The sequence below is a fragment of the Acomys minous genome (assembly GCF_964271855.1).
Source record: "Acomys minous genome assembly, chromosome: 12".
Lineage (NCBI taxonomy): Eukaryota > Metazoa > Chordata > Mammalia > Rodentia > Muridae > Acomys > Acomys minous.
In genome coordinates this window covers 5490493-5773372 of record NC_140493.1, presented here as the reverse complement: position 1 = coordinate 5773372, position 282880 = coordinate 5490493, and the positions used below count along the sequence as shown (strand labels likewise).

General features: G+C 50.2%; 6 protein-coding genes and 3 long non-coding RNA genes across 15 annotated transcripts; 3 read left to right on the top strand and 6 right to left on the bottom strand.

Moving 5' to 3' along the window:
* Window positions 1–46049: 46049 nt before the first annotated feature.
* RPAP3 (RNA polymerase II associated protein 3) lies at window positions 46050–73512 on the bottom strand. 2 transcript variants are annotated; one of them, XM_084803181.1, is made up of 17 exons: window positions 73398–73512; window positions 70465–70623; window positions 69732–69872; window positions 67379–67501; window positions 65017–65144; window positions 62382–62503; window positions 61484–61554; window positions 59385–59510; window positions 58214–58341; window positions 57531–57652; window positions 54626–54696; window positions 54364–54465; window positions 52079–52305; window positions 51500–51683; window positions 50539–50636; window positions 49930–50030; window positions 46050–46356 (listed from the first exon to the last, which is right to left on the bottom strand). In XM_084803181.1, exons 2-17 carry the CDS (start codon window positions 70615–70617, stop codon window positions 46271–46273), a joined length of 1983 nt encoding a protein of 660 aa, XP_084659307.1. In that variant the 5' UTR covers window positions 70618–70623; window positions 73398–73512; the 3' UTR covers window positions 46050–46270. The 2 variants fall into 2 exon arrangements, with proteins under 2 accessions (XP_084659307.1, XP_084659308.1); XM_084803182.1 differs by having other exon boundaries at window positions 73423–73483.
* A 7168-nt stretch (window positions 73513–80680) lies between these two features.
* On the bottom strand, window positions 80681–99845 carry ENDOU (endonuclease, poly(U) specific). Its single transcript, XM_084750168.1, has 10 exons — window positions 99632–99845; window positions 94888–95010; window positions 89324–89386; window positions 88684–88821; window positions 88081–88252; window positions 87077–87276; window positions 84449–84562; window positions 83739–83845; window positions 83003–83145; window positions 80681–81584 (listed from the first exon to the last, which is right to left on the bottom strand). The coding sequence occupies exons 1-10, from the start codon at window positions 99684–99686 to the stop codon at window positions 81461–81463; spliced, it is 1239 nt and encodes a 412-aa protein (XP_084606294.1). The 5' UTR covers window positions 99687–99845; the 3' UTR covers window positions 80681–81460.
* A 9405-nt stretch (window positions 99846–109250) lies between these two features.
* RAPGEF3 (Rap guanine nucleotide exchange factor 3) lies at window positions 109251–133144 on the bottom strand. Its single transcript, XM_084748643.1, has 28 exons — window positions 132718–133144; window positions 132071–132283; window positions 126256–126309; window positions 126062–126168; window positions 125710–125831; window positions 125146–125314; window positions 124451–124535; window positions 123526–123586; window positions 123364–123440; window positions 123011–123157; window positions 122559–122671; window positions 122191–122279; window positions 121879–121957; window positions 121531–121690; window positions 121358–121440; window positions 120736–120775; window positions 118339–118420; window positions 117825–117971; window positions 115592–115689; window positions 115077–115202; window positions 114818–114999; window positions 114479–114569; window positions 114319–114369; window positions 113262–113349; window positions 112792–112856; window positions 112203–112257; window positions 112019–112090; window positions 109251–110785 (listed from the first exon to the last, which is right to left on the bottom strand). Exons 1-28 carry the CDS (start codon window positions 132721–132723, stop codon window positions 110667–110669), a joined length of 2781 nt encoding a protein of 926 aa, XP_084604769.1. The 5' UTR covers window positions 132724–133144; the 3' UTR covers window positions 109251–110666.
* A 545-nt stretch (window positions 133145–133689) lies between these two features.
* Window positions 133690–134151, top strand: LOC311578652. The gene is made up of 2 exons (XR_014772920.1): window positions 133690–133761; window positions 134020–134151. It is a non-coding gene; the product is annotated as an uncharacterized lncRNA (long non-coding RNA).
* Window positions 134152–141006: 6855 nt separating this feature from the next.
* Window positions 141007–144747, bottom strand: LOC311609814. Its single transcript, XR_014783510.1, has 2 exons — window positions 144626–144747; window positions 141007–141374 (listed from the first exon to the last, which is right to left on the bottom strand). It is a non-coding gene; the product is annotated as an uncharacterized lncRNA (long non-coding RNA).
* Window positions 144748–150079: 5332 nt separating this feature from the next.
* SLC48A1 (solute carrier family 48 member 1) lies at window positions 150080–158345 on the top strand. Its single transcript, XM_084803185.1, has 3 exons — window positions 150080–150332; window positions 156161–156328; window positions 157127–158345. The coding sequence occupies exons 1-3, from the start codon at window positions 150197–150199 to the stop codon at window positions 157261–157263; spliced, it is 441 nt and encodes a 146-aa protein (XP_084659311.1). The 5' UTR covers window positions 150080–150196; the 3' UTR covers window positions 157264–158345.
* An 861-nt stretch (window positions 158346–159206) lies between these two features.
* On the bottom strand, window positions 159207–197116 carry HDAC7 (histone deacetylase 7). 5 transcript variants are annotated; one of them, XM_084803175.1, is made up of 25 exons: window positions 197095–197116; window positions 176984–177174; window positions 176762–176852; window positions 176380–176491; window positions 175788–175903; window positions 175321–175446; window positions 174881–174972; window positions 174582–174692; window positions 174274–174454; window positions 173863–174059; window positions 173473–173667; window positions 172309–172510; window positions 169671–169804; window positions 169403–169523; window positions 169095–169144; window positions 167704–167811; window positions 166356–166411; window positions 166152–166239; window positions 164950–165069; window positions 164681–164778; window positions 163288–163406; window positions 162508–162641; window positions 162205–162289; window positions 160470–160605; window positions 159207–160285 (listed from the first exon to the last, which is right to left on the bottom strand). In XM_084803175.1, exons 2-25 carry the CDS (start codon window positions 177125–177127, stop codon window positions 160240–160242), a joined length of 2862 nt encoding a protein of 953 aa, XP_084659301.1. In that variant the 5' UTR covers window positions 177128–177174; window positions 197095–197116; the 3' UTR covers window positions 159207–160239. The 5 variants fall into 5 exon arrangements, with proteins under 5 accessions (XP_084659301.1, XP_084659303.1, XP_084659302.1 ...); XM_084803177.1 differs by having other exon boundaries at window positions 173473–173646; XM_084803176.1 differs by lacking the exon at window positions 197095–197116 and adding an exon at window positions 196612–197003.
* LOC311609813 lies at window positions 189457–192635 on the top strand. The gene is made up of 2 exons (XR_014783509.1): window positions 189457–190693; window positions 192295–192635. It is a non-coding gene; the product is annotated as an uncharacterized lncRNA (long non-coding RNA).
* A 20222-nt stretch (window positions 197117–217338) lies between the features above and the next one.
* On the bottom strand, window positions 217339–269489 carry VDR (vitamin D receptor). 2 transcript variants are annotated; one of them, XM_084803183.1, is made up of 10 exons: window positions 269359–269489; window positions 249430–249505; window positions 245474–245621; window positions 237178–237308; window positions 232050–232234; window positions 231712–231823; window positions 229674–229845; window positions 222231–222382; window positions 221914–222030; window positions 217339–220702 (listed from the first exon to the last, which is right to left on the bottom strand). In XM_084803183.1, the coding sequence occupies exons 3-10, from the start codon at window positions 245617–245619 to the stop codon at window positions 220443–220445; spliced, it is 1275 nt and encodes a 424-aa protein (XP_084659309.1). In that variant the 5' UTR covers window positions 245620–245621; window positions 249430–249505; window positions 269359–269489; the 3' UTR covers window positions 217339–220442. The 2 variants fall into 2 exon arrangements, with proteins under 2 accessions (XP_084659309.1, XP_084659310.1); XM_084803184.1 differs by lacking the exon at window positions 269359–269489 and adding an exon at window positions 257993–258137.
* Between the last annotated feature and the right edge of the window lie 13391 nt (window positions 269490–282880).

Here is a 282880-nt window from a genome sequence, read left to right as displayed (position 1 = left end):
TGACCTATGGTTGACTTTATTTAATCCTGTTTACAAGATTCAAGCAGAAAGCTCTTGGATTAAAGGTGTGTGCTAGGGCTGAGCCATACCAACTAGAAATAGGTTTTTTCCCCCTCAGTAAACAATACAATCTGTGATCCAATGCCCAGCAACATCCAAGTGTACTCCAGACGCTAGTGTGTACGAAAAGGCCAACAGCCAACGAGGGAGAGAGGAGCCAGGAATTCTGTGAGGCTAATGTACGAAAAGGCCATCAGCCAACGAGGGAGAGAGGAGCCAGGAATTCTGTAAGGCTAACATGTGGAGTGTGGTGGGGAGTGAGAAGAGTGCCTGAGGACAGTAAATGTCCGGGCAACACTTGCAGATCAACCTGAACACAGTCTACTGATGCCTTTTCTGGAGAATTTTAAAAAATATGCTCCTTCACTCCAAAACCATGACTTCCTATCCCATAGTTCAGAAATAACTTAAAGGATCCATCATCTCTTTTTCTTGTTTTACACACACACACACACACACACACACACACACACACACACACACAGTGCCAGCCCATATACATGGAGGTCAGAGGACAGCGTGTGGCATTTGCTCTATCCTTCAACCATTTCATTAAACTTAGATCCTCATCTTTGACAGCAGATAACTTTCCCCACGGAGCCATCCCACAACCCCACTCCTACTTAGCTTTTAGCAATGCATGTTTAATTCTCTCCCTGGAGTGGGTCGTTTCTTTGGAAATGCAAACCCTGTTATGTTTTACTCTTATTTAAAACTGCACCGAAGTCATGTGTTTCCAATAAACTATAAATACAATCCTAACTCCTTAATCCCTTTACAAAACCATGTACACTGGGCATTTAACTGTCCCCCAAGGAGCACTGTCCTCCACATACGCTCTGTGTTCAAAACTGCACGGAATCAGGTCTAGAGTGCCTGTCCCGCCCCTTTTCCTTACACAGTTCCTCTTTGGCTACTGCTGCTCCTGTTAGCTGCAATGCTCTCCCCGCCCCCTACCCCTTACCCCCAGTTCTACAAACACTTGTCAACACTCAGGGCTTGATTCCAGAGGTGATGCCCCTGTAAGAGTCTTCCTGGCTTGTCCTGAACAGGCTGTGTCCAGTCTATCTTCCCTGCTACACACAACTGTTATGAAAATCTCATTTGCATTACAACAGATCTTGATGGGAACCCTGATTAAACACAGTCCCTTGCGACCAGACAGCATGCCTTTTCTACCGAGTGTACCCAGGACTGCGCACCACACGGTTCTTAGGAGGAATAAATACAGATGCACTCAAGCCAAGGGACCTCAGAGAAGCTTGTATTTCCTGTCTTGATTGCACTTCAAGAATCTTCCTTTCTTCTTTGCCTCTCTTTTCTATCTCTCTCTTCTCTCTGTCTCTGTTTCTGCCTCATTCTCAGGGAATTATATTAAGAGAGCTCGCCCCTTACCTGGCACTTACCTGCATGTTCTGCGGAACATCCTGTCCAAATACAGAATGACTCACCAGAGAGCATTTCCAACCATTTCCTTTATGGGCTCAAAGCCGTGAGTCACACAACCAGCTCTCCACAGCAGGGGGAAAAAAAATCCCATTTATTGGAAGCCCAGAGATATACCACTTCAACTAAATTAATTCAGAATTTTTCACAGGTCCCTAAGCCATAGAATGTACCTAGAAGCAGAAGAAACTTGTTCTGGGAGGACATGACATACTTATTAATATAGTTTTTTAAAAGACGGTATCTTATATAATCCAGCCATAATCTCTCTTGGAGACATGAGGAGGAAAAGAGAATAGGCTATGTGATGTTGAAGCAAAAATTATTTGTTGTAGAGATTTCTGGGGCACATCACAAAGTCAGGTTCTGGTGTTTAAGTGTATAAAAATTACAATTATACATATATATATATATATTTTTTTTTTAAATACTAACAAGAGAAGATTCAGAGAATTTGGAAAGTGGGCAATTTTGGCCTCTCAAAACCTGACCTTTTAGAGATCAACTTTTCTGAGTCTTTCCTCTGTTCTATCAAAAGTAATTGAAACAGAAACCTAGAGAGCTGGCCCCTGCAGCAGCCATTTCACCGTTCAGTGCCTCTGAACCCTCTTGCTTATGGCTTCTGTAAGGCTTCAAACTCCACCCAATGCCTACGTGACCCACCAGTGGCTGCGTCTTCTGAATGTCCCAAACCTCCCCCAAAGTGTTCCAATGCCCCAGCCTCTGGGGAACATTTTGCACTCAAACCATAGCATTCTATCCCTGGGCCCCTATAGGCTCAAGGTCACCTCAGAATGCAAAATGCTTCCACACACCTTCAAAACTCCCCTCCGTCTTAAGATCATCATAGTATAAAAATACCAAAGGTCTCTTTGGAGACTCAAAGTAGCCCTTTATGTATGAGCTGATGGAAAAAAATCCAAAATCAATTTGTAGAGTCAACATACAATGGCACCGGGTAAACCTTCTTGTCACGGGGAGAGACGGAGTAAAAGCAGCGAAGACCGGAAGGAAGCGAGACCAAACCCATGCAGGACAGACATCGGATGCCACATCTCCACACCCGTGACTGGTTTATGGCGGCATTCTCTGGATTCTATTAGTCTTGGGTAGCCCCACCTCCACAGCCCTGCTGCACGCATAGCTTCTGTCTTCAGCCAGCTCTACTCAGTGCCTCTGTGCTGGCAACCTCTCCTGTTCTGAGTGTCACCGACACTGGCTCTCTGTGGGGGCATTCCCTGCTACCTTCTCCAGCCTTACAGGTTTTTTTCCTGGTCTCTTGGTGTGAGCATCCATGTGAGAGGTGTTTCCATACCTCTCACGTTATGCCTGCCTGCAATACCAGGACCTCATAAACGACGCCAAGCTCTGCTCTCTGCTGTCCCCTCGGGACGAAGCAGAGCCCCTTGCACTACAGGTGCGGTTCCATCTGATGGCCTTTGAGAATGGATCAGGACAGATATTTCCCTACGGGAGCCCCGTTCAAGAAGGGAACCCCTACTGCAGCATTCAATGTTCAGGCACCCCTCTTTTTTGATAACGCTGCTGTTTTATATCCTGGAACCTGGGATGGATGGGGGTTTTGCCTCCAGTGAACCTTTCTTATCACTCCAGTGCAAAGTTCTCAGTTTCCCGTTAATGTACATCTTCTGCGACAACAGCTGCTCTGTCCTTGTTTGTCCCACTCTGTTCGTGACTTCACACACGGTCAAGGTCCTTTCCAATTCCCAATGAAACACAAAATTTCACCCTCCCGCCCTCCTTCCCTGTTTCATGGTCAATTGACCTAAAAGTACTAAGTAGTAACCATGCCACCAATCTGGACATTAGTCTGTCTGGAAATTTCCTCTGCCAAATTAATTGGCCCATTACTTTCTAACTCAGCCTCTGGGATATTTTTAGGCCACAGACAGGGCACAGCCAGTCTCTTTGCCTGAATGTGACATTAAGGACCTCTAGCCCAATCCCCACCTCAGCCTTCGTGAGCCTGGCCTCCACGGTCCACCTTTCTGTCTGCCTTCTGGATTGCGAGGCTCCCACCAGAGTTGCTCATTAAGCTCTGCTTATAGCACTTCCGGTCTTCCCTAGCCCGCACCTCTAAACCCGTCCACACTCCTGCCAACCAGGGTCAGCGGCCTATGAACCAGCCAGTCAGGTTGGTCACAGCAGAGACTTGACTTTCCAGTACCAATTTTTCTGTATTAGTTTTCGGTGTTGTTTTTTTTTTTCCCCTTTGGTCCTTGTGAACAGATGCCAGGCAGGAGCGACTTACGAGAGGGAAGGTTTAGGGCAGCATGCTTCAGAGGCGGAAGCCAACATGGCTGGGCCCACAATGGAGGGAACTCAGCCAGTTCATATCGCAGCAGCTTAAAGCACTTGGGCTAGAAGGACAGCCGCGCTGTCACTCTCAAAGCCTTCTCCTCATGACTGTCCTGCTAGGCCTCGTGTCTTAAAGGCTCCACAGTTTTCCCAGAGATCACTAGCAACTGTCGGGGGATATCTCCCATTCAGACTCTAACATCCTGATCCAAATGGACTCAGGAGAATGGCCGTCTCTTCTCATAGCCCGTCTGAGGCTGGGCTCAGTGATGGAAGGAAATCTGTGTGGGCCTCGGCTTTTGGAGCATTTGCTGTCCAAGTCTGAGTTTAGTCCCTGGAAGCCATGGGAAGGTGGTAGGAGAGAAACGTCTTCTGACCACTGTACGAGCACCAGGACACGTGCTCCCCCATTGCACACACAGTAATAGTGATAAATGCTTTTTTAATTTAAAAAGAGCATCTCTGTGGTGGGACCTGTCTTTCTATTTTCCTTTTCTGCAAACTCAGGCCATAGCAAGATGTGGTTCTTTATAGACGAGATGAATCCAGAGGGGAAGAGCAGCCCCTCTCAGGGTCTCCTTGGGAATGAGGACATCTAGAAATTTCTTCACAGACTTCTCCTCAGGGGTGTTAGTCAGAGTCGGCCAGCTGCCCCTGGCTTCTGCAATTCTCCTGTATCCTGGTCCACGATGCTCATTTATAGAGAAGGAAGAAACGAGGGAAATGGGGAGGAAGAGGAGGAAGAAATAAGAAAAAACAGGTGTAAGAGCTAGTGCAAGCAATGTTATGCTCTTGCATGGTTACAGTCCTGATAACCATTGGGAAGAAGGACAAGGTGTGTGTGTGTGTGTGTGTGTGTGTGTGTGTGTGTGTGTGTGTGTATGTGTGCAACCTGAACTCCAAACTGCATCACAATTACTGCCTTTTGAAAGCATTCCATTGTTTACATACTGTGCGTGTGTGTGTGTGTGTGTGTGTGTGTGTGTGTGTGTGTGTGTGTGCATGCACACAGGTTCCCATGTGCGCTCAGGTGTGTAAGTGCAGGTATGCTTGTAGAGTTTGGGGGCAACGTGTTTTGTTTCCTTCCTTCTGCCTTGTTTGGGACAGGAAGTCTCTTTGTTGCTCGCTGCTGGGAATGCCAGGTTGGCTAGCCTGTGCTCATCCAGGAGATCCGCTGTCTCCACCCCCCCCCCCATCTTTATAGGTGCACTGGGGCTACACGTGTGCACCATCAACCCCACTTGTATGAAGAGTCCAGGGATTTAAACTCAGGCCCACACACTTTCCACTGAGCCCTCTCTCCAGACCTGTAGAAGGCATCTTCTGTGAAAACAGAATTGTGTCAGGAAAAGCGAGAACTGAAGGCAGCAAACAGAGTCTGTGTTTGGGGATGTAGGCCAAGGTTCAGGTAGCCAAGAAAGTGGTAGCTCGGAGTCATCTGTGGCTGGTAGACTTAATGGAGGAGGTTTGGCTGCTCTGATGGCTGGATTCTGTGCTGAAATCTTGGTCTTTGTGACCCTGAGCAAAGGGAGACACCACACTTGCATAACGAAAACAGTAGGGTCAGGACTGTGCAAGCCCGTAATCCTAAGGCTCAGGAGGCGGCAGCAGGGAGACTATAAATTCAAGGCCAGCCTGGCAAGACACAGTCAGCCAAAAACAAAAGAGGAAAACAACCTTGTTAAATGTTTATGAAAACTCACAAACAAGATTAACAGAAAACACTCTGCTAATCATATGCAGAGGTAATCTCTCATTTTGTCATTCAAATGTCTTTAGTAGTAGACGCTAAATCCTGCCTCAGCCCCGGCTCACAGCTGTAACCAGGAGGCTAGTGTAGGAGGATGGTCATGAATTTGAGGCCATTTTGTCTACCTGGGGAGTTCTGGCTAGCCTGCCTACAATAACAAGAGCAAAGCAAAACACAAAAGGAATCCATCTTTTTTCTTTCTCAGGGCTGAGGATGGAATCCAGGTATGTACCCTGAGTACACTGAGCTACATATGTCCCCACACCTTGTGCTTTTGAGACAGCAAGTCACAGTGAGGCCCAGGCTAGACGGAAGTTCACGATCCTCCTGCCTTGTCTTCTGAGGGCTGGGAGCACAGGCTGTACCACCATGCCCGGCTTCTTTCATACATCTTAACTCCAACTCTACAGTCTTTTTTTAGCCACACGGTCTGTTCTACACTGCTGATTCATACCTCCCGTGTCCAGCCTGCCCTTTGTGTGACCGACGCACCTGTCTGCCACGTCTTCTTTTCTCCTCCCCCGAAATTCTTGAACCATCTATTAAGACTTACCTTAGATATTTCCTTTTCAGTAAAATTCTATAGGCTACTTGGGCTCTTCCTGTTTCTTAACCTGATACCCACTTTGGTCTGACTGCTCATCAGTCCATTGGGCTGTTTTTAAGTCATAATTTACTTCTGGCATGACTATTTAACAGTACACACACACACACACACACACACACACACACACACACACACACGCACATCCCACATCTTTAAGAGATTGTAACATGTTTTAGGATGCTTTTCACTTCACTCAGCTCTTTGGTAGCTTCTTTTCTGTCTCCCAAAGGACAGTCTAGCACTTAAAAAAAAAAAAGTAGTCAGTAATTCACTGTACTGGATGGACACTGACTAGCGACGTCACAGAGACCCCAGACAATTGTCTGTCCCCTTTGCAGCAGCACTTTACCTAGCTTGGTGGTAGGCTCTGAGCAAGCCACACTAAACCCAGTGAGGGCCTCCTTGTCCATCTCTGCTGTATTTACATGTGAAATGAGAAGAAGATGCACCAAGGCAAGAAATATTCTAGAAGAACAGGGTGATATAGCTGCTATCACCTGGCACACTCAGAGTGATTCATTCCCGTTGACACCTCTACAAAGCTGGGTGATTTTTCACTTTGCAGGCTTCGGAGACTTTCTCTTATGACTATGCGTGATTTATTAAACATATCTGAAAAATGCCAGACCTAGAGAGGGCACTGACACACAGTAGGCGCTCAGCAGTCTCTCCTTCCCTTTGGCTCTGGGTGTGAAATGTCCGAGTCGTTTCCAAAGATGGACCCTTCTGCCTCACTTTCCCACCTCCCACTTCAGCACTTTTACGTGATAAGCTTGAGGCACCTCTTCATGGTCTGTTTATAATTTCATTTAAGCACAGGGGTGCTATTATTAATCTCTGTTTCCCAGATGGGAAATAGTGAAGCCTCAGGGAACGTAAGTTGTTTGCTGTCGGTGAGCGACTCACATTTGAAACTTCTCATTGTGTAAAGGAACGAAAAAGCAGGAGGGGACATTTGGTTTCATTTCCAACGGCATTGTTTTAAGAGTGATGCTGTGAGCCAGGCAGTGATGGCACATGCCTGTAATCCCAGCACTCAGGAGTCAGAGGCAGGCAGGTTGCTGTGAGATCGAGGCCAGCCTGGTCTACAAAGCGATTCTAGGACAGTCAAGGCTACACAGAGAAACCCTGTCTCAAAAAAAAAAAAAAAAAGAGTGATGCTGTGTTAGGTATTGCTGTTCGCCTCTGAAGCACAGCACCTTTGACATGAGCTGCAGAAGCCTGAGTCCCGAGGCGCCTCCCTGAAGTAGACCTGTCCAAAGTCCTTGAAGGTGGTTAAAATAGAAGTGGCCCCCAGAGACCACAGAGAGTGGTACTACTAGGAGGCCCCACTACCTGACAATTAACATATTTATTTTACTGCGAAGGTGGAAAATCTTACGGTCCCAACATGTTATGTCTTCCTGCAGCATGTGACTCTGATAGGTACAAAATCCAGAAGCTGCTTGCCTCTCGTGATGGCTAGTCTAGCAGTGTTAGCATGGTCTGGAAATGCTGGGGGCTGGGGGTGGGGGTGATGTCTAGGCAAGCCTTTGGAACGTTATATCAGTTAGATAAATTAAAGTTTGGGGACCTGCCCACTGCGGGTGGCACCATTCCCTGGGCTCACACTGAATAAAAAGGGGAAACAGAGCCCATCACACACATTCAAAGCTCTCTGCTTCCTACTTGGGACTGTGATCTGATCAGCTGCTTCAAGCCCCTGCCGCCTTGACTTCTGCACCAGGATGCACTGGACCCTTTCTACCTTGAGTTGATTTCATCGGGGTATCATATCACAGCAACGAGGGGGGGAAAAAAACAATAAATATTGTTGGTGTTTATTGCTTTTCATTGATATTTAGAAAAAGATTCTAACCAACTAAAGTATCCTTTTCCAATGAAAATCTCTCCAGGATCCTCAAGCTGGCCTCAGGGCAATTACCCAATAGCAATATGTACAATATTGATCCTAAGATGTCAGACCTAGACACTTGAAAGACGTTTCCCGTTCAGTTTTTTGACCCTTGGGAAATAAAGCGCTAAGTCTCATTGACTCTCAGGTTTTTTTGGTTCAGCCCTTGTTTCTGGTGCATAATAGATATTCGGTAAATGTGTTCAAGCCAGTGGAGAAGTGTTGGAGAGCGCAGTGTTAAACGCATATGCAAATTAAGTGTGCCTGGCTCTTTAAAAACACCTGCAGCAAGATTAGGCATGGCGGTACAGGCCTTTAATCCCAGCACTCAGGAGGCAGAGGCAGGCGGATCTCTGTAAGTTCAAGGTTCAAGCCCAGCCTAGACTACAATGAGTGGAAACACCATCTAAACAGAGGCGCATAGGGATTTTTAACTCCTTAAAAAAACAAAAAACAAAAAACAGTGAGGTAAAGGGTGGTTGTTTTTTTCCTAGTACACAAGATGGCTGCCTTCTTCCTGCCCCCGACTGCCTGAGACGAACAGGTAAGTTTATCAAAGGGTCATTGAGTTCAGGGCCTGGGAAATCATGAGGTAGGGCCATTTGTTTCCATTTTCTTTTCCTAGGCTTACAGGGAAAGTTTTGTCTGCTTACTTGGAGTTTTTGTTTGTTTTTGAGATGAGAACTAGCTATATATCTCGGGTTGGCTTTGAATTCACCAATTCCGTTGACCTAGGCCACCCACACTTACGTTACAGTCGTGTAGATTGGTCCTAACAGTGACTCTGTTGTCTGCCTGTGGGACTCCTTTCCTCCTAATGGGTTACCTTGTCTAGCCTTAATATGATGGTGCCTCTTAATATGCAACGTGATATGCCATGGCTGGTTGACATCCATGGGAGGCCTGCCCTTTTCTAATGAGAAATGAAAGAAGAGTTGATGATAAGGAAGTGTCGGGAGCCGCTCCGCCATTACAAGATGACGCTGGTTTCCTGTTTCCTGGTTCTTCACGGAAGCCCTTGCGGCCAGTGCGCATGCGCAATTACGTCATCTGCTTACGCAGACGATATGCTAATTGGGTATTCTCTAGAGCGCCAATGATAAGAGGACACGTCCCTATACGCCCCTGAATTCCCTATATAAGCCTCGGGTTTTTGGGGGAAGAGGTCCTTCGCATCTGCCATCAAAAAGAGCTGTACAATAAAATCGCTGTCAGAAGAATCCTGAGTTGCTGCGCCTCCTTTATTGGCGAAGGCTGCGCGCGACAAGGAAGGAAAGGTGTGGGGGGGTAGTGGGGGGACAGAGGGGAAAAACTGCAGCTGGGATGTAAAATAAATAAATAATTTCACAATTAAAAAGAAAGTCCGGGTGGCACTCGGGAGGCAGAGGCAGGTGGATCACTATGATTTCGAGGCCAGCCTGGTATACAAAACAAAGTCCAGGACAGCCAAGGGTACACACACAGAGAGAGAGAGAGAGAGAGAGAGAGAGAGAGAGAGAGAGAGAGAGACCTAGTCTCAAGAAACCAAAAATTAAAAAAGAAACAAAAAAAAAAGAAAAAGAAAAATCTCCAGACCTTCCTTCTAGTGTTTCCCAAGTACAGATTACAGGCGTGTGCGGCCAGGCTGGAAGGTCACTCCCAAAGGACAGGACTTCTCCTTGGCCTTTGTGTCTCCGCATCTCCTCCCTCAGCCTCCCTTCGTACATAAAAGGTCTTTCCCTGGCTGGTCGGTCCTGTCTTTCAAGTCTCATTCCTTCCCTATCTTCCTCCTTTTACCACCAACATGTACACCCTAACCTACTTAGAGATATACAGTTCCCTGCACCCAGACAAAACATTTTGTTTTTTTTGATGTTGCATGTTGTGTCTTTGAGAGTTCTTTATGGTCTGTCCCCCCTCGTTAGTCAGTAAGGTAATGAAAGTAAGAATGTACCTGCTAACTCGCAATTGTACTGTCAGATTGGGGAATGACGCTTAGCGCCCGGTAATGGTTTGTTGACTAGAAGAGTTAATGAATGCCCCCCTGTCTTTGCCCTGGCTGTCTTTTTCTATATAAGATATCCTTTCCCTTGGCCGTCACTGCTTAAATCACATTCTTCTTCTAATGCTCAGTATAAATATAAATTCTTCTGAGAAATCTAAATGTAATGTCCTTTTCCTCTCCCACCACCCACCACCTACCTACATGTGTACACACACACACACACACACACACACACACACACACACACACACACACAAATTACAGGCGTTCGCCAGCACGCCCAGCAGCAGTCCTGTTTTAGAGATCACTGCTCTGTCTTTCCAAGGCCTGAAAAATACCTCTATAAGGCTACAGTTGGAACATGGTCAAAAGAAAGACGCACGTTGAGCAACGCCTTGGGGGAGTGTGAGAGGCTCCAGGAAAAAAAAAGGCCTGTTGCGCCGTGTGCATTTTGTTCCCTGGATTGTCTGGGATGTGATTTCATGCCTCCTGTGACAAACATTTACATTCAATTTATAAGACACGCTTATTCTTTTTTTTTTTAGATTATTTATTTATTATTATGTATACAGTGCTCTGCCTTCATGTACCCCTGCACACCAGAAGAGGGCATTAGATCACATTATAGATGGCTGTGAACCACCATGTGGTTGCTGGGAATTGAACTCAGGACCTTTGGAAGAACAGGCAGCACTCTTAACCACTGAGCCATCTCTCCAGCCCAAGACATGCTTATTCTTGTTGGATGTCAGAACACAGCTGTAGAACACAATCCGGTCAGTGTGCCCAAATGTGGATATGGCCGTCTGTCTTGCTTTTGTGCCGTCCCAGATATAATCTACAGTATGCATCAGGCAACTGTGTTCAGGTTGGTTGGTCCTGAGAAAGTTCTGGGAAAGGAATGTTCTGTTAACACTCAGTCTGTACTTCCTGGCGTTTATTTACATGATTTTCTGATCGTGTTTTTTTGGAACTCAACCTTCCTTAGAGCACTGATTTTTCTGTTACATACCAGCACTGTGTATAAAAGCACACTGAAACTGAGGTAGGTTGTCTACAGCATTAGACTGTGGTCAGCCCTCAAATCCCAGGTGTCTCAGACAGATGTGCACAGGTCGGTGAGAGCTGAGAGCTGCTATGACTGGCAACTGGGGCACAACCCCAGAAAACAAGTGCAAAGCCAACTCTTGACTTCCCTTATAACGTACTTTCTTACATGATTTCTTATCCCTGTTAAAGCTATTTTATCAAACTGAGTTTGTTTCCTAGTTTCCCTCTTAACTCAGCTATCACACAAATAATTGAGACTCTTTTATATTTGATTAATAATAAGCTTCACAACACAATAACTTGTTACAGGACCTTTGATCCCAGTGTAATCCCTGAGGTTGTGAACTGTAAAAACCTGTCTTTTGTTTGGCGTGGCTTGAGCCCTAACACACACCTTTAATCTAAGAGCTATCTGATCACATGATTTAATAAAGTTAAAGCCAATAAAAAATAAAGACAAGAGGTAGAATAAGAAACCAGCTGACAGGGATTAAAGAGTAGAAGAGTCTTTGAGTTGAGGGGTACTTAGGACAGCATGCAGAGGTAGAGGGGTCTTTGGTGTTTTGAGCTCTTGGGCTTTCCTGTTGGCATTTTAGCTTTTTGGCTCTTAGCTCTCTCGCTCTTAAGCTCCTCAGCTCCTTGGCCTTGAGTTTTATGGCCTATTCTTCCTGGGTAGTGAGCTGAGTTAGTGAGCCTTTTGGGACTTTTCCATCAGGACGTGAGCTGAGTAGGAAGGTCATCTGGGTGCTTTCTCTGCCTCTCTGAGCTAGCAGGCTTTTCACCACAGCATCTGGCTCCTGAGTCTCTATTTGTAAATAGAACAATCAGGGATTTTCAATTAAAACAACAATAACTGAGCAGTTGTTACTCTATTCTTAGCCCTCTAAAATAATCTGGTTTCCTCCCAGCTTACAACTCAGAGATGCTTGCACTTTGTAGCTTTCTCTGCTCCAGCTCCTCTCCCCTGGCTGGTAGGAAGTCCAGTCCTATTCTCTCTCCTGCTCAGCAATTGGCTGTAAGCTACTTTATTGACATATTAGGGGACAATTGGGGAGCAGTGTTTACACAACACTGAGATGGGGGATATTGAACTCACTGCTCCTTAGTGAGAGATCTATACATCCTCCCCAGGACCCTTGCAATATGGACTGTCTTACCAGGGAACTCAGCTTTCAACCACCATCCGAAGATCTCATTGACAAGAATGGCTTTTGAACGTGGGGTCTCTGCCAGAGACCGATCCTACCCTCCCCTAGCATGTTTCATTTGGTTTTAAATGGCACCTTTCCCTGTTAATAAAATAAATGCTGTCTAATTTCCTTTCTCCTGTCCAGCCTAAACTAATCATTACCGATTGTAAATTAGGTGAACTTATCCTAGGGAGAGTCTGAAAAGCCTAGGTGGGAGTTAACCACGTTTCTGAAACAAACAATAAAACTTAAGTGGATTCTGGGATGCCAAATAGACATCCAGACTGACAAGCAATGCCTCAGTCCATGGTGTGGTACCAAAACAAGACACCTGAGTAGTCCAGGGAAAGCAGAAACTGATTTCTCACAGTTCTGAAGCCTCGGAATTCTAAGACCAATCACACAAGCTTAGCACTATTAGATGGAATGTTTTTTTCTAGAAAGTGGGCAGGCTCTCCCATCCAAGTAAGTATCGGCTAGTCTTGGGTAGCTCACGGTATACCAACAAAGAGGCATTAGTACCATCCACAGAGCTCATCAAATCTATTTACCATTCATCAAAGGAACAATACTGTGTACAGCAGCATAGATGGGGACACTGCCTTATTTAGCTTCCCATAACCTATAGATGGTCTCCATGCACCGTCCAGCCTCCTCATGTTGATGTACTATGCTGCCACAGACTTCTGAGCATCTATCTCTCCACCGCCGAGAGGTTCAGAAGGGATAGCTTGCATGACTTGGCTTGGCTCCACCCCAAAGATTGCACTGCAGCCTGCTGTGCTCGGCACTGGGACTGGCTTCCCAGTTCTGAGAGGTTCTGGCCTAACATTGTGGCCCTGGTCTTTTTAACATGGACTTTACATCCCATCCTATGGGGTCATGGTTGCTCACCCCCAGGTCAAGGCTAATCTCTTTTTAACTGTGTGCTCTATCATGTATGTCTTGCGGGAACTCTGGTGGCTCACCCACATAGCACTCGGCTTTCTGTTGCTTTCTCCCTGGGAACTTGACACAAATCTTGCCACATTTGCCTCAAGTGTACAAGATTTCTCTATTTGTTTTGCTCTTCTCTCACCCAACCTTTGACCTCTCCCTCTCTTCTTCTTCTTCTTCTTCTTCTTCTTCTTCTTCTTCTTCTTCCGTGTCTCTCTCTCTCTCTCTTCTTCCGTGTGTGTGTGTGTGTGTGTGTGTGTGTGTGTGTGTGTTCACACACAATAGCACGTGTTTGGATGTCAGAGAAAACCCTGTAGGAGCCCATTCTCTTCTTCCACAGTCTGGGATTCCAGAGACTGAACTCAGGCCATCAGGCATGGCAACACTTCCCCCACTGAGCCTTCTCATGCCCCCTTTACTTTTGTGTTTCATGACCCCAACTGTGTCTTTTGAAAGGGAAGACCACCGTGTCACCATGTCCTCCCACGGCTAAAGGGCTGGAGAGAGGCATCCCCAGCCCACCCGCCCACTGGGAGTATTAGTCCACACAATCCCATAAGCCACAGCTCCCAGCACTGTCGCACTGAGGTTTGTTTGCAGCACGTGAATTTGGGGGACTATTCAGACAGTAGCACATCCTTAGCTTCCCTCTGAGACAACACGAGAGATGCCTTTACCACCCCCGTGTCTACCCACATTCTACTTGTATTTATTTATGTTTTCTTTGGAAGATGGAAACTCTCCTGCTTTCCTTTTCTTTCCAGCCTTCACCAAAATCACCTTCTGAAACCCCTTCAAGGCAACACTGGCATTTATCAGTGTTGTGTGACAAGGCTTCCTAGGGAGACACAACATAGATACATCTGCTCATCCCAGACAGAAAGCCCACGGCGGACCAAAATACAGATACCACCAAAGACCAACTTGGTCAACCAATGAGTTTTTACTTACAGGATTATGTGTAAGGGGTGACTAATGGGAGAAAAAGTGATTCAAAAACAGCTGCATCACCAAAGCCCACCCTAGGATGGGTGACAGCTCACAAAACCTAGGAACCTGGAGCCCACTGCAGACATACAGCTCAACAGGTTAGAAAGGGTCCTTTGCCAGGTGCCTCGGGTGGTCCAAACGGGTGCCTCTTCCAGGGAGCTTGGCTTGTCTGAGACTGACTCATTAGTCTTTATTGCTTACTCTGGGATGGAGGGGGCCTAATGAATCTGGTGAGTTTCAGGAACTTCCTGAAGCTATTTTGAGTGGGTTATCTTCCACCTTAAGAAGCTTCCCTGGGAGAGAGAAACCGTTAAGCAAGACTCAGCATTCCTCCCCTCAAAACACCTCCAGTCTCTCCCTATTATCTAAGTCTGAGGCCATTCAATAATTTTAAGTGTTTGCCTAAGTGGCTTTCCTCTTCTGATGCCAATTTTCTGCCTCAGCTCATTTGAGACGCTGTGAAAGGTTATTATAGATGAGCTGCTGTCATTATTTTTTTTTCCTATCGATGCAATTTGACACCATGACCAAGCCAAGTTACAAAAGAACATTTAATTGGGCTTACAGTCTCAGAGGTTTAGAGTCCATGGTGATAGAGCAAAGGCATTGCGGCAGGAACAGCTGAGGGCTCACATCTTGCTCTGCAAGTGAGAGGCAGAGAAAGACACACTGAGAAGAGCGAGAGTCTTTTGAGATTCAGAGCCCACCCGTAGCGACACACCTCCTCCAAAAAGGCCACGCCCCCTAATCCTTCCCCGTCAATTCCAGCAGCTGGGGACCAAGATTCAAACATATGAGCCAGTGGAGGTCATTTTCATTCTGAAGTGACCTAGGCAATGCCACCTTGTCCTGATCTCACTGTCACTCCATTTTGTGTCTACTCAGGTGCTGTTCAGCCCCTTGTACCTCCAACAGTCACGTATGTCTTGGTAACACGTTTAGGACATCCCATGACCCCGATCATGCCATAACCAACATTTCTGCTGAATATATAGTCAAAACAAATATTACCGGGTTCCCCTAGCCTGCATCTGTCAACGATGCCGTGTGGGCCTCGCCTTTAAGAACACTGTAGCTCTGAGGTTGGCGCTGAGGGTTTGGTGAGGGCAGGAGCTTGCTCTCAGTTGCTGGCTGATAAAGGACTCAAATTTGGCCTTACGTGTGCGGTAGTCTGTAACTCTCTTGCCTGAACTGTGACCATTCAACCCACCACTCTGGGTGACTTTAAAAAGAGAAAAGAAAGAAATGTGTCTCATAAAGTCCTGCATGCTGAAAATTTCAGGATCCATGCGTTGGTGACTCAGTGTCTGGCACAGCACATTCCCTGGGCCAGAGATGACCGCTGCACTACATAGGAAGGCAAGATGTTTGTTTTTGCGTTGTTGTGTCGTAATGTCAGTGGCACTCATGGGGGCCCCACTCTTCGTAACCTGGTCACCTCCCCTCCCCACATCACCACACACTGGAGCCAGAGTCTCCAGCTGTATATGTCACGGTGGGGGACAGTTCAGCCCACAGCACCACGGAGTGTTTCAAAGGGCTTAACAACGACAGCCTTCTTCACTTGACAATGTCTGTCATTTGTTAAGAAATTACATCTGCTTTCTGGGCTACTTCAAAGCAACTGCTTTTTAAAGACATGTTTGATTTACACATTTTAAAGTCACTGGTGTGTCTTGATTGCATTTAAAGAAATTTGAGAGAGAAGGAAGTGATGGATTCGATTAGAAAAAAAAAAAAGGATAAAACTCAGTCTCCCAAGGGGCATCTTCATGTCAGTTCAAACTATGCAGCTTGATTGATGTAGAGCTGTTTGTCACCCCTCAAGTGCTCTGCAGATACTTACCCCGGCCCTCCACACGCTGCTAGGACAGGTTGGGAAATGCGTAATCATTTCAGCAATTAAACCTAGCAAGTGCTAAAAGTGACTTTGAAAGCAGGCCCGTGGAAATCGGATTCTCAAGGGTTTAGAAGATAAACACTCCATGAAGAAAAACAACAGAGACAAAGATAGAGAAAAGAAATGAAAGGCAACAGAAAGAAAGGCCCAGCAACATGAGTGGAGGGTGGATTTGAGCCTTAGAGAGGATGGAGAGGAAGCTGGAGACCCTGTTTGTCAGCTGGTGCATCCTGGGACCTGATCCCTCCCCTTACAGTTGCTGCAATGTGCCTGATATCCAGGTCCCCTTTCTGCAGGTCTGTGTGGCTACTTCTTAGTGTTTTTAGTGTTTTCCTATTTTGAAAGTATCAGAGCCGCTCTTCCGCCACCCACCCCCCACAAAAAAACCTGCCAGGCTTTGCTTGATTAATTCTTTTATCTCCCTCTGAGCTCAGGGATCTAGAGACAATCTGGCGAGGAGGCCAGCTCTCCATTCGCTAATACTTTGACCTAGATTGGGCCTATTTCATTTAATAGACAGGGAGAGTTGTAGCTGCAGGCTGTCAATTCATCTGAGGCCACTGTGGGCCCACGGTTTGTTTATAAAGGATGTTTTCGCCCGAGGTAAATCAGGCATCAGCTGTTGGTTTCTTCTGAGTTTATAGAAATAGACTGAAATCTGGGGGGAAACTGTAGGCTCTTCAAATACGCCTATGAAGGTGTTATTTTTGTCTCAACATACTCAGAAAGGAAAAAAAAGAACACCCTGCAAACATCTTCCCCAGATAAACTTTGACGGTCCCTGTCCCCTCCTTGTAACTAACTAGAGGCAAAATACATTGCCCAAAGCACTTGGCCCTCAATAAGTCATCCTTGGTTCAGATCCATTTCTAAATATCCTCCGTTCATCCTGACACTATTACACCATAAAGGGACAACTGCAGTGGCATCCAACAAGCACTGATTGGGTAATTTTAGCATGCCAGGGTCCGGGCTACACTCTGCACTCATTAGCTCATGTCAGCCATGTAAGAACACCATGAGGTAGGCATCATCGGGGTCCCATTTTATGGGTACCCAAGAGCACATATTGCAATATAAAACTATTAAAGCCAGGGCTTGTCTCACTCCATGTAGACTTGCCTGCATTATAACCATGATCTGGAGGGCACGGGGCCTCGGGACCTCAAGCATTGTGACTGCTTTAACCTTGCCTGATCTGTTCCTTGGCTCTCTACCTTGCATGAGCTAAGTTCTCAGCTATGTAAGGCAAACGTGATTGTTGTGTTCAGTACATCAAATGAAGGAAATGAAACTTCAGGAGTTTGCCTGACTCACTCAGAGTAGAACTGTCCCCTCTGTTTTCAGGCCTTATTCTACTGAGCTGATGGAAATACTGCTGGGAGTCGGGGGTGGTCCGATGACCCTGGCTTTGACAGAGAACTCCCAGTGTGTGGAGTGATCACCTTCATTATAATGGCAGGCTTGCAGACTGCAGGATGTTAAATGGAGAAACTGTAGCATATAAGCATCTTGCTTTCCAAAGCATGACTCATGTTACAATGTGGCAGAAGGCTAATTTAACACACTAGTGAATTTTGTTCCTCTTCACATTTCCCTGTGTCTCTCCTTCATTCACACGATCAGCTGTTCCTGTTTGCTTCTCACTCCAGGGAAGGAAGGGATGCTCGCCTGTGGGGAGGTGCCGAGACCTTGTCCCTGGGCTGAGCTTGCATCCTGGGCCACACTTGGTGGGAAGTGCTTCGGGAAAAGAACCCTCTTGGGTCAGTGTGCAGTCAGCTCCTAAGTGGCTGCCTATGACCCTATGACCCTTGAGTCCTGCAGGGCACACGTCCAGAACGGCTGGTTTGCAGGCCTCCGCAGAGCCTGTGGGTGACTGTAGCCACTGCAGCCTGTGCCCAGGGAACAGACGGACAGGCCTGCTTGGCTCCATCACTTCTCACTCTCTCTCCAACCTGGACCCAAGCTGGAGTTCTTCTTTCTTCCACTGTCAGGAAATCACACTTCTCTTCAGTGTCTGGTCAAGAACTTTTGTCTGTTCTTCAGAGTCTTTCTCATGTCCCTTGATGGTTGGACTTTCTAAACCAAAGGCCAGGGGGAAAATGAAAAAGAAACATAAAAATATATAAAGAAACAATGAGAGAAAGTATTCATTCTTTGAAAAGATAAACAAAACCAAGAAACCTTTAGCCAAACTAACCAAAAGAGAAGACCAAGACTAATAAAAATTAGAGGTAAATATGGAGGCATTATAACAAATACCAATGAAATGATGAAAATCACTAGGACTCCCCTTACAAACATTTGTACTCTACAGAATTGGAAAATATAAAAGGAATTTGTGAATATCTAGATGCATCTATCTATGGTTTTTATCACAATGAAACCAAGATGAGACAAACAATTTAAACTGACCTAAAGCAGGTAACAGGATTGAAGTAGTAATTTAAAACAAAGTAAGACAAACAGAAAGAAAGGAAGAAAGAAAGAAAGAAAGAAAGAAAGAAGGAAAGAAAGAAAAAAAGAAAGAAAGAAGGAAAGAAAGAAAAAAAGAAAGAAAGAAGGAAAGAAAGAAGAAAAGAAAAAGAAAGAAAAAACTTTCAACTGAAAAAAACTCAGAAGGCCCAGAAGGATTCCCTGCTGAATTCTACCAGACATTTAAAGTTAAATAAATACCAATGTTTCTTGCACTATTCAATGAAATAGAAAAGAATTTGCTTAGCTGGGCATGGTGGCGCACGCCTTTAATCCCAGCACTTGGGAGGCAGAGGCAAGCGGATCGCTGTGAGTTCGAGGCCAGCCTGGACTACAAAGTGAGTCCAGGGCAGTTAAGGCTACACAGAGAAACCCTGTCTCGAAAAACCAAAAAAAAAAAAAAAAAAAAAAAGAATTTGCCAGGCATGATGGCGCACACCTATAATCCCAGCACTCAGGAAGCCAGAGATAGTGGACCGTTGTGCATTCAAAGCCAGCCCAGTCTACAAAGTGAGGACAGCCCAGGACACACAGAGAAACCCTGTCTGGAAGAAGAAGAAAAAAAGAATTTAATCAAAATCTTTATATGAAGCCAGTATTTCCCTGATACTAAAAACCAATAACCACACAATAAAATTTATAGGCCAATCTCTTTAGTGGAGATAAATGCAAGATCTCTCAATAAATCAAATTTAATAGCATATCAAAAATGTTATTCATTATTTTCAAGTTGGTTTCATTCCATAGTTGCAGGGACAGGTCAACGTAAGAAAACCAATACATGTAACACATTGCATAAATGGACCCAATGACAAAAACATGATTGTCTGAGTTGTTGGGGGAAAAAAAGCTTTCGACAAAAATTTGACATCAAAAAATTTTTTTCCACAAAATAAAGGCTATATATGAAAAACCTATAGCAAAAAGTACACTAAATGGAAAAAAACTCAAAGTATTTCCACTACAGTCAGGAACAATGCAAAAGTGGTCATTCTTTTCCTAAATGTACTCCTTGAAGTCCTAGCTAGAGCAATAGGACAAGAGAAGAAAATAAAAGCATGTAAATAGAAAAAGCAGAGCCTAAAATATCTTTATTTGGAGATTATATAATTCTAGACATAAGAATTCCTAAATATTCCATTAGTAAAGTCTTATAGCTGATAGACAATTTCAGCGAAGTGGCAGCATACAAAATTAACAAACACCAAAAAAAAAACAAAAACAAAAACAAAAAACCGGGAGGCAGAGGCAGGTGGATTTCTGAGTTCAAGGCCAGCCTAGTGTACAGAGTGAATTCCAGGACAGCCAGGGCTACACAGAGAAACCTGTCTCAAAAAAAAAAAAAAATCTAGGAAAAAACAAAACAAAACAAAAACACCTTTCAGCACATCTCTGGTTCTTTGTTACTCTGTGGACCGCAGAACCTCTCTACCAGGAATCCAAAGCTGCCATACTAGGCTGGCAATCAAGGACAGGCTTCACTTTAGAGTGGAAGAATGGAAAAGCGTCCTTAAGCAGCAAACGGATTCAAGAAGTAAGCAAGTCCAGCTGTTTAATTATCTGAACCTAATGCGCACTTGTCTTGAGTAGCAAGTCCAGCTGTTTAAATATCTGAACCTAATGCGCACTTCTCTTGAGTAGCCTTTTCGTTGCCTACTTTTGCGAGCACAGGCTGCAGTGGTGACAATAAGGACAAAAAGAAGAAAAAAAAAAAGAAAGCAGAAGAGCCGGCAGAGAGCGGCTGCCATGGAGACAGTGGCAGTAGGCATGGCTTGACAGTAGGCTGTGTGCCAGCCTTGGCACTGGGTTCAGTTAGCAGCTTGATGGTTGGAAAAGCACTGGCCTTGGGACGTGACCAGACAGCTGAGGGTCCTGCAGGTGCCACTGTGAGCCTGACAGCACAGATACCACACACACTGCCTCACAGCTCAACAGCTGAACACTGTGCAGGTGTCCACCACCAGGCAGGACTGGGACTTGGTGCTGCCCAGCTCATGAGCCTCAGACCTGGCTCTCCACCACAAAGTGCTGACAAGCACTGTTTGGCTGCTGAAGATGCCGTGGGACTTAGACCTTGGATGGTTGTGGCCATGTGGCCACAACAGAAGCATCTGCCATTGGAGGCCCCAATACTAACAGTATTCCCACCCAGGGCTCAAATCGGTCTGTGGCACTGGTACAGTGCCTCAAATTGCATTAATTCTGCCCAGGAATCCCACCTGTCCATTGGCTTCCTGCTCTCTGTGGCAGAGGATGCCTGACTGACCCCAGCCACACCCAGCGTCCTGTTCCTAAATGGCCTCAGATCTTGAGTAGAGAGGCTCGTGCCCTAGCTATACCCTGGCTCTCATGTGCTGTCTCCACAGGGCCAAGTACTCTTAAATCTTGGCCATTAACAACTGAATAGTTTTTTAAGCATTTGAGAAAGTCCAGGGAGGAAGAAGAGAGAGGCCAGAAGACAGATGACAAGAGAGAGTAGACTGTGAAAAGCCAGAGAAGAGAGTCTGCGTTGCTTCTTGCCAGAAGAGCTCCAAAGAGCTACACATGCCCGAGGCTAAGAGCTGTGCCACCCGCACCTAGGGACTATAATACTCGTATGGCCAAGGGTCCCGAAGCTGGGGGCTTCTGTGGGAACTGTTAGAGTAGAAGCCGAGGCTTGTTAGTACATCCACCTGGCCACTCCTGTCCCTTGCTGCTGGCAAACATCAAGGGGATCAGTAAGTTCTAGAAATTAGCACCTGAAGAGTTTCCTGCCTACCTACAGTTTCTGGCCAAGTAGAGCAAACAGTTTTCAGCCACTGACAGGTGAGGCCACAATCCTTGCTCCTCAGCAGCCAGTGGGGGGCCCTAGGTCTGTTCAAGGCAACCCCCAAGAATGCAAAGGCAAGAGAGATGGCTCCATGGGTGAAGGTTCTTGCTGCCAAGCTGGATGACCTGAGTTTGACCCCCAGAAAGCATGTGGTGGAGGAAGAGAACTGACTGGCTCCCACAGGAGAACCTCTGACCTCCACATGTGCACTAGACAGACAGAGAGACATAAGTAATGGGAAATCATAGATGGCCTCTGTCTTCCGGCCAAGTCCTCATCCTGTGTCCTCAAGTACTTGCACATGATCTCTGAAGGCTGCACGAGGCTGCTTGTGTTTCGTCTCAGTTTTCAGCGTGAAGCCTCGAGTCACCTGGGAGATGGCCTGGCCTCTGAGCATGCCCAATGGGGATTATCTTGTTCCATTATGGGTGGACCCACGCACTGTTGGTTGTGCGGTTCCATGGCTGGGCTCCTAGAGTGTGGACAAGGAGAAAGAACCCAAGGAACAGATGCCTTATCTCCGTGTCTTGATTTTGGATGGCATGTGACCAGCTGTTTCAAGCTCCCCCTGCCTTAACTTGCCCTCTGTGACAGACTTGAACTGTATCTTCCTTTCTTTTCTAAATTGCTTCTGTCAAAGGATTTTTATTAGGAACATGGCCAGGATACTGGTGAGCTAGCTGTTGGAGGCTGATGATAGAACATGGGCAGCTTGTCCCTGACCCAGTCAGGTCATGCCATGCAAGGCTGGCTATGGACTAACGCTAGGCCATAGAGGGCAGGGACGGTAGTCCAGAAAACTTGACATTTTCTTCACAGGTATATAGTTAAATGTTCCAGATACCGAGATGTGAAATGCTTTGTTTGCCAGCCCATAATGAGCCTTGTTAAGGGAAGGCTTGGGATATTCTGAGCTCCCTGTCGTTCTACTGTCTAATACTCTTTACTGACATGTATTTTGATTCCCTGCTTGAATACAAAAAGAACTGTGCTGGGCCAGGCTGTGGTGGTGCACGCCTTTAATCCCAGCACTTGAGAGACAGAGGCAGGTGGATCTCTGTGAGTTCGAGACCAGCCTGGTCTACAAAGTGAGTCCAGGACAGCCAGTGCTACACAGAGAAACCCTGTCTTGAAAAAAAAGAAAAAAGAAAAGAAAGAAAGAAAGAAAGAAAGAAAGAAAGAAAGAAAGAAAGAAAGAAAAGAAAAGAAAAAGAACTGTGCTATTAATAAACTTGCTGTCCTGGGTCATCCAACCTTCCACCCTCTTGACCCCAGCTTTTGCCTCTTTCTTTTTGTTATCTGTTTCTTTTTCATCTCCAGCCCCAGGACTCTGTTCAGAACCATGATATGGCTGGTCCAGGTCAGTGAACACAGAGACAGCCTCACACATTTTGGTGAGCCCATCACATTCAGGTTGTTGTGTGTACTGGCTAATTTTATGTTGACTTGACACAAGCTAGAGTCATCAGAGAGGAGGGAACCTTAATTGAGAAAATGCCTTCACAAGATCCAGTGGTAAGGCCTTTTCTTAATTAGTGATCAATAGGGAAAGGGCCCAGCCCATTACCGGTGCGGAGCATCCCTGCCTGTTGGTCCTGAGCTCTTAAAGAAAGCAGGCTGAACAAGGCATGGAGGAGCAAGCCAGTAAGCAGCACCCCTCTGTGGTCTCTGCACCAGCTCCTGCCTCCTGGTTCCTGCCCTGTTTGAGTTCCTATCATGACTTCCTTCAGTGATGGACTGTGATGTGGAGTGTAAGCCAAATAAACCCTTTCCTCCCCAGCTTGCTTAGAAACCCGAACTAAGATGAGTTGGTACCAGCATAAGTAGGGTATTTCTGAAACAGACCTGACCATGTGTTTGGGAGGATTGTGGAAGGACTTTGAGACTTCTGGCTAGAAAAGTCATTGAGTGTTAAAAGCTCGGTGGGATGATCTGTGAGAGCTGGGAAGAAAGTGGAGAGCAGTGCGGAGGATGGAGGCCAGGCTTGCGAAGTTTCAGAAAAAAATAAAAACTCCAGTGGGCTCTTTCTGTGAAGAATCTGTGGTGTCTGGTCAGCAGGGGCTGGAAAGTCAGCCGTGATTAACTAGAGACAAGCGCCATTGAAGTGAAACCTTTGCATACTGGGACAGTTGGTGCTGGTCAGCTGGAGCCAAGAAATTAGTGATGATTAAGAAGAGACCAGCATCGTTGAGGTAAAATCTGGGAAGTGTTTCCTGAGAGTCAGGACACAGAAGCTGTGCTCCAGAGATGGCCAAGGTTGTACCTCATGCTGGCAGCTAAAATTGGTAGTGTAAGAGTCTCCCAGGTGGTACTGGTTTTTTGTTTGTTTGTTTGGTTGGTTGGTTTGGTTTGGTTTGGTTTTTCAGGGCAGGGTTTCCATGTGCATGTGTAGCCCTGGCTGTCCTGCACTCACTTTGTAGACCAGGTGGGCCTCAAACCCACAGAGATCCACCTGCCTCTGCTTCCTGAGTGCTGGGATTAAAGGAGTGTGCCACTACGCCCGGCTTGGTACTGGTTTTGCAGGCAGGAAGGGGTCATGGAGAACAGCTGAGTCTTGGTACTGTGAGAGACCAGGGGAGGCCTTTGGTGAAGGTTAAGCCTCAGTAGCAGCTGAAGGCCCAGGGCTGAAGGGGTCATGCCGAGAAGTTGAGGCTTGGCACCAGGGAGAGAATCTATGAGAGGCTATTGGTGAAAGTGCAGCCCAGTGCAGCAGAAGACCCCAGCATTTGGAGATGCCAGTACCCTGGGGTGACCACCAAAGACAGCAGCAGCCGTGGAGTGGAGCCAGCCACAGCCTGGAAGACAAGCTGTGTGTGCTGCAGAGGGCGGAGCTGGAGAAGTGACTCAAGCCCATTGGAGGAGCCCAGAAAATGGTGAGTGAGTCCCATATATTGGGCATTGAGCTATTTACACTGTTGGGGTTGGATTTTGCTTTCATCTAATTGTGACTGTGCCCTGGCTCTTCCTACTTGAAGTAAGGTTATATTTAATTTTTTAAATTTTATTTTATAGGAGCCCACAGCTGAGAAATTGAATTTTAAAAGAAAGAGATCTCAAATTTTAAAAAGACAATTTAAAAATCTTTACAAATCTGGTTTTGTAAAGGCTGTGGGACACTTTTAAGTTTGTAAAATGTTTCATATTGTGATGTTGATGTTAATGTGTAATTTGGGGCATGAACAAGAAAGGAAAGGTTGTGGCTTAACAGAGATATAGTTGTACGTCAAATTGACAAGGGGCAGTTACAGTCGCTAGCTCTATGTCAACTTGACACACACTAGAGTCATCGGAGAGGAGGAGTTTCATGAACCCGCCTCTAGAGGAAGATGAGCCACAGACTGAGAGACGCTCCTTCGGGGCTCCCTCCAGCAGGGGATCAATGCTCGCATCTGTAATTAGATCAATAATCAAAACCCCAAACAGCAAACCATCCAGTGAATAAAAAGGCTAATGAATTAAATAGCCACCTCCCAGAGCAAGAAATAAATCTAGCTAGTAAATACTTGGCAAAGCATTCAACATGCTTAGCCTTCATAGAGATGCAAATTCCATCCAACCCCACTCAAAATGTCTAGCATCGAGAGACACATGACAAAGGCTGGCTTGCAAGGGCTGTGGAGAAAGAAGCCCCCATCCACTGCCGGTGAGAGAGTAAACTGGTGCTGCCACTACTAAAAATCAGCAAGGGGGCTCTTCCAGAAACTAGCAGTAGCGATTGGGCCATACCACTCCTTGGGACGCACGCAGAGAACTCCCATCAAGAGAACACACAGAGACGGCGCATTCACGCCTACTGCTGCTCTAGTCACCATAGCCGAGATACCGGGCCAGCTTAGATGTCCATCAGCAGGCCAACAGACCCAGAAAATGCCATGTGTGTGCACAGTGGGAACTTTACTCATCTGTAAAGAAGGACGAAGTTGGGAAATTCGGAGTGAGTGGCTAGAGCCGCAGTTCACTGTCTTAAGCGAAATAAGCCAGACACAGAAAGACAAACACTGTTATGTTTCCTCTCAGATACTGAGTCTAGATGTAAATTCACACAGATGTAGCGCATGGACTTAGGAAAGGGACTATGAGGAGGGAAAGAGGTTTACAGGGAGGCACGTAAAAATAATTTTTATTTGCCTGTTTTAATTGTTGTCTCGGGGGCTTACTGCTAACCTAGGCCTAGGCCTGGAAGCTTTTAGCCTCTGTACAATCTAACCTAGGCCTAGAATGTTGTCAGCCTCTGAGACTTACTGCTTAACGAGCTCACCCTTACTTGTTCTTACTGAGCTGTTCTGGCTCAAACTCCTCTCCCAGCTGCCTTATTCAGTCTGGCTTCTCTCTCAGCCCCAGCTTTGCTCTGCTTGGCCTCAAACTAACTCCAGCCATCTGCTGTAATCGCCTGGCTCCTTCTCAGTCTCTGGCTCATTCCTTATTCACCTGAGCGCTCTCTCTCTACGACCCATCTCTCTATTACTGTCCTGGCAAAACTGCCTCTTAAGTAGCTTCCCTTCCTCTCTTCTAGTGAGAGTTGAGCGTATTTTATTCTGTCAAATCTTTTCTGATTCATCACATTTCCTGCCACTTAGACAATTAGTGCCAATTAGACATCTTTCTTTCTTCTTTCTTTCTTTCTTTCTTTCTTTCTTTCTTTCTTTCTTTCTTTCTTTCTTTCTTTCAAGATTTATACAATGTTTTGCCTGCATGTACACCTGCAAGCCAGAAGAGGGCACCAGATTTCATTATAGATGGTTGTGAGCCACCATGTGGTTGCTGGGAATTGAACTCAGGAGAACCTGCAGTGCTCTCAACCTCTGAGCCATCTCTCCAGCCCCAGACATCACTTCCTTCCTTCCTTCCTTTTTTTTTTTTTTTTTTTTACATCACTTTCAAACATGGGTGCTTCCTTGTACAAACTAACTTTACCTTCATTTGAGATTAAAGGCATGTACCACCATGCCTGGACCTAAGCTTTTTTTTTTTTTAAGCCTGATACTTGGTCTATACCAGGCTGGCCTTGAAATCAGATCTGTTTGCTTCTGTCTCCTATTAAAGGCGTGTTTGTATTCCAGCTGGATCACACAGATCTACGAGATCTTTGGATATAATCTCTTGTCAGAGCATCCACGTTCTCAATTAAAATTCCTCTACAACTTCCCCTTTCTATTAAAGCTAAATACTACCCCCAGTTTAACTTTTACTAATCCCACAATCTTAACAGTGCGAATGTCCTTGTGAAGATCCACTCAGCCACTGATGCATGGTCCTCCTTAACTGCAGTCCTGGTCATCTGTCCTTCAGCAACAGCAATCCATTTCAGCATGAAGCTTTTCCGGTCTGCCAGTCTGATGAAGGACCTGTCCCTTGTCAGTTGGCTTGCTGGGCTGTCTCCACGCAGGGGGAGCTGCTTTCCGTGTCCTCTGCATTGCTGTTTTTCTGTGTCTCTTCCTTGAGTCCTGCCTTTCATCTGGAAGTTTCTCATATTCAGATCAGATCTTTATCAATTTTGATGCAACTGACAGTCTTTCGTCATCTATGGAAATATAGGCAAAACCTTTTCTCCGACGTAACAAATTCTCCAAGTTCTGATATTAAAACATCTTTAACTTGTACATATTCATCTATTTCAGTAGTTTTTTTTTTCCCCAGCATCCTGTGTCTTTCAGCTAATCTTATTCTCCATTTCTGTTTACCAAGGTACAATTAGATTTTCTTGGTTTTCTTTCTTTTTCTTTATTTTGAGACAGGGTTTCTCTGTGTAGCCTAGGCTGTCCTGGACTCACTTTGTAGACCAGGCTGGCCTCGAACTCATAGAGATCCGCCTGCCTCTGCCTCCCTGAGTGTGTGCCACTTAGGCAAATAAAGGTTCCTTCTACAGAGGGAGAAGGTGGGAACAAGAGGGGGAAATGGGATGTTTATGTCATGAAAGCTGAGAGAGGGCGACTGGGAGGGAGGAAAGGGACCAGCAGGAAGTGTGGGAAGGGCATGGTGACCAGCAGTAGGGACAGATGAGAACACTGCAATGACAAATGATATATCTTTGAGAAAACCCATTTCTTTCTTTTTCTTTTTTTTCTTTCTTTCTTTTTTTTGGTTTTTTGAGACAAGGGTTCCCTATGTAGCCGTGGCGGTCCTAGACTCACTTCGTAGACCAGGCTAGCCTCGAACTCACCAGCGATCCGCCACCTCTGCCTCCCGAGGGTTGGGATTAAAGGCGTGCGCCACCACGCCCGGAGAAAACTCATTTCTTTATATGCTAACTAAAGATTAAAAATTGGTGAGAAGGGTTTAAAAAAGGAAAAAAAAGAAATGGGGCCTGTGGGTAATTTTTGTTTAATAAGTGTTCATTTGCTAAGTATATGCTTATCACGGTCTAATTGTGTGTCCTTGGGCCTCATACATTGAAAACCAACTACTCAAGCGATGCTTTCATGAGCAAAGTGCTTTGTGACAGTGCCCAGGCCACCAGGTCACCACATTAGTGTCCTCGTTTAGAGGTCCCAGGGAGACTTGCCTCGCCTCTGCTGTGTGAGTTCACAGAGGGAAGGCAGGCCCCTCCCGGACACCACTGTATCTTGAGCTTGGCCTTCCATGTCTGCAGACTGTAGAGCAGCCCGATCCGCTACAGATAATTGTAGACTATCTGTATCTTATAACAGCAATTTCATCGCTAACGTTGGTGTGTGGCATTCCTGCCCTGGTCTACTGGGCGCATCTCTGCAGGAAACTATGGTTACCGTGCAGGGGCCTCCAGGGACTTCCGCTCTCCCAGGCCCTTTGCATCCTGGGACCCCGGGGTTTGTCTAAGAGCCATGTGTAAGGAGAAACGCTCCTTTACCGGTTTGACTTCGCTGCTCACAGTGGATCAAACAAGTGTGGGGGAGGAGCCTGTTTGTTCCGTGTGGAGCAGCAGTCTTGTGCCTTGCCTTTGCGGGGACTGGCTCTGGGTAGGTCACGTGACAAAAGCATCATGGGTGAGGGCTGTTAACAGATGGGGTGGGGGTGGCTTCTGGGAACATACAGAAGAGGTGGTGGGGTGTGGTGGGGTGAGGACAGTTAGGATCTGGATGAGTGGGGAAGGCGTCCCTTCTCATATGATCAATCTTAACTGGGGTGAGGTCACGTGGGCAGCAAAATGGTGCTATGGCAATCACCCTAGCAGCTGTTTGCCAGGTGCACGTGCAAAGCTCAGGGCTGTCTACTCTGGAGACATTTATGGAAAAGATTTTTTTTTAAGTGTTATGTGTGGCCAGGCGTGGTGGCGCATGCCTTTAATCTCAGCACTCCAGAGGCAGAGACAGTGGATCGATGTGAGTTCAAGGCCAGCCTGGTCTACAAAGAGAGTCCAGGACAGCCAAGGCTACACAGAGAAACCCTGTCTTAAAAAAAACCAAAAGTGGAAAAAAAAAAAAAAGAAAGAAAGAAAAGAAAGAAGGAAAGAAAGAAAGAAAAGAAATTGCAAGCCGAGGGGTTGAAGTGGAGATTAAGAAGATATTTGTGCAGTTAAGATAGGTAAAGGTAGGTATTTAGGTCTGTGAGATTCAGTGGCTGGGTTTATTGTACCGAAGGCTGTGTGCCTAACTTCTAGGCCTGTTTTCGTCTATGGCTTCTTGTCTACTTTGCTAACTAGCATTTTAAATCCAAGCACAGCACCCAAGGCAGATAACACATTAATGAATGATCGCCCGAGGCTGAGGGAAAATGTTATTTTATGAAACTTGTGCCAATTCTTGGGTTGGGGAAGAAGATAAAATCGGGGAGGGGGAAAATGAGATTAATAAAGGTTGCACAAAGTTGTAAGAAAAATTGAATAACATGTAGAACTGTCATCAATAATAAAAGATTCTCAGCTATTACTGCAATATATTAAATGTTTTTAAGGCCGAGCCTGGCTGCCCTTTGGTACAGAGTCTTGCCTTTCTGCCTCAGATGGAGACCAAACTGCCCAGGCAGAGCTGTGGTGGGCTCTCTATACTCACTAAACAGTAAGAAACACTGAGCTCAGCCATCACTGTAGTACTTTGAATTCTAAATTAATTAGATCTTAAAAGAAAATAGGAGAAAACAAAGCTTCCCAATCCCCACTCTGCAGCCAGGTGTCTTTCCACTGCTACTAAGACCACGTACTAGAACACAGAACACAATCACAATGTCCCTGCCCTGCATTTGGAAGTTTGTCCCAGAGAATTAGGCCACAGTGGAAGTGGATTGCAACAACATGCTCCCTGCTGGAAAGCGAAAACAAACAAACAACAGCCAAGCAAAAGCCAGACTCAAACTCGGCACAGTATCTGATTAGCCCTTTGCAGCTGTCTAGTGAGACATTTGCAACAGTTGTCCTCTGCAAAGGAGAGTTAAACTAAAGGCTTGTAAGTAAGGAGCAACTCAGCCTTCTATGCTGTGTAATCCTCCTTCAGGCCCCCCTGAGGGGCTAACTACACGGACTCTTCTGAGTGTAGTGGGCAGTGCTATGGACCAAATGCTCCTGTCCACCTCAGCGTGGAGAGCAAACCGCCCAGGCAGAGCCATGGTGGGCTGTCCACACTTGCTAAACATTAAGAAGCGTTCAGCTCAAGCCAGGCATGGTGGCGCACGCCTTTAATCCCAGCACTCAGGGAGGCAGAGGCAGGCAGATCGCTGTGAGTTCAAGGCCAGCCTGGTCTACAAACCCAGTCCAGGACAGCCAAGGCTACACAGAGAGACCCTGTCTCAAAAAACAAAACTATATATATGTGTGTGTGTGTGAGAGAGAGAGAGAGAGAGAGAGAGAGAGAGAGAGAGAGAGACTCAGCTCATCCACCACCATGCTAATTCTAAATTAATTGGATCTTAAGAGAAAATAGGAGAAAGCAAACCCCACCCCCAATCCCCACCATTCTGCAGCCAGATGGCTTTCCACTGCTACTAGGACCACGTACTAGAACACAGAACACAATCACAATGTCCCTGCCCTGCATTTGGAAGTTTGTCCCAGAGACTTAGGCCACAGTGGAAGTGTATGGATTGCAACTCAAAAGCCCTAATACGTAGCCTTTGGAGATGGGGCCTTTCATGAGGCCGCACTGCGGAGGTTAGTGGTCTCAGGAGAAGAGAGGAGATGGCTTTCTCTGTCCCCTCATGTGCTTGCTCTCTCCCCTGTGCTGTGGGAATGCAATGAGATGGCCTTCTGGACCAGAGTGACCTTCGTCAGGAGCATCAGTAACCAGAAGGTCCTTCACGGCGTCTGCAGCATCGTAGTCACTGCTTTTCAGCTGCCGGGAACAGAATATTTGCTTCTTAAGCCGCTTATTTGTTTGTCTATTGTAAAGCAAACCTGAGCTAAGGCGAGTGGGAACTAGGATAAATCTGTTCTCTGTGTGGCTAGACAGCCAGGTAAAAGGTGGCTTCCATGGGACAGTGCTCAGCTGGGACCTGAAGTTAGATCTTTGCGAAATAATGAACTTTGAATAAGGATGAGGTTCCCAGATGGAAAAAACAAAAAAACAAAAAACAAACAAAAAAAACCCCTTGTCTGACCATTAGAGCCCTTCCTCAGCATTAGTGACTATTAGTTCAATTCTCTTTTACAAGACTGTGCTCAGAGAGCTGCTCCTCTCAAATGTGTTTTGAATGCTGAGTGAGTGAAAAGGAACAGGATTTGTATTTCTCTTTCTCAGTGCAACTCTCCGGTGTGGGTCGCAGCCCTTCCCGGTGGACTTAAGGATAGTGTTACTCGGCCTCTAACTGTGTGTTAGTCACTGTACGCAGGGCTTTGCGTGTCATACCTAACCCCCGAAAAGGGTACGAGGGCCAGGTTGTCCTGGGGGTCAAGCAGAGGCTACTGTGATTTAGACATTCGTGTGCTTTCTTCTGTTTCACCGGGTGACGCAAGAACACAAAGGCACAGCCGCTGGAGCCCTCGGGCTGGCAGCTGCCGTTCTGTTGGTATTACTTCCACCTGCTGGCCTCTTAGAAAATAGCAACACGTTATGTCAGCATGTGACAGCAAGGATGAAAGTGAGCTTAATGTCCTAGTAAACACTGGCCGCGGGATTTGCAAGTCTTATTTAATGTGTTGCATTAGTCAGGGCTCTCTAAAAGAAAATACTTAGAGAGTGAGTATTATTAAATATTAAATATTATATATTATATATACTAGACTGGCTTATTGGGCTATGGCCTTGGTGGTTAAACAGTGGCTGTCGCTTGATGGAAGGTCTGAGAACCAGATAGTGTTCAGTCCGGGAGGCTGGACGTCTCTGCAGTTCTGAGCTGGTGCTGGCGTCCTGGAGGGGCTGGAGAGCCGCTGGTCTCTAGTCTGTGTTGAAAAGCTAAGGAAGTTGAACTTACCCAGCAGCAACAGGATAGATGCGCTTGTCAGGGAGAGCGAGGGCAACAGGCAAAAAGCAAAGTTTCCTCCTCCCTTGTCCTACGTGGGCTGCCACCGGAAGTGTGGCCAAGCTTTAGGGGGAGGCCTTCCTGCTTCAAATAATCTGATCAAGAAAGTCCCTCACCATTGGGACACCAACCCAGCCACAAAACCGCTGGCCTACAGCTTGCCCTGCCTCCAGAGCTTTCTGAGACTAGAGCCTAGCAGAGCCATCATCAAAGAGACCAGAGGGACTTCATCCAGCAGCTGATGGGGGCAGATGCAGAGTCCCACAGCCAAACATTAGGTGGGGCTCTGGAGATCCTGAGGAGGGAAGGGAGGCTGTGGTCAGGATGTAATATATGGGAGAAGAATTAAAAACGAAAGGAAGGAAGGAAAGGAAGAAAGGAAGGAAGGAAGGAAGGAAGGAAGGAAGGAAGGAAGGCACCACTAGCCTGGGTCACTCCAGAGGCATCCCATGGAGGCTGCCTCTGTGCCACCTCTGTGGTGATGTAACTGACTATTTAGCACACAGGGAGGGCGGTGGGGCTCATCTTGTCCTTGGGCCATTGGCAGGCCAGACAGAGAAGCCAGGTTCATGCTGGCCTATCCAGACAGGTGCACAGCTCGCAACTCATAGCCAGTGTCCAGCCACGGCTAGGTTGACATGCCATCTGCCCACCTCAAAGGAAGCCTCTTGGGCAGATGTGTATCAGGTCTTTCTAGGGACTTGGAGGGTGTTTAGGGGAAGCATCCCCCCACCACCACCACCATTTCTGTACGTGCCTCCTAGACTTAGAATAAGCATCCAATTGAACTTTGAAAAGATAGAGATAGCATACAAATGAAGGCAGGCAGGAGCGTGGGGAAAGGCTGCTTCCTTGCACTGGTGGTAGTGGGGTTGAGCAAAAAGTGTCTCTCTTGTTTGTCTGGGCTCCTGGCTATGGTCACCTAGAAATGCATGCCTGCTCTTTGCTTTTATTGCCTCTCAGCTTCCAGCAGGAGCAAATTGCTGTGAGTTTGGTATTTATTCCCACTGAGGTACATGAATATGCATTTCATCAAACCCAAATTGTAAGCAGGCAGGTTGAGAATTATGGTGAAGTAATCGTTTGCAATGGCAAACAGGCGAGAGAGACCAAAAAGATAGTTTTGTGTTCATTGTTTTGACTTTTCTGATAACAGCATGGTAAATCCTCCTTTAAAACTTTATTACTACTACTACTACCACTATTACTACTATTGATGTGTGTGTGTGTGTGTGTGTGTGTGTGTGTGTGTGTGTATGCATGTGTGAACTGTAGGTGTAAAGTGTTCTATGGTGTGTGTGTGTGTGTGTGTGTGTGTGTGTGTGTGTGTGTGTGTGTTGTCCGTGTTTAGATAAGTGCAATGACCACAGAGGCCAGAAGAGGGCGTCAGGTCCTGGCACTGGAGTTACAGGCAGTTGTGAGCTGTCCAAGGTGGATGCTTAGGAACTGAACTCGGGTCCTCTGCAAGCTCTGCAAGAACAATAAGTGCTCTTAATCACTGGACTATTTTTTCCTAACCTGTTTTTAAATTGCTATTATTATTACTATTGTTATTATTACTATTGTTATTATTACTGTTGTTGTTATTGTTGTTATTATTATTATTATTATTATTATTATTATTGGGGTATGTGAGAGAGAGAGGTGGGGGGCGGGGGGAAGCCACATAACCTTGTGGTTGGAGACAGCTTTTCGGCTTAGGGTCTCTCCTTTCACTGCCTGCATTTCAGGGATTGACTGGGCATTGATTTTAGATTCTCAGGTTTCTTGGCAAGAGCTTTAACCTGCAGAACCGTCCCAATCCCTTGCTTACTTGCTGCTGCTTCCTCTTCTTCTTCTTTTTCTCCTTCTCCTTCTCCTTCTTCTTCTTCTTCTTTTTCTTCTTCTTCTTCTTCTTCTTCTTCTTCTTCTTCTTCTTCTTCTTCTTCTTCTTCCAAGACAGAGTTTCTCTGTGTAGCCCTTGGCTGTCCTGGACTTGTTTTGTGGACTAGGCTGGCCTTGAACTCACAGATATCTGCCTGCCTCTGCCTCCCTGAGTGTTGGGTTATAGGCGAGCACCACCATGCCCAGCTGATGCTTCTTCATAAATAACTAGAAGCCACCTGATTTTGATGGGTCCCAACAGCACCCATGTGTTCACACACCCTTAAATTGGTCCTGACTGTTCCTTGTCTGGCCTCCTGCAGGAGGGCAAGTGATGTCCCCTGTGGTTACACTAAAGCCTCTTCCCTAGCTGCCTCCTCCTCCTCCTCCTCTTCCTCCTCCGCCCTGGTTGCAGACCACCATGCCTCCCCAGAACAGTAGACACCGTGGTGGTGTGAAGAGGTTTGACCCCTATAGACTTCTGTTTGAATGTTTGGCACACAGGGAATGGCACTATTAGGAGGTGTGGCTTTGTTGGGGTAGGTGTGGCCTTGGGGGAGGAAGTGTGTCGCTGTGGGGGGTGGGCTTTGAGGTCTCCTATGCTCAAGCTCCACCCAGTGTGGGATCAGAGCATCTCCCAGGCTGCCTGTGGAGGACCGTCCCCTCCTGGCTGCCTGTGCATCAACATGTAGAACTCTCAGCTCCTTCTCCAGCACCATGTCTGCCCGCGTGCCGCCATGCTTCCCTCCATGATGATAATGGACCAAAGCTCTGAACTGTAAGCCAACCCAATGAAATGCTTCCTTTATAAGAGTTGCCGTGGCCATGTTGTCCCTTCACAGCAATGAAACACAAACTAAGGGACATGGGAAATAGACCACAGCAGTTTTTCTGGTTCCTTGGGGATGTCACCTAGGCATTATGGGATGGAAAAGAACTTCAGGGTGGGGGACTAGGGCTCCTGGACCCCACAGGACACCACACCTCAGAGGCAGCCTTCTAAGGCAGACATGAAACCCAGTTCCCTTTCTTCCTGGTCTCTGCAGAGTCTCATGGCTCTCCGAGACCCAGCATCTCTACCTGAGCCAATGTACTGGGTACACTCGCTGATTCCCCACTGTCCCACACAAATGGACAAGCACTTATCCTAGATCTACTTGGCTGAGCAAATTCCATGTCCCCAGAACAATGGGAGGATCTTCCCAAGGAAAAGACAAAGCTAGGAGCAGGAAGTGCAGGTGTGTCTGATGAGCGTCAACTGGCCTTTTTGTTTGTTTGTTGTTTGTTTCTGTTTTTGTTTTTGCTTTTGCTTTTCAGACTGGGTTTTCCTGGCTGTCCTGGGACTCTGTAGACCAGCCTGGCCTTAAGCTCAGAGATCCACCTGCCTCTGCTTCCTGAGTGCTGGGATTAAAGGTGTGCACCATCACCCCCCCCCCCTCTCCTGCATCTCACGTGTGCCTTCTTCAGAGTGTACCCAGGATTTCATTTTGGTCTTACATACTCACATCTCCACCTCAAAAGCCCGACCTGAATATCCCGGGTACATCAGTCACAAGGTTCAAAGCAGACATGCAGTCTGCCAAGTCAATTCCACCTTATGTTAAGGTCGGTGCTTTCCACATTGTTTCTCTTCATGCAGTTTGTCACTGCATGTGATAGACCGAGGCACCAGAAAAAAGCTTTCATGAGCCAGCCTTGTGACCCAATGACTGATACCAGAGAACTTGATCAAGCCTGAAGATCTGTTAATAGGTCAGTGTCACTAGCTAAAGATGCCCCAAACTCAGGACCGAGATGTTCATACTATAGCAATAAACACTGGTTTTAATTACCTTGCCCTTTACATGTGCTATTACAGAAGCAGAGAGTCTCATTTTCTTGATTAATTGTATTATTCTTCTTAGATCCGGTACTGCTTTCTTCCTGAGTAAATCCAGAATTGCATCCTTTAAGTGGCTGCACAGCCTGCTCCTGACCAGCAGATGGTGCTGCATTTTATTTCATTTATGCCTGTCCTGAAGTTCTAGGCTGGTTGGTTACTTCATAAACTCCTGAGTGCATGGTGGTGCGTTGTGCAGTTCATTACATGACTGTCCACTGACCTTACACTATATTAAAACATTAGAAGAATTGAGTTGTAGTAATGGGGTCATTCGCATTCATAAAAAGCAATCTATTTATTTTTATTCCAAGGCCCCTAGTTAGTCGGCCTCATTTCATTAGCAGCTTCTTTTTTCTCTTCCTCCTCCTCTTCCTCCTCCTCTTCCTCCTCCTCTTCCTCCTCCCCTCCTCCTCATCCTCTTCCTCCTCCTCCTTTGAGACAACGTCCCTGGCTGTTCTGGAACTCAGTCTGTATCCCAGACTGGCTTTGAACTTACAGAGATTCACCTGCCTGCCTCCTGAGCGCTGGGATTAAAGGCACAGTGCGCCATTGCCCCAGGCTTCTAGAGTCTTCCTATATTGACCTATATACAATTTTCTTTCAATTGTACTCAGCAGTTAAACTGTGCAGGACTTAATCATATAAAAATATTTTCTGAGGCTGAAGAGATGGCTCAGAGGTTAAGAGCACTGTCTGTTTTTCCAAAGGTCCTGAGTTCAATTCCCAGAAACCACATGGTGGCTCACAACCATCTACAACGAGATCTGGTGCCGTCTTCTGGCTTACATGCAGGCATACATGCAGGCAGAGCATTGTATATATAATAAATAAATAAATTCTCCCCCCCCCCCTTTTTTTTTGGTTTTGGTTTTTTGAGACAGGGTTTATCTGTGTAGCCTTGGCTGTCCTAGACTCACTTTGTAGACCAGGCTGGCCTCGAACTCACAGAGATCTGCCTGCCTCTGCCTCCCGAGTGCTGGGATTAAAGGCGTGTACCACCACACCCGGCCAAATAAATAAATCTTTAAAAAAAAAATGTTTCTGTACTTACTCGTAATCTCACCCAGAAGTTTAAAGTGAGATTATTGTGTCCCCAACACTCTCCTTTCAAGGACACTTTCAAAGGTGACAGCCTGGCTTTGGGAAATGTTACAGATGAAAGTATACACAGACAGGTCTTGTGGGCTATAGACCAGCTGTTTCCTCTGTGGTGCCAGGTAACACACATCTTCCCGAGGCTCCCGCTGCCAAGCTGTGAATGCTGCCACAGTGGACAGTGTCCTCTCAAGGGAATCCTCCCTTCCGTCAGGATAAAGCTCCAGGATGGAGCCCTAGGGAGCTGCCTTACTCCTTTCCACCACAAGGGGGCAGTAAGGAGATACCATGTGCGCAAACAGGATCTCGTCAGACACTGAGCCTTCCAGGGCTGGGGCTTCCCAGCCTCTGGTACTTTTGTTAGGACAGCCTGAATGGTGAGAGGTTCTCCTCACTGCTGTTGGCCTCTCCTAAATCCACTTGGTTCCCTCTCTGACCTGTGTGCTCACCGGATAACTCCATGGAGTTGGATCGCCACCCCACCTTTCTCTCGGGGGGATAGAATGAACTCGGTTTGTCGCGCTTTCATGGCAAGCTTCTTTTTACCTACGTAGCATCAAACTTCTAAAAGCACAAATCAGTTTTTGCCACTGCCTGGATTAAGAATCTGAAAGTCAGCTGGATGTGGTGGCGTATGCCTTTAATCCCAGCACTCAGGAGGTAGAGGCAGGCGGAGCTACAGAGTTGAGTTCAGGACAGCCAAGGCTACACAGAGAAATCCTGTCTTGAAAAACAAGGCAAAACAAAACGAAAGAATCTGAAAGTGGTATGCCATTTTCATTGTGCTTGTAATAAAATGCAGCTTACTTTAAGAGTTTAAATACTAATTAAAACTTTTGTGTATGAGCGTTTTGCCCATATGTATGTATGTGCATCACGTGTGTTCCTGGTGCCCATGAAGGACAAATGAGAGCATGTGATCCCCTAGAGCCGGAGTCACGGGCATTCATGAGCCACTTGGTAGGGGCTGGGAACCGACCTAGGGGTCGCTGTAAGAACAGTGAGTGCTCTTAACCGGGACAGCCCCTAAACGTGGCTTCCCAATTACAGCCTACCAAGTCTCCGTATGATCTACCCACTGTCGGCTTTTGCCACTAATTCTTCTTGTGTGTCACCACATTCCCAAAACCCTTGCTCCTCTTTCTCTTCATGAGCTCGGCTTCTATTGCCTCGGGGCCTTTGCACTTACCTGCTGTCTCTCACCTCCTCTGCGGCAGCATCTAACTACGCCTCTTACTCACTGAACTTTTCCTTTAACACTGTTTAATTGCATTCACCCTCTCTGATATTGCCTGGCGTAGTCCCTCATTTGCTAGCATGCGCCTCTACTCCCCTCTTTGAGGTATTAAACTTCGTGAAAGCAGGATTGTTGCCTCTTGCTCATTAGGAGGCTGGGAGGTGGAAAAGATGCTTGGAGTCAACACCCCGCAAGGTGGTCTGCGGAGGGTAGAGCAGGATTTCACATTTGACATATTGTCCGTGGACAGATCCTGGGTGGTGGATGACCTTGACACTCTATGGAGGAGGAAGTGAAGGCTGGAAGTCACTCAGTAACTCAGGGCTCATGTATGCCAGGCGCGGTGCAGCGCCAAGGCTACAAGCATGAACAAAGCAGGGTCCTCACCTTCCTGTGGCTCGTGGGCTCGTGTCAGCAACAGGGACCATGAGCCGCTGGTCTTGAAGTATGAGTGAATAAACTGTGGAGAGCTGTCGGAGGGAGAGCAAAGCCCAGAGCAAGGAACAATGCGCTTCTTTGGATGCTGGGATGAAGAGTTTGAAAAGCTTTACACTGAGGATGGTGTCTGAACAAGGCCTTCAAAGATGAATAGGGCCGTTCCAGGTGCGGAAGAGGCGATAAGAGCTTGCAGGGGGGGGGGGGTACCAGAGAAAGGCTGAGAGACACAGTGGAAGTTGTCAGCTATTTGAGGGCACACAGGACTGTCGCGGCGTATATTAATGTTAGTATAAAAGTGAATTTGGCTAAAGAACTGGATGAATAGACTTAATTTTCTCAGTGAATAAATTTCTGATATATCTCCAAGAGTCAGTGAAAGTTTCCTCCGGCTCACATTGGCCCTGCCGGGCTTTGTGTGTGTGTGTGTGTGTTTCCTTAATTAGCCTCTCTATGAGAAAGAGCTATGGCAGAGGCTTGTGGAGGTGGAGACCAGGCTGGGTGAGCTCAAACACTGGCCTGTGTGCTTGCCTCCCGTGGTGAACTGCCAAGAGCCACCTTGGTAAGGGAGCTCACTAGGCATGTGGGCTGTCTAGGAGGTGATCTGGTATTTGCAAGGTCTTGTACCATGATGCACCCCCAAACTGCTTCCAGCCTCTGACATGCTGTCAGGAGCCATTGATTTGGGGAAGTCCAGGAGGCATGAGAGATCTTGGGAGGTGATCCGGTATTTGCAAGGTCTGTATCGTGATGTACCCCAGAATTGCTTCCAACCTTTGACTACCCTGTCAATTGTGCTTTGCTGCATCTCTCTAAAATCTGGCATTAGAGCCGGACATGGTGGCTCATGCCTTTAATCCCAGCACTCAGGGAGGCAGAGGCAGGTGGATCACTGTGAGTCTAAGGTGGGCTTGGTCTACAAAGCGAGTCCAGGAAAACCAGGACTACATTCAGGGCAGCCCGGTTTACAAAGCAAGTCCAGGACAGCCACGATTACACAGAGAAACCCTGTCTTGAAAAACCAAAGAGAAAAAACATCTGGCATTGGTGTGAACTGTTACTTACTGGGTACTGCCCAGCTCTGATTGAGCAAACTTCCTACAGGATCTTTTTTGAGGATACTGTTTGTTATTCAGATGAGTTAATCCCTGATTATGGATTTCCTGATTTGATTCAAATAGTTTTAAAAGTTAACGTTTGTTTATGGCTGTAATAAATACCTTTGTGGACCTCCAGATGCCTCACTAAAGATAGCCTTGTAGCAGATTTGTGGCTTCAGATAAGCTTCTACTCCAGATGGCACCACGAATCCTGGTATTTCACCATAAATATAGGCAAATTGGCTTAAACTTTCCATGAACCTAAGTTGGAATGAAGCTACCTAGATATGTCTGAATTTACTCTGTTTCTTAGAATGAAAGACAGATAAAATTATTGCCCTGAATTCATTATGAACTAAGATATAGCTGGATGATGTATAGTTAGGTCCGTCCTAACTGATAAGTCATATACTCTTTTTAGGCCTTGTCACTCTGAACTCACTGTGAACTTATGTAATGGATACTTAGATAAAAAATGTTTAGATTTAAAACATGTAACGTGTTGTATTTTAGAATTCATCTGTTTTGTGATTAATTGCCTTTTTTCGACTATGAGGTAGTACCCTTTTCTCAGAAATATAAGTATGGCCATCTACAATAAACGAGGCTTAACTTCAGTTGAAGTTAAGCTGCCTGACTTCATCCACCTCTTCTCTTGAACCTTTTCTCTTGAATGTGTGTGTGTGTGTGAGTGGTTTGCTTATTTATTTATTTATTTATTTATTTTTGGTTTTTCGAGACAGGGTCTCTCTGTGTAGCCTTGGCTGTCCTGGGCTCGATTTGTAGACCAGGCTAGCCTCGAACTCACAGCCATCTCCTTGCCTCTGCCTCCTGAGTGCCGGGATTAAAGCGTGCACCACCACGCTGGGTCTCTCTCTTATTTCTTATTTCCCTGTATATTCACAAATAAGTTAGCAGGCTAAGGGCTTCATCATGAGCCTTTTAGGACTAATAAGCCTAAGTTCACATTAACGTACTGGAGATCTCTGCAAAGAGGCCCATCTACAGACCAAAGAGCCTCCTTTTACGACCCTCTGCAGTCTCTAGCCAGAAGCCGCTTTTATAGCCTCAGCCATAGGAAACTTGTGGTCAGTTTAAGCTCTCCTCCGCTGCTGCAGTACAGCCAGTCCCTAGAGAAGAAACCCAGGGCTCCCTTTCCTCTTTCTTCTTTCAATCCTGATCAGTTGCCTGAGCTATCAGCCCCGGCCACCCAAGAGATTAAGCGAACTGGAAGGGCATCCGCATCCAGCCCCAGAGACCCTACCCTGGGCCTCTGCAGATGCACAGCTGGGCATTAACAGTGAAAATGTGGCTGGGGCTACTCAGTAAAGCCTTTCACCCGAGGGCACAAATTGGGGCAAACTACATTGCATTTAAAGTGGCTTAAGCCTGTTGGGAAGCTGGTCTTTGCATGATTCCCAGCCTGCTCAGACCTGGGTCGCTGGGCAGGACCACACATGGCTCCTGAGGATTTGTTACCCAGAAATGAGAGTGCAGTCCACAGGTGTAAGGGTTCTTTCTGTGTCGTGTGTAGGTTTTGTCCTTAGGAGACTGGAGAGATCTGTGCCTTCAGTCACGTGAAGACACCATTGGTGAGGAGGGCATCCACCCCAACACATGCAAACACATCCCCCCCCCCCACAAAGACATAGACTCCAGTGAGGGACTGGGGCCCAGAACTGAGGTACCTTTTGCCCTGGGGTGTCTAGACTTTTGTATATATTCTGTAGGCTGAGGACCAAGTGTCCTTTCTCCATGAACCAGGCAAGGTACTCTTTATGGGTTGGGCTGTTTTAAGTGACAGCAGGGACCTGAGTGGATGAGGCAAGAGCCAGGGTCTCTGAAGCCCCCACAGAGGAAAAACCCACTAGCGAAAACAAATCCTAGAAAGCTGGCCTTCTTTTGAGCAAGCCCTGGGGAGTTGGTCATCTTAGATCAAAGTGAAAGTGATTGAGCATCAGGCATCAGTCCAGGACCCCAGCTATCCCCCAGTTTATCCTGACTTAAGAATCAACTATCCAGGACTGGAGAGATGGCTCAGTGGTTAAGAGCACTGCCTGCTCTTCCAAAGGACCCGGGTTCAATTCCCAGCACCCACATGGCAGCTCACAACTGTCTGTAACTCTAAGATCTGACACCCCTATACCAACATATGTACATAAATTAAAAATTAAAATTAAATATAAAAAAAAAGAATCAGCTATCCCTGTCTTCCCTCATTCATGGCATTGTGGCATAGTCTATCTGTTTCACACATCTAGACATTCATTATGGTTTCTCCCCACGTCTAAGAAGTTAGCTCCTAACATATAGCAATCCTACTTGCTTAATGTATCCACCCACCAAGAACCATTTGTAGTTACACTGTTAAACGCTTGTGGAGTGGGTGGTGAAGGAGGACACCTCTGCTGCTTTGTTCATTCCATCTAGAGAGGTGGTGGGCAGTACAATATCAAAGCTTAGGCTGAAGAGTCAGATGTTTGAGGACCAGTTCTGGGGCCAGTGACCCAAAGTTCCCAAACTGTCAATTAAAAAAAAAAAAAAAGATAACACTTCGTGGAGTAAACAGTATTTAACTAAAGTAAATGCTTGGCGAGGGGTTTGCAGCACAGCATGCTGGTTAGCCCCGCCCCCACCCAACTTGACCTAAAGTGGGGTCATGTGGAAAAGGGGAATCTCAACTGAGGAAATACCTCCATCAGACTGGCATGTGGGCAAGCTTGTGTTGTGCACTTTCTTGACTAATGGCTGATGGCATGGGGTGGAAGGTTCAGCTGATGGTGGGTGGCACCATCCCCGGGCTGTTGGTCCAGGGCTGTATAAGAAAGCAGGCTGAGCAAGTCATGGAAAACAAGCCAGTAAGCAGCATCCTCCACGGTCCCTGCATCAGTTCCTGCCCAAAGGTTTCTCTTCAGTTCCTGTTCTGCCTTCTCTTCATGATGGACTGTGAGCTGTAGGCTGAAACAAGCCCTCAAATTGCTGTTGGTCACGGTGTTTAGAAAGCAACCTAAAACAGTCAGTGATGGTAGTTGTGGCTTATCACTGGCTGTGAACACATCTTATGTGGTACAGCGTGGAGAGGAACGCAAAGAAAGGTTGAGTGGCGATGGGTGGGGCTGTGCTGCCCCAGATGAACATATCTAAAGCAGATCCGTCTCAGGGCAGACTTAAGAAGCAAGAACCATCCGGTTCTGCTCATGACCCAAATCAACAAGGCGACTGAAGGAAGGAATGGCCTCCACCAGAAGGGTCCTCACTGACATGGCATCAGAAGGACATCCCCGTCTCTTGCCCCCCAGCAGCTCTTGTTCATCCACCTGCAGCCGAGAGCAAGGCTTTTCGCCAGAGTTGGGGCTGCCGCCGAGCAGCTGTGGGCACACAGGTCAGGGAACGCTGGCGACTGTACCGATCTGCACTTTTCTCATTTAGAGTCTGGGTCACGTCCTGGAGGAAGCATCCTAGCCTTTCGCCTGCTGTCAGTTCCGATTTCGCGCTTCTTTCTGCCATGCTATCTAAATTAAATCTCTACTTCACTTGGGAGCCCTCTGGCTTTTAGGTCCTATTTTTGGAATATTCAAGGCCTGAATTGCCAACGAGGAGGCTCCAGGGCTCCTGTCCCCATCTGAGCAGTGTCCCAGGCTCTCCATGCTCCGCACACTCAGGCAGATCAACATGTCTTTGAGGCGCTGTCTTCCTCTCTCTTGTTATGGGGAAACTGTTCAGCCACAGATACCAGTTGGTATCCTGAAGCCAAGCCCTGGCCCGGCAGTCTGGCACCCACTCCCCCCACGGCCTCTGAAGCCACAGCCCCAAGACGTTATCAGTCTCTCTGGCTTCTTTTGGATGAGTAAATCGACTCTCAACCAAGGAAAGGCCCGTAAGGGAGAGGAATGGACCGTGAGGTCAGACTTGCGTGTGATACTGAGCTTTCTAGGAAAGGCCAGCAGCTGCCAGCCCTGACCCTGGCCTCTGATGTTGTGACACACTTGTTGGAAGAGCTGTGGGGAGAAACTGACGGTGCTCCCACAGGTAGTGCCGGCAGAGACCTCCCTGTGGGGCTGAGAAGACCTGACAGATGGGGAAGGGTGGCAGGTCTCAATATACCTGACTTGATTTCCCCCCTGGAACTCATGTCCAGATGCCTCTGGTAGGGATGAGTCAGGCTAACATGGGGGCGGAATTAAGCAATGAAACTCAGGTTCATGGTAAGCACCTTTTTATCCATCTTATGCCAAGTTTGAATAAACTGGTATTTGGTGGTTTTTTGTTTTTTGGGGTTTTGGGGGGTTTTTTGTTTTGTTTTTGTTTGTTTTGTTTTGTTTTTTGGTTTTTCGAGACAGGGTTTGTCTGTGTAGCCTGCCAAGACTGTTTTTACCTGTGACAAAGCTTACAATCCTTCCCACACTGATGACCACTTTTCTCCTCTGGTGGTGTAAAAAGTACCTTGCAGCACCACAAACACTGTTCAGTATTAGCCTTAGCAGTCGTCCATCATGTTGGGTGGTTGGTAGTGGTGGCATCTATGGGATTCCTTTGGCCAATGACTCAACAGGATGTACCTTGCCCTGGAGGCTTTACTTGGTGGTATAAGAGGTCTAGGTGGGGCACTACCTCCCTTGTTATATGGTAACTCCATTAAATTTCTTTCATATATGTTCATTTTAGGACACTCCTCCAATAGTAGGTTCTCACTGGCTTTTCAAAGGGCCTTGAGTGGTAGTTCTTCCTGTCCATATCCCTCACGAACCTGCTCTTCCATCCCTCCCCCTACTTAATTCTTCTGTTTTGTTTCCCCTTTATCTCTTTATAACACCAGTCTCTATCTATTTCCTCTTCTTTGGATGATTTCATCCTTGGTCCATTACTAACTACTTAGCACACATACTTAAAAAGTAACCCCCACATATTATAAAACATACAATTGTAGAAGAATGCTAATTCAGAACATGGCTGTTCTGGGAAGAGATCACATCCAAAGACCTTCTGGGTCTGTGTGATCTGGCTGGAATACTAGCACGCCTGTAATCCAGGGGACAGAGGCAAACAGATCTGAGTTCAAGGCCAGCCTGGTATAGAGCAAGTTTAGTTGAGTGGCAGAAAAGGTGACAAACCAGAGAAGATTTGACAGAATAGGATACGCCCAAGCCTCACAAGAAGACAAAGGAAAGGAAAGCTACTTAAGAGGCAGTTCTACAGAGAGACGTCCATAAAAAATAGTGAAATAAGTTATAAGATGTCGCTGATTAATTAGTATGGACCCCAGCAGCTTAATTAGCTGACCTTACAAAGGTTAAAATGAAGTGTGAGGGCAGCATGGAGATTTCTGAATTCTTAAGTGCAGGTTCAATTCTTGTTCTAGAAATGAAAGGATTTAAACCTCTATAATTTACTCTCCCAAAGTAACTCTTTTTTTTTTGTTGTTTTTTTTTTGTTTTGTTTTGTTTTTCGAGACAGCGTTTCTCTGTGTAGCCTTGACTGTCCTGGACTCACTTTGTAGACCAGGTTGGCCTCAAACTCACAGCAATCTGCCTGCCTCTGCCTCCCAAGTGCTGGGATTATCAGACACATTTCTATGTGCGAGGTGAGACGCTTGCTCGGAAGACTGGCACTGAGACATATCATATGCAGAACACTAGTGTTAGTGGGAGGAAATTTTTTCACAGAAGACTAGTTGGTCATATTGGAACCGTGGGTAATGCTCAGATTCATAGAAATAAGATGGTTAATAATAATAATACTTTGCAAAATTAATTGTATATAGTTCTGGGGAGTTTACACTGTGAAGGGACCTAGGAATACAACTGATGTGAGAGCATTAGCTTAAATAATATTGGCATATTTGGCTACAAAGAATAGTGTTAACAGTCCAGCAGCATCCTCAACATTAAAGCCTGAGACAAGTTCGGATTCTCCTTCTGTAAGGTCGAAAGGAGCTCGGTTGGTTTCCTATTTTGGTCAGTGGTCAGGCTGGGATAATTAGTCAAATTGGCTCTTGGGTAGCAATTAGAGTTTGAAGTGAGTACAAGCCATGAGTTGCAGAGAAAGAACTCAGGTGAAGACGAAAGCAACCTGAGCATGAGAAGACACCAGATTAGAGCAGAGTGCTGGAGTCAGTTTGAGGCCAAACAGCAATTCCGGGTTGAGAGAGGCCAGATTAAACAAGTCAGCTGGGAGAGGAGTTTGAGCCAGACAGCGGAGCTAACCAGCCAGCCCAGAGCTCAGAAAGAACACGTAAGGGTGAGCTCATTAATCAGTAAGTCTCAGAGGCTGCAAACATTCTAGGCCTAGGTTAGATTGTACAGAGGCTAGAAGCTTCCAGGCCTAGCCTAGGTTAGCAGAAGGAGGCAGCAAGCCTCCCAGACAACAACTGAAACAGGAGAAGAAAAGTGACTTATAGTGAGCGTCACAGAAAAGAGCCCTGAGGAGGGAGGAGCCTGTCGTGGCCTCTGTTGATAAAATGTAGGTGCAGGGGAAGGAAGGGAGACCATTCTGCCAGCTGTTCATTGCTCTCTCCACAGAAATCACTTTATTAACCTAGCTTTGTGTTGTGATTATAAAAGGTCATGAAAATATAAAAATGTTACCCTTATGAGACACTGAATGTAGCTAAATATAACATTTAAAGTTATTTATAAAATAAAATACTGACCCTTACACATATATCTCATTACTTACATTTTTATTTTCATAAAAAACTTAGTTTGTTTGAAGCATTTCCCACTAGTTAGGCCACAGCACACGTGACAGTGCAGTAACTACAGTGCAGAGAGAAGAGTCCTTCTCGGGTATGACTTCATTTTCTTAAAAAGCCAAGCACAACACGTGATTTCAGAAAGGAAATAGTGTACACATCCAAGGCAAAACAAGAGCGTGATCATGGAGGTCAGCCGCCATATCTTTTCTTGAGTTCTTCAACAGAATCCTTCTTCAATTCTGATTTTTCTAAGTGACTGAACAGTACATTTGTGACTGAAAAAGAAAAAAACAAAAAACAAAACACTGTATATCACTCTCATTTTTAAAAACTGCAAAAAATAAATTCTAACCTATCAAATTTTTACCTTTTTTACTAATAATTAACATTTTTCATAAACTCTAGTTTGTATATTTAAAAATGTTTGTGTTTGTCTTTGTTTGTTTGTTTTACCAGACAGGGTTTCTCTGTGTAGCTGGCCAGGCTGGCCTCGAACCCAGAGTGACAACTGCCTCTGCTTCCAGAGTGCTGAGATTAAAGGCAAATGCCACCATGCCCAACTAGTGTATTTAAAAAATAATCTAAAAAGAAAAATGCAGCTCAATATTTCTTTGCAGACTATCTTGCTACCCTACATCCATGATGACATTAATCTAAGTAGTCACGCTCAACACTTGGGAAACACCATCACCGTGCATGATTCTCAACACTGACAGTGGCAAGAACCAGGTCACTGCAGCTAATGCCTCTGAGTGCTTGGTTCCAGCAGAAAGCCTGCACGTGCTCCCACGTTCACATTCACTCAGCACAGCAGAGACCCACGCACTGCTGCTAGGGTGCGTGAAGCAGCAGCTCACGCTCTCCCAGGTACACCCTACAGAGAAAGGACATCGACTGCTATGTGCCAGCAGCATCCGGCCTGGCGGTGAAGGCAGAATTCCTGCTCTCTTGGAGCTTTCGTTCCTTCTGAGAAAGGTGAACAGACATGTTACAGAGCTATGCCTAGGTATGAGGAAGAACGGAAGCAGGGCAAGGACAGAAGGGGGACAGTGGGTGGCAGGCAGCTATTCTAACCAGAGGTGATGGCAGTACAGTGACAACTGAAGACGGAACAAAGGCCCTGAGGGAAAAAGAGTTTGGCAAGATGGCTCAGCAGGTAAAAGTAACTGCTATGCAAGTCTGATGACCTGAGTTCAATCCTCAGGACCCACATCAAGTACAAGGAAAGAACCTATTCCCAAAAGCTGTCTTACACACACACACACACACACACACACACACTGATGATGATATGATATATTTTAAGATGCAATGTTAAAAATGAAAGAAAATGAGGTTGGAATTTGAGAGAATTTGGTTGTTTGGTTGTTTAGTTGGCTGGTTTTGGGTTTTTCAAGACCAGGAGAGAGAAATGTTTTGATTAGCTAAAAAGCAAGCTGAGAGCTGGGGGCGTGCTCTAGCTGGTACAGTGCCTTACACTCATGAAGCTCTGGGCTCAACACCTAGAACAGTGCATCAATGGCTGTGGTGATACACACGTAAAATCCGACACCCAGATAGCAGGAGGATCAGAAGTGCAAGGCTATCCTTAGCTACAAGCCTGAGGTACATGAGAATCTGTCTCAAACAAAGGCAACCAAACAACCCCTAAGCCACCGAGGCTGAGGCTTGCACGACCTTGGCGCCCGGGAGCTCTTTAGAGAATTCACATCTCTATTTACTAGGCTCCGTGAAGCTGTAAGAAGCTGTGAGGACAATTTGGTTTGACATACTTTCTCTTCACACAAGTCCAGAATGACTGGTAAACTAGGTGAGTTAAGAATATCACCAAAGGTTTTACTGCCCCCCCCACACCTCTCCCTCCCCCACCACAAAGGATAAAGCAGAATCTGAGGAGACGGCTTAGTCAATAAAGCACTTGTCAGAAATCCCTGAGGATACAATCCTCAGAACCTGAGGAGAGCTGGGTACTGTAGTGAGCGTGAGATGGCCAGCCAGGAGAAGCCCTGGGCTTCAAGGGCTGACCAGTCTATGCAGCAGCAGCAAACGAGGCCTGCCTCAAGCAAGACGGAAGACGAGAACTGACGCCAGAAGCTATCCTCCAACAACCCCCACTCACACACACAGTACACACTCTTTCACTAACATGAAAAGATTTATGAATTATTTTTAAAAGATAAAACAGAAACTCTGGAGTTCAATTTCATGTTTTTGTTTAAGATTCCTTTGATAGTACAGGGTGGTGGTGGTGCATGCCTTTAATCCTGGAGGGTCTGAGGCCAGCTTGCTCTACAGAGCTAGTTCTAGGACAGCCAATGCTACACAAAGAAACTCTGTCTTGAAAAAGAAAGGGGGGGGGGAGGAGGAGGAGGGAGAAAGACAGACAGACTGATTCATTTTAGGTGTATGAGTGCTTCACCATGTGCGTACCTGGCACCCACAGTCAGAAGAAGGCCTCCCAGGCTATGGACCGCAGTTACAGGTGTTTGTGACGTACTATGTAGGTACTGGGAACTGAACCAGGGTCTCCAAGAGCAGCAAGTGCCCTTGACCACTGAGCCATGCCTCCAGCCTTAATTACGTTTTAATCCCTAACTGCCAATGTCAGGGTGTCTTTCTCTTGGTGTTGTTTGGTGTTTTGTTTTAAAAAGGATCTTCCCTGTTGTAGTCTAGGCAGCCCTCAAAATCCTGCCGCAGACCCCAGAGGGCTGAGATCACAGTACATGTAGCACCACATCAGCTGACAGTGCCCAGCGTTGTGACTGAGAACCTAAAAGGAGCTCAAGGATGCTACATGCAGGGAGCACTTAAGAAAGGCATACTGAGGCTTTGCTAATTTTTTTCAAGACAGAGTTTCTCTGTGTAGTCTTGGCTGTCCTGAAATTTGTTCTTAGACCAGGTTGGCCCAAGAGATACACGTGATTCTGTCTACCGGGTGCTAGGATTAAAGGCATGAGCCACCACATCCAGAATTTGCTAATTTACAAGTACCTGATGCTCCTGCACAGGACACAGGTTTGGCTCTCAGTGCATAACAGTCACAACTGACGACAACTCTAGCTCTGCCTCCCACCACCCAGCATCAGGCACATAAACATAAAATAACAAAAAGTAAAAGAAAACTTGCAAAATAATAATGATAATAGGCATTCTTATAACTGAATGATTTATCCTTTGCCTAAAAACAAAATAGACCCCAAAACTCTGAGTAACTGAAATTTTTTACAGAGGTTGATTTTTATGAATAAGGAAAAATTCAGGGTCACCCTCTGGCATGCTTGACCCCTGCCCTAGAATCCAGCCGCACTGCACTGGTAATGCTCTGAATGCTACTGCTGTCTGTCCAGAGCCTCCAGCATGCACTGATCCTCAGCTGGGCGCTTCTGTTCACCTCCCCGCTGTCTAACTAACCTTTGCACTTTAAAATTCACCTGAAATCAAGTAGACTCAGGACAGCCTCTCAGAAGGGATCAGACACACTTGTACCCAGTCTGTGGCAGGACCCTTGCATGCTCCAAAATGGCAGAATTCAACCTCTGTACCACCATCCACATTCCAAGAGGGGCCCACACCACGGCTGGGCAGCCTGGGCTCAAAGCTCCAGTGGGTTCCTAGCTGTGTGACCTCAGTACAAGCCTTTAACCTGCCCATGCCTTGGCTTTCTCCTCTCCCAGAGAATGGTAACAGTACCTACATTCAAAACTACTGCTAAGAACTACGACACATTTTAACTGTATGGAATCCAATTGCACATGGATTATTTAACTTAATTATAAGTAATCTGTGTTTGACTGTAGCAGCCCAGGAGGATGAGGAGCTGAAGGAAAGCTTGCTTTCTCAAAACTTACTCTTTCTCTCGGGTCCTGACATAAACATCACTGCCATGTCAAACCTTCTCAGTTGAGAAAGTCTTTGTAAGACTTCAAAGATGAGAGATGGTGTTTCCTTCCTGAAACAATCCAAGCATAAAAACAAATGATCAGGAAAACAAAAAACAAAACAAAACAAAAAAACGCAGCTTTTTTTTTCCTAGCAACAACAAGGCTTTCACTTTCCCCAAGGTAAGTCTGTATTTTTGTTTGTTTTGTTGAGACAGGGTTTCTCTATGTAGCCATGGCTGCCCTGGTAAGTGTCTTTTAATAACATAGAGAAGTGTGCCCAGACAACTGAAGACATTACAGCACCTTAAGTGGGAGCATGCATGGCACGGCTACTCTGCCCTCAGAGTTATGTGCGTGCATGTAATATACACACTGCTTTTCTCTAAAAAGAGCTCTTCGCACTTAGACTCTCCCATCACTGTCTGTTCTTGTCATCTCTTCAGTTTTCTAAGATTAAATCTTACTAGGAAGCTAATGTTGCCATGTACAAAATCTTAAGATCAAAGAGAATGAATTTTCTAAATCACTGGATATAACATTGCAATATCAGACTAGAATGAAAAAAATTCAACTTACTCAATGTAAAAGTCATGTAAAATTTTAATGATTTGATTGAATACATCTGGATCTAGGTTTTTCTGAAACAACTTCGGATACAAAGATGGTTTGATTTTCTTGAAAAAATAAGAGTGAGAAAGTTGAATTTGACAACATTCATATTACATGTATTATACAATAATTGTTCAGGTAAAATACTATCAATAATTACTAAACACTATATTTAATGAGAAATAGGTTTTATTAGACACAGCTCTGAAAGGACGGAATTGCCAGGGACATAAGATAATCGTGGCTCTTTGCTGGAGAGGTGCCCAGGGTGCAGAGCGCTCCCTGTTCCTGCAGAGGACTCGAGTTCAATTCCCAGCATGCCATGACAGCTCACAACTGCCTATGACTCCAACTCCAGGGGGTCTGACACAAGCACATACACACGGACAGAGAGATGAGGCTCCCCCCTATGAGAGCTGCCAAACTACAACTGCACCTGAGATAAAGCAGACCTGTCTGAGCTATGACTTGAAGTGACTGTTAATTACACAAGTGTGAGGCAGGGTTACTACACTTGAACAAGACCATACTGCTCTATGATTTGCTAAATACGCATGAGCTAATTTATTTTTCTTGAGGCAAATAAAAGCTCAGTTTCAGGAAAATAGCTGCCCAGATGCAGCAAGCACTGCCCACCGCAAAGAAGGCCCAAGGTTCCCTTCCCCCTCTTGACAGATTACACATTAAGATTAGACTTTAAGTCAATTTAGGCCCTGAAGTTTCAGACACAGCTCATATCCAAAGAGAAAAGCAGTGTCCTGATTACAGCACATCAGCAGTCTGTGCAGGGCACTGCGTCCCCGGAGGGGAGAAGCATGCTCTGCAGCTGCAGTACACAGCAGTGCTGCAGCAGGCAGAAGCCATCCTCTCGCCTACTCCCAGCAGCAGCAGCAGCAGCAGCAGCAGCAGCATGGGCGCCTCCACGTACCTTTAGGTACTGATACAGCGCATCTGGGGAGCCCCTCAGCTGTCTGAAATCAGCCTCGAGCTGGAAGGAGTTGGCAGGAACTGGAGGCAGAACAGTAAGCTGAGCCGGCGGCGTCTGCTCTCCCTTCACAGAGATCCCCTCCCTCAAAGGCTGACTCAGGTCCTGCTTCACGTCAACCTGTGGCCTGCAGCGTTGTAGAGCATTAGTCAACTGCAACAAAACAAGCCGCCAAAACCCAACAACAGAAAGAGACTGGGAAACTTCTAACTCTGACTATGCTAATGCTGGGTCTTCTATCTGCATTCTGACAGTATCCAATTCTTTCAACAGATTTCTCAAAAAACCAAGAGTCGAAACACTTCGTCACCTCTGAATCACCTGTAAGTTCTCTCTGGTTAAGGAAGGAAGATGTTCCTTAGGCAAAGTCTCACAGTGCGGGAGGAAAGGCAAACTAGACCTGTCAGGTGGTTACCGCTCAGACCCAGCTGATGAGGAGGCACCAGAGCGCTTCTCAGTCCCACCAACTGCCTGTGGGTCACTGGGTCTCACTACAGAGATGTCTCAACAGGAACTACTCACTGTAGGGCCAGAGTGTCACTGATTTCTTCTATTTTCAACACTTTAGCTCTTGGAGTATCACCTGCAGGCAAAGACTGCCCCTGGCTTGAACCCTTCTTGCTCGAGGTGCCCACAGCTGCTGTTGGGGTTGCTCGCTCACTCTTGGGAGCAGTGGCAGCACTTTCTGGAGCATCAACAGTCTCTATCAAATTGCCAGTTTCTTCAATAAAAACCTTCTTGAGTGCTTTCTAAAAAAATTAAAATCGATTCTTTAAATCAATATATTAAAAGCTTTCCTGTGTTAAGGTCACAATTTAAAAAAGACTGCTTTGTTCTTACAGCTACTATCCCAGTAAAAAGTAAATTTAATCTGTTGGCCAGACAGACTTAGGAACATACTATGTCTGAGAATACAAACAATAAGCAGTTATCTGCCTACCCAGGGACCTAAAATTGGGAACAAGGGAAAACATTAGAACAGTTACAAAGGTGAAAGCTAAACTGCCAAAAGAGGAATGGCAGAGGAAAAAGAAGGCTGTAAGGCAGTCCACGGGAGAGGCAGGAGGGAGGAGTGCAGACAGCATGGTGAGGGTTTGAGGACAGCCAGGACAGGAACCTGTGGCACATCACAGAGTCTAGACAACAAGGGAAGAAGGCAGGCCATCCTAACAGCAGTTCTGTGGGCTGAGACCGGAGAACAAGAGTAGACAGGAGGCAACACTGTTAAGAAAGAGTCCAACACGGAACCCTAAGTGCAGTCAGTCACAGGTGTGTGACAGCTGGATGAACCCAGCCTGGGCTACGTACTTGCCAAGCCATGTTTAAGAAGTTGGTAGGAACTACCCAAACTGGTTTTCTAGTTAATAACTCACATTCACTATTGATCAAGTAAGCACCAGTCAGACAGCTGCTCTTGCTGCTGCTGCTGCTGCTGCTGCACTGTGTGCTCCAGACCAGCTGCCCATGAGCAGCTGTCACAGAGTGCTGGGATTACAGACATGCACCATGCTTCCGTGGCTTCCAGGGACTGACCCTGACCAACAAGCCTGCACAGCTGCTGAGCCCGCTGAGCCCTCTCCCTGGCCTGCTTGCCCATTTTTGTTTGGAATACTTTAATCTCTTCTTACATTTTTCTGTTGGGAGGGGTCGTGTGATCACACCCAGGGTTGTCAGCTTGGTGACAAATACATTTATCCACTGGGCCATCTTACTGGCCCCTACTTTAATCTTAAAGCATTTTTGTGTTTTTAATTTTTGCTGTCTAGTATTTACACTTTTGTACTGTGTCTGTGGTGTTATAACTTTGTTTTCTTTGAACCTAATATATAGTATCTTCTCTTCAGCTCTCTGTACCTCCAGCACCCTCCTCACTCTTTACCCCATGATGCTCTCTGTACCTCCAACACCCTCCTCACTCTTTACTCCTCTTTGCTGATTTCCCACCTCCCTCATTCACTACTTAAATGCTGATACTCTTAACTTTGAAACAAAAAATGCTATAAACTACATTTTCCCCAACCAATAAATACCCTAGTGGTCTCTTGACCCTAAGTACAGTGAAATGCCAAAGATCCGCCCCTGCTGTCAGCTTTCTCCTGAACATAACTCCAAGAAGAGACAATCCATCAGGACAAACAAAAGCAGTTTGGGAAAACTAAGGTCCCAAGAACCATACATCCCAAACGACACACAAACACAGTAAACACCAGAACCGTGAGCGCATCCCACTACAGCAAGTCCCCACCACACTGACATCTTCTTGATAAGGCAAACAAAAATGATGAGACACCTGAAATGACAGAAAAACCTGCGTTCTAAAGGATCTACAACCATCTGAGAGCCGAGTAATGACCCTGCAGGACAGAGACAAGAAGTTACCCAAGAGGATGAAACCATCGGTAACTGGAAGGAAAAAATCAGCAAGGAAACTGACACCAAAGAGGAACCACAGAAATTCCAGAAGAGAAGAATCAATAGACTGAAAACACATCAAAAAGCACCAGTGGACAAAACCAGAGATGAAGACAAAGTTAGACTAGAACAAAATATAAACTGACTCAGATTCCTTTATATAAGAAAAGTATGCAAAAATGTGTTAATGAAACATAAATTAGTCTAGAAATCAAAGCAGGTGAATGTTTCCTAGTTTTGTCAATAAATTCTCTGAGGAATTTATAAGAGTATTAAATAGATACATCAAGGTTTTTCGATACTTTTTAAGTTTACTAGTTCAGAGTTTGTTTCTAATTCTAATACTGTAACAGTGTAACACATCAGACAGCAGGGAAATGAAGGCGCTTACTTACAGGTGCCCCTCGATGTGCTGGGTTATCTACAAGTTTTACCACGTTGTGCCTTTGTGTGGAGTCAAGAAAGACGTCATCCCAATGGCCTTTCTCAATTAATTCCTTGAAAACAAATTTGTATTAACTACCAAAATATTCTTGAGTTAACTGTGTAACCAACAAATTTATGTATCAGATAGTACAATGATACTTATGTGTCAGGTAGTAAGATGATACTTATGTGTCAGATAGTATGATGATATTTTGGTGAAGAAAATGTTACCTTTTTAATTTTGGAAAGCTCAGTTACTGCTTGCTTATTTCCAGGTTCCAGAAGTAAAACAGTTTCAAAATCTAATGAGGATTTAAAAAATAGCAAAACAGTAAAATTACTTTTATGACATTCAAAACATAACATCCTTAGTTAATAATCCCTTTATTTTATTAATTAGTTTATTTATTTTAGCTTTTTGTAACAGGCTCTTGTGTAGCCCAGGTTGTTCTTAAACCAACTGTACAAAGATAACCTGAACCCGGAGCCCTAATCATCCTGCCTCCACTACCCAAGTGCTGGGAGTACAAGCATGCCACCCACCCAAGTGCTGGGGGTACAAGCCACCCCACCTAACAGAAATCTCATTTTTATCTCAGTGAGTTTTACCTGGGACACTAAGAGAAGAGCAATAGTAAGAACAGGGTTGGTTAAGCTGTTCACATGAATTTTCATGGAACTCTTACTACACCCTTGATGTGCAGATGATACAAAGAGACTTACAGAGCACTTATGTTAAACCATAGCTCACATTTTAAAATGATGGAGTTCAAATGAGATCAGGGTGTGCAGGGGTAAAAGATGGAGCAGAAATTGAGGGAAAGGCCAACCAATGACTGGCTCAGCCTGAGACCCATGCCAAGGAAGGGAGCCCCTCCTGACACTATACTCTGCTACACTTACAGACAAGAGCCTAGCATAACTGTCATCAGAGAGGCTTCATCCAGCAACTGATGGAAACTGACACAGAGACCCACAGACAAACATTAGGTGGAGCTTAGGGAATCCTGTGGAAGAGGGGGAGGAAGGACTGAAAGCGTCAGAGGCCAAGAACACTGTAAGAAAACCCACAGAATGTAACAGTTGTGCAACTGGGTCTTTGTGCAGCACTCCTAAAGCAGGAGCAGGGCTGTCTGACCACACTGCCCGCCTCTGGATCCTCTCCCCTAACTGGGCTGCCTTGTCTAGCCTCCATAGAAGAAGAGGTGCCTAATCCTATTGCAACCTGATATGCCAAGGCTGGCTGATACCCACGGGAGGCCTCCCCTTTTCTCAGAGGAGGAGGTGTAGATGGGGGAAAGCAAGGTGAGAGGGAAGGACTGGGAGGGAAGCTGCAGTCGGGATGTAAAGTAAATAACTTAATAAAATGAAATAATAACAATACTTTTGTTGTTGTTTGGGTTCTTTTTTGTTTTTTTGTTTTTCGAGACAGGGTCTCTCTGTATAGCCTTGGCTGTTCTGGACTCACATTGTAGTCCAGGTTGCTCTTGAACTCACATCAATCCGCCCGCCTCTGCCTCCCGAGTGCTGAGATGAAAGGCATGCACCACCATGCCCAGCTAACAATACATTTTTTAAATGATGGAGTAACTCTCCTAAGAGAACACCATGCCCTAAAATATTACTGTTTTTACAAGGCAATGAAACCAGGTGTGGTGGAACACTCTTGTAATCCCAGTACTTGGGAGGTAGAGGCAGAGGACTGTTGTGTATTCAAACCTAGCTTGGTCTACATCACTAGGCCAGCCAGGGCTAACACAGCAAACCTCAAAACACAGTGCCTCAAAACACTGAAAAAAAGGCCAGTAAGATTTCTCAGCCAGTAAAGGCACTTGCCACAAGCCTGAGTGATCTGATGTCTACTCCCATGGACCCACACAGTGGAAGAAAGGAATTAACTCTCTGGCCTGTTTGACCTCCATATGTGTGTCTGTGACATGCATGCATGTCAATGCACATGTTCAAGAGAATAAAATGTTTAAAAAAAAAAAGTTTTAAACTTAAAGGGAATGAAATTCTGATGATGCCTCAGTACTTGCAAAGCTAAAACATGATAAGTCAAATAGAAAAGATATAACAACACATTCATGAGCCCGCCACGCAGCAAATCTAACATGATCAAATTTAGCCCAGTGTGGTGGCACACAGGAAGCTGAGGAGTTCAAGTCCAGCCTGGCTATAAGTAGTAAAATAGGTTAATAGACACAGAAAACCAGCTGTGACTAGGGGCTAGCTAAGGGAAGAATAAAATGAATAATTCTTATCTGATGGGCAAAGCTGAGAGTGACAACAGACAGAAGGTTGCATAATACTGACAATGTGTTTTTACTGAAAACACACACTTCAAATGGTAAAAATACCAAATTTAGTGTTGTGCAATCTTACAACTTGATAAAAGAAAAAGCAAAGGGCTGCAGCTAAAGCCTTGAATGGAAAGCAATTGTCAGATTTAAATGTACGTATCAGAAAAGAAAAACCTGAAAATTTACTATTTAATTAGTGACATCAAGAAGTTGGAAGAGGGGGCTGGAGAGATGGCTCAGAGGTTAAGAACACTGACTGCTCTTCCAGAGGTCCTGAGTTTGATTCCCAACAACTACATGGTGGCTCACAACCATCTAAATTAAGATCTGGTGCCCTCTTCTGGCATGCAGTTGTACATGCAGGCAGAACACTGTGTACATGATAATCAAATAAATCTTTACAAAAGAATGAAAAAGGAAGCCCAGAGTGGTGGTGCACACCTTTAATCCCAGCACTCAGGAGACAGAGGCAGGTGGATCCCTGAGGGTTTGACGAGAGCCTGGTCTACATACTAAATTCCAGGACAATCAGGGCTACATAGGAGACCTTGTCCCAAACCAAACCAAACCAAACCGAATATGAAAGGAAATCACTAGAGCCCTCACGTGAATCTCAATGCCCCAGCTGCTGCCCTCTCTCTGGACTATTTCTTGTTTTTCCTGTTCATCTACAATTCAAATTTTCCCACTGTTCAATTAGTGATTAACCAGAGTACCATATAAATAACCAAGTGTGTATGTAAGGCCCTTGAACTGTGGGCAGTGACAGGCATCTTTGCTGGCACAGCTCGGGCGTCCGACCAGGCTGCGTGTCGGTTATTACACGGTCCTACCTTGCTTGGCCTCGTTGATCTTTCCCAAAAATGTTCTTGCAGTTCCTCTTCTAGCAAAAGCTTTTGAATAGGAACCATCTAGTGAGATGGCTTGTGTGCAGTCTCTCTCAGCTTCTTCATATCTATACACACAATGAAATTACTGACTGGAGACACGGAGCCACAGCAAGCACAGCACTGGGCCTAACGAGAGGGCTCGGTGGGTAAAGGTGCTTGCTGCCAAGCCTGATGGCCTGATCCATTAACTGGGACCCACTCAGTGGAAGGAAAAGAACCAACTTTCACAAGTTGTGATCTGATCTCCACCCAACATGTCAACACACACACACACACACCATCATCATCATCAAAACCCACCCCCCAAAATTATAAGCCTTCAGGCACTCCCTAATAATAGATGGTTGTTAATGTACTAGGAACGACAAACAGCATCAACTCAGCAATTGGAACATTCTTTTCTCTAGGAATGAAATGTTACACTATCTGTGACCTGCTTTATAATAAAACTGGACAACAGGTTCGCTGACTTAATGTATTCTTTCCTGGATTTGAAAACCTGCAGAAGAATACCTTTTTCCAATCTCTTGTGAGTGCATTTCCCCAAAGCAACAAATGCCATCCTATCATCCTCAGAGTTTCTATAGTAAGTTCTCATCCTGAAAGCAAACGTAAGCAGTACTCACTTCTGAACCTTAAGATAGGCCATTGCTCTGTTAGCTGGAAGGAGGGCGTTGGTGCTGTCGGCTGCTATCCCTCTGGTGTAGCACTCAATTGCTCGCTCATATTTTCCCTCTTTGAAAAATCCATTCCCCTATTATTTTGGAGAGAGGTATGAAAGTTAAAACATGCTGACAAATTAATTCAATTCAAATCTTAAGGAAACATACCAAGCCAGGCATAGAGGTGCACGCTTTAATCTCAGCACTTGGGAGGCAGAGGCAGGTGGATCGCTCTGAGTTCGAGGCCAGCCTGGTCTGCAATGCTAGTCCAGGACAGCCAAAACTACACAGAGAGATCTTGTCTCGAAAAAAGAGAAAGAACTGTCTGTAACTCCAGTTGTAGGGGACAGAATTCCTTCTTCGGACTTGCGCGGGCAACAGGCAATGTATGTGGTGCACATACAAACATACATGCAAGCAAATGTGTACTTTGTTTATGAATATACACATAAATAAAAATACATCTTTAAATACTAAGTTTACTCTTTTCTTTTTCTTTTTTAGTCAGTCTCTCTGTGTAGCCTTGGCTGTCCTGGACTCACTTTGTAGACCAGACTGGCCTCGAACTCAGAAATCTGCCAGTCTCTGCCTCATGAATGCTGAGATTAAAGGCATGCGTCACTGTGCCTGGCTATTAAATTAAAATTTAACTAAAATTTAATTAAATTACTTCCTCTCCTAAATATTCATTAAATCTTCTCAATTGAAAACATGTGAAGAAGTTTCAGTCAGAAAGTCTTGTATGAATTATAAGCCCACTGTAAAAATGAACTGTAACTTAGCTCTATATTAAATTTGTAGTCATCTATGTATAAATATAAGTAGCTTGCCCCTAAACCTAAATGCTCTTGTAATTATTTTCCATGTGATTGTTCTTATGTATAAGTCATCAATGACTCAAATTTTGAATTAGTAGCCACCAGAGGTTTTAGTGTTAATTTCCACTTCCTTCTCTCTCTCTCTCTCTCTCTCTCTCTCTCTCTCTCTCTCTCTCTCTCTCTCTCTCTCTCCCTCTCTCTCCCTCTCTCTCTCTCTCTCTCCCCTTGTCAGAGACAGAAATCTAACTGACATACAGGAAACCAGGAGCAAGCCTTCGCTAGACAGACTCCTTACACATCAGCAGCCCGTTGGTTACCAGGTCTTTCTCTGAAATGGCCTTCTGCTTGCTCTGCTGATCTTCAACTTGTCTTTTCTCCTCTTCAGTTGGTTTAATTACTGGAGCAGCTTCTTTGGGACGGGAGTTTTCTTTGGATGCTAAAGCCTAGGAGACACAGCACTCAACTAAAATAAAACAAGTAGTGCAAGATGCATCTATATTAGATTTACAGTGTAAACTACTTAAGTATATTAAAATTTCTGCTACATTCAGGTAATTGGGATACCTTCTATTCTAACTCATTTCTACTTACTAAAGGCAATATATGTGTATATATGTAAAATAAATTTAACATGCTCCCTGTTTCAGTCAAAATAAGCAGGATCTAGCAAATATAGTTTGTCATCTACTTAATCTACAAATATTTGCCAAATTTCCACACAATGCAGGCACTAATCTAGGTGCTGTTTTTCAAATATAAAATAATTGAGATCACATCACTAGATTTCCCAAATTATTCAGTTATTATTTGACCTAATATACAAGAAAATATTCTTTGCAACCTCAATGAAGTTGGTATGTTTACCAATAACTTTATGTGAGGTAAATAATATTTAAAATCAGATTTCTCCATCACTGTCATTTTTTCACAATGTGCCAAGATGATAAAACAACTAATTTTAATTGAAAGGCAAAGTGACGGGAGTTCGCAACTGCTCCTTATCATCAGACTACATATAAGTGATAACTACTGTCTATTTTCCTTTTGAGATGTGATCACAGACTGCCCTCAGATTTATTATATAGCAGAAGATGGCCTCAAATTTGAGCTCTCCTGCCTCTCTCGCCCCAAGTGCTAGAATTACTGGCCTGAGCCACCATGTCTGGCTATTCTCTTACTGCTACAAAGGTATTCTTACTATCAACAGCTTACACAGCACAGAATCACATAATACGCAAACATTTACCACAGAAATGAGAGCACACAGAAACAGTGAAATAATTTAAAAACTCGGCTTGAGAGGTGGTTCAGTGGTTAAAGGTGATTTCTGCTTTTGCAGAGGACCCAGGTTTGGTTCCCAGCAACCATACCAGGTGGCTCACAACAACCTCTAACTCCAGCTCCACGGGATCTAGTGCCCTCTTCTGGTCACACATGCACATAATTAGAAATAAAATAAATCTTAAAAAATATTTTTAACTACTAATATTATTAACTATTTTCTTTTTGTTTGTTTGTTTGGTTTTTTGAGGCAGGGCTTCTCTGTGGAGCCTTGGCTGGCCTTGAACTCAGAGAGCTTTACCTGCCTCTGCCTCCCTGAGTGCTGGGATTACAGGTGTGCACCACTGCACCCAGAGGTGTTTTTTTTTTCCTTTTTTCTCTTCTACTTATTTTTCAATTAAAAAATAATGGTTTTTGGAAAAGAAAACAGTTTAAAACTGTCTTTTGTGAGAAAAAGAAACAATAGTTCTGGAAATCTCAGCCAACTTTTTTCTTAAAACCATATTTTATTTTATAGAGCAATATAATTTATATATGATGAAATGATTTCATGGGGTTTTAAACAGAATTCAAAATATAAAAATAAGAATAATTTTACCTAAGTAGTCAATGTCAGCCAATTTATAAAAATGCTTACCAGTTAGGGGCATACCACTGTATCTCTGCTTATCAGTTTGGTTAAACTGTACAGTAGTACATGAAATAAAATTATAAAACTTCTGTATAATCCCAGCACGTAGAAGGCTGAAGCAGGAAGACTGCCTCAAATCTCAAGCTAATTTAGGCTTGTACTGAGATCCTGAAAAAGAAGTCCACTGCGCACGGAGGACTGACAAAAGGGCCCCGCAGTTAGGAGCCCTGCTATCCCTCACAGGACCCAAGCTCAACTCGCAGCACCTCCACGGCAGCTTACCACCATCTGTCGCTCTAGTTCCTGAGGATCAATGCTCCTCTGACCTCCACAGGCACCAGGCAGGCACGTGGTGCACACATGCATACAGGCAAGACGCACACACACTCACACATACAAAAGTAAATATTCCCTCAATCTATAGTAAATACAACATCAAAGCAACAAGTTTCACCTCCATGATATAAAAGTCAAGCCCAATGCACTTAAATGGCTATAATTTACCTGATTAATCTTCCTGAGTTCGTTTGTTGCTTCAAAGTTATCTGGTTCCAGTTCTAAGACTTTTTCATAATCTAAGTGGAATGAAGATAGAACATTTCAGAAAAGGATAGTTTTACAACTCGCACAGAACTACGGTCACTGCTACATGTGACACGGAAGCAACTACTCTATGGTCAGATGAACTATCAACAACTAAGCTAGAAACGTTTTCATTCTCTCCCAGGGCAGACAAGCCCTAAGAAAACTCTAACACAAACCACCTCCCGCCAGCTCCCGCCAGCTCCCAGACGGTTATGTCATCATCATGTGTGCACCACTAAGGCACACAGAGTTTCAATCACACTTTGTAATTATTACACAAGTCTTGTTATGGAATAACACAACAGTATTTACTAATAAATAAAAATATGTTCTGCTTGCCTCCTGCCTCACACAGCCAACAAGATGACTCTGTCTTTACTTTGCAGATGGGAACTAAAAGTAGAAGACACAAATCACACATGCTGTGTAATGTTCAATTAAGTAAAAATCTGAAGCAAAGCCTGACCAGTGGCAAACAACACATTTGTTCCCAAAATAACAGGAGTCTGTTAAGTTCCCAAAAAAACAGCTAGTGAGGTGGCTTAGCAGGTAGAGGTACCCACAGTCAAGACTGACAAGCTGAGCCCGGTCCCTGGGACCTTCCACACTGTGGAAGAAACTGACTCCTTCATGTTGTTCCACTCAGGTGCCACGACATGCACACACATCCTTACATACCTGTATATTTTTTTTAATTGTAAAACAAACATTTTTTAGTTGCCAAGAAAGCAAGCTTTGTTTAGAGCACTCTGAAAAGGAGCCTGTACTTAATTCGTGTCTCTGTGTGCTGCGCAGTGGTGGCCTGACAAGTTACTACCTTTTCTGGCATCCTCTAACTTCTGCAGAGCAAATCGAGCAGCACCTCGTCTGGCGTAAGCCTTGGTGTAACTCCTGCTTAAGGCAATTGCCAAGTTACAGTCAGACTCGGCAACAGCAAATCTGCAATTCAAAAATAAATAAAATTTAATAAGCAAAAGCTTCACAATTTATTTCCTAAATTTCTAAGAGGAGATTGACTTCCCAGGCACAGGAATAGCACCCATCTTCTTGGATTTAGTTAAACTAAACAGTAATCTCTCCCCTCCCATCCCAGAGCAGGACCTTGCATATATGCTACTATGCTACACACCTAATCCATAAAAGCAGTAATTCTTTTTTTTTTTTTTTTAAACAGGATCTCACTGTATAACCCTTGGTTGCCTAGCCTGGAACTCAACATGTAGACCAGGCTTGTCTTCAACTCCCAAACTCAAAAAGATCTGCCTACCTCTATCTCTCGAGTATTGGGATTAAAAATATGTGCCACCACACCAGGTAATTTCTTGTTTTTGTGGGATTTCAATTATCTATAAGGAAAAAAAAAAAAAGACGAGCTACAGAACTGTCAGAAGACAGTTATGCCAGGAGCGAGGCAGGTGGATCCCTGTGAGTTCAAGGCCAGCCTGGTCTACAAAGCAAGTCCAGGACAGCCAAGGCTAACACAGAGAAACCCTGTCTCAAAAAACCAAAGACAGTTGCTATAAACAAATGTCAAACTGGTCATGATGGTGCATAGCACTTGGGAAGCAGAGGCAGGTAGATTTCCGAGTTTGAGGCCAACCCAGTTTATAAAGCAAGTTCCAAGACAGCTAGGGCTACACAGAAGAAACCCTGTCTCGAAAACCCAAAATACATAAATAAACAAATGTACAAGAGTTCAGTTTCCAGAATAAAGAACTTTTAAAAGTCAATATACATCTAAGAGGAACTCAGCAAATATAAAACAGGCATTTCACAGAAAAAAACTTTTTAAAAAAGATGACTAAATATATAGAAAGACGTCTGACTTCATTAACAGCGTAAAAGACACATAGGCTCTGCAGGCATGGTAGAACATGCATGACTTTAAGCTCAGCACTCAGGAGGCAGAGGAAAGCAGATCTCTGAGTTTAAGGCCAGGCCATCTACATAATGAGTTCCAGGCCAGCCACAGCTGCATAATAGGAACTTATCTCAAAACAACAAAAGAAAAAAGAAACTATTCAAAAACAAAATCCATAGACTTGACATATAGCTCATAAAGAGTGCTTGCCAGGTTAGTATGCATGAGGCCCTACAACTGATTGCTTCAGAGGAAGGAGGAGCTAGGATTGTAGCTCATTTGCAGAGTGCCTGCCTAGCAAAAACAAAACCTGGGTTCAACTCCCAGCCCCACAGCTAGGCATGATGGGGCATGCCTGTAAAAAAAAGGTGGAGGTAGCCAGAAGACAAGCAGATCTCTGAGTTCCAGGCCAGCCTGGTCCACACAGTAAGCTCCATGCAGTTAGGGCTATAGAAGGAGACCTGTCTCAAAGAAAAAAAAAAGCAATATAATTTCCATCTCAGGGGCTGGAGTGATGGCTCAGAGAGTAAGGGCACTGACTGCTTCTCCAGAGGTCCCGAGTTCAACTCCCAGCAACCACATGGTGGTTCACAACCATCTATAATATGATCTGGTGCCTTCTTCTGGCCTGCAGATATTCATGCAGGCAGAGTACTGTATACAGAATAAATAAATAAATAAATCTTTAAAAAAAAATTTTTTTTCTAACTCTAAACAACTAAAGCAGTAACAATGAAAACTTCCCATGGCAGGTCAGCTATGAGCATGTGATGTTCCCTAACATTAACTATGTAGAAAGGTCTGCAGATCAAACAGCAAATATATGGCTTTTCAAATAATATAAAGAAATTGACTTCTAAAAACTTTTACCAGGCTAATATTTCCTTCTTTTTCCCTCTTTCCCTCTCACTCTCTTGCTAGCACTGGGAATAACTGGACCTAGACTACAAACATGTTTGTCAAATAATCCTCGGCCAAAGCAGCCATTTTTTTAAAAAATGAATTAGATAAAGAACACCATTATTTGACTTTCACAGAATGAATTCTTTAGTACACAAACTCTGAGCATATAATCTAAGACCCAAACATTTACAATAGATTAACTAAACTACTCCATAAAGGAGTAACCTACAAGAATTTGCAGAGTAACCCGGGCATGGTGGTGCACGCCTTTAATCCCAGCACTCGGGAGGCAGAGACAGGCGGATTGCTGTGAGTTCGAGGCCAGCCTAGTCTACAAAGTGAGTCCAGGACAGCCAAGGCTACACAGAGAAACCCTGTCTCGAAAAAACCAAAAAAAAAAAAAAAGAAAAAGAATTTGCAGAGTAAGGAAATATGCTGTGTTTTCAATCTCTCCAGCAGTTATTACAAGCCCTCTGAAAACTAATCTCCAGGCTGGGCGTGGTCGTGCAGGCCTTTAATCCCAACAATCAGGAGGCTGACATAGGTGAATCCCTGGTCTGCTTAGGGAGTTCCAGGACAGCCAGGGATACAGAATAGAGACCTTGTCTAACAAAAAGAAACAAAAAACAAAACCAAAAAAGAAACCGAATCTCCACATATACATGACCACTCACGCAGAAGCCCTCACTTTTTCAGTCTAAAGTAAGCTGACGCTCTGTTTGTTGGCAACACAGGATTATACGGATCAGCATCCATGCCTTTTGTGTAGCACTCAATTGCTTCATCATATTTTCCTTGCTTGAAGTATTTATTGCCCTGAAAGAAAAGAGAATCAAGTAAAATGGGTACAATCCAAGCACTCTGCCAGAAGAGCAAGAATTAGCACCTCGCTTCCCCTGACAGTGCTGGCAAAGGGAGCACTGCCGTCTAACCTGACAGAGAAGCAAGGCCTTTCAAAGTCACTAGGGGATCAGGGGACAACTGGACACCTCCTAAATCACCTGTCCTTGTGATCAGAGAGCGGTCACAGAGATTTCAGAGGATGGACTCTAAGCAGTTCACTCTAAAGAGTCAGCACCATGCTTCTCATGGAAGCCTCATCATCAACAAGACCCTGACGTATGCTGAAAGATGCTACAGTGATAAAAAGAACACAGAAAGCCAAGAGACCTTTCTAACTGAAAGAAAAATGATTTTTTTTTGGGGGGGGGGAGGGGGTCCACTGGTATGAATGGCCAAATACCCAGTAGGGAGTATAGCCAGAAAGCAAGATAGTTGGTAAAAAAAAAAAAAATTGTTTTATTTAAAAAAAACAAAAACAAAAACAAAACCCCTACTTAGACTTTTAAAAGGGCATACAGTAATTCAGGCCTTCTAGACATAAGTATGGGCCACTAACACGCAGGTAGGCCACTCACAGCAAAGCTGGCAGTGAGACAGATACACTCCACCTCTAAGCCATCAGCGGTGACAACTGCACTTTACGTCTGGGTCTGTTTCACTACTTCTCTTCTAGGCACTGTCTGTACATCAGTGATTATACTTCAAGCTATTGCCCTTTTAATTTATTCCACTTCTTAAAACTGTTCTTAGGTTTGCCATAGCACAGATTATCGGTAATGTTCTTTTTACAGTCCACTTGAAGACGGTAAGAACACATGCACTACAAAGCCTGGCAACTCTCAATTCTGACACCATTTCTGCTGTTACTAAAGGAGAGCCGTGTGCTCACCTAACAGCAGAACACTGTGCCCTAGGCCTCTAAGGCATGCATATTCAAGTATATTTCTGCCAGATTCTGCCATCACGCCTAATCCTAGCTCTCACGAGGACAGGCAAGCCCTGCTATTTTTAGTTCTAACCTCGGGAACAGCAATTCTCCACACAGTTTGATATCTCAAGTGACGGCTTCTCCTCCAGCCTGCCTTCAATGACAACCCTCCCAGGTACAAGCTCAGATCCTCTCCCGTCACACTCAGGGAGCCCAGGTAAGACTTCTGATCCCTGGATAAGGAAGCTCCGTGTCCCTGGTCAGCATCAAAAGCCCTGAAGGTTAAGGCATCACAATTTCACAGGGGCAACTTAAGGGAGGACAGAAAGACAAGGAAAGTTAATGAGAACCTTTCACCCCAGAGTCTCTGAAGCCTCATGCTAGCTGAGAAGCAAAAATTCTAGAACAACTGACATTTGTTGTGAAGGCTGCTAACATGGAAATAATATTCTCCTATGTTAAAATAGCAATGGCCCACACTTAAAACCTCAATGTACATGACCTTGGGTAGGGCCTCTGGTATTCCTTCCCTAAACATGCCTAAGAATCTACTAGTAGTTAGGAAACTACTACAGTGTTACCGACCACTGCTCCACTCACAGTGAAGATATCCTACCTTCCTGCACCCGTGTGTGGTGCAGACCCTAGCTCATCAACAGGACTTCTGTCAGGGGCCCTGTGGGAGCACCTTGTCGTCTCACTGCATTTCTTAGTGATCCTTCAAAGATGCCTTCAAACTTACTAACCCTACATCTGCGTGTTAAGCCCACACCACGCTCTGGAGCGTGTCTCTCCTGAGCACCACTCTTCTTCACGCTTCTGCTTAAGCCTGTGTTAATGTATGTTTATTAAACCCTCCTCCAAAAAAAGACACAAGAAGTAAAGAGCATTACAGAAGACAACAGAAGATGCCCTGCGATGTGGACAAGTGGAAGGCAATGCTTACACTAAATCACACGCTTCCATCTGCCACTAGAAGCAGAAGATCCCTAGGCTGTTATCCAAGCACTTGGAATCATCGCTCAACACACCAACCACTGAGGCTTCGAAACACTCCTGTTCCCTTTGAACAGCTAGGAAAGTGAGTTACAAGTTAAGAGCTCGTCACAGATTAGAACCAGGTAATTAATCTGGCTCTGAAGACTATGCTCCTGGCTGCCAAGCACACTGCACCAACAACTTAGGGGTGAATATCCCCAGGACATGCTAGCAATTTTAGGGTTCACATGACTTTTTGCAGCCTTCCTCCCTGAAGGCACCCAGAACTAACCTAAAGTACCTTTTCTTTTAGAACAAGAGCCTTCTGGGAGTCCACACGAACACCATCTTCTTCTGAGTCCGATTCCTGGGACACAGAATCGTGGGTACTATCTTCTTTGTCAAGTTCATCAAGGATACGGTCCTGAGAGCAGAAGTAGAGCAGTGTTCGTAATTACCTCATCAGGACTGAAGCTGTCAGGACATAGGTGGAAGCTATGTAACCGCCTACAGTTGATTAGTGCTGGGCACAGGGTGCACCTCCACATCTAGCTCCTACATCGCTCCTTTTTACTTTAGTGGTGTGTGTGTGTGTGTGTACACACGCACATCTGATGAGTACATGTATGTGTACCACATGTACGCAGACGTCTATGGAGGCAAGAAGAGGGAATCAGGTCCCTGGAACTGGAATTACACTTGTGAGCTGCCGGGTAGGCGCAGGGAACTGGACCCAAGTCGGCTGAGCCGTGTCTCCAGTCTTACCCACTACTGTTTAAACAACTACACTGGGAATGACTGTTTTCCAAGCCAAGCAAACAACATTTTGAGGAGCTCAGCTGTAGCCCCACACACACAGGTTATCACAGCTGGGTTGGTTGATGGTTTACACCCCTCATCTCTATGGAACAGGGCAGAAGATTCTCACATGAGTGAGTCCTGCTCCCTACCACCTAAGAAGCCTGCGCATGGCCTGGGACTAGAGTCTACAGAGAAGTAGATAGACTATATAGGGAAGATAGAGGGGCTCCATCTGTGTGACCACGGGGACAATCTCATCCTGCTGGATACAGCTTTCCAGGTGCAGCTGGTGTGGAGGAGTGTCTACAGTCCTGTAGGTAACCCCTTACCTAGGCTGTCTAAAAAAAAAAACCAACAGACTCATAAATTCCCCAGAGCAAACATTGACCAAATTGTGCCTCAGCCTGTCGTCACTTAGACCTTGTTTTACATCTCCCCCAAAGAAGGAACTTCTTTAAACACATCTTTAAAAAAAGATAGAGTAAGACAGACCAGGCATAGTAGTATATGCCTTTAAACCTAGTACTTAGGAGGAAGCAGCAGGCAGGTCCCTGTGAGTTAAAGGGCAGCCTAGGCTAAAAGAAAATAAATGAGGGGAAAGAGGAGAGAAGACAGCGGGTAGGAAGGGAGATGGAGGGAGAGAGGAAAAGGCAAGCAAGAAAATAAGTAAATGGGGTTAGAGAGATGGTTCAGCCATTAAGAGCGTTTGCTGCTCCTGCAGAGGACCCAGGTTTAGTTCCCAGCACCCACAGCTCACAACCACCTCCAGCTCTAGAAGATCTGACCCCCTCTTCTGGTCTCTGCACACACGTGGTACACTTATATATGCAGGCAGAGCATTCATACACATAAAAGTAAATAAATCTTCTTACAACAAAACACCAAAAAGAAATGTGTATTATACTAAATTGGGTTGTCACTTCTCTACCCCAATATACACACCTCTAACCAAACCATTTTTAAGAAGTATGAGACCAGAATGAAGTGGGCCAATTGGCCAGCAGGTTCTCGTTAACAAGCTAATGTGCCAGGAGCCATCTGGAGCCTGGGAAAGGTTCAGAGGCAGACCATGTCCAGTCACAGCATGTGTCAAACATGGAAGACGGAACATACACAGCACCCAGTGGCCACCTAAGATCTAGCCCTCTTACTGGCCTACTTGTGCTGGTCACGTTCTGTCAGCCTGACACAGGCTGGGGTCATCTGGAAAGAAGGAACCCCATTTGAGGAAAATGCCTCCATCAGATTGGCCTGTAAGCAAGCCTGTGGGGGTAATCATTTTTATTAACCTCAGAGGGCCCAGCCCACTCTGGGCAGTACCAGTCCTAGACAGGTGGTCCAGGTTGTATAAGAAAGCCAACTGAGCAAGCTTTCAAAAGCAAGTCAGCAAGCAGTGTTCCTCTGTGCTTCCATCCCACTCCCACGTCTGAGCTCCTGCCCTGGCTTCCCCAATGATGGACTAAGCAGTAAGGTGTTATGAGCTTTCCTCCTGAACAGCTTTTGGTCAGGGTTTTAGCACAGTAACACAGAAGCACATTAGGACACCTGATTTCAGCTGACACAGTGGTTCTTACCTGTATAATGTAGCCCTCCTGAGGCTGAGGCGACAGGGTCACAAATTCGAAGCTAGCTTGAACCCCATGTGAACCCCACATGAACCCCATGTGAACCCCACATGATCCCCATGTGAACCCCACATGAACCCCATGTGAACCCCTTCCCCACCACAGCAAAGGACAAAAGCAAGGACAGGCTACACAGACAGTGTTACTGTCCCTGTAGCCTGTGACTGCTAGCTAACACCAAAGAGATGTTTTCTAACGACTAACTGATTCATAGCTAGATAAACTTACCACATCAAGTTTTGCCCAGGCGTCATAATCGAAAGATTTTATTCTGTTTTTTGTGTTTTCCTCTTTGGTTTTTTTGGCAGAATCTTTAGCTTTACCTTTCTTCTTTTTCCTAAAATTCCCATTTCGAATAGGAGGTAAATTCTAGACAGGAGAATAAACAAACAAACAAAATCAAACAGAAAGAAAATTGAAAGAAAGGAAAAAAAGCTTTGAACATTTGTTCTGTTACTTCCGTATAAGTAAAAATGTTTGAAATGATCAGTAAATGATATTTTCTTTTTTCTTTTCTTTTAGTTTTTCAAGACAAGGTTTCTCTGTACCTTGTCCTGACTAGCCTTGTACAGACTCTGTAGACCAGGCTGGCCTTGTACTCACTCTGTAGACCAGGCTGGCCTCCAAATCAAAGATGGGCCTGCCTCTGCCTCCCAGTGCCAGGATCACAGGTGTGCGCCACCACTACCCAGCTTACACTCTTGATCCTTCCGCCTGCACCTCCCAAGTATTAGGATTACAGGCAACTGTAGGCGTCACACACGCTTTACAAGGTCGGCAGGTAAAAGTTCAATTCCTGGAGCCCACATGAGAGACCCAACTCCAGGGAATTGCCCTTTGACTTTTAATCATGTGTTGCAGCATGCTGGTGCATGTGCATCCACACATACATTGTACACACACTAACAATAAACTTTAAAAATCAGTAGGTGTGCTGCATATGAACACACCCTCCACTCACCTCTTCAGGAACACCGCCTTGTCTCCTCAGCTCCATATCCTTTTGTTTAATGTCATTTTCCCAGTGCTCTAAATCCCGCATGAAATCTTGCAATTCCTCTGCATTTTGTTTCACTTGTAGCTGTAACTCAATTGCTTTACTTGTTGAAGTCATTATGACCTGCGAGGTTTTGAATACACAACCTCCGATAAGAGTCAGAGAGGGAGATGCTTCTGTTTAAGACGGGGACACACCCCTATAAGCGCATAACTTAAATGTATTATTAAATAGAAAATTGCATTTAAACCTGGTATGAAGGTGCATGTCCATGAGCCCAACACTGAGAAAACTGAGGCAGTAGTAGGAAAGGTTCAAGGTCAGTCTGAGTTGCACAGTAAGGCCCCACAAAGAACTTAAAGCCTACTACACGCAATGATATGGGCACTGTCAAAAGTCAGCTGCTCACTATTATAATGGTGTCGCATAAACAGACATAAGCCAGAGGGTAAAAGAGTAGAGTCAAGTAAGTGTTCAAAGCTAGGCTGGGCTTCCAAGAGGGACTTAGTCAAATGAGTAGCGGGAAGGAAAAGACAGCAGAGGACGACGCCGTGGGACAGTGAAGAGCTTAGAAGTAGGCAGTGACAGATCTTAAAACGCCAGCCCATGGGGTGTTACAAGCATCCTAAAAGCCACACAAAGGTAACTTGATGACTGGTTAGTTCAAGGAGTCGGGAAGTAGAGAAAAATTTAAATGATGTTCTAGATTTGCACTTGGCAGAAGCTGGCAATGTCATTCTTAGTCAAGAAGGCCAGCTCTGAGGGACGGACGAGGTGGCTCAGGGACGGAGTGCTTCCACTCAAGCCTGCCAACTGGAGTCCAATCCCTGGTACTCACATAAAGGTACAAAGGAAAACTGGCTCCATGGCGTAGTCCTGACACATTTACACAGCACATGCCTGCACCATCGCAACGTCATACACACATACAGTACAAATAAATAAAAATTTGGAAAAGAAAGGCAACTTTAAAAGGAAAAGGCTCATGTTGTGGGGGAGCAAATGAACAGCAGATTATTTCAGTTTAGACGATGGTGACTGTGCGTGCTTAGGGGACACCAGATGACATGCGGCAGGTAAAGGGCTAGAGACAAACTTGGGTGATGACGCAATAAAGGTAGAAATTCAAGCGTTTGAGCATGCTTGGCCACTGTAACTAACGGAAGCTGGGCAGAGCCTGAAGAACAGTCACCTTAGGGAACAGAAAGAGATGCCAACATCAAAAAAACTAGACATCGGTACCCAGAGATCTGGGAGGACATGTGAGCACCGTCACCAAAGACCTGAAGAGATCAGCATGTTACATGGGGAAGTTAACAGTGCAAAATGCCACATGAGCACACATACTTTCTCGTATGTGCATTATATTAAGTCATATACAGATTGGGAATATTCATGGATTTTTTTTAGTGGTAGAAAAGAGTTAAATTAGTTATAGTATGGGGCCAGGGTAACTGTGTCTTTAATGTTAAGCCTCTGAAGGTGCACAAAGAGTACAGCAGGGCACAGGTGGCCACCGCTATAGGACTCTAGCCATTCAGGAAGTAGAGGGGCCTCACAAATTAAGGTCAATGTGACAACTTAGCAGACCCTGTCTAAAACTAATTTTTAAAAACGATTTATTTATTTATTATGTACACAGTGCTCTGCCTGCATATACACCTGCAAGCCAGAAGAGGGCATCATATCACATTATAGAAGGTTGTGAGCCACCATGTGGTCGCCGGGAATTGGAAGAGCAGGTGGAGAGCTCTTAACCTCTGAGCTGTCTCTCCAGGCCCGAAAAATAATTTTTAAAGAATAATTTTATAGTGTTTGCCCAACACGAAATATTTTAGTCAAACCCTGAAGACTGCAAAATAAGTAAGTAAACAAATAAACAAAGGAAAAGAAATAAAGTGATGGGACTAGGTACCTAAGTGGAGAAACTATTGGGGGTGGGTTGTAACAGCTTTTTCTCCCCCACTAAAAGGAGACTGTTTTAAGTGCAAATGGATCTTCTGACAAGCCTCAACAGCGCAGTTTAAGCTCAAAGCAGTGCCAATATTTGGATATATGAATGCAGTTCATTCATGCGCGAAACTAGCATACCGCTTTGCTGGAGACAAACCAGGACATAAGCGAAACAAGACCCTAAGTGCCTAGCCTGGCAGGGATGCTGCACGAGTTTAATCCCAGCACTCAGAAGGCAGAGACAGGCATGCGGTTCGAGGCCAGCCTGGTCTACTACAAAACAAACTGCAGGACAGCCAAGGCTACAGAGTAAGGAAAGAAGAAAGAAAAAAAGAAAGAGAGAGAGAGAGAGAGAGAGAGAGAGAGAGAGAGAGAGAGAAAGTGATGGATGGGACTAGGTACCTAGGTGGAGAAACTGGGGGGCGGGGGGGCAGGGGCGGGCGATTGTAACAGCTTTATGTTTTGTTTTTTTCCACTAAAAGGCAACTGTCTAGAAAAACAGAAACAAGCAAAAAACCAAAAAGGACCATACAAGAGTCGAAAGCTTCTCATCCACCACCCACCCACCCCCGGGTACAACGGCAGCCCATGCAGACAAGACGGGTTCCTCAGGCAACCAGAAACTTCCAGCGCCTGGGGAAGCACCTTCACGCCCGTTATCCAAGCAAACCCTGCACACCGTGGCCTAAAGAAGGCGGCCGATGCACCGTCCTCTCGGGACGATGGCTCGGAGGTCCCAGCCACCGTAGACCGCCCGAGCGCGGACGGAGAGCCAGCTCGGGCCGACCCCCGGGAGGCGCGCGGAGAGCCCACCGAAGACCCGGCTGCGCGGCCCCGCTGCCCGGCCGCTTGAGCCTGCTCCCGGTCAGACCCAGCCCGACTCCACGCTCCCGCCCAGCACCCCAAGCGCCCTACGGCCGACGGTAACGACGGAGCCTGCTCACCCGCCCCGGCCGTCAGCACCCCCACCGCAGCCTGGGAGACGCGCGGCGTCACACGCCGCCTCCGGAGACCTGCGCCTTCCCACAAGGCCGCGCGCGCCGCTCGCGCGTGCGCAGAAGATTCGGCTCCCCGGGCCGGGCTGCTCTGGTTCAGTTTGCAACACGGAAAGACTGATGCTTTAACCTGCTTCCTTGACAACCACCAAAGTGCACTCCACCCATCCCCGCCCCCCAAAGCAATTAGGCCTTTGACTTCCCTCTATTGTTTTCTGATAGTTGCCCTGCCCTTTTCTAACGAGGTGTCTGTAGCCTCTGTAGGAGGATCCTAGGAGAAAGTTACTACTGAGAACTGTCTCCCGCTGGTATCACTGCTGTTTTCCCTCTAAGTCTTGTCTGGGGCTGTTTGTCTTCTCCTACTTTTTGCTAGTAACCTTTTTCCCTTTTCTAAGAGTATCTGTGGATCACAGGCGTGTGTCCCTCTTTAGATAGACCCTGTCTTATCTAAAAGAAAGACTTTGAAACCCGTTACACCTGCTTGCTCCTGCATTATTTGTGAGTGAACTTTTCCTGCTGTAACGACTCTAAAACTGTACGATAGAGGCAGAGGCAAGTGGATCTGAGTTTGAGGACAGCCTGGTCTACAAAGGGAGTCCAATACAGCCTCCAGACTACAAGTGAAACTCGTCTCAAAAAACTTTTAAAAATTAAAAAAAAAAAGTACAATAAAAAAAGGATTTCTTTCTTTTCTTTTCTTTCTTTCTTTCTTTCTTTCTTTCTTTCTTTCTTTCTTTCTTCTCTGTGTAGCCCTGGCTGTCCTGGACTCTCATTGTAGGCCTGGCTGGCCTCGAACTTAAAGCTATTCACCTGCCTCTGCGTCCCGAATGCTGTGATTACAGGTGTGTGCCACCACGCCTGGTTAACAAGCATAATTGTTAAAGTACACGAATACAAACCAATTTTTCAAGTTGAATCAACTTTTAAAGCTCATGTTAAAATCAGATAGTCACAATTTTTTGTTTGTTTGTTTTTGTTTTTCGAGACAGGTCTTTTCTGTGTAGCTTTGGCTGTCCTAGACTTACTTTGTAAACCAGGCTGGCCTTGAACTCACAGCGATCTGCCTGCCTCTGCCTCTGCCTCCTGAGTGCTGGGATTAAAGGCATGTGCCACCACATCCAGCGATATTCACAAATTTGACTGAACTTTTGAGTGACCCAAGGAAGTAGAGGTGAGTGTGAGACCCACACCTGCTGATTTGTGAATCTTATCCTAGATGTTTGACATAATTAATCTGTGATCCATCCTCAGCATCATCCGTTTTCAAAGCAGCTATGCCGTCAAGCTGAGAACCACTAACCTAGGCTCTAGGCTTTCCCTTGTTGGGCGATTGTCTAATGTAGCTTGATAGACGTTATTGGAAACAGATGGCATGGGATTGAGACAGGGATCCATGCCTACTATGGAAGGTAGTTTAGAGGCTTGATATCTGCCCTGCCCCAGGTTAACTAAGGCTATTTTAAAATATAGCAAGTGTCTGTGTTTTAATTGATGGCTAGCCGGGTTTACAGATAATACAGATAATTTAAAAACACTATTCCCTCACAAGGCCATATCATTAGAATCTTACTGTGTGACTGTTGTGTTTTAAATTCATTTAAAAGTAAAGATCAGAGCTGGGCATGGTGGCACATGCCTTTATTAATCCCAGCACTCAGGAGGCAGAGGCAGGTGGATCACTGTGAGTTCGAGGCCAGCCTGGTCTACAAAGTGAGTCTAGGACATCCAAGGCTACACAGAGACACCTTGTCTCGAAAAACAAAAAAAAAAAGAATTCTGTTCCCTCTTGCAGAGGACTTGAGTTCCCAGCACCCACATGGCAGCTCATAACTGTAACTCCAATTCCAGAGGATCTGATACTCTCTTCTGGCCTCTGTCAGCACCAGCCATACATGTGGTGTACATAAATACATTCAGGCAAACACTCTTATACACAAAAATAAATGTTTATGAAAATAAAACAGCATTAAAGATTTTGGTGGTGATATCTTGTTCAATAAAAGTAGATAAACTGGCTTTTAGCAAAGTGTAACCAGGGTTGGCCTTGAACACAAAATTCTCCTGCCTCTTCAGTAAAACACCACAAACAGCAAGAGCCATTACAGTGAAAACTTAACTTACAAAAATAAAAAACTTAATGTCTCTGGATCATAGGGTGTGCCTTTAATCTTAGTGTTGAAGAGGCAGAAGCAGGTTGATCTCTGTGAGTTCAAGATCTACATAGCAAGTTCAGGTCAACCAGAGCCATGTGGTGATACTCAGTCTAAAAATAAAAATAAATAGAGCTGGAGAGGTGGGTTATTATGTAAGAGCACTAGCTGTGGGTTAGAGAGATGGCTCAATGATTAAGAGCATTATCTGTTCTTCCAGAGGTCCTGAGTTCAATTCCCAGCAACCACATGGTGGCTCACGACCATCTATAATGTGATCTGCTGCATACTGTATACATAATAAATAAATCTTAAAAAAAAAAACTTAAAAAAAGAGCACTGGCTGTTCTTCTGGAGACCCTAATTTTATTTCCAGATGTGGCTCATAACTGCCTGTGACTCTGGTACTCAGAGAACTGACATTCTGGGGCACAACAGTGTACAGACATACATGCAAGCAAAGCACTCATACACATAAAATAAAATCTTAAATATTCTTTAAATTAAAAAATAAATAAAAATGTAAAAGAATCTTTTTTTAAAGATGTATTTATTATGTGTATACTCTGCATGTACACCTGCTGGCCAGAAGAGGGCACTAGATCTCATTAGAGATGGTTGTCAGCCACCATATGGTTGCTGGGAATTGAACTCAGGACCTCTTGAAGAGCAGTCAGTGCTCTTAACCTCTGAGCCATCTCTCCAGCCCTAAAAAGAATCTTATATGTTTACATTAGCCATGAATCTATTTTAAATAGATGTCGATATTCTTAGGAAAGCAACTACAGAGTTGATTGAGAAGGCAGACAGCAGAGCCAACCAATAAAGCTCCACAGCACCCATGGGTGGTGACTCTCCACCCCACCCCCACCCCCCACCAAGTGTGTGCTGAATACAATCAGAGGGAGAGACATTCACTGTAACCGAGTGATCTCCGTGGTCACTCCTTCCTCATTATGACAACCTTCTCCACTGTGTGCGCAGACATGACCAACCATCTATTGACAGTTAAACAGGCTTCTATAAAAACTGGCAAACCATGTCTGTCTACAATTTTTTTCTGTGAATAGACTCTAGTCATCTCAATTGAATTTATTGTTCATCTCTAAACAGCTCTTCTTCTCAAAGAAACAGTCTATGTGGTTTAGGTGTTGGAATTGTAATGGTCAGTGGAAATAATCAGATATTTATTAGTGCAAAAGCGAAATGCTGCAATGACTATTTCAAATGCTATTAACCTCATGTCCCCATTACTGAGCTCTTTCAAACAGTTCAGTGTGGCAGGATTCTGACAACTATTGTGAGTCTCAAGAAAGGGCTTCTTAAGTATGGAACTTCTTTGTTTGCTGGGTTGACTTGGTTGGTTGATATATATTTGTTTGTTTTTCAGACAGAGTCTCACTAAGTAGCCTAGGTTTGCCTAATCTGTAGACAAACAAGGGTTTTTTTTTTTTGGTTGTGTTTTGTTTTGTTTTTCAAGACAAGGTCTCTCTGTTAGCTTTGGCTGTCCTGGACTCACTTTGTAGACCAGGCTGGCCTTGAACTCCCAGGGATCCACCTGCTTCTGCCTCCTGAGTGCTGGGATTAAAGGTGTGCACTACCACACCCGGCTCTCTCTTATTCTTAAAAGGCTTTTCTTTTTTCTTTTTTGGTTTTTTGAGACAGGGTTTCTCCATGTAGCCCTGGCTATCCTAGACTCACTTTGTAGACCAGGCTGGTCTTGAACTCACAGAGATCCACCTGCCTCTGCCTCCCAAGTGTTGGTATTACAGGCCTGCATGAACCATGCCTGGCTGTATTTATTTTTCAATGTGTCTGTGTGAGTGCGTGCGTGCGTGTTTACATGTGTGCCGTGTGAGTGCCTGGTGCCTGTGGGGGACAGAAGAGGATGTCAGACCCTCAGAATTCGAGTTATAAACAGTTGTAAAAACACCTGGTGTGGATGCTGGGCACTGAACCCAGGTCCTCTGCAAGAGCAGCAAATGTTCCTAAGTGCTGAACCAGCTCTCCAGCCCTGCTCTTCTCTCCTATATAAGACCAAATATAAATAATCCAGGGCTGGTAAGACAGCAGGGGTCAGATGCAGGCTCCTCCTAACTCTCTGCTCTCTCATGAGCACATAGCTCACTCACAGTACACTCTCAAGCAGTCTTGTGAAAATCAAGCCAGCAGGAAGGGACAAAAGAATTAGAATAAGAAAAAAAAAAAAGAATTAGAATAAGACAACCCCCTGCTTTTTAAGAATGCTTCCATCCTGGTGTAGTGGCGCAGGCCTTTGACCCCAGCCAGCACTCAGAGAGGCAAAGGGAGGCAGAGGCAGGCAGATGGCTGAGTTCGAAGCCATCCTCGTCTACAAAGTGAGTCCAGAAGAGTCAAGGCTACACAGAGAAGCCCTGTCTGGAAAACCAAAATGAAACAAAACAAACGAATGCTTCCATGGGGACCGGAGGGATGGCCTAGCACTTAAAAGTGTGGGAGAACCAGAGTTCTGGTCCCAGCACGCACGTCCACACTGAGCAACTCACAACCATCCAACACAAGTGACATTCACTCACACAGTTACACACACACACATACACCACACTGAGCAACTCACAACCATCCAACGTGGACACAAGTGACACTCATTCACACAGTTACACACACACACAAACACACACACACACACAAAATAAATAAATAAATAAAAATACCTATCTTTGTTTTAATCCCTTCCAAATGAGACATTGTATATAAAAGGACTGTTAAGCATAGCCTGAGCCAGGCTAAGATCTTGACAAAGGTTACTCTGCCCCTGAAGTAACTTCACCCCCGGCTCCTGCAAAGCTCAAGTCTAGACCCTGGGATCCAGTAGCTTCTTTGTGTCTCTCTGCCTCCCAGTCATCCACCAAGGAGACCTTTAAAGAGACAGACCAATAGCCGGGCGGTGGTGGCGCATGCCTTTACTCCCAGCACTCGGGAGGCAGAGGCAGGTGGATCGTTGTGAGTTCGAGGCCAGCCTGATCTACAAAGAGACTCCAGGACAATCAAGGCTTCACAGAGAAACCCTGTCTTGAAAAACCAAAAAAGAGAGAGAGAGAGAGAGAGAGAGAGAGAGAGACAGACAGACAGACAGACAGACCAATAAGTACGAGTTTGAGGGACCAGTGGGAGGCAGTTAAAGTTAATCTGAGGAAGGTGAATTGCCTTTCTTAGAGCAAAGTAAAATCTGTGCAAATCAGACAAATTGGGACAATAAACACGGGCTGGAGAGATGGCTCGGCAGTTAGGAGCACTTGCTGCTCTTGAAGATGACCTGGGTTTAGTTTTCAGGGCCCGGATGGGTATGGAGCTCACAAGCACCTGTAACTCCCATTCCAAGCAATCTGACGCCATCCTCTGGCCTGCATAGGCACCAAGCAGACATGCGTGCCAGAAAAATATTTACATATAAAATAAAATTTTCAGAAGCGTGATGGCACACACCTTTAATCCCCAGTACTGGGGAGACAGAGACCGGTGGATGTCTATGAATTCAAGGCCAACCTGATCTACATAGTCAGTTCCAGGATAGCCAGGGCTATCCAGACACCCTGTCTGGGGAAAAACAAAAAGCTGAGAAGAATGATATGTTATTTTTATATTGCTAATTTCACACTGGTAATTAGCAGCTTTCTTGTGTTACTGTTAAAGAGACTGATCTAAATAAGAAACTTGTCCATGAGCTGGGTGTGGTGGCGCACGCCTTTAATCCCAGCACTCGGGAGGCAGAGGCAGGCAGATCGCTGTGAGTTCAAGACCAGCCTGGTCTACAAAGTGAGTCCAGGATGGCCAAGGCTACACAGAGAAACCCTGTCTTGGAAAACCAAAAAGGAGAAGAAGAAGAAGAAGAAGAAGAAGAAGAAGAAGAAGAAGAAGAAGAAGAAGAAGAAGAAGAAGAAACTTGTCCATGTGGTCAGACCCTGGCTAGACTCACAGCAACCTGACTTCAGTATCCGCACCTCAACCACCATACCCTGCTAAGCCTTCTCTTGCCTACTGAACCAGGAACACTCCCGAAGAGGGCAGGACAAGGCCCTGCTCTATCCATCGAGGTGCTGTGCCTCACAGAGGTCAGTCCTGCCTGACATCTTCCTCAAAGTGTGGCCTAAATAGTCTGAGCAAAGCATCCCGTCTCCCTTCCATCTGGTCAGCCTCTGCAGCCACAGAAGCTATTTCACCCTTCTGTTCCTCGTGTGTGTGTGTGTGCACACGCCCGTGCAAGGGGACTGGTTACTGGGGCTGAAGCCACAGTCTCCATTCCATCCTCACAATGCGTGTGTGGTGCCCTTCATTTGTGCTACAGGCGCACTGGGAAGAATTCTTTCTTCTTGTGGGTGATAAAGATTTGCTGAACTCCACAGACTTCATCCTGCAAGCCCTGTAAGCCGGGCTCCAAGGACCCCCAGTCCTGCACCAGGGAGGAGACCAGGAGACTGCCAGTCAAGGTCAACATACACAAGGATGAGACACATGTCAGTTTTTTTGTTTGTTTGTTTATTTGCTTTTGCTTTTTGTTTGGTTCTCTTGTCATCTTGGCTGTCCTGGACTCACTTTGTAAGCCAGGGTGGCCTCGAACTCACAACGATCCGCCTGCCTCTGCTTCTGGAGTGCTGGGATTAAAGGAGTGCACCATCACGCCTGGCTCAGTTTTGTTTTTTTTTTAAACAATTTATTTACTTTCTTTTTTAAATTTTGTATGCATTAGTATAAATGTGTCAGATCCCTTGGCATTGGAGTTACAGACAGGTGTGAGCTGCCATGTGGTTGCTGGGAATTGAACCCAGATCCCTTGGAAGAGCAGACAGTGCACTTAACCACTGATCCATCTCTCCAGCCCCCACATGTCAGGTTTTATCCAGTGGCTTTAATTGGAAACTTGAGGCCTCTAAACTGTGGTGTAAGCCTGGCTCTGTGGGGCCACATCTGGCTCCTGAGCATGGGGGGCGGGGGATTAAATATGTCACTGGGGTTGAAATAGGAACCCCAGGGCCCCTCTTCTCCCAGCCTAGAATGTTTCAAATTATAGCAGCTGGATAAACATTAATATGATTGTCAGTGACACCGAGCTATAGATTCTTTTATTCCTTTGATGTTCAATCTTCTTATGAGGGGAATTCTTTCAGAACAAAATAAAATACAGTGTGGGATCAAAACACATAGCTGCACTAAACATCTGTTAAGCGGGAAACTTCTAGAAGCAGGAGCTGAGTTGGGCCACACAGACACTCAGGACTGAGGAGTCCACCTGCCCTAGCCGGCTCACTGCCCCAACCCATGACTCTGCCCTGTCACAGGTTTGAGTCTCTAAGATTCATCTGCTTGGTTCTAAAGGGGCCCAACACAAGGCTGAGATGCAGTTGCAGAGCTGGGTGCAGCGACAGCCTGAATTTCTACTACCTGTTCTTCCTCCCCTCACAGCCATAGTACTGTCAGTGTCACCCCCTCCCCAAGCCCCAAGGAGGAAAAGGGAAGCCCCCCTCCCCTTCACATTAGAGGTGAGAGGCCAAGGACTTCACACACTTGCTCATGGCCCCACTGTACTTTAGAGCTCTTGAGTACTCTGTCTTCTCTAGACAGAGAGAGCTCCATTTCTTAGTTTATGTTACCAAAATACAGGAAGACAAAGTTTGGCTGATTCCTGCATTTTCTAATTATATCTTTTCCTTTTTTTCTCCCATGTGGGTATTTCTAGATTTTTTTTTTTTTTGGTTCCTTTCATAATACTTGTCTTTGGGGTTCCTCCCAGGCTCCTCCACTCCTCCCTCTCCTCCTCAGTACAAAGCAAATAGCACCTCGGTCCTGCCTGGCCCTCTGCCTTCATACCCCATCTGGGTGCAAGCTCTACTGGGTAGAAGAAGACACCACATAGGCCGTGGCGATGTACTTCCTGCCATTTCCATAGGTGGTCTTATCCCAGGTGTAGGTCTGGATAGCCAAAGGATAGCCACCCAGGCTTAAGTGGCACCTGTCGGGGAGATCAGGAATCAAATCAGCGGAGACCACAACTTCACTCACCCCTGTCTGTAGAAGAATGTTGATTCACAACATGGCTGCTCTGGCAAGAGATCACATCCAAAGACCTTCTAGGTCTGTGTGATCTGGCTGGAATACAGACACGCCTTTAATCCAGGAGACAGAGGCAAGCAAATCTGAGTTCAAGGACAGCCTGGTATAGAGCAAGTATCAGGTAAAGAAAAGCTTGGATCCAGGTGTGGTGGTGCATGCCTTTAATCCCAAACAAAGGTAAGGTTAGTTTGCAGAAGGAAGTGCCCATGTTTGAAAGTGATGTCTAGTTGAGTGGTGGAAAAAGGTGATGAATCAGAGAAGATTTGACAGACTAGGATTTGCCCAGCTCTCAGGGGAAGAGAAAGGAAAGGGAAGCCACTTAAGAAGCAGTTTTTACCAGGACAGTGATAAAAGGATGGATTGCACAGAGAGAGAGAGAGAGAGAGAGAGAAAGAGAGAGAGAGAGAGAGAGAGAGAGAGAGAGAGAGAGAGAGAGAGAGAGAGAGAGATCAGGTGAAGATGGAGCAAGCCAGAAAATGAGAAGCCAGAAGATTAGAGCAGATTGCTGGAGTGAGTATGAAGCCGAGCAGAGCAATTTAGAGGCCAAGTGAGAAGTCAGATTAAACAAGTCAGCTGGGAGAGGACTTTGAGCCAGAACAGCTGAGTTGAACCAGCAGCCCAGAGCTCAGAAAGAACAAGTAAGGGTGAGCTTACTAAGCAGTAAGTCTCAGAGGCTAAAACATTCTAGGCCTAGGTTAGACTATACGGAGGCTAGAAGCTTCTATGACTAGGCCTAGGTTAGCAGAAGGAGGCAGTCAGCCTCCCACACAACAATTGAACAAGGAGAAATAAAAGGAACTTTTACACCTGTTCCAGATGGGAGAGATGTAGTCATCACAAGCAGAAGGGCTCCAGTCTCCCAGACAGAGGCACCTGCACTCCAAAGTCTCTGCTCCAACTCCCCGTGCTCAGCAAGCTTTCCAACCCTGGACCTTACTGTCCCGTCTGCCTAGGGGACAATGCTCCTCACCCTCCCCAGAGAAATACCCTGAATGCCTCAAGCCAAATGCTTCAGAAGTTCAGTGTTTGCTTCCTGCTTCGGAAGTAATAGGACCAGAGCAAGGCGCTGTGGCACATGTCTGTGAATCCAGCACTTGAGAGGCTGCGAGGCAAGAGGATTTGTAATCCCAGGAAGGGAGATGGTTCTGCCAATCCAGTCTAACCCTCTACCAGCGTCTACTCTTGAAGCTAAGAACAAAGGGCTCTCCAACCGCCCCAGCCACTGAGTGCAGGCTCAAGTTCCTCTGACGCTATCCTGGACGACACTAGTCGGAGACTCCCCTACTGCCCTAGTCCCTTGGTCACCCCAATACTCACTTTTTGCCCGGCCTGGTGATGAAGCACAGAGAGTAGAGGGAAAACTCGAACTCGGGGCTGCTGCCAATGAAAGCCGAGCCCACTTCCTTGTAGTAGCCGTCCCAGTTGAACTGCATGGCTAGGACGTCGGGGTAGGAATTCCACTGCAGAGGAAAGGACAGCAACGGTCACGTGATTGAACCAGGCACCAACAGTCAGCTAGTGTTTATGGGGGTGGAGGTGGGGTCCGTGATGAGCTTTCTGGAGACACTGGCTTCTTTAAACAGACAGAAGGGACAGTCTACCGTGCAAAGTGCCCGAGTCCCATTCGGACCCACTGTCTGAAGCTACCAGTGGAAGGAAGTCAGAGTAACAGCCACGTGATCGACCCAGAGCGCAGGGACACAGCTGTTCCCTATGGCCCTCCAGACGCAAGAGGCCAGTCTGTTGTCCCCCAAATCATTTCCTGGTGTAGGGCATCAGAAGTTCCTAATGAAACACGTGGAGTTTAGCTCAGCCAGGCTAAACATTCCAGCACCCTCTAAGGGGTAGATGTATGCCTTTGTTCTCTGGTCTAGGTCTAAACACTGGCCCTTGGCCTTGGCCTCCCACATGGATGGGGTGCCCTCTGTCTCCTGTCCTTGGCAGGAGGCGTCATGTGAGGGCCAGAGTGAGAAGCAAGTTGTGAGTGCTTGGAAGCCAGAGGGAGGGCAGGAGGTTTGGGCAGCAGCCAAGCCCCTGCAGCCCAGGTACTCACAGGGCCGTCATAGTTGTGACTGTAATAGTCAAGCAGACCCTCTTTCTCCTGCAGGTAGAAGCGGATCCAGTTATGGAAGCCAACGACCTTGCCCTTTTTCACTTCGCCTGCAACAAAGAGTCCAAGGTGGGTGGTCTGGGCTCCCTTCCCGTCCCCTCCCCTCTAGTCCTCTCTCTGCTACTCCATGCCAAGCCTGTCTCCCATCTCCAGGCTCTGACTTCTAGAATATTCTACTGCTTACTTAGCCCCTTGCCTGATACCCTCATCTGCATGCCTTCTCTTTCTTGGCACAAGACCCTTGAGAGACTCCTTCCTCCTAGACAATCCACCGCTGTGGCAGACTCCTCTGACTGTTTCCACAGGATCAAGCCAGGCTCATGGGAACCGTAAGGGATGAAGGGACACAACAGCTTCTATAGGAAGCCCGTAGCCAATCGACAGCAGCAGAGACCTGCTCAGAGGCACACATGCAAGCAAACACGTGCTCGTACTAAGTGGTACCCTGGGAGCTCCAAGACTGGTTATTCTTCCCCTGTGGGTATTCTAGAGCTGCTGTCACCCCTCAGCATTCCTCAGATGCCTGGCAGCTCCTCTCTGCAGGTGGTTTGGCTCCTGTTAACCAATGTCCAGGACTGTCCAGCCCCTAAGCAGAGCCATTCTCCTTCAGCTTTGTCCCTCCCACTCTTCTCAGCCAAGCAGAGTGAGCCTACCTGAGAAGACATGTTCAAAGCCACTCGAGTCCCCTTCTTCGTTGCCTCTTGAATAGAGCCCAAACCACATGTTCTTCAAATCGTCCACAAACTCTTGTTCAGAGCTGTAGCGATCTGTGGAGAGAAAAACAAAGGATTCTTCGGGGGAGGAAGTGGATCAGGAAGTGGAAGCAAGGAAAGGTACCTGGTGCAGCACCTCAGGAAAGATGGGGGTTCAACAAATGCCACCAGATGCTTAGTCTACATGGTCAATGGGCTGAGGAACTCACACACACACACACACACACACACACACACACAGACACAGACAGAGAGACAGACAGACAGACAGGCAGACACACAGACACACAGAGACACACATGCATATGCACTCACTCACGCACACACAGACACAGAGAGAGACACACACACACACAGAGACATACACAAACACATGCATACACACTCACACACTCACGGGCACACACACACACACACACACACACACACACACACACAAACTACTTCTGGATGGATTATAGTGATGTTTTTGAGATGAGAAGACCTAGGGAGGAGCAGGTCTCTGGGAACAGAGAGTTCTCACTACAGTGTTATGTAAATAAGAGACAGCCAAGCGGAGTTGTTGAAGAGGCCACTGGGGAGGGTCAGAGCTGAAGTTTTAAATCAGGGACTTCCAGAGTTGTGTGGAGGATCCAAAACAGATACCAGGAATATTCTCTCCTTTCAAGGACTTAAAACCCTGCTGGAAAACAAGTATGAAGTAACAGAGTGCTTCACAGACCTAATACTTACCCTTATTAGTACTTGCTGGGGTCCCCCTTGATGCTCTGCCAGCATCAGGTTTGAGAGACTGAGCTCACTGATAAGACTAGAGAGGTAACAAAGGAATCAGGCAGGCGCTTGCCCTGCTATGTGCTGCTAAAACCACACCCCCACCACACACACACACACACACACACACACACACACACACACACGCTACCGACCATGTAATTTACATTGACTAGAAGTTTGGTTAACTCACATCCCGGTGTCTAGGAAATCAAACATCGAGCTCTGGCAGGTGGGAAGGGCCAGGCAGAGCAGGTTAGAGTCAGTAATAAAGTATTCTTGACAACCCATGACTCCGCAGCTGAGTCAGCTCTGGGCATCCTCAACACACAGCACTAGGGATTGTTTGTTTGTGCGGAGGGGGGAGTCCGAGGCAGGGTTTCACTGTGTAGTCCTGGCTAACCTAGAACTCACTCTGTAGACCAGGCTGGCCTGGAACTCACAGAGCTCCACCTGCCTCTACCTCCTGGGTGCTGGGATTAAAGTTATATGCCACCACCACCCGGCTGAGATTATGGTTCTAATATGGAAAAATTGGGAGCCTCCTTTAAACTGTACCATCAGAATCACAACCAGTGGGTAGCAGAACCAAGAATCAAACCAAGTCTGTCTGGCTGAGTTATTTTAGGCCATATGCTAATCTCTCAAACTCCGAAACGATGCTGCCATGAGCCATTAGAGCCTCTGTACCCTACGTAGCAGGATAGTGGGATCTGGGGTGAGGGAGAGGAGTTGGGGTGCTGTGAAGCCTGCTCTGTGAGTTGGAAGGCTGTTTCCAGCTCCTTGCTCACTTAGATCTTCCAGCCTGACCAGACTTCTGTTTCTTTTGCTGAAAAATTAGGGTTTAGCCTGTGGGTCATGACACCTCTGGCAAACCATTATGTCCAAAAATATTTACATTACAATTCATAACAGTAGCAAAATTATAGTTATGATGTAGCCACAAAAATAACTTTGTGGCAGGGGGTCACCACAGCATGAGGAACTGTATAAAAGGGTCACAGCGTTAGGAAGTTTGAGAGCCACTGACATGCCTGTCTCACAAGTGTTTACCAGAGAGCAGGCACCAGGGGGCACCACAGGATTGTGTGTATTTCAGAAACAGAGCTGCTAACTCTACTGTTGTCTAAGGTTACAGACTGAAAGTAACAGGTTTGCCTGGACACAGTCCCCAGGGCCAGCAAGGGAGACCCATACAAATCCACCTCCAAGACAGAGTCCAGTTCGCCAGAGTTCAGGAAAGGAATCTGGAGGAAACTAACTAACAGAACCCAGAGCCAAGAAGCCCCGAAGCCAAAACCTTTTTTGGTCTGATTTGCGTGGATCTGTATCTGGAGTGGTCCAGCCAGACCACTTCCTAATAGAGTGTGCGCCCCGAGCCTCTGCTGGATCTCTGTTGCCGTCCAGGAGGCACCGGGAACAACACTTACCCAAAAGTACAGCTTCTGATGTGACTCGGGGGTCCCTGAGGTGGCTGGAAAGGGCACAGAGTGGGAATAGAGCTGGGAATGGGGGATCCTCACTCCCTTCATAAGGCAGAGAACTCACAAGATAACTGATATTCAGTCAAAAGATGGGATGATACGAGCAAGCCGGAAGGCTGTTCAGCTGCTGCGTGGCTCTCCAACCACTGTAGCTTCCTTCTGACTGCTCCTAGCCTCCATGCCAGTGCTGCTTGCTCCATTACCAGCTACACACACACACACACACACACACACACACATACACACATACACACACACACACACATACACCCCTCACCCCCACAGCTTTGTGCAACAGGGAAAGCTCGCTCACTTTGGTGATGGAGAAAGCCGTAGAGTTCCTTCATGACGGCTGTCTTCATGACCTCCCTGAGGAAGATACCCTGCTCCTCCAGCTGCTGCGCACTGAAGTGCTCCCCGTGCCCGGTGGCCCGCTGGTAGTTGTTGAGTAGGTTGATGAAGGCTGCGTAAGTAGGCTTGGAGAACAGCTTCTCGTTGACATAAGTGAAGAGCCTGGGGCAAGTGGCAGGAGAGCCATTAAAAGGCCTGAGTATGCAGCTGAAACTCTCCCAACATCTTCCAGACATGCCAGGGGCACCGCGTAGAGATGGGTTCAGGAGCAAAGGGCAATTTGAGGTGGGTTGAGGTTTTTTGTTTGCTTGGTTTTTGGTTTTTGGTTTTTGGTTTGGTGGTGGTGGGGTAGTTGTTATTTTTGGTTTGGTTTACTTTGGTTTTTCTTATATATATATATATATATATATATATATATATATATATATATTTAATTTTAATGTGCCTTAGTATGAGAGTATCAGATCTTGGAGTTACAGACAGTTGTGAGCTGCCATGTAGATGCGGGGAATTGAACCTGGGTCCTTTGGAAGAGCAGGCAGTGCTCTTAACCACTGAGCCATCTCTCCAGCCCCTAGTTTTGTTTTTCGAGATGGAGTTTCTCTGTATAGCCTTGGCTGTCCTGGAACGCGCTCTGTAGACCAGGCTGGCCTCAAACTCCCAGAGATCCACTTGCCTCTACCTCCTCAATGCTGAGATTAAAGGCGGGCCCACTAAGGTAATTTTGAACACCATCTATGAGGTCTGTTTTTCTCCTACCTCACCTCTCTCAGAAGGCCAGCCACAGAAACCTTCTGGCTATATACCTACCTAACCTCAAGGTGATTTCTTTGTTTCTGGACATCAATTTCCCATCCCCCCTCTCCCTTTCAGCCTTTACTTGAGGAGCAAAAGTCTGAGGCATCAGAGGAAGTGAGGGTGGAAGAGGGCCAGGGTGAGGGGTCGGAAGGAATGACCAGCACTCACGGCTCCGGGCATCGGTCCACTTGGTTTCCTGTCTCTGACGGGGAGACGCGGTTTTGACTGTTGAGGACAATGTCTTCCTTCTGAGCTTTATTGGTATCTACCCTGTAGATCACCTCAGAAATACTCTGAAGCTCCTCCGTGGTTATGGCGTCGCTGCTGTGCGAGAAGCCCTCTAAGAGGAATTGAGACAGGGATGGTCTGAGAGCTAGGAGGAAGTGGGTGCCAACTGTCTGAAGTTCAATCGCTTCTCCCTCTTGGCCTCTTCTGGAAACTTGCTCTGGTGGGAGGGAACACCGCCCAATACTCGGTAGTTAGAGGGCAAGATGGTAAAAGACCCTTGAGGTCAGCACATGCCGATCTCATGCCCTTTTGCCCTAAGAAGGGTCATAGACTGAGGCAGGCACGAGAAACCCCCAGAGGGCTTCTGGAAGGGCCGGCCAGTCCTGAGTTTCTGAGCAGCAGGTCTGGGCCCCAGACCTAGGGGTTTGTCGTCTGTCCTAAGGATTCCCAGATGCTGCTAATGCTGCTGGTCCAAGGACCACACTGGGAGAACTCCAGAGAGTTCCCTCGTGTCTGGGGCTATGCTGACGGAGCAGGACTCACCACGGTCTCCACAGAGGCTGTCAAAATCCTCACAACAGTCCCCAAACTCTTGGCAGCGGTCATTGCAATGGCAAGGGTGGTGCTTGTCGTAGGCTTCCCGGCAGCGGCCTTGGCAGGAACTTGGTGCAGAGTACAGGTCTAAGAGGACAGAGGAGGTGTGTGTGTGTGTGTGTGTGTGTGTGTGTGTGTGTGTGTGTGTGTGTGTGTGTGTCCTGAGTCCCTGGCAACCCTGTAGAGGATATGCTAGGAACCTAAAGACCAGCCCTTCTACCCACAACCCTAGCTGGGGTCCTTGCTAAAGGTCTCCTGGAAAAAACAAAACAAAACCCACAACAAACAAGCTCAGTTCCTTGCACACCCTGCCGTCAGGAAGTCCTCCACTTTCTGATGCTGGACTCTTTTCTCTGACTTGTTGTTTTCCTAGTCTTCCCACTCTAAAAATAAAGCCTCTTCCCTTTCCCTCCCCAGGCCTCAGATGTTTTCCTGGCCGCCCCTCCCCTTCGCTGCTTGGATCCACCAGTGTCTCCCTTGGGCAGATCCAGCCTCATTTTTTTGGCTTAGGCCTGGGTCCTTGCCTCTGCTGTAGCACCCTCTCAGCCCTGTCACCCCCCCGGGCATCCCATCTGGGCCTCAGGCTTACGGCTGGCTGGGATTGCATCCTCCGGATCCAGGAATGCCTTTGGCTCAGGGGGACCTTCATCAGCTGTAACATAGGAAAGTCAAGTCACCAACCCTCCTGGGATTTCCCTTGAGCTTTCAACCTGGCTCTGGGCTCTGGAAGAGTACGTGGACAAATTCCTGACACTGAAGGCTGAGGACTGAAAATGTAAGGCTTCTCAAGGTCAGATTATGGAAAATTTAGGGAAATTTAGGTGACAAATGTCCTACCATTCTGGGGTTTGGTGCCCACTATACTCAAAAGAGCTAAAAAAAAAAAAAAAGTAAGTAAAAAGAGGAGGAAGAGGCGCGTCCCTTCTAGATGGAAAGCCAATTTGAGTTACCACAGATGAATAGAGCATTTTAGCATTCTCCAAATGACAAGGCTCTCAGCTCAGAACATCCTGTTCCTATTAAGAGAGTTGAGGGGGGACCCACCTCTCCCTGAGGGGCTGGGCAGGTGTTAAATATTGTTGAAGCACTGTTAAAATATGCTCAAAATCACGGTTGATGGTATAGTTTTTACCGTAAGCACTCCTTCTGTTGTTTTCCTGTAAATGAGTGGGGGATGGGGCAGTTTGACCCCCTAACTGGCAGCCACTGGACGCTCTTGCTGCTTTAGATGCCTCAAAACAGCTAGCCATAGTAGCCATAGTAGCTGAGCATGAGCTCCAGTGCATGGCGGAAACTGCCTGATGGTGGCAGTGCTTACCCCAGGTCCTGAAACCAGAGTCCGGGGCCACAGCCATTTCAAAGAGTTGGCACCACACTCTGTGAGAGCACAAGCTTCTGAGAACTCTAGCTGACTCTACAACAATTTCCACCAAGCCAGTGAGTGGTACAGCATTTCCCCTGCTGGCCTGACCCAGGTTAACTGTTGGGTCACAGCCTCTTATGGGGTAGGGGGGTCAATAGAACTGAATGTGGGGGGTCAAGAAGAGCTTGCCAACAGTAAAATGTTTCTGAACAGGCAATGGCCAAAAGTGAAAGCCCCAACTCAAACACGTAAATGAATCTGAGGTGTTTCTGGCAGGATTCGATCATGTGTTGTGTGACCTCAGGTGCGTTTTGGTTCTGAACATACAACATGCGCCACACATGTCGTCACGCCACCCAAGGTCAACACATCTGTTCTGGTCCAGGACTGCAGAATGGTATAGATTGCAGGCTCCTTTGTGTTTTTTTGTTGTTTGTTTGTTTGTTTGTTTGTTTGTTTTAGTATGTTATGTGAGACAGCCCCTCAGGTAGCCCAGGCTGGCTTTGAATTCACTGTGTATCTGAGGATAGCCTTGAACTCCAAGGTCTACTGCTTTGACTTCCCTAGTGCTGGGGGCTGCAGGCGTGCACCACCGTACTCAGCTATAGCAGTAAGTGTTGGGTGTGTATACGTGTCGTATACAGCTATGTGCTACACAAAAGTCACATAAAAGTCTCTCAGGCATAAAGGAGTCCCAAGCAGAAGAAGTTTGAGAAGCTCTGGTTCGATGGAAGAAGAATGGCTGGAACTCTCTCAAGGGGACAATGCCATGGCTGGAGGAAACAGGAAGTTCTGTCTGCATGGGAAGGTTTGCTGTGACTGGTGCCAAGACCCCTTCCCCTCTAACCACAACATGCACTGGGTGGGAGACACCCGCCATGCGCCCATTAAACCTAACACAATGCCTCTCCTGAGCACTTTCCCTTGCACTTTTAGGAGAGTGGGCTCAGCTGAACCCAAATCAAAAGGCAGCAACTGGGCTAGAAAAATTAAGCAAGCTACCACAGCAGCAAGCTGTGTGTGTCTCTCTCTCTCTCTCTCTCTCTCTCTCTCTCTCTCTGTGTGTGTGTGTGTGTGTGTGTGTGTGTGTGTGTGTGTGTGTGTGTGTATGTATGTATGTGGGGGGTTGCAGAAGAGAGCCATGGAAAATGTGCTGCCTTTAAGACACATGTCGTGGCTTATGCCTTTAATCCCAGTACTTGGGAGGCAGAGGCAGGCAGATCATTGTGAGTTCAAGGCCAGCCTGTTCTACAAAACAAGACCAGGACAGCCAAGGCTACACAGAGAAACCTTGTCTCAAAAAAGAAAAAAAAAAAGACAGGCATTAGCTCTGGGAAGGAAGGAAGGAAGGAGCTCAAGGCCCATTGTAGATCCTGAGACATGTGGCCACTCCCTTGATTAGATTATTAACACATGGTCACCTCTCCTGTTGGGTCAAAGAACTGTGCATAAGGCATGTGACCGTCTCACTGGTTAGGCCTGCATGCGCTCAGAATTACCAGTGTCAATAAAAATGACCTCAGTTCCAATCCAGTCCTTACTCCAAGTCTCATAAAAGATCACCAATCGGGCAATATGGCGGCACCCTCGATTCTTGGAGCCACTCCCACTTTCTTTCTAGAGTGTTTACTTTCCCCTTCCGAATCCACATTAATTTACTTTGCTGGCTCCTTGTCACCTTTTCCTTACCCTGTTTAGATGTGAAACAATGAACCCCAAAACCATGGAGCCACCAGCTAGAGGCAGCTTTGGGAGCCATTGCTTGTTCTGTCATACTCGAGGGATTCACTCCACCTTGACAAGTGGCAGAAGCAGCAATAACAGCAAAAGGAGAGATGGCAGTTGCTCCTTGAGTGGTGGAGTCCTTGATGGAGGCCAAAGCAAAGTGCAGTGCCAGCTTCAGTGAAGAGCTGAGGAAAGTCTGACTTCCTAGACCCGTAAAAGAGCTGTGGGATCCTGGGGCTCCAGGACCCCGCAAAAGCTGTAACAGTTACAAATAAAAGTCCTGTACCAGAGGCCTGCCCAAGAGCCTTTTCTTTTGTTTCTTTAAAAAATTTTCTAGACAGGATTTCTCTTGTAATCCTGGCTGTCCTAGACTTGCTTAGTAGACCAGGCTGGCCTCGAACTCAGAGATCTGCCTGGCCTTTGCCCTCCAAGTGCTGGGATTAAAGGCGTGCGCCACCTCGACTGGCTCAAGCTTCAACACTTGTAGAATAAAAGTCCTGTACCAGAGGCCTACACAAGCGCTGTAGCCTAGAAAGTACCTCCAGCTGCCTTCCACCTGCTGCTGCCTCACTCGCTCACTGCTCTCAAGTACTGAGGCACAAGAAGCTGCCGGGGGACAGCACGCGTGACGTTCCTGTATACGCATGACTTCTTCCCAAGTAGAAGAAAAGGAACCCAGCGACAGAAGCCATGGCTCCGGGCAGAAGGGGATGGGGGCGGAATGGGAAAGAATAGGAAACAGTATTTCCAGCGATCCGCACTCCTCCCTCGTCACGTGGTGGAGTACCCAGGAAGAAAGGGCAGCATTTCGGTGATTCTGAGTCTGTTGGCGAGTTTGCTGGGTAGCACTGCACCGTCACTATCAGGGCCACAAGTCAAGCTAGTCACCCAGATGAGACACATCCAGTTGCTTAGTGCCAGGTTGTGTTACAAGCGTTGGAAATCTGCAGGCTTCTTAGCTGCAAGTCTGTGCCGCATAGGCTTTGGTGAGCTGAGACTTTCAATGAGCTCAAGGTATTTTCCATGGTTGGGGGCGGGGGAACTCTGAGCTGCAAATCAGAAGCTGGGGGCTGAAAAAGCTCTCCTTCAGGCTTTGTCTCTATCTTCGAAGGCTAACATGATGGCTCACAGTGAACAGACTTTCCTGTGCCTGCCGAGCCAGAGCCCAGGCACGGCAGGAAAAGCTGGGCTCTGAATCTGCCAGGGAGCTCCGGGCTTGACCATTATTAGATCAGGCTAGTAGATATATAGGTGCATTTTGTGTAAGGCTGAAGAAAGTTTCCTGTGAGTGGAAGCAAACTTGGGAGCGCACGGCAGGGTCAACAGACGACAAGTTGAGCAAATTAAGAAGAGGCATTCCACCGGGCAGCGGTGACACTTTTAGTCCTAGCACTCGGGAGGCAGGGGGAGGTGGATCTCCGAGTTTGAGGCTAGCCTGGTCTACAGAGTGAGTTCCGGAACAACCAGGGCTACACAGAGAAACCGTGTCCCAAAAAACAAACAGAAAAGAGGGAGGGGGAGGAAGAGAAGGGAGAGGGAGGGGAAGGGGGGGGTGAGCATCACTTCCTCTTAGCAGACGTGGATCTTCACCAGCGCTCACACCGCAGGAGAAGGAAGCACGCTGGATTTTGCTCTAGCTTGGCAGCCCAGCCAGGTGGCCTTACTCAGCACACAGCCCGTGTAACCACATGTGACTGTCCCCCCAGACTGTGCTTTCCATCACCTGGCATCATGCGTTCCAAACTAGGAGTCGGGCACAAGGTTTGACAAGGAACCCAGAAAGACTGCACGTCACCGCGGCAGGTGCTCACTCTAGTAGGGAGTCTAAACAAGGAGTCTGCAAACATGAATTTCAAGGTCCGGAGAGATGATGGCTCAACAGTCAAGAGCAGCTGCACCTGCAGAGGAAGTCAGGTTCCCAGCACACAGGGCAGGTGGCTTACAAGCCAATAACTCCAGTTCCAGGGGAGCCAACACCTTTTTCTGGCCTTCTTAGACACACACACACACACAAGAAATATTTAAGAGATGATTTGTCAAGAAGTATTCACTTAGCTGGGCCTGGGCATAAAAGCCTGTAATCCTAGCTACTTGGCAGGCTGCAGCAGCAGGAGGGTCACAAGTTCAAGGCCAGCTTGTGCTACATAGTGAGTTCAAGGCTGACCTTGGAAACTTAGTTATTTCCTGTCTCAAAATCAATAGTAGAAAATAAGCTGAGAGGGCTGGAGAGATGGCTCAGAGGTTAAGAGCACCGCCGGCTCTTCCAAAGGTCCTGAGTTCAATTCCCAGCAACCACATGGTGGCTCACAATCATGTACAATGTGACCTGATGCCCTCTTCTGGTCTGCAGGTGTACATGCAGGCAGAACACTGTATACTTAATAAATAAATCTTTAAAAGAAGAAAAAGAAGAGAAAAGAAGCTGAGAATACAGCTCAGTGGAAGAATACCTTCCTCGTATATCTGAGACCCAGGGTTCAATCCCCAATACAGAGAGGGAAATGCATTTAAATCTGTGCCGGGAGAGAAATAAATGACCTTTTGGGGAAGGACATGTCTTCTTGTTGTTGTTGTTGTTGTTGCTTTGAGACAGATTCTCACCATGTCGGCCCTGGCTGTCCAACTCACACCTGCCTCTGCCTCCCAAAGTGCTGGGATTGAAAGGTGTCGTGGGAAAAGCAGTTTAAAGCATGGCGGTGCTATGACGTCACAGAAGCTAAGCCATCTTCCCGTTTCATGTAGATTGTGAGTGCTGCCTCCCAGTTACATGTGTCTTTTCCAGTGTGACTAATAGTGAACAAAAGCAAATATACCTAAGTATGGTGTTGTTCTCTCTCTTTTGGAATAAGGTACTTAAACTTTCAATTTAAGAACTTTCTAGAAAACCTGAGACTAGTGAAAACTAAATCCCGGACCCTCATCCCTGCCCTCCACATCCTCTTCCTGGGTCCTAGAACCCTCTCCTCAGTCTCCAGTCTTGCTCTGGACTTCAAGACACCAGTCCAGACTTGAGCACATCCTGGCCTGTTGTGTCTCCTGACCCTTTATCCCACAAGGTGCCTCACCAGTGCACAGGTGTTCATAGTCGGTGCAGCAGTCATCATGATGGGGGCACCGACGATCGCACTGGCAGGCAGCGTCCCGGTTAAACCTCTCATTACAGCGAGATGCGCACGACTCCAGGTTTCCTGTGGCAGTTAAGACCAGCACGTCAGCACTTCAGGGATCCCATGCTTTTCCTAAATTGCCCCTGCAAAGGAGGGCTCAGGGAGGGATAGCCGAGACCATTGCTGCCTGCAGGGCAAGCACGCTTACAGCCTCCCAACTCAACATAGGCCTCCCCTACTCTTAACCTGCCCAGCATGACCCAGACTCAGGCCAACCAGGGGCTCACACTCAGGTGCCTGAGTTTGAGGGGACCCACGACAGAAACAAGCAAAGAAGTAGTGCGTGAGCAATAAGAAGAGATTGTCACAAACTCAACAGTGATGGCCTGACTGGAGTCCACAGCCACAGTGGATGTAGCCAGAGTCTCCAGATTGTCAGAAGAAACCTTCATTTGGGGGTGGAAATTTCTCAGATTTTAAACTCCCAAGAGGCTGAAGACAGAGGTCAGTGTCCTGGACAAGGCTCGTTGGCGTGCCCTGTAGATGAAGGACAGCCACTGCTGCTGCCTCCTGCCTCCTGCCACTCCCCTAGGCCACCCCTGACTCTACCCCTGTCCCCTTTCTGTTCTTTGTTCCCCCCTCCTTCACCCTGTCTCTGCACCCTATTCCCCCATATCACATCTTTGCTTAGTTCAGCCTCTGGAATGCATTCTGTGCTTGGGTGGAGAATGAGGCCGGTGTGGGTGAGAACTGGGCTTTGGGACAGGATTCTGTTACACAACCACAGACCACATCCCTTGCTCCAGACAAACCATCTACAGAAGCAAGGGGCATATGACCAGACTTTTGTTTTGGTTTGGTTTTTTTGTTTCGGTTTGTTTTGGTTTTTCAAGACAAGGTTTCTCTGTGTAGCCCTCGCTGTCCTGGACTCGCTTTGTAGACCAGGCTGGCCTCGAACTCAGACATCCACCCGCCTCTTCCTCCCGGGTGCTGGGCTGAAGCTGTGTGCCACCACGGCCGGCAATGACCAGAACATTTGCAAAGAGCACTATAAACACGCTGCCACTCCAAGAGGAAGCAGGCCTGCTGTGCCCACCTCAGCAAATGCTGGGCACAAGGTGGGGAGATGATTCCTTCCATTCTTGACTTGGGATGTGGGTGGCACCTGAGGCCTGGGTGTCAAGAACACTGGGCTGAGGGGACAGGGCTTAGGACTCCGCAGGATTGTCAGAGTTGGAATCAGAAGCCAGGTGCATGTTTGTAATGTCATGCCCCACATGTTGTGGGGCAGAAGCCTGGGCTGCATCAGATTCTGTCTCAATAGAAGAAAAGAAAACAACAACAATGTCCCCCCCTACAAAAAAAAGAAAACACAAAACAACAAGAAAAAACAGCTCCAAGAACCGGAACTAGAATGAGCCTGTAGATTGGCCCAACGAAGAAACACAAACCTGGCTTAGACCAGGGCTGGGATTGCCCTTGAACTTAGAGCTACAGCAAGGAGGACTAAATTCATTAATAAAGCAATACTTTTGAGGCCAGGCAGCGGTGGTGCACACCTTTAATCCCAGCACTCAGGAGACAGAGGCAGGCTGATCTCTGTGAGTTCGAGGCCAGTCAAGACTACAGAGCGAGTCCAGGACAGGCAAGGCTATGCAGAAAAACCCTGTCTCAAAAAGAAGAAGCAAACAAAAAGTGATACTTTTGTGTTGATATTTGGGTAAGAACTGGAATAAGATTAAACTTGACATTTAAGGCTGGGCATGTACCAGGACTAGAAAAGGAGAAACAATCTGTTTTGCTTCAGGTTAGATTTGGAGTTGGGATTCTACCAAGCCCCACAGGGGTACACAGCAGAGCAGGCTGGGTTCTGATACCCAGTGGCCTGGGTTGAAATCCTGGATACCAGGCTCTCCAGCTGTGTGATCCTGTGTCTCCTTATCTGTGAAAATAGGACAAAATTAGAGTCTATCTCATAGAAAAAATATAAGAAGCAAATGAGTTGGCAAAGGGTTTCCTGTGGTGTGTGACACAGAGTAGAGCCATTTCGGTATTTGTTATGTAAATAAACAATGGCAACATTCCACAGCCCATATCAGAGGTGGCAAATGACCAGGCAATCATCCCTGGTCAGGACACCTGCCCACAAACCACACCGCCTGACTCCCTCCCCCAGTTCCTCTGGGCCGTGCTGTGAACTGGGCTGTTATCACACGTGTGTCGGGATGGTTTATCATCTGACATCAGAGAGGTGTCAGGTCAAGGTTAAGCCAGGTCCTGAGGCCGTTGCATACTGTGTGCAGGGCCTCCAACATATTCAAGGAGACAAGGCATCTCTCCAGTGGATTGTCCCTAAAGGAGGCCGAGCCCAAGGCCACTTTTTCATCCAAGCACACAGGGAACCCTTCATGAATCTTAAGTCATCTCGATTAGCACCTAAATGCTAAGGTCTTAAGAAAAACTGTTCAAGGCAAAAGGAACACTGGGTCAGCTGCTTGCCCCGCCGGCCTGGCAGAACACCCAGAGTCCCGAGGGAGTGTGAGTGCAAGTGAGGGCCTTGCTTTTAATGGGCCACCGAGGCAAAGTCCAGAAGATGGAATTCACCATGTTCTAGGGCTGGCAGGAGTTGAGAAGGACCAGTGAATAGTTGGCTGTGAAGTTCAGGAGAGCTCTCTCTCCCACCGGCCCATGCTGTGTGGATTTGTCATCTCTGCCTCGGAGCTTTGTCCCCAGTCAGAACTGATGCCAACAGATCTCAACATGCCTCTGGGAATTTGCTTTGCTTCAAGGTAACCTTGGGTTATGGGGGGTGGCAAGTGGGAGTGGAAGGGATTTTCCCTTACAGGAACTTCACTGTGCTGTCCTGGGGGACACTAGATGACTCCTCATTATGACTCTAGGTCCCCACCCAGTGCCTCCCTTTGTCACAAAACTTTCGTAGAAGCCTCACTTACCAATCTAGGGCCCACCTCACTAGTCCAGCAGCCTGTGTCCCTCACCCTCCTGCCTCTGTTCTAATTCCCCTCTGCTTTTCTTCATTTTGTCTTCCCTTCTCGCCTCAGGCTCTCCTTCCCTCCCTTGTGAATAGCTACATCTCTCTGAATCCTCTCAAACCTTAGTATGCTACAGCCGTCACACCCTTTCCCCCACTGGCCGTCAAGAAAGTGTTGGTACCAAACCTGGATGGACACAGGATTCTTCTATGTCAGCCCTCATGCCCTTTCACAACTGAGGGCATCCCCACATGTTTGTCTCTCAGGGAAACCCAGATGTTATTTCCATGGAAACCTAGTGAACCAAAACCCTTCATCTCCCAGATCAGCCTCCTGCCTCTTGTTCGTGTGGAACAGCCAAGTCGTTGGAAGAAGATGCCTGGCTTATGGACCACCGTCTGTGTGGGGCCATGACTCCTGGTGTGGCTTGTACTTTGGTATCCAAGTCTGAAGATGCTGGATGCTCACTCCGGCCTTCTGGTGTCTCTTTACCCTTGCTTCCAATCCATCTCACAACGGAAGCCAACCAACACTCTCTCCCCTAGTAGCCCAGAGCCTCTGCACCGCTGAAACCACGATGGCCATGCCCTCAGAAAACTCCTCCAAGACCAGATGTCTCTGATTGCAATCCTGTCCTGGGGCTGGCATAGCGCAAGCCCTCTGACTGTCCTTCTACACCAGGTAGTCCCACAGCCCCCCTTCACCCTCCAGTGAACAGACTTGACGCAAGATCCTATGCCTACCCGTTCCTTTCCTCCTCTTCCATTCTGGATCCAGGACCCAGGCAGAGCTGAGTCCTCAAAGAGATGCGTGTGGTGTTGAGAGCCGTGGCAATGGCTCTTTTCCTCCATGCCTTTTCTATCTGGGAATCCCACTGGGGTCTCCCTACACACACCCTGATGGGATACTAAAAGTCAGTTCCTCCTAGAAATATTTCTGCTTCAACCCTGACAGGTTCCAACGGGCTGAGCCCTCACTTGGTCTCCTTGCTTTAGCTTTTCAGATCCTTTCGCCAGTCTGAAGCAAGAACACCCCGGGAGGGTGGGACTGCAGGAGCTCTGGCTCTCCTTGGGCAGAGGAGGAATCTGCTCACACCCTTCAGCTCAGCCACCCTCCTCCCTACCACCCACTGATCCCCAATTAACCCAGCAGCAGCAGCTTTTTGCACAGTTACGGAACAGGAAAGTGTTCCTATCCTTTTCCAGCACCTGCCTCCTTCCCACACTACCTGCAAGCACAGAGAAGCACATGCTTTCTCTACTATTAAGCTCCCCTAACCGGAGACAAAAAACCCATTCCTCTAACCATTCGCATAGTCCCAAAGGGGACGGGGCTCAACCTCTGAGTCTCAGGCTTTGGTTGCCTCCTGAGCTCACGCATCCCCTAAAGTCCACCTATCACCAGGCAGCCGAGGAGGGAGTGACCAAGGGCAGCCAGGTAACCACAACGCAGCAGCCAGCTTCCTTCCCTTTTATACCATGCAGTGGCCCAAGTATGGAGTCTGGTTTTTCTAGTGATTCCCTAAGACTTCAGCTCAGCAATTCATCCACGTCACTAGCCAGCATCATAGACTGATCCTGTAGCCTCAAGCAAGGACAGGCCAAAGTGGTCCACTGGGTTAGGACAGCATTTACTCTCTGTCAGATACCCCAGGCCTCTGTTCTTTAGGCAACCCACACTACTCCCATGTCCACCGGAGAATGACTTACCAGCCCAGGCCAGGCCACAGAAGATGACCACTATAAGAGGGACACAGGCCTTCATGATGCCAGCTGCAGCAGAAATGGCCGTTGGACTTTCCACTACAATCCAGGTGGGTGTCACAGGGCTCAGATGAGCCGCATTCCCCAGGCAGATCCTTTTAAAGACATCGGGACTTGTGGATCTGGTGTGTCTAGATCCTTCCAGGAAGGAAAGGGGGGAAGGGATGGATCACAGATGGAGAGGAGGTGGAGAGGAGGTGGGGCCCCACAGGTGTTTGAAGCCAAAGAGATGGTGACTAAGCAGGCAGGTAATGCCAGATGTTTAAAACAGGTAATGCTTGCTGTCTGTCTGTAGCTAGAAAATAGGCCACACCAGCAGACGCAGCAAGATGGACCTGGTTCGGCAGGTTCTCTATTCAAACTTAGGCACACACTGGTGTGCTCATCTTTGGGGTGATCTAAGCCCCCACCTACCTCCAGTCACAGACCTGACCAGCTGGGGACTGTGGGTCTAGATTCAGATTTGTGGGGACTCAAGGGAGTACTGTGGTCATATGGTTCCGTTCCTCATACAGTGCAGAAATCCCTTCCACATGATCCCAAGTGCTTGCTGGACTTCCCCCCGGAGGCCTTCACTCCTGGGGAGACTGGGAGTATGTCCTTAGACTGTTCATCTCCTCTCACAGACCTTATTCCCACCCTCTAGGGGCTCACCACCTAAGATGTACTGACTAGAGAAAAGCAGATAAGGATACAAGGGGAAGATAGCACATCACTAAGCAAGCGCTGTCAACCCACTCCTGCAGACACGACTTACGGAGGAGCTTGGATGCTGTGCTGGCTAGTTTTTATGTCAACTTGACACAAGCTAGGGTCATCTTGGAAGAAAGAATCTTAACTAAGGAAATCACACACACACACACACACACACACACACACACACACACACACACACACACACACCCGTAGGCTTGGCCTGTCAGCAAATCTGCAGAGCATTTTCTTGGTTGATGATTGATGTGAGAGGGCCCATCCCACTGTGGGCAGGGGCATCCTTGGGCAGGTGGTTCTGGCTTGTGTAAGAAAGCAGGCTGAGCCAGGTGTGGTGGCACACACCTTTAATCCCAGCACTCGGGAGGCAGAGGCAGGTGGATCTCTGTGAGTTCCAGGCCAGCCTAGTCTACAATGAGTCTAGGACAGCCAGGGCTGTTACACTGAGAAACCCTGTCTCGAAAAGCAAGCAAGCAAGCAAACAAACAAACAACAAACAAAAACAAAAAGAAAGAAAAAAGAAACCTGGCTGATCCCTGGTAGTGATGGTGCATGCCTTTTATCCTTTAATCTCAGCCCTCAGGAGGCAGAGGCAGGCAGAGCTCTGTGAGTTCCAGGATAGCCAGGGCTATACAGAGAAACCCTGTCTTGCAAAACCACAAAGAGGGGGAGGGGAGTAAGAGAGAGAGAGAGAGAGAGAGAGAGAGAGAGAGAGAGAGAGAGAGAGAGAGAGAGAGAGAGCTGGGTGAACAAGCCACGGAGAGCAAGCCAGTAAGCAGTGTTCCCCCATGGCTTCTACTTCCGTTCCTGCCTCAAGTTCCTGCCCTAAAGCCTCAGGGATGCATTGTGACCTGAGAATTGTAAGATGAAATAAACCCTTTCCTCTTCCAGCTACTTCCGGTTGTGTTTTCTCTAACACTGGAAACCCTGACTAAGACAGATGCCCATATAATAATAACCATATACAAGCACACAGGAGAAGCAGAATGCGCCCCCGGCAGGCTTCTCTATCTCCTGGCCCCACTGCCCCTCATCCTCAGGTCTCCTTCAGTTAGATGCTCACATAGGCTTCCATACTGACAAGTTCTCTCCAGGGAGCCACCATGAAAACTCCAGAAGACTGGAGCCTGACTCAGGAAGCGATGCAGGAAGACGCACAATGAAAGGAGACGGGGAAAGAATGCCACAGATATGCTGAAGTGGGGGATGGTGCGGTGTGGTCTCTGTGGTGGTGTGGGAGAAGGGAAAGGCTGAGGCGGCCAGGGGGCAGGCAGCTGTCAGAGATGTGGGAAGTGGATATTCCATCAGGTGATATTTATTGAGCTGCCATTTTATGCTAAGTGCTAGGCTGTCACTGGGTTGGGGCCTCAGAAATTCTCTATCCATCTGTATGTCTGTCTATTACCGATCTGTCTGTCTGTCTGTCTCTCATCTCTGTGTCTGTCTGTCTCCACTCTCTGTGTGTTTGTGCATGTATGTTTTCATGCCTGAGTACAGGCACCTGCATGTTACAGTACATGTGTGAGGTCCGGGAACAACCTTGGGTGTTGGCTCTTGTTTAAGACAAGTTCTCTGTAGTTTCACACTGTGTTCGCCAGGCTCCCTGGCTTGGAGTTTCCAGGGAGTCCCCTGTCAGCACCACCTCCCATATCTGCATAGGTGTTCTGGAATTTCAACGGCAGGCACTGCTGTGTCTGGCTTTTACATTTACTGAATTTTGGGGACCCTAACTCAGGTCCTCGTGTTTTCACAGCAAGCTATCTCCCTAGTCCATGGGCTTGGGGTGGAGGTGGGGCACCCTGGAACCACTGACTACTGTTGGTTAGTGCACATGACCCCAGCAGTAGTCCACTCATCGCTGGGCTCACTGGGATCCAGGAATATAAAAGGGGACACATGACCCCAGGCCAGCTTGCTCCACCACGCTGGTCCTGTGAAAGCAAGACCGAATAACATTAGCAGGGAGCAGAGCCTGCAAGAACTTTCAGCTGGTCCAGCTCCAGGGTTTCTGGATTATATTTCTGGGGGTGGGGGTGGGGTGGGGTGGAGATTCAGCTTCCAACGGGACCCCAATACATAAAGATGCTGGCTCTCCGGGTTGTGGTCCGAGAGTGCCATCCTGGCTCTAAGAAGAAGGCCCAGCAGAGCTGTTCACATCTGACCTCATTACCACCGGCCACATGTGGGTTTCTTTCCTCCAGCAGTTTGAATGTTGCGCAGCACACTCGGCTTTCCAAGCTTTTTCCTTTGAAGTTTGTGGGCAGCCTGACTCTCAGCATCGCAGTTAGTTACTTGCTGCCTGGGCCCACTCATCTCAGAACCCTGGGCAGTGTGTGTGGTTCAGACAGCCACACCCGTGGTGACCTCTGCCTGGAATGCCCTCTGCTCACTGGCTGCCCATCTACCACTCATCCTCCTGCCTCCAGGAGCCCCTCCCACCACAGACTCTCTCCCGGGTATATGATCTCATGCCTCTGTCACATCGGTCATCTCTCGCTGGTACCAGTTAGCCTCTGCACTCCCACTTAACCTTTTACCCACGCAGCTGTCTCTGTAGCTCATCTCCGAAACTCCGTGAGATGGGGATCCCAAGTCCCCTCGGCTGCTTGGTACAGCCCTCCCACGAGTGTTCGAGAACTGTCAATATGTGCCCAGGAATTAACGTATGAGTGCATGAGGGAACTAGACAGCCTTCCATCTTGTTTCTTGTCACTAAGGAGTTGAGGGAAGACATTAGCCCAACAGAGGCAGCAGATGGATTGTCTTGTGCTGTGAAGGCTACAGTTTGCACTGAAGGGGACTGGGTAGAAACAGAATCCAGGGGTCCGTGCTGAAGTTGTATTTATGTGAGAAAGCACTGTTTTTTAGCTTCTGTGTATTTGTGTCTTTTTTCCTGTTGGTGTGTGTGTGTGTGTACACAGGGTCTCCTGTAGCCCAGACTGACCTTCGACTAACTACAAAGCCAAGGATGACCGAATTCATTTTTCTTTTCTTTTCTTTCTTTCTTTTGTTTTATTTATTTATTTATTTTTGAGACAGGGTTTCTCTGTGTAGCCTTGGCTGTACTGGATTTGCTTTGTAGACCAGGCTGCCCTCGAACTCACAGTGATCCGCCTACCTCTGCCTCCCGAGTACTGGGATTAAAGGTGTGCGCCACCACGCACCAGGCTGGCCTCAGTTTGTCTTTGAGATGTGGAGCCTAGTGCAGTGTCTGCAGAAGGGATCAGGAAGCTCTCAGAGGATCAGCACGGTTAGTTCTCCCTAAGGGCCTGTGATACAGGATACGAGCTTGGACCCTCCATCTTGCCTAGAGCTCAGAAGTCTAGTTGCTACATGCACTTCTTTATGATGCCATGCACCACCAGGCCAGCGCCAAAGGCTAAAACAATGGAAGTCCACACCTCCTCGGGCTTCCAGCCTCCAACCTTTTCAAAGTCAGATATGGCATGCCTTAAATTCCAGCACTCTGGAGGTCGAGGCGAGGAGAAAATGCAAATATCAAGATGAATGTTTGTCAAACACTTCATACTGAAAACAACAACAACAACAAAAATTACAGTTCTTTTCTTTATAAACTTACCCAGTGTCTGGTGCTTTATTACAGCAACATCAAACTAACGAACACGCCACTAGTATATTAGTTTTGGCAGTAAAACATCAAGGAAGAGCCAACATGGGGATAGATAGGACCCAGGATTCTAGCAGCTTCTGAATTCGTACTATAACGTCCTACTCTTCTTTTGGATCCCAGAGGAATGGCTTGCCTACTTGAAGCACTGACACAGCGGGTAGGCAACTGTGCCAACGTTTTTTTTCACACACCTCAACACTGCTGATGAAGTAAAATTCCTATTGCAGCAAAATTCCTCCACCCTCTTTGGAAAGCATCTAGGCTCAGCACGCACACAGAGCCATAGATGGGACCTGGCAGACAGAGATAAGAAGCCTCCAGGAGACAGCAAGGCTGTGAGCAACAGTGAGGGAAAGAGACCAGCCCTAGGCTGACCGGGAGCCAGGCGCTTGGAAGAGGCACCTTACCAGCTTCTTGCCCCGGGTGTGTTGGCACAGTAAAACTGCTCTGCCTTCTTAAAGATGATGACGGGACACAGAACTGGCAGGGGCAGTTCCTGATCCATGAATGAAAATTTACTGTCTAAATTACCACGGCTATTATGCTAGAGAGTCAGGTTATGAGGAGTTTAACCTTTTCTCAAGCATCCCTTTGTTTATTCGCGCATCTAGCAGACTGGCAAGAATGGGGTGTCACTGCGCAGCCATGTTGGCACAGCAGATACAAGGGGGCTAGCCAGAATCTGAGGGGTGGGAGGCACTGGGATAATTGGGCCACCAGGACACTATACTAGGATGCTGATCCTGAGGACAGGGCACCTCTGCAAGCCCAGCTCTGCTGTTCACCACCTTGTATAATTCCTGGGCAACTTTCCTGACCCCTCAGGCCTTGGTTTCCCCAACAGATGCAAAATGGAGTGAGCAAGAGCCGCTACCAAGGCTGCCATGAGGACTGAGTGACTTAATACTTGAACCTGTAGAACAGTGCCTGACATGTGACAAAATAGGTAAGCATTTTAAAAAACTTTAGCAGGGGCTGGGCTGTAACCCTCAGCAGGCACACGAGAACCTGCATCCCATCCTCATCCTCACAGAATCCGGGCACAGGGGTGAGTGCCTGTAAACCCAGATTTTTGTGAGTTCGAGGCCAGCCTGGTCTAAAATGTGAGTCCAGGACAGACAAGGCTAGAAGTAAGATCACAAGTTCCAAGTTTAGTGGGACTGGAAAGGGAAAAGAGAAGGTTATAGGGGGCGACTATGATAAAAATAAGTGTGTGTGTGAATTAAAATGTCTAAATTAAACCAACTGTTATGTATAACTAATGTTGGTTAAGAAATTGTTTGTTTGTTTAAATGCAAGGCCAGGCATGGTGGCAAACACCTTTAATCCCAGCACTCAAGAGGCAAAGGAAGAGAGATCTCTATGAGTTCAAGGCCAGCCTGGTCTAAGAAGTGACTCCAGGAAAGACAAGGTTACACAGAGAAACCCTGTCTCGGAAAACAAAAACAAAACAAAACAAAAGGTACTTCCTGCTCTTGCAAAGGACCTGGGCTTGGTTTCTAGCACCCAGTTGGCCGCTCACACGTACCTGTAATTCACCCCAGTCCTGGGGGATCTGATGCTCCGTTCTGACCTGCGTGAGCTCCTCTGAGCACATGAACTCACACAAGTGCACACATATGCAAACAATAAACACACCAGGACATCAGGAAAGCAGTCTTTAAAAGAAGTTTGACTATCCTTAGCTACATACCAAGTTCAAGGCCAGCCTAGAATATTTGAAAGCCAGAGAGAGAGAGGGGGTGGGGGTGGGGGAGGGAGGGAGGGAGGGAGGGAGGGAGAGAGAGAGAGAGAGAGAGAGAGAGAGAGAGAGAGAGAGAGAAATTTAAAATACAGAAACACAAAGCATAATATGTCTTAAAATAGATGTAAATTTTAAATGAAGACTCTCAGTATTTTGGTGTTGGGATGCAGGCGATCCTTAGGTGAGCCACACATAGCGCCTAACTCACTGCGAGTGAGGCTGGCCCTGCTCTGCCATCCTGTGACTCCCCAGAGCCGAGGCAACAACACTCCAGCTCCCCAGGTAACACCCTGGGCCTTGTCCAGCACCCTCTAATGCTCTTGCCTAGAAGCAACTCTGTTTGTCCCCTTCAAGTGAACTCTAGAAACATTCATTCGGATTTTGCTAGATTACACATCTACATAAAGTCTTTTCTAGACCATCCATTAGGGGTGGGCACTACCTAATGGATATCAAAGGTTTTAGAAAACCAAACCAAAACAAACTTATCTTGCACCGGGTGTGGTGGTACACGCCTTTAATCCCAGCACTTGGGAGGCAGAAGCAGGTGCATCAATGTGAGTTTGAGGCCATCCTGGTCTACAAAGTGAGCCCAGCACAGCCAAGGCTACACAGAGAAACCCTGTCTTGAAAAAAACTAAAACCAAACCAAACAAATCTTGTCTTGCAAGGGACAAATGGCATTTTGCTTATCAGTCACTTCTTTTTGTTTGTTTGGTTGGTTTTGGTGTTTTGAGACAGGGTTTCTCTGTGTAGTCTTGGCTGTCCTAGACCCGCTTTTGTAAACCAGGCGGGCCTTGAACTCACGGAGATTGGCCTGCCTCTGCTTCCTGAGTGCTAGGATTAAAGGCAAGTGCCACCATGCCCGGCTGGCTATGCAAATATAGTTTTTCCACTTTGTCAATGTGCTTTGGATTCTTGGTCACTGTCCTGAGGACCCTACCCCCCCAACTCATTTCTAACACCTGGTCCAAGGGCTGCACTGGCCAGTCCCCCTCCGCACAGCCTCTAGGACCCATTGTTTCTTTCTTCCTGCTTCCAGCAGAGGCGTGGTGTGTGTGTGTGTGTGTGTGTGTGTGTGTGTGTGTGTGTGTGTGTGTGTGTGTGTAAGCTCCTGCCTCTATGTTCCACATACCCCTCCCTTCTACCCTACCAATGTTCCTGCTCCAGGAAGTCCCCTCAGGCCCGGGAGAGAAGCTGCTCCTACATAGCTAAGTCAGCACAGTTCAGTTTCATCCCTACCAAGAGGGACAGAAATACCTGGCCTGGGCTGTAAGCCCTTTCTCCTAAGGTGCCATCAAACTAGACTATGGAAGGACTCAGCAAACAGGGAGGGTCCAGGGTGGAAAGATGGGTTCCGAATTAATGGGGATAAGTAGACAGGCCTGGGTGAACAGCCCCATGGCCCTAGCAGACATGTGGGAACACCAATCCTTTGTCTATGGGCATGTGGAAGGGATCACAGCTGGCTCCTGCCACTGGCAGCCACTGAAACTCAGGCGGCTCACACCAGTGTGACCTGGGAGCATCCTCAACAAGCTGAGGCAGGAGGTGCCTGATGATAAGCACTTCCAGGTGAGAGCAACCCTAGGCCTTCCGCTAAGAGGTGAGACTGGGCAGCCCCAGGCTTTTACTGCCCTCTAAACTTGACCCTCAGACATCCTCCTCAACTGATGGGTTTGGGTGGATCACCCCATGAAGACCAAGCAGCCTATCTCATTCACAGGACCCTCACTCTGTGTCTGGAGAGCAGGTAGACACGCAGAAAGGACTCCACACCTAGGCTATTCCTACAGGAGAAAATGGTATTCAGGGAGGTGACGCTGGACGCGCCAGGGACACGGCTGATACTTAGCAGTTACTTCACCCAGCCACCCTGTCATTAAGCCGTTAGGTGACCTTAGGCAAATCTCTCTGTCCCTCAGTTCCCCTGACTATGAAAACAAGGTTAAAAAAAAAAATAACCTGTAGTTTCTATCCTGTCATCAAGATAAAAATAAGGTCAGAGATGTGAAAGCGTGATGAAGAGAGCACAGCAGCATTATTCAAATGGCAGACTATTATTATCCTGACACAACTCATGAATAACAGCAGCATCAGAGCAGCTGCCTTTTGCTACTTTGGGAAGCAGAGTGGTCTCTCTCTGCTGGGGACACAGAGCTAAGAAGCCTGTGAAAGCTGGCCTGCTCCCGCCCAGCTGACCTCTGAGCTGGCTCACTGTTCTGTGCTGCTCCTCCTGTGGTGGGGCGACAAGGCTTGAAGGACAGGAGAGGAGGGGCTCCAACCTTTCTATCCCCTCCCCTGGCACCGAGCACTGCTGGAGGCATAACCTCCCCGAGTGAAGTCGAAGCCTGTGGCTGTAGTCTTTACAGCGACCATAAGGGAAGGGAGGAGCGGAGACATGTACAAGGGCCGTCCCTTCCTTCCTTCCTGCTTTCCTCACAAGACACACACACACACACACACACACACACAGAGAGAGAGAGAGAGAGAGAGAGAGAGAGAGAGAGAGAGAGAGAGAGAGAGAGAGATTGAGAGAGAGCTCTATTTTACCTTTCTAGTTTGTTTGGGTTTTTTGTTTTGTTTTTGTATAGCCTTGGCTGTCCTAGACACCCTTTGTAGACCAGGCTGGCCTTGAACTCACAGCGATCCACCTGCCTCTGCCTCCCAAGTGCTGGGATTAAAGGCGCTCGCTCTCTAGATCTTTTAATGGCTAGATATTTCAAGCTGCCTTCCTCCCTCCCTCCCTCAGCAGGGCTGGGATCTTCACCTCCTATTTTGGCCTCAGGAGCCTCCACCACCACCCACATACACACACAGCCTGGGCTGCTAGGGAGCAAGGGCAGCCTCCCCAGCCTCTGCCGGAACATCAGGAGAGTGCCACTACAAGGACTCTTGTCCTCCAGGGTGACGGGGCTCTTCCAAAAGGCTCAGAGAGGTCCAGCTGGGAAGTTGCAGCTTGTCTAAGGAGCTGCAGGTCCATAAGGAGCCCAGAAGTTTGGTCAGAAGGTAAATGCGACCAGCGAGAAGAAATTAAAACAGGTGAAGAATGAAGTCTGTCTCATCGCCCGGCTGGTTTCCGCCGGGAGCTGGTGACTGATGGGCATGGCCGCTGGGCATGGCCGCGACTGAAACACTGACAATGTGCTCAGAGGACGAGGAAGCTTCCTGGCTTCCTGACTCAGAGTCTTGGGCCTGGATTCCTGATTGCTCAGCTCCAGGCTCTGGGCTCTGCCCTCAGATCCCCCCCCCCTGCCCACAGGCAACGGAGTTGGTTTGGTCATCCGTCCCTGGCACCGGACTCCATCCTGGTCTCAGACTGCACTCCGGGAGCTGCAGCTGGCCCTCCAGGCCACAGACATAGGACTGCGACAGTCGTCACTCTGGCGGAAGGTGACAGGCCCTGCTGCCTGTTTGTTACTAACAACCGTACATCATACCCACCTCACAGATGGGCAAATGAAGGCACAGAACAAAAATCGGAGTGCTCAGGCTTGTAATGTCCCTGTGCTGTCTCCTTAACAACGGCTTGGATCTCTCCTGGGAACAGCTGGCACAGGTCTCTGTGACCTCAGGCTGAGGAGGCCAGGGGGAGGTGGAGCATGTCAAGTCTGAGCCTGGCTGTGACACCCAGATACCCACAGGATGAGCACTGGTGCCCCACCCCCACCCCCCACTGCCTCCCCTCCAGCCCTACTGCTGTGAGCAGGCCTCTTCCAGAAGCCCGAGAGTCCTGCTGCCCTGGAGTTTACTCTGCATCATCCTGGAGGGTGGGACATTTCTTTCAGCTCAGACAACGGGTCTAGAGCTGCCAGGCTCCTAACTAGGACAGCAGAGTGGGTAACGTCCCTGCATGGAGTTCCCAGGCAGGTACTGAAGAGGCAGGGGAAAGAAAGAGGGGCCTTAACCTCCACAGCATGTGTTGTGGGGTGAGGGTGGAGGTTGGGGGCTGGACACGAGACTCATCACCAAGGACAGATTACTCCTGTTTCCTGGGAATCGGCTAGACCTCCCTGTCCTCACCCTGTCTCCTCCCTTAACCCCTTTGAGGCCTCTGCTCAGCACATAAGCCACCCAACAGGATCAACAGCAGATGGAGAGATCAGGGCTGGGGAAGAGGTAGGTAGAAGGTGCTAGCTGCAGCTGGACTCTCATAGGCTTTTCTTTTTTCTTTTCTGGGAGCCGATGGTCCCTTGGGTGCCTAGCACAACACTGGCACCAACCCCACAACTTTCAGCTTCCGTGGAGCCCAATCCGAGATGGCGGGGCTGCTTTTCTGCAACCAGGGAGCAACCTCCTTCCCTGGCTTTCCCTGCTGCAAGCCCAGGCTGTAGGACACACGTTATCTTTGTTACTTTTTGGGAAACGGTGCAGCTCCACAGGGACCTCCACTCCAGGCCACAGCCCTGCCTACATCAGGCTGTTTATCTCAGATGTGGGGAGAGAAAGGCAGAGCTTCCCACCCTCTCTCAGGCAAGGCCCCACCCAGTGCACATACACCAAGCAGATGTGAGCTCTCTGGCCCCTGTGAAAAACGAGCCCTGCGCCTGGCGACCACCGAGAGGCACAGCTGCACGTGCAAAAAGGGAAAGAAAGAAAAAAAAAAAGCCCGGTGGGAAAGCTCTCTACTGAACAGGAGTCCGGCACCTCCCAGCTCTCCTACCCACTCCAGGGCCTCAATGCCCCCCTTTTCCTTGGCCAGCTCAGTTCCACACCAAAGATCTCCATAGCCGACAGTCATCACGGGGGACAGCTGCCTCTACGCTGCCCACTCCAGGGCCTTGAGTCCGCTCCTCGGAGAGCCCTGCCCAGCTGTGGCTGGCCTCTCTGGACCTCTTGGCCCCACAGGCTCTGGCTTTCTCTGAGAGAAATGCCTGCTGCAGCCCAGTGCCTCCTCACGGCTCCAGCTCCCGGGAGAGGCGGGACAGTTCCCGCTGGTTGTCGATGACTTTTAGCTGCTGGACGTAAGCCCGGGTGCTGGCTGGACTCCGGGTGCTCAGGGACTGCTCGGAACCTGAAAGAAAGGAGAGCCTTCAGAGAGGCACCATAGGCACTTCACCAAAGCTACCGTTGCCCTCTCCAGGGAGCAGCCTCCGCTTTCTCATCCCTACCCCCGCCCCCTCATCTCCACTGCCCCTCCCACCTGGCTTCCTCTCAACACTAGCTTCCAGCCTATTGCCATAGCATCCACCCCCACCAAAGAGTCAGGAAAGCAATGGCCACGAAGAAGAATCATCCCAGACCTCAGATCTCAGCATGGTACCCTCTTCTCAAGTTCAAAAGGAACTAAACAGACTGGATGTGGGGGAGCATGTTCACAACCCCGAAGCTTCAGAAGCTGAGGCAGGAGGATGGAGAGTTTTAGGCTCTGTTTCAAACAACAACAACCAACCAACCAAACAAACAAACAAAAATGGCCAGGTTTGGTGGCACGTGCTTTGACTCCCAGCACCCAGGAGCAGATCTCTGGGGCCAGCCAGCCAGCCAGCCTCAGCTTCGTGGTAAGCTCCAGGCCAGCGGAAGTTTGTCTTACAAAAAAGAGAGAGAGGGGACCTGAGGAACACCACCCAAGGTTGTTCTCTGACCACCACACACACACGTGCACACATGGACATATGCATGGCATCCATTGCTACACGTGTGTACATGTGCATGCACACACAAATAAAATTAAAAAAAAATGAAACCTGAAAAAAAAGTTTACTGCAATAAGTATGAAGCACATGAGTGTGAAATATGGCTTTTTTTTTTTAAAGGGCACAGGATATGGCATAAGCTTAGAATCCCAGGCTAGGCTATGAGGCAAGACTGTCTAAAATATCAATCAATCACTAAATGAACAAAATATAAAATAAAAAGCAGAAGTAGGTAACTCAAAGTTCATCACAGTGGCTGCTGTAGGGAGAGAGGGGCAGTGGGCAGTTGGGAACCAGGTTATCATCTGAGTCCTACGAGGACTGAGCCAAAGGCTCAATATATTATCAGCACGGTTGCATCTGTGAACACAGGAAGGGCACTGTGATAGAAGCTATATGCTGTGACCATCCCTTAACCACATGCAACTCCCATCAGATAAATACATAGGCTGGAATTAGCACACAGGCTCCTCCTCCATCACTTCCTCTTTAACTTGGGCCAGCAGCTGGACCTGTCCCACACAGGTGCCAATGTACAGTCTGTAAGCACCTGTCCCTGTCCCTCCCTGGCTATGCCAACTACTATCAGAACCCCCCATCCCGTCTCTTACACGTGGAGATCCTTGATGCCTGGCTGTCCTCGTGGATGTGGGAAACTCGGCTTCTGAGTGGGGACAGAGGCACTGGGCAGAGTGAAAGGGAGGAGTCGTCAGGGAGATGACCAGGCAGGGCCTCCCTGGGAGCGCTGAGGGGCTCTCACCCCGGGGGCGGGGGGGGGGGGGAACCCCCTCTTACCAGTGCTGTGACTCCGACAGTGGTGGAGCATGCGCACAGCTCTGGCCATCATTCGCTGCGGACAACACAAGACATGAGAGCTGGCCCGTGGGCCCAGACCGTGGCCTGCATGTGGGAAGCTGGGAGTGAGGTTCCCACTGAACCATATCCACAGGGGCTAGGGGGGGTCTATAAAAGACAGGGTTACGGCTGCTTCAAGCCAGCACAGCCAAATGCTCAAGACGAAGGCTAGAATGGGAAAAGGACTGGAAGGGGCTCTTACTGGAACAGTGTCATGTTTGAGGCTGTCACCCCAGTGGCTCCAATAGAAGGCGGACCCTCCCATGTGCAGTGGAATTAGGCAGGAGCTATCTAACAATAAATATTTAGTTCTATTTTTTTTTTAAATGAGGTCTCTCTATAGTCTGTTCTTAACACACAGAATCCTTCTGTCTCAGCCTCCTGGACGTGCGTGCGTGCGTGCGTGTGTCACTCGCACCCCTGGGTTCGGGTTCTATCAGCTGACTCTCACCCACCCCTGCCTCTTCTCAGGCAATTGTCATACTGTCAACCCACACTGGAAGCGGGAGCCCACTTTCCACGAACTCACCATCTTCTCAAAATTGATGAGGTTCTCTACGAGTGTGTGGTTTCCCTCATGGATGAAGGTCATGTCTGCAAAGGGATCACTTTGCTTATAGGTCCCCAAACTCCTTCCTCTCCTGCATCCCATGAAGGGTGAGGGGCGGACAACAGGAGCATAGGGCCCGGACCCACCCTCACTGCCCTCAGCCTCCTGCAGCCTCTGAGCCATGGCAAGTCCCTGATATCTCCCGGGGCATCAACCATGGCCTCCAACGCAGCCCTGCTAGGTTCTGGTCTTAATACTTCTTTTAGCTTGTCAACTCCTAATTTAGCTCAGTGCTCCCTGCGTGTCAGCCCTTCAGCTGTCATCACCAGAGAGTACTGGGCCCAGGGGTGGAGGCGGGGCCCAGGGGTGGAGGCGGGGCCCAGGGGTGGAGGCGGGGCCCAGAGGTGGAGGCGGGGCCCAGGAGTGGCAGAGGACAGCGCAGGTCTTACCTTTGAGCAACAGAGGCATGAAGGGGATGACAGGGGGGGAGAGCTTGGTGAGTGCCAATCGATACACTCGGTGGTTCCACGAGGGGTCCTGTGAGGAGAAAAAGCTGCCCTGAGGGAGGCTTTTTTGCCCTGCACATGATGGCCCACCACAGACCCATCCTCACCTGGGTCCCAGGACACATCAGAAAAGCTCCAAGCCAGCCTCCCCTAATATAGGATCTCAATGAGGCAGGGTCTGTGTTAGACCAAAGCGCGATGAGGCCTGGCTTTCTCAGTTCCCAGGAACCCCAGGAAATCCTCATGGTGACTTATCACAGAGGCCTCATGGTTTCTGAGGAACCTCTCTCAGCCTTTCTCTCTGATGGGTGTGTTCCCCTGAATCCCTTGATCCCATGAAGTGACCAGATTTCTTGACAACCCCCAAGGCTGAAAATACCTTGCTGCTCTTCTCTCTAGAACACTATGAAACCTTCGAAAAGTTCCAGGAAGCTCAGCCCCTGACTCATTCCTCACTTTTGTCTTAAAAGTTTGGCCTGCAAGCCCTTGAAGGGTCCTGGAGGGACCAGTGACAACTTCCATCCTGACACACAGTGGGACAGCCTCCATCCTGACACACAGTGGGACAGCCTCCATCCTGACACACAGTGGGACAGCCTCCATCCTGACACACAGCGGGACAGCCTCCATCCTGACACACAGTGGGTCTTCTGCTCACAACTTCAAGCAACAGAAGATCTCAGTCTGTCTTTGCTGTCATGCTTGGCCATCAGCCTGAACCCTTGGGCAGAGCAGCTTCAGTCTGGCACCTCTAACTTCCTCCTGAATCTCAGACTCAGGACATCCCTGGGCCTGCTGTAGTCACATATCCAGGACAAATGTCCCCTATGTGAATAGCAATGGGTACAGTATGACACAAGGCCCCCACCACTATGCCACACACTGTCAGCCAGTTCCCACAACCACAGACCAGAGGGATCCAGGCCCTAGGCATGCACTGAAAACTATGAAAGGCCTCAGAGCTGGGTCCCGAGAAAGTAGAAAAGGGCCAAGCACTCACCAGCAGCCTCTCCAGGGCAGAGTACAGCTTCCGTACTTTATGGGGCAGACGCTGTGAAGATGAGACAGACAGGTGAGGGGCCATGGCCGGGAAGAGAAAGCCACTCTACCACCACCCAGGAAGGCAGAGGCCTGGCCTTGGATCCTCCCGGGGCACCTACCTCCCAGGTGTGGGCCAGGCGGCTGATGGCTGAGTTGCTGAGGCCAAACATGACCGCAAAGAAAGAGTTGAGATTCTTCTGTTCCTTGAGGCTGCAAGCACAAGACCCAGACACCCTCAGGGGAAACAGCCACATCCCCAGTGATGCTCTTGTAGGGTGAGTGAGTTAGGAGGCCAAGGCTCTGGGGACCCAGCAACAAAGGGAAGGCAGATTGGGCAACACAGCGGGCAGGGAAGGGGGGTTAAGAAATTGTGGCTGCAGGACTGGCCACACATCCCACTGCCCCTCCATACCCCATCATCTCCACACACACACACACCCCCCCCAAGAAGCACTCACTGGGCAGCCAGCTTGATGAACTTCCGGAGCAGCTGCGCCCGGGGGCCAGGCACAGGGCAGAGACAGAGCTCCGTGGCCACCCAGTACTGCAGCTCGTTGAAGCGGCACATGAAGCGCTCCAGGTTCGCCGTGGTGACATCCCGCAGGTGCTGGGGGCCCAGCACATAATGGATGAGCTCTACCTGGACGAGGCAGAGGCCAGGTCAGCATGCTAGGCCTGGTGTCCCGCCCACACCCTCCCTCCTCCTCCCTCCTGCACCTGGTGGATCCTATTGAAGAGGCTCCAGTCGTGCTCTGTCAGCTGGCCTGCCAGGTCCTTGGCACTCACCAGGTCCAGCATCTCAGAGGAACCCAGAGTGGGCCCCAGCTGCTCAGGGTGTGGGGTCTGCAGGGGTAGAACGCTCAGGCATGAGGAGGGGGCCCTGCCTGTGGTGAGAGTGACAGTGGAAAGACAGGGCACTTCAAAGTGGAGGGGTTTCTAGGGTCTGTGGCCACTGGAACGTGGGCTCTCCTGGGGGCCGGGGGGCGGGGGGAACAACATTGTTCTGATAGCTCCCTCATGCTGGAACTCTGGCCTGAGCCCCTGAGGGCCTGGAGTTGGTCCTTCTTTCTACCTTGGCATCTCCAGACGCTGAGACCAGGGCCTCCCTCTTCCCCGTGAAGCCTCAATAGCCCAGAGTAAAACACCCCCCCCTTCTCTGGGTCCCACCCCCCAGAAGTCACCCTGCCTCCGCCCCCCCCCCCCCAAGGCTCTGGCAACCTGCCTGTCCCTACCAGCTCATGCACTTCCTGTGGGTCGACAACAAAGAGCCGCTCGTTGAGCCCCAGGGATGTGGCCACACCGCGGGCATCTGGCTGCAGGCCAACAACATCTGCGGAGACAGCAGGGCCCTGTGCTGAGGGGACATGGCTGGGAGGGAAGCCAGGGACCAGCTGGAGGCTCCGCATATCTGACAGTTTTCTTCTTCCGGCAATGGCTAAATAGAGCCTCTACGCACATGCGCTGGCTCAGGGCAGCACCTGCGACTGCTCAGGTCTCAGGATAAGGCTTCTACTTCCCTGGCTCTCCGTTTCCCCCTTCATAAACTGAGGCCCGTAGGACTCGCCTCAGCCACTTCCCAGGTCACCTTGATAAGCATGGCTGGTACAAATAAAAGATGCAGATAAAAAGCCCTCTGAAAAACTAGGAAATGTTGGCTTTCATCAGCTGTGGACTGGACAATGCTTTGAGTCTTGCAGTCCTTTCACCAGTGGCTTCCAAAGTATGGTGTACAAGCCTATCCGTGTATCCAGAGAAAAAGCCAGCTCTTCTATTTTTCGCTTTCTCGTCTATTTTGTATTTCTATTTTGTGTATAGCCTTATAATCACTTGTTGATTAAGTGATTTCTAAATATAATTTAGGAGGATTTGTAATAAAGAATTCCTTACTGGCATTGCTATCTGAAAATGACTGCAACCACGGTAGGGTCTCCGTAAAGGACTTTGGCCAGTGGTAACTCACCAGGTAACCAGCAGGGGGCAGTGCTTCCCAGAGCAGAGCACACAGGTGTGCTCCAGTGTGCTCACTCCAGGAAAGCAAGGGCTTTTCTCTTAGCCACCTCTGCCACAGTTGCCTGTTGGCTCTATTTCCTGAGTGCTGGGCTCTGACCATCAGGCCCCAGTTACACTACTCAAGGACAGCAACAGCTTTTAACGTGCCAAACTCTCAGGAAGCAGGTGCTGATAACCTAGGTGACAGTCTGGACAGAGACGTGTTAGACTCCTGGCTGCGTGCCTTCTGGGTATCTGCAGTCTTAACAGCTGCAGCAGCCGCTCACGACAGCGCGATGATAACGCTCACTTGACAGACAAGGTGTAACCCGAGCACCTAACACATTGTGGCTACATAGCCAATCCTCCAAAATGTTTCCTATGGGGGCTGGGGAGTGGCTCAGCAGTTAAGCATGCTGGCTTCTCTTCCAGAGAACCTGGGTTCAATTCCCAGCACCCACTTGGTGGCTTACAACCACCTGTACCCCCAGTTTCAGGAGATCCAACACCCTCTTCTGACTTTCATGGCAATCAAACACATGTATGGCGCAGACCATACATTTAGGCAAAACACCAAAACACATGGGGAAAAAAAACCATAAAAAAGAAACTTATTTTTAAAAAATGTTTACAGTGCTGGTTAGTTTGTCATCTTGGCCTAAGCCAGGCTTGTCTGGGAAGAGGAAACATCAACTGAGAAAATGTTTCAGTCAGGTTGGCCTGTAGCAAGTCTGTGGAGCACTTTCTTAATTAAATGATTGATCTGGGAGGCCCAGCCCACTGTGGGCGGTGCCACCCCAGGCAGGTGGTTCTGGGTTCTATAGGAGCAAGCCAAGGGGGGCAAGGCAGTGTGAGCAGAACTCCTCCAAGGCCTCTGCTTCGGTTCCTGCACTGAGTTTCTTCCCTTCAGTGTGGGTGTTGAGCTGTAAGGTGAAACATACAGTTGCCTCCCCGAATTTCCTTCGACTGACTGTGTTCTTTATTGCAAATCGGAAAGCAAACTGGGGGGTCTGCTGACTGGCTGGATGAGTGAGGACTGCCTAAAGCCCACTCAGTGACTGCATTTAGCTGAGGGGGAGGGGAGGGGAGACGTGGGTGAGGGGGAGAGCTCGGGTCTTTATGGCTGAAAAACAGGATAAAATTTCCTCTGGAGAGATCACCATTAGGAATAAATGGGTAAGTAAGAATGGCACATGTCAGTCAGCATTCTAAAAGCTTTGCTCATTTCATTCTCACAAACCCTCTGGGAGGCATGGCATCTTACTCTGTGTTACAAATGGGCTCAAAGACAGAGCTCCCTCACCCTGGCCCGGGAGCCGCAGCCAGTGAGAGGGCCAACCAAGAGCACTGCTTCTGAAGCTGCCAGAGGAGCTGTGGTAATAACCCTGCCACCAATACAGGGCATGAGTGTGATGTTCTGAGTTCAAGGGCGTGGGCGTGGATCTGAGGGTGCCCTCCCAGGGACAACTAACTCACCGCCTGCGGAGTTGACCTTCACCAGCACCTGCCCCTTGGTCCAGTGGTCCTCATGGGCCAGAGCCGCCATCACCTCTCTCACAGAGGCCGTCACAGGCAGCTGCAGGGTCAGCATCGAGTGGTCAGGTCTGCAGATGTCGTAGGGGACTGGAGAGGAGGAGGAGCTGAGCTGGGAGCGGGTGCCTGGTCTCCGCACCCCATGGGGGAAGGAGCAGGGCCCTACTAGCTCAGCATCAAGAAGACTCCCATAGGCCAGAAAAGGAGAAGCAAAGAGCACAGGAGGTTGCTGCCCAGGCCCATTGGGGAGCCTGTGCCTAAGAAAGAAGCACAGGGGGCAGACCTGCTTGGCGATCATAGCAAAGGACCTGAGGAAGATCACATCCTGCCCCCCTCCATCTCTGTCCCCCCCATTCTCCCCCCCCCATCCCAGAGCAACACCAGCTAGGCCAGGGAGACAGAGACAGCCAGCAATGCTGCTGTCAGTCATCTATGCCTGGCTTGTTCGGTCACCCACCTTTGTCCCCAACTCGGATGGCACCAGTGGTGCTCGGGAGGGGCTCCTCCTGGCTAGAGAACCAGACAGGCGCATTTCGGGCCTGAGAGGGAAAAGGAATAAAGGTCTCTAGAGCCCAGAGGCGACATACAGGGAAGTGGCGGGGGGTGGGGTGGGGTGGGCACAGCTGGGGTGGGGGCACGCAGCAGGGAGGGCCTTTGTCACCACCACCAGGGACCTATAAAGCATCCTGCAGCCAGGGGCTTTGCTGGCCACATGAGGGCAGGGAGCCAGGCGCAAGGAGACACAGAGGTCAAACACAGGTCAGTCATCTGATGGGGGGGGGGGTTGGGGGGGAATGTTCAGCCATCTCCATAAACAGGGACAGAGCTGTTCTGGGGTGAAAATGCCTGGACCCAGTTTTTTGTTTGCTCCTTTCCTCAGCTAGCACTGGCAACAAAGTAGGCATTGTTTGGGGGCACCTAAATATTCACAGTAGTTCTTGGAGGAAAAACATATTTTTAATTCTCGTTTTATGCATGTGATAAATGAGGCTCAGAGAAGTTAAGTAATATGCCAGAGGTGATACAGTCGCTGCTACAGGGCCAGGCTAGAAACTTGCTGCACTCTCTCTGTGGGCTGCAAATGTCAGACAGCCTCCCTGAGGAGCTGCCCTAACTACCACGGGCTCCTCTTTCCAGACCTGGTACTTTCTCTCTGCCTCTAAACAGAGCTGGTCCCCTGCTCTCTCTGCCCCTTCCTGGGCAGCTTCCTCAGAGTCCCCACAAGGACTGCAACCTGAACACAGACAGTGTTCAAACCGCTACCACCTGTGCCGGGTTCACCTTAAAGGTACATCCTCATCATGACCCATTGCCCCAAAAGTACCGGACCCAGGGGTCCCCTCATCCTGCCCTCACCATTCGGTCCTTTCTGCAATTCAGAGCTCAGGCTCCTCCCTACTCCCCAGAGATTGTCACTTTCTTCTGGGTTCTTCACTTAAATGGGTCCCCAGTGCATTCCCCTTAACCAGGAAGATCTAGTCCCTACTGCAATCGTTCATCACCTTCAAGCCCCCCCCCCCCCGCCCCCAGCCCTCAGGTGCAGCCACTCACTTCCTCTAAGGCACCTAAGCCGAGCCACAGCCGAGCCACAGCGAGGCAGGGGCAGACAGTCACCATGGCCTGTCTGCTTTAATCTCTCAACAGTTCGTAGGTAGGATGTGACAGGGGACACCCTGGCCCCTTCAGGGTCTTCCTGGCCTCCTCCCCTGCCTCCAGGGCTGCCCCAGGCCATCTCTGTCCTCGGCTCAGCTCCCTAGACACTTCTCTAAGCTCTCACGGGGTAAATCAGTGAGTCAGCTTTCGTCTGGGCTCCTCTGACTTCACACATCAGGAGACTCTTTCACAGCTCTGCTCCTTTAGTGCTTTAGTGACTTGTGAACTCACAAGCCAGGGGGCCCCTCCTGCCACACCATCCAGCATCCAGCATAGTGTCTGACACACTGGGGTGATTGACACTGACTCCTCAACATCAGCCACATGCGGTGTGTAAAACCAGTAGAGGCCCCTTTATGACCACTTTCGACGTCCAGATGGGATGTGACAGACAGGATCACACAACGCACCACAAGTTCTGGGGTATGGAGAGGAGCGTGGCCTCAGACGAGCAGAAAGGAAGAACAGTAGCAAGCAGGTGGGAGGGGAACTCTGGGTACGAGAAGTTTGAGGCAATGAGTCAAGTTCCCTTAGCAAACAGTCTACAAGGTGAGAGTGCCTTGAAGAAACCAAAGAGGACAACGGGGATGCTCCAGATGGGAAGATGGGGGGGGGCCCCTAGGGACCCCTTGTTCTGTTCAGAACAAGAAGGATCTAAAAAGTTAAGAGAAAGGTCCTGTGGTGAGGCCAACTGCGGCTGTAGCGGAAGGAGCCAGTGAGAGCCTCCGGCTTCCGGCTCTCCTGCAAGGCACCGTTCCCTATGACCGGCTTCCAGCTAACCTTCTTCCCAGCCCTTTCTCCTGCTGCTCTTCAACTCTCAGCTCCAGTCACACCTTCACATCCTCTCCACAGCACCAGCTGGGAGTGGGCTGGCCGCCTGGAGGCCCGGGACAGGCCTCATTGGGTCATCCAAGCTCCTCCATCACCACCCACCAGTAACCCTTGGCTCTCAGACGAACCCAGACACTTGTCTCATCTCCCAGCTACGACTGCAGGCACGAATCGCCTCCTAACGGGATGGAAAAAGCCCCTTAGGGAAGGGAAGAAGGTGCCCCCTTAAGCTCAGTAGCTCTTGAACAGGACTTTCTCTGACACACCCACCACAGGTCAAGGATGCTCTGGGTGATGGAGTTGGAGGGGCAGAGGGAAGACGCTGGGCCATGCAGAGGGGGAAAAAAAAAACAAGAGGCAGGGCAGGCACCTTGATCTGAGGAGATGCATTCCCACAGCCATTCTCCAACCTGCAAAGAGGAATGAGAGAGGACGTGAGAGGGCTGCTGAGGACCTCTGCAGGCAGGACACGCTCAGGGCCAGTAGCTACAGTGGTCTGGATCCCACCTTGCCCGCCCCAGAAGTTCATAGGGAGGTGCAGAGGAGTGTACACAGGCAGAGGGCAAGATGCACTTAAGACCCAGATTCACTTCTGTGATTTCCAGAGGCCAGAAGCATGGGTGGGGAGAAGCAGGAAGGACAGACAAGCTCCTGGGCTCTGAATGAACTCTTGCCCTTGAGCCCCAATTGCTCCCACAGATGTCTTCAGAAGCAAGATATACACCCAAAGGAGTTGATGGACAGGACTGGTGGACATGGGTACCACAGCCCACAGTAACTGGCCAACTGGAAGAGGCAAGCATGCAGGTGCATTCAACGTAAAGACTGAGTAAATGGATGACTGTAGCATACGTGGGAATGGAGTGAGGGCTGACAAGAACACGTAATGAGATAAACCAAGCTGCCTAGTCTGAGGCCCCTGGATGGGCCAGCATCAGCAGCCCAGCTTCCGCTGCACAAAGAAGACATATGAACTTCAGCCAGAGGGTCACCTGTGGTGCCGACGCCTCTCCGGACACTGGTCCCTCAGCAAGTTGCTAAGCCGGGCGTCCCTGCTCACCAGGTCTGACAGTTTCTGTGAAGGGTCAAGACTTAGCACCTTGGGAGACGGCTGCAGCTGCGGCTTCACAGGCAGCCCAGCCAGCCCATCCACACTCCCGGGTACCTGGAGGAAGCTGGTGGCCACGGGGTCCGAGTGGAGCATGGGGCCATACAGAGCCACCCACCGGCTGACTAACCGCAGGATCTGCTGCCTCTTGTTGCAGATGTAGGTGCTGCGTTCCTGCTCGCTGCCTCCAGCAGGCTCTGCCGGCTCCACATGGAAGGTGGGTACCAGTCAAGGGAGCCACGACATACTGCTGAGGCCACCCACCACACCTGAGCCGAGGACGGGCACCAGGGGCCGACCCGGGCACCGGGGAACATCAGATAGCCACTTTGATAAGGATTCCTTCCCTCACCTCCACAAGCCATCCCATCCCCTACCCATATCATCCTGGGGCTGGAAGGATATTGGTGCAGGAGGGCAGCGAAGAGCTGCGTGCTGGGCATGAAGACACTGTGGGTCAGCAGGAAGTCACTGAGGAATGTCTCTGTTGGGGAAGGTTAGGGACGGGAGGGACATCAGAAGCCAAATCATAGCACAGCTATATATGTGCGCAGCTGCAGCTTACTGCCCCAAGTCCAGCACAAGCGAAGGAAGCAAGGCCTAGCCCCTGTGACGGTGCTCTCCATCCAATCCAAGAGCACTTCCGGCTAACTGCCAGTGTGGACCAATCTAGCACCTGGTGACTCAGAAAATGGGCAGAGCGTCTTCAGACCCTACCTGTTGGGTCATGAGCACTGGAATCTGGTCGCATAGCCTCCAACAGGAGTTCTAGGATCTTCTCTGGGGTGCCAGACATTACTGTATAGCTAGAGGGAAAAACAGGGCAATCGCACGTGCCCTTCCATCACCTTCCCTCCCCGGACAGACATCATTAATTGATCACACCGTGCCTCCTGATCTGCCAGCCCTATTCCATCTCAGGAGAGGGGCCGCTGAGATTGCCGCCCAGTCCCTCAATGCCTCCCAATCCCAGATGGCCAGCGGACTGGCATGGAAAAGGAGCAAAGGCTGGGAAGTGGGCGAGGTATGGGCTAAGCGTAGAGCAGTGTGGAGCTGGGTAAGGAAAGATATGGTAGGCTTGTTACCGGTTCCTGCCTGGGGTTGGGGGGCAGGAAGGGCCAGCACCCTGAGAAGTTCTCTCCAGAACCAACACCACTTTGCCGTGCTCTTCCAGCCTCATGGTTTTTGCTTCCACATCCTGGAGAAAGAGCCACACAGGTGCTCAACACACTAGGCTCCTCTTCAGATCCCCTGTGCCACCTCCCTTCCAAACCTAGAGCCCTAGAGGCTCCTAGGGACCCTCGGCTCATCTCCAGATCCACCTTTATCAGGCCCCGCCCCCCAGGCTAGCCCCTTCACAGACCCAAACCCCACCCTCCATACCCTGCCAGTCTCTGGTCTCTCACACCAAACCTTGGGTGGCCACGCCCAGCCAGATCCCAAATTTCCTTACAAGTTCTCTCTGACGCCAGTGACTCTTCCCCGTACCGCACTATGTCCTCGCCACCTCCCCCCCCAGCCCCCCACCCTATGGCACCTTAATGATGCGGTTGAAGTCCTGCTTGTCCACACGCAGGAAGTGACAGTTATTTTCTCGAAGGATGATGGTAGCTGCCCGAGGTGCGTCGTTCACCAGAGCCAGCTGTCCAAAGTCATCTCCCTCATGCAGTGTGGTCACCAGGCCCTGAAGCCAGGACTCAGTCACAGGCCACCCCTGCTATAGCCAGCCCTTGCTGGGAGGGACAGACTGAGACACATGGGTGGGATCAGCCTCATGACGAGGGTTATCAAAAGCAGTGTCCACGAGGATGGGAAGCATAAAGCACTGACACCTACTGGGGGGGCTGAGGGGGGCTGGGGCGGGGGGGGGGGACTGGAGGGAGGGCTTACCTTGCCGTGGGTCACCACATTGACAGATCCCTTCCAGATAATGTACCATGAGGTGCCCTTGTCCCCCTGGCTGAACACTGACAGAAGCACTAATCAGATATGTCCCCTCCTGTCACCAACCACCGTCCCATGGCCCTGGACCCTGTGGCCGACCCAACTTACACACAGTCCCTGCCTTGCTGTGTGGTTCAAAGAGCAGAACAGCGGCTAATTCCCGCTTCACCTAGGGGTGGGGGAAAAAAAAAAAGAAGGTCAACAGAGGCCACCTCGGGGAAAGAGAGACAAGTTGAGAGTCAGGGAAAATCCAAAGACAGAGCACTGGAGGACAGAGCTATGGCTGGGTCACTTGTTCCTGGGATGTCCCTGGCAGAGACAAAGTGGAAAGAAATGGCCAACATTTAGTCGGAAAGCTAACAGTAAGAAATTAGGTGGAGAGACTGGGGAGACAGCTCAGTGGTTAGAGCACTGGCTGCTCTTCCAGAGGACCTGGGTTCGGTTCCCAGCACCCAGGTGGCAACTCACAGCCATCTGTAATGCCAGTTCCGGGGAATCCCATGTCCTATTCTAGATCCCACGGGCACCTGGCATGCATGCTGTGCGTGTGGGCAAACATCCATATGCATGAGATAACAAAATAACCTTAAAACCCTAATTTAAAAAAGAAGACGTTAGGTGGAAATCTTCAAGGCATAAACAAAGGGGAGGGGGTGACCCAGGCGCGCATACACACACACACACACACACACACACACACACACACACACACACACGCACACACACACCCCATGCAGCAATAGGAAGGAGTCTGGCTAAAGAGCAAGGCTGTGGTATGTACTGACTGAGTTGGAGAGGTGGCACACACACACACACACACACACACACACACACACACACACACACCATGCAGCAATCGGAAGGAGTCTGGCTAAAGAGCAAGCCTATGGTGTGTACTGACTGAGTTGGAGAGGTAAGCCACCGCCTTACATACACACACACACACACACACACACACACACACACACACACACACACCATGCAGCAATAGGAAGGAGTCTGACTAAAGAGCAAGCCTGTAGTGTATACTGACTGAGTTGGAGAGGTGGGCCACCGCCTTGATGTGCAGCAGTTCCTCAAAGATGAGTTCCAATTCTTCATCTGTCCGCTGACCGGGGCTGCAAGAGCAGAGGAAGCCTTGAGAACTGTGGCCCCGAGCCACGGAGGAGCCACCCCCACCTGCCTGCTGGAGTCTGGGGCCAGATGGCTAGTCCACAACTATCAGTCAATCCACTGTTATCAATACCAGGCTTTGTGGGTGAGCCCCAGGTCCCAGGCACTGCGCTAAACACCTTTCACGCATTATTTCATTTCACCCTCACGACGTTGACGTGAGCACTATTGTCCTCACTGGACAGAACAGGAAGCTTGCTGGAGAGGCCCAAGGTCACCCAGTGAGGAGCTGGTTGGGCTAGAATTTGAACCCTGACTTGCCTCTGTCCAAAACCCATACCGTCTGTCCCTGGGGAGGGTCTTTGGACCCTCTGGCCCAACACCCTCAGGACTAGGAGAAACAGAGTAGGATGTGGGGGCTGAGATCACATGGCCAGTCCAAGATGGAATGAAAGCTGAACTCAGGCTTCCCTTCCTTCTAGGTCCTTCTGCCCCCCTCTGCCCCCCCACCCCTGTCCTCCAGCCCCACCCCCCTCCCCAGTGAATCTGAGAGCCTATGAGGACTGGACTGAAGGCTGTGTGGGAGCGGGACGGAGGGCAGGGCTCTCCACTCACGGCTTCCGGAGTGCTACAGTGAGCAGGGCGTCCGGCCCTCGCTGGGAGAGTAGGGCCACTGCCTCCACAAGCTCCTCTTCCACGTCATGAGTTCCCACCGGCTCTGGCTCCGGTCCAGGGAACCTGTAGAATTGAGCATCTCGGTCCTGGAAGGTCCAGTCGTGTTTCACTGGGGAGCGGAGACATAGCAGAGAAAATTAGGCCAGGTATTGGACTTAATCCTAGGACCACCACAATGTCTGACGCCAGCACGTCTCATCCTGTGGGTCGCCATCCTTTTGGGGGCCGCATATCAGCTATCCTGCATATCAGATATTTATATTACAATTTATATTACAATTCATAACGACTGCAAAACTACAGTTATGAAGAGGCAGCTACATACTTTTCTGGTTGGGAGGGTCACCACAACACGAGGGTCTGTATTAAAGGGTCGTGGCATTAGGAAGGTTGAGAACCACTGCCTTAAAGCTTCTCCACGGCTCCGAACAGAGTCCACTCCCCAGGTCAGCCCTCCCTACCCCCCCCCCCCCGGCCCTAGTGCCCCATCTGAGCTCAGCTCACCATGGCAAAGGGCACCCTCGTCCAGCAACACCTGGCATATGCCCACAGCTTGGCTCCGCGAATGGACCCCGAGCCCCAGAGCCAAGAGCCCATCCACCAGCTCGCGGCCAGAGCAGCACTGCCTATGGGAAACGTAAAGAGTCCAGAGAATCAAAGTGGGGGTGAGACGGAACGCTAGCCAAAGGAGCCACCCTGGCGCATGCCCAGTTCTTCCTCCACGAAGCACGGCGGGGACGGGATGTGTGGAGAGCAGGGAAGAGAAGATGTCGGCAGGGTAAATGTAAAGAGTAGGCTGACCCCCCCCTTCCCCCCAACCCCCACCCCCCAACCCCCACCCCCGCTCACCACTCACCGATAGAGTCGGAGATGGTATTTCCTATCTCGGATGAGAGTAGGGTGGGTGGCCAGAAGATGCCGGCGCAGCAGCTTCCCTGCCTTGAGCACACGCTCTGTGGTGGCCTGGGGTGAAGGGAGGGCACCGCAAATTAGGCCCTGGACCCAGAAAGCCTCTTGGCCCCTCCCGGCTCTACCTTCCCCACCTCATACCTGCTCCAGGCTCACTGTGAAGTCCAGGGACTCCTCACTGTTGGTAAGAGGCGTCTGAGGGGAGGAGGGAGAGTTTGCAGATCAGCGGAAGGCCTGTAAACTCAAGGACTGGGGCTCCTCCGGGCCCCACTCACTCCTGCCCTTGCCAGAGTCTTGGCCCTAATCATCCACCCTTTAAGCCACAAATAAACGTGTGTTGCATGCCTGGTGTGCAAAACACCACCTCTTCCCCCACGCTGCTGCTCCTCCCAGAAGACGTGTTTTCCCACTCTAGTGTGGTGCACACGAGAGCCCCAAGGTCCTTAATCTATGCACCCATGTGCTCAGACTACCAAGCAAACAGGCCCTGTGTGTGTGGCTGGTTGGGGATGGAGCTGGAGGAAGTTTGAAAGACATGATACAAAATTCCTAAGCGGCCTGGGAACACCAGCTCCCAGCTTGACCCCAATCTCAGGTCTAGGCTCAACAACAAGTCTCTGAAGGCCTATGACTCACTTAATGAAAACACAAACCCTGGACCTAGGCTCCGTACTGATGGTGTGACCCTGAAGGAAATATTTTTTATTTACAAAAAATCTCTAAAGCATAAATCAAAGCACCTTGCCAGCTTTCAGAAGGCCCCCGTGAGTCGGCACAGACGGCATGTTTAACCATTGCCGCGTGTATGGCTGTACATACGTTAGCTTCCGTTATTCAGTGAGGCACGGGAGGGTCTCACAGGAGGGCCTGCAGCTGGAAGGCTTGCTTCTTTCTGGGTGATACTGCAAGCCACAGCCCCGTAAGGGTCAGTGAGGCCTTGGCAGCGCAGGCGACTGGTTTACCATAGAAACATTGCCTAACAAGGCACTTGGTAGCAATGTCACCACCAGGGACTCTGGGGGCACGTGTGCCCTGGCATATCAGCCACGAAGGCCCCTCGCAACCCTCTTTTCCAACCATCTGAAAACGGAGAGTTTGTGAACAGGCTGCCCTGCTCTCTACCAGCCCTCCCCAGGCTTGCTGTACAGCCCACAGCGCACAGCCACTCCCTGACAGCACCGCAGCCTAGGTGTGGTAGGCAGAGCGGAGATGATCTGTTCCCTTGTGACCGACTGTCAGAGGAACAAGACTTGAGGTGAATTCACGCGCCCCACATAACGCAGCCACAAACCGCACAGGGCTGCCAGCCAGCCGTGGGTAAACTGGAGCGCCCACCCAAAGTGCTCTCAATACCAGTCCCATGCCACCCATCACATCTTCCTACACTCAAGGACCCGGAAAAGCGTTGGCTAGAGCTCCGGGAACCAAGTCCTCTCCCTGAGACTGGCAGGTCCTAGGCACAGGTATTTTCTCACTATATCCAGACAGAGGCCTGAGGTCTAGCATGGGTGCCTAGCCCACCCTGGGGTAGAAGTCACTAGGTGTCCCAAGGGTATCCCTGCCCGGGTCATGGGGCCCAGGCCAGTGCCAGACACAGAGCCCTAGAGACTTAAGGACAGGAAATGAGGAGGAGGAGGAGTCAGGAAGGGAGGAAGGTCAGGAATGCTATCCAGCCAGGCCCTGTGTTGGAACAAACAGTGCCCGAGTGCTAATGACTTCTTGTTATTCATGTCAGAATGCCCAAGTCACCCTAGTTCCTGCCCACAGCCCAGGCTGTAGCCCAGGCTCCATTGTTGTTGTTAGATTGTGTGTGTGTGTGTGTGTGTGTGTGTGTGTGTGTGTGTGTGTGTGTGCGCGCGCGCGTGCGCGCGCGCGCTCATGCGCTTGGGTTCATAGAAGAGGATGTCAGATTCCCTGGAACTAGAGTTACATACAGGTAGTTGTGGCACTGTTGCTGGGGACCAAATTTGGGGCCACTGCAAGATCAGCAAATGTTCTTTTCCACAAGACCACCTCTTCAGCCCCTGGTTTGGGGTCGGTTTCGTTTTTGTTTGATTGTTTTGGTTTTTGAAGATGCAGTCCAGGCTGAAGTCACTAAGTAGCTGAGGCCGACCTTGAACATCTGATCGGCTGACCTTACTTAGGATGTCAGGGTTCCAGGCATGCTAAGCAAGCACTCTACCAGCTGAGCGACATGCCTAGCCCACCCTTCCTGGAATCATCCTGACCTAGGAGGCCACATGACCAAGCTGGTCACTTCCTGCCCTACCCCCAAGGGATGGGCACGGGAGTCTTAACAGTGGCCTGAGAAATGCAACCACACTAGCATTTTATTTTGCTAAAGAAAGCTGAATTCAAGAGAGCCAAATTCACTGCCTAGGGTCACACAGTTGCTCAGAAAAGGAAGATCCTAGGTGTCGCCACCGCCACCACCTTGTGAAGCAGGTGTTTGCATTCTATTTCACAGCCAGGAAAAAAAAAAAGTTACATAACCCACCCTACCAGGCGGCTAAGAGGATTCATACCCGAGCTTTCTGCCTCAGCCCTACTATCTCTCCAGTTCAACTCCTGGACTTCCTCAGAGCTGGCCACAGCCACAGAAGTGGCAGGGGCGTTCTATAGGCAGAGCAGGGGACAGGCTTGTGAGCACAGCCCGGCTGTGCCCCTGCAATGCTTCCATGAACGGGAACCTTGGTAATGGGCAGGGAGAGGACCGTTAATGAGCAGCAGTGGGCATGCGTGTGGCCTCCAGATGCCTGGGTTCAAGTGCAGGTTTCTGAATGGCAGCCAGGGTGGGGAAGCTTAGGCTGACTTAAGCTCCCAGGAGGCGAGCTTCTTGCCTGGGAAGCGGATTGATAATTAATGGTACCTGCCCCAGAGAGTTATTATCGTATTATTTAAATAGGTCAATAATCTCGAGTCCCTGGAATGGTGCCTGCTCCACAGTAACTACTTGGAAAATGTCAATGCAATAATCCAGATTTTTTTTTCTTTTCTGTGTTTCTCTGTGTAGCCTCAGCTGTCCTGAATGCACTTTATAAAACCAGGCTGGCCTCGAACTCACAGAGATCCACCAGCCTCTGCCTCCTGAGTGCTGGAGTTATAACCCAGCTTTTCTTTCTTTCTTTCTTCCTTTTTTTCCAAGACAGGGTTTTTCTGTGTAATAGCTCTGGCTGTCCTAGAACTCTCTTTGTAGACAACACTAGCCTCGAACTCACAGAGATCCACCTGCCTCTGCCTCCTGAGTGCTGGGATTAAAGGCATGTGCCACCACGCCTGGCGCCAGATTTCTTATTTCTTCCTTTTTTTAGTTTTTCACGACAGAGTTCTCTGTGTAGCTCTGGCTATCCTGGAACTCACTCGAATTCAGAGATCCACTTGCCTCTGCCTCCCAGGTGCTGGGATTCGAGTCATGCTGCACTCTATCCCGCTGCTTTCTCATATCTTATTTGCACCTACCTACTACCTTGACATATGGGTCTGGGACAGCAAAGAAAGAAAGAGGAGGTGCTGCTGGCAGTAGCCTGATGGCCGGCCCCACCCTCATTTCCTGCCACTAAGTGTCACAGCTTGGCTGGCAGGACAGCCAGGGCGCCAGACATCGTGGGGACCCATCAGACCAGTTCCTTTGGTCGTGGCTAAGGTCCTAGGCCAGGTTGTGCGTGGAGCAGGGACACAGAGGGGGCTCAGAACTAGTTTGCAGATAGGCCTTGGGTACACACCCCAGCTCAGCCACTCAGCAGCTGGGCAGCTCTTGCTCTGCTGCTTGACTGACCTCTCTGTGCCTTCCTTGTCACACCTGTAAGAGGAGGCCATTAGGACTGATTCCACCGCCCCCCCCCCCCACTAGACTGCTGTGAAGCATATTTAGGGAAACAGGAAGCTGTTATATAGGACATGGGACACAAGTATTGTGACTCTTAGCCACTATCATCATTTGGATGGATTTGTTGAGAACTGAGCCAATTTCCCTCAAAAACTGTCAAGCATCCTAGGCTTGCTTGAGCCTGTGGAGCTTACGCAAGGTCACCCTGATCTTTCTTCTGCTCCTACATGTAGTAACAGACCTTGTCTCTCCCTCATATTTTTCAAAGGTGTTCTTTACCCCAGTGTTATACCACCTAAGCCATAGTCAGAAAGTCCCCTTGATGTACCCTGCTTTTATTTCCTCTTTTTCTTTTTAAAAAAGATTTATTTATTTATTATGTATACAGTGTTCTGCTTGCATGTACTCCTGCAAGCCAGAAGAGGGCACCATATCACATTACAGATGGTTGTGAGCCACCATGTGGTTGCTGAGAATTGAACTCAGGACCTTTGGAAAAGCAGGCAGTGCTCCTAACCACTAAGCCATCTCTCCAGCCCCACGAGCTCTTTTTCTCAAGAGGTAGGTGCAGCCTGAATCACCCAGCCCTGTCTTTGCCGCCTCTGCGCGCTCTCTCTTTCTTCACCCTGTGCATGCACATGCCGTGCTGACTGACACTGGTTCCCTCACAGGAGCACTTCACGAGCCATAAGAGTCCAGAAGTGCAGCCTCCAAGGGTGGTCAGAGAGCTCCTTAAACTCAGGCACAAATAGACCGGACCTACCTCATTCCACCCCTCAAGGGTGAACATGGTACAGAGATGGGGGGGGGGGGTCAGTGGTCTCTAGCCCTAAAAATCTAAACACTTTAGTCACCAGCCTTCCCCCTTGCCCCCTCTACCTGGCAGAGGAGGGCCTTGTTTCTGAACCTTTGGCCCCTTTTTCACTCTACCTTTGTGTTTCCAGCCTCCCTTACAAGTCGACCCTTCCTTTCTCAGGTCTTAGGGTTCGAGAGAGAGAGAGAGAGAGAGAGAGAGAGAGAGAGAGAGAGAGAGAGAGAGAGAGACTGGCGGGCACGGGGCGGGTGACTTCCTCCACTCTCTCTGGGACTGCAGATCCCAAGAGATTTCCCCAGTGACCTCATTGTCCTGGTAACTGACCTTCTCCCTCCCCCTACCTAGCTTCTCCAAACTGGGAAGGGGACAGGAAATACACAAGTAATTATAGCCTGAAAGGGAAGGCAGGAGGGCGAGTTCCAGGCGGCTAGATCCCAGCAGGAGCTACCTCGGTGACCCAGAGCCAGGGTAGAGATGTGGGGTCGGACCAGCCCCCCCAACTCCCGCTACTATTAGAAAAAGCCAGGGACAGAGGGGTAAGCAGGGACTCAACTCCAGTGCACTGGGTCTACCCCTGTAGGCCTCCTTGGGGCTTTCTCAACCCAGCCCCTATATTAGAAATGGATATAGAGTTTGGACCACCAGATAGGAAAAAGGAGACAGTGGTGATTTGTCACTCACTCCTGTTTTCTCTCCACCATCCACTCAGTTCCCTCTGCCCCCTACAAATACACATGCCTGGCCCTTCCCACTGGCTTCCTTCAGCAGTCATCCGTCTCCGCTCTGAACTCTCTTCAGTCACTCCCCCCTCACCCATGGCCAGGTGCCAAGCTTTATCCACACAAATGCTTCACCCCAGGAGGGGGGGAAAAAACCAAAAAAAACAACAACCAGATTCAGCCCAGTTCAATTGTTCCCTAAAGGAGCCCGTTGCCACGGTGATGTGTCAAGAACAGTAACCAAGCTAATTCCCCCCCCCCCCCCCCCCGCCCGACTTGACCTGGCCCCACATCTCCCACTGCCACACAGAGAGAACCCACAACACATAAGGCAATGCCTGGCACCCGGAGGTGGGTGATGGATACAATGATAAAAACCCTTTCTTGCTCACCGGAGGCTGAATGGGGCAGCCCAGCCCGCCGTGCACACGGGTCATACAGACTCTAGTTGTGTGAGCAGCCACACACACCGCCTCCAAAGTTCCCTGCCTTGTATCCACCCAAATGTATTTGCCCCAGAGCAAGCTGGTTGACCCATCGGCACTACAGTCCAGATTCTTCCAGGCCTGGCTAGGCTGGACGATGAAGGGTACTCACCCAGCGAAGTCCCTGGATGCAGCTGGGGCGCCGGTGCTCGAACACCAGCTGGTAAGAGCAGCACCGGGGCCGGTGCATTCTCTTCAGCACCATATTGAGCAGCGTGCCCTCCGGAACGACGTCAGGGAGACCTCCCACCTGCGGTGCCCCCACAGCTGGACTCTCCACCACAGCAGGGCCCACCTGCCAGTGGGTCTCACCTGGCCAGCTGACCTGTGGGGTGAGGAGAAAAGTGGACAGCCATCAGCCGGAGCTGGACCTCCCCACTACCACCCCCGGCGTAGCGTCCTCTGGACTTGGACTGCTCAGGCGGAGGTGCAGTAGCCCTGCCAGGAGCCGGGGGAGGGACAGGAAGACCTGCCCCGGGTCCTGCTGGCTTGGCGCACCTAGGGGTCCCCGGCTGAATCACAAAGACGGGACCGTTCTCAGTCTTCACGGGAATTCTGCCCCACCTCACTGCCCATGTCCTGAAGGCATGGCCACCTTTCCCGGCTTGAGGCTGTACAGGCACGCTAGATCCAGAGCAGCTTTTCCTCAAACTCTCCTCCCTACCACCCTCTCCCACCCAAATTCCCCACGTGTCGGCTTCCTCTCCCGCCCTTCCCAGCAGCTTTCCTTGGCCCTGACCTCGGCCCCACCTTACCCACCTTCATGTTTCGTCTCCAGCTCACACTGCGGTACACTCTTTAGCAAGAGCCTGGAGAATCCCTAGTGCGCTCCAGGGCAGCTCCGCCCGGGACTCCTGGAGGGGTATGAATGTGAGTCCCCGGAGGCAGAGAAAGGCCAGTTTCCAGCAGGACAGGTTGCAGGGCTAGGCAGATAGGGCTCGTCGTACTGGGTGAGTAGAGGGCTGGGGGGCGGGGGGGAGCCCCCAACCCCTCCCCCAAAGACTAAGAACTCCGAGCCTCCGCCTCGGTCCTAGATGTAAGAGCCAGTTGGCACAGGGCGTTCAAGCGAAGCTGCAGCTGGCATTGGTCCGGACGGGAGCTGTCACACCCCCTGCGCTGCCCGCCTCTTCCCCTCCCCGGGACAAGCCGAGGGGGCGGGGAGCAGACACGGGCTTTACGGTAGGAGTGGGCATAGGGGAAGGGGCAGGACCAGCAGCTGCTTAGGTTCAGGCTCCCGACCCAAAGCTCCAACGAATGTATGCCCCTGTCTCTGTGCGGGCGGCGGGTTAGAGGTGGTGATGGCTGCACCCGCCGCCACGTGGCCAAGAGAAGAAATGCAAACAAGGAAACTATGGACGGGGGAGGGAGGGAGTCATGGCGGCCCCACCCGAGAGGGAAATCCGGGCTGGGACCGCTTCCTGACCAGGGGCGTCCGCAGGGTCTCCTGCAATCCAGGGCTGGATCTGGGCAGCCTTCCCGTGGGGGAATCCCGCTGCCTGGCTTCCACCTTTGCCCTCCCAGTCGCACACACTGGCGCGGGTAGGGAAATTAAGGCTGGAGGGGAGGGACTGCATTCCAGATGGAGAGAGGGACCAGTGGATGGGTTGGCTGTGCCGGGGCTTGGATTTGTGGCAGAGTTTCGAAGACTGGCTGATCCCTGCCCTGGGCTGGGTGAAGGCAGAGGCCCCACACTTCCCTGGGCCTTATTTTCGCCGCTACACAGATTGCGGGCACTTCGTCACACTTGCTCCTGCTGCCTAGTGGACAGAGACTGACCTGGGACAGCGATTTCCGTAGCGTCCGGTAATTGCTCAGGACATTAATGAGAGTTTAGAAGGCGCGGATCCCGGCCCCACCGTTCTAGGGCTCTCTAGCCCTTTCTCTTCTCTTCCCCACTACCATTAAACCTAGAAAGGGGAGGTAGGGCTAAATACAGCCATTTCCACCCAGAACTGATTTCTTGATGGCACAATTTTTGTTTGTTTTGTTTTGCTTTTATTTTGAGACAGGGTTTCTTTGTGTAGCCTTGGCTGTCCTGGACTCAGTTTTTTTTTTTTGTAGACCAAGCTGTCCTTGAACTCACAGAGATCCGCCCACTTCTGCCTCCCTGAGTGCTAGGATGACAGGTATGAGCCACCGTGTGCTGCTTTTTAATGTGACAATTTTAATCATCATTAAAAACCTGAATTTTAATGTGTATGTGTCCCAGTACTTTTTCTCTCCCGGGTTGGGGGGGGGCATATTAACAGTTTTAACACCTCAAATTCTCATTCCATCCTACCGGCATGAGATGGAAAAGCTGTACTTTGAACAAACACTCCAGGCCATCTGTGGTGCCCACCCTTTAAGACACACTGGTGAGGATTTTAGCACTTCTCTGAGGAAAGGGAGGAACCTGGGAAGAAGGAGTCTGGCTCTCAACTTAAGTTGCTAAAGCTTGGAAGAATAGCTTGGATACTTGGCCTGAAAGGACAGGAGATGGGTAGTCTCCGGCATATTTGGGGGAAAAAACCGTAGTTGGGAATGGAGTGACGGTGGGCCCTCAGGATGACAGCTGTGGCCTGGAAGGTCTTGTAAAAGAGTTTCCTGAAGCCAACTGTGGGGGGAGGGGGGCTGGGGGGGCACGACATGGTATATTTTTTATTCTTGCTGCCCGCTTAGAGTAGGTGGAAAAGATGCTGAGAGATGAAGCAAGGCACCGATCAGTCACCTGTTGATGCAGCCACAAACCTATCCACATTGTCTGGTTGTACTTCGCTCCCAGGAAGTCCTGTATATGCTCTCTGCGCTGTAGTTTTTCTCTAGACGGCAATGCCTAGAGAGGGTACTAAGACACAAGGAGAGACCATGCGTGTGTGTGGCAGCCAGGGCCAGGCATGGCGTGGCAGTTAAAATTCATTATCCACCTGATAGGATTTAAAGTCACCTAGGAGAACCTCTGGGCACCCGTGAGGTGTTTTCAGAGATAAGACTCACCTTGAGGGCTGGAGAGATGGCTCAGTGGTCAAGAGCACAGCCTGCTCTTCCAAATGTCCTGAGTTTAATTCCCAGCAACCATATGGCGGCTCACAACCACTTGTAATGAGATCTGGTGCCCTCTGCTGGCCTACAGGTGTGCATGCAGGTAGAACACTGTCTACATAATCATAAATAAATAAAACTAAAAAAAAAAAAAAAAAAAGACCTACCTTGAATGAGGGCTGCACTGTCCGGACAGACCAGGCAGGGTCTGAATGTTCCTGAATGAAGAGTAAGCTGAGCACCGTTCACCCTTCCCGGTGTGATCAGCTGCCTAGTGCTCCTGTTGCCTTACCTTCTCCTCAATGGACGGTACCTTCAGACCGTGGCTCAAAACAAGCCCTTCCTTAAGTTGCTTTTTGCTCGTCAAGGCAGCAAGAAAAGTAGGGCAGGGGCTGGGGAGATGGCTCAGAGGTTAAGAGCACTGTCTGCTCTTCCAGAGGTCCTAAGTTCAATTCCCAGCAACCACATGGTGGCTCACAACCATCTGTAATGTGATCTGATGCCCTCTTCTGACCTGCAGGTATTACATGGAGGCAGAACACTGTATGCTTAATAATAAATAAATAAATCTTTAAAAAAAAAAAGAAAAGAAAAGTAGGACAGAGGAAGTGCCCGAAGAAAAGCTGCTCAAATGGGCAACAGTGAGTGTCCCGAACATTCAGGCCCCATCTTGCCCTCATCTTCTCTGTCCTGGGAAGCTACAGTGTTGGCTTTTGTGCTCCTCTAATCACTGGTGGCCTGAGCCACCAAAAAGGATCGATCACATGTCCCTCCTGGGGCAGCAGTCGGGGTCCCTGCTGCCTGCCAGTCTAGTGGGTCTTCTCGGGATTCATGATGGGACCTAGCCACCGCTGCTGGTGCAGTTATTACTCATTGGCTGTTCCACTGAGGCTGAGGCCTGGAGGGTCAGGGGACTGGGAAGGACATCTGAAGAAGACATCCAGGCCAATCGGGTCACCTTGAAGGTGACCATGCCATGCTCTGTCGCAGCATCCACCCCACCCCCACCCCAACTGTCATGACATGCCTGATAGGTGCATCTTAGACAGATAAATACTGATTATCCTCAGCACCCATAGGCCCTATCCTTTGTGCTTCACATACACTCACTTCATTGGCACAGCAGCCCCACGAAAGGGCTTTATCCCGTTTGTCAGATGAGGAAGCTGAGGCTCCAAGTCGTTAAATAATTTGCCCAACATCTTCCAGCACAGGAATAGTAGAGCAATGAGTGATGCTACCCAAAGGGTCACTGAACCTGTGCTTTACCACTCTGCAGTCCTATGCTAGAAACACTAGGACAGCTCCTACAAGGAGGCAAAGCCCACATGAGGCGCTCTATCCCCAGCCATGGGTATACTGGTTCTGGCAGTCAGGGAGGACCAGATGGGTGATGTGAGAGGCACTTCAAATCCACCTGATACAGGCTGTGCCTTCAGTGAGCATCTGCCAGAATACAAGCCCCCTAGACACTCCTCTCTCTGTCTCTTAAGGTCAACCCTCCTGGGGACTGGGCCTGGAGGTAGGTGAGGCGGGTCTCTGAGAACAATACCGAGGATTTGACTCTGGACTGTGTCTCTTCCACCTAGGCCTCTTGGCTGACTGCACACACCAACCCCACAGCTTCCTGGGTTTCTACGGGAGCCTTAAAACTCCACGTGTCCAAACCTCCTTTCTTGCCTCCAGGGGGCTCCTCCTTCAGCTCTGCCTCTCTCAGCTCCTGGAGCCCTGCCATGGTCTAAGCAAGAAACCTGCAAGGCAGCTCCCTTCTCCTACAGCCGGACAAGGAACCTAGCACACTCAAGCACTCACACACACGTGTCGCCTTTCCCCCACTGCAGCTGTTGCCACAGCCCTGTGGTGGTCTTGTAGCAGTCACTGTGGGCAGCTTACTCACCTTAGTGCCAGCCATCTTACAAACACCATTTTCTTTTCCAAGGTCACACTGACAGCAAATTGTAGAGCTGAACCTGGATGTGTAATGAATGGCCTTCCACGGTCCTTTCTACTGCGTCTTCAGCTGCCTCTCCCATCCCTGATTGCTGCCTCTGCCTTGCCTCCCTTCATTCTCTCAATGTTGTCCCTGGGCATCTTTTTCTTTCTTTCTTTCTTTCTTTTTAATCATCTTGAATTCATGTGACATCCACTGCCGTTGCCAGGAACTGTGCTGTAAAACTGGGTAGCAGACGCCACCCCCCCACTCTCGGACCAGGCTGGTGAGGTAGCTCAGTTGATAGAGTGCCTGCCCAGCCTGCACAAAGCTCTGGAATCTAACCGAATAAATGAGCTGTGGTGCGTGCCTATAATCCCAGCCCTGAGGAGGTAGAGGCAAGGGGATAAGAGGTCCAAAGTTGTCCTCAGCTATATCGCAAGTTCAAGGCCAGCCTGGGCTACCAGGCACACTGTCTCAAAGGATGAGAGAGTTGGGGACAGAGGGGGGGGAGGGGAAGAGGGAAAGAGAGAGAGCGCGAGAGCACTCGGGTGTGTGTGTGTGTGTGTGTGTGTGTGTGTGTGTGTGTGTGTGTGTGTATGGGCAACCAACCAGGGCTTTGGGAACATAAAGTCCAGCGGGGTTATCTTTTCATCTTCTTCACAGGCTGATCTGATCACTCTCCCTCCCCAGCATAGTATCTGACGTAAATAGATGCCCTGTGATTACGGCTAGAAATGATGTCAAGGGGAACCCTGGAAACCAGATGGTGCCACTATGGGCCAGCGATGTGCAGATGCCGGGCACTGAGAAAGGCTGGTGCTGTCCATTTTTTCCCCAAGGTGTTTCCTCCTTCAACACCTCCTTACTCCCTCCTTTCTACACTACACTGCTGTGCTGCAGACGTCACCCACAAGGCTTAGCTACATCATTTGAGGTTGGAAGAAGTTGTTAACGTTAACGTTTGGCCTTCAGTGGGACGGGCAGAAAAGAGACAGCTCGGAGGCTGACCCTAAATAACATGCTAGATGAGTGAGGCTGGATGCCAGCCCTCTCCCAGGGTCCCTGGACATTAACCTTGGCTATGGCTAAGCAACCATGGAGAGAGATTGAAGCGAGCACCCAGGCACACACCCCTTGCCCCTTAATCTGGACTCTGCCCCCCTGGCTCCAGAAAGTCCTCTCTCTGACTTTTTCCCCTGGGCTCCTTCTCCCAGGAGCGGTTCCAGTTCAGTTACTCCTCTCGGTCTCCTGCCCATTCCTGGGGTGGGGGCAGAGGCAGGGAGCTGGAATGCTGATGGGCACTAAGCCAGACCCTCCTAGGACTCCCAGCTCACAGCCAGCCACTCAAGGGCCACTGTGGACAATGACACGAGCCGGAGAAGGCTGGTTCCTGCCTCCTCTAGGTTGGGGAAATGGGCGAGCAGAACTTAGAGGCAGGGCTGGGGCGTGAAGTAGGGACATGCTTCTGACTGCTATGCAAGATCCTGGAGGGTGACTGAAAAGACCTGAGGTGGTGACCAGAGGGCGGGGAGACGGTGGGAGAAGACAGGTGTATAGAAGATGACGAAAGGCTAAGCCTAGAGGTACCGCGAAGTGGAGAGCAGGTCAGTTACTCAGAAAACTTCATGCTGCATGAATGTGCAGAAGCTGGACATTGCTTCCTGTTCCTGCCTCCTATTGCGTGTTTCTGTTTCTCAAGAAGGGGAGAGAGAGAAAGACACACACACACACACACACACACACACACACACACACGCACACGCACACGCACACACACACGAGAGAGAGAGAAAGAGAGAGAGAGAGAGAGACAGACAGACAGACAGGCAGGCAGGCAGGCAGACAGACAGACAGACACAGACACAGACACAGACACAGACACAGACGTCCTGGAGACATTGCATCTGACCTTGAATGGTCGGTGCTCAGAAATGGCTGCTCCGGTTGTGCACACTTCCCCTTAGACTCTTTCCCCCCCTCCTTCTAATACTTTATCCCCCACCTTAGCTAACACTCTCCCACTCCTGCCCACAGCTGGCCAGCTGCAGACCACCCTTCCTCTCAGGGTCCTTCATCCAGCGTTCTCAGACTTCCCTGACCAGTGACTCAAGGGTTCCTATCCTCACCTATGCTGAGCCCCTGGCCTCTGCCCAGCCCGCCCTGACCCAATTTTGGGAGCTGGTAAGGGGGTGGGTGCAGGAGTCGTGGTAGGTAAGCCCCGTGAGGTATCCAGGCCTGCTTGCTGGGTTGCTCTAGTTGTCTCCAGAGCATTCGCTGGGGCAGGGGGAGGGGGAGGACAGCCTGGCATTCAGGCCAGGAATAGAACCTCTTCCCAGCCTCAGAGCTGCCCCAATCCTGCCCCCAAGTCCCCCTCAGGGAATTCCAGAGAGGAAGTTGCACAATCCAAGACTTCCTGGCACCAGATCTACTGCCGGTTTCCTCCCTTCAGAGCGCTCCTGGTCAGAGACCAGAGGAGGTGCAAAGATGGAAGCCAGAGAAGAAAGCAGACAGCCAAAGGGAAGTCTGTAATCCCAACCGAGAGACTCCTCAGGAGGCTTTGCCTGGGCATAGAAGGCAGCCTCAGCTATTCAGACTCCCCACCTTGCGACTACAGGGAGTGCTCACCCTCTTCCTCTTCCTCGGGGTTCTTTGCCTTCAGGGGAAGGCATATGGAAGGTCTTCCATGGACACACACTGCAGAAGTGGCCAGAACACTAGCAAGGTCTCCTTGACTGCCCAGACTCTTCCAGCCTTCATGGAAGCGCCCTAATGGGCCTGGGAGCCATTATAAAATACAGCCGCTGCCCAGTGGCTTTCCCTGCAAGTGTCCTCCTACCTGTCTCAGGCTCCCAGAGCACCTAGTCCTTGCTTCATGCCAGCACTCACCGTACTGCACACTACCCTGAGTCCTCTGGGTAGCTGTGGTCATTGAATAGGAACTGGCTTATGGGGTTTCTGTAACATTTTTAAAAAATATTTATTTATTTATTTATTTATTTATTTATTATGTACCCCTGCAGGCCAGAAGAGGGCATCAGATCACATTATAGATGTTTGTGAGCCACCATGTGGTTGCTGGGAGTTGAACTCAGGACCTGTGGAAGAGCAGTCGGTGCTCTTAACCACTGAGCCATCTCTCCAGTCCCCCTGTAACCTTCTTACCCACTACGCCGGCTCTCCTTCACGCAGACTGTGTTCCTCCCCTGCTCAAAGACGCCTGCAGAGAGGGGGTTTTGCCCTGAGGTGAGAGAAGCCCGTGAGGTTCCCCCTTTTCCTTCTGCTGGTGTTTTCACCTCCCTCGTGGCTCCCCACCCCATGGGTCTAATTTTCTGTGCCTTTCCACCCAGTTCATGACCTAGCCCTATTTTGATTGCCTCCTCTAGATGGGTCAGGGTCATCAAGTATGGCGACTCAGACCTCCCCTGGCGTGCCATTCTTGGGTCCCTGCTCTGGAAGAAGCAAGAGACTGACTGACAGATGCCTCTTTCCTCAGCACTGCCCTTGAGCTTGGGCCCGCCTGCTCTGGAGGAAGCCTCAGGTGCATTACTCACATAAGGGTACCCATCCCAAATTCCAGTCCTAGTGCGAGTCCTCATGACTTCTTGTGCCAGGCTTTATTGGCTGCCCTTCCACCTCATAGCCTGACTCTTCTTCCACCCGCATCAGCCTCCCCGGACTCACCCAGGTGAATCAGCGCCCCTAGGCCCCAGGCTGCAGTCCGGTCCAGGCTGAGGTCAACACAGGATTTACGTGCCCTCTGCTCCCCACACCCAAGGAAAGGGGGAAGAGATATTGGAACTTGTCCTATGAACAAGGCGCCGTACTACTCTTTCGGGGCTGCTACTGTGGTAGTGACGTCATTCCTTTCCTACAGCGTCCTTTAGCTTTTGCCAAAAGGCCTGTGACGTCTGCCTGGCATCTTTGCTCCCATCATCCCTTCCCTGAAAGAACCTTTAGGCCAATGTTTCTCAACCTGTGGGTCAGGACCTCCTGAGGGTGTCTGAGGATCCGTTCACAGGGGCCTCCTAAGAACATCGGAAAACACAGATAATGACATTACGATTCATATCAGTGTTCAAATTGCAGTTATGAAGTAGCAACATAAAACAATTTTATTATGAGAACGCTTTGGTCCCCCACAATATGAGGAACTATATTAAAGGGTCACAGCATTAGGGAAGTTGAGAACCATTGTTTTAAGCTCCCAAGCATGCAGAGACATGGGGCGGGGGGCATGGTATGATGGTAGACTTTAAAAACTTTTACTTCAGCCTTAAGACCTAGGTGCAGGGGGTCTGCGGAGCATCATCTTAGAGTCATAATAACCCCCTGAATCTGGGTTCTTCCTGGATCCTCAAAGCTGGGGTGCTCAGTGACTGGGGCTCTCCTTGTATCCAGACTCCTGCGGCTGCTTTTCTAGGCCAGTTCTTTCTGAAGGCGAGGCCTCGGGAGGAAGATGGGGCTGAGGAAGTGGAGAGAGAAAGCTAGTCAGGTACAGCATTGGGCTGCCATACTGAGGGCTTCCGTTTTGAACTCCTCAGGGCTAGGGGAGGGCAGGGTGATGGGGTAAGATCTGGGCTGAAGAATCTAAGAGCCTACAGGCTATTTTAGGTCTATGACTTTTTTTAGTGGACCTGCTAGCTGAGAGTGAAAGTGCAAGGCTGGGGAAGGTCGCCCCCTAGAGCCAGGATGGAATACTTTGTATGGACAGCTAGCCTTTTTTTCCCCCCTGAATTACTGCTGAGTTTCTACATGGGCCCTGGGACCCAGGAGGACTAACCATAATGGCTTGTTCTAGATCTGCGGTTCTCCAACACCTTAACGTCCTAATCCTGCAACCCTTTAATCCAATTCCCCACGTTGCGCTGACCCCCAACCATAAAATTGTTTTCGTTGCTACTTCATAACTGTAATTTCGCTGCTGTCATGATTTGTGACGTAAATACCTGGGTTTTCCCATGGTCTTAGACAGCCCCTGTGAAAGGATTGTTTGACACCCCCACAAAAGGGTCACGGCCCATAGGCTGAGAACCACTGGTCCAGACTGAAAAGCTTCCTGGGATGTATGGCTTTTACTTGTAAAGCAGGAGAAGTCAATTAAAGGAGGAGCAATTAAAGATGCTCGCTGCTATGCCTGATGACCAAAGTCCAATCCCTGGGCCCCATATGGTGGAAAGTGAGCACCAGTTCTCTTCTCTCATCTCCATACTAATGCTAATTGGTTAGTGGCCACTGCATTTGGATATGATGGTTGGGCTGTATAGAAAGAACTTAAGGGGCTGGAGAGATGGCTCAGTGGTTAAGAACACTGGCTGCTCTTCCAGAGGTTCTGAGTTCAATTCCCAGCACCCGTCGATAGCGTGTTCTGATGCCCTCTTTCCGGTATGTAGATATACATGCAGATAGAGTACTCCTCATATACATAAAACAAAAATTAAGTCTTTAAAAAAAGAAAGAACAAAAAAGAAAGAAAGAAAGAAAGAAAGAAAGAACAGCTGGTGGTGGTGGTGGCGCACGCCTTTAATCCCAGCACTCAGGAGGCAGAGGCAGGTGGATCCTGTGAATTCGAGGCCAGCCTGGTCTACAAGGAGAGTCCAGCACAGCCAATGCTACGCAGAGAGACCCTGTCTTGAAAAACCAATAACCAAAAACCAAAAACCAAAAAAAAAAAAAAAAAAAAAAAAAGAAAAAGAAAGAAAGAAAAGAAAAAGAAAGAAAGAACTTGATGGAGTGGAAGTGTTATGTGGGCTAGGAGCGAACATGAGACATTTAAGAAACCCCAGTGAACAAGCGGGGCCGGTGGGAGCTGGCAAAGTGTTCATCAGTTTGCTTACGAGCAGTGGGAGGCTATGCAAAGACCGAGGCTGGGATTTACCACATTGTGGTGCTGGGCAGAAAGAGGACTCGGAGCAAAGTGGGGTCAGTCAGGAGGCTGCGGCGGCAGGTGGTGGTGACGGTGGCACAGGAAAGCAGATGGAGGACAGGCTCGAGTCAACGGGATTGCCTGAGAGGGCAGGGGAGAGGGGAGATTCAGGAATAATGCCTAGTTGTGGAGCCTCGGTAAGTGAGGATGAGACCCCAAAGAACAGCGGAGGTTCCTCTGTGAGGAATGAAGGAGTAGCGAGGGGGCCCTCAGAAGACCAGTTACCTCAGTTGTCTGGAAGATAGTTCAGCGGGTGCAGCCCTAGCCGTGAGGAGGAAGAAAAATGTCTGGAATGTGTCTTGGGGGGGGCAGAGGGAGGAAGGAATTTCTTAGGAGGCAGGATGTCTGCAAAACAGAGTTACCAATATTAGTGGGAGAGTTCAAAAGTGGCTTTAGAGACTAGAGGTCAAGACAAGCACTCTTTAGATGCCCCGCCCCGTCTCATCAGTATAACCCAATAAAGGTGCACCCCACACTCACTGTTAGGGTCCAGTGGAGAGCTGGGGAGGCCGAGGGACCGGCTGCCTCTGCTGCAGTCACCATTCCTGACCTACAGGGTCTTTCAACACACAGGCCCCCCGGAGTCATCGCAATAGAAGGCGGGAGTTCAGGACAGATAGGAGGCTTTTTATGAGTCTTACCTAGAAGTGATAGGTGCTGTTTCTGCCTGAAGTCATTGCTCAAGAATCCATGGCATTGATTCACCATAGATGCATCTACCCAGAGGGGCAGGGTAGAAGGGCCTTGGTGGGCCTGGAATATGCCTTTTCCCGAGCCAGCTACAATAATACACACACACACACACACACACACACATATATATATATACATGTGTGTGTGTGTGTGTGTATATATATACACATATATATACATACATACATATACACATATACATACACATATACAATATATATATGACAGGGTCTTTATGTAGTTAGGGTTTTATTGCTGTGGAGAGATGCTATGACCACTGTTAAAATGATGATGGTTAGGCCACAGCAACATATCTGGTATAAAGGAAGTTTATTGTGGGAAAAGGGGAAGTGGGGGGGTGAGGGGGTGGGGGGTGGGGAGAGGAGGAAGGTGTCCATGACAGAGAGAAACAGAGAGAGAGGGACTAAGAAAAAGACAGTAAGAGAGCTCAAAGTGGCGAGCGGGGCCCTTCTTATCCAGCACACACCTGGCGCCCACCTGGCATCTGTGGCAGGTGATGACGTCAGAGGCTGCTAGGGCCCTGAAAGGCAGGCAGCGGGACTGCCTGTATGTATACTGACACCCACTGCAACCCTTTTGTTTGTTTGTTTGTTTGTTTTGTATTGTTTTTTGAGATAGGGCTCCTCTGCGTAACAGCCCTCGCTGTCCTGGACTCTAAGACAGTGTGCAGACGGAGAAGGGGCTTTTTAGCGTTTAGCTTTTGGTCTCTTGAGCTCCTCAGCTCCTTGGCCTTTGGCTTTTTAGGCCTTGAGCTAGCAAACCTCTGGCTTTAGGTTTTTCCGGCCTTTTCTTCCTCGCCTATCAGCTAAAGATTTTGGGGCTTCTCCACTGGGACGTGAGCTGAGTTAGGAAGGTCAGCTGGATGCTTTCTCTGCCTCTCTTAGCTAGCAGGTTTTCACCCCAGCCTCTGCCTCCTGAGTCTTTATTGGTAAAATAAAAAGACTAGGATTTCCTTTTGAAACAATAGGACTTCGATTTGTAGAGCAGGCTGTCCTCGAACTCAAAGAGATCCACCTGCCTCTGCCTCCTGAGTGCTGAGATTAAAGGTGAGCGCCATTTAACCAGGGATGGCTTACAGTTTCAGAGGCCCGTTATCATCATGCCGGAAACACGGAGGCATGCCCAGGCAGACGTCAGGCTGGAGGAGTGTGGTTCTTCCCTGGGGTCTGTTAGCCACCAGCACACTGAGGCAAGAGTGAAGGTGAGAGGCAGGGCCTGGCAAGCCATAAGCACAACGGAGATAAAACATTCCGAGAACCACTTCAGGAGTTGGCTCGACCTTAATCAGGGAGAACAAAGGCTATATAGGCCTTGGGGCGGGGAGGGGGCGGGGCCTTCCAGGATAGGTGCTCATAATTGGTTGAAACCAGGCACCTTAAAGATGCTTGCTTTGCATGTGGCAGCATTCTCCTATCATATGAATGGGAACACAGTGCCTAATTATTCTATAGGCACGGGGGGGGGGGGGGTGTCAGGGGGTGTGGGGGCGGGGAGAGCTAGCAGGGAGCTGTGTCGTGGGCCATATATCAAGTGTCGTTCGGGGCATCTGTGTCTAAAGATGCTTGAGACGGAATCAGGCAGAAAGCCAGAGGCCCTGCTGGGCTCAGATTAGCTATCTGGACTGGGAGGACTGCAGCCTCAAACAGCAGGGTCATTCCAACAGAGGAGCTGAGGGTTGTACAACCTGATGTGCAGGCAACGGGAGACTAAGTGCTACCCTGGGCCTGGATTGGGCATATAAGACCCCAAAGCCCACCTCCACGATGACACACTTCCTCCAACCAGGCCACACCTCCTAATCCTGCCACTCTCCGTGGGCCGAGCATGCACACGTGTGAGTCTACGGGAGCCGTTCCTATTCAAACTACCACAACAGCCCTCGCTATCTTGGAACCTGCTATGTAGACCAGGCAGTGTTGCCTTGCCAACCTCTTGTTGATCGGCACTCATTTAGTCCAGTGCCTGCCCTTGCCACACCTCTTGCATTGGGGCCTTCTTTTTGGATTATCTCTAGAAAAGCCATTGTTTCTAGGAAAGCCTTGCCTACAGTCCTTTTTCAAGTGGCCTTGTTTACCACAAGTAGAACGTTTGCCGTTTTGACTTCTGACTCTACTGGAGTCTGTTGGCTCTGTTTCTTAACAATTAAACCTTATTATACAACCCAAGTAGCTTACACAAGAGGGAAAAAAAGGTTAAAGGGAAACAAGAGTGAACCTTCCGGTATTCGTTCCACGGGACGGGTCCCTAGGTGTCTCTGGCCTGCGCGCTGCTCCGGCCTGTTTGCTGATCCTTTTCCCGATCCACGTGCCCTTGAACTCGGTCCGAACCTGCTGCCCCTCTCGTCCTCTCCGCCTGCCTGTCTCTCACGTGCAAGGACCGGTCTCCTCCTCCCATCGAGGGTCAATTAGAGACACAATAATCCAGGTGGAGTTCCCCTAAATTCTAGGCCCAGGATGGCTCCACCCAGTCTATCTCAAGGGTAATCTCGGAGTATCCATGATGTGTTCAAGGACAAAGCTCACACTCCTTCCCACAGGAGTCCCCAGGCCTTTAACAGTTCCCTATTTTCCTATATTTCAGGCCAGCATTGTCCCCTTTGTAGAGCCTGGGCCCCAGGCTACAGTCACCTCATCATCTCTTGCTGTTCTCTCGCACAGCCCCAGTCCCCACACAAGCTACTCAACACGCCCCTACGCACACCACACGGTGCTTTTGTCCTCCTCCTTCCCATAGGACTGAATGAACACCTGACTCGTTAGCTTAAAACGACTTAAATATTTCTAGAATCAGCTCCCTCTTTCCCCTCTGTCTCTGCCTGGAGCAGCTCTTGTCAGGGTGGCGTTTGGCTGCTACTAATTACACTTTCTGGCTTTTACAGAGAGCACATGGTGTGCCAGGAAGCCAGGCCAAGCTTCCAACTGCTCCTCAGAATTCTTTGAAGTGGGCACAGCGGCTGTCTGTCTCCAGTTTACAGCCACAGGGACCATTGTCCTGAAGTGGGAAGGGCATGTCCCACTGATCTCTCTGCTGCTTGTCTTCCCCAGGCAGTCCCTCATCACAGTATGACCAGGTGATCCTTCTAGAACACAGTTACCCCAGGCTGTGAGGAGGGAGGGGGTGCTGCAAGGTCCCTGCCATGAACTACACAATAAGCAGTGTTTCCAAGCTCAAAACCCACCACTCCCTCTCAAATCCAACAGTCCAGCTATATGAAATCTGTTACCTTTTCCAGAACATTCTACTATGCATGCTTCCCTTAGGTGTGTTTTCATAGAAACTGTTTCTAATGCCTCTGGTGTTGTTCATCCTGGCCAGCCCTGAGGCTGTCTACAGCAGTGCTCTGGACCTCAAGGTGTTTTTTTTCCTCGGATGACCAGCACTTAATCTCCACATGCCACCCGAAAAATGATTAGAATGAACTTGTGCATCAAAATCATCCCTTCTTCAAGATACACTCCGAGCCGGGTGTGGTGGGCACACTGTGATTCCGGCACTCTCAAGGCCAGGCTGGGGGTGGGGGGTGGGGCGGGGGGAATCGTGACTTTGAAGCCAACCTCAGCTGCAAAGGAATGTCAAACTCAGCCTCAGCGAGACCTTGTCTCAAAATTAAAAAGGAAGCCAAACCAAACCGACCAATCAAAACAAACAAAAACCACGTCAACATTCACATTTGAAAAAGCAAAAGTACTCAGGAGGCAGAGGCTGGCCGATCGCTGTGAGTTCGAGGCCAGCCTGGTTTACAAAGTGAGTTCAGGATTGCCAAGGTTACACAGAGAAACTCTGTCTAAAAAAAACAAAAACAAGAACAAGAAAAACAAAAGAAAAAGTGTCACCAGGATTGATATGGATATTTATTTTGTTTTTGTTTGTTTGTTTAGTTTCTCTGTGTGCCTCTGGCTGTCCTGGACTCACTTTGTAGACCAGGCTGGCCTCAAACTCACAGAGATCCACCTGCCGCTGCCTCCCGAGAGCCACCATGCCTGGCTGATATGGATATTTGTAAAGATGCTCCCCCCTCCTGCTTCACCGCTTCCTACCCCCCATGCCCCACCCCCCAGATTATTTTGAAGTAAGGCAATCGTGATTTACATCATTAGTTGGTGATTGAGCACTCCCACTTAGACTGTGCGTCATCCCCTTCATTGGTATGTAAAGCTGGCCGCAGCCATTCACAGCCATCTGTCCAACAGATGTTTATTAAGGGTGCTTAGATGCTTGACACACTGCTAGGTGCTGGTGGCACTGCTGCTCAGGCGTTGATGTTCTAGAAGGGTGATTCGGGCAGAGCAACAGCTTCGGGATGTCTACTTCTGAGTGCCTACAGGCTCGAAACTTGATGAGTTTCGCTGAGTCGCTCCCTTGAGATAGGGAGTTTATCCTGGATTGCTCTGTAGGAGAGACAAAAGGAGGAGTGGACCACGGGTCTCAGCCTGTCTGGAAGCTGGAGGAGCTGGCAAACAGCTGCTCCCTACGGCCTCCCTGGGGAGGCAGGCAGCCCTGGGGTTCCCTTACTTTTAACTCAGAGATACTTCTATTTGGACCCTTAACCTATGGACTATAACACGTTGATGTTGCTTTAGACTATTGCAACTGTTGCCATAGTAAATTGAAAGGGGTGCAAAGAATACTAGTTAGTTACACTGTGGCATATGGGGGTGTGTGGTTGCCTCCCCGCCCCGCCCCCCCACCTCCTTAGGGAACTCTGCGTCCCGCAGTGCAGAGTCCTGACTTCTTTGGCTTTCCCTGTCAGCGGAGCAGATTTTTTTTTTTAAATTAGTTTTAATTTTTTAAAAATGTGTTTATGCATTTATTTATTCACTTTACAATCTAATTGTAGCTGTTCCCTCTTCTCCCGGTCCCACCCTCTCCCTCTTTCTTCCCCCCTCCCTTAGTCTTCGGAAAAGGGGAGCTCCCACCCATCCACCCCAGCTCATCGAGTCGCATCAGGACTGATGTCCTCTTCTTCTCCAGAGGGCTGTTGAGGCAGCCCGCCCCCGACAGCCCGCCCCCGACAGCCCGCCCCCGACAGCCCGCCCCCACCCCAGAGGGGGAGTGGTCAAAAGGCAGGCAACCCCAAGTCCACATGAGAAACAGTTCCTGCTCCCCTTACTACATCTGTGTACTGGTACAGGCTTATGAAGCTGAGCTAGTGGAAACACAGTGCAATTTTGCCATTGACGCACTGCAGAGGCTGGGGCACGTTTGCAAGGGATTGTGGGGTGAGGATAGCGAAGACGAAAGCAAAGCCACGGGCAAGGAGATGGTGTTGGAGGCTGGAAGGTGATTAGTGTGTGGAGCAAACTTGTGTAATGTGTATGACTCTTGGGGAGGTAGCCCATAGTTGGGAATATGGGGAGAACGATTTTTTTTCTTCTTCTTTATTTGGTTTTTTGAGACAGGGTTTTTCTGTCCTGGCATGCTCTCTCTCTCTCTCTGTAGACCAGACTGGCCTCTAACTTGCAGAGATTCACCTGTCTCTGCCTAGTGATTGCTGGGATAAAAGGCATGTACCACCACTGGCTGGCTGGTAGGAAACAATTTAATATATTAATTGTATGTTGTATTATTTTTTTAATTTTACTTATTTAATTCTGGGGGAGTCGGGGAATCAAACCAGTTCCCCAGGTTTTGCTTTTGTGTGTGTGTGTGTGTGTGTGTTTTTCAAAACAGTCTCCCTATGCCATCTTCCCTTGGCGGCGACAGCTTCTTCTCCTCCTCTTCCTTCTTCTTCTTCCTCCTCCTCGTCTTCTTTCTTTGGTTTTTCAAGACAGGGTTTCTCTGTGTAGCCCTGGAACTCACTCTGTAGATTAGGCTGGCCTCGAACTCACAGAGATCCACCTGCCTCTGCCTCCTGAGTGCTGGGATCAAAGGCGTGAGCCACCACTGCTTCGCACCTTGGCCACTTCCTAAGTGCCAGGATTACAGGTGGGGGCCATCATGTCTAGTTTATGTTTTTTTCCTTGTTTTTGTGACTGGGTCTCATAGTTTAGCTCTGGCTGGCCTTGAATTCCCAGAGATCAGCCTGCTTCTGCCCCTGTCTCTGCCAGTTTAAAGGCGTAAGCCACTGCACCTGGCTAGTTTCTAAAGTCTTAACTAGAAATTTTAATCTTACATTTTATATAGGTTTGAGTTTCCCATTCAAAATTTAATCTCAGAACTCAGGAAGCAGAGGCAGGAAGACCTCTATGAGTTCCAAGCCAGCCTGGTCTACATATGGAATTCCAAGACAGCCAAGGCTACATTGAGAGAATCTGTCTCAACAAATTCAAAAATATCTTAAAAGTCAATAAGTAATCATTTGCATCTGGCTCGAGATAAAGACATTTCCAGGGCTGCCAAGGACTCCCTAGACACATATATAGGGGTCTGGTTTTATGGGGATGAGTCCAGAACCCTGCCCTTCCACCAGGGGTCGCCGGCCTTGGCAAAGCAGCCTTGGCCAGGTCAAGCTTGTGTCGGGAGCGGCCTCCGACCGGGGAGGGCGCTGTGCCGGCGGCACCAGGCGGGGAGGGGGGCGGAGGGGGGGCGGGTTGGGGGCGGAGCGCCGGGAGCCAGCGGCTCTGGCTCCGGCTGGGGCTGGGGCTCCAGCTTGGGCCCTGCACCTGCGAGTCTGTGGCGCTGCTCCTCCGCTGCCCCTCCGCTGCCCCATGGCCCCGTCTCGGCGAAAGCTCGGCCTCCGCGCCGCCTACTCTGGCATCTGCTCGGTGTCCGGCTTCTTCATCTTCTTCGTCTGGACGGTGGTCTACCAGCAGCCGGGGACTGCGGCAATGGGGGGTCTCGCAGGTATCCAGAGGGGCGATCGGGGCGCGGGAGAAGCGGGGGGGGGTCACTGTCAGCCGCTGCTCTGGGCGGCTGGGGTGGCGCTGCCCCGGGGCGGGAGCGTTGTTTACTCCAAAGAGGCCAGTGGCAGCGCAGGCCGGGTTCCTGGGCATTTCCCGGGCCTCTGGGACCTGATGCCCTCAGAACGTGGCGCGACGTAAGGTGCAGACAGCTTGCCTCTGTGGTTCGCACAGTCTTGCCGCGCCGGGATTGTCGCGTCCCGCCACCCTGTCGGTATACCGTCCACCCAGTGGTCACTACTGCGCGCCCCCAGCCCCTGGCCACCCTCGCTCCTGCAACATACACACACACACTGCTTCTGAGGGATTCCTGCGTCTCTTATAAGTGCGGGTTCGTGGGGAAACCCGTCAGCCAGCCCCCATAGCGGAAACCAGGACAGTGCTGTGGACCCCTCATTACTGGACATTTCTTTTGCACCTGGGTCTGCTGTTCTGTTTGGAACCAATGGGAATCTGCAAATCCCTGAGGGAATAGGAGATGGCGAAGGCCCAGTGTTCAGCAACGCTCTGCACTTGCTATGCAATTTTGGTTACGCCATTCAATCTCTCCATGTGAACGCCAAATATATTACTTGTACTTATTAGCATGATTTAATATTCTATGCTCTGCTAAGCAATCCACTCCCCTTATTTCATTTACTCTTTATAGTAGTCCCCTGAAGTAGCCATTGTTGTGCCCATTTTACAGTTAGAATAATCGAGGCTTAGGGTAAATAATTTGTCCAGGCTTACAACAGCCACATGATGGGCCCCCCAAGATGGCTCAGCTTGAAAGCCTGGCCAACTTGATTTCCATCCCTAGAACTCAGAAGGATTCAGGTTAGTATACTAAAGGCATTAAGAGTCCTACTAAGAGCTGGGCATGGTGGCACATTCCTTTAATCCAGCAGAGGAAGAGGCAGGTGGATCACTCAGAGTTTGAGGCCAGCCTGGTCTACAAAGCGAGTCCAGAACAGCCAAGGCTACATAGAATGTCTCAAAAAAATGGGGGGGGGGGAGTCCTACTAAGGAAATTAACCCAGTTGTACAGTAGCCACATGAAATAATATGTATGGAAAAAGTACATGTAAAGGTAACATTTTAATATACAATGATCTTATTCCATGACTAAAATCCTTGGCCAAAAGATATATAAATGGACTAACTAAAAATAATTAATTTTTGCTGGGTGGCGGTGGTGCACAGCCTTTACTCTCAGCACTTTTGGGAGGCAGAGACAGGTGGATCTCTGAGTTCGAGGCCAGCCTGATCTACAGATCAAGTTCCAGGGCAGCCAAGGCTACACAGAGACACCCTGTCTCGAAAAACCAAAACAATAGCAACGAAACTAATGCATTCACTGCCACTGAACTCACTGGTAGAAGGAGCCCTAGGTGGTGTTTCTGCCTTATCAGAGGCCGTGCATGGCTTCTAAACCTAAGCCATGCCAAGCAAGGCACTGGGGCCGCTAAGACAGTTCTGTTTGATGGTTTGGCTGGGAGTTCTCATGCCTGCATGGGTGGACCCACCCGTGGGCTCCTGACCCTCCTGGGACAGCCAGCACTGGGTTTGGAAGGTGCTGCCAGGTCCCAAGGCTAGATTCTGAGGCTCGAGGTAGGCTCTCTGGTTGCAGGAGGGAGAAGGGCTTTCCTGGGATCAGCTTGCTGTGTTAACCCCGGCAGAGGCAGAGGCAGGCGGATCTCTGAGCTTGAGGCCAGCCTTGTCTATAGAGGGAGGGTTCCAGCCCCCACTCCAGGCGGCCACGAGGGCTTCCTTCTGACCCATTCTCTGTTCTTGCCAGCCTTGCCTGGCCTGAGGCAGGCTAGCTGTAAAGCTGCCTTCTGAAACAGACACTTAATCGGCAGCAGTTAGCTGTGCCAGGCCAGGGACACTAACCTCCCAGCTAGTCTGGGGTTTAACTACCAAAGGTAGTTGAGGAAGAGCCAAAACTGCTTGGTGGTAGTGGCTGGTGGGCAAAGAGTTATTAGGCCAAGGTCACACACACACACACACACACACACACACACACACACACATACACTCTTTCCCCAGCCAGCATGGGTTGCAACAAGGGGTCCATGGCCAGTTACCCGTCTTCCTCTTTTGGGGTGGAATGTCAGCAGGTTTCTGACTTGTGAGCCCTCCACTTCTGACTCAGCATTTTGCAGCCCAGAAATTGCTGAGTCACAGAGGTCCATCCCAGTGGGTTTTGCCGGGCTGGTCAGTTGTGGCTATGGGGGGGGGGGGACACGCTGGCTTTTGGAACAGGGTATGTGTGAGCGTTTTGGGGTGGGGACTCACTCTTATCCTGGCAGGAATCTGGGAGGAAGTGACTTTGCAAAAACCGAAGTGGCCTTAAAAAAAAACGTGGGTTCACCAGAGAGGCCACATCGGACCCCCCTACTCTGGCTCGACACTGGGAGCCCTAGCTAACACGCCTGCCCTGTGTCCAGAAAACCATGGAAAGTAGAGCACTTGCCCTCTCACATCCAAACAACTATTCTCTTTAGAACTGAGCTTCGATCAGGAGGAACTCTGGCCCCCACCCTGGGTCTCCTTTGTCTGCAGGCCCGAGCCACTGACCTGGGGTGTGTCCTTAAGAGTTATACCAAATGCCTGTATCTACTCCATAGGTTCCCTTGGGTGTCTTCCTAGCCCCTCATCCAGCCTGGCAGGCTACACAGCTCTGGCCTCCGAGTAGGTAGAGTGGAGCCAGGAGTCTAGCTCACTCCTGTAGCCAGGCGGCGCCGGGGACTTGTCCATACTGCCCCATATTGTATAGACCAGGCATCCAGGATGCCTTGAGTATCCTAGGAACAGGATATAAGAGTATAGGAGGGGATCAGGGAGGGACACTCCCTCGCTGACCACTTGTGGATGAAGCATCTCTCTCCACGGAGGACCAGGGTGGGGGTGGGAGGCCTGAGTATAGGGCTGAGCTGAGTTCAGGGGACGTGTTTTTCTTTTTTTCTTTTTGGTTTTTCGAGACAGGGTTTTTTTCTCTGTGTAGCCTTGGCTGTCCCGGACTTACTTTGTAGACCAGGCTGGCCTCGAACTCACAGAGATCTGCCTCTGCCTCCCAAGTGCTGGGATTAAAGGCGTGCGCCACCACCACCTGGCCCAGGGCAAGTATTTCTATCAACGGCCTGGAGCACCTTGAGCCGCCCTCTTCCTGTTCAGCAGTTGTGGGCATATGTGGGGGGGGGGGTGAGTTTGGGGGAACCCCTAGGGTGCGCTGCTGGTGGTCTGAGACGTCTATACACATTCCCTACTTCAGTGTTTCCTAACCCAGAAATTGCTTAGTCACAAAAGAGCTGCTCTGAGCCTTGTTTTTCCCTCCTGAGCTGGGTTCCTGAATCTTCTGGTAGGGAAGGGTCTTAGGACTCGGGTTCTTGCACCCTCTGCATGAGAAGAGGAGAGAGGACCAGTCACGAGAAGGAACCGGACTGTCCCCAAAATACTCGGTGACCAAAGTCCCTTAAGAAACCACGTGCCGGCCGTTAGGGGTGGAGTTCACTGGTAAAGCCAGCCATGTGTGCAGTGCCCTGGGCTGAATCTTCAGCAACCCGGACAAGAGAAAGCAATCTCCTCCTTGCAGGTGAACACCCGAGGAGGGAGAGACTTCGCTGGAGGCTGCTGGGATGGAATCCAGATCATGGGGGGAGAGTAAAGCAGGGATTATAGTATTTGGGCTTCCTCTGGCCTGCGCCTGCCAAAACAGAGAGGGAGGCATGCTTGTTTTTGTCCACCCAGAGCTCAGGAGGAAGACTGAGGGCCAGCTCAGGCAGAACTGAAAGCATGGTGGTGGGGATCGGTGGGGGTTGGGAGAGCAGGGTAAAGGTAGGTGGGTTGGTAGGCTCTTGTGCACATGGGAGGAAGCCAGGGATTCCATGTTTATCCAGACCAGCTGGACCTCAGGGCTCACTCTTTTTTTTTTTTTTTTTTTTTGCATTTGGCAGCAGCAGCAGCAGCAGCACTCCTGGACACAACAGTGCCTTGTCCTAACTTTTCCTGGTTTGCATTATCTGTTTTATTTTTGCCCTAATGATGATAATTAAGTTGGTCACCAGAGCCCCATGATAGATTTCTCTGCTTGCCACCCCCGACTCCATGCCTCATAACTTTAAAAAAAAAAAAGTTTAAAATAGCCAGGTGCGGTTAATTGTAGCACTCTGGGAAGCCAAGTCAGGTGAATCTCTTGAGTTTGAGGCGAGCCTGATCTACAAAGAGAGGCCAGGAAAGCCAAGACTGCACAGAGAAACCCTGGCTGGGAGGAAAAACAAAAACAAAAAGCTCAAAATGGTTTAGGCATGTCAGGAGGAGAAAGAATTCAAATGATCTGTATTCAGTTTCCCAGTCTAAGAAATAAGGTGTCTGGTGTCTGTCAAAGGGTCCCTTTGCTTCCTTGTACCCCTGCTACAACTGCCTTCACAGACAGACAAGTGTCTGTCCCTCTGAGAGGTCACAGCACTTGTACTGCAGCTGATGCTTTGAAAGGCTCTCACCTCCTGGCTGCAGCAGCTTGAGAGGCCTGGCTGCAACCCATGGCTGTCCTGAGCTTACAGCTGGCCGCCTTTCTCCCCTTGTTCTTTGCCTGGCCCCACAGGTCCTTGCCAGCGGGATTGGTATTTGTCCCATCCTTTGAATTGTACCAGCAGGCAGTGCCTGGCACCGAGGGTTATATTGTAGTCTATTGTACTGGCTGAGAGCAGCTGGCACCCTAGGACAAGTGCCCACAAGGCCCAGAAGGCATGCCCAGAAGGGTCTGGGATTCTAGCCTGCCCTTTGCCACACACTGGATAAATGGTAATAGTAGCTGAAAGCAAGTAGTAGGCCCTGTGGATGCCGGGTGGCCCTGGGGCCCTTATGACAGGGTTTCCTTTTTCTGCAAGACCAGTGCAGAGTTAAGAGCCCGGCTGCCCAAGTGTGCTAGCTGCAGGCTCCCAGATCCAGAGGATGTGGTCCCTGAAGACCAGGCAGAGGAGAGGTGTGGGAGGGGCATGCTTCTCCATCTCCGTGGCTTTGTATAGGCACCAGGAAGTCTGTATGTAAAGTTCTCAGAGTGAAACTCCAAACAACTCCTGATTAGGTGGATTCTATCTGTGGACGTGCCATATGAGAAACCGAAAAATGAGAACTTTTCAAGCATTTTAAAGAAATATTTAACATTGTTGGTTTTTGTTGTTGATTTTGTTTTCAAGACAAGGGTCTCTCTGTGTAGCCCTGGCTGTCCTGGAACTTGCTCTGTAGACCAGGCTGGCCTCCAACTCACAGAGATCCTCCTGCCTCCGCCTCCCGAGTGCTGGGACTGAAAGTGTGTGCCACCATCCCTTAGCTAACATGGTATTTTCAACCTGGATATGGTGATGCAAGCTTGTAATCCCAGCACTTAGGAGGCAGAGGCAGGTGACTCTCTTGAGTTTGAGGCCAGCTTGGTCTACCAAAAGAAAAGGAAACAAACAAACAAAAAAAAAATAAACAGACCTTGTTTGTCTCAGAAGTAGAAGAGCAGGAGGAGAAGAGGGGAAGGAGGAAGAGAGAGAAAGATTACAATACCCGCATGGTTTTCTTTTCCACAGATCTCTTTAATGCCTGGCTTTCTGGAAGGCAGCTAGTTTCATGCTTCCTTGTTCAACTGGTGACATCATCTCCCACACGTATCACACCACTGTCACGAGGGCCAGTCTTAGTGTCACCATGCAGGTAGATCCGGCCTCGTCGCTTTCAACGGCCCTGTGTATGAGGCCACCTGGCAGGTGCCTGGGTCCTGCTGACCGGAGTCTGTCCCCGCAGGTGTCCTGGCGCTGTGGGTCTTGGTGACTCACGTGATGTACATGCAGGATTACTGGAGGACCTGGCTCAAAGGGCTGCGTGGCTTCTTCTTCGTGGGTGTCCTCTTCTCAGCGGTGTCCATCTCCGCCTTCTGCACCTTCCTGACACTGGCCATCACGCAGCATCAGAGTGAGGACCATCCAGGGAAAGGAGGAAGGGGGATGGGCCTGGGGATAGGGAGCAGCTTGGGAGCTCATACTCTGGGGCTCCTGTCCAGTTTCTACAAGTGCTATTTTATTTTAAGATATATTTATTATGTACACACTTTTCTGCTGCATGTGTGCCTCCCTGCCAGAAGAGGGCACCAGATCTCATTGTAGATGGCTGTGAGCCACCATGCGGTTTGCTGGGAATTGAACTCCGGACCTCTGGAAGAGCAGCCAGTGCTCTTAATCTCTGCGCCATCTCTCCAGCCCTACAAGTGCTGTTCTACGGATTGGATAGGTCCGTTGACCTCCCCAGGAAGGGGTTCCCGTTAAAATGGGAGAATGAGAGCCCCTACCTCCTCAGGGGTAGAAGGAATCCAGACTGATGTGAAGTGTTGGGATACCCAACATCCAGAGTTGCTGGGGTTCCTTTCATCTCTGTCTAGCTCCAGGAGGGCAGCACCCCCTGGTGGTTGTGGTAAGAAATAGCCAGAGCTGTCCTCTGATGTCAACTGCAAGTGGCCTGGTTGTGTGCCACAAATGCAGAGTGGAGGGTACAGACCTGCCAGCCAGCTATGCCCTCCTTTCATGCCCCCAGCCTTGTGGCTGCGCACTGGGGTACTCTAAACCTGTGCCGCAAGACAGTATTGCAATAGCATTGTTTCAGAGGCCAGGAGGCTGTAGGGATGTGGGCGGGAGGGAAGAGGGTCCTAGCCTTGTGGCTGGCTGCGGCGCCATGGGCAGATCTCTGGAGTTACTGTCTGGTTCCTCTTCCTCACAGGTTTCAAAGACCCGACTAGCTACTACCTCTCCTGCGTCTGGAGCTTCATCTCCTTCAAGTGGGCCTTCCTACTAAGCCTCTACGCCCACCGCTACCGCGCCGACTTCGCCGACATCAGCATCCTCAGTGACTTCTGACGTAGGGAATGAGGTCACTACAGCCTGGAGGGCCCTCGGGATCTGTCACGGCGGCATGAGCCTGTCCCAATCCCTGGGGACTCCAGAACCTTGGCAGAATATATACAGCAAGGCCAGTTCAGTTTCCCAGAAAGCTGTCTGGTCCCCTTTTGGGGGAAGACGAAGAACTGTTATCGAGGTACCTGCCAATCTGCCCATTGGCCTGCCTAGAGGGCAGCTCAGAGCTTTCCAAATGGATCTATTTTCTTAGCACTCTGGGAGGGAATATTTGTTAAGTAGGGTCATGACAATGAACTCGGGGCGCCAGTGGGTAGGATTTTGAGGTCTGCACCTATGGCTTGTTGCAGGGGCGAGGACAGGCTTCCTTGCTGCCCCAGACTTCATTGAAGCTGGGGGTGGGGAGGCACACACATCTGGGAAGGTTTGGTCAAATAAGGATTTTTCTAGTAGAGATCCCCAAATCCCAGCTCCCCCACCTGTTGCCCTCAAGGATCAGGTAGCTGAATTCACCCGTCCCGAGGGAAGCGACAATTGGCTCTTTGCCCAGGCAGCATAGCTGAGGAGAATTCAGTGTGTCCTCCCTCCTTCCCATCCAGACTTTGTTTCCCATGAAGGTGCTAGAGCTAGCCAAGCATTCCTGTGTGTGAAGCAGGCACACATGACCACATACACCAGAGGCTAGACCTGAGGACCACAGGGAACACACCGCTGCACCCAGAAGGGCTTTGGGATAGTAGGCAACCTTGTGGGGGCTAGAGAGAGCTAGTCTACATCTACGCTCCTGGGTCTCCAGCCTTGCACTTTGCCTGCCCCTCACTGCACAAGACCACCCTGACCACGAGGACCTTCTCCCTGCACCAGACCCCGACTTTTAACTTTTCATCTACTTTCTCTCCTGAGGGAGCTCTTTTGAGTGGACATGGGCCCAGGGCCTTACCTAAGTAGAGAGGGAGGGCAGAGGTTGCTGCGTATAGCCTGTTATGCTAGGTTGCCAGTTTGCACGTCTACTTTCCCACCTGGGTCCTGCCTTATCAGTGTCACTGTCACTTTAGCAGAAATACAGCGGCCATTTTTTTTTTAAATCAGCCTCAAGGTGTTTCTTTTGGGGGTAGGGCATCTTGAGAGGGGACAAGAATGGGCAAGGCAAGGTGGGGGCCTCTAGCTATCGGATTGTTTCCCCTAGAGTAAGCTTGGTGCTACTGGGCAGCCCACCTCATCTCTGATTCTTCTTGGCATGGGGAGACCACTAGCTCAGATCTCCTTTGCTCTCCTAGCCTTGACTCAGCCAAGGCTAAGATACCCACAGCCTGAGCATCCCCTGTAGATTCCATTTCTACTCCCTAGGCCAAGGTGGATGGGAAAGGGAAGTCCCCCTGCCCCCGCCCCCTCCACCCCCCTCAGCCAGACTGCTTGGGCTCCAAGACATATGGTGACCAGGATAGGCAGACTCAGAACCAGAAAGGCAGGAGGTGGCACCTCCCTCTGCTTATGCCTAGTTCCCAGTTGCCTCACACATCCTTTACAGTATATATACTTAAAACGCCAAGGTGCTTCCGAGCAGGAAGGGACCAGAAACTGTGCCTACTGCTGGAGCTGTTTACCGACAGAAGCCCCTACTGACAAAAGGAGACTACGACTTTACTGACCTCCCGGCTAGTGTTTAAGCCCAGGTGGTCTGCTTCATGACCTTTTGAGGAATCTCGAGTCTGAGAACTTGTCCCTATATCCCATAGGACCTGGGCTGAAAGCTCAGCCTAGGAGGGTCATCTCATTTTTTACCTGGGTTGGTAAGCGTGTATTTGGAGTGGTTTCTTCCTGCATTCCGTAGCCATGGAGGGGCAAGGAACTAGATGGTCTGAGTGAGGCCCAAACTAGGGTGCCAGGTGTGTGCCCACCCCACTGATGATGTCCCACTGACACCCAGGAGGTGCTCTCACAAGGACTTTAAAGCAAATAAGACATATATTGTTCAGAAGTGTTTTTTTCCATTTTTTCTTTTTTACAAAAACATGCATACATACACAAGGTATGGCAGGGTTTGGGAGAGACACACGCACACTCTTGCACGCGCACACACGCGCGCACACACACACACATACATACACACACACACAAATACTCTTTCTTGGACCCAGGCTTACACCTCAAAAGCCTTGAAGACTTCTGGGGTGCCCTCCCCTGCTCCCTGTCTGTCTATTCTCACACCTTATTCCCCTCTTAGTCAGGCTAGTCCTATTTGGGGCAGCAGTCAGAGCTGAGGGATGGGGGAACCCCAGACACAGAAGGCTCATACTGGGGGGCAGTGACCAGGCATCCCTGGGGTTGTGTTGTGCTTTTGAAGGGAGATGAAGGTTTGGCACCATTGGGACAGGAAGCACAGGACTCAGAGAGCATCTGTCTGCTGCACCAGGGCACTGAGATGGTCCACGTAGGGTGGCCTCTGGCAGGGCAGTGACCAGATGGGAGGCTTGCAGGTGACTGACTGCTCACCGGGAGGGTGCAGCTCAGAATGGCTCTCAGAGCCCATTGCTATCACAAGGAAACTCCCCTCTACTCTGGAATAGGGGACCCTTGGCTCCTCGCACCCCTCTAGCCCTTCAGAATCCAGGGAGGGGCCACCCTGGCTGAGGCCAGGTTAAGAATAGTGGTTATGGGTGGGCCCACTTGAGCCAGTCCTCTGGGCAGTCCTGAGGGATGGAGGCCACAGCTAGGGGCCTGGACACCAGAGGGCTGGGTCTGTTCTAGAAGAGCCCATCTGGGTCCCTAGTACCCAGCCTGTCTCCTCCCGGAGTCCCTTCCTCCCTGGTCCCCATCCCAGACCCAGTGGCCTTCTCAAGTTCCTTGGGGTAGCTGTCAGGGTCGGCTGTGTTGTGGTCCTGACTACCTGCCCAGAGGATCTCTGCAGAGCTGGGACCAGGGCTGACAACAGAGGTGAGGAGAGCCACGTCTGAAAGGCAGGCGATCTGTTCTGAACCCCTAGAGATTCATAGGTTCTTCCTCTTCCACCAGCTGCTCCGAGTGCCTGGCAGGGGGACAAGGGCAGGGTGTTGGAGGGGGGCTGTGGGCGGGGCCTTAATGGAGTTACCCTGACAGCCCTGCTTTAAAGACTTGAGACAGATTGGTCTGGGCCTTCAGGTTGGGAGGATCCAAGGGGACTAGAAGACCATGGGCCTAGGGCTGGGCCCGGGGAGAAAGTCTGGCATTACCTGTCTTCAGTCAGGATGCCCACAGAGAGGGATGCCAGTGCGGTCACAGCTTCCACTTCTGCATCAGCCCCTGGCATTCCGGGCAGCCAAGAGTCTGGACAGGAGGCCAAGTGCTGCATGCAACCCCAGTATTTCCCTAGGACAAGAACCTGGGTCAGCTGGGGAAGACAAGCTGTTTGAGCTGTTCCCTAGACCGATATCAAGGCTGTGGCCAAGAGCCCAAGAATAGTGGCCATGTCATCAACTTGGACTCAGCTCCCCTTCCTGCCCTCACCTCTCAGCAAAGCACCCTCCCAACTCACCCCCCTTCCCTGCACCCCTGGGCAACGGATCAACATGGCTATGAAGCCATCTCCACAGATGACCAAGCCCTTTCCCCATCCTTCTTGGTTAAAATTCCGCCCTGGAGGGCTGGTGAGATGGATGTACTGACAGAGGACCTGGGTTTGACTCTCAGCATCAGTATGGTAGCTTCACAACCATCTCAAACTTTGGTTTCAGAGATCTGATGCCCCCTTCTGGCCTATAAGGGTATCACACACACATGGTGCATAACTGAAGACAAAATACTCATACACATTAAAAAAAAAAAAAAAGGAATAAACCAGGTATGTTGGCAAACGCCTTTACTCCTAGCACTCGGGTGGCTGAGGCAGTTGGATTGCTGAGTTTGAGGCCATCCTGGTCTACATAATGAGGTCCAGGACAGCCAGGGCTACACAGACCCTATCTCAAAAAACCAAAAATAAAGAATAAATGAATGAATGAATAAATAAATAATAAAAAGCTACTCCACAGGTGTGTGAGTCCCCAGACCACCAGGAGGGTCCACTTGTCCCTATATCCGGCTTTTTGTCAAGATTTGCTCACTTAGCTTCCTAGGAGACCGGGTCCCCCCTCATGTGGCCTCCACAGTGCTTGGCCAGGCATAGCAATGAGTGCCCGTAATTCGAGCAGGCTGCGGCTGAGACTGAGGCAGGATCACATGCCTGGGCTAAACAGTGGGGCTGAACAAGGGACAAGCTGGGGCTATAGCTCAGCAGTAGAGTTTATGCCTGACAAGACCCTGGGTTCAGTTATCGTTACTGAAAAAAGGGAGGGGGTATAGGAGTTAAGGAAACACGGCAGAGAGAAGAGGCAAGCGTCCCCCCCATAGCTGCTCTGCACGGCCACCTCTGGTCCGTGAGTACACTCAACCTGCTATTCGGAGACCACGGTAGACTTGGACTAGCTCAGTGCAAAGCCTGGCCCATGGGGAGGTTCCACAGTCATCTATAGCTGTGGTTTTGGCTGTTTCTCCAGCCATACCTGCATATGGGGGTCTACTCTTCCTTCACAGGAAGTGCTCAGCAGATACCCAGTTGAAGCCCGATCTTAAACATGTTTTCCGTATGTGGGCTCTTTGAAATGGTTATATTCTGAGACCCATGTAGGCTCTGCCCCACAGCTCTCCAGTCAGTGTGACAAGCACTGAAGAGGATAAACCAAGCCCTTTTTGTTTTTTTGCGGTCAGCCTGGCCCCTGGCCCAAGACTATAGCCAGAGATGGGAAGCTAGTCCCTGCCATAAGGAAGATCCACTATTCATGGGGGCATGTCTACTTTTACTCCTGCGTGGTTCCTGGGAACCCTGACCTGGCTGGCTCTGGGATCTCTGAGACCCTTGCCCCTGGGATGGTGGTCCCCTGAGGCTCTTCCCAAGTCTAGTCCCAGCAAGTGTCACAGGGGAGAACTTACTGTGCACCCTGATCACAGCTTCCAGAGAGCGGATGGCGTTGAGGTTGGGTTTCTGTTTCCAGCCTTCTTCTGAGAGGGGATCCACCTAGAGAAACATTCCATCAGGTACCCCAGACAGCCTGCACAAAGAGGCACGAGCTGCCGGCTCTGTGAGGTCAGAAGACACTGGCCTTGACCTGACCTGAGGAGGTTTCCACTATGCCCCACCCCCCAATCCGATCTACCTGCTCTTTGTCCCAGAACGTCAGGAGCCAGGCTTACCGGCCCCATTGAAGTATGCTACCTGAGAGGTGGGGAGCTTACCTTGTTGCCCAGAAGAGCTGCCACACAGGCCTCAGAGGCATCGCAGATGGCTTTGAGGTCGTGGCCACCCTCTAAGGCCAACACCACTGCTCCTCCTGCCAAGTTCATTAGCTGCTGTGTCATGTACCCAAAACCTAGAAGGGTGAGGTGTGAGAAAGAGTAGGGGGCTGGAGGAGGGGCAGACCCATTCCTCACTTCTGTCCCTTCCCTGCTTGCATCTCTCTTAAAGAGGAGAACCCCAAGCTTCTCTCTAGGCTCGGAGAAATCAGGGGTCTTATATGCAAGGTCCCACAGCTAGGAGGTAGGCATGGGGGGCTGCTGGGACTCGGATCCCAGCATCACCCCCAGCCCGAGTCTCTCTCACTGGGCTACAACTCTCTCTTTGTCCCCAGGCCCCGTGGTATAGTGGGGCGCGCAGACACTCATCTGTCCCGAGGCTGTCAATCTTCTAACTCCCTCTCTCCGAAGCGGCAGGCAGCCCAGTCTGGAAGCCTGGCTTTTACAACTGGGCTTCCATCTGGCAGACCTAGGCCTCCAGGGGTCTGACCTATGCAGACCTGGCCTGGTCATGAGAAGGAGGCCTGTGCTGTGCTAGGCTGGGCGGACCCAGGGGATTCCAGGCCCTCAAGTCCTATTCCAGACCTTACACGTAGCCCTGGACCATGGCCACTGCTCCCTGCCCCTTCCATTTTGGCAGCACATTTCTGTCCCCACACAACCTGGCTCTCAGCCCCCATATCTCCCCTCCCCCCCCCCCACACACATCTGGGGGCCCCTTACATTTGGCAGAAACATGGTAACCACCCAGCGGGGCTGGATGACCCTCCGCAGCATCAAACCCAGCGGACACCAGGACCAGGTCTGGAGCAAACTCTCGGGCGATGGGCATCACCACTATCCTGAGGTTGTAAGGAAAGGAGATGTCAATCCTGGGCCTGAGACATGGCGCAGGCCAGCCCGCACTAGCTCCTCCTGCCAACCTCGCTGAGGGGACCTGCCCTTACGACACATGAGGATGAGGAGCTGCTCTGCTCTCCTCACCCCGGGTGGCTCTAGTGCACTAGCCTCAGGACTTGGTCACACAGAGACTTTAACTAGAGGCAGACCAGAGAAGATGATATTGATGAGGTGCGTACGTGTGTGTGTGTGTGCGTGCGTGCGTGCGTGCGTGCGTGCATGCGTGCATTCAAGTATGGTGTGTGAGTAACCCAGCCAGCTGCGCTGGGCTTGCTCTGATCACTAAGCCTCAGGGAGCAAGAACACTCAGCCCTTGGGCTGAAGTTGAGCACTGTTATGTTTAGAGCCGACCTAGGCAACTTGCCGCCTTAGAGTGAACCAGGAGACTAGACCCACTGAGGTCCCAGGTAGCCAAGCTCTATTGTTCATCCTCTCCACGCCCCGGCCCCCGCCCCCACCCCCACCCCCCCTGCCACCGTCCCCCGACCTCCCCCTGACCCAGTGCCATTTTAGCATTTAAGTGCGGCACAGACACCGGGAAGTCTCACTCAGGACTCCTGTGGGATTAGATCTCATGGAGAAAACCTCCAGAAGAGGACTTTCTGGGGTTCCATTTTCCTAAACAGACGCAGGGACTCGGAGCGAAGGAGACGAGGACTCCTTACAAGAGCCAAAGGTCTTCCCATAGTGGTTTTCTAATGTAACCTCATCCCTCCATGTAGACAGCATTTAAGGACACCGAGTTTCTACTCTTGCTGGAGTCCCACCTCCTCCAGGCAACCTTCTTTGACTAAATGTGTCAGTTTTGCTCTACCCAAATGTCCTCAGGATGTGCGACTTTCTCATTCTTGTACCTCCCCTCCCCCTGCCCCTTTTTCTCTTTCTTTCTTTCTTTCCTTTTCTTTTTTCTGAGACAGAATTTTTCTGTATCACCCTGGCTGTCCTGGAACCCGCCTTATAGACCAGGCTGGCCTCAAACTCACAGAGATCCTCCTGCCTCTGCCTCCTTGGGATTAAAGGTGTGCACCACCACATCCAGCTGTGTCCCAACTTTTTTTTTTTTTTTTTTTTTTGTAAACTGGAGCTGGCCTACAACGTCTAGTAAGCAAGTGGGAACAGGCTGACAATGGATCACTTCCAACCTAGGGCTGCGGGACAGGGAGGAAGGGCATGCAGTCTCGCTGGACTGGCCTCCTTTAGAGCCTAGGGAGTTTACCTGAAGGCGGCCAGGTACTCAGGGTCCCCCATGGGTGGATCCAAGCCCCCAGCCCAAGCCACGTTGATGTTGAAGCCTTCGCCTCTGCCAGTCCCCACCTGGAAAACAAGATGCAAGGAAGACATGAGGAGAACCGAGTCCCGAGCTCATCCACCATCTTTGGAAGCCGAGGACCAGCAGGATAAGCTCTTGCTCAGAGCCACACAGCCGTGGGCAGAGAGAGGGAGGGTGCGGGGGGCTGGGGGGTGTGGGGGGAGAGGAGTGGTTACCTCATCCACAGCCCCACTGCCTGGGAAGAAGTTGCCATCGTCATGGCGATGCAGGGAAATGTACAGCACACTGGGGTCCTGGTAGAAAGTTTGCTGCGTGCCGTTGCCATGGTGAACATCCTGTACAACGTAGCGGGCAGTGGATTAGGGGAAATCCAGAAGCAGAAAGATAGAGCAAAGGATCCACCTCAAGGTCAGGAACCATTTTGAGCACCGGGATCCTGGACGGCAGGAAACTGCAGTTTCTAGGATCGCATGACGAGTTAGCACAAGGAACCTACTGTGCTGGCAGAGATCTCCCAGTTCCACAATGGACAGACTCTTCTTGTCTTGTGACAAGCTAGCCTGGGACTCACTGTGTAGACCAGGCTGCCCTGCGTTCAGAGACCCGCCTGCCTCTGCCTCCCAAGTATTGAGATTAAAGGCTTGTGTCACCATACCTAGGAAAGACTCTCTCTAAATAAAAGTGAGCGAGTGAGTGTGTGTGTGTGTGTAAATAAACTCTTCCCACCGCACCTTACACAAGGTCATGAGTATGTAGTTAGTGATTAAGCTTAACCTGACCCAGACCCAGTCCTCTATGAAGTGCTGGGCTCTGCCCTCCCCTCACAAGACCACACACATGTAGGGTTCAAATGCAAAAAGCTCCCTCACTGTTCTCAGTGTCTGCTTAGAAATGTCCCCTTTACATCTCTGTCCCTGCAGACGAGACATGGCCTGGTAGTTAGACTCGTGCACGTCAGAGCTAACTGGCCCAGGGCTCCAGTCTTGGTCTCATGTCTCATGAGGTGAATGACTAGTCAAGATAGTAATCTCCATAGGTGCTTTCCTCATCTGTGAAATGGCCTTCAGTCAGGACAGAGAGAAAGATGCTACTGTCCAAGATGTGACTGAGACACCGATGCTAGCAGACATTACTGTTACGGTTACAGGGTGGAAACGGCTTGCTCTGCGCAAAAAGAAGCAACAGAGGTTAAAAGCATCCCCACTCCCTGCACACCTGCCTACGCACACCTGCAGCCTCCCACACACCACCTTTTCTCGGCCTCCTGGCACTTCTATTATGTGGGTACCGTTTTCACTCAAAATACTCATAAGGTAGAGGCTAATGCCAAACTCAGACACGAAGCCTCATCTCTGATGACAGGCTCAGGGTTCTGCCTGCAGCCCTGGGTCTGATGACTCTAGGCACCAGGACCTACCCAGTCAACAATGAGGATCTTGCTGGCCTTGCCTTGTTGTTGTAGCTGTCGGCAGGCGATGGCCACGGAGTTGAAGAAGCAGAAGCCCCTAGAGGAAGGAGAGAGGGTCCTGCCAGCCCATCCCCGTACTCCTCTGCCAACAGGAGGGCTCTGGAAGCCTGGCCCCACCTCGTACCACACAGGCCCACCTCCCCAACGCCTTACATGGCTGTAGAATGATCCGCATGGTGTCCTGGGGGCCGCACCACAGCAAAACCGTTCTGAAACGGGGGAGGGGGGAGGGGGGCGGGGAGAGCACCTGTCAGTCAAGTAGCCATCCCTCCGTCCACATCTGCCTGAGCCTGCTTCTCATCCCCGCCCCTTCTTCCTTCCTCTAAGGAGTGAAAGGCGTGAATGCCAGCATGCCCAGACCTCGTCCTCCAGGCTGTTGCCATGGCTTTTAGGCTGCACTTGAACAGGGTACCCGTCCCTGGTAGGCCCTGGCTGTAATCACACTGAAAACTATTAACTAATTAGTTGAGACCACATGCCTGGCCCTGTGCTGGCTACTTTATACATGCTGCATCTTCTCCTCACAGCATCCCTAGAGCACAAACATTATCATCAACCTCAGTGTAGAGATGAGAGAGCAAACCTAGGTGAATCAACAAACCCAGTTACGTGGCTGCAAATGGTAGAGCTGGGGTTTTTAAATCGGGGTGAGTGGTTAGCGCTGCCGAGCCCTTGTGATACCAAGGGCACAGTTCCTGCCTTGGGCTATGAGCTTTCAGACAATGGGGCTGTATGTTTCAGGAAAATCACCACAAGGCCCCTTTCCTAGAGTGATGAACACAGCCCTAATTTAACAGGCAGGATCCCATCCCTAAACGGAGCCAGTGGGCCTGTGGTATCAAAAAATGGCCACGATTGCCAGGTACGGTGGGGCACGCCGGTAATCTCAGCACTCTGGAGGCAGAGGCAGGAGGATTTCTGTGAGTTCAAGGCCAGTCAAAGGGAGTCCAGGACAGCCAAGGCTACACAGAAAAACCCTGTCTCAAAAAAAAAAAAAAAAAAGAAAAAGAAAAAAAAGGCCATGATAGGGCTGGAGAGATGGCTCAGCAGTTAAGAACCTGCACCCACATGGCAGCTCACAACTCTCTATAACTCCAGTTCCAGAAAATCTGACACCCTCACTCACAGGCAAAAACCACATAAAATAAAAATAGATAAAAGAAAAAAATTTAAATATAAATAAATAAATAAACGAATGAATGAATACAATGGAATTTGAGGATGGTGAGGCTACAATGCACCCACAAAACAGGTCTTGAGTGATCTGGGACGGTCAGGACTGTCTAAAACACCAACACTCCTGTGCCCAGTGGCTTGACTACTTAAGAGACATGAACCTAGGGGGGTCAAACGTCACCTTGGTTCCAGCCCTGGTTTCCCTTTCAAAGTATAACAGTGATAGTCACAAGGAATGAGATGTCTTACGTTTGGCATCTGGGCCCACTTCCACCACCCTGGCACCAACTTTGTAGCTTACCAGCCTTTGATCTAAACTTCCTACCTTTAGCTCTCGGGAAGCTACTTTGAAGGCAAGGTCAGTGACACTGCCCGCGGCCCAGCGGGCTGCATTGGAGGAATGCAACTCGTTCCAGATGGTGTCAGTATCCACCTGTGGGGGCCAGGGTCAGGGACCGCATCATCCTAGGCTGTCCATGGGAGTCAGGGCCCAGTGAGGCAGTACCCACCCCATGGCCTGGACCCCAGGGGCAGGGAGCTGGGCAGACAAAGCTGCCTCCCCAGTGCCCCACCGCCCAAAGGCAAGGCCTCCTGTGTCCCCAGTCCCAGCCGCACTTCTTCCCAGTAAGTCCCAACACCAGCTCGTGTGTGGCCAGCACTCTGCCTCCCCAGTCAGGGGAGGGGGCATGGCGTTACCTGGGCGGGATTGGGGTTTGGGCCGGGAGGGGGTTTTAAGCCCCAGCTGACTCTGCTCAGGCCCTGCGGGATGGTCGGAGCTGGAGGGGCCGTCTGCACCACTGTCTTCCACTCAGGGCCCCTAGCCCAGGCTGGGAGGCCCCCCAAACCCAGTCCCTGGGCCTCAAGGCTAGGGAGGGGCCGGGGGGCATGATGGGGAGATGGGAAGAGCGAGGCGGACCGAGAGAGACGAGCAAGGCAGAAAGAGTCGCAAGAGGCTGGAGAGAGAGAGAAAGAGAGAGAGGACAGAGAGGGAGAGGAGGGAGGAGAAAACAGAAGCAACAACAGTTGGAAAAACCAGAAAGTGGCAAGAAATGGGGAGTTGTGAACAGGGCAGTGAGTGGCTCCCCAACAGCCCCCTTGACAGCTCCCGCTTGCCCTCCTGCACTCAGTCTCCATCTCATCTCCACACGCCTTGCCTGGCACCATGACAGGGACCGTTTGAGGCAAGGAGGGCCATGCCAGAGGCAGCAGAAAGAACCCCCCAACAGGTGAGGGAGAAGTAAAAGTAAAGCTGAAGGGATGGAAGACTGCGTCCTAGGTAGGAAGTCCTAAACCTCTAAGTGCAAGGGAGGTCCAGCCACAGTCCCCCACTAGGCAGTCCAAGGTCTGGATGTCAGGAGGATAACACCTCAAGTGGCCTGAGAAAGGCTAACTCCTTGGAGCCTGTGTGGAATGGCCAAGCCTTGACCACTGGGGGTCTTACAAAGGGGCCACAGTCTCAAGCCCTACCGTGGCCCTATCTTGAGCCTCAACTCACCCTCTACCAAATACCTTCTAAGTGTGAGGCACATTAGCAGGACTCGGGTCCACCTACCTCAAGGAGCTTCCAGCTATAAGAGCATAAAGGCCCTGCCCTAACCCAGAGTTGCTGAACCACACGTTACAAGTGGCAAGAGGGGTGGGAATGGGCCAAGAGAACCCGGACGGAAGGCTGAAAGCCCTTGGCAATGCCCACTTGAGATCTCTGGGCATACTTACCCCAACCCCACCGCAGGGGAGCATCACAAAAGTCCGCTGTGCCAGGAGTCCTGTGGGGGAGAGGCCCAGGTCATGTGAGTGAGGAACATGGAAGCCCTAAGAGGAGTAAGTACGGAGGAAGAGGCAACAAAGGCAAAGATGGATGTGGGCAGTTGGGGTGGGGGTGGGGGGACCAGGGTTGCAAACTGGCATGGGGCGATCTAGGATGCTGGAGGGGCTCCAGCTGGGCTAAGAGCACAGAAGTGGGTGAGATGGGCAAGCTGAGGGTGATTCAGGGCCAGAAGCCGCCATGTGTCTCCCTCCCTTACCTGTCAGCTTCCCGTTATCCAGTTTGAGCCGGCTGAGTGGGTTGGTGCCATAGAGGAGCACGTGCCTTTCACAGTGGACCGACTGCAGCTCCTCTAGAGAAGCCTTCCGGCCTCGGAGACACTGAGGAAGGACACACGGGGCTCCTTAAACCTTGCTCCTCACCCCTGTCCCTCTGCCATCATCAGACCACCCACTCTCTCATCCTTTGCTGACCCTAAGGTCTCTCGCCCCGCCCCTTCCGTTGCACATCCCCGCCCACCTCCTCACCTCACACTGGCTGCGGAGACCCCGCTCCTGCAGCCGGGACCAGATGCTCTGGATGCGGCCCGCGTGCTCCGGGTGTTTACTGTTGTCTCCACAGGAACACTGGTGCTTCAGCATCACGGAGTCATAGACCAGGCCTGCAGGAAGGGGGGTGGGGGGTCAGCAGGGCTCGAACGCCAGGGAGACTGCCACCATGGCTACAGATGGAGAACAGCCCACACCCACAGAGCCGGGCATGCACCTGCATCACTTGCTGCCGCCACGCATGACTAAATTCCCTTTCCGGCCTCTCAGTGGAAAGCTAGCCCTGTTTCCCTATGGACATGTCCAAATGCCTCAGATTGCCCGATGTACACACCAGGGCAGTGCCCACAACATTGCTATGCATGGCCTCCTGGGTACCCTTGCTCCTCACAAGGTCCAACACATCTCCTATGCCCTTGAGAGTTCATGTTGTAAATTCAAAGCGATCTAACACTGGACACCTGCCTTTGGGTGTCACAAGCCCAGAGGCTCCCAACACACTGAGGAAAAACAATTCCAGGGAAACCTAAAGACTCGATGAGGGATAGACAGACACCCACTGTCACTGGCCATGTGGTCAGTCCCCCAACTGCACATGGAAGCCACTCAGAAAACTATTTTACCTTGAAAACAATATGCAAATATATGGAGACTGTTTACATAACATCTACATTGTATTAGTATTAAAAGCAAAATAGGGGTGATTTAAATATGTGAAAATATATGCATAGGTTAAACAGAAACACATTGCTGTTTTACATGAACAACTTGAGCATCTGTGGTTTTGATATGTTTATAAGGTGAAGTTGGGGTCCCAGAATCAACCCTCTGGGGTACTAAAGAACTGTATTTCAGCCTGCCCCGAGAGAAGTCACCAGAAGCAGGCCCTATACATACACACTATTGGTGGAAGGGTCACTGTTACACATCTCAGCTCACCAGGGACTTTCAAAATGCTCACACTGTCTGACCCTTACAAGGGGCCCTGGAGAGATCATCCCAAATGGAAGACTTACACATAGGAAAATGAAAGACCAGGTGTGGTGTGCACACCTTTAACTCCAGGACTTGGAAGGCAGAGGCACGTGGATCTTTCTGAGTCCCAGGCCACCCAGGACTTCATAGTGAGAGTCTATCTCAAAAACTAACAAAGACAAGCCTGGTGGTGGTGGCTCTGATCACAGCACTGGGGAGGCAGAGGCAGACAGATCTCTGTGAGTTCAAGACCAGCCTGGTCTACAGAGGGAGTTCCAGGAAAGCCAGGGCTATAGAGAGAGACCATGTCTTAAAAATAAAGCACAACAAGGCGAAGGGGCGGGTAGAAATGAAGATTACAACTCAAACTGATTAGACGGCTGACTAATAAGAATTAAAATGAGACCTGAGCTGGGCATGGAGATTTTCACCTTTGGTCCCAGCACTTGGGAATCTAAGAGAAAAACTGCTATAAGCTCAAAGATAGCCTGGGAAGGACAGACTGTCTCAAAAAGCTACAAGTAAAAAAAAACTATGATAAAATATGAGAGTCTCGGTTTCAAGGATTCAAGATTACATACCACACACACATACATACATATGTATGTATATATATATATATATGTGTGTGTGTATGTACATATATATACACATATGTATATGTATATATGTGTGTGTGTGTATACATATGCTGGCTAACAAAGCAGAACGCAGAGCTGGTAGTAGCAGCTTAGAGACAAGACAGTTGCCCAGCATAAGCAGGAATCTAAGTTCAATTACTAGCACAGTTAAAAAAATTAACAAGGACTCCATCAAGCAGGGTGCAAACTACAGCTGACGTGTTTGTGACATTAGACAGGTACAACAGGTAACTAAAGCCTGGAATGAAGTACAGCAGAGTTTGGGCGATAAGATACTGGGTGGACTTTTTGTTTGTTTGTTTGTTTGTTTTTTGATGTTTTGAGACAGGGTTTTTCTGTATAGCCTTGGCTGTCCTGGTCTCACTTCGTAGATTAGACTGGCCTCGAAATCCCAGCAATCCTGCCTCTGCCTCCCGAGTGCTGGAGTTACAGGTGTGTGTGCACCACCACGCCCAGCTTGGTGATTTTTTTTTTTCTAAAGATTTACTTATTATGTATACAGTGCTCTGCCTGCATGTACACCTGCAGGCCAGAAGAGGGCACCAGATCTCACTGTAGATGGTTGTGAGCCACCATGTGGTTGCTGGGAATCAAACTCAGGACCTTTAGGTGATTTTTTTTTTCTGTATTTCTGACAATTCTTGAAATGCTCTTTGAGGTTTTTTGTTTGTTTGTTTTGTTTTGTTTTGTTTTTAAACAAGCACAGCAATACTATGTAATGTTTTTGGTTTTTTTAATTTTTGTTTTAAAAGGGTTGATCATGGTAGGAGATTGAAATTCCTGTCCTGGCCTGAGTGCCAGTTTTGTCATTTAACCATAAGCTAGTCACTGTCAACTTAGGTTTCCTGAATTGTGACGTCCTCAGCTGCTTTATGGGTACCACGGAGCTCAAACAAAATTAAGGTAGTGCTCTGTGGCCTCCGGAAGTGTCCTGAAAGGCAGCTCACAGACACAGATTCATGCCCCAGCCACTTCCTGCTGCATCCCGTCTGTGGTCTTACCTGTGGCGGGCCTCTCTGAGCTGTTGAGGGCTTGGGTCTGACAGGTAGGCTCTGGGCTCAGCAGGGAGACAGGTGCCGCTGGGGAAGACTGGGTTCTGGACAGGGGCCGGTGTCCGACCTGGGCCAGAGGTAGCAGCGCAGACTCCCTGGGCCTTCCCTGAGAGAGCTGTCCAGCTAGGTGCTGCTGCTCCCAGAGTGGCACCTGAGGGAAGATACGGCCACAGTCTCCAGTCTCTCAATCTGGCTACCTGCTCTTACCCTCCCGATAGGCTCCTCTGAGCTCCCTGAGGACCTGCACCCAGACTGATGGCCCAATCTCACACGCATACCTTGGGCTCTGAGTCTACTGAGTGGGAGCACATCTCTCAGGACTGTGCTAAACAGAGGAGGACCTGACTGAGACACTACATGTGTATGGACCATCACCACCACACGCTGCTGGTGGAATCCTGTTTCCCAATTCCTAAGCTCCCCTGCCTTTGGAGAAAGGGTCTTTACAGTTAAGGCACATTGGTGTGACTAGGTAAGCCTTCATTGAAAACGTCTGCTGTCCTCGTAAAAAGGACCCTCGAGCGGAGGCCTACAGATGCGCCTTCCTTCACAGCTCTCAGGACACACCCCTCTCATCCCCACCCGACACACACACACACACACACACACACACACACACACACACACACACACGCCTTGACTTCGCCCTTTCGGCCTTCAGTGCTTCATGGTGATCAACACCTGCTTTTCAAGGCTCCTGTGTGTGTGGTTCCTGCTGTAGTAGTCCTGGCAAATGAACACTGCCTTGACTCCCCCCTCCCCTCCCCGCCCCATACCCAGCGGCCTGCGGCTGTCCCAGTTTTTGCTCCAGCTATCTTTAGCTACAAGACAGCCAGTTGCAGGGAGATGTGTAAAGGTGGGAGCATGACGGGTAGCTCTGTGATAGGCCAAGAAGCGGGAACAGGTTCTTCTTGAGGGAGAAGGAGCATGTGCTTGCACTCACAGACACACACATACACACACACACACACACACACACACACACACACACACACGCAAAGGGGCATGTGTGCATCTGCACCTTGGTGTGGGTCCTCGTATCTCCTTCCCTTCCCCATCATATGCCAAGCCCCAAGCTTTCTGACTGAACTGTCTTCAGTGCCCTATACCTACCTGTTGGTGCTGCTGCAGAGAACCGGGGCCCCTGCCCTCGGGAGGCCCGTGGCCCGACTCCCTGCGCTCCAGGCTGCCGTTCACCACAGGTCCCACTCCTCCACCATCTGTCTCTAGGTCCTCAGCTGAGGGTATCTGCCGCAGTCGGGGCTTCTCACTGGGTTTGGCAGGCCTCTGGGGAGTGGAGATGGCTGGCTGAAGAGCAGGACAGAGAGGAGGGTGGGTGGCAGGCAGTGGGTTGGGTCAGGCTACATTCATCTTGCTGGGTCTCCAGCAGCCACTTCTTCTCACCCTCCAGGCTTGTTCTTCCTCATAAGTGCCCTTCTCCCGGTCTACAGGGGGCTCAGTGAGGCACGCCCTTAGCACCTCCCCTACCCCGGCTCCCCTCACCTTGATCAGTTGGACATGAGGTTTGAGCCGATCCTGGCGGGGCTGCAGTGGGCCCAGCAGAGGGGAGGCAGTGGCGCTGGGGGGCAGGGGTTCTGAGCGGGTCCGGTTAAGTGGCCGGTGGAGGCCTGACGCAGAGAGCCGCTCGGTGGTCAGTAAGGGCTGGGCAAAGTGAAAGGGCAGGGGTCCAAGCCCAGGCACTGGAAAGAATGGGATGAATGTGAGGAACCAACCCTGGCGGGGGCGGGGGAGGAGGCGACACACAGAAAGAGACAGGGACACACCGAGTGGAGGCAGGGCTTGGCAAGGAGATATAGACAGTGAGGTAGTGGAAGGTGGGGCCTCCCCAGAGCTTGGCCCCCTGGCAGGGACACAAATCCTGGGCATTCTGGGAGAGGTAGTAGCAAGACTCACCAGTCCACAGTGGGGCGTGAGAGACTGAGGGGTCGAGCAGGAGAATGGGCTGCAGGCGAGACGGTAAGGTGCCCGTAGCCTCTGGCTCCAGACCATGGTGCAGGAAGAGAGGAGCATGGGGGTTCCCCAGGACAGGACCCCGAGGGCCCAGAGTCGAATGGGTCCTGCGGTCACCATCAGCCTGAAAGAAAGGTAACGAGTCAGAGTTTGAGAGGATCCCGGGAGAGGAAGGAAAAGGTGAGGCAATAGGACACAGACACAGAGGCCGGAGAAGCACGGAGTGGGGGCAGGGTGCCCCAGCCACTCACCCTGGCAGGGGCAGGCAGCCCCAGTGTGATTGCGGGCAGCAAGGACACTGTCGGCAAAGCGAACGGGGCCAGAGAAGTCTCCTGCAGCCGCAGCCGCTGGCCCAAGAGCGCCTGCCATGGGAGCAGGGTGACGAGTCACCAGCCCTGGAACTCTACCCTTGGTACGCTGTCCCCGGAACACCCGTCAGGCCCTGCTAAGGACTGCCCAGGCCCTGAAAGCCTCAGGCCAGGCTACTTGCTGGAAAAAGGCCAAGACTCAGAACAGCCCCAGGAGAGGCCATTTCCCAACAAGGACTTACCTCTGAGCCCAGGGCAGGGTTGGGGCCGTGCTCGCTGTCATTGGGAGAGCTGCACCCCGAGGCAGGTGTACTGCTACTACTGGGGGAGGAATCTGAGGGCAGAGGGAAGCAAGAAGGCACAGTCAGGGGTCAGGAGTGGGTGAGCCTGCGCAGGACTCCCAGCCACAGCTCCTCCCTTTCTGGGATGTATTTCTGCTTTCTCCCTAGAGGAACAGAAAGCTACTGGACCACCACTGGCCGGCAGCGGCTCTGAGCAGTCCTTTTCACGAAGCCCCCACCCCCACCCCGCAGGGTTACGTTTCGGCCTCAATTGGCCCTTTCGCAGGCAGGTGTATGGGATGCACCGCTCAGCAGACCCATGAGGGGACTTCCCTCCGGCCCAAAGAAGGGACTATGCCATGGATTAGGAGAGCAACTCCATGGGTCCTGTTGGCTCTTACCTCCAAGGGTCTCTGCAGGCCTCCTCCGAAGGCTGGGCGGGGCACTCTCCTTTCTGAGCAGCGGATTCTTTCGCCTCTCCAGGGATTTCTTAGGCTTATAGCGGAGCTTCAGGTTGGGCTCAGACACTGAGGAGGAACTAGTGTCACTCCACCGCTACTAGTGTCACTACTACTAACGTCACTACGCCGGCTAACCTTCTTTTCTCTCTACCTTTTGCGTTTTTTTGAGACAGGGCCTCACTACGTAGACCAAGGTGGCCTCAAACTCACAGAGCTCCACCTGCCTCTGCATACTGAGTGCTGGGACTAACTAAGGGCGCGCGCCACCCTGCCCTGCCTCTTCTGTGCACGGTAACTTCCCTCCCAGCCACCTCTAGCTTAAAGAGAGAAAAGGCAAAAACAAACAAACAAACAACCCCCCTAAAAACCAGTGTGCCAACTGTCTCTACTCCCCTCAGGGGTCTCACCCGTTTTACGCAGGGGAAAGTGTTCCGGGGGTTCAGTGGGCAGGCTGGGCACAGGAGGCAGGAAGCTGCTAAGCACAGAGCGGGCAGCACCTTCGGTGTCCAAGGGTTCAAGAGTTCTGCGGGGTAAGTGTCAAGGCTACTTCAGAAGCCTGGGATGCCCAAAGGCCCTGAAATCTCACTTTGCACAGGTGCCTTCCCTGAGGACACCTGCCAGGGAAGCAGCCACCAACAGGACTGGGCAGTGTCGAGCCAGCAGGACAGGAGTCGTCTCCAGGTGGCAGTAGTGGGTTACCCACGCTAATGACGTGTCCCGCCCCAAGTATAAAGCCCACGCCTTGAAGCCTAGGGTCCCTGGGAGACAGTGCAGGAGCCTTTTCTAGGAACCAGGGATTCTGTGCGTGTGAAGGGGTGAGGTGCAGGGAGAAAATTAAAGGGGAGAGGAGGGCAGGTGCTGGTTGAGGGGACTTGGGAGACTATGTTAGGGCATATAGTAAGAAATAGGTGACAGTTGTTGGGGAGCAGAGGGGCCATATCACAGGTGAGTACGTAGGGAAGACGGGGCTCAGAGAGGGCCTGACGGACAGCGAGCTACCTGTAGGGGATACTGGGGCTGCTGGGATGGACCGTTCTCTCAAGGGCCGCCTGCTGTTTCTTCAGGATCACCTCAGCCAGCTTTTGCTTGACCACGCTGCTGGCGACGGCACCTGCAGAGGCAGGGAAACGGGAAGGCTGGCAATGGGTGGCTAAGCAGCCTCCCGGGTATGTTCTCTGCCCACTGCTCAGGCCACACTTTCAGTACACGGTGTCTCAGAGACTCCTCAGGCGAGAGAGCTAGCTACACCCGAGCCCCCCCCCCCGTCCTCCTGTGAGTCACCCCCATACCCACCTCTGCTCCCAGGCAGAACCAGGTAAAAACAGAGGGCGTCTCAGGAAATGGTGACCCTCCCACTCCTCCTTCCCAGATCTACCCTTACTTCGCTTGCTTTTGTCTTTATTGAGAAGCTGTCGAAGTTCTTGTTCCTGGGGTACTCCCTGCAGCTCAGGCATTGGCGCGTCCATTGAGAGCTGTGGACAGAGCTGGCAGCTCAGGACGGGGCAGGAGTAAAGAGCAGAGCTAGGGTCTAGGGAGGTGGCGGGGGTGGGAGGGTGGGGAGGGGGAGGGGAGGGGGAGGGTGTCTAGGGAGCTCTGTCTTTACCCTCATGGGCTCTGCTGAGCGCTGTTGCTGTTGCAGGCTTGCTAGGAAGAGATGGCGGTGCAGGCGCTGAGGGCGCTGCAGGGCCAGCAGCGCAGGCTCTGGTGGGGGCTCCGCTGTGGGCCGCTGTCCCACTCGCAGGTCCATGGGCTGGGGCTGAGAGCCTGGCGTGTCTGGCTGGAGGGCAGGGCAGCCTGGGGACACACAGAGGAGTCAGACTAGTCTGCAGGAACTTGGTCACAGACTACTGAACCCCCTGGGGCTGATTGAAGATCAGTCAAAATAGCCTCAGGGGGCCTTTCCCTCATGTAAACCAATCGGTGAGCTACAGGTGGGTATTGGGTTCCATTCTACATGTGAGAAAGGAGGTCTACAGACTACAGACTGCTGATGGCTAGAACGGAGTCATCTGACAGTTAAGCACGGTCTCTTCCCGCTAGAATGCTTCTCCGCTGGCTCGGGGCTAAGGTGACAGGGTTTAATGACAGCGATGCAGTTCTAGGCTCTATACCTTGCTTGCCTTAGGAACGAGGTCAGCCTGTCTCAGTGTGGGAGAGATCAGGCAGGTAAACAGGCTCAGTTGGCTCAGCCCCTAATCTCACGGGCCTCACAGACCCTCAGCTGCCACTCTCTTGTTCGCATGCTCTGTGCCATTCTGAGATACAGAAATGGTGCCTAGAACTCACAGTCAGCCATGGCTAAGCCACCCAGGGCCCATTGAATCCTGTTCTCAGGGCAGGTTCCTCAGCTCCCCAGGCCCATGAACTTGTGATACAGGCTCCTGCTTCCCATTCGAGCCAGCTGTGGGCCTGGTCTGGCAGGGACAGCAGGCTCAGCTGCCTCTTCTCCAGTGTCCTCTGTACCCACGCCAGGAGCACCTTGCCAAGGCTGTGGGTGCAGGAGCTATTTATAGCACACCAGCAGACCAGGGGCTGTGCCAGCAGAGCCAGCTGGCCAGGATGGGCTAAGCAGTAAGGGATTGAGATGCTGGGAGGTGGGGTTGCTGTAGAGTGTGTGTGTGTGTGTGTTATGTGTGTGCGTGTGTGTATGCATGTGTGTGTATGTATGTGTGTCTGCGTATGTGTATGCATGTGTGCGTGCGTGTGTGTGTGTGTTATGTGTATGTATGTGTGTGTATGCATGTGTATGTATGTGTGTCTGCATGTGTGTGTGTGTGTATGCACATGTGTGTGTATGTGTGTGTATGGTGGTGGGATGTGTGTGTGTCAGGAGAGAGGTCCTAGGAAAGGGAAGGGATGAGAATACGAGAGGTGAAAACTCCCCACAGAGGCCTTCTTCAGGCTTTCCCCTCACAGAGCAGCCGCACCTATCCTTGGGGTCTGGCACTGATGGGAACGGGAAGATCCCAGGCAAAGTACCACCAATGGGAATGTCTGGAAAAGCAGCCTGTGGCCTGATGCGACCATAAGAATTCATAGCCTTAGCATCCGTGGTGCACGCATAGCATCCAACTCCCAGCCCACCTGCCCTGGCTGCTAATTATTTCTATCCCTTATCTCAGATGAGGTGAGTGAGCTCCCAGTGTAAGGCAGAACTGCCTAGAGCCACCCAGCAAGGGGAGGACAGTGTCCAGTCCCGTGGAGGCTAAGGCTCCACTTCCCCACCAACACTGAGGAAATTGTCTCCCCTGAAGGGGTTCCCACTGGGCAAGAAAAGAGCTTGCAGGAGGTTGTTACTGAGGGATGTTACTCCAACACTGGCTTTGAAACAGACACGAGAGAGGAGTCCAGCCTGGCCTGCCGTGGCCCTCCATTTACTAAGCAATTTGAGAGAGCGACTGTGCATCTGAATGCAATTCACAGTAAACGGGGTCCAGACTTCATGCTCTCAACCCTGTTCACATGGCTACCCAAGAAATCATTCTCAGTATGGGCTTCCAATGTCAACATATAACTCGCCCATGGGAGGCCTCAGTCTTCCCTAGCCCTGGTCTACCGGCTTCCTGAGGTCACTCCCTGGATGTTGCAGGGCTTAGGAAAACCCAGCTGGAGGACCCATGCCTCAGTCACAGCAAGCTGGGAGAGGCCACCATCCTTCAGTCTCAGCATCACCACTGTCAGCACAAAAGGATGCTGGGAGCAGAGAAGGGACTCTGTTCAGAACTTTGGGAATGCCTGTCTGAGTGACTTAGCATTTGGGGGGCGGTTCTATGGGGTAGCCCCATGGCAGGGTAGGGGGGGGGGAGAGACCCCTGGAGTGGCCTCCTTCAGGCATTTCCCCATGAACACCACCCACCTCAACTTGGTCTCCTCCATCCAAAGATCCACTCAGACAGTGCCTCTATCCCACAACAAACTGGGCATGCTTTGCCCATCCAGTCTTTGGCTCACAATGTCCCCTGCCAGTGCTGTCCTCATCCATACATTCCCACACCCCACCTACTGCTCAAAGCCCAGCTGGACGCAGACCCTTGAGCAGCACCCTTCCTCCTGGACTCCATGCCGGCTGCCCACAGCATAGTAAGCAGACCACTGACAGCAAGGCCTGGGTTGAGCGCCACCGCTTGGGCTTTGCTTTGCCTTTGCTCATCATCCCAGGACTTAGGACACTACCTGCGCGCCTTTAATCCCAGCACTCGGGAGGCAGAGATAGGAGGATGGATCGCTGTGAGTTCGGGGCCAGCCTGGTCTACAAAGTGAGTCCAGGACAGGCAAGGCTACACAGAGAAACCCTGTCTCGAAAAAAACCAAAACAACAACAACAACAACAACAACAACAACAAGAATAAGATAGGCACTCAATAAACACAGGACCACAGGGGGAAATGCTGCTCTTTCTCCTCAGTGGCTTCACTGGGATACAGTTCATTAGCATTTTGGGGTGATATGGTCAACTCATGAGTCGGGATTCTCTCATTTAGCAGAGGTCACATGTTGGTGCCATTTTTCCCCCTCTTGGGTGTCCTGTCTTCCCAAGCTTTGGGACGGCTGAGCTAAGACAAGGATTCCTTGGCCTTGCGGTTCTCTCTGCTACGTGGAATCACCAAGCACTTGGCCGCCTCTGACCTCCATTCTAGACCTAGCTCCATGGGCACGTTCTAAATATGAGCAGCAACAGGAAGTGAGCGCACTGCAGCCCAGTCTCCCTGGAAGAGCCAGTGGCAGCAGAGAAGGTCACCTTACCAATGAGAAAAATCCTTCCTCCCCGTGGGGCCCATATGAGGATGAAATGACTGGAAAACAAGGACACATCTCACCTGGTGCCTGACTCAGGCAGGGGCCTGGGTATAAACGTTAAAATCCCTCCTTTCCTTTGCGTTGTACTCTACCCACCCAGGCCAAGCATGGCACCTGGCTTCCCTTTTCCTGATGGGATCCAAAGAAGCCTCTCCCCTTCTTATTCTTCTGGAGACCCAACTTTGTCCCTCCCCTGGAGCCCCCAGCTTCCAACTCGCAGGTCCAGCTAACCCCCTCCCCCACTCCTTCAAACCCTCAGGTCCAGTCTCTCCCAGGCCTGACTTTTTACCTGTGCCAGGGAGACTGGGGGCAGCGGGCAACCAGGTTTACCTGGGTTCCATCTGTAGGAAGCAGAGGGGTGAGGGTGTGTCTGTGGGGGGCCGAGGGAGGAGGGGCTACCGGCCCTGGAGGGAGGCAGGCTCCCTGCCACTCTAGGCTGGTGGAGTAGGATCTGCAGCCAGCTCCTAAGTGACTCAGCTACTTGGGCACAGTGCGTAACAAGAACTTAAGGAGGCCCCAGCTCACCCACCAGTGCCCTCAGCCCTCCCTGATGGGGACAGATACCATCTTCCCTGGGCAGCCAAAGCACGCTCCCAACAACCTGAGGGGGAAAATCAGGTTAGGAAGTGCAGTGGGGCCAGAAGTGGGAGCCTGTAGCCGGGGAGGTCAGGAGAGAGCTGGGGAGAGCAGGCCTGGAGAAGCCTACAGGAAATGTCACAGAGCAGGCATGAGTCTTCACAGTGGGAAGGGACTGGGCTGTGGCTCAGCTCATGGGAGATCTGGTAGGAGCCGTGAAATGGTGAGGAAACACATCCCAAGGACCCCAGCGTAAGGACTCCCCTTCAACTGCCCCCCATCCTGTGTCTTAACACCTTGACTGTTCAAGAAAAGAGACCCACTAAGCCTTACACCTCTCTCCGAGACCACCTGAGCTAGAAAGTTTGTCCATTGAAAGGGCCACCTCTCCCAGGCTCCTAAGCCCACATAGAACCCACAAAACCTCAATAGGTCCTCAGGCTGGTTGGCAGCAGAAAGACCAAAGCAGCCCGGGAAGGGAAGTACACCACTTGTCCACACTTTCCCACCATCCCAGCTTAGGGACAAGTGACTGTAAGGGCCTCCCTAGAAGGCAAGGAAACGGGGGATTTTCTGCAGGCGGCATTTAGTGGGCACGCTCCTTGGACCAAGTGCAGCAGGCCGCTTTCTAGGCCTGTACATAGCAGGCAGCTATAGGCGGAAGACACTCAAAACTAATGGCCTGTCACGGATTAGCACCTGTGCCTCGCCACACAGTTCCATACGGACATGCAGCCCTACTCATTAATTCGGCCACCTCTGGAAGTCTGCCCAAGCCCATGTCGGTGTGGGGCTCATCTTGCCCTGCTCTCCTCACCTCTCCCGTACTTAGCACCCCACACCTCAGCATAACATTAGTTATGGTATTGGCAGCAGTGTTTATCAGCCAGTGTCATCTGCAGCGACACCTTCTAAGGCATATATGGTAGGCCCTATTGATAACTGAAGAACCACACGCACAATGATCCTCTCATGACTTCCTGCCTAAAATGCAAATAAATATTTCTCAAAGTTTGTGATTCCCTAGGGAACACCTATTCCAGAAGCAACCTTGCATTCTGGGTGATGGTTGTTGTTTTTAAGAGGGCGCCTCGGCTAAACAATCACCTCCATCAGACTGGCCCATGGCCATGTCTGTGAGGCTTTTCTTTTTTCTTTTTCTTTTTCTTTTTCTTTTATTGCTAATTGATGGAGGAAAGCTGGGCTACCCCAGGCAGGTGGTTCCTGGGTTCTGGAGAGAGCAAGCCGGTAAGCAGCACTCCTCCATGGTTCCTGCTTGACTTACTTCCCTCAGCGTGGATGCACTATGACGTGGAAGGGTGAGCCACGTAAATCCTTTCCTCCCCCCAAGTTGCTTTTGGTCATGGTGTTTATCACAGCAACAGAGGAATACTCTTGTCAGGCCCAGAGTGCCCAGCATCCTGGGAATCCACTTGCGTGACCCCTCTGACCTTGCCTTCAGGGTAAGGCCTTCCACGTCTCATACCCCTGCTAATCACGGTTCTGGGTACCATGCACTGTAGATGGGAAAAAAACTAATAACCTTGGACCTTGTGGTTTGTTGCGACGACTGGAAGGGAGTTTGTGGTGGTGACCTATGACATAAACTCTGCTCAGAGAGCCACATGGATGTGTGCACATGCACACTGGCAAAGAGGCTGGGTCCAAAAGCACTTTATAGAATGGTAATCTTTACTCCCTAGCTCCTTGCTAAGTGCTCTGGGGTTCAAAGCACCTGGAATAGCTCTCTGCGTGCAGAGGGGAGGTATCTTGTGGTGCCTTGATGAGGGCTGAGCTGAAAAGAGAAAAGGAAATGTCCTGCACCTCAGTTCATAACCTCACTCCCTTTCTCAGAGGGTGGCTATCATTCGCTCAAGGTCAGACCTCAGGAAAAACAAGGAGAGAATTGATCCGAGGGACCAAAAAGAACAGTGTCCAGGGCTGAGTCCTTCACATGGCTCTTGGTTGGGTCTGGGGGCTCTCTTTAGGAGCCTGGCTTACCGCCACCCCCCCCATTTCTACCCTTTTTGGAGGCATCCGCACTCAGGCTTAAGCACTTCATCCAGTGTGGGGAACCTGGATGTACCAAGTCCCCTTCCTCAGCCAGAGTATCCAATCCCATACAGACAGGGATGGGCACATCCCAGTGGGCACATCGCAGCCCTCAGCAATCTCCAGACTAGACCCGAACGTTGTGGGGTTCCACCCTGGGGCTCCTGAACAAGCTGAGTTTCTGGGCCTCACATCCACTGCCTCAGGCCCCACCTTTGACCTCATCTGTCCCACAAGGGGGCAAGAAGCCCAGGCCCAAGTTACTCTCAGCTCCCTGGTCCCTGGATATTAGCTAGGAAGGAAGCTGTGGGAAGGGCCAGGCCTCAGCTGTGAGGGGAAAGCAGACAAAGGCAGGAGGCCTAGGTCTGGGTCCCCACACCCCAGGCTGCAGCCTCAGAGAAAACAAAGGCTGACTCCTTGTGAGGACTGGGAGAGGAGGTAAGCAGTCGTGGCGGGGGGGAGGGGGGGGGGAGGGGGAGGGGGGGAGGGGGGGGGACACATACCTGGGGGGGGTGGCGGCTCAGAGTAAAATAAGGAGAAGGAACGTCATGGTTGTCAGGCCCCTGAGGCCTGTGAGAGCTATGGAAAGAAGGTTCTTCTTCCAGGCATCTGACTGAACCTAGGGACCCTAGAAGCCTCTGGAGCATCAGAGGTTGCTCAGGCCAGTGCTCTCATGGCAGAGGGAGGTGTGAGGAGGGCGGCAGCTCATAACCAGCAGGGTCTAAGCAGACCAGTGCGAGCGGTGATTCCAAACGAAGGTGCTGACCCTCTCCAGAGGCTGCCAGCTGAAGAGCCTGTCAGAGCCCAGTTTCCTGTTTCAAACAGCCCTCCAAGTAATCTGAAGCTGAAGCAGGGGGAATCAATCCTTTGAGGTCTGACTGGGCCCCTAGCTAGCCTCAAGCTAAAAGAACGTACCTGGCTTTACAATATCTTTCAGTGGCGCGGCACTAGCTCGGTTGGTAAAGTACTTGTGCTGTGAAGCGGGATGCTCTAAGTTGAATCTCCAGCATCCACATACAATGCTGGGTAAACGGGCTGATGGGATGGCTCCACGGATAAGAGCACTGGCTGCACTTCTAGAGGACCTGGGTTCAATTCCCACCAGCCAGAAGGGGCTTTCAATCTACTCGCAATTGTAATTGTTTAAGGGGGCTCAGACAGCCTCTTCTGACCTCTGGAGACATTTTACATGCTTGGTACACATGTACATAAAATAAAAACAAAAATCACACATGGTACACAGACATTCAAACCAAACATTCATACACACATTAAAAAAAAAAAGCCAACTGGGTAGAGTCGCATAAATTTACAATTCAGCACAAGGGAGGTAGAGAGAGGCACCTGGGATTCACTGGGCAGACAGTTTTGCACTAACTGGCTCCAAGCCCTAGTAACAGACCATGTCTCTAACAACAAGATGGATGTCTTTCGAGAAATGACACCTGAGGTTGGCCTCTGGCCTCTACACGCATGTGCACCCCACGCACATGAAGACACAAACACTCATATACCCACACGTGTACACACACACACCTGCATGTGTACACACACATGAACACACACCTGCATATGTATACACACAGGAACATACACACAAGTACACACACATACCTGCATGTACACGTAATTTTAAAAAATGTATTTCTACTCTTTATATTATAATCTAAGAAATAAATATTTTTTATAAACATATACTACTTATAGTTACTAAAAAAAAAAGTTCAATGCGAGCTGGAGAGATGGCTCAGATGTTAAGAGCACTGGCTGCTCCTCTAAGAGGACCCGGGTTCAATTCCCACCATCCACCTGGCAGCTCCTAACTGCCTGTAACTCTAGCCCCAGGAGATATGCATATGCATGCATGCTATATACTCATAAGCACTCCTTAAAATTTTCCTCAAATCAGACCTTTTTAACAGTTTCTTGTATCCTCTCCCCCTCCCCCCCCCAAAAAAAAAACCCTTCATGTTTTTAGCTTCAAACTGCTTCACGCTCAGATTTACCCGGAGCCCAGGGGACAGACAGTGGTTCTCAAGGAAGCCTATGCCGGGAGTGAGGATCTGTAGCATTAAAGACTTTGGCTAGGAGGCCAGGTGGGGGGAGACAGACACATGATGACACCTAGCCGAGCTTCAGTCTGAAGAGAGGCCAGCTGCCACGGGCCATGCACCGCCATGGCTGCCCATTACTCCTGTCTGCCCTGACTAAGGAGGAGCCCTCGTTCCGACACTAGAAACTCGGCAGCATCGGGTCCTGGCGCACCGTCCCTCCTCACCCACAGGCATTTGCCTTCTCTATATCCCCAGCTCCATCAGTTCCCCCTGCGCTTCCCAACAACAGTGACTTCCTGTTCCCTCCCACCCAAACTACTGTGCGCTAGTACTAGTTGCTCCAAGTGCCTTTCATCTGCTAATGTACCCGACGCTTGTAACAAGCCCACGGGGTTACCATCTTTAATCTCTACTATATAGACTAAGACCCAGCAGTACTTAATAACCTGCGGTTAGGGGCTGAAGAGAAGGCTCAGCGGTTAAGCGCACATTTTGCTCTTGCAGAGGGCCCAGGTTCGGTTCCTAGCACCCACACGGCAGCTCACCACCGTCTATAACACCAGTGCCAGGGGATCCCACGTGTCCTCTGACGTCCATGAGTGCACACTGTACACACACTGTGCACATACACACACTCAGGCACATGTAGCATAAAATTAATTATTAAAAAAAAAAAAACAGGGCTGGAGAGATGGCTCAGAGGTTAAGAGCACTGACTGCTCTTCCAGAGGTCCTTAGTTCAATTCCCAGGAACCGCATGGTAGCTCACAACCATCTATGATGAGATCTGGTGCCCTCTGCTGATGTGCAGGATTACACGCAGGCAGAACACTGTATATATAATAAATAAAGCTTAAAACAACCATAACAGCACAACCTGAGGTCACATAGCATGATGGCTCTTGACTCCTGCTCTCAACTAGCACACTCGAGGCTGGCAAACACAAGGCAAAGAAAGCTCTTCGGAGTGTACCAGAGGCTATCCCAGCCCTATACAGGCCAGAGGCCAGAGGTTGTCTCATTTACCTGTGGGTACCCATGAAGGCAGCCCCAAAGAGTCACCTGAAGTAACAGGACTGCTGGCCACAGGTTTAGGGGCTCAGAGAGGCATCTGCTCCATTTTTCTGCTCAGTGGCAGTCTCCTGCATCTTCTCTCTAGAACAACGGTTCTCAACCTTTCTAATGCTGTGGCCCTTTAACACAGTCCCTCACATGGTGACCCCCAAGCATAAAATTATTTTCATTACTAACTTATAACTGTAAATCCTGCTACTGCTATGAATCGTAATATAAATATCTGTGTTTTGCAATGCTCTTAAGCAACCTGGGGGTGGGGGTCAAGACCCACAGGTTGAGAAGCGCTGCTCTAGACGCTACCAAGCCCTCCTATAACCTCTCTCGAGTGGGAGGCCCCAACCAAGCTGCACAGGTTCTTTGTAGACCCAAGCTCAGCTGGCAGGTGGGCAGCTTGGGATGTGTGCCTACACAGTCTGGGGTCAGCTGTGAGGGGATGGGAGAGGGAGATCGCTCGCCTGGCACCCAGAGATCCTCTGAGGGCTGTTTAGTGCAGGCTTCTGGCTGCCTCCCGCCCACCCCAGCACAGTGGACAGGCCCTTTCCCCTCCACCTCTGGGTGGCTGGAGCGCTAGGGCAGTTATTTTTAGCTCTTGACACCTGGGTATTTTGCAGCCACAGGATGTCCGGTTTGGAGTCTCTTTCTGGGAATCCCACATGCGGCTGTTGTAAACAGCCCCACACAGCGGTAGCCTGAGCCAGCCTGCCTCACCCCCCGCCCGCCCCCCCGCCCCCCCCCCGTTTGAAATTAATCAAACAGGAAGTAGATGTAACCATGGCAGAAGCAGCTCAAGCTTCCCAGGAGTGGCCAAGTGTCCCCTCTGACTCTCTGTGACCTACCCAGCTCTTCATCCCACCTCTGGTGGCCCCCTCTCATTTTGAGGCAGGGGTCCCAGGTCATTCATCTACAAACACGGCGCTCTCAGGAGCCCTGCCGCTCTCTGCTAGAGAACAGCGAGACCCTGTGGCCTCTGTCACCTCCTGGGGCCTCTCGGACCACTCCTGAACTCTTCTCTGTGGAACAAGGACACAGTTACCTCCTCGGGGTGGCTCTCTGGCCTGCCACCACTTCCTAGCTCCAGGAACTCGCCTTGCAGCCTGGTCTGCTCTGCACTGCCCTGTCCACCTAAAGAATTCCTAAGAAGACGGGCTTCCTAGTCATTCCAAACAGCCCTGGTATTTCTAAACATGGAAGCCCTACGGCACGTAAGTTCTATGCTCACCCACAACTCCCGGCTCCAGTGGCTCTAATCTTATTGGAAGTCCACTACAAAGTCTAGCCACTATCTTTTTCTATCACTAGGAAAACATCCTAAGCAGGCAAGATTTGAGGCCCCATCTGTAATGTGGGAGGCTGCCCGCTTAGGGCTTGTCAGCCTCTGCTTGTTTCTCTTCTCCCTGGTGGGCGCTTCACCCAGCAGCCAATCCCAGGCAGCCTTTCTCAACTGCTTGCCCAAACAGGAAGTGCAGTCACCACCCCTTTGAGGGGGTATTGGGTTGGGCATACCTGCGTACCCCTCTCTTGCTTGCTCTTAAGTTCTGCCTCTCCCGGCAGCTTGCTAGTGCGAGCTTGGAGAAGCCCCTCCCTTCGCACCTTCCATCTGATCCACCCAAAGGACTCTCAGCCTGTTCCTGAGAAGACAGAGGAAAAAAAAATCCCAGTAGCATACTATTGTAACCATTAGCTAATAACATCGATGATGACCAGCAGGCATATGATAATGCTGACAATGGATTCCTACCGCAGCCTTACAGTGTCGGTGCTGCCACAAAGGAAACCGGGGGCTTGAAGAGGTTAAGAAAAAATCAAAGGGCAGTGTGGCTTAGCCATAGACAGCTTGTCTAACATGAGACAGGTCCCGGGGCTCATGCCCAGTGCCACAGAAGACAGAGAAGAGGAAGGAGAAAGGAGAGAGTGCAAGAGAAAGGAGAGGAGCCGGGGAGAGGGAGGGAGAGAAGAAACTTCCTTGGGTTTCCAGGACCTAAGCTCATGTCCACTGGCACGGACACCACCTCCTAACAGACGGCGAAGCAAGGCCACCAAGCGACGCACAGTAGAGTAACCTCAGCGTTGGCATGTTTCCACAAAGCATGAGCTACTCTATCCAAAACATAGCCCATAACAAAACCGGCCGTCTCTGCCTGAGTCCCTCGCATGCCTTTGTCTCCAGGAGGCTGGGCTCCACTTCCTTATTCATCTTATATTTCCCCAGTTTCTTGAATGTGCATTTTACCATTTTATTGGCTTCCTGTAAGCTCCCTCCAGCAGGGTATAACTAAACAAGCAGACCTCCCAGGGCTGCCTTGGAGGGTCACGTGCCGTCAGAGCACTCTGGAAATTGTCAAGTCCTGTAGAGAATGCCAGTTGCATAACCAGAGGCAAGTCACCCTAAGACTGGTACTCAGAATAAATTCCCCTGGAAGGACATGGCCGACTTTGGGCAGGTGGAAGAGGGGAGGCACCCACGAGTACAGAGAGGAGGAGGAGCGCCCACATTCGGAGCAGGCAAAGTAGCCCTAGGTTTGGGGAAGGTGGAGGGCATTGGCCACAGGCCTCATCTGCCCACTGGCCTAGGGGTGGACACTTAGTACAAACCAAGCAAATGGGAGGCATCTGGAGTCTGTGAATAGCACCACGCTATGAATGCTGGCACTCACTGAGATGCCACATTAATATTAATGACAGCAAATACCCCAGACATCCCCAAATCCAGTCATGCCACAGCCGCCGCCGCCTCCTCCTCCTCCTCCTCCTCCTCCTCCTCCTCCTCCTCTTGCTGGCTATTTCTGGAAAACGGCAGAAGTCTATCGCGCAGATTCTCCGAGTGCTCCCATTCCCTTCTGCGGCCAGGACTGGCCTTGACACCTACCAAAGACGGTCTCCAAAGCAGAAACCCAGCTAAGGTGCTTACTTAGCCTTCAGGGAATTCAACAGCCGGATGTCTGGCCCCCGAGCAACTAGTTTGGACAAGGCAACATCAAGGACAATTTCTAGCCAAATGAGGACCAGAGGAGATGAGGATGCTATGCAGGAAGGTAGAGATTGCCGACTTGAGTTAGTGCAATCTCATTTTAGCAAAACACACACACACACAACAAACAAACAAACAAATAAACAAACCCAAAAACCCCAGCCCTTTAAAGGAGCATGTTGGAAAGGGCATGGAAGGCATGTGCCAAGGCCCCAGGGTCCCTCTCATGGTAGGGGCTCTGCAGTATGAGTTTCTGTTTTCCACTGACACTGCTGCCCTGCCTTGTCTGTTTCTGCAGAAGTGACTTTGCAAGTAACAGCTCATCATACACGCAACATGCACGTGTACATCCCAGGAGCAAAGTGAACACACACGACCAAGGGTCTCAGGAGAACTAGGCTACAGGGCTTTCAAGGACTCCCCCATATTGTTGGACCCCCACCCACCCACCCAGAGGGAACCCATGCTATCCGCATGCTGGCAGGGGGCGGGGGGGGGGGGGGACGACTCTGGCTCTCGTGACTCACGCTGAGAGCCTAGCCCAGGCTAGGCAAGGCCAGGCCTTACTTACGGAATGCCTGTCAGCTGAATAATGATATTTCCTGAAAGCCATGTCTCATGGCTCTTCCAGGGCCAGCCGCGCTGGGAATACTGCTGATGTCACTGACCTGCACACCCCTCCTCTGTTTCACCCCCCCCCCCCAAGGGCTGCCAGGGAGGAGCTAAAAGAAAGGTCACCAACAGCAGATGTTGGCAAGGTGTTCCACATAGGAAGGCATCAGGGGCTGTCTGCCCAGGATGGCATAGCAATCTCTTTGACCAGCCAGCTGGCTGTGAAGCCTGGGGGTACCCCCACACACACCCTGCTTCTCTGGGAAGGGAGTGAACAAGGGGCCCACCCTGTGACTGCTGTTCCAGGCTCACAGGGGTGGAGGAATCGAGAGCAGGGAATTTGGCCTGGTTTTTCTGTGAACTGGGGCTGGGCCCCGGTTCTGTCATATCTCCAACATTCTCTGTTCCTGACCTTCAAAAATATGAACAATAATATCAATAATAAGGATGAGTGTTCAGCGTTGCACTGGTTTCCTGCCAGACATGGCATAAGTCACTTACACCATCTCCTTTAATCTCTATAGCAACCCTGTGAGATTGCAAACATTATGATTTTCACATTAGTGATAAGGAAACAGTCCCAGGGAAGAAGGTTCCCAAAGCTTGAGTTTGCTGCTGGAGAAAGAGTCAGCCCAGACCTCCCTACTTAGAAATGCCTCTTGCTGGGTTTTGCCACTGGCACTGGACGTGAACTAACTAACATTTTGGGGATGCTTTACACTCCCAGATGAGAATAGCCAGCCTCAGTATCCTCACACAAGCACCCACAGCTACTCCACTAGCGTCAAACCCAGGTCCACCTCATTTTCCACAACCCTTCTGGCCCAGAGTCATGTCTCTTTGAGCCTCGGGTTCCCTGCGTGCTGCCCTGGCAGAGCAGGCGGCGGCGGCAGCGGCAGATTGAGGGTGCTGCCTCACCAACGCTCCACGGTGACTCACTCCGGGACCCAGGGGAAGCACAGCCCCGCTTGCCGCGCCTCCAGCTCCCCGCCTCCACATTTGCTAACCGAAACCCGACTGCTGCTATTTTTAACCCTCCAGCTCCCCCTTGCCTGGGGCTCCCCCCTTCACCCCCACCCCCACCTTGCCCCAACCCGGTGGCACCAGCCTGTCATTCTGAGAGCGCTTCTACAACCTGAAGGCCCCGGAGGGCGCAGCGGATGCCCCGGACGTGCAGGTTTGTGGGGCAAGCAAAACAAGTCGGTTACAGCCCAAAGTCTCCGAATTCCCCCACCCCGACTCTTTCCGAACCTGTACCTCCCAGCCTGCCCCGCTCCACTCTGCCATCCCGAGGGCTGCAGGAGGGGAACCTGTCTTCTGGGCTACTTGTAGGAAAGAGAAGTGGGCTCCTGGAATCCAGCTCCGATGGGAGCTAAACTGAAGGCAAGGGCAATGGCAGTTCCCCGGTTATTCCCAGCTTATGAAGCTGAGGGTTTCCGGACCGCCAGAGTTTCCCCATTCCAGCATGGCAATATGAGGAGAAGGGAAGTGGCCTAGAGATAGGATGGGGGACACTGAGTCTGAGCTGCCCCCTCTACTTCTGACCCCCAATAGGAGCCTGCAGCTGGGGCAGGAAAAGGCTGGGAGGCAGGGGCCAAGGGATGAAGGCACTGGAAGGGCCTGACAAGAGGAGGAAACAAACAAACAAACAAAAGATGGTAGCTGCAAAGTAGACCTCCTCTCTTCCTTAGAGGCTCCTCCAATCCCTCGGAGGCTGGCACTGTCCTGTGCCAGTGGAAAGCTCTGGGTCTTCCAGAAAAAAAAAAAAAAAAACCTCTACTGAGGAGAGGGAGGAGAAGAGATCTGTAGGCCCAAACTGCTGCTGTGAAGATTAACCTCCAGAGAGACCGGGTGTAGTGGCAGGCCTGCAGGTGGGCCCGAGGGGGAACTTCCTTTCCGCGGAAGTAGAGCAGGTGGCTTGAACCAGACCCCCTCTCTGCCCCTCTGGTCTGAGAGGCATCCAGCTTAGGGGAGCAGATGTAAGGGCACAGAGAGAGAAAGAGAGAGAGCCTTCTAAGCTCAGGCCTTCCCCACACACCTCTTCTCCACTGGGCCACGCTGGGCAGCTTCTTATGAGTTCTGCCCCCCCTCGGGCCCCTGCCCTTATTTCTGGTTCTGTTATCTCCCAGGACCCAGGTCTTCTCTGAGCCTTGACCCACCCCATCCCCCTCCCCCCTCCCTGGTGACCCTGAGCTAAATAAATACATCCTAGTGGCCACAGAGGCAGCCAGCTACGCCCAGAGGGGAGGGGCCTGGCACAGTGGTTCTCCAAGTTGGGAAGGTAGAAAGGGGACTGAGGTAAAAGTAGAACAGGAGGGTCAGGAATGGGTGGTGCTTAGGAGAACCCCAACCGTCTGCCATGTTCTTAACCCTAATCTCAGCCCTATTTGGCTGTCCCCTGCAACTCTGTCCCTCTCAACCTGCAGTGGCAGCAGCAGTGGGGGGGGACGGGGACAGCTGCATGAGGACATAAGATTCTGCACTTCACCAGGCTGGCAGGTCTACCTTCAGCCCTCAGCTAGAGCTCGGTCCAGATCCCTCACCTGGGTCCCAGGGAGCTTCCAAGCCTAGCTGCTTTGCAAGCTCTGGGGACTTCTAGTCTGGCGGTGAGAAAAGGTGTCAGTGTCACGCAGCCCTCCCATGGCCACCCTGTCTAAGGAAGTCCCACCTTGCTGTTCCTTGCTGCACCCAGTTCATTTCCTTCGTTAGAGCTAATTTACGCCGTGTACGAAAAGTATTCGTCTCCTCATCCCCTGCCCATGCTTTCTTGTTCTCCAGGAGACTGGTAGCACACTGAGGTCAGACGTGTACCTCTGTGCTCACCGCACCTCTGCGTCCATGGCATGCCACAGAGCTCTGCAAGTCTGCAATGAAGGGATGAACTGCCCAGCGAGCAGCTTGGTAAATGGGGCTCCCTGGCTGCAGTGTGGTTCTCGAGGGTTCCAAGGAGGATGGATAAGCAAGAACAAGGCCAGAAAGGTTGGAGCCCCAAAGGAAAAGTTGATGCCAGTCTGAGGCGGCATCTACACCAGCTGGCCCTACTTGGTCCCCTTCACCATGCCAGGCCTGGATGTCCACACAGGTACCCACGCTGAATACTGAACCAGTCTTCAAGGCAATGCATTGTGTTTGAATTAGTTCTCTCAATAGCCCTCCGGGACCTCAGACACACCATACACCTTCTGCAAGTCTGTCTCCCTCCACAGAAATAAACAAAAAGGTTGGCCCAGGCTTGGGCACCAAAATCACCCACCATGCAAGTGAAAATGCAGGGTCCTCTCCCCACCCCTGCAGACTCTGACAGATGACGGGAATAGGGCCTGATGATATTTTTTAACACATTCATCACAGGATCCTGAAGCAACTGGTCTGGTAACTGGCATTTAAAGTCCAGGATGGGATACCAGACATGGTGGCCCATGCCTTTAACTCCAGCACTAGGGAGGCAGAGGCAGGTGGATCTCTGAATTGGAGGCCAGCCTGGTCTACACATTGTAAGCTCCAGGACAGCCAGGATTACACAGAGAAACCCTGTCTCAAACAAACAAACAAGCAAGCAAGCAAGCAATCAAACAAACAGGCAAATAAATAAAGGGGCTGGGCATGGTGGTGCACATCTCTAATCCCAGCACTTGGGAGGCAGAGGCAGGTGGGTCTCTGTGAGTTCAAGGACAGCCTGGTCTACAAAGTGAGTCCAGGACAGCCAGGACTACAAGAGAAACCCTGTCTTGAAAAACCAAAACCAAACCAACCAACAACCAAACAAACAAACAAAAAAAAAAAAAAAAAAAGGAAAAGAAAATCACGGACAATGCTCTACAGGCCAACATCTGGACACCTGTGGGAAAAGCAACTCCTACATAGGTACCCATCCCGTAAAACCTGTCCATAGGCTTTGTATACCTCACACAGAGCCATAACTTACAGAGGTGCACATGACACAGAAAACACACATCTGTGCCACATGTGTGCAGACCCCCAAACACCCAACCGAGCCAGCACATGGATCACAGATTGCCACAGAACCACCACATCGACATACACAGCCCTGGGCAAACACAGACACCCACCACATACCCAGTGCATACACACATATCACATGGAGGCTCACACTAAACAGATGCTAGCCTGGGATTATTTTGCCTCTGGGAGCAAGTCCAGAACCAAAGGAGCTATGCTCTACTGATGAAAACATCCCTCCTGCCTCTGCCACCCCAACCCCTCGGTGTCCACCACCGCCTGCATTACTGGAAGAGGGCAGCAGAGAGAAAGATGGGGATAGGAGGAGGCAGAGGCCAAGGGTGGGGTCTTAATCTGCTTGGCGCCTTCCCCAAATCCAGCCCACTTCTCTCCCCTTGCCCCTTACCCGCCAAGAGATACTATGGGGCGTCTATTCAGTGCTCTCCCCCCAAGACAGTGCTTGGGTCAAGCCACTTGTCTGGATTCCCAGGCCCTGGTCCTACAGAGCCAAAAGGCTGGATATGGGGGCTTCCAGTATGTGGGCCACTAAGGAAAGCGCTGTCTGGAGCACCTTCCTGCAGCCCTAAGGCCCCCACGGAACGTTACCACAGAAACAGGGAAAATATTATAAGGCACACAATACCCGGCAGGGTCACCTGCTCCCCAAGCTTCCTGCTGTGTTACCCCCCTCCCCCCCAATCTCATGGCACTCACAGCCTTCTCCAGCCTCAGCCTGGGCCTCCCAGCCAGCACTCTCCTTCCTGCCTCCCCTGGGTTAGGGAAGCAGCCTGGAGCGAAAGCTCTGCCCTTCTGTGATTCCAAACAACATCAGGGATGGCCCAGTGGGCCCCCCACTCCTAGTCCCTACCCGCACACCCGCCCCCCCCCAACACAGGAAATCAAGGCTTCCTGCCCCAGAGGAAGTGCCCCATCTAGTGAACAAATCCAACATATACAAATGCACAATCCTGGCGCTGGCGCCTCCAGGGGGACATGCCTTTAAGGCCTGCAGCACCCTGCACTTCTCTGGAGACTTCCAGACCCCATCTGACTAAGGAAGAGCTTGGGCAAGAAGAGCTACCAGCAGAGGCCTGGGTGGTGCCATTCCCTGGCTGGGTGACCCAGGGCCTCGCACTAGTAGCTGACCTTTCTCTTAGGCTTCGGTGAACTTTAAAACTCCCAGCTCTTAAAAAAAAGGCCAGTGGCGGGGGAGAAGGCGAAGACGAGAAGGTGGCTTTCAAAGGTTCCCATCTTCCCAATCCCGGGAAGCAAGGGTGCCTACAGCTGTAAAAGTGTCTTTCCCCATCCCATCGCCAACTGAGCCACAGACATTATCCCCGAGGCAAGGATGCAGGATTCTTTCTACCTGTCCCCGTACTTCCTACCTTCTGAACACTGGTGATTTGTGGTTAGCCGCTCAGCTTCTGAGCTCTGGAAAGTGGACCCAGACTCCCTCTACCCCACCTCTTGTGATGTTAATTGTGGGAAAAGTGAGCTTCTGTGAGGTGACAGGTCAAAGAGAAGAACCCTTTTCTACTTTGAAGCTCAGCCTATGCCCCTGGCTGACACCAAGAGAGCTATCCAGCCAAGGGGTATCTAAGCGACAGGGAGGTTCAGGTGCACAGACCGTCTCCAACCTTCCCAAAGCACAACTCTGAGCTCCCCAGCTCAGGAGGGACACATCAGAGGACTAAAGACAGGGGACATGCATCAGCCCCGGTGGGTTCAGGACCCGGCCCAATCTGAGTTCTCTGGATACCACATAGTGGAATTGCTCTATGTCTCAGTTTCCCTCAGGAGTGACTGTAAAGAAGAAAATTACTTAGTTACTGAGGGGAGATGTCAGGAGGATAGAGAGCAGTGAAAGGGATGGTTGGCAGCACCGTGAGAGGGTTTGCACAGAGGAAATGCACGGACAGCAGTCGTGGGTCACCTGAGTACCAGTCAGAGGGGGGAGAAACCAGCCCTCGTCGTGGTCTCCAATGGCCGGGCAAGGAATTTGAGTGAAGTCTCATAAAACTAGGTAAGTCTGGAGGACTGGTTCCTGTCTCCAGATGTTGGGCTCCCATCAGGGCTGCTGAGGGCCAATGTCCTATTATCACCCTAAAAATTTGGCAGGCAGAGCTGGGCCTCAGGCAGACGCTGAGTTGGGATGTGAGAAGGGATAGTTCGCAGCAAGCCAACCAGCGCCAGATGCAGGAGGCATTTGGGAATGCTGGACAGCCAGCAAAGACAGTTAAGAGCCCAATGGCCAGGCCCAGGTCGGGCCCCAAACCGGCAGCCAGCGGGAAGGAAGTGGGGGCACATTAGGTGACCTGCAGGACCCAGGTTTTTCCTCCAACTTAACTGGCGGAGAAATTGTAGTGGAAAGACAGCTCAGCTGCCAGATTTGCCCGAGCTCTCATACTTCTCAGCAGTAACAGACCTGGGGGGGGGGGGGAGGAGCACACATTTAGCTCCCTACCGCTCAGTACTCAGCCTGGGACCCCCACTTTCCCACACCTTTAAGGGCACTGCTCTCACAGCTGTGTTGGGTACAGGTGTCTGTCTCTTCATTCCAATGAGTGATCAAGGATAAGGAGTGATGCTCTGAGAAATCTCCCAGTCCGATATGCCTCCCGGGGACGTTTTCTACCTCCGGCCAAGGGATCTGAGTAGGGCCCTGCCCGGTTCCACGAGACGGGGGCGCAGATGTCCAGCCCCACAAGTATGGCCCCAGTGCAGTGGGTCCTACCCTTTGCCCTCCCGCTTCCAAACCTTCCGCCCCGGAGCACCGCCCCCTCCCCGGGCCTCGGTGGCCAGCCGTGCCTCCGGGATCCCGGGGAGGAGGGTGACGGGACGCCCTGCCCATGCACAGGCGGCCCGGGGCCTCCCACTGTCTCCCCGGGGCCTGTCGCTGCCCTGCAGCGGGCGGATGTGGGCGCCCGGCTGGAGGCCGGAGCCCTCCAGCCTCGGAACCAGCCCCGGGGGCGAGCGGGCTAGAGCCCGGCCGAGCGGGCGCGGTCCGGGGCGCACGGAGGACCCGGCCAGCCGGACCCGCCGGAGAAGTAGCCGCAGTCAGAGCCGGGGCGGACGGCGCAGGGTGCCGCGCGCAGGGTGGGGCGGGCAGGGCGGGGGTGGCCGCCCGGTACTCACCCGCGCCGGGGCTGTGCATCCAGGGGCCGGGGCCCTCAGAGCCGGGGGCTCATGGCGGGCGGGGGGCCGGGGCGCCGGCCTCACATCCCCCCGGGTCGCCGGAGGCTGCAGAGCGACTGTGAGACGGCGAGAGGAAGGGAGGGGGCCGGGAGGGGGAGGGCCCTGGCAGCCTGGCCGGCCGGGTAGGATGACAATGGAAGGAAATGCTTTATCTGAGTCTGAGAGCGGGCCAAGGGGGAGGGGAGGGAGGGGGCCGGCGCTCGCGGCCCTGGGACACACCACCCCGGCAGGCTTTGCTTAGCGGCACACAGGCTGGCGGTAGACACCGATCGTGGCGGGGCGCGGCACACCGCCCCGGAGGCAGCGCCGAACCCGGAACGCGGGACGCGGCCGGACCGGCGCGCGGCCGCCGAGCCCCAGCCGCCGCGCGGCGCTGCGCCCCGCGCACAATTCCCGGAAACCCAGATACCTGAGTGCACGCACCCGTGCATACACAGCGTACACGAACGTGCATCCATGTTTACACAGGCCAGGATGATTTACACTTCGGAGAAGGACTGCTGTGCACACATCTATACACCTAAGAAGTCCACGAAGAGAGAACTTTACACACATAGGGAGAGCAGGACACGCTTGGAGTCCCGAGCAAGGAATCCCATACGAACACCCCCCCCCGCCCCATTCTAACACACACACACACACACACACACACACACACACACACACACACGCAGGGCTCCTGATTTGAATCACTGCCCAGTCCAACCTCAGTGGCACCCCCCTCTACCCCACCCCCAGTGACTGCTGAGGAGAGCAGAAGGGTCCAGCCTGTTCCTATTAAAAGAAAAAAAGGGGGTAGGGGTGGTGCAGTTTTTGAAACTTTTCTTTTTAAAAAGAAATTTCTCCAGGGATTCCCTTGCATCCTCTCCTCTTCCACTCCTCTCTCTCCACAATGACCCTCCTCTGCACCCCCCCCCCCCCGCTGGTCCCTATGAGTCAAACTTTAGCAATGTGCCCAGTGTCCCCCAGTGCATTACAGTGGATCACAGAAATGTTCCAGTCTGTGAGTCGGAATGCAGCCGCCTCCAGCCCTCCCTCAGCTAATAAACTCAGCCGGACCGTAGCCCTCCCTGCCTCTCCCCCAATCTCCTCTTAGACGGAGGTCAGATTCAAGGGTCAGGAGCGGAGGACCTTCCCACTGCTTCCTGGCCTGGCCTATCAGCCCCATTGCCTCCAGCAATCTGCTAGGTCAGAAAACTAGGATGGGAAGAGGTCATCCACCACGAACACTGGGCTCCACTGCTTGTGGGGGTCCCGGCCACAGAAAAGCAGCCACCTTCTGACCCCATTCTACTCACTGGATCCTAGGAACGCCAAGAATCTTCAGAAGGGGAAACTGAGGCAGAGCTAGAGATGTGTTATCTTGGAAGCCTGAGCCTTGAGTGCCCTAGCGGGACGTTCACCATGCTACTAATGAACAGCCTCAGTCACATGGTCTCCCGGTCCCTCGGTGTTCAGCTGCTGAGTTTGGCCCCAGTGTACCTGTTAATGTGTACAAGCTCCTTCACTAGCATCATGGCCTCTTGCAATGGGTACCACACACATCCTGGTCCGTTGCTTCCTGGGGCTTTGCTCAGCGGTAGCTACTACCATTACTGCTTCAGCCTTCTCTGCCTGCTAGCCCCAGCCCCCCAACCTCCTCGTGCCCTTTCGCCGCCTGCTGAGGTCCCTTTGCTTCTCGATACCACCTCCTTTGAAGTGTTTCGTGATTCCCGTGGCCGGAAGGACTTTGCCTTTTCCGTGAAGGACTCCATCCCAGGACTGTTGCTTCTTCTCGACTCGCTGACCTTCACCCGTCTAATGTAGTAGTAGCCATCTTCCCCCCCCCCAAACAATACCTCAGCCATGGGTGCGTTTCCCAGAGTGCTTTGCACAGGACTCAGACAGATACTCATGGCCTTCAAGGATCACCTTCCAGCTGGGCGGCTCCAACAACACTCTGTCCAGTGATTTACCCTGTCTGCAAGATGTTTTTTACTCATTGACTGAACCTTCCCTTGAGGCCTGTAGCTTTAGAAGACCCACTGTTTACAGAAGACCCTCCCTCCCCCGGTCTCTCGTTATTTCCCTCCTCCAAAAATCACACGTTGCCCCCCCCCCCCCATTCCTGTTTTTCTTTCCTATAGCTGTTTCCGTGCTGGATTTGAGCCTCTGTTCATTTCTTCAGGTGCAGTATTCATGTGTTTGTTTGTGAATCTGCCTTTTCTCTTTAGTGTAATCACCAATTGATTGGGCTTGCACTGTAGCCCTCCCGCCTCGCCCTAAAACTCCTCTCAGATGGGGGGGCGAGTGGGTGGGAGGTCAGAGGTCAGATGCAAGGGTCAGGGGCTGACTTCTGAATGACTGAAATAAAGATGTGTGGCTGGCTGGCTGTGCTCACAGTCCCTAACACACCAGGACTCACTGCCGGCAAAGTGTAGGGAGAGCAGCATGTGCAGTATGTGTCTGGGATGCTGAACTGGGTCCCTCCTTCTGCCTATCAGATAGACGTATGACTCCAACAGCCCGAACTCCACCCACAGTGGATTCCCAAACCCAGTTTCTAAGTCCCATGGTCCCTAGTGGCATATGTTAGACTCCAGGAACCCTAGAGATATAAGACAGAAAAACGCAGGCCGGCTCTTTCTTGCTGTGATGGTTACCATGGGAGGTTTCTAGAGAGCTCTTGAGCTCAGACTTCTCAGGGCCTGCTCAGCTGAACACTAGATAGAAGAGCCTGGCCCTGAGCCTGGTGGTGGTGGTGGCGGCGGCGCACGCCTTCAATCCCAGAGGCAGAGGCAGGCAGATCTCTGTGAGTTCGAGGACAGCCTGGCCTATAAAAGGGAATCCAGGACAGTCAGGGCCACATAGAGAAACCCTGTTCCGAACAAACCAAAAGATAAAAAGGGGGTGGGGAGACTGGCCCCATACAATCTGCTTTTGGTCTTCAAAGCTCCCCAGGGCCTCTGGATAACAAGTAGTCTGCAGATAGCCTTTCTGCTTTCCTTTGACTCAGGGCCCACATGTCTCTCTTTTCTTTTACCAAGCATTTATGAAATAGCTCGATTCTAGACTTTGGACAAATTATCACATCATAATTCTTTTTTTAAAAATTTGCTTATTTTATATTATGCATATGGGTATTGCATACATACAAGACCCAGATTGGTCTACATGCATACATGCATACTACATGAATGTATGGTATTCAAAGAGGACTGTAGAGTATGTCTGTTTTCCTAGAACCAGGAGAATTTGTCAGATCTGATGGATCTACCAATGGTTGTGAGCTGGCTCGTGGGTGTTAGGGACTGAACCCAGATCCTCAGCAAGAAACAGCAAGTTCTCTCAACCATTGGGTCATCTCTGTAACCTCCAGATCTCTTCTTTTTTTTTTCTTTTTAATTTTTTTATTTTTTGGTTTTTCGAACAGGGTTTCTCTGTGTAGCCTTGACTGTCCTAGACTCACTTTGTAGACCAGGCTGGCCTCGAACTCACAGCGATCTGCCTGCCTCTGCCTCCTGAGTGCTGGGATTAAAGGCGTGCGCCACCCTGCCCGGCTCCAGATCTCTTATTCTTAATAATCCTTGTTCAGCTCATGAACAGAGTATGGTCCATAAAGAAGAAGAAACCTGACCAAAATTGCTTAACAATTCACAGGCCATTTGCTCATTCAACAGATACTACTGGGAGCCTACTTAAGACCAGGCTTCAAAGTTGCAGAAAGGCATTGAGTGAGTGTGTCAGGGCACTTGGGACCACACCCAAGCAAGCCTGCCCCACATGCTGGCAGCAGCTACAAGTCTTCCCCTAACCTGCACTTACTCTCACATGTGCCTCACAAAGCCAATCAGAGTGTGCTCATTCTCCAAGTCCCCCAGGAGACCTCAGGGGACAGCTCCTCGTGGAATTAGGTTGAGCCTAAAATCAAATGCCAACTATGTTTGGACTTTCATATTAACAAGGGAGGTTAAGTCCTCAGCTCCAAAGAAAGCGTTTCTTGGGACTAGAACTAGGAAGTAGAAGGACCAGGCCTGGGAGATGATGGGATGGCTCAGTGCAGGTGTAAGGAGGACCAGAGTTTGAATCCCCACCACCTGTGTAAATGCTGGCAGGTGTGGTAGCTGTCTGTAATCCTGGCACTCTGGAAGCAGAGACAGGCTTCCTGGGGGGAGGGGCGTCGTCAAGCTGGCTAGCTCTGTGTTCAACAAGAGACCTTGCCTCAGTAAATAAAAGTGAAACAGAGAAGCAAGTAAGGGAGACATTTCATGCCCACGTTAGACCTCCATATGCACCTGTATACCTGTGCACCCACACATCCCCAAACACCAAACACACACACACACACACACACACACACACACACACACACACACCCAAATAAAATAAAAGTAATAAGGGGAGAGAGAGAGAGAGAGAGAGAGAGAGAGAGAGAGAGAGAGAGAGAGAGAGAGTGAGTGTTCAGCAGTTAAGAGTGCTCAGTATTCTTGCAGAGAACTGAGTTCAGTCCCCAGAACCATTCAGCTGGCTCACAACTACCTGTACCTCCAGGCCCAGGGGCTCAGACACCCTATTTTGTCCTCTGTGAGTACTCTAGATAAATACACACGCACACGCACATATACACATAAAAATTTAAAAAAAAAAAAATCTCAAAGAGAATAAATAAATAAAAATCTATTAAAAATTTAAATAAATAAATCTCAAAGGGAAGAAGCCAGGCGGTGGTGGTGCATGCCTTTGATCCAAGCACTCAGGAGGCAGAGGCAGGGGGAGCTCTGTGAGTTCAAGGCCAGCCTGATCTACAGGACAGGCTTGTCTTAAAAACAAACAAATGAGAGGAGAGGAGAGAGAGGGAGGGAGGGAAAGGGAGGGCGAGGGGGGCTAGGGAGGGAGAGAGAGAGAGAGAGAGAGAGAGCACACAAAGGAGGGAGGAAGGAGAGTAACAGGTTTATTGAGTACTTTCTGTGTATCCTGTGCTGTTCGGGGCCTTTTCGCTTATATGTCACGATTACACCATTGTCTTAGAGAGCAAACTAGAGTTCAGAAAGAGGAATCCATTTGACCAATGCCACAGAGCCAGCGAGTGGCTTGATCCCAGTGCATCTGACTTAGGGCCTGTGTAATTTCTCTAGCAGGTCCAAACGGCAGAGAAGCTATACCAGGCTCTCACGCGCTGGTGTAGCCTGGTTACTTGAGGTTTCTGTTGATCTCTTTATGTCACTACAGATAACCAGTTTCCCGCCTCACTGAAGCCAGCCACGTGGACTCATCTTTGTCCTCCGTCTTTCTCTGTTACACTGCACAGTCAGGAGCAACAGGCTGGGTGAACATTTTGGGTAGGGTTGGGGGTGTGGCTTTGGGGTGCAAGCACACAGGCAGACCCCACTCTATGAGTTGAAGGTCTGAGACAAGAAGTATTACATGTTTCTAGGCTAGAGTTGTGTGTGTGGGGGGGGTGGGATTACAAAGACACTGCAGCCACGGGTACCAGTTCAGATAGTTCAGGCTGGGAAGGCCAAGGTGGGGAAGAGGACTGACTGGGAACTACCCCGTCTCTTTCCTCGTCCCTTCACCCCCCTCCAGAGTCAACAAAGGTGATGTGGTTTCTCTTGTGGTCTGTTGCCCTAGACACCTGCAGTTTTGAATATACATGTGTGTCTCTGTGCCTGCAGTGTGGTGGGGAGACACAGGGAGAAAGCGCTGGCACAGGTTAGGGAGGGGCAGGAAGCTAGGGACAGTCTCTTCAACCCCCGAGGAAAAGATGAAATCAATGCAAACTTCGGCAGAGGTCATGCTTTGACAAGGGGCAGAAGAGCCGGGAGAGAAGCAGTGTGGAAATTAGGATCCCAGGCTGAGAGCAGGGAGATTTAAGTTCAAGGTCGGCTCAGCCACGAACTTCTTGGGTGCTGCCCAAGTCTCAGTTTCCTGCTCTGTAAAATGGCAAGATCTTGGCTACCTACTTCACACGGCTTGTCAGAAATCACATGAGTAATATGTGCAAACGTTCATACCACCGTCCTGTGATTTGCGTCCTTGGGTGGCTTGAACAGTGTCAGCGTTAGCCTTAGAACCTTTGTCACCAAAGTGTAAGAGCTATTATACTTGTTTACTGTAGTTCCTGGACACACACACACACACACTGGAATGTGGAGATGAAGAACATTAAATACAAAAACAAAACACAATGGGCTGAGGAAGCCAAGCAAACACAGCATACTTGAAAACCTCTCGCAAAGCCAGCTATTTGAAATATCTCTTGGTCCACATGATCTGGGCTCAGGCACGGCCTCTTTGGCCTCAGTTTCCTCTCTACTGCATGAGCGCGTTGCTTTGGGTCATTGCTCCTTTTCTCTGGGTCTAAAGTCACTTCGCCATCCTGTTATCCCGAGTGTGGACGGGCGTGGACGGAGGTGGCAGAGAGGAGAGAGTTTTCGACTTGAGGAGATCAGAGGTAGAAGAAGCCTGGATGAAGGAGGAAAGTCCTGAGCTGAGCTTGGTTTTGACAGAGCCCAGAAGTGTGAATCAGTGCAGGAGAGAGCAAAGCGGGGCAGCTGGGGGGGGGGGCAGGGGGAGGCGGAGGGGGGGGGAGGGGGGTGGCATTCCAGGTAGGGAGAATGGCATGTGCAAGGGCGAGGCTAGGAAGCTGAGGGGTGGCAAACAGATTAGCGAGGCTCAAGAACGAGGTTGGCAAGGGCTGGAGGGAGCCTGCGCAGGAAGTCGGGAAGGGGCAGTCCCCAGGCTGAGCAGCTAAGCTGGGAAAGTGGGGGAGGAAGGTGGGTGGGGGAAGAGACTCTCAGCCCAGAAACTGGTGCCAAAGGCTCATCTAGCCAAACTCCAGTCACCCCTGCCAAGAGGACCCACCCACTAGAGAAGGCCCTTCCCACCCCTCCCTCCCTCCTCTGCTCTCCCAGCCCCACCCCTGTCCCCCCCATCCCACCCCCACCCCCCCACCCCCCGAGGTGAGCCAGGACCCCAGAGGCCAGGACCTCCTTCACCAAGAAGCAGATGGGGCACCACCCCATCCTCAGGGCAAAAAATGCAGCAATAAAATAATAACAATCTCGGGTAAGGATGATGACAAAATAAATTGTCTCCTACCCGCCCTCTGATAAAGCAAGCCCCAGAACAACAAAACTTGGTAGTGTAACTATTCTATTTACTAAAATCTGCTTCTTTGAGCTACAGGAGAATTATAAGGTCACCTTATGTACAAAGCCCCCTGACTGGACATGACCTTAAAGCTACAAAAACACTCCTAGTCCCCCTTGTATGCTCTGAAACTCTTGGGTCATTGGAAGCTATGGTTCTGTTTGGGGGCTCCCTGATGTAATCCACACCACTCCTTACAGGAGAGGAAACTGAGGCACGATGGGAGTTGGCTTGCCAGCAGTGACATGGTTAACAGTGAGTGGTGGGGCAAGCAGAGGACTCCTGTACCTTCTGCTTTCTAGGTCAGTACTTCTTCCCCAGGCCAGCGGCCCAGCCCTGGCCACCAGTGCCAACAGTGATTACCGTCAGGGAGGCAGCCACTCACTGGGCCATACTCTAATCAGGAGAAGAAATTCATCTGAGTTGCAAAATGCCTTTCTGCATCCAGCTCGCAATTACTCGCTCCAGTGGACCCCTACAGGACACCGTGGTCCACCTACTGGCCTGCTTGACATTGGACTTGTCATAGCTCTCAGAGTGACCCTCTGTTTTCTAGGGGTTGCATTGGTTGGAGAAGGAGCGCATTCTGTACTGATCTTCTCTTTGTGGGTTATGGCCTCAGAATGTCAGGGGAGAGAAGAGAAATGGGGTTGGGGGGGGAGCACTCTCTTCCCCCACCTCTAGAAGTTTCTTCTAAAATGAATTTGATTTATGTTTGTGTGATGCAGCAAGGAGATCATGGAGTTTGTTTGTTTGTTTGTTTGTTTGTTTTTTTCAGGTTTCTCTGTGTAGCCCTGGCTGTCTTGGAGCTCACTCTGTAGACCAAGCTGGCCTCGAACTCAGAGAGATCCACCTGCCTCTGCCTCCGGAGAGCTGGGGCTAAAGATGTGCACTCCCCTCCTCCCCACCGCAGCTCATGGAGTTTAAAGGTCAGAGGGGAATGATGACCAAACTGGGATGAAAATAAGGGTGACCACACTAAGCTCATCAGACACCTCACCCAAGTAGACACTCCTCTTCAGCTGCACACAGAGAAACTACTGTTGTATACTTCAGGGTAGCCTCACAGAGGCAGGATAAGCAGCCATCATCCCCTGGGGAGAACACAGTACAGTCTAGGAAGAGACCTGGATCTCGGACGAGTACCCAACAAGGGACACCAACACCACGGGCTAGAGAGGAGGTCGTGAGGTACAGAAACCCCAGCGCTCCCAGCCGGAAAGGGTTCCACCAAGTCATCAGGCTTCCATGGGCTGGAGCAGAGAAGGGATTCTGTTTTCACTTGCCCCTTGGGTCCTGGCTATTGGAGGGAGGCTTAACAGTGAGTCTAGCCATCTCTGCCCTGCCAGATCCCCTTCTCCTGCTGGGCCCAGGGGTCAGGGAAGAAGGCAGGGGAGGCTTCTATAGACAACACTTCTGCCCTTTGGGAGCCCTGTAGTCAGGGGCCTTGAAGACACATGGAATGGAATGGAAAGACCTAGAGGTATTTCACTGTGGCTAAGAGTGAAGGTTTGGAGGCCTGGGCTTGACTTGGGCTCTTCCCCGGTATGTAAGGCATATTGTTTAACCTGGAGGAGGCTGGGCTCCCCACTGCAGACAGGGGCCAACGGTGCTGCCATATTAGGGCTACAGGGAGGCTGCGGAGCTCAGGACATGCAGTGCTGAGCACAATGCCTGACGCATGCTGTGTGTTGTTCGGGCTGGAGTGTGGAGCCAACGTCAGGAACAGAAGAACGCCTCTTGTCTCGTCTGTCTCCCTCGGTCTGTGTCTTCCCCACAGACACTCAGTCTCTGACGAAGACTGACCCAGTTTTTGCAAGTGAATCAAGTTGGACGTGTAGGGTCTTTACTCCAGTACCCTTCTGGGGTGCACAAGGTAGCCAAGGGGGGTTAGGGAAACAGAAACACTAGCTCAACATTTCTGATCCTCCTGAGATCCTCGGGGATTTTCTTGGCCTTGAGGGGAGCCAGGGACAGAGTCATGGGACGCTATTTGAAACGCAGAAGGGACCTGGCCCCTTCTCCAAAATGTGGCATTGCACATCTGGAGTGATCTGCGCATCTGGTTGCATCCCTGGGGCAATGGCCACAGCTGCTGACATTTGAGGAAGGAGAAGGCCAGCTCCTCGGCAGGGCCTAGGGGGCTATAAATAACCAGCTAAGAGGGCCAAGGGAGCCAGGTTGACCTTTGGGGCGCAGGAGCTACAGGCAATGTCCCCCCCCTCCCACTTGGGTCTAGAGCCAGAGTTTTAGCAAAACAGGAAGAGGCAGTGGCAGTTGCTGGGAAAGTAGGAGTGGCTCCCCTTCCCCCACTTGCCTGGAGCCTTAGGATCCCAGCCAGGACCTGGGAGAGGTGGAGTCAGCTGGGCTGGAGGGAGGGGCAGGGCGCGCACGGGCAGATGGGCCTGGTCTCTGCCCTCCCGTGGCTCAGCTGGGCACAGGAATGAGAACTGACAGAGAAAGGCAGCCTGATGGAGTGTGCTTGTGCCCCACCTCACCTCCTTCTCTTCCCTTTCTAGTCCTCCATCAGTGGATGCGAAGGTTAGGCGTGGAGCACAAAACGCGCCTAAAATGGAAGGAGGCCCAGGCTTAGGGTGAGTCCACCTACGTCTTCATCCCCCGCCAGCTTGTAGGTGGGCTGAGACTAAATTCAATTGGGTGGGAAGGGGGACTTCAGACAAGAGGAAAGGCACCTCCAGCCTCCTGGAAAGGAGCCTGATGTGGGCCAGGACCTGGTCCAAGCGGAGTGGTGCAGAACTGACCTGTGAGCTGCGAGGAAATAGAAAGCTAGGGTAGTCCTTGGAGTTGTATACAGGACCAACTCCAGGAAGCTAAGCTCCTACTCAGAAACAAGTCAGGCTTGAAGGAATTTTTCCAGTAAATGTGTTGCTCTGCCTTGTGTCGGGGAGGCTGGCGCTGAATGAGTATTCAGGCATCCAGTGGGTGCTTTGCCGGGCCCACATCCCCAGGAGCTTGGTACCCACACCCACCGGGTCATCACTGGCTCCTTTGCTGGACAGTCTCGACCAGGACCATCCAGTACAAGCAGAGTAAGGGCAGCCTGCGCGCAACTGTGTATTCCAGTAGCCAACACATTCAGAAGTAGATGATTATTAATTAAATAGTATATTTACTTAATGTATTGAAAATATCATATCATATAATCAAAACAGGAGATTATTGTCTTCTTTTTTACATACCAAGTCCTTGACATCCAGGGTGTATGTCTCACTTGCAGCGCATTTCAGTTCTGACTGGCCAGAAGACCCTGGTTTATTTTCCAGCACCCACGACAGCTAACAAAACATCTGTAACTCCAGGTCCAGGGGACCCAATGTCTTCTTCTTAACCTCACAAGTACCAGGAACCTGCATGTTGCACACACACACACACACACACACACATATGAAAACTAATAATATATATATTTTTTAAAGAATACCAGCCTCTACTTTCTCTTTCCTGTCTCCAAGCAACCCCAAACCAAAGGCACTCAGGGGGAATTGGGGAATTTGGGAGCGAGGAGACAAATTTACAGGGAAATGCAGAATCAAGCTATGGACAAGTTTGAGGTGCTGGGAAGGTAGCTAGAAAGTATGGAGGGGACAGTTGTTCTCTGGAGCTCAGGAGAGGAGACTAACGGGCCAAAGAATGGAAGTTGGGGGAGGCTGAGAGGCAGGCAGAAACTCACATAAAGCAAGTAGTGCCGGGTCAGCATCCGGAGAGGGGGCAGACTGCACCAGAGATATTTGCAGTCGTTCAGCTGACAGCTTTTTAAAACCTTTCCCACAGAGAGAGCACACACATTGATAGGCAGCCCCAAAGAGTTAGTAGACTGAAGTTCAAAGCACAGAAAAAAAAAAGCTCTTCAGGGAAAGAGGAAACACACAGAGTTGGGGGGGGGGGGATGCTCAGCCTGAAGGTGCTCAAAATAATGCCAAGCGAACAAAGGGAAGGCGGGTGCCATTTCAAACGCCAGTGAGGACGGTGGCGCGAGTTTGCTGTTAGCGGTGGCAGAGCGCTTTTGAAGTCAGCTTGGCAGTGTATGGTGAGAGCTGTGTGATGTTTTCACCCGTTGCCGAGTTACCCCACCCAAGTGTACTCTCCAAACCAGGTGCCTACAGTCAAAAGTTAAGGATGGAGATAGAATATGCGCACAGTGGTGCTCACTGTCGAGCTGTCCATTATATGGAAAATTAGAAATAATTTGAATACACAATTGGAAAATTATGAAGTGTGGTATTTCCACTTAGTAGAAAATTATAAAGCTGTTAAAAAGATGTTTATGAATGTGATATAGCATCATGGGAGAATACAGAGCTGCGCGTGCCCTGTGACAGAAATGGTATTAAAAACATAGGAGCACGGCTGGCCATGGTGGCGCATGCCCTTAATCCCAGCACTCGGGAGGCAGAGGCAGGTGGATTGATGTGAGTTCGAGGCCAGCCTGGTCTACAAAGTGAGTCTAGGACAGCCAAGGCTACACAGAGAAACCTTGTCTCGAAAAACAAAAAACAAACAACTACAACAAAAACAAAACAAAAAACCATAGGAATAGAGGGAAGGATGAAGAGAAAACACTCAGAGCTGGACATGGTTGGTGCACACCTGAAATTTTAGCACTCAGGAGGCTGAGTCAGAACAACTCCAAGTTCAAGGCCAGCCTTGGCAACATGGAGAGACCCTGTCTGAAATAGAAAAAGGAAAATGAATAAATAAAAATATAGAAAGAGGAAACACGCACAGTAGTTAATGGGGCTGTGGGGCAACGTGAGTGTGCATGTTTTTCTTATCAGCTGATAACCGAAGGCCTGTGGAAGACACAGCAAAGCCTGAACAAGAGGTTAGAGGTTCATTCATCCATATGTCTTCAGTGGAATCCTCGTGTCCTAGCTCCGTGGGCATGCGCTTCACTCTCTTGATGCCGGAAAGCCCACGGCAAGGGGCGACGGCCCAGGACTTGCCCAGACTCCCTGCCTACTCTTAGGGTGCTCTGACCATAGGCAGAAAACAGAACTTCACCGTCCCCTCTGCTGCTCCTGAGGACAAGGCCACGGCCTGAGCTGAGAGACTCAGGCAGAGAGGCCCCTCCTGAGCAGGTAGCAAGATCAGGGAAGGGTGGGGTGGGGGGTTCACCGAGGAGGAGCCGAGGGCATGGGAGGGCTCCGGAGCTCTGGGGGGAAGGGCTGCTTGTGGTTGACCACCTGCTGTTTCACATTACATCGAAGGTGACAGGAGATGTGTGTGTGAGCCATCACCTCGCTGTTCCCCACAGGAACTCTACCTGGGCCCCCACCTACAGACACCATCCGGCCTGAGGAGTCTTGAGTTCCTCCCTGCTCACCCGCCGCCTTCTTACGACAGACACATACTGGGGCCTTGAAATAACACATCATCTTTATTTTCACCATCCTTTCCACATCATTTGCCTATGATTCATCTGTTGTCAAGAGGCATCAAACCTCCAACCCGAGCTCCCAGGCACTCACCAGCCCCTGTCCCCGATCCTGTGTTCCCATGCCCTCTTCCTGACAATGCCTTGCAGCTGCCAATACTTCCTGTGGAAGGCCCTCTTCCTACATACAGCGAAGGCCTCCGCTGGAGGAGGAGGAGGAGGAGGAGGAGGAGGAGGAGGAGGAGGAGGAGGAGGAGGAGGAGGAGGCTGCATTGAAGGGTCGAGGCTGCTTCACCCACTTCCCTGCCTAAGACTCTGGCTGGCCTCAACCCCTAGCCTGAGGTACCTCAGAAGGGAAGACCTTTCTAGCCTTTGAGTTTGAGAGGACCCCATGAACGCAAGGAACCCTGGGAAAGGGACAAGACATCACTTTACTTAGAAGATGTAGAAACCTACTCCCCGCCCTCTGCCAGCCCCCCCACCCCCCAGCTGCAGAGTCTGTGCTTTTCTGAGAGTCCCCACCCCCTCACTTTATCTGGCTGGTTTTTCTTCATACCTTAAGGCCTGGTCTGGAGTCCCTTCCTCATCACTGTTTCCAACGGGCAGAGCGTACATCCCCGTCTTATTAGTGCCACGTGCCCGTGCTAAGCCCCATTAACTCTCTCACACCGTCTCTTCCCACTAGGGCTTTGAGTTTCTTGGACCCTCTCTCTAGGCGCATCTAGGTACACCAGAAGCTAGAAGGTAGAAAAGTCAGGGGAGGAAGAGGTGAGGGGTGACGGGAGGGTGGGAGCAGGTCGGGTGAGGGGAGCTACTGTGGTTGGGTTATCTGATGTAGGAGCCAGGTGTGCAGCTGCAAGGCTCCAGGGTGGAGGAAGAGCCCCAGGAAGGAGACACTGCAGAAGCCACAGTAGAGTGAAGGAGAAGACAACTCTTGGATAGCCCCTGTCAGAGGCCCCTGCCATCCTGGTCCCTAGTCTCCCAGACCCTGGGATGTGCCCTTTCCAACCCCAGCGGCTTCCTTCCCAGAGAGACAATAGTCTGTTCTTAATAAATGTGTCAGAGGGAGGGGTGGCCATTAAGTTGCAGTGGGGACGGGGTCTAGCCTTATCCTGAATCAGAGCAGTTGGAGACAGTTGCTGGGCTGTCATCTCGGTTGGGGGTTATGGGTGGAGAGGGCTTTGTGGGAGGAGATAATGGCACTCAGATAATAGTGCCCAGGGCCAGACACCCTTCAGCAAGTTCTCCCCCACCAGGACCTCTGGCCTCTGCAGAGGCTGCCCCTGCCCCGCCCTGACTCTGAAGGCACATGGCATGACACTGGTTGTGCCCGGCTTCCAGGTCTGTTAGAGTATCCACTTAGCATCTTACAGGGTGGGACTTCTGAGTTTCTTCTCCTGCCTCCTCCAAGCAGGTTTAGGGGAGGCGGGGAGAGGACAGCATCCCTGAAGGATGAGGAAAACATCACAATAAAGGCTGACGTTTCTCAAGCACTTATTGACAGACTAGGCGCTACTCTAAGCGGCTCTGCATTTAGTCATCATGGTACCTTTCCTCAGAGAACAATGAGTCTCTTTACAGAAGAGACAGAGAACATGCCCGGAGTCCAGGTGGGGCTGGGTCCCATCCTGCTCCCGTGTGCTGTTTCTGCTGCCTTAGACAAAGCCCTACCAGGCATCACGCCACAATTCCTCTTTGTATTATCTTTATAAAGACTCTGCGCTGCCATTCACAGCTGAGGAAACTCCAGCCCAGACAGCCCAAGCCATTGTCCCCAAGGTTACTTAAGTGCTACCAAGATGACTACTTGTTCTATCTATTTATTTTTAACTGTCATTGTTATGGGTTTGGTTTGGTTGAGACGGGGCCTTGGGGTAGCGTTGGCCCCTAGTTCTAGAGAAGTTGGCCTAGAACTCACAGTGATCCACCTGCCTCTGCCTCTCAAGTACTGGGATTTATTTGTGTTGGGGTGGAAGAGAGTGGCAGGGCGGGGTGGGGTGGGGGTGGGGTGGTGGGTCGGGGTAAGGGGTGGGGCAGACGGCAGGCATGCATGCTTACAGTGCAAGTGTGGCAGCGCACAAGTTATGAGAGTCTGCTCTCTCCTCCTGCCATGTAGGTCCTAGGGACTCACCTCAGGCTATCTGACTGCATGGCCATAACGCTGGCCCAGGAAGACCAACTCTTGAAGCCCGTGTCCTTATTCACGAATTGGCTTATCTGACCAAGACTGGGAAGATAGATGGAGAAGGAAGTGATAAGACCACAGAGCTCATCTGCCTAAGTGGTCTTCATGGGCCAGTGTACCATGCCAGTCAGTGTACTGTAGGAAGAGCTGTAGTGGACATTTACCAAGTAAACCAGCAAACAATGGCTGGCGATCTTGTAGGGCAAAGGAGGCTGATAGACTCCTCCAAGATGAAAACATTTCATCCTACAGGGGAGCTCCTTAAGCAGGGAGGTAAACAACAACAATAGCAACAGCAACAAAAGAGGTTCAGGAAGTCCCTGAAACTGACTAAATTCACTAGGCTCTTCGCTGCCAGGGTGCAAAAATGACTCTCAGACGTCTAAGAAATGATACCAGGAAGAGGCAGTAACCAGCAAAGCTGTTTTTTTTTTTTTTAAAGATCTAGACCAACTGAGGCATCTGTAAAAGATGCTCTTCAGCCTGTTGGGCTGCCTGTGGGCTGTACAGTGTGTTCCAGATCCCCAGGTTTGTGAGCTGTCACCCATGCCAGGATGGGCTTCAGTGATGCAGCTCTCTTTGCATCATTTTCGCTCCTGCAAGCAACCCCTCGCCCATATTCCTGTGAGTAACTCCAATAAAACTCATTGGTTCACCAAATCGGACTTTGGTGGTGTCTGTGCTTTGGTCTGTCATGGGTTCCCTATCTGAGGGTGAGTGTGTGTGTGTGTGTATGTGTGTGTGAGAGAGAGATCTCCCCAGGAAAAGTTTTGTGACACAACAGTAGGAGTCACCAATACCCTGCCTGCCACCCTCTTTGGTCTCTGCTCCAGCACCTCAAGCCCTTCTCTGTAAACACAACAGAAAGCAGGGAGTCCCTCAGGGTGGGGTTCCTATCAGGGAGGAAGCAGACCTGGCTTCTCTCCATCTCTCTCTCTCTCTCTCTCTCTCTCTCTCTCTCTCTCTCTGTCTGTCTCTCTCTCTTTCTTTTATTATCACTTCCCCCCATCCCCTTTTTATCACCCAGAGCTGATTCAGAATCCACCCCCTTGTGCCTCTGGGGCTCCTGGGTGGACAAGGGCACTTGCACTGAAGTCAGAAGGGCTGGGGTGGCAGCAAACACAAAGGGCACCAGCCTCCCATGCCTGGCCCGGTTGCTCTCGGCTCCCAGACTTTGCCAGGGCAAGCTTTGGGGTCCCCTAACAGGATCTCTTGATCTGTCTGGCCATGCTAGAAGGCAGTGAGAGAAATGGGTGGGCAGGTGCTGACCAAGGTAGAGCACCTGCTGTTCCTCTGCCCAGTTGCCACAGGCCTTCACAGATGACTGCAGGGAGTTTAGTTAAATGGGTTTGGGTGAGGGCATCGTGAGGGGCTCTTTGGGAGCAGTGTGCAGAAGGCGTACACCATGGCTCCCCAAGTGGAGCCTCGGGCCCCTGTGGGTCTTGGAGACTCTGCTGGCCTTGAACTCACAGAGATCCACCTGCCTCTGCCTCCTGAGTGCTGGGATTAAAGACGGGCACCACCGTGCCCAGCTAGCTCTTTTCATAATAACACTACCAAGACACTATTTACTTTTTAAAATTCTGATTCCGACATATACAGTGCCTCCCCTCCCACAAAGAGGCTTTCATGTGACATGGGATATCACACCAGGTTGAATGCAGAAATTGATATAGAATACAGTTGGTTTCTGTTAAGCCCAGTGTTAAAGAGCTTTGGAAAACAGTATTCTTCTGTTACTAAACTAGTGATACTCCAAAGACTGGTAATTTTAATAACAATTTCTTAATATTAGTGTCTAATAGAGTCATTTTATTATGCTTAGAAAGTTAATAATATGTACTTTAATTTTCTCACTTTTTATTTCTAATATAAATATGGCTAGATTTTTTTTTCTGAGATAGCATCTCACGTAGCTCAGGTTGGTCTGAGACCCTCAATATAGCTTAGGCTGGCCCTGAACTCTTGATCTTTTTGCTTCCATCTTCTAAGTGCTGAGATTACAGCCAAAAAACCATCACACCTAGCAGGTAGACATAATTTACATAAATAAAAGTTCTTAGGGCTCCTTCCCCTTATGAGGCAAGGAAATCCTCTGGCTGAACGCCTGAGAACTGCTGGACTGGCAAGCTCCGGCTCCGACAGGCACATGTAGAAAGTTGGAACCCTTTGGACAAAGTGGTGGCTCAGGTTTCAACCTCTAGCCCAGGGAGGCAAGGACCCTGGAGCTGGAGGTGGGATTTACACCGCGTGCTGGGACATGTGAGTGTGAAAAAGTGGCACAACCGAAGCTAACAGGCCAGATCTGATTCCTGAACCATGTGCACAGTCCCCTCGCACTGAGTATGTGCCACTGTTCACCTCGTTTATGGTGCAATCCACACGTCATGAGCCTGGGAGGTAGGGAGTGCTTGTTTTTGTTTTGTTTCTCTTTGTTGTTTTGGGGGGAGGGATGAAGTTGGAAAAGAAAGGCCATAACGGGAAGAAGTTGGGGGCGGCAGTTAACCATAGTCTTGTATCTCAACCCAGAGTCGACCTTTAGGCCTCAGCAGCCTGGTTCTGTTGGGTCCAACTTGGCTCATTAAGTGGCTCACCTGCCCTCTGGTGGCCAGGTGGCACAATGACACCTTCTTTAGATGCTGATAATTAGGGGACAGAAGGCCCTAACAAGAGGCTGAAATCTGAAGCAGAGGTCAAGGTCATCCATATGGAGACAGTCAAATGACCAAGAAAGAATCAGTGGTCAGAGTGTGGGAGCGATGTAACCTCCTTAGAACACGTTTATTTGACCACCCTGTGCCCCAACAGTGACACTGGCAGGCCTTTATGGTTGATGGCTACCTGCCAGGTGTTGAGATGAAGTCTTTACACAGGTTGCAGTGTAGCAACAGTAACTCACCAAGGTGTCTCTGTTACTGTTGCCATGTCATAGAGGAAGAAACCATCAAAAACCTGATGTAACAACCTCAGGGCTGGGTGTAGTTTCCGCCCTTAACTGTTGCTCTGTGGCTTCCAGGCTTCCACAGTTACTGTCTTTAATGGTCTGTTTGTGGCTCTGTGCTTAAAAACTTTGGAAAGAACACACAGTCAGCCTTAGGGGCAGCCCAAGGCTTCTTTCACTCTCGGCACAGGTGGGCTCAGATCTTGACTTTGGGAGGCCCTGGTTTGAGGTGTCCAGTGTACTGGGGTAGTGGAGGGGAACACCACCCAGTGCCCTCAGCAGCGGGACTGGGGCCTTGATGTAGGGTAGTATCGCCCTCTAGTGGTGGAGCCCAGGATAAGTCTCTAGCAGAGATTTCTGTGCTGAGAACCCAGGTGGAGGCAGATGTGTCCCCCCCCACCTCAAGCCTCCCTGTCTTCCGCCCCTCCCCCGCCCACCCCCACCAAGCCACTGGAATACTTCTACCTTCTCTCCCCAAACCTGAGCAGACATTAAAGGCGTGTGCTGCCACCACCCAGTTTAGTTTACTTTTTACTGATTCTGTATGAATTTCACGTCACACACTCCAATCCCATCCATCTTTTTATCCCTTCATATCCACCCTCCACCCTTGTAAGCTCCTCCTCAAAAGAAAACAAAAAATAGAGCAAACAAACTGACAAAAAGACCTCTCCCTGTGGAAGGTGTGGTGTGCGTCCCACAGTATATACTCTTCTGTCTAAACAGCTTCACTTGCAAATGTTCATTGCAATGAGTCATTGGTCTGGTTTGAGGCCTCTGCCTTCGGCTACGCCATCAATACTGGGTCCTCACTGGGACTCCTCTCGGATAGTCTGTTGTTGCCCCCGTGTCAGAGAGTCCTGACGCTTTGGGTCTGCAGGAGCGGCCCCTTCACACATTTGCGCATTTCATATGTGGGGTGTATGTTGGATCTGGGCCTGGCTGGAAGGTAAGTTGATCAGCCTGCCAGTTATCCTGCACCTGCCCTACCAGGGCCAGTTCTCCCACTTTGCCCAGGCAAGGGGTGGGGACAGCTCTCTCATTCTCAAAATGGTGTGTAGGGGGGCCTTCGCCTGTACACACACACACACACACACACACACACACACACACACACACACAACCCTGCCACCAGGGCAGGCTCTACTGTACTGCCCAGGTAAGGTGTGGGGCCCCGATATCTCGAGCTGGTGAGGGGCAGGGCCAGCTCTCTGGATGCCACAGGCAGAGGGGCGGGGCCACCTCCTATGAGTGTGGTGCCACGCAAGGAGAAGGGCTAGTTCAGCACAGTGCTTGAACATTGACATGACGTCAGGCAGCAGCCCAGACCACAGACGTCCGTACGGCCTTTGGTGGTAACAAGGACCTCAGACATCAGTCCTGACCCTAGCTGAGGCAGGACTACAGTCCCACGCATGGCCTCCAGAAGCAGCATGGGCCTAGATGTCACCGTGGGTTCGGGTGGCAATGTAGAACACTCAGATCGGTATGTCCCCTGGTGTCAGTACGGCTCCAGCCATCAACGTGGTTTCAGGCAGCAGCCCGGATCACTGACACCCACGTGGCTTTCAGTGGCAGCACAGGCCACAGATTTCAGTACAAACCCCAGATGCTGTGATAGAGAGCCGTGGCCGTTGGTGGCAGCAGGGGCCTGGACCTCACCATGGCTTCTGGTGGTTGCACAGGCTCCTCATCTCCGCCTGTACCACCATTGCATCTCCAGTGCCACCTCTTCCCACAGTGCACGAACCGCTCAGCGTCGCTTTCTCTCTCACCTCTCTACCATCTTTTCCCTCTCTCCATCACGTATTCACTCATAGTAGTGGCGCCCATGTGGGGCCAGGGCAGGCGCTTGGGTGTCTTTTTTCCTTTACTTTGATTTTAATGATTTCTAAGCTTAAGTGATTCAGCTGGGCATTGAGACACTTTAACCCCAGCACTTGGGAGGCAGAGGCAGGTGGGCCTCGGAGTTTGAGTCCAGCTTGATCTACAGACTGAGTTCTAGGACAGCCAGGTCTACACAGAGAAACCCTGTCTTGAAAAACCAAAACAACAACAAAATTATGTGGTTCAGCAGGGTATGTAAAGAACGACAACAACAACAAAAAAGTTTGGAGTGTGAAAACTCGAGCTCGCTTTGGTCCGGTTTTAATATGCTCTCCTGCGTCATCCGTGAGAACACAGGATTGTGGCGTTCCTTCTCGCTTTCACACAGACAGAGACAGGCCTGAATGGGGCAGCTACGGGGTTTCTGTCTCTAAGTCAACTTGTTTTTCATGACAAAGTCCCCAAGCCATGTCTCCAGTTTCTCTACTCCCATCTCACTCCAACTCGGACATTTTAGCTTGTGGTTTGAAAACTTTTCAGATGTTTTTGCACATTAAAGTAAGTCATACCCCCAGGTTTCTGAACCAACTTACACACACACACACACACACACACACACACACACACACACACACACACACACACGGGGCATAACAGTGTCATTTGGAATTTTCAGTCCTGAGTCTTCCTTGTTTGCTGTGTCTGTCTTACTCCCTCTGTGTCCTTGGGGAGTCATATTTGTGCAATATTTGTGCACATGTAACACTCCGAGTCACTGGCCTAGCAGCCGTCTCTCATGCAAGAGCTGCTGTTACCAGTAGTCACGTGGTTTTCATTCTTGATGAAAGCTCTTTGGCAAGTGCACCCCCCAACCCTAGTGTTCAACACATTAGGCCAAATACTTCTTGGCGCTAGAGCACTCTGTGATCCAGCACCTCAGTTTCCCCAGCTCCCTCAGATCCTCCTCAGGGTGGCAGCAAGACTGCCTATCATTTGTCACACCAATTCACTCTGTAGGGGGCAGTAGAACATTATGGAAAATAAAAGGCCGTGGGAGATAGCTGCCTGCCCAGGTCTAAGTTCCACCCATCACTCAGCACCAGGGTAGCTTTGGGCACCTAGTCCCCTCTGCCATTCGAGGACAGTACTAGCACATCTTTCACGGGGCCCTCATAAGGATCAAGCAAGTCAGTTTTCATGAGGCATTTATTTACAGCGTTACTTGTCACAAAGAAAGTGCTATGCAAATGAGCATTTCTTATTACCATTGGCAAAGCTTTATCATTGGCTTATTTGGCAAGCTCCTGGAAAACATTTTTTGGTTTTCTCTTTGGAATTCTCTTAGGAAGCTCATCAGAGCCTTCTGCTGATGTGTGATGTCTGACGTCCACCAGATTTGGCATTTATCCCAACAGCTCTGTTGGCCTGGTTTGGACTCCCCTACTTTCTTCTACGCAGGCTGCAGGAGGATTCTCCTGTCTTGGGAACTTTTGTTGATTTTTTTGTTTTGGTGTCTATGTCCCTTCATGTCTAATAATTTGCCTCAGAAGTGTGAGCTCTTTCAAGGCCCACTTTGGTATAAACTAGATGATGCCAGCCCCTCTTTGTCGCTTCTGAAACCCACGGGGCCCTGTTTTCTTTTCCTCCTGGCTCCCAGGTACCCCTCTAGTAGGCCCCCGGGCTGAGGAACTGGTACTCTTGGGGTGTGCTAATATACAGGGCCTCTTCAAATCCTGTCTCAACCACCAGAGCAGTGGGGACAGGCTCAATATAGAATGGCCCAAGGCCATAAATTCAGATTGTCTCCAGGCCTGGGGATGTTTCTAATTGTAAGAGCCTGGGGAACCCACACCCTCCCCTAACATCAGGTTCTCGCTACCAAGGGGCTGAACGAGCCTAGCAACGCTCAAACTTCCCCTCCCATTGACTAGTAAGCTGCATCAGTGTATTCTGCTGCTAAATCAAGGATCTCTTTAGTCTTCTGTGCAGCAACAATTGTCAATGTATAGTATTTTCATACACCACACACACACATACACACATGCACCACACATGTACACATACCCACACCACACACATGCCATACTCACCCCCACACACCACACACACACCACACACACATGCCATACCCCCCCCACATCATACACACACACCACACACACACATGCATACACACACACCACACACAAATACACACATATTCCACACACACCACACATATCACACATACACACCACACACACACCACACATGCATACACACACCCCACACCACACACACACACCACACATGTGCACATACCACACCCCCCACATACACACACGTACACACACACACACACACACACACTGCTCTGAACCAGGTGCTGCCACCCTTGGTGTTAGAACATAGTACAGGTCGGGTCCAATTCTGAAAACAACTCTGATGCAGTAGATTTAAAATGAAGCCTCTATAGGCCATTCTGCAATACGGGAATGTGGCGTTTAGCTGTTTCTCTGGTTGGATTCTGGGAAACATAGGGCTAGGTGGACACTAATGGTTCCTGCAATGCAATGTTAAATCTGTTTCATCCCAGGGTTTTTAGGGAATAAAAAATGTGGATGGAAGAACACATCTGGGGCTCATGGGACCAAGTTCCCACTGACCTTATTGGTACTCGCAATGTGTCTGTGTCCCCCAAATCAAGCATTCCTTTGAAGGACTTTCTATGAGTCCCTCTGTGGAAAGAACCTCTTCTGGAAGGGTCCCCCAAACCTACAGCCCATGATCAGTGAGGTGTGCACTTGGGGTTGAGTGAGATCAGGGTTCCAAAGTCCTGGGCTGCTCTGCAGGAAGAAACAGAGTTTGCAGATGTGTGCCTAGCCCGACACCTGCCCATCTCACAGGCTACCCTGACTTTTGGGTGGTGGAGTGAGAGTCATGAAGAGCTGGCCCCATAGCACGGTACCGCACATGTGCTGACTCCCCGCCCCCACCGCGCCACCCATCTCCTGGGGTGTGGAGTGTTCACGTCTGGCTTTACATCTGAAAAATACGCTTGGAGGGCCACCCGGGAAACTGTTGGTTTTCCTCCGTCCCATTCTATTGGAGAAAAGGTAGCTCCCATAGGTAAGGGAGGGGGGGGACACTGCTGCTCCAAGTGGGAGTGATGGAGAAGCCGAGATGACCTCTGGGGTATGCTTGGTGGTCAAATTGCCAGGCCCTGGGAGGCCAAAGAAAAAGGACCTGCTTTCCTGGGTAAGTGGTAAGGCACTGGCAGGGTAAGGGGTGAAGACAGGGCTGGGGGTTTTCTGAAAGTTGGGGACAATTTGGTCCTGATACATCTGTAGGTGAGAGGAGAGATCCCAACAGCTCTAGGCTTCGGAGCCCTCGGCGAGATGACAAGATGGACCTCTAACCCATCGTCCTGCTGAGAGGCTGGCTTTGTCTGTTCTTCATTACCTGGGCCCTGTCTTCCCTCCCTGGGGCCTATCCCAATGGCGGTTTCTAGGTCCCTGGTTCTGGGGATGTGGAAGAGCCCCACTGTCCCAGAGGTGCTGGCCCTGGGGAATTACCACGGCCAAACCTCAAAGGTGGGGCCTGTAGGGCTAGGTGAGGACTCCTTGCTTAGCACGGTAGTGTACTTGCGCATCTGGCAGTGAATGAGTTTAGAGTTGCCAAGGCAGAGGAAGGAGGCCCCACCATGACCTATTGTCCTGGGACGGAACAGCACAGACTGGGAGCAGGATGGGATGGGATGCAGTGGGATCGTGGGTAGGTTGTGTACCCATTGTAGGTAGGCATGGGTAGGAATTCCCACCAGGTTCTGGGCAGGTAGGGCTGGAGTTGGGGGTTGGTACAGGTACCTGTCCCTGAGGAATGGGCACATCTCTCCTGCCTGCCTTCCCTGACACAGGCAGTAAGCCCCTTGTGGTGGTGGTGGTGGTGGTGGTGGTGGGGCGGGCATCCCTAGGCAGGGCTCTGCTTTTCAGCCTCTGCCCTCTAACCCGGCTTGAGTTTCTTTGTCAAATAAACAGCAGCCTCTCATAACTGAGGTCTGAAGGGACGGGGTGGGGGGTGGGGAGTGGGGGTGGGAAGGTAGGTGTGGGGGGGTGCACAACCTGTAGTCTGCAGGAAAGGGAGGCCTAGGGTTAGGCTGGGCAGGAGAAAGGATGGGCCAGACAGATATGGGCAACGGCAGAGGCAGGACTGAACTCCAGGAGGGGCAGGAGGCGGCTGCAACCAGCCCAGGGCCTAGGCACAGGGCCCTGAAGGAGCGGCCCCTCCCAGGCCCCACTTGCAGGCTAGCCTGGTCAGGAGATCTCATTGCCGAACACCTCTAGCACAAGGGGCGTGAGCTTCATGCTGTTCCCCGGCTGGAAGGAGAGGGAACGGTACTGTTTGGAGTGTTCCTCGTTGAGGCTCCGCAGGTCAGCCAGCTTCTGGATCATCTTGGCGTAGAGCTGGTGGCCGCCTGGGGGAGGGTGGCGGCAGCGGATATAGGTCTGCAGTGTGTTGGATAGGCGGTCCTGGATGGCTTCAACCAGCTTGGCGTCCTGTACCCCAGGTCGGTCTGTGCCGCCACAGGGGACGGAGGAAGACACAGGGATGTACTCAGCCCTTGATTCTCTGGTTCACAAACATCCACCCAACACAGGTAACCCCCCATGTCAGCATCCCCCTCACTACAGCCTCTGCATTGGGGACTGAATCCTTCCATGGGCTCCTCTGGTCCTGTCCCCCCCCCACCCCCCTCTGCCTCACCTCACTCCTCCTGTCCCTTGGTTCAGTCCTTCTTTGGTGTCCAGGACCTCCACACTCAACAGATTCCGCCCCTCCCTCCCACTTTGCCTGGAAACCAGCTCTTGTCTCTTTCCCTGACTGACTGACTGACTGACCCATCAGGGAGCGGACTCAGAGCTCTTCCTGAAGAAGGCTGTTCCTGACCTCCACCTCCATGCCCCGAATATACATCAGGACCACTCCTGTAGCACTACATCATCTTCATATTCAACTCTCTCCTCATATTACAAATGAGTTGCTACTGGCATTCGTCTTCCCCTTAACCTTTACGGGAGAGAATCTGTCCTGTTTGCTGTGAATCCTGTGCCTTACCCAAGGTCTGGCCATAGTAGCTGCTCAGTAAATCATTACTGAGCATGTGAGTGAGGGAGTCCATGCCATCTGGGCAGCAGGAGGGAAGGCTATGTCCATCCAAGGCCCTGCAGCCTTGGTATTTCCGGGCACAGGCCACTAGTTTGTGCCCTATGCACACATGGCCTAGGCTGAGTTGGCACTGTGTCCTTTGGGTTTAAGCACCAATATAACATCTCCAAGGCTAGAACAACTTCCTTCTCAGTCTCGCCCCACCCCCAACCCCCAATTGTGTCACAGCCCATGTCGTCCAAAGTCAACCCAGGCAGAAGCATCCATTATTCTCCAGGGACTTGTGTCCTGCCTCTGAGGAGCCTCAGGTGACTGGAAAGGTCACCCAAGGCCACCCAAGCACAGAGTCTAAGTACCGGCAACACCACGGCCTATGTATGGCTTGTGGAGCCCTGTTTATCTGGTTCCTCAAAGTCCCATGCATCACCTCGAGCGACCCCTCCATATGTCATAGGGCCAATGCAAACCCAGCTAAACAAGCATTTCCTTGTTGGCCTCTCTTGCCTGCTTCTCCCCCGCCCCCAGAATGCCCTGCTGGTTCTGAGCAAGGCCTCTGCCAAGTCCCATCCCCATTCTGTCCCAGGCCTCTCAGTCCCTCCCTTCCAGGCTCCTCCGTACCTGGGGACACAATGCAGATCGCCATGAGTAGGACGTGCTCTTCTTCGTGTAAGTTCAGCTTCTTCAGTCCCACCTGGAACTTTATGAGGGGTTCAATCAGCTCCAGGGTGTGCCCCGCTGTGAGAAGGAAGAGCCACGGTGAGCGTAGAGGCACCCACCCTACCTGAAGCCCCCCACCCCACTGCCCCCCTGGCCTCCCCCTCCCTTTCCTTCTCTGTTGTTTCCCAGCCCCCTTCCATGTGCCTGGCCCCCTAGTCCCAAGAGTCAGGAGGCAGAGTCGGGGAGCAGGAGAAAGTGGAGGTGGAGTCCAGCCGCACCTTTGGTGACATCGGTGACGTCATACTTGTAGTCCAGGCCGCCACAGTCCCAGGACATGTCATCCATGGTGAATGACTGGTTGGAGCGCAACATGATCACCTCAATGGCACTTGACTTAAGCAGGACGATCTGGTCGTCAGAGGTGAGATCCCTGTTGGAGGAAGGCAGGGAGGGAGGGGGTCAGGCCACCAGGAACAATCTTCAAGTCACAGGCACCTGCCTGAGGTTTGGACAGAGGTATAACTGCTGGCTGACCAGCGTGTGTCTGGCTCGTCCATCAAGGTAAGGGAAGGTAGGAAAAAGAATATGTCTGGAGGCGGGAGGAACTCCTCAAGGCTGTCCCAGTGGCTCAGTGACCGATAGCTGAAGCTGCTATGGGCAGGGAGGGACAGCCAAGGGATGCTTCCTGCGTTGTGGCAGGCCACACAGGTTTACAAAAGGTGGAGCCGGAGTCACTGGCAGCACCTTCTGTGTTGTCTCCTCTTCCAGCTGTCCAGTCCCCCTCCGTGGCAACCTTAGGTAACTCTGTCTCCAGGACACCTTGAGCCCCTGACTTCATTCCTGCTCCCGCTAAGATCGCTCTGGCTCAGAGCGCCATCGTTTTTGTTTTTGGCGTATGTGTATGTTTGGAGGCCAGAGGTTGATGTCCAATGTGTTCTATCAAGTAAACATCGAGTTTGGAGACAGGGTCTATTCCTGAACCCAAAGCTTGCTGGTTCAGACCGACTGCCTGGCTGCTGAACTGGCTCTAGGGTTTTAGATGCACACTACCACATCTGGGGTTTTTTTTTGTGTGTGTGTGGGGGGGTGGGTGTTGGGGACCCCGGTGGGTGTCTGAATTCAGGGCCTCGTGCTTGCACATCAGGCGCTTGACCTACTGAGCCATCCCCACAGCTGAGGTGGTTAGGACAGGAATGTTCCCGTTCAAACATATATTTGAATGCTCAGTCACTGGGCTCTAGAGCTGTTTAGGAAGGATCGAAGGGTGTGGCATTGCTGGAGTTAAGTTTGTTGGAGAAAGTGTGTTACTGTGGGTGGGCTTTGAGGTTTCGAAAGCCCAAACCAGGCTCAGTGGTTCTGTCTCTGCCTGTGGATCCGGGGTGCAGAGCTCCCAGCCACTGCTCCAGCACCATTTGGATCCGGGATGCAGGGCTCCCAGCCACTGAGCCAACACATGTGGATCCAGGATGCAGAGCTCCCAGCCACCGCTCCAGCACCACGTGGATCCGGGATGCAGGGCTCCCAGCCACTGCTCCAGCACCATGCAGATCCGGGATGCAGAGCTCCCAGCTACTGCTCCAGCAGCAAGCCTGTCTGCTTCCTGCCATGATGATCAGGGACTGACCCTCTTCAAAGGTAAGCAAGGGCCCTGTTAGATGCAAGAGTTGCCTTGACCATAGAGTCTGTTCATCGTGTTCAATAGAATGCTAAGACAATATCCCTCTCCATGGTTGTGCATATAGGCTTGTGCAATAGCCTCCTACTGTAATCCCAGAGAGAGGCTCGAGTCTCTCGTCCATCTCTCCTATTGCTGCTACAGGACAAAGTTATCCTTATGCCCAAGAGCCTCCTTAGGATCGAACACTCCAAAACCAAGCCCAGACTCCACAATTTGGCTCTGGTTGGTCCTCCCAGCCCTCTTTTCCTTGGCAAACACCACCACGACCCCATCCTTGCAACACAGGGGCCACTCAATTGCTACGCACTCCTACACATGGTGCCTTTGAGGACACACAGGTTCAGTTTAGCCTTTTTTATTACCTTATTCGTCTTGTGTGCATGTGGAGGGGTGTGTGCGAATGAGCCACGGGCACATGGGTGGAGGTCAAAGGACAACCTGGGAGAGTCTCTTCTTTCCTTTTACCATGTGGGGCCCCTGGTTTGAACTTAGGTTTCTCTTTTCGAACCATCTCACCAGGTTCAGAAACACCTTCTTTTAATGCTCTGTCACACCTTTCTGGTCCTCACACCGGTGTGATCTCCCATGGAGTCCCCACCCCCAGCAGTCTGGCTGAATTGGCAGGGCGATTCTTTGTCGCTTACCAGGGTATATCATGGTGCTCAGCTCTGACTTTTCCCTCCTGTGCTTGCCTTTGCCTCTGCCTGTTTTTCGTACCAGATCCTGGGGGTTTTAGTAGCCCAGCTGGCTGGAGTTTCTGTTGCCTCCCAAGAGCTGGGATTACCACTCCCAGCCCTAACTTTTGTTTGGAAGTTACTTGGAAGCCAACACCATCTCTTAATTGTCTTATTGTTCCTCAGAGAACGATTGCCTGATTCCTGAATACAACAGGATCAATAAACATGTTGATGCCACAAGAGCCGATCATTGCTCTGCTCTGAGTCAAGAGCTGGGCTTGTCTGAGCAATGGCAGGGGAAAGCAGGTCCATTAGGCCAACTTGCTTCTGGCTTTCCCTCCTTTTCCCTTCCTGACTGTCTTCTAGACTGCTCTGTAGGCGTCTCCTGTGAACAGGCTACGACGCTTTCTGTAGCACGTTTAGCACATGAGTGCAAGAAACTTCTGATAGATGGTGGGACGTGGAAGGCTTCCATGGTTAGGTGGCTAGGTAAGGGTCAGGATGGAGACATTCCACAGGTACCACAGCTGGGGCCTCCCACTGGAAACTGCCTGGCCAGCTCCAGGGCAGCATGCTTGATGAATGGCTGTGACACGGCCTCTGTAGATTTCTCTGAGAGCCAAGCTCACAGCCTCTGGATCCAGCTGTGAGGCTGGCAGCTCCTGCATCAATAGCTTCTGCTTCTTCTTCTTCTTCTTCTTCTTCTTCTTCTTCTTCTTCTTCTTCTTCTTCTTCTCCTTCTCCTTCTCCTTCTCCTTCTCCTTCTCCTCCTCCTCTTCCTCCTCCTCTTCCTCCTCTTCCTCCTCCTCCTTCTCCTGAGCTATAACCAATAGGACCATCCAGTTGTGCATGTTCTGGTGGCACACAGAACCACTCCTTAGCTGTGAGAACTCCTAACTGTAGTAGTAGCTAACTGAATATTTTTATTTAAAAAAATTATCGATTGTTACTGTTACTATTGTGTGTGAGAGATGGGGCGTGGGGTGCACATGTGCTATGACATACTTGTGGAGGGCAGAGGAAGACCTTTGGAGAATCAGTCTTCTCTTCTTTTTCTTCCGATATGGATTCTGGGAAATTGACCTCCAGGGGTCAGGCTTGGACTGGCAAGCACTTTTATCTCACCAGTCCTGTTTTGGTTTGTTTGTTCATTTGTTTTTTGTTTGTTTGTTTGTTTGTTTTGTTTTAATTAAAGAGAATTACTGTGTCTTTTTATCTTTGACAAGCAAGTTAACAATATGGTATTTAAACACCTCTAAATACTCAGCTACACATTAAAAAGTAAAAACTAACTGGGTGTAACGATAGCATTCAGGGTCTGAAACAAGGGGATCAGTGTGAGTTTGAGTCCAGCTTGGGCTATACAGTAAGTTCCTGACCAGCCTGAGCTCCAAAGGGAGACCCCTGTTAACAAAACAAACACTAACAGTGCCTCCATTTGAGTTCTAGCTCACTATTAAATCTTTGAGAAATAAGAAGAAGTATAAAAGCAAATAAAAAGCCGGCTTATCTCTTAGCAGGCTCTAAGATGCTGCATCACAGTGGTACACAAGGCGTCGTGGTCACTTCTCCCTTCTGCTGTTCCCTCTAACTGGGAGGATGGTCTTTGCTCCATCCAGGACAGGTGTGTAGAAGTGAGCAGTCATGCCTGCCACTGCCGTGAGGGGAACCTACAATGACGACACCACACTACACACCCACAGCTGGGGAGTGCAGGGCCTTGCTAAGCAGTACCCAGGAAACTGGAAAGGAACTTTGCTGTGCTAAGGCAAGCTCAGGGTCCAGCCAACAGCCGTCTCTCCCAGCCTACTGTCAGCCACAACTCAAAGCCGTGGCCACTTCTGGGCACCCGAGGTGTACTCTGGAGCTATGCTGCCGTCTGGCCAGCCCCTCCCTGCCTGTCTTCCCACGGCATTGTACCTCCAGCAGGTTTCCAGCTTTGTTCTTATCTCTTGGCAGCCATTGTTTACATGTCTATCTCTCCCATCAGACACTGAGTCCCTGGAGGCCAGAGATGGTGTTCTAATCTACGTCTGTCCCTCACAGTTTATACAAGACAGCAGCCGGATGGAAGGATAAATGATTCTGTGTGTGTGTGGGGGGGGGGGAGCAGAGGGCGAGGGGACCACTGCAACCTCCTAGCCTGTGGCTGGATAAGGAGTCTCCTCCGGAAATGGAAGTGGCTTCAGGTTTCAGGCATTTAGATTCTGATGCTGGGCTGGGGCAGCTGTGGCCTTGCACCCTAACTCACTAGGTACAGCCGCCTGGGCATGCTCAGCCTGTATCCATGGCTACTCCTGGCTGACACCACCTCCTCCATGCATGTCTTTTTTTTTTTTTTTCAGTACAAGGAGAGAGGTTTGTGGGTGAGCTGGAGCAGACTGAAGGGTGGGAGGCAGGAGAAGGGAGCACAGCCAAGGGTACACCCCTGTGCCGTGCACACCCAGAGCAGCCTATCAAGTCCTGCCCTAGGCTGGACCCATGCCCAATGCTGAAGTCCCACCCCATCCCCACTCCCCTCACCCACACAGAAGTCTCATCCTGCCTCTCCCCACCTGTCTCCCTCCCCTTCAGGCAACAAGATCAAAGCTGCCAGGGATGCAACTACTGTTCTAAGAAAAACACAACCCCGTGGTGTGGAAACCACAGGCCCAGGGAGCTGCCGGGCTGGCTCATCGCCAGCTGCAGCATCCCTTCTGTCTAGTCAGGGTATCCACATTTGTGTACTCTGGCGAAGGCCCGGTATATATTTTTTTCTGTCATAAGGCACTGTGCTCTGAGACTCCTCAGGCCATGCTGAAGAAAGAGAAGCCAGCGTGAGGGTGTTCAGCATCAGTTCGGCCCACTTTGCTGCGATGCCTGGGTGGCTCCCGTGCCTGCCTATGCATACCTCACTCTAGCCATGGCTACAGGTCTAAGCTAGTGAACCATGTGAAGAAATGGGGCCTGAAAGGAAGTGAAAAAGTAGATTGCCTCAGCCTTTCAGGGAGTAAATGATATGAGCAAAAGACACGGGAGGGAAACAGGAACTGAGGTACTTAGGAAGATGGAGTGTGGGGTGGCCTGACTTAGTGATGTTTTCCTGTATGTTCAATAGTAGCTGCCTCTATCACATCTAAACACAAACACTGACGTGCAGAGGGGGTCTGAGGGCCTCCCTGTCTGCCCTCTCCCACACTATAGTGAGGTAAGAGGACGCTAATAGGGAAGAGTGCTCCTCAGAATCCAGTGGAAGCCAGCTGCTGCCAGGGGGCCTCAGTCCCTCGGACTGTTTTGCTTTGTTTCTGGTTATTTATACAAAACAAGACTTCGGAAGACACGGAGTTTGCAGACAGCTGCGTGAAGCGTGAGAGATAGAAGGTGCTGGAACTTGTGCTAAACAAAACGTGTTGCCAGTTCCACGGCAGGGCTCTGCGGGTGAACCAGACAGAGCGGCCTCTGTGCCTATCGCTGACAGGGCAGTGTAGTGGCAGGGTGTGTGTGTGTGTGTGTGTGTGTGTGTGTGTGTGTGTGTGTGTGCACTGCTTGTTGTGTTTCTCTTCTACCTGTGAGACTCATTGATCCAGTCCGAGTTGATGAGAGCTCTAAGGCAACACATAGGCAGTTGTTTCCTGGCAGCAACCAACAGGGAGGAGCTGCGTTAGCTCTGTGAACTGCCATTGTTGAGAGGTTGTGTGGTGATTTTGACAATAACTAATTGAGTGCTTTCCCTCATAGTGAAATGTTGACAAGACCAGGAAAGACACCCCACGTTAGCTTCTCTCCGAAGGTAGCCAACGTTAAATCACTTCTGTCTCCCAGGACCCAGACCCGGACCCAAGTTTCAACATCTAGGAAGCAGTCTGGCCACCCGGAAAGTGATGACGCATCAATTTGTGTTGACTGAGTTCTTCCTATTTTTTGACCACATGATGTGCAGGTTTTATAGGAATGTACCCAACCAACTTTTAGAAACAATGAAGATATCAAGTATACATAAGTATGGATCTAACCATATATATATATATATATATATATATATATATATATATATATATATATATATATAAAGTGACAATATTGTATTGTTTTTAAAAATATTTAACACTGAATTGATATTCAAATATATATGATACATGGCATAATTTTATTTTCATGTGTATGTGTATATATATATGTGTGTGTGTGTGTGGTGTGTGTGTTTGTGTGTATATTCAAATGTATATGGATGTATGTGTGGGCACATGTGTGCAGGCCAGATGTTGATAACACTGAGTATCTTCCTTGACCTCTCATCACTTTATACTTTGAGGCAAGGTCTCTCTGAGCCCTAGAGCCAGCTGATGTGGCTAGTCCAGGGTCACCAACTTGCCCTGGGGATGACATCTGTCTCTGAATGCTGGGGTTATATGACTACCACACTAGCCCGGATTTCTTTTAGCCTTTATTTTTATTTTATATGTGTGGGTGAATGTCTGTACGCCACATGCATGCAGTACCTGTGGAGGCCAGGAGATGGCATTAGATGTCCTGAAACTGGAGTTACACACAGTTGTGAGCTACCATGTAGGTGCTGGGAATCGAACTTGGGTCCTTTGGAAGAGCAGGCAGTGCTCTTAGCCACCGAACCATCTCCCCAGCGCCATGTGCAATTATTATTAAAACCAACCCTGACACAAGTGAGCAAAACCTGTAGGAATGAGTCTATAAAGCGAAATGCTAACTCTAGTAGAACTCTGTATAGCGACCTATCTTGGTAGGAAGGGATTAGTGTGATTAGGAGATGGTATCTAAATACAGATTTGAGTGAAGAATGGCCATGTCACGGATGTCAGGGAACCTGCCTCTGTTTTTCTTGGATTCCTGGATTATTTCCCAAGTCCAGACATCCTATACACTGTCGCCACTGTCACCTCATCCTGGCCTCAGAATCAGGCGTGCAGGAATCTTGTAGGTTGAACCTAATGGGACTATGTGAGGACTGGTGTCAAGTCATCAGGAATCAAGTGGAAAGCAGATGCAAGGAGGTAGGTGTCCTGGGCCTGCTCCTGACATCGTGAAAGGGGCCTAGGTGGCCATGAAACCTCAGTGGGATTTCATTTTACCATCCAGAAAGTGAGCAATTGCGGCTGCTCTCGGGACTGGCTCACAATACGATGTTGGACAGCTACATGTGCTAATGAACAGGCCTGGCCTGGGCCAGAGGTTCTGGTGTAGGTGCTCGGGGTGGGGTGGGGGTGGGTGGGGTGGGGGGAGGTGGGGGGGTGAGCCTGAGGCTGTGCCGGGGGTGGGTGGAGGGGAGGGGGAAGCAGTGGAAAGGCTGCCAAGCAGCTTCTCGGTCCATACAGGATTCTGACGGTTTCCCACACATCCCGAGAGCTTCTTACCTGAATCCTGGGATCATCTTGGCAAAGCCGATGACCTTCTGGATACTGTAACTGACCAGGTCAGCCAGGTGGGGCAACATGGAGAGCTGGGACAGATCCAGGGTCACGGAAGGGTCATCAGACTCCTCTTCATTGAGATACAGGTTGGAAAAGTTGGATGGTTCCATCATGTCTGGGGAAGGTGAGGAGAGAGAGGGGACTACTTCAGGACACCCAGGCCAGGCACTCCTGTGAGGACCTCGTGGGCCTTGGGGGCAGCTGAGGAACCAGCAGTGACTGCCTTTTCCCAGGGTCACTGTTCCACAACAAGTTCCCTCTGGGTCTCTCCCTGTCTCTTACTTTAGCTGTGTAAGACAGTAATAAGACCAAGGAACCAGACATAATCAGGGGAGGGGAATGCTTCTTAGCTATAATTTTGCAAAGCATGCAGTTTCCCCAATAATCTCAGCTTAAAAATGTGTTTGGGACCCCTCAGTACATGGGGTAAGAAGCTCCCTTTTGTTATGATCAAGTAAGTACAAGGTAGAGAATATTTACATTTCCCAACTATACATTGGAAACAAATATAAAGTTGATGCTGGTATTTATAAAGACTGAAGCATCAAAGAAACTTATGCAGTGACGGTGCTACAGACAATATATAGCTGTGCATGTAATCTAAAAAACTGAGCCAGGTGCGGTGGCACACACCTGTGATCCCAGCACTCGGGAGGCAGAAGCAGGTGGAGCTCTGTGAGTTCGAGGCCAGCCTGGTCTACACAGTGAGTCCAGGACAGCCAAGGCTACACAGAGAAAGCCTGGATCAAAAACAAAACAAACAAAACAAAGCTATCTGAAACTCAGAGTGAAAAGCCTCTGGTTGCTGGGTATGGCCATGTGCTCCTGTAGTACCAGCCCTCAAGGGGTGGAGGCGAGAGGATGACGGACAGTGCATAGGTAGAACTTTTATTTTTTTGAGACAAGGTCTCGACTTATAGCCATGGCTGGTTTGACACTCACGGAGATCTGCCTCTTGCCTCTAGCACTAGAGTTCAGTGATTAAGGGTGTGCCTCCTGTCCCCCTCACAGAGAGAGAGAGAGAGAGAGAGAGAGAGAGAGAGAGAGAGAGAGAGAGAGAGAGAAGAGAAGAGAAGAGAAGAGAGAGAGGCAGGCAAGCAGACAGGGGAAAAGAGAGTGAGCGAGCAATATTACAGTTATGTGCAGAGTGATCCCACTTCCATGCATTCATTATATAATAAAAACAATTAGAATGAACACAAAGATTTACCTAGGAGAAAAACTAAAGGACTAAAAACCAATATAGATACACAACCATAGGGGATCTTGACTTGTTACTATATTTCATAATACTATTCGGTCTTTAAGAACTTTAGTCTTAAGTTTGAAAAGTTGTATTCTGTGTGTGTGTGTGTGTGTGTGTGTGTGTGTGTGTGTGTGTGTGTGTGTGTGTGTGTCTGTCTGTCTGTCTGTCTGTCTGAGTCTGGGAGTTCCATCTCCACCTTTCCCAGGCCCCCAGAGGAGAACCCTAGGCCTGGGTGAAAGGCAGAGGAGGAGAGGGCAGGGCAGGATAAGGGAGAACGGCTGAGGCAGGGTGATGGGGGAATGCAGAAGAGGCCAAAGGCCCAGAACACAATGCAGTGCGCCCAGAAGGTGACAGGCTGTGCACAGGGGGAGCGCTCCCCCTGTGCTCAGGCCACCAAAGAGTCCAGGGCCCAAACATTAGAATAGTGACCTCCAGGTCACTCCAGGGAGGAAGTCAAGAGGACAGAGCCTGGCTCAGAGGCTGAGCCTGGGCCCAGAAGGCCCATGTGTACAGCCAGACGCCCCCCCCCCCCCCCCAGCTTGGTCTCTTCCCAGCATGCATATTGCACAAGCCAAGCCAGCTCGCTTTCTATGAAAGAGGGTCTGTACTGAGGAGCTGGTGCCACACACAGTATGCAAGTGACAGATTTATGTCCCCTCCCCCTATAGCCTGAGGGCAAGTGGGTGTGGAGACTCCCCCCCCCCCCCCCAGTTTGCTTGGAGGGGTGCTTCTTACCTAGGGAGCTGGTGTACAGGTCTGAGCTGGAGGAGGAGGAGGAATCCCCGGAGAAGCTGAGCGTGGGCCTTGGAGTATAGCCCCCTGTACTCCCATCCATGCGGACTGGAGGCTGGAAGGCAAAGATGGGTTCTCAGAGGTCCCTCACTGGGGAGCCATCTTCCCGCCCCTGAGAGAGAAGGCTTCAGAGGAAGGTCTGCAAGGGGAAGGGCTCACAGTGGGTGGCCCAGCCTCAGTCTCCCTTTTCCGGTCCCCAGCCCTCCATCCCTGCTCCCCATGCCTAGGGCTAACTCTGATTTTCCACTAGCCTGGTTCAAGCCCTGGGTCAGCAGGCATACCCGGAAATCCTTGAAGTCGGCATAGGTGGGGTCGTAGGTCCTGTGGTGGGCATCTAGCAGGATGGCTATGATGTGCTGCTGTTCCTCGGAGAGCTTGGGCCTCAGGCTGTCCTTCAGGGCCTCCTCCTCCTTTCGCTTCATGATCATCTCTCTCTTACGCTGCACCTCCTCATCTGTTAGGATGACTGTGGGAGCAAGAAAAGGAGTCCAGAGGGCCGGCCCAGAACTCCCCCAGGAAACTTTCCTCTACTGCCGAAGGGCTAGCATGGGAGGGTCTGGCCAGCTCCAAGGCTATACCATGGGAACACTGGGTCTCTACAGTGAAAGACAGGTGTGTGTAGGAGGGGGAGACGGTTTGAGAGGCCTCAGGATAGGAAGTCTAGATTCTGATGGACAAATTGTGGGACCTTGGGAAGATAGCAGACTTTGAGCTCTTCTTCTTCTTCTTCTTCTTCTTCTTCTTCTTCTTCTTCTTCTTCTTCTTCTTCTTCTTCTTCTTCTCTTTCTTGCTCATAAAAAAGTGAGCAGTTTGGAGCCTAAGGTGTCTTCCAAGGTCTCTTTATTGGGGAGGAAGGGGAGGGAGGAAGAAAAAGAGGAGGAGGAGGAGGAGGAGGAGGAGGAGGAGGAGGAGGAGAACATTCCAAAAGATCAGCTGTTTTGAGAACTGGCTAAAAAGTGTTAAAGGGTAGCCCTTGCCCACATCTCATGGCCCATGCCTGTGTGGGCCTTTCTTGTGTTGGAACCTAGGAGATGCCGAGAAGATCCCCTCAGCCATGCGCTCTACTCTAAGTAGCATGAAAGGACGTTTGTTCCTCTGATTCTCTGCAAAGCAACATCTGTCTTCCAGCCCGGATATGCTTGGAGCTTCTGCTCCTGGAATGGCTTGAGCCCTCTTGGGATCCCGAAGCCTGCCTCACAGCCCTAGTCTGGAGCACTCTTTCCCCTTGACAGTAGATAGCCGCTCATGGGAGATCCTCTGTCACCTGCAGGCTGGTACAGGGGCTTCTGCCATGGTGCCTGCCACCCTGGGTCGGGGCAGCTGCTTGCAAGGGCAGGTGGGAGCAGGAACAGCTGGCACAGCAGCCGGGTAAACAGATGGCCTGGCCAGGGCTGGCAAATCCTGATGTTAGGAGTGGGCACTAGGGCCCTCAGCCTGTACCTACTTGCTCTGAGCACAAGCTGCCAGGGCATCTGCCCACAGAACTGAGGCGTTTCACAAGAGCAGAAGGAACCAGAACCTGAGAGTACATGGGTTCTGGGCGTCAAGAAATGTCCATTGACCTCAGCCGCTCATGGAGGGAGAGGGTGAGAGAAGGCAGTGGGGAGCTGAAGAAATACCTATGGCAGGTGGGAGTGGACAATCAAAGCCACGGGCATAGCAGAAGGAAGCCTTTGGGAGCCATGGAGTCTTCTTTCCACCACTAAGGTCCCCAGAACAGTGCTGAGAGGAAGCCACGCCCAGGTGGCTGACTCATCTACCCAAAGAGCTGCCAATCCTCCTCCACAGAAGGTGTCTGCTCAGGCCCTAGGAGGTCAGGCAGGGTTGGGCGGGGGGTTAGGTAAGGAGCTAGGAGGCTAGGAGCATCCCAAGGAACAGAAAGGTCAAAGGTCACGGCCTGGAGAACTTTGATCAGGTGTCCTGTCTCTCCTGCCCATGTGGCGCTCAGGAAGCAGGGTTCTTCTGGTTCCACTGTGGGCGTCCACAGGCGTGTTGATCAGCCTGGCAGATACTGGTAGCCCTCCCAGGATCCTGTGGTGTTATTCTCCTACTTAGAAACTTCTGCATCTTCACTGCTTGCTTGCCAGGATCAAACTGAAGCTCAGGCCTTTCATGGTCCGGCTTCTTCCTCACTCATTCCAAGCTCATTTCTCGGCATCCTTGACACAGCTTCTGTTCTCGGCATGTTGGCATTGCTGAGCCGTAAACAGGACCTGCTTACACTTGTGCTGGATGCCTGTCCTGAGTCTGCTCTCTCTAGCAGCGAATGCATATTCTAACCCTTCTCCAGGGCCCAGCTTTTTTCCCTCTTGTCCAGGAAGCCTTTCTTGGTTGCCCCCATCTGCTCTGAGCTCTTGCTCTTACTCCTCCCGCCTGACTGGTGTTTTCCTTGGACATGGGCACCAAAGTCTCTCACCTTTTAAGACTCGTAGCTAGTGCAGGTTTTAATGAATGCTGGCAGAGAAACTAAAGAAATTCAAGGCTCCCCTTCACAGAGCAGAGGGTGCTTAAGGACAGGGGTTACGGCGTACGATTCTTCTGTCACTTAATGGAGCATAGTCAGGGGATTCCTGCCACGGAGCTCGCCAAATCCTCTGACGCCAGCTGTCCAGCACAGCGGCATAGACTGTGGCTACGGAAGCGACTACGTAAGCCATTCCCATAAACAGACAAGGCTGGAGAGGACTGCACGGATAAAGTTCAAAGGTCGGTTCACAGTTAACCTTTAACACCTCACTGACTAGGGACAACCACACATTATTCCCACATTCACTTACGCTGTTGTCGGTTTGTGAAATAATTTCCTTAGGGGGCTTATTATTCTCAGCAATTAAAAAAAATAATTTTCTTGGTGAGCTGATGCTCAGATGCCACCGCTAGTGGTCAGAGGACGAGCTTTTGAAGTGAAGCCAGTAACCCAGTAACTGGGTTCTGGTGACCGCCAGTAGCTGCCTTTTGTAAGCCTGTGCAGCCTCCGAGTCACTTTCTCCACTTTCTTGCAAATCCCTAGGTGGTAGTGGTGGTGGTGGTGGTGGTGGTGGTGGTGGTGGTGGGCATGAAAGAGCTTTGCATAAGTTATTTGTATGTAAAATATGTTCCCCCGTCCAACAAGTTGGTGAGTCAAGGTCTACAAACATGAAGAGTTTTAAAACATGTTGAGAGGCCACTGGTGACCTCAGAACACCAGGGGAGAGGACATGATGTTTTTTTCCCCAAACGAATGACACAGATGGTATCAGCTTTAGGCTAAGCTTGCTGGTCTACATGGACCCACGTGGATCTGGAAGCCCAGAGGAGAGCGGGGAGTCATTCAACACAGTCTCTGAGCACTCCTCTGTCCCAGGTCCTGCGTCAACACCAGGAGACTGGGGAGGAAGGATAGATCCGCAACCGTGAAAACATTACAGTTGGACAGATGCAGCAAGCGGCAAGAGCTCAGCTCCACAGCGAGGACCCCGAAGCGGAGTGCTAAGGCCGGCCTGAGCTTCATGGCACGACCCTACCTCAAGAGCAACAAGAATAAGAAACAGACTTCTATCATAAAATGTCTTGGATGCTAAGGGCACGAAACCATCAAGAACTTGAAGACAGAGAAAGGAATCCTTAGAGGGACAAAGCTCTCTTTAGTCTATTCCCTAGGGCTCCAGGCAGAGCGTGGGGGATGGGATGGGCTCTGACTCTCTGAGAGCGCCTAAGGGTCCCCCCCCCCCCCGAGGATGTCCGGCAGGCCAGACCTAGGGCAGAATAGATGCTGACGTCATGTCAGCCCAGAGGCATAACAGGTTAATCTCTGACTTTTCTTAGCTGCTATAAAAGTAACATTCACATGCTTAGGGGTGGTTGTGAGAATTTAAGAAGAAAATGTGTGTTCCCAGTGCAGTGTCTGGCCTCACAGCAGGTTGTTAATAAACACTGGGTCCTGCTGTCTCCCCCTTTCTACTCACCCCCTCTTCCCAGGCTTTCCTATAAAGCCTCCCTACTTGGCTACTAGGAGGCCTGGGTATTCAGTGCGCTTCCTGGTGTCTGAACATAGTGAGATACTCGATTGTTTTGTGGAGGAGAGGCAAAGCCTTGAGTGTGACAAAGAGGGTTCTAAGCCAGGGAGTTCAAGCCCAGATGAGCAAAGCTGGGCCATCCAAGACAAGAAACTGCCTCCCTCCAGAGCAGTGAGAGACGGTGCCACTGGAGTTGGCGCTCTGGCCTCCACACAGTTCTCCGCTGGGAGCACCAGACTGAGGGCAAGTCAGGGCGTGTGAGACTCCACGGAAGACCAAGATGAGATCCATAGCTGCTTTGGAGGAGGCCATCGACTTGTGGCAGGCTGGTACCATCACGTGATAGCCTGTGTCTGGGACAGGGGCTCTTGTTTTGGCACGTGAGGTTTAGGGTGCTCCGTATGGAGCTCCTGGGGGTTTTAGGAAGGGATCTGCGTTGGGTTGTAGTCCCTGGTAACTAGCAGTTGCTTTTATATCTCAGTCCTGATGCTGTGTCCCTTCAAGAGTAAAGGACAGCATCTTATGGATCCCCAACAACGGAACCCAGGGCCATTCTTGGGTGTTGGGGACCTTAGGACAGTAAGGTATCCTGTTCTTTAGAGGCAGGGCACTTCTGGGTACTCACCTAAGCACAACACACAGAACAGGCCCCACTAAGCATGAGAGAGAGAGAGAGAGAGAGAGAGAGAGAGAGAGAGAGAGAGAGCACCTAGCCGGCCTTGGGCCTCCACATCTCGCTCTCCAGTATAAACACAGGGGGTGGGGTGGGGCAGTGACTAGGTAGCAGCAACAGCATGCCCAGACCTGCGTGCTCCTGTGGTATGAGCAGCAACCAAGGTCTGAAAACTCCAGGGCTGCCCATGTTGGCTGGGAGCGGGGATCGGAACTGAAGAGCCTTAGTGCCGGGCCTTAGGAGGAGGGCCGAGGTTAGTCTCCTTCCACTCCCCAGGGACGGTGTATTTTATTTCCCTCACAAAAGAACCTCTCATCCTGGTCTATAACTTCTGCCCACTTCTTGTTGACCTTTTGACCTCTTCCTCCTTCCTGACATTCTCATAACCCAGAGGACTTCACGGGGTGACTGCAAAGCCCACAGCTTGTCAAGGCATGGGCCATGTCAGGGTTTGGGGGACTGGGTGCAAATGCTGTCAGCATTGTGCAAAGGATGGGGGGCGCCCTCTGTGGGGATCCAGTGCCCATGTTTTAGCCCAGGAGGCCCAGATGAGCCCCTGCTAACATCTGCTCAACGACAATGGGTTCTCTCTTTGCCTACAACTCCTTGATATGTTCCAAACGGCAGCTTTACCACCACCTCACACACACCCTGCCCTGGGTCCAGGATCCCTGGGGGCGACATGGTAGGTACAGGCGGTGACCACAGGCGTAGTGTGGCTGCACCTTCAGCAACACTCACACTCCTTCATCATGCCGATGTCCACGCAGCGCTTGAGCCTGCAGGCCTGGCAGTGTCGCCGGTTGTCCTTGGTGATGCGGCAATCCCCGTTGAAGGGACAGGTGAACAGCGCCTTCCGCTTCATGCTCCGCCTGCCGAGAGAACACAATTCCACAACGAGGCTGACCTCCGGCTCCTAAGACCTCACTTAATAGATGGAGGTCACTGAGGTTAAGAAACTATTCAGAGCTGGGCAGTGGTGGCACACGTTTGTAATTCCAGCACTTGGGAGGCAGAGGCAGGTGACTCTCTTGTGAGTTTGGGGCCAGCCTGGTCTACAGAGTGAATCTAGGACAGCCAAGGCTACACAGAGAAACCCTGTCTCAAACAAAACAAAACAAAACCAGAGAGAGAGAGAGAGAGAGAGAGAGAGAGAGAGGAGAGAGAGAATATTCAGGAAGAAATTAAGGCTTCAGATCTGAGAGTCTTAGGGATCCAGGCTCAGCTTCTAGCTTCTTGGACTGCTTTCAATCCTAGAAACTCCAGGTGCTCAATAGACCCGAACCCTCCATCAAACAGCCCTGGACAGCTGCTCCTTGAGTATAGCTCAAAGCCAAGTGGGCCCAGGATGAAAGAAGAACCCTCTATTGGCTTTGGAGTTTGGCTCTGGCACCCTCCACTGACAACACTTCTTACCCAAGGGTGAGAGCAGAGCTAGAGTCACAACGAAAATAGACTAACAGCGCCTAGGCTGTTAGTGGTGAGTTCTTTGTCCCCCAAGTCTAGGCCACCCTATGTACCCTATCTCTCCTCTAGGTGCCTCAGGGAGAGTCTGAGTGGTGGGCCAATATCTACTTGTGTGGGGACAAGAAGTTTTCAACATCTGTATTAGTATCACTACTACAAGTATATAGTCCTTTCCTCGTGGACAGCCAAAGTACAAAAGCAACTTGGGAGCCATCGGGCTACCCAGGAGTGAGGTCATCATCACCACCACATTGGTCTATTCTCGGATATGAGCCATGTGCCCCTCCTTCCTCCTTCCTCTCCTTCCCGCCGTGGTTCTTGAGGTTTCACCTGTCACCGCAAATGCCCACGAGCCTCTAAACCCACTCGAAGACCAGATGTTTCTAATTCAGAGCAAATTCCCATTTCCTTTTTCTTCACAACTAGGCATTTCGTCCCAGGCCGCACCAGGGCCGCTCTCTTCTCCGCCCACTGTGTTGTCTTGCTAGTTTTCTTGCTGTGAACCCTTCCAGGTCACAGTTTTTCATCACAGAGGCAGGAACAAGAAGGGACCGGTCACATCACACTCATCGCCACAATTCTCGAAATGCAAGAAGTGGCCTGTAACTTTATGAAGCTTTTTACTATAATTATTATTTTAAAATACAGTAACCAGCTCTCTCTGAGTTCCTCTAAATATGGAACCAGGGAAAGCAATGGTGTCTGGGAAGACAAAATTTTGGACTTCATGCTCTAGAAGTCACAGAAAGTTCACCGGCTGCCTCATTCTCCGGAACGGAGACCAGGTCCAGAGCTAGCCTTTTAGATATGTGCTCTTTAATATGGGTTTGCTGGATCATAGGCCGCCCACTGGCTTGGAGGCCAATTTATTCTCTCTGTTTGCTGTTCTCCCACTTCATAAGGGCGCTTCGACACGTGGCTGTCATCTGGTCTGCGCCCAGAAGGAGTCAGGGCAGCCAGACCGCCCAGCCCTGGCTCTGTGCTTTGTCCTAAAGACCCACACCCTTCCCTGCCTTCCTCCCAACGCTAGCTGCCTGTGAGCTAGTCTGGCTTTGAGAAACAAGGGCCTTCTCATTCCACGGGAACCCAGCGCCTCTGCTGCTTCTGACTCTGAACCCTGTCATTCTCTGGCTGGCTGGCAGGCAATTATACCCTCGTTCAGGAAGGGGACCGGGGGTGGTGCAACCAGGCTAAATATAGAGGCAGTTTCTAGAAAGCCAGGGGTTAGAGAGGACATTGTCCAGTTCTAATGCCAGAGACCAATTCATCAAAACACAGAAGACAAGGAGTTCGTAAAAAAACATCAAGTGCCAGGGGCTAGGGCCTCAGGCTGACAAGTGGGTGGCTTCTGCCAGCAGCACGGTGTCAAGTGTCCTCTGCGTTCTGTCCCATGGCTAAGTTTTAGAGATCTCAGTGCCAGCTGCTGTGTGGGGGAGGGGACACCTGTGTGAGATCAGGGACACATTATCTAGGTTGATCACCTTACCTCAGAGTATGGTGTGTGTGTGTGTGTGTGTGTGTGTGTGTGTGTGTGTGTGTAGAGGGATAGAGAGAAAGAGAGAGAGAGAGAGAGAGAGAGAGAGAGAGAGAGAGAGAGAGAGAGAGACTATTGTACTACTGCAGTGTCTACCTTAAATACAGACCAGTTTTCTTTGTCAAATACAGCCCAGTAAAGCTGGAGCAAAGAAAGCAATGCCACCTGACACAGACATCTGTGACAACACTAATGGGCTCTCAGCAGATGCTCTTCAAAACTTTAAGGAAGGTTAACACTGGTCAGGACCATAGCACTGCTTTCTGGAGGGCACGGGCCCTTAAATGCCCAGGCTGTGGCTCTATCCTGTGGGTAGATCAGGCCTGGGAAGGACACCGAAGATTGTGGATTTCACCTGTTCCCTTGAGTCCCCGAGATCCCGGAAACTGACATCATGCACCACACTCACACTTCGGGTGCTCAGCCTAGGACTCCACACACAGCAGAGGGCAAAGCATTGTCGCGTTCTATGCCCTTGCTCCTCATGTCCAGAGCCACAGCCATGGCAGTGAGCACAGTCCAGTTCCAGAATCTTTGACTGACAGGAAGTTCCCTCAGAGTCCATGGGCCTAGCCTTCCTTTTTCATCTGGTGCTTAATTCTTTCTATCCTGAATCGCCCCCACCTGCTCCACAAGAAATCCCTGCTAACCCATATTCACACACATCCAAGTCAACATAGTAAAGACAGGAAAGGGTTTTCTGCTCTCGGAAAGTGAGCTATTACTAAGGATCCACATGAGCTATTATCCCCGAGAATGCTCCGTGCGCGTGTGTGTGTGTGTGTGGGGGGGGGGGGGCATTTCACATCTATCCCCAACACCCTTAGTACTTTCTTGAGGAATACTTATCTTTATTCTATAAGCAACTTCGGGAGTAAAAGCAGGTAGCTTGCTTAATGCCCTGAAGTTAACGAGAATGACAATTGAATATAGTAGTCTGTTGGATTTCAACGTTTACAGTCTAAGCAACAACCAAATACATGCCTTCCCCGTGTGGGAGCAGAATTGGAGGCTGTTCTGAAGGACTCCTCTGGGCTCAAGAAGACTGGCGATTGGCAGTCCCTAGCTGGGTGGATTGAAGTGCAGAGCAGCATCTTAGTCACGTGGTTCGCTTCCTCTGTTTTGCAGAGAGAGAATCCCCCGGGCAAACAGCCCAGGTTAGAGCACCAGTTCCCAAAGACATTAAAAACTATGACCAGAAGGGAATGGAAGCGTCTCTCCATCTGCAGCTGTCTCTCTTGACCACGCTGCTGACCTTCCCTTCCATGTTCTGGCCTCCCCTCTCTCAGCACACGACTCTTGGGTCTCTCTGTCAACAGTCACACCGACGCTCCTTTCGCCCACACCCGGCAGCACGGGCAGAGGGACAGCTGACATGGACAGAGTTCTCTTCAGCAGCAATGGCTCCCTAGTGAGTCAGCGACTTGTGCCCGAAGAAGGCCCCGTGAGGCCTTCCTTCCTGTCTTTTCTAGTCACCCCACTTCACTTGTGTACTTAGTGTTTGAGTCAGCTGGACGGTTCCCCATTTCTCTGTTTCCTTCATAGCGAATTCTTAGAAGAACTACAAATAACAGAGGCGTGATCTTCCTGAAAGCAGACCATGGCTCATGTTCCTGGACTGTCGCTCTTGCCTTTCACCCTCTGTGCTCTGGAAGACCCATAATTCACAAGGGCCTCTGAGGACCTTGGGGCTAGCAAATGAAAACACACACATATATATATATATATTTTTTTCTATCTTGAAGTTGACAGCACTCGGCTTCACAGTGTTTTTGTTGGTTGTTTGTTTGATTACAGTATCAGGGTTCAATCTAGGGCCTCATACAAGATATGCAAGCACTCAACCCCTGAGCTACACCCAAGCCTACACAGTTTTTGTCAATAGATATTAATTAATAGGGGGGGGAGGCAAAAAAAGAGACAATGAGCTGTTTCTCAATCTAGCTTCCAGGACCCCCTCATAAATTTCCTCATCAATCATGATCTCTTTCTTCATCACAAGGTCCGTGGGGCACTCTTTTCTGTCTTTCCTTTTACAACAGGCCTGAGGCAGAGCCACTCCAGGACCACAAGTTCACCCATATCCACCTATGGATTATCCACTATAATTAATGTTCTATGAGGTTAACTCTACATATTTTCTCCTTCAGGACCTTTCTGAGGCTCTGCTTGTTAACATATATATAGTCAAGAAGCTTTGGGCACCCACAAGCTTTCCTTTGTGGGCCTCTTATTTATGCTGTGAATATCCTCTTTGGTGTTCATGTACTCCAAAGCCCAGAGGCACATAAGACATGGAACAGTCTATGGGGCCAGCATTAGGCTCTAAAGATCAACTAAACCATGGCCCAGACTTCAGACTCCATGATGACCCTTGGGCTTGAGCCTTGGACTTTCTGGGCTTCACCGTAACTTGTATCACAGCCATTAGAAATCGAACCAAACACAAACGGTTGAAGAGGACAGCCAATCCCTGGGCTCGGGCAGTAGCCTGTGAGCCAAGACCAGGGCAAACATCTCCCCAATAGCTGCTGCCATGACGGGCTAGAGGGAGCTCCTGAAGAGCTTCTACTTGGTCTTACACAGCTCTGTAGTCTCAAGGAGGTGGTGTCTGACACAGAGAAGGTACCAGCCGCCTCTTAGGGGTACAAACAGATATGCGTCTATGGAGTACTCAGGCAACTGTCTGAACTGGAATGAATGGGAAAGGTCCAAAATGAAATGCAGAGGAGTCAAAGACAGCAAGGAAGGTGATGAGAGAACACGGATATGAGAGTGGACACGAATGCAGCCAATTCTTGTTCCTACAGGAGGGGTGGTCTATCCCTGAAGTCACCATAAACACCAGAGTCCCGAATGCTGAACTGTCTCCTGGGAGAAATACTGACTCAGGCTCCTGTGAGCTTGTGTTACAATGTTTTTTTTTTCATTGCCTTGATTTATGGATGTCTTCTGTCTAAAGTCTTCTTGTTTGAAACATATCGTTGGTTTATTAGCAATGAGCCACCAACAAACTGCATCTCTCCCTGAGGGAATTCAGCTTATCTCACACACGTGGTGTCTCCACAAGGTGCACCACGGCTTCTTGAATTTTAACAGTACGCAACACTTTAACACTAAACTCAGGAACCATTTTAAGTAGCAAAACCACCAATAACTAAAAAAAAAAAAATCCACAAAGGACAACATAGCAGTAAGTCAGTAGATGCCCAAAGCAGACAGTGTGACCGGAGATGTCGTCGCTCAGTGGTAGAGCACTTGCCTAACATGCCGAACCAGGTCTACGGTTCAGCACCACAGTGGGGAAAAACGAAAAAGAATACAGACACTTGTTTCGAGTGAGAGCTAGACCAGAAGGTAGCATGGTGTCCTTGCACAGCCTTTCCCGACAGGGTGTGTGGCAGGTGACTCACTTGGCACAGCTCTGCACCATCCAAAAATGACAGCCAAGGTGTGGCAAGCATTGATTCCGGTAAACTTCAGCAGCTGGGAACATTTTCAAGTAGGAGCCTCATATACAATGAGTATCAACTGTATGCATGTGGATTTATTTACTTTTATTTAATAGATGGAACGTAATTCAGGGAACGCCACAGTGGTCTCTCTGGGTGCATCAGTCACAAAAGTATCAGAGCAGGGGTCCTGCTGGCAAGAAACTGAACTTTGCTATATCCTGACAGATCAGGGAACCCTTTAACGGGCCCACTTTTCCACCGCTGGATCCTAGGGGGACAGGCAGACAGGAAGAGCAAGAGGATATGGCGGTAGGGGCTCCATCAATGAACAAAAGAGTTCCAAGAGCTGTTGGGGCATCAAGCTTATTGACTAGTAACATGATCTTTTTGTTTTGTTTTGTTTTGTTTTGTTTTGTTTTTCGAGACAGGGTTCCTCTGTGTAGCCTTGGCTGTCCTAGACTCACTTTGTAGACCAGGCTGGCCTTGAACTCATAGCGATCTGCCTGCCTCTGCCGCCCAAGTGCTGAGATTAAAGGCACGTGCCACCACACCGGGCATGGTAACAAGATCTTTAACGAGAGTCCCAAGTTTGGCAGCTCCTGGTTTTTGCTGATTCGTATTTGGCAAGTAGGTTGCTACATACGACAAGGGGTACTGGGAAACAGCTACAGAAACTTTTATGCTATTAGGGTAGAATTCCACCAAGGGCATCAGCGTTGGCCTGTGTGTCCCAAGAGCACTGTGCTACCTGTACTCTGTACTTTCCAAAGCTCTGTGTGTACTTTCCTGCACAGCATCTCACTAAATCTCAGGTTAACAATGCACAACAGAGGCTCCAGATACTAACACTTGTGCAGAGTTGGTTAGCTGAGATGCAGAGGGACGCTCAGAGTGATTGAGCAAGGGTGGGGGTTACATTGATGACACGGACAATAGTCAAGGCCTTTTCATCAATTTTATGACAGTGTTGGTCTCATTGTGCCCCCCAGACTCTCCTTTACCTCTCTGAAGGTGGCTGCCTCACCTGTCCTGGCAGGAAAGAGTCCAGGTGGCACCTGGCCAGGTGGCCCACCCTCTGGTAGTGTGGGCTCCATTCAGCCGTGAGGACCGACAGATGCGACTACAAGACCATATAGCCAGTGACACGTTGGTCTTGTTCCCCAACTAGGGAGCAACCAAGAAGGCAGCCTGTGCCAGGCCAAATAGGCAATTAGCACCAACAGAAACCCTGGTACCCAGAGAGCAAAATTGCTCCAGGCCATGGAACACTGGCTAGTGGCTCCCGAGTAAAAGGTTGGTGAGTCAGAAACCCCTGCCACAGAGAACTGTGCCACACCAGGGACCTGCGTGCAGTTCACTTACTCCCTGTGCCAGGTGAGCTTGGTACCACTTCAGCCTGCCAGGCCGATCCTGTCATCTGGCTCTGAACTTGATTTGTTCTATTCTTCCATCTACCCACCTGCAGTCTCTGCTTCTTTTCCACAGAGTTACTTCCAGGCTATTTGTTTTGCCATACATGCCGAATGCTAATTTTTCAGGCTTCTTGCTTCCTGAGTCTTCTCCTCCCATCTAATCCCCTGTCTCTGGGTAAGATGATGTGTGGACCTTCTCAGTGCTGACCCTGCACTGTTTGTGCTGCTGTCTTTGGGCTCACATAGGAAGAACACTGGAACTTGCCGCGCCGTGTTTGGTTGATATCCCCAGGAGGCCTGTCCTTTTCTGAAGGGAAATGGAGCAGTGTGTGTGTGTGTGTGTGTGTGTGTGTGTGTGTGTGTGTGTGTATGTGTGTGTGTATGTGTGTGTGTGTGTATGTGTATGTGTGTGTGTGTATGTGTATGTGTGTGTGTATGTGTGTATGTATGTGTGTGTATGTGTGTATGTGTGTGTGTGTGTATGTGTGTGTGTATGTGTGTGTATATGTGTGTGTGTGTCAGGGGGTAGGAGCTGGGAGGAGGGAAGGGAGGCAAAACTGCAGTCAGGAAGTCAGGATGTAATATATGCAAGAAGAATAAATTAAAAAAGAAGAAGAAGAAGAAGAAGAAGACACTGGAGGAGACCCTGGCCCCGAATGAGCTAAACAAGCATGGTGTACAGCCCTGACAACGACTGGCAGGCCGCCTCTGCTTTACCACTGTAAAGCAGGCTATGGGTGAAGAGCCCAACACAGATCAGGTTTGGTAACCCACTGAGGGGTACAGTGTCTCTTGTTCCGCAGAAGAGTTTAGATTGGCAGAAAGGCCAGATTTGGGGTGGGGGGGGGCTGTCCCAAAGACATGCCTGGCTTTTAAATGAGGAAGCTGTGCTCAGCAACGAGGAGGTTCAGGCCGAAGGGCAGACATGTGGCTCAGCACAGTGGGTCGAGGGCTAGTGAAAACCAATAACCACCCAGGAAGGCAATCTCTGAGGGGTCAGAGGACAGGTAGAGCTGAGCAGATGCAGGGACGAAAAAACCCTCACCAAGCCTGTACTTGCTTGCAGTACCTGGGAGAACCTCCATGTTCCAAGGAGAGCACCAGGGTCCTCTTGAGGGAAAGCCTTGCTTCTCTCCTTCCCTTCCCTTCCGTCTGGAGAGGGGACTCACCTGAAGAAACCTTTGCAGCCCTCACAAGTCATAGCGTTGAAGTGGAAGCCGGTGGCTCGGTCTCCGCAGACTCCACAGATCCGAGGCACATTCCGGTCAAAGTCACCAGGGTCAGGCAGGGAAGTGCTGGCTGCCATTGCTTCCATCCCTGTAAGAAGAATGGCAGGCAGGCCACAGGCAGGGTGAGAGTCAGTGCCAGAGGCAGCTGGCACCCTTAGCATCGCCACCGGCCACCCTTCCTGTCCTGGTGGAGAACGGAGGGGAGTTCTTTGGCAGAGAACCTTCCTGGAGACAGAGCACAATGGAAGTTCTTTGGGGGTCCTGCTGCCCAGCCATCTTCACCAGGACAGCAAGAACAAGGCTTAGAATCACGCTGCATTCCAATCCTCTACCTGCTGGCTCCTATGGGAGAGGCAGCAGGCATCCCTGGACCCCACTGTACTCATCAGAAGAGACAGTCTACTTCTGGGGGTGATCTGAACAAATGTGTGCTCCAGCCTACTCGACTTGAACAGGTCAGAGCCAGTGTCTTACTCAGCGTGGCCTCTAAAAGGAACACAAAGCGCAAGGGTGTGTAAACCCAAGCTCTTGTCATCCTAGAGCCTGGTCCTTGCAGCCAGGCAGCTCAAGGTCCTTCGTGGTGCCGTTTCTATTTTTGTTTCAAATACACTTTGTGTGATTTTGGATGTCCTTCTGAGTAACACAGTGAGTCATAAGCAATTAGCTAATTTTGTTTCGGAGATTTTTTTTTTAAATAAGTGGGCATTATGATCTAGGCATGGATTTCACACTTGAAGATAAGGGAGAGACAGGGAACAAAGTGTAATGGCGCTGGTGTGCCCTTCTCAAGAAGTGGCTGACCTTTCTCTCCCATTAGGTAACTTTGTCCCTTGGCCTTGCTTGTTCCCTCTGACTGTTGTCAGGCTCAGCGCTGACTCTCAGGTCTCCCTAAAATGTACTTGGACTCAGTCTCCCAGATCTTGCGAACCCTCTCAGGGCCAATGTGTGATCTGGGTGGCCTCATTGACCCAAGGCAAGTGGGTCATCTGGGTCAGAAGGAAAAGAACAGAGAGATGGGAATGTGGGGACGCGCACGTGCTTCTGAGATGGATAGGGGTGAGGGGACGCGCACGTGCTTCTGAGATGGATAGGGGTGAGGGGACGCGCACGTGCTTCTGAGATGGATAGGGGTGAGGGGACGCGCACGTGCTTCTGAGATGGATAGGGGTGAGGGGACGCGCACGTGCTTCTGAGATGGATAGGGGTGAGGGGACGCGCACGTGCTTCTGAGATGGATAGGGGTGAGGGGACGCGCACGTGCTTCTGAGATGGATAGGGGTGAGGGGACGCGCACGTGCTTCTGAGATGGATAGGGGTGAGGGGACGCGCACGTGCTTCTGGGATGGATAGGGGTGAGGGGACGCGCACGTGCTTCTGAGATGGATAGGGGTGAGGGGACGCGCACGTGCTTCTGAGATGGATAGGGGTGAGGGGGTGCGCACGTGCTTCTGAGATGGATAGGGGTGAGGGGACGCGCACGTGCTTCTGAGATGGATAGGGGTGAGGGGACGCGCACGTGCTTCTGAGATGGATAGGGGTGAGGGGACGCGCACGTGCTTCTGAGATGGATAGGGGTGAGGGGACGCGCACGTGCTTCTGGGATGGATAGGGGTGAGGGGACGCGCACGTGCTTCTGAGATGGATAGGGGTGAGGGGGTGCGCACGTGCTTCTGAGATGGATAGGGGTGAGGGGACGCGCACGTGCTTCTGAGATGGATAGGGGTGAGGGGACGCGCACGTGCTTCTGAGATGGATAGGGGTGAGGGGACGCGCACGTGCTTCTGAGATGGATAGGGGTGAGGGGATGCGCACGTGCTTCTGAGATGGATAGGGGTGAGGGGACGCGCACGTGCTTCTGGGATGGATAGGGGTGAGGGGACGCGCACGTGCTTCTGGGATGGATAGGGGTGAGGGGATGTGCACGTGTTTCTGCCCCAGACTCAGGTACAGTAGGTGAGAGAGGTAGGTTCTGGGGCCCTCAAAGCTCATTAGTTTGATTTTACTACATCCCAGCACCACCCTTCCAACACCAGCCTTAACGCAGTGTGGGTATGACAGCTCTCGCAAGGGAAGCCTAGAGAAGCCCCGACCTTGAGTTGCTCCGACAGTTACTACTGGTAAATATGTATGGTGCAAATACTTGTTTTCACTCTCACAAAGAGCTTTGCGACAAAGATGGGGAGTGGGGAACCAAGGATATGACATTGTTATCCCTAAAAGAAAAATCACACAGATGGCTTCTCTTCAGGTCTCTGCTCCTGGGAACCTTTTACACAACAAGGGTGACATGACTGATCTCCCCTTTGCAGGTGGTTTTAGACTTGTGAATTATGATACAGCGCACGCGCGCAGACACACACACACATACACACCACACACACACACATACACACACATACACACACACATACACACACATACACACACATACACACACACACATACACACACATACACACACACACATACACACACACACACATACACACACATACACACACACACATACACACACACACACATACACACACATACACACACACACACACACACACACACACACACACACACACACACACACCATACATACATACTATGATTTAAAAAACAACAAAGAAAGCCCCTGAGGAGAAGAAGCTATTGGGGACTGAGCACACAGCATTTATGTAGGAGCAAAATTCTTTCGTTAAGTGGCAGGTCTCTATCTCATTTTTACTAAAATACAATGATTTGTGTGTACGTCTATACATATTTGAAAGCTCTCTTTTGAACATTTACTTATTTATTTTGCGTGTCTCTGTGGGGGAGGTTAAGTATGGAGCACACATGCCACGCTACACTTGTGGAGGCCAGAGGATGACTTAAGGGTGTGGGTTGATCCTTTATCTCCACTGTGTGAAAAGTGAACTCAGAACATCAGGCTTGTGTCTTTACCCTCTCAAAACAGTTATAAATAAAGGGAAAAGTGACTTGTGTCTGGCAACATTATCTCTAGTCAGATATGTCCAGCCTATTGCCCAGGCACCGTATGTAGCCAAAGATAGCTATAAATATAGCTCAACACAAAATTGTAAACTTATTCAAACATAAGGTGCGTGTGTGTGTGTATGTGTGTGTGTCTGATATTTTTTTAAAACTCAATTGTGCATCTCTCAGGCATGAACTTTGTGGCTGGTAATGCTGTGTTGCAATGTCCAAAGGCTGAACACACCTGTGGGACGATCCTCCCAAGTCCAAGGTGACTCCTACGAGTTTCTAGAACATACCAAGCATCTAAGATGTGGGCAAGGATCTCAGGGCCCAATATCATTACGGGGTAACAGGAGAAGATGTTTGGGATGTTTGTGGCTTCACCCTAGGTTATCGAGTCATCACAGTGTTGTTACAGAGCTGGGCTCAGCCAGGCTCCCAGCATCTTGTGGGTTTGGTGGGAAAAGAGAATTCAAATGGGAGATGGGGAAGAATACCAGTTAGTTCAGTCCAGCCAGGTGAGTCCAACATCGCATGACCTCATTGAAGAGGCTGGAGCCACGGAGCCACCGCATGGCATGGTGCTGTTCTGCCACAGGAGAGGCACAGCTTTCATGTCAGGTCTCCTGGCACAGGGCTGGAGCCATCACACTAGGCTGGATGGAGAGGCTAGATCTGGCATCAAGCAACCCAGAGCGAGCAGCATCGTTGCAGGAGGGTAAACAGAACACCCAGCTCTGCTTGGGGTTGTTAGTGCAACCAGAAAGCTGGTGCTTCACCAGAATCCAGCTGCAGAGAGGAGGCCCACATGTGCAAACGCTGGGCAGCGTTCCTGTGCTCTGCCTGCTATTTTGCAATGACTTCTCCTTGCCTCTCCAACACAGAAGGTGGGCTAGGGAGCTTGTAGCTATGGAGGACACACCTACCTGAAGGAACAGGGGTGAGTTGAGCCCAAGGATGCTCTCCTGGGAAGTCTCACAGGTATGTCCGACCAAAAGAACTCTGAAACAAACAAGGGGAAACATTTTATCTAAAGCATCTTTGATCTTTCAGCCAGTCCTTTAAGGAGCCCAACATACCATACAAGAATTGCTAGGTGGATTAGGTCCTAAGATAAAAACAGTAAAGAAGTGACTTTGACTTTGGGGACTCTGAGGCTCTTGCTGCCAAGGGTGAGGAGCAGGGAACTGGACAGAAGTGGGAAGAGCTGTCCCCCAATGCAGAGAGCGAACACCATGAGGCAGTGGGCAGAGGTGATGGTGGCAACCAGAGCGAGGTGGGTGCAAACAGCTTCCTCCTGACAAGCTCCCTCTCAGCTATGCGCTTCTGTCTGAGGGAGACCTGGAACCTTGCTGCCCACGTCCAGATTTAGGGGCATGCTCTGGGAAGTGTGGAACACTGGGCAGCCTGGGAAGTGGCTGAGTGCTGGAGGGTGACCCAGGCAGGGCTGCAAAGGAGACTTCGAGGGCTGGGAACTAGTTCAGGGCCTTGGCCTCTTGAGTGCCTTCACAGGATGGTGGCTGGAATCTGTTTGTGGAGAGTGGGAGTAGGTGCTGCTGTGGGGGTTGAAAATACAGCAACACACAGCTTTCAAACAGGATGTTTCCTGACACTTTTAGCTCTTTTCCAGACACGCAAAGCTTGAGATAGGAGCAATCCAGGGTCCAGGCTCTGGGTCTTGGTGGCATGACTGGTTACCAAGGGGGGCTGGAAAATTTTCACTCTTCCTACATCTGTCCACAAGACAGATAGACAGACAGACAGACAGACAGACAGACTCACACACATATGCTTATGCAATACATCCTTTCTGATACCAATAGGAGGTAAGTGTGGAAATACACAGACATGAGGGCACTGGACCATGGACCCTAAAGAAAGACTTTAAGCCAAACCCCAAGTGAAGAGGTCCAGGCCCTCATGGTTGCTGTTCTTCAGAGATCTCCGTTCATCTTGGCCTGACTAGGTAGGAGAGGGAACAGCCCACGGCGCCTCTAAGACCTGGGCCCAACCCTAGAATTTCTAGTCCCCAAGCCCTTTGCCACCCCTTGGGTACCACCAGCTCCTTAGGAACAAGAAGGGAAAGGCAGGGTGGGGCTGGGACAACATGCAGTGGGCTAGGCTGGCCCACAGCAGGCTGTGAGTGGGGGGGAGCTGTGCCTGCTGGGGAACGACAGGCTGCTCGCTCCCAGACAGATGTTGCCCCGGTCGCCACAGCTCATGGCCCTGCTGACCACACTGCCCAACAGTACATGGGTCTGCCAGGCTTCCTTCCCACTTCTTAGGAAGTCTGGGATGAGAACAATGGGTAAGAAGGGGCCATTACTTTCCTGTCTTCAAGCCCTAAGGCTTTCAGAGGTCAGAGTTCATCCAGGTAGACTATCAAGGTAGACCCTTGAACTTAAAAAAAAAAAAAGTCTGGAGACTCTCTAATATACTCTAGGCTTACTAAGTGATATACACGTTATTTCATTTAATCCTCACAATGGTCTTTGAGAGGGTGGGGTGGAGGGCGGGGGTGGGGGGAGGCAGGGAACTTGAAGAACCCTTATTTTACAGATACCAAAACCAAAGTTCAGAGCATCTTGAGTGACTTGCTAGGCGGTGGGTGATCCCGAGCAAGGGCAAATCAGGGCAGGCTGATTCCAGGGCCCCTAGCTGCCTTGTGCAAACTCCGCCCATTCCCGGTGACAGTCATCAGGGCAGACACCTATCCCTCTGTCCTGGGCTCTGCTCCAGGACTTTCACAGTACTCACTCATCTGAGTCTCACCACACCCTCATTAGGCAGGTACTGTCATTATCCCTGTCTTAGGGATGGGAAAACCGAGGGAAGCTGATTGCCTTTGGAGCTTGGCTGCGTCTCCACTCACCCTGCCACACTCCCAGTGGGAAATCTCTCAGCCATTTCCCCAACCTTAAGCCCGGGACAACTGTCGTGTCTACTAAGTTGGCAGACAATACAGAAAGCAACCCCCGGGTCATAGAGGAAGAATGGTGCTGATGCCAGCCCCCTCACCTGGGAAATTCTGTCTACCGCACAGTTGTCTATTGCCCAACAGATGGTCCTTTCCGGAGAAACTACGTTAGAGTCAGCTTCTGGGTCCAAGTGCAAGTTGATAGCAAAGTGGGTCAAAGACACAGGCTTAAAATGGGGACCAGTGGAAAAAAACACTTCATGTCTCCTTTCGTGTAAATCTCCACACACCCACCAGCAGTCACATTCTGAGCACGGAGAACTTCCTACTGCGTGTGCTGGGGCTCTCCCCAGAGCAACCTGCTCCTGGCCTGACCTAGCCCTGACCTTGTCTTAGCAAGAAATGAGATCACACAGTCCCTGCCAGACACCGATGTTACAACCATTGCCGCTCCTACACCCCCACTTGATCAGGTCAGACCACAGGTGCCATGTTCCAGCAGTAAGGACCCTGATCTACACACTCTAGATGGTCCTCAAGGTCCCGAGGGTGACCGAGCTGTAGGTGTGAGGATGACCCGGAACTGGAAAAAGGCTGGCCACTGACCTCTTCTCCAGCTCTGAGAAAGTCCCATCATAGTGAGGATGTCACTGAAATTGCCCCCTGACCCCCAGAGAAGACTCAACATACTTGGGTGCCACACCCATCTTCAGATGCTAACGAACAGGAAGAGCATAGTGCCCTGTGGACAGTGTGACCCTGACACCCCCCCCCCAAAGAAGAATGAGTGACCAGGAGAGGGGTCTTCAGCCCCCCCCCCCGCTTGGGTTTTTAATGGGTGACACTGGCTCAGAGCTCCTGCTCTTTCTAGAACAAAACGGGAAACCAAGTCATTTCCCCACAGAGGAGAGCACTCTTCTTCCTGACATATACATCCATGGTGTGAGCCACGCAGCGGGCTCCTCTGGAGGAAAGCAGACTTACATGCCTGCCCAAAACTCTGCACATGGACCTGTACACACACACACACACACCCACTTCATGCTTTTTGAAACCATCTTTCTGTGCCCAGGATAAGCTCTGTATGATCCTTCTAACTTTTCACTCGTCTCTTCATTTTAGCATCGTCACTCAGGCATAGTGACATCAGGGCCAGGCACGGCGACACGTGTTCCTCTTTCTGCCCCTTTCTTGCTCTGTACTCAATGTTCTTTGCGCAGAACCATCTCAGTATTATCTCCCAGAAGCAGCTGGGGCAGAAGGGATGGGGGGGGGCGGGGAGGGCGGGGTGGTATGAGAGTGAAAAGGAGGGAGGGGAGAAAGGTGCACTGTACAAGCAGATGGCGTCTAAATCGCCTCTTGCCTCGTTGCCTCCCCCCACATAGATTTTTAAAAGGGTGAGAAATGCTGAGGACTATCTTGTGCAGGCTGCTGCCATCCCCAAAGTGATTCCAATAGATAGCAGTTACGCCAGAAAAACCTTAGCCTTGAAAGGTAAGCTACTATGATCTGTCTGACCCAACCATCTTAGTTCCTTTCTAGAATATTCCTGTCAGTTTTCCGGAAAAAGAGCCATCTCTCGTGTCAATCCACTCTCTTTTGGCCGGATCCTGTTCAGACAGTTCATTACTCACAGAAGCCGCATAGCTTCTGACTCCTGTGTTGGGCCAACTCCTTTCAGATGAGCCCTGCAAGCCAGTCCCTCGGGGGGGGGGGGGGGGGGAGGCTTTTGGCGGAGGGCTTGGGAGGGCCACCACGTGGGATCACTGTGCAATTAGAAAGGGGGACTCATTCCTTGAGAGACTTTTTCTGCCACCAGGGAGCAGATTGTCATAAAATAAAGAGGCCTACAATGTTACTGTGTGAGTGGGGTAGCGGGGTGGGGACAAGAGGTAGGAAACTTGAGATACATTTAAATTGTATCCATCCCAGGTATGCTCTTGAGTTGTAGAGGGGCAGGAAGAGAGAGGGCAAATGCAGGCTGTGTCGGCCTCCACAGCCTTCCTGAGGGAGGAAAGGGCCGGTGGGAGCCTGCACGTGATCACCCGTGCTCCAACCAGGACTGCCTGCTGACCCTGTCCTCAGCACCCAGCACTAAGCACATTTGCTATGCTTACCAAACATACTTCTCCAGTAACTGAATAATAGTAAATGCAGTGGCTGATCCCCTGAGCAGTTGACAGGAAGTTTGCCTTTGAGGTGATTCTTAGTCTGCCATTTTGAGGATATATATCTCTGAGAAGCTATAAAAGTCATGGGCTGCAGCCCATGGCATCAAGGGTTAGAGAGCCATGCCAAAAAGAACGGGCTACAAATCCCCATTTTCCAGGAATCCCTTGGCTGATGGTCCCATCCCCTTTGGGTGAACAGGTAGAGTTTTAGAGCTGAGCAAGATTCAGAGTTGGGAGGCCCTGGGTGACGGTGAAAGAGGCACATGGCTCGCTTAGGTGGATTTTCACTTCTTATCAGCAACAGTTATTCCTGCAATCTGATTTTTTTTTTCCAGTGGAAACTCTGCCCTCAGCTTTGTCAACAAGATTTCTGGGCTGATTGCTGCTCTCCAGCTAACAGGCCTCCGGCTGCATTGTCACTGGAAAGCTTGAGCAGCCCTAATGGCTGGTGGAGCACACGGGGAGGGAGCCAGCCCTACCACAAGACACAAAGCCAGGCTCTCAGGCTTGACATCCGGGGAAACTGAGGCCCTCAGGAGGAAAGGGGCTTACATAAAGCTACAGAACAAGAAGGTGCGCTCCTTCACTACCACCCTGCCCAAGTCCTAAGACATCTACTTGCCTACCTGAGCAGGGAAAGGAGCCAGAGGAGGGTTTCACTTTTTGAGGGTACTTATGGGAAGGCCCCTGTAAAGACCCTGATAACAAGCCGGACGTGGTGGCGCATGCCTGTAATCCCAGCACTCGGGAGGCAGAGGCAGGCGGATCTCTGTGAGTTCGAGGCCAGCCTGGTCTACAAAGTGACTCCAGGACAGCCAAGGCTACACAGAGAGACCTTGTCTCAAAAAAACAAAAAAAAAAAAAAAAAAAAAAAAAAAGACCCTGATAACGATGTTGTGACCACTTAATGTCAATCCCACTCATAGAACAAACAGGGAGAAACAGAAGGATGGATGAGGTGCGCTTATACACTGCCGCCTCCGCAGCCCCGTCTTTTGGCTTCAGCCTTCACAGCCCGTGGGCAGGGAGTCAATATAGCTAGAAGTCATTTGGGTGGAAGTGGGCGTACAACTGGCCTGATCTCACCCCCAAGTGGGCCTTCCTAGGATATCAGGATGGGGTATTGGGTACAGGTAAAAGTTGGTGGGACAACAAACAAACAAACAAACAAAAAAAGTTGGTGGGACAAAGGTTTTTTGTTTTTGTTTTTGTTTTTGTTTTTTTTTTGAAGAAATTAAAAATCAGGGCAACCCAAGAATATAGGGAAACCCAGACTCCTGTGAGTTTTCAACCCTGCTTTTGTTGGCGAAGCTGTGAGCTAAATGGGGCTTTGTTTTTTGAAAACTCCCCGGGGACAGCAGGCACAAAGTTTCTTCCTTTAAGAGATTCCCCTGGTGGGGTGGTGGGTGGCTCCCCAGCACTCGGGAGGCAGAGGTAGAGGGATCTCTGTGAACTGGAGGCCAGCCTGGTCTACAGAGTGAGTTCTGGGACAGCCAGGGCTACACAGAGAAACCCTGTCTCAAAACACCAAAGCCAAAACCAAAACCAAAACCAACAAGAAGAAAACATTCCCATGCCTAGCTTGGGCGCTCTGTGTACCTTGTTCCAGGTTGAATCGGCTGATGCTGGGTTACCTGCAGTTGTCCTGGAGGCTGGTCCACTGGGGCTCACCAAGACTGCTAGGAGTCATGCCCCTCCCTGCCCTAGTTGACCCTGGTCAGGTATCTTTTTCTTATTTTTCTCCTGAGCCCAATACTACTTCTGTTTTACCTAGATTCTCTTTGCGTCAGATGACAGGGCAACAGTCCAGGTCACGTGAGCTCTAAGGCACTGGTGGTCCTCAGCATTAGCTCTCTTGTTTACATCCGCTCTGGACCGCTCGCCACTGGACACTTCCCTACCCAATGACCGTCCCTCAGTGTCCTTCTCGAGTTTCTCACCCACAAATAGTGACAGGGCAGTACTTGAATGCTGGTGCTGCTGGGATGAACAAAAGGGATCCCTGAGAAGCCATCATCACAGAATTGTGTTCAAAAGAATAAGAGCTGCAGGCTCTAGCCGGAGTCCGGGGGGGGGGGGGGGGGGGGAGGCGGCAGGAAGTCGGCACTCCATCCTAAGATCACCCTCCCATGTTATTTTCCAGGTATTGCCGAGGAAGTCACACATTTGCTGGACCGCAAAAATAACTAGTCAGTCCAGCCAGTCCACCATGGCTTGCAAAACACTGGATGCTCACAGTGGAGGAAAACGGGTCATCTCCAAATAAGCAAAGAAACTGGCCTACATATCTACTCTTCTCCAGGAGGAAGATAAAGTTTGTGGGTTCCCAGTTGCCACTAATTACTAACTCAAACTTATTATCTATACACCTGTCCCCTTCCATGACTCTCTCCTCACCATAGAGGGGGGCTGAATTCACGGCAATTTCCCATTTGGCCCTCTGTCTGTTCTCAGGACACAGGCAGCTTTCATCCTACTCTTAACCACCATCTTGTATAGGAACACAGGGAAAGGCAGGCGTGGCGGGGGAGGGGCTGGAGCTGGGAGGTGACAGTGAGAGATGCAGACCCTGAAACCCTGGCTGCCTCAGCTCCTGGAAGGTCCTGTAGTGGGACCTTCATGGACTTTCTCATTCGTCTTAGGTGAGACAGGTTCTGAGGCCTGCGTTGGACTCAGCGAAGAGCTCTGGGCTTCCCTGAGATAAACAGACTTGGCAAGGTCCAGTTCCATGAGGGACCAATTTACCATAAGTGTCCTATTTGCTGGGTCCTTAGTGAGGAGAGATGTCATGTCCCCATGTGTCCATGAAGCTCAGCAAGACCTAGGCCAAGTGGGAGGACCTCAGCCTTAGAGGGCACCAGCAGTCACCCCAAGAAACACCCGCTGCTCCCCAGTTTTTGACTAAAGTGATGGCTCCCTAGAGAAGTTGCCCAGACCTTTGATTTGCTCTGGCTTTTGTCAGCCCTCTGTGTAGACCCCTGTGGGGGGCCAATAGAAGGCAAGGAAGGCAACAGCATCTAGTCTCAGTCTTGCAGTGGTAGATATTGGTTTTGGTTTCTATTACTTGATGTCTGTATAGAGGACTTTATCTATAGTCGGGCAAACATTCAACCGCTGAGATCTTCCCCCAGCTGCAGTGACCTTTGATGGTGACCTCTGCCTAGTCTTAAGCACTGGCTACAAGGCAAAGCTCTACCTAGAAGCCGGAGGTAGCTCTGGCCTTCTTTAAGTTCATGGTCCACAGGGGATGACAGACTGGACCCCTTGATTCAGTGTGACCATGCTATGGTTCAGCTAAGCACAAGAAAGGAAAAAAAAAAAACCACGTAGGGGAGCCTCTGGCTGCATCCCCACAGTATGTGGTATGGGCCCAGAGCCGTAGGGAGATTCTCATAGACCCATTAGTCACTGAGCTCCAACGGTGAGGCAGAGAGGGGGTTCTAGAACATTTTGGCCCAGCTCAGGGCAAAAAAAAAAGTGTCATGACAGAAGATCGAAAGATTAAATGGTTTAACAAGGGCGGATTGAAGCTGGTGAACAAAGCAGTGCTCACATTATCGGTCAATCCTTCGTCCACTCATCAAGCTGTCCAGAGTTGGCAAAGGGTGGCAAGATATGGTTGCTGGGCACAGGGAGAGCAGATACCACCCAGTTTCCAGATCTCGAAATCTGCCTTTGCCAGGCCACTCAGCTTACCCTGCCCTCTTGGCCAGTAAGTCACTTCCCTGTTGCCAGGAATCACTTTAAGGAAGGAGGTTGGGTGTGAAAACATACAGCTCTCACCAAACAGCTTACACTCACAGGCAGGGGTGCCAAGCCATATTGAGACCAGAGGTCCAAACTCACTGGTGGTCCATACAGTGGACTCACCTTACCTTCAAAGCACCAGTGGAAAAGAATGCTTGGATTCAATGTATCAGACCAAACACTGCTGGAGGGTTCTTCTCCAAGCCGTTGCTCCCCGTGTCCAGCTCCTGCGCACTGGCTAACACTGTCTTCTTCAGTTTTCTTTGGCACCTCCAGCAGAGGAAGATGGAACAGATTTAACTCATAGTACGGCTTTTAATAAATGCTGCCTCAGGACAGAGGAGGAGTTAGCCCCTGGGTCTCTGGAGGAACAGACTTTTCTCTCTTCCTGGTAGTCAGCAACCTGCTGCCCACAAGCAGGGATCTAAGCAAAGGGTGCCTCATGGCCAGCTTTCTCCCTGAGCCCTGGGTCCCCTGTATGATGTGGAACTCCCCCTGTCTTCCAATTCACCAGCAGAAGCAGACACTGTGGAGAAAGGGGTATGAGAAGGCAGCTCTGAGCCTGGCTCCATAAAAGGGTGGGACAGCGTGCTGTCACTTAGAGCCAGGCTTGGCAGAGCAAAGGGGCAGAGCACGGTCCTGGTGCTCACTCACCACTGTCTTCCCTACCTGCGCTGGCTTCACCATGTCAGCTGGAGCTGCTGCCAGCTAAGCAGCCAGTATGCAGCTTTCTAGGCGAGGCTGGTGGCCATGGCCCTTCCTGTCCCCCGGGAGGAGAGGTGGTGGCCCCTCCGCCCTCTGCTTCCCTTCTCTTACCAGCACTCCTCCTGACCTGGAAAACAGCTCTGTAGCTAGGCTCTGGATTGAAGTTTAACAGAGACAAAAATAATTTCCTTGAGTGAGCTATTTTCTGCCCAGCTTTTGGAATACTAGCTCGGGGTGACTGGCAGTGAGGGGTGGAAGCTGGCCGTGGGCCACCGTCCTCTTAGGTTCTTTCCACATGCCCACTGCCTTCCCCCTGGAGCCAGGCTTTGAAGAGAGGCAGCAGCTTCAGAATCAATAGTACTTAGTCACAACTGTCTGTCACCACCTGCTGCCACCTGTGGACTCCAGGTGGGAAGTGAGGGTCGGGCAGGCAGGCAGGCGGCCTCGTGGGAGGTTAGTCTCTATGTATTGCTTTTGCTCTCTTTTGAATGGGAAGAAGGGAAACGCCCTGCTCTTTCATCGAGACTTAAGTAAACCATACAAATCTCACAAACCCATCGAACCAGCTGAGATAAAACATTTCCGAATGTGTCATAAAAACTGTCACACTCCACAGAAGTGTTACTGTTGTTTTACTACCATTCTCCCAGGCATCTAACAGGAGTCAATTCAGGAAGAGGGCAGAAGCTAAGAAAGATATATTTAAGGATTTTTGTTTGTTTGTTTGTTTTTTCAAGACAAGGTTTCTCTGTGTAGCCTTGCCTGTCCTGGACTCACTCATAGGCCAGGCTGGCCTCGGACTCACAGTGATCCACCTGCCTCTGCCTCCCAAGTGCTGGGATTTCAGGTGTGCGCCACCATGCCTGGCCACATTTAAGGATTTGAGGCACATGCTTAGATCTGTGCAAGCACCTAGGAGCACCAAGCCCAGCCTGGGAGAACCAAGTGCAGAGCAGGGGTTGGGAGTGTAGCTCAGTGCTAGACCACCAGGGCCCAGGTTTGATTCCCAGGCCCACATACAGGCACAGAAGGTGTTTGCTGTGTATCATAACAGGGCTACATTGTTGGCACACTGAGGCTTTTTTGTTTTGCCTACTGACCCTTTCTTTAACTATTAGCTCCTTGTGGCTTTGTCTGTTTGCTTGTTTCACTTGTTTGTTTGAGACTATGTCTTAGATAGTCCAGCCTGGCTTCAAAGTCCTTACATAGCCAAGGATGACCTTGAACTTCTGATCCCCTTGCTTTCCTTTCCCAAGTGTTGGGACTACAGGTGTGTGCCACCAAACCCAGTTTAATGCCATGATGGGGAGTCAAACCCAGGGCTTTGTGCATACTACCAACTGAACCACAGCTTAGCCTTGCTAGCTTAAAAATATTCTCTTAATTACTTTCCTTCTAATGCTCAGTGTGTGTGTGTGTGTGTGTGTGTGTGTGTGTGTGTGTGTGTGTGTCACTGAGATGGGAGGTTGAAAGAGAGGGAGGGGGAAACGGAGGAATGGAGGGATGAAGGATCTCTCTCTTGATCACTCACCACAGATGGGGTTCTATCCTTTACTCCTCCAGTGAGAAGAGGGTACCATAGACCCCTGAGGGTCTCAGGAGGCCGGGCGCTCTGTTGCCCGCCCCCATCACCCACAGAGATCGCAAGCTTTAAAACGTCATTATCAGCTGGGCCGTGGTGGTGGCCCATGCCTTTAATCCCAGGAGAAGGTGGGACTCTGTGAGTTTGAGGCCAGCCTGGTCCACAGAACGACAGCCGGGGATACACAGTTCTAGGACAGCCAAAGCTACACAGAGAAACCCTGTCTCGAATACTGCCCCACCCCCACCCCCAGTCGTTATCAGTATTTTAAAAAGAGAGGTTTCACCTGCTACGAAGTGCTTGATTGCCTAAGGACCGGTGTTTGGATACTCAGTATCCATGTAAAAGCCGACATGGTGGGTGCTGAGCCTGTAATTCTTGTGCTGAGCAGGGGCAGTAAGAGATGATGGCTCAGCAAAAGAGGTGCAGGAGCAACAGAGGAAGGCACCTGAGATTGACCTCTGACCTAGACACATGCACACGTGCAACCCCAACCTCCACATGTATTAGAAGGGTGGATGGATTTCACTTCTTACACACTTACACACACACACACACACACACACACGTCTAGCTTGCTATAAAAACATAATTGCATTACTACACCACACTGGGCCGTAGCTCCAGCAGTGTCCTTGCTGGCCTAAGGTGGTTCCCGTCTGCACACCAGCTGGAAGTCCTTCGGCCCATCCCGTCTCAGCCCTCCAGCTTTCCTCCCTGGCCTTAGCCGCTGCACCAGCCCATGGAGACAGCAGAGTCCTGTGGCCAGAGAGACACAGCTGGGAGAGAGGCTCTGGAGCCAGCCACCCTGGCTGGGCCAAGTCCCTGGCTCCTGCCTTGCACTCACTGCACTCACAATCTCCTGCACTCTCTCAGCTTCCGTCTCCTTATCTGGGAAGTGAGAGAAACAACAGTACGCACCTCCTAAGCCTATGAGGAGTCCACGGGGTAATGCGTGCCAGCTGCTCAGTTCCATGTCTGGCATGCGGCACCTGCTCAGTCAATTCTGGTGCAGGTGACTGTGCCCAATTGGTGTAACCACTGGGGAGGACCCACCCAAACTTCAGCCCAGCTTTTAAAAATAATTTAACCGTGCTACCGACTACCCTTCACAGGCCCTTTTTACCTCAGCACATTCAATCTAACTACACACAAAGGTGTTTGTATCCGATGAGCATTCTCTGAATGACCTTGTGGTAGGTTAGGGCTGTGTTGAGCCAGGACCCTTCTGTGATGGGACTCTGTTCTCGGGGCTCACAGTAGAGTGGGCATAGTGGGCAACTGAACACACAGTCACAGCACCGTCAGGTCCAAGGTCTCCTCACCTAGGCCTACCCTCAACTGTTCATGCATTTGGTATTTAAGGGGGTTCTGCTATGGTTTTGACTCTCTCTCTCTCTTCCCAGAATCAGAACATCTGGGGGGGCCTTATTGGGAGCCGCCTAACTTGTCTCCCTCCCCTCACCCCTACCTCCCCCCCCTCCCCGAGTTTCCCAGGAGGCACATAAGACTGTAGCAGAGGCGTCAGATCTGAAATGGAGTTCATTAAGATGGAATTTTACCGGAGGCTGCCCCTCCCCCTTCTTCTTAACATCATGGCACCCAAGAAGTGCGTGTGCTTGCCAAATAGGCTGGGCAGAGGTAACTTCCCATCCCTGGCACAAGGCCGGAAATTCAGAGCCATTTGGAACAAAGAACTCTGCCCCGAAGGTGTTTTCCAGCACCTCCTGGCCAGCTCGAAGCTGCCCTGCTCACCCTGGCCAGGCAGGCCCCACTGGCCACCTCGTTGTTTCCGACCCTCAGAACAAGAGCAGGGAGCACCCTGCTGAGTGGCCTCCACTACAGTAGGGAGCCACCGTGCGAAGAGGGCACCTCTCGGCTTTAGAAAGGCCAGTACTGAAGTACTGGTTCTTTCATAGTAACTTAACGACTTTGGGCAGGAAAGCCAACCTCTTAATCCCTTTGAGTCTCCATTTCCTTTTCATAAACCAGGGAGAGGCATACGCGAGAAGATGTACAGGAAACATTTGATACAGTTCCCAGAAGATGTTAAAGTCTTACTAACCTTTGTTTACTATGACTTTTGGCTCTTTTATAATATGGCAACCTCATAAGGGTCAAAGGTTGCTGTAGAGAGAGACTCCGAGTGGAGATGGGGCTGTGGGCATCATAGGGGGAAAGATAGGCAGGGCCTGGCTGTTAAGCCTGTCTTGGATCTCACAGCCAAGGTGAGTGAGGCTCAAAGCAGAGAGGTGTTTGTCTGCCCTGGAAGCTGACAGGCACAGACTGGCTGGGGGTAATTATAGAGCTGACTGACAGCTAGGGTGGCCTGTGCAACTGGCCAGCCAGCCACATTCCTTAGTCGGGTGAGTGGATGGGGTGGTTAGGTGGGCAGTTGACCATTTATGTGCCTACCAGGCTACTGGGCAGTTAAATAACTCCTTCCCCCCCCCCCCCCAGATACCCTGGCAGGCTGTTTGACACCGAAAGCATTTGGCTCCTTTTGCCACGGCAACTTCTCTGTGCCCATCTCAGCCCTCCAGCTACTTCCTGTTTCCTAGGAAGACACGTCACAGAGCCAAAGAAACAAGGTCAGACTCTGTTGACCAATGAAGAATCTATCTTGCCTGGAGCCATAGGTACCCTAGAAGGCCGATAGGAAGCCCTTCATAGTCCAGCCCCGGGGCTGTGATTAGCTAAGGCATATGGTCGCACATGGTGTATCCTTTTCTAAAAACTTACATCCAAGGAAAATGTGTACTTCTCCCAAACCATTTGCCCGAAGTGCAGCTCAGTGAGTGTCTAGCATGCGCTCGCTGCTAACAGTAGGCTCGGGGGTGAACTGGAGCGCTGTGATGATTTGGCAAGCATGTAGACTTGGAATCCCTTGTCCATTGCTGGTGGGAGACCAGAAAGATAAGACTCCAGTCTTACCCAGAGGTCAGGCACAGAGGTCTCAGAATGCTGGGTTCAGCCACCCACAGAGCCTCAGGCAAGCACACCCACCAGCCAGAAACCAGGTCCCTGGGCCAGGAGAACACCATGGTAGCTAAGAGTGGCCGTATACACTTGTCTAGAGCAATTCTGTCATTTTAGAGATGAAGTCGATAGTGAGTGTTAAAAACCATGTGGAAGAATGGGACCTTCCATTCACAGCCAACGGGAGAATTTTGAGTTGGTTTTTGTTTTTGTTTTTAAGTGTCAAACACCAAACATGGGATTCTATGTGAACCAGCAGTGTCGCTCCTGGATAAACTAGGAGGCAAGCATATTATCATTTCATATAGTCCTAACCGGGGAAACAACCCAGATGACCGGCCACAAGAGGGAGGGCACACAACATGGGCACTTTCACAATGGAATACTTGGTCACAGCATTAACTAATGCATGTCAGTGTGGAAGGGCCTCAGAAAATAGCTCCAGTGTAAAGGCATGTGACCTCAGAGCGTGTAACCCAGCACCATACACTGCCTCGAAACCACACTTAAAAGGGAATTTATAAAGAAAAGTGAGGGATAAAGAGCCCAAATTTACCTTGCACTGGAGGATGGGGTGAGGGATGTTGGTAAACAGGGAAAGGCCAAGAGGTGCTTAAGACACTGTGTGGTCTGGAGAGAAGCCACAGTTGGTAAAGCGATTGCCCCCCAAAGCAAGAGGACCTCAATTTGATCTCTGAGTGGTGAGGAGCTGTAATCCCAAACTGGGAGGTGCAGATAGGCAGATCCCTAAGGCTCACCGCCACTCTAGCCTAACTGATGCGCTCCAGGCCAATGAGAGGTGGACAGTGTTTCCAAGGTTGTCTCCTGGCCAACATGCCTGCCTACACACACACACACACACACACACACACACACACACACACACACACACACACACACACACACACACCAGCATGCATTAAAATGTTTTTACGTTATTAACTTGTTTGTTTATTGTGTGTACACCACCGCATGGGTGTGGAGGTCAGAGGACAACCTGTGGGAATCAATTCTGCCCTTCCACCATGTGGATTCTGGGAACTGAACTCACCTTGTCAGTCCTGGCAGCAAGTGTCTTTATCCACTGAGCCTTCTGGTCAACCCAGACACACATATAAAAACTTTAATTAATTACTGTAAATACTCTACCCCTCACTTGGGTGCTTAGTATAGTTGTGTAACCTCTGTAAGCATACCCTTGTATGATATATCATTCCTCAATTAAACAACAACAACAACAACAACAACAACAACAACAAAGCCAAGAGAACAATGGAAGAGCCAGAGTCACCAGAAGCTCAGCAATGCTCCCAGGATCTCCATCTAACTCGTGGCAGAATGAAACCTCAGTTTACCAAATCTGCATTCAGTACTAGGACAGCCATTTTTTGAGTTCCTACAGATCCTTCGTAATGGGTTTCTGTACTACCAATTTGGCTTTTTAAAATTACTTTTTTTACATTTTCGACTGCCGAGTCCCCTCCCGCCTCTCTCCTATGTGCTATCAATTTAGAAACAGTCGTGATGATTTTTCTTTTGCTGTTAAATTCCTGGTATCTTAGCCCATGATCACCAAATGACTGTGTGAGCCCTTCAAGGAGCTACTGTGTGACATTTATTTGGCTTTCGTCAGCCAGTCCTCAACAGTTCCTCAGCGCGGAGTTGCTATCACCGCCAGTTTACAGATAAGGAAATGGGAATTTAGAGGAATTAAGAACTTTGCCCGAAGTCACCAACTAGAAGGTGACAAACCCAGAAACCCTGACTCTATTTTCCCTCCTCTTCCCAGCTGCTAGGCAACCCCACAGCCTCTGCTGCCTGCTAGAGGACCCGGAGAGTGTTAGTACCCAATGGAAGCTCGCAAACGAAAGGATCCAGGGTTCAGCATATGGCCTGACTGGAGGCCACCAGAACGGGCTGGAGGCATTTCTCCAGGTAAGAGAGCTGGGGTCAGGAGCCTAGAAGGGACAGTTAGAGCAGGGTAGGGGTAGATGAGGGAGGGAGAGGACCTCAGATGGGCTGGTGGGGACAATGGCCTCTCTAACCCACTTGCATAGCACACTGCCTCTGGTTAGTTTGAAAACGATTTCTTAGTTGCCCCCCCATCCCCCCACCTCCCCGCCCCAGGCCATTCAAGTCTTGCTTAGTTCTGAGCAACTTCTGCACAACTCTGTGTTGCTCAGGTTCTTTGATGCCTCTGAAATGGAGTGTGAATCTAAGACCACAACAGAGGCACAGAGGTCTGAAGGAGCTTTTTGAGACACTACCATCCCAGAGCAACCTTTGGCCGAAGGGAACTTACTCTCTCGGGTCAGCTTGTTCAAACTGGTTAGTAAATCTAACCCTACAGTTCACAAGCATTTATTACGAGCCCGTAACACAAGAGCCACGGCACTAAGTGTCTGCGACTGCCCTGGGAACACCAGTGGTGTAGAGTTCCTGGGGGGCGGGGGCGGGGGCGGGTCACTCGTGTGGTCGCAGCATCTTACAGTCTCAGCCCTGAGTCTCCATCTCATGTTGCCATCCCAGGGAGCCTCAGTCTTCCCATTTATAGGGTGGGCACAGGAGCCCTTTCTTAACACAGTAGAGTGATAGGGCTGTGCTTGTTAACTACACAGAACAGCACCCAGTGTTCCTAGAGTTATGACTGCGGGGCCAGCAGGTGGCACACACCAGACCTGTCACCAGCAAAGGCTGTTCCACAGTGCCTGGAACGTCACACCACAGAGAACACCTCAAAGCTTGACAGGCCAACGAGAGTCAGTAGCTTCCTAGGAACCAGTGCTGGATTCTGCCCAAACTCCTCTTTCCCGCTGGGACGGCTGCCTACACCCCGCTAACGACCAGGACTCTCCCCTAAGCAGAATGAGGACTTTGTGTGGCATGTGGTCCTGGGAACCCTGCTCAGTCTAGTCTTCGGCACGAGACCTGCACGGCAGGTTCGCAGAAGTGTGGCACACACACTCAGACTCTCACAGCTCCCTTGGCTTCTGCCTCTAGCCGCTGCCATTTGCCCAGGAGCCACCCTGCCCTCCCCCAGCCAGCACCACCTCCCTGCTCTGTACAAGCAGGTGGGATTTCCCAAGAGGTCCCACTTGCTCTTTTCATTTGTGGTGATGAGAAAGAATGACTTCCTGCTTGCCAGAGCAGACAGTCACTACACAGTCATGGAGGCTCCGCTCCACTGTGTCCCACGCCCTAATCACTCACACACTTGGCCTGTGGGGACTCTCCAGAGAGGCTGCCCCGAGTATCTGGACCACAAGGCCCAGGACTCAGAAGGGAGGGCAGTTTCTCTTCCACATGTCACTACCACAGGATGCTGTGACTGACACCAACGCCTATAGCTTAGGTTGAGTAAGTCGTGGCTGTCCCCACCCTGGACCATTTCTCCAACAGAGACAGAAAACTCACATGCTAGTGTCCAAGGACATCAGTTTCATGCCCAGTAGCTTCCCTCCCCCCCCACCCCCCCTGGCCCCCAACATTTCTTCCTGTCTTGGTTGTCATTTTCCTGGATCTTAACTGCAAGTGACCCATGCCCTTTATCTACATGGACAAGATTTGAACACCCTTCCCTTCCCGGCTGTGGGAATGTGGTATGTGAGAGTCCCCAGAGGTCTGGGAAGCTGGAAGGACACATGAAGAAGCTCTAGGAAATGGGGACGAGGAATATGAGGCTGAGTCTTGGCTAACTCGATCCCATTTCCCCTGGGGAGCTGAAGAGGAGGTGGCAGGTCTTCCTGTCCCTTTCTGAAGTAGGGGCAACACAGGAAAAGCCGGAAGCAAGGCCAGTCACAAGTGAAGGGAAAAAGGAAGCCATTTCAGTGTTGGTCTGGGTCTTGGGGCAAGGTGGCCAGGAGCAAGTCTACCCTTAAGGAAGGGACTGGAACTGGCTGGCTAGGCCAGAGAGCAGCTGGGGTGTTGGGGCTGCCCTCAGGACTACGCTGCCCCACCCTCACCTCAGCACTAAGTCTCTCCCAACCCCTTTGCCCTTTTATCACCCTGTGTGGCCTCTCCTGGCTTGCACGACTAGGTATACAGCTCGCCCTGGTTTGGGTTTGGGTTTGTGCCTTGGAATGGCCACACACCAAGCCCCCTTCGCTCATGAGAACCACAGCTAGGATAAGAAAGCATACGGCCACTCTTGTTCTGTATCCATCACTGACCTGAAGGAAGGCTAAGGCCTAATCAGAGAGGAGTATGGTTAAAAGTGACGTGCTGGTGGTTCAGAGCTGCTGCCCGGCCGCCTTCAGCCTAGCAAGGAGCCTTCGAACTGGACAGCAGTGAGCTGGTGCCAGGGCTGCTGTTCCTCCTGGAACTCTCTCTCTCTCTCTCTCTCTCTCTCTCTCTCTCTCTCTCTCTGTCTCTCTCTCTCTCTGAAGGCTGAAGCCCAGTCTGCTGGGATCCGCTTTGATGGCATCCCTTCGGAGGGCGCTGGCACCGTGCTGGGACACACAGGAGGCTCTTAACCATATATGTCCTTATTCCTTCCACCTGCATCCCAAGTGGACTCACAGCGGTGACACGTGGAAGCTTGAGCCTTCTAATCCAACTACAAATTAGAATGTGGTGCAGGCACCCTCGCCTCGCCTCTCTGCTGCAGGGACAACAGCAGCCAAGAGGCTGGTCTCAGCCAGTTCCTAGGATGTAGGGTAGCAAACTGAACAACAATGTTCTCCCAGCTTGGGTAACTTCTTGGTCTAGGCATTCAGACCCTAGGCCTTCCTCTATTGAAAGCCCAGGCTTTAGACACCTGCAATCAGGGCTGAAGGCAGGAGGTCCTGGGCATCTTTGAGAGCTTCCCAAAGGAAATCCCTCAAAGAGATCAGTCCAGACATAGACAGGAGAGGGGGACCAAGAGACCATGTTACAAATAAGTATGTCCCAAAGCAGCAGGGCCTCCAGAATATGACTGTCTGCAGGAGAGCAGGGGACGGGCCAGCTAGGCTGCCCTACTCTCCCTTTCTCCCCTTTCCCACCTCCCTCCTCCATCTTGATCGGAAACCAAGTCACAGCTGTTCAGGAGCAGCCAGACCTAAAGCCGTGGGTCTTGGCCAGAGCCTTGAGTGGGGATTCCTACTTTCTGAGGCAATGTCACAATGTTGGCCTCCCTGGGTTCTTTTGCACACGCTAGAAAAAGGCTACCATGTGGGGCTGCAGGTCGCCCATTTCTGCTCGAGGGTCCCTAGTATCTAACACAAAGCCAGACAGAAGCGTTTACTCTTGCTGCCTCCTGTTCTGGCTGCATGCCAGCACTGAGAAATAGTGGATCAGAAAGATCCACACGGTCTTCTCTAGTCTTCAGCCGCAGGAGGAACTAAAGATGGTCTCCACGTTATAAAATACCTACCCTTAGCTCGCAGAGCTGAGAATCCTGGGTCCAGACAACCCATCTGGGACTCTAAGAAATCCACACGTACCCCTTAGCCTAGGGAAAGTATTCCTAGCACTTTCTGCCCCTTGAACCTCCTGATTTCTCCTGCATGCCTGCCTTCTGAGGTGAGATGGTGAGCTGACAAGGTACATGTGGACTGGGTAGCTGGTGAGTCCACAGTATTGGGATGTCCCTCCAGTTCTAAAGAATAGGAAGAGGCACATATTTACCACAAACCCATTGTCTCTCCATGGACAACTCCTGGAATCATCCCAAGCCCATCACACCCAAGCGCACACACACACACACACTCCCCTGTTGTCACAGAGAAGATGCCTTCCTCAGGGCACTGGGACATGTCTGAATTCTGGCCAAGGGAACTTCTGCAACACTCAAAAAAATGCCTGCCCAACTGCTTGCCTGGGCTCTGGCCCCTCTGGCTGCTACTAAGCCCAGACAGGAGGCTGACTCACTCACCACAAGGAGAAGGAGGAGGAGGAGGAGGAGGAGGAGGAGGAGGAGGAGGAGGAGGAGGAGGAGAAGCAGCAGCAGCAGCGTCAGGGTAGATTAGGTGCAGAGAGCCAAGGCTTCCCCCAGACCAGGCAGACTCAGCCTCAGGTGGGTGACTGTGGTTGTGGAGACAGTGGTCCCCTGTCTGGAGATCCAGAGCACTGTCCAAGTCTGGAGACTACATGCAGTTCCCTCTGAGATTTTCCCTCCAAATAACACTCACCAATGGATTCAGATCCCTTCACTCTCCAAACAGAAACTATTCCTTAAATCCCCTTCCTTAATTCCTATGTTCGCCCCTGAGTCCCTCTGGATATCTGCAGACAGGCTCTCCTGATAAAGAAATCCTGTCCACTAGTCTCAAAGCATCGGCGGTTTTAGAAAGCCAAGAAAACTTCGTTTAAAAGATTTCACTCCACTGTCACGGCTGATCATATATGGGCCCTACAGGATAATAAACAAGCTACACACACTCCACCTCCAGAGACCTTAGCACCATCAACAAACAGCCAATCACTCCTTTTCTTACTCCTGCACTCCAAGCCAAAGCTTGGAAACAAACACTTCTTGTTGTCCAATGCTGATCACCGTCCTAGCGAAGAACTCCTGCACTGGGCCGCCTGAGCATCGCGGAGGTGGCTGCCCCCTCGCTAGCCTCTCACGAACTTCAGCTTTTTCAGACCTCGGTGCCCTCTGAGAGTCCCAGCCTCATGGCACCACAACCCGGATATCAGTCGCCAACTTTGCTCCCAAGACTTGGACTCCAGTGCTTGCATCTGGGCACTCAGACCTCTAGCCCCGGATGGCTCCCTCCCCAGGACTAACCCCTCACCCAGGACCCCCTTCCCGCTGCTCCCCGATCCGCACCTGGTCTGGCGGGTGGACACGCAGCTTGACGCTCCCGGCGCCTTGGGCTCCGCAGCTGCCTTTTGACAAGCAGAGACAACTCAGCACCTGGCCCCGCCCCCGAAAGGCCCCGCCTCCGGACCTCCCTGCCCTTAGCCACGCCCACCAGGTCCGGTCCTCTCCTGCCCAGAAACTTTCTTGACTTGGAATCAACCACTGCACTGTCTCCTTGGAGACTTTGCTTTGTGAGAGGGTCCATGACCACAGCCTGAGCGCAGCACAGGCGTCTGCCCTCTGCGGGGCAGTCTTTCTTGATGTCCGGTGTGCAGATCAACGTTTCTGCCTGTGGTGATTCGTGATGTATCCGCCACTGCCTCTCCCCGCGCGCCGCCGTTGTGGTTCTACCCAGTCTGCAGCAGCTGCCTCCTCCAGGTGCGTCACTCGCACCTGAGTTGACCCAGGACCCCGACGACGCCCGCGGCGCGTTGGCGTTACGGGGAGTCGTCCTCTGCGCGCCTGTGGGAAATCGCCTGCAAGTTTCTGCTGCAGGGCGCTCAGCTGGATTCCACCGGTTAGGATAAGCTCGAGGGTCGGGAGGGGACTGGGCCACCATGGAGGCTGGAGCTGAGTCCTCTCTCCTACCCTACCGTATGAAGAAATAAGCGTAAGAATGTTCTAGAATAGATACCCACAACATCACCCGACAGTTGGTGACCTCCTTCAATCCGGGAAGATAATGCTGAGACGTTTCAGAGGTGACAGGAAGATGAGGAACCGAGGTTTGCCTAGAAGGACCTGGTAGGCCAGTGAAGGACGCGAGTCAGCTAGTACAGTTACCGTTCCTCAGACAGGTGTGCTAGAGTGGAAGAAATCCCGCCGCTTTCAGCTCTGGATGACTGGACCCCTGAGAAACCGCCAGCCTGGTCTACAGAGTGAGTTCCAGGACAGCCAGAGCTACACAGAGAGAAACTGTCTCAAAACAAAAACAACCCCCCCCCAAAAAACAAAACAAAACAAAACAATAAAACAACAACAACAAAACAAAAACAAACCAGCCAAGCAAACAAAAGGCACTGTATAGAAACATTCTGAAAAGGCTTTAACAATGTCAGAAAACATGATGGGACATGGTGTTTGAACTCAGGGACAGGCAATCTGTATCAAATGAGTGAATGGAAGTGGTCCATTGGCAGCACTACCAGGCTGGTGGGATTCTTTATTCGAAATGAAAGAATAATTTTCCAGAGTGTCATAGTAAAGTTGACTCTTATGAGAAGAAAAGCATACTAGAAAATCTCAACACCCAACACCTTAGGGAGTTCTGCAGTCCTGTGAGCAAGAGCTGATGGAAGCCGAGCACCTACAGACTCCATAGGGATCCACTGTGGATCTTTTTCACAGCAGTGAACCGGAAGTGAACATATATAACATGTTCTAGAACGCTCTGGATGTTTTGCTCAACCTTCGTGTCAACCTTTCAAGACACAATGGCAGAAACTCTCCCCATCTTAACACTTGTTGACATTTTTACCGCTTGGGGGTGGGGGTGACGGTCACTTGAACCCTTGGCTTCTTTCTGACCAACCCATGTCGTTTCATGCTGCCCCTGTGCTTTGCCCTATCAGATCACAGACTAGAAAAACCAGAGGTGAAGAGCTCAGAGGTTCTAGGTTATAGCTGTTATCACTGTGCCTGGCCCCATAACCATACCCCTAGTTATGCCCTCTTCATCCCCCCCCCCACCAATTCCTGGACCACCGTGTCTCATCTGGCCCTCCAGACTCTGTCTCCTTCATATCTCTATCCACTCCATCAAACCTTTTCCCCCTGTCACCAGGCAACCGTGTCCACTATGTGTTACTCTACCAGACTGTTATCTTGTAACAAGACACTTTGTATTTGTATCAAACAAGAATTTTTCCACCCCAGCTTTATTCTCAGGAGGATTATTTTATAATATGGAAAAGTGAATTCCCCTTGTCTTTTCTGTAAAGATAACATTTCTCGAATTCTTTTTTTTTTTTTTTTTTTTTTTTTTTGGTTTTTTGAGACAGGGTTTCTCTGTGTAGCCTTGGCTGTCCTGGACTCGCTTTGTAGACCAGGCTGGCCTCGAACTCACAGCGATCCGCCTGCCTCTGCCTCCCGAGTGCTGGGATTAAAGGCGTGCGCCACCACGCCTGGCTCATTTCTTGAATTCTTGCATGTCCCTAGGAAAGGTCAAATTGCCTCTGCTCAGTTTTACCAGAGGCATTTACTATGCATTTGTTCCACACCAGACACTACATTAGAGCCCTGCAACTCAGCCGTTTTGTACTAAGGAAAGATACCTGCCAGGTGCATACTCTTTGCAGGGAAGACTCCAGGGCCCAGCCTGAGGCCACCTTGTGCACTCCATAAGGCAAAGCCTGGCCTCTGGCCATCTCTACCATGCCCTGGGTGCCTATGGGTGGCTTGAGCAGATGTGCCCTGGCCTCAGCCCATGAGCCCCTCTTTTCTGGACCCTGGTCAATGTCTCTGAGATTGGCTGGCCCATTCTGAGCCTTGGGCTATGATGCAAGATCTCAAGTGGATCACTTTTGTCTCTTTGATGTTTCCACAGACCCTGTGCTTTTGACGGAGGGGTTCCCTGTGAACGTGCCTTTTGCACTCTCACTGGAACACTTCTCTCTGTTTGAGTTCTCCCTGCTTAGTTTCCCCTGTTTAATAAATTATAGTTATGGGCTTATGGGGAAACTGACAGCAAACCTCTCACTCAACAGATGCTGGAAGAAAGATGCCCCCAAGAGCCAAAGAGCCACAGGGACATGGAGGCAGAAAGGACCAGAACATCTCCTCCTCACTTAGCTCCTCTTTTAGACGCCTTTATGAAATTAAGTTTGAAAAGGTTAACTCATCCATCTTTTAGGACAAGAAGGATCTGGGACTGTTCTTGCTTGTGTTCAGATGTGAAAATGAAATGAATAAATGGAGGAGCTGTAAGCAATGAAAACAAATCAATGGAAAGGGGCCTTCTAGGGCAATGGCTTTCAAGTTTTTAACTGCTAGCCAGTAAAAACTCATATTCATTGTGGCCCAGAATACATATAGATGAGTTCTCATGAAACAGAACAAAACAAAACAAAATGCCCTGAAATGGGCTCTCTCTGGATAAAAAAGAAATGTAAAAAAAGAATGTAAAAAAGAAATGTAAAAATGTAAAAAAGAAAGCTTCTAGGTGTGGTGGAAGGGAAAGGTTACCGTTGACGAAAGGGAGAGAGCATACATAGCCAGAGGCAGGCATGTCTGGGAGAGGCCAGAGTGAACCTGGGCACACTAAGCTGAGGTGAGAGACTAGCACAGAATACAGAGAGCACCATGAAGAATCCCACAGGGGTCCCATGGTGGTGTCAGGGCTTTGGAGAACTCTCCCTCCAAAGTTCTAGGAGGCTCCAGGTGGGGAGATGCAGACTTCCTCCTGCACCTCCAAGCAGAGGCGGCCCAGGGCTCTCCCAACTCCCAGGTATTCGCCAGGCTCCTGTTGGAATCTGCAGTAGACAATGTCGGCTCCTCTCCAACCCCCATATCCAACCGTTAACACCGCTGAAGCAAATCAGAGGCTTGGCCTCCCCCTCCTGTTCGGTACTGTCTGAGGGCTTGCAAAGGTCGTAAACAGTCTCGCAGGAGGTGAAGAGAATCACATTTACAACCCATCTGGGAATTTGTAGCTTGTTCTTTTAAAGAAGAGAGTCGTGTGGAAGAGCCTAGTGATTGAGGTAAGGGGAGAGAGAGGCTGTGGTTTAGGAATGAGCCACTTGGAAGCAAGTGACAGTGGAATGACTGTCTGGTGTGCCACCAGAGAAGTCAGCAGGGGGAAGGCTGGCTGCTTCAAAAATGTCCCCCTCTGTAGAGCGTCTCCAGGGAGAGTGGTTGAGCAACCATCTCCCTTTCTTCATACCAGTGAACAAAACCCCACAGCCCAGGTCCTGGGCACGCCTACGTGGCCAGAAAGGACATTCCGTCAGCAGCCCAGGAATTCGTTAGACATCTCTCCCCTGGGGGCCCAACTCCAGAAAGACGTGGCGTTGACAGCTCTTGTCTTTTGCCTTTGGCCTTTAGCCTGGGATAAGCACACCGCAAGTCCCCCGGTTGCTGCATTCATTTTATTGTTCTTAGCTGTTAATGACGTCAAGATGGCTAAAGCGTGTGTTTCTGCTGCCCACCTCCCGTTCCAGCTGGAGTGACTGTGGACGGGGCGGCAGTGGTATCTTGTGCCGTGCACTGTGCAATGTTCTACAAACCAAGAAGTGATCTCAAGGTGCTTCTGTTGTGAAAAACCTACTGGCAAAAGAAACACTGTCATGCCTGAATGAAAAAAAAAAAGGAAATAAAAGGAAAGGACAGGACTGCTTCTAGGTATGGTGGAGGAGAGTTTATTATGGGTATGTGAAAGAGCATAGCTGGAGGCAGAGGCATCTTGCAGAGTCCAGAGTGGTCGTGACCCCAAGAACCACGTGAGGAGAGGCAGGAGGGCAAGAGAGAAGGGAGAGGGGAGAACCAGGTATACCAGCCTAGCGCCCCAAAAGAGAGTAGATGCAAAAGACCAGGTAACCAAAATGGTCAGATTCTATAGGGAAGGGCAGCCCAGCCCCTGGGCTGGAGAAATACAGGGCAAGGATCGGGATATGCCAGTGAGGAGGGGACCCTCTGACAGGTAGGGACCCAGAGGTGCTGGGAGAGCCTGGCAGCCAGATCCACTTTGCTATGTTAAATAGGAATCTCAGCCATTCATTCTGAGTTTGAGACCTTATAGCAACCACATATGAAAATGATTTTAAAACTATTACCAGTAGCAGCTGGGCATGGTAGTGCACGCCTTTAATCCCAGCGCTCAGGAGGCAGAGGCAGGTGGATTGCTGTGAGTTCAAGGCCAGCCTGGTCTACAAAGCAAGTCCAGAACAATCAAGGCTACACAGAGAAATCTTGTCTCAAAAAACCAAACCAAACCAAACCAAACCAACCAAACAAACAAAAAAACCCTAAACAAAAACAAAAACTAACCAGTAGCTAATATCTCTAGTCACACTGTCACTTTGGGTGAATATCAGCTCTAATTTCAAATGAGAGTCTTGATCCTTCCTGAAACGCTTGTCCCGACTCCCCTGGCATCTGTTTTTTGCAGCCAGATTTCACAGAACAGGTGTGACCCTTGGCTCCGGGATGAGAGGACCAGAAGGTAGCATTGATGTCCTGGTAATATAATCAACATATTAAAACTTGATTTTTCAGTGATTTTTAAAAAAATTAAAGCTTGGCTTGGTGGTGCAAACCTATAATTCCAAGAGCTCAGAGTGTGGGAAAAGAAGCATTAGGAGTTGGAGGCAATACTCAGAGAGAGCTGAAGACTAGCTTGGGCCACATGGACCGTGTCTTAAACAAACCAGCAAGCAAAATGCAAAAACAAAACAAAACAAAACAAACAAACACACAAAAAACCCCGCAGTCAGAACACTGCCTCCCGTGCACAGGGGACCGCACAGAACATTCTTTCTTAGAGGCTTTAGAAAAGAGAGAGGTCGCCTCTGGGTCCAGACGCCTCTGTGTGTTGGATGTGCTGTCAAAACTGGCCCTCGGTGAGCCAGCCGGCACTCAAGGGCTGGCAGGCTGACTCTGTAAGCTGCTGTACTCACGATGGTCTAGCTGGAGCCTTTAGTTTGGGCCGTTTTCAGTTCAGCCTGAAAGAGTCTTACCTTTGGAAAATACAGGCATTTATACCTGTGATCCGCACAAGCCTAGGGAGCTCCCTGACACACTTCTATAAGGGTCCAAGGACTGAGCGTGTGGGGAGAAGCCAAGGAGGCACACATTCGGGTCGCGGCATCTTTCTTACTGGCTGAGTGGGTTGGGCAATTGCTGAATCTCTCTGGGCATATGCCTTGCCACTAATAGAATAAGAGTAAAGCCCAGCCACAGGGCTGCTGACTCCCGGGGGTCTGCCCGTGGGCATGTAGAATTCTAACTTAGTAGCTAACTGTAGTCATTAGCAGAGCCCCTTAAAATCGTGGGTGTCTCTGGATTTCAACAGCACATTTCCTCAATCTTTATTGCTTGTTTGTTTTTTAGACAGGATCCAAGCTGGTCTGAAACTTAGTAGGTAGCCCAGGCTGGCCCCAGACTCAAGATCTTCTTCTACCTTAAAATCCCAAGTGCTAGGTTACGTGCTTTCTTGAAAAATGATGATGATGATGATGATGATGATGATGATGGTGATAACAACAACAATAATAGTAACAATAACAACAATAATAATGGTATATAATATATAAATGATATTATATATCTATTATATTTAAATATATAATAGAAATAGTATTATTGATAATAAATATTATTTTGAGATCAGGTCTCTTTATGTAGTCCTGGCTGGCCTCAGACTCACAGAGATCTGCCTGCCTCTGCTTCCTGAATACTTGAGGTTTAAAAATTTTTTTAACCCTGTTATGATGTGTCTGTGGTGTGTATGTACAGGTACGTACATGCCACAGCACATGTAGAGGTCATGGGATGAGTCACAGACTGAGTTCTCTGCTTCCACCATAGGCTCTGGTGATTGAATTCATGAGGTCAGCCTTGTGGGGCAAGACCATCACCTCCTAAGCCATCTCACCAGCCCTTTGGTCTTTCTTATCACATAGATTAGAAATAAAGGGAGGGAAGAAAGAAAACATGGGATAGAGAAGGAAGTGGAATAGTTGGCCTTACATAATTTTTTAAAAATCTGTAGCTGTATTATCAACAGTGTTGCCTATCTTAAAGCCAAACATATATATGTATACATATATACATACACACACACACAGACACACACACACATACACACACACATACACACACACACAGACACACACACATACACACACACACACACATACACACACACACACACACACACATACTGTTTAACAATATGTTATACTCCCCAGACACTGAGTTCTAGTTTATCTTTTATTTTTTACCTAATATGTTTTAAAGTTGAGTTAACTTAGAGATCTTTGGCTTGAGGAAGTCAACTCTGACCTGCCAAGAGTCAGTGGAGGTTCAGGGTGGAGGGAGGGCATTGACCTGAAGAGTCCTTTACTGGTCACTTCCAGCCAGTTGCTTTTACTTTGTGAGACATCGGGAACCAACGAAAAGAACCGTCTGGAGAGAACTGCCCAGAGTGCCGCCCATGTGCATCTTAGGAGGACAATCTGACCCTCTAGGACTTGGGCTGCCCAGTGTCGTTGCAGGAGTGAAAATTAAACTGCTGCTCATAACAGCATGGAAGCAAGGACACTTAGGATCTTTAGAGTGAACCGTGGAAGTCATAATTGCTTCTGCTTCATGCCAACTGTTCCCTTTGTCTAGAAAGAACCTAGCCCTTTGGGTGAACTTGTCTCTTGGTTTCAAGAAGAAAATGACATCTGTAGTCTGCTTTTTGCAGGTAAAGATGAAGTCAATGTAGAAGATGAGAGTTGAAGTGAAAAAGAACTTTTGGACTCATTAAAGACTGCTCTGACTCAAGAGGCAAAAGTGGGTGGATTGCTGTGAGTTCGAGGCCAGCCTGGTCTACAAAGCAAGTCCAGGACAGCCAAGGCTAACACAGAGAGACCGTGTCTCAAAAAACAAAAACAAGCAAACAAAAAAACCCAAAACCAACCAACCAACCAAAAAGTCTGTTCTAATAGCAGGCTCACAAGGTACAAGCACCCACCAGATCTTCATAGGGTGAGTTCCAAGGCTGCCGAGCACCAGCAGTTAGCACCCAGGCTTAGGTTGCTTTCTTCCCCCAAAATGGCCTCACTCTGTGGGGAGACCTTCAGTTTAATACCAGGGCCAGCTTGTCAAAGCCCAGATCTGTCATACTGCAGAGTGTTAATCTTCTATTGGCCAGTCCCACCCAAAGATACAGTTAATCTTTAAGCAGCTGTAGGGAGCAAGCTTCTGGACCCACCAATCTCAAAAGGAGCCCCCGGTGGCATGCTGCACGGGCCCAGGCAGCATTTGTGGATCCTAACGGAAGGCAGGAAGTCAACATCTATGATGCTGTAGATCCAGCTGGATGCTCCATTCTGTATTTCAGCCCTTGGGGGTCGTAGGATAAATGCTCAAAATATTTGGAAGGATGCCTAGCAAATCCTCAGAGTACTCCAGAAAACATCTGCTTGGACCTTTAACCCCAGAAAAGAGATCTCAGCAGGTTAGAACAGTGGCACCCTTAGACTCTGTGCCCTGTGTGGCATGTGCCAACTGAAACGGCTGTGTAGGTTGAGCTGCAAACATGGAATGTGCCTCACTGAGTTGGAGGCTAGAGCAGGAGATACCTTGGGAAGGAGGCTGAAGCTCATGACTAGGACAGGGTGGTCGGGGCATAGGCCTCGGCCTGGGTAGTATTTAATCGCATGCATTTCCTTTATGAGAACTCACTGCATTCTTTCACCTGCGATTTGTGGTCTTGCCTCTATGTGTGTTATGACTCAACAAAAAGTTCACTTAAAACCTAGTTTCTGTGGCATTCTCGAGAGACTGTCTCCATGGTGTTCCTCTTCTCAAACGCAGGATGAAGAGCCAAGATCCCTCCCATAAACACAGTGGGTAGGTAATGGACAGTGTCACTACATTGGGACCAGGGTTTTCTCTGTGAGCTCACGAACCCGGTGCAGACCTGGCTGTGCAGTGAGGGCTCATACAGTAATAAAATTCAGGAGTTTCTTGGGGACAGCTGAAGGAAGGATACCAAATGCTCTGGCTGTGGTGTTTGGCTTAGTTAAGCAGAGCCTACGGAAGGATCCAGATCAAAGTCACCATGTAGCCTATGTCTGGGATTACAGCTGCCAACAGTCTCGAACCAATGGGCATGATTAGACTAAACCAGAGGTGACAGACGGGCTCTCCCAGGAGATGGTATAACGGCTCTCCTGAGTATCAGCAGAGCCTTTCAATTCTCTGGTTGACCGCTGCCAACGACCTTTCTTTAATCCACTTTCTTGAGCACAACTGTCACTTAATTGGGGTTACTGATCTCAGAAGAAGGGGTGTCCAACTTGGCAGACCTCTGAGTGGTAACTACTAAGTTAAGAAAGAACGTGGTAGCCAGGCCCAAACCATCAGCATTTGACCTGGCTACTTTTAGGTCAACTTGACCCAAGCTAGGGTCACCAGAGAGGAAGGAGCCTCGCTTGAGGAAATGACTCTATGCGATCCACCTATAAGGCATTTTCTCAATTAGTGGTCAATGGGGCAGGGCCCGGCCCCCATTGGGTGTGGAGCCATGCCTGGGCTGGTGGCCCTGGGTTCTCTAAGAAAGCAGGCAGAGCAAGCCAGGGGAAGCAAGCCAGTGAGCAGCACCTCCCCCGACCCCACGGCCTCTGCATCAGCTCCTGCCTCCAAGTTCCTGCCCTGCTTGAGTTCCTGTCCTCAGTGTCCTTCAGTGGTGAACAGCAATGTGGACGTGTAAGCCAAGTAAACCCTTCTCCTCCCCACCTTGCTTTCTGGTCATGGTGTTTTGGCACAGCAAGAGAAACCCTAACTAAGACACCGTCCTTTGTGAGCTTCTTATCAGTTGCACTTTTGGCCTGTAACTCTCTCCCCACCCTTTTCTCTCTCCAGAAGTAATCCTGCACGTTGGCTGGCCTGCCCTCCCTCTACCTCCAGCATACCTCGTGCACCGCCTCCTTTGCGCAGAGCCGTTGGTCAGTGAGCCTGTGATTCAGACCTACCTGGGCAGGAAAGGAATAGCCCGTTGGTTGACACATTCTCCTCCCCTTCCCCACAAAGGGGCCTAGACCTCAGGTGGAGAGACAGGGAAGAGCACAGTTAAAGGAGCTGCTCAGGTTCTGAGACAGGAAAACATAGCCTGTGCTTTCTTAAAGGGCTCTATGGGGGTTTCGAACAGGACGCCGGATCAAAGGATGCCGAGTCCTGACAACTGAATCCTTGATCTGATTTTTCTTTTTCCAGAAACTTCATGCTTGATCTTGGTGGGAACTGGAAGTGAAATCTCAACGGTGAAAGAAAAAAAACAAAAACAAAAACAAAAACAAACCAAAACCCTTGTGTTTTCTAAAGATGCTCGCATTGAGTTCGACTCTCCTCTGTGTTGGGTGCTGGAGCTGGACAGAACCCGGTGTGTCTCGTCACCCTGCCTAGGACCTTTGCCCTGATTCCTTGGATCCTGGACGTTGGACTGAAAGTGCACCTCCTGTAAGCTGCACCGGTGCACTTATTTCCTGTGAGGAGACACAACCCCGGCTTTGTGGCTACTAACAGCCCGGCCTGTAACCATTCCTTATCTTACTTCATTAGATGATTGATTGACATTTGATTCCCAGCAATTAAGGATTTATTGCTATGTTTATTTCATCCAAACACCACATACCCTTTAAGGACAGGGCATTTTGGAGGAAGTGGTAACAACCATGTGTCAAGGATGGAAAGATAGTTCGTTTCTAACAGTAGAAAGGGTCCGACCTGCTAAAGGATCCTCCCAATGGAAACAACAGTCTTGGGAAATCCTAAGTTAATCACCAAACTGGCACTAAAAAAAAACACACACACACACACACATGCAGAGCACAAAATAAAATGAGCTTTAGGATGCAGAGGCAGGTAGGTGGTAATGTCAAGACCAATCAGACAACTTAGCAAGAGCCCATCTCAAAATAGATGAATAAATCAGCGTAAAGAGCTGGAGGTGTAACTCTGTGGTAAAAACACTTGCTAGCATGCCTGATGCTGTGACCTAGATCTCTGGTACTGTAAAATAAATGATAAATGTATGAATACCCCCAGGCTTCACATGACACGGTGCTGGGAAACAAAGCTCAGGAATGGTCTTGTGTGAAGGGGACACTGCCGGCTGTCTATAAGGGAAATGGGCAGTGAACCTCTACAGAGATTTTAATCTATTGGCCAGTCCCACCCAAAGGTGTATTTAATCTTTAAGCAGCTGTAGGGAGCAAGCTTATGGACTCACCAATCTCAAAAGGAGCCCCTGGTGGGCTATTCTAAACGGTAGGAAATAATATCTCAAATCCATAACCCAAACCCAGTGCTTCTTTGGATTTGCAGTTCAAAAATCACAGGCTTTCTGATCCTAATGCCTTCCCGTATAATGTATTTAAAATGATCCTAAAAGGCAGGCACAGGTGAGTAAGCCAGCTGCTGAGGCTGAGGTGGGAGGATCAAAAGTTCAGAGCCAGCTTGGGCTACAGAATGAGTCTCAGGCCAGTACAAAAATGAAGTGAGATGCTGTCTTAAAAAAAATAAAAATAAAAATAAAAATAAGACTGGGAGGATAGCTCAGTAATACAGTGTTTGCCTAGTGTGCATGAAGCCCTTGGTTCAGTCCTTAATACTGTCCTCCAAAAGGATAAATGAAAGAACTGGGTGGTGGAGGTGGTGGCTGTGGCGCACACCTTTAATCCCAGCACTCAGGAGGCATAGGCCAGTGGGTCTCCGTGAGTTGGAGGCTAGCCTGGTCTACAGAGTGAGTTCCAGGACAGCTAGGGCTACACAGGGAAACCTTGTCTCAAAAAAACAAACAAACAAACAAAACAAAAAACAAAAAAAAAAACCCCAGTAAATAAATGCAAATAAATACATATCCAGTGATTCCACGTTGCCACTGTCGTATTTCCAGTAGACTGCTTCTCTCCAGGGCGCTCGGCCTCAGCATGGCTCTCAAACACTTCACTCACTGTCAACGTCACACAACACACATGGACACAAACCTCAGCCGAAGCAGCGCCAAGAACTCCGGACACTAAATTTTCCAGGCATAGTATAAAGTAAGCTTAATTAGTTTAAAGAAATAAAAGAATAAAATAAAATGTTTTTTTAAGTCACAATAAACAAGAAGACTTGGGAAAGAACCAAAATGAATTTCTAGAAAAAAAAAGAAAATCCTGGGCTGAATCTTAAAACTCGTTGGGTAGATTTGGCAGCAATTTGGCTGTAACTGAGGGGGGGGAGTTAGTAAACTGGAAGTTATAGCCGTCCCCCACCCCATGTCCTGGAACGTAAACAGAAAGACAAAGGTGTGGGCACAATACGGTAGAGAGTGAGGGAGCCGAGTGGTGCTCAATCAGGTCAACTGGGGTTCTCGAATGGCGAGGCCATAGTCAAAGAGACAACGGCTAAGATGGTTCCAGAACTGGGGAAACACAGAGCCCCATGAATGTCAAGAGAAGAATCGATTTTTTAAAGTTCTCATCTAGGAAAATCACGAGGCACACAGGAGACCGTGAAAGCTGTGAGAGAAAAGGTCACCTCATATGGTATCCTAACTGGGCTCGTGGCTGACTTTTCAGCCGTAGTCAGAGGTAGGGACCGAATTGGGATGGAACACTTGGGGAGGTGGTAGCAGCACTTCAAGGTATACCAACAACTGCAGTGATTTGTCAGTCAGTAAACGTTCTTGGCAAGGAAAGGCGAAGACTGACTGAAAATTCCAGATGCCTAGGAAGAGTCTGCCAGGAATCTCAAGTGATTGTGAGTATGTGTGTGCCCCAAGTGACAAAGCCACAAACACAGGCAGCGAAAGGATAAGTTAAAAAGAGGCAAAATTCACAGCCACGCTGAGAAACATTTCACTCAATGTCAGGGAAACTAAGTGGGCAGAAGACGGAGAGCCGGAGCACCAAGGTGGCTCAGAGGCAAGGGACACTTGCTGCTCGGTTTGTGAGGACCAGAGTTCAGACCCCAGTAACCACATGAGGCAGCTCACACCAACCTTTAACTCCAGCTCAGAAGGGTTCCATACCCTCTTCTGGTCTCTGGGCATACACTCACTCAGACATATAAATAAAACAAAATAAAGACAAAATTTTAAATGAATGAATATGAAGAAAACAATGAACAAACTTGAATTAGGCTACAAGTACAGAACGTTCCAGCCAGCAATTAAGAGAGTAGGTATTATTATTATTATTTTTTTTTGAGCACAGGTAGGATGTTTATGAACATTGGCCATGTTAGGGCATAAACCTAGTCTCAATATTCAAAGCTTTCATACTAAGTGCATTCTCTGACCACAGTCCAACTAACAAGAAGCAAGATCAAGCAGGATAGGGGAGGTTGCTGTGGCAACACCAGATGAGTAATTTGCACTGGGCATAGTGGGACATGCTTGTAATGCAGTGCTTGGGAGACAGAGATGGCAAGCTCGCAGTCAGGCCTGGGAAGAAGGCTCAGTGGGGAAGAGTGCTTATTGGCCAAGCACAAGAATCCGATTTGAAATCTCAGCTCTTGGAAGCTCCCATAATCCCTATGTGGGGGTGGGGGGTGGAGACAGGGGGATGACTGGAGCTTATTGGCTGCCAGCCTAGCTCCAGCTTCAGTGAGAGACAGGAATAAGAGAGAAAGCTTGGTGTTCTCCTCTGGCTTTGCCTTACACACACACACACACACACACACACACACACACACACACACACACACGACCTCCACCCCACCACAAAGTTCAAGGTCATCCCCAGCGATATTCCCCTGGAGTTGGACACCAGCCTTAAACACAAGAAACATTGTT

What these genes read in the sequence shown, in the direction of transcription:
- RPAP3 (XM_084803181.1), bottom strand. Translation starts at nt 70,617, where the DNA reads ATGACTTCAACAAGTAAAGCAATTGAGTTACAGCTACAAGTGAAACAA. An exon ending in CTCTTGTTCTAAAAGAAAAG is followed by an intron (nt 65,145 to 67,378) that starts GTACTTTAGGTT and finishes CTTTTCTTTCAG; the next exon opens with GGCAATAAATACTTCAAGCA. An exon ending in GTCAGGACCCGAGAGAAAGA is followed by an intron (nt 46,357 to 49,929) that starts GTAAGTTTTGAG and finishes TTTCTTTTTCAG; the next exon opens with TCACAAATGTACTGTTCAGT.
- ENDOU (XM_084750168.1), bottom strand. Translation starts at nt 99,686, where the DNA reads ATGAAGGCCTGTGTCCCTCTTATAGTGGTCATCTTCTGTGGCCTGGCC. An exon ending in GTGGACCGATGCCCGGAGCC is followed by an intron (nt 87,277 to 88,080) that starts GTGAGTGCTGGT and finishes CACTTGCCCCAG; the next exon opens with GCTCTTCACTTATGTCAACG. An exon ending in CGGCTTTCTCCATCACCAAA is followed by an intron (nt 84,563 to 87,076) that starts GTGAGCGAGCTT and finishes TTCTCTCCACAG; the next exon opens with ATCGCTACAGCTCTGAACAA.
- RAPGEF3 (XM_084748643.1), bottom strand. An exon ending in TGGCCCACCTCTCCAACTCA is followed by an intron (nt 123,587 to 124,450) that starts GTCAGTATACAC and finishes CCCCACCCCTAG; the next exon opens with GTGAAGCGGGAATTAGCCGC. An exon ending in CATGCCTCTGTTGCTCAAAG is followed by an intron (nt 112,857 to 113,261) that starts GTAAGACCTGCG and finishes ATCCCTTTGCAG; the next exon opens with ACATGACCTTCATCCATGAG.
- SLC48A1 (XM_084803185.1), top strand. Translation starts at nt 150,197, where the DNA reads ATGGCCCCGTCTCGGCGAAAGCTCGGCCTCCGCGCCGCCTACTCTGGC. An exon ending in GGCAATGGGGGGTCTCGCAG is followed by an intron (nt 150,333 to 156,160) that starts GTATCCAGAGGG and finishes CTGTCCCCGCAG; the next exon opens with GTGTCCTGGCGCTGTGGGTC. An exon ending in GGCCATCACGCAGCATCAGA is followed by an intron (nt 156,329 to 157,126) that starts GTGAGGACCATC and finishes TCTTCCTCACAG; the next exon opens with GTTTCAAAGACCCGACTAGC.
- HDAC7 (XM_084803176.1), bottom strand. An exon ending in ACCCTGCCCTGGGCTCAGAG is followed by an intron (nt 174,693 to 174,880) that starts GTAAGTCCTTGT and finishes CTCCCATGGCAG; the next exon opens with GCGCTCTTGGGCCAGCGGCT. An exon ending in TCCCCTGCGGTGGGGTTGGG is followed by an intron (nt 167,812 to 169,094) that starts GTAAGTATGCCC and finishes TGGCCCCCACAG; the next exon opens with GTGGATACTGACACCATCTG.
- VDR (XM_084803183.1), bottom strand. Translation starts at nt 245,619, where the DNA reads ATGGAAGCAATGGCAGCCAGCACTTCCCTGCCTGACCCTGGTGACTTT. An exon ending in CATCGGCATGATGAAGGAGT is followed by an intron (nt 232,235 to 237,177) that starts GTGAGTGTTGCT and finishes TTGCTCCCACAG; the next exon opens with TCATCCTAACAGATGAGGAG. An exon ending in CGTCACCGATGTCACCAAAG is followed by an intron (nt 222,031 to 222,230) that starts GTGCGGCTGGAC and finishes TCCTTCTCACAG; the next exon opens with CGGGGCACACCCTGGAGCTG.